Raw genomic sequence first — 288358 nt, forward strand, 5'->3', positions numbered from 1 at the left:
TGGGACAACACTATAGACATGAAACTTGGATATAACTTAGAGTAGTCAGTGTACAGCTTGTATAGCAGTGTAGATTTACTGTCTTCTGAAAATAACTCAACACACAGCCATTAATGTCTAAATAGCTGCAACATAAGTGAGTACACCCCACAGTGAACATGTCCAAATTGTGCCCAAATGTGTCGTTGTCCCTCCCTGGTGTCATGTGTCAAGGTTCCAGGTGTAAATGGCGAGCAGGGCTGTTAAATTTGGTGTTTTGGGTACAATTCTCTCATACTGGCCACTGGATATTCAACATGGCACCCCATGGCAAAGAACTCTCTGAGGATGTGAGAAATAGAATTGTTGCTCTCCACAAAGATGGCCTGGGCTATAAGAAGATCGCTAACACCCTGAAACTGAGCTACAGCATGGTGGCCAAGGTCATACAGCGGTTTTCCAGGACAGGTTCCACTCGGAACAGGCTTCGCCAGGGTCGACCAAAGAAGTTGAGTCCACGTGTTCGGCGTCATATCCAGAGGTTGGCTTTAAAAAATAGACACATGAGTGCTGCCAGCATTGCTGCAGAGGTTGAAGACGTGGGAGGTCAGCCTGTCAGTGCTCAGACCATACGCCGCACACTGCATCAACTCGGTCTGTATGGTGGTCATCCCAGAAGGAAGCTGACGCACAAGAAAGCCAGCAAACAGTTTGCTGAAGACAAGCAGTCCAAGAACATGGATTACTGGAATGCCCTGTGGTCTGACGAGACCAAGATAAACTTGTTTGGCTCAGATGGTGTCCAGCATGTGTGGTGGCGCCCTGGTGAGAAGTTCCAAGACAACTGTATCTTGCCTACAGTCAAGCATGGTGGTAGTAGCATCATGGTCTTGGGCTGCATGAGTGTTGCTGGCACTGGGGAGCTGCAGTTCATTGAGGGAAACATGAATTTCAACATGTACTGTGACATTCTGAAACAGAGCATGATCCCCTCCCTTCAAAAACTGGGCCTCATGGCAGTTTTCCAACAGGATAACGACCCCAAACACAACCTCCAAGATGACAACTGCCTTGCTGAGGAAGCTGAAGGTAAAGGTGATGGACTAAACCCAATTGAGCACCTGTGGCGCATCCTCAAGTGGAAGGTGGAGGAGTTCAAGGTGTCTAACATCCACCACATGATGTCATCATGGAGGAGTGGAAGAGGATTCCAGTAGCAACCTGTGCAGCTCTGGTGAATTCCATGCCCAGGAGGGTTAAGGCAGTGCTGGATAATAAAGGTGGTCACACAAAATATTGACACTTTGGGCACAATTTGGACATGTTCACTGTGGGGTGTACTCACTTATGTTGCAGCTATTTAGACATTAATGGCTGTGTGTTGAGTTATTTTCAGAAGACAGTAAATCTACACTGCTATACAAGCTGTACACTGACTACTCTAAGTTATATCCAAGTTTCATGTCTATAGTGTTGTCCCATGAAAAGATGTAATAAAATATTTGCAGAAATGTGAGGGGTGTACTCACTTTTGTGATACACTGTATATATATATATATACAGTATATATATATATATATATATATACATACATACACACACTGTCACACACACACACACACACACACACTGTGTAGTATAGACAGTATAGACAAAGGCGCTTTGTATAGACAAAGGCGCAGAGCTTGGGGGTTCTTGGTGATAGAAACTTGTGGTGATCAGGGATGTTGGGTTGCTGTCGTTCTGCCTCTCTTGTCCGATCACTCCGGTTTGGGTAGGAGAGGTGGGCGCTGATGTCCTGTGAAAGCCTTCATGACCTTGTTACCTGCTCGCTCTCCCTTTTAGTTCTGCTGTAATAATTAGGGCTGCCGGAGTCTAAAACTCTCTGTAAAACTGTTTTACTCAACTAGCATTGTACATTATTAACTACATTCTTTGTTGTTTTATTCCAAAGGCATTCTGATGGAAACCTGTTTACCCACCGAGGTTAAGGATTAAAGTCGAGACTGCCGTGACAACGATGCTGCTCCTGCCGGATGTGACGGGTCTGGAGTAATTGCACCAAGAATGACAAGAACTAGAGCGAATAACAACTCTATTATTATTTATTTATCTATTTATTACCAGTTCTAACTTTTAGATCACTTAATTCTGTGTTTGTATGCTTTGTGTAAATCGTGCATTTATTTAAAGTATCCTCCAGACCACCCAAGAAGGATGGGCCCTGCTGAGTCTGGTTCCTCTCAAGGTTTCTTCCTGTAATTTTCAGGGAGTTTTTCCTTGCCACAGTCGCCCTCGGCTTGCTCAACAGGGGTTTTTGTATCCGTTGGTCCTGGATTTTGTAAAGTTGCTTCGAGACAATGTCTATTGTAAAAAGCGCTATATAAATAAAGTTGACTTGACTTGACTTGACACTGTACAGAGTTCAGGAGCTCAGAACCATGAACCCTACACACGTTCTGCCATGGTGAGAAACACACACACACACACACACGTATAAAATAAATTCTATAAAATAAACTTGAAAGCGCAGGTTTGAGGCAACAGTTTGGGGAAGGCCCTTACCTGTTTCAGCAGTGCATGAAGCTCCAGAACTTTAACCAGGTGTGAATGAACTCCAGTAGCCTGTACAGAACCCGGACCCCAACCCCACTGAACAACTTTTGGAAGAATTGGAATGTTGACCACGAGCCAGGAGTTCTTACAAGTGTTATAAGTAATATCTGTGTCAATATGTGAAAAATAAATTTAATAAGTAACGTCTGCATTAATATGTGAAAAATAAGTTTAATAAGTAACATCTGCATTAATGTAAAAAGCAGCTCTCATAAGTGAGTTAGGACCCTGAGCTCTGAAATGAGCAGGAAACATTCGTTTCATATGGACCATGGAACACATTAACAGGAGAAAATACTTTGAAACTCAACGTCTTTTAAACTCCACGCCACTCCCAGAACCAACTGACACTGAGTTTCAAGGTACCGCTGTACTTTTGTGCAAGTATCTCCACACCATGTCTTTCTGGACCGCACTTTGTGCACTGGGGCAGTCAGGCTGGAACAGGAAAGGGCCTTGACTAAATGATTGCCACAAAGTCTGATCATGATGATATACTGAACAAAAATATAAATGCAACACTTTTGTTTTTGCTCTAATTTGTCATGAGCTGAACTCAAAGATCTAAGACTTTGTCTATGTACACAAAATGCCTGTTTTTCTCAAATATTGTTCACAAATGTGTCTAAATCTGTGTTAGTGAGAACTTCTCCTTTGCCGAGGTAATCCATCCACCTCACAGGTGTGCATTGGGGTGTCCATATACTTTTGGTGTTTTTTTTTTTAATTGTATGTGCAGACTTGTTCTTCATAGAAGCTCTGTAAAGCCTCCATGATGTTTGTTTTGGTTTCCACAGTTAGCAGAATTGAGCAATCCGACAGCTCAGCCAGCATCAGATGTATTCTTCAGTTCTTCAGCTTCATCTACAGGGTTCGGATCTTCAGCAGGGTTTGGGTCAGCTCCGTCCACAGGGTTTGGAGCTGCACCATCATCAGGGTTTGGAGCTGCATCATCTTCTCAACCTCGGCCACAGGGTTTGGATCTTCAGGAGGGGTTGGGGCATCAGGAACGTCATCAGGGTTTGGGTCATCAACAGCATCTGGACTTCAAGGAGGAGGTTAGTGAATTCCTATCATCACCCATCAATCCAATCATCTCCCACCAGTCGTCACCAATCAAACTGTTGTGTCAAAGTTCTACCATCAAAACAGAGTTCCGGATTCCCACAGAGGGAACCAGAGTTCCTGATTCTCACAGAGGGAACCAGAGTTCCAGGAACCATGCGTTTGTATTTATGTTCCAGGGTTTGGTTCCAGTTCTCAGAGTGGTGCTGCTGGATTCTCCTTCGCCCCGCCCAGCGCTGGATTTGGATCCTCCTCGGCCTTCACACCTTCAGGAGGAGGTGGAGGAGTGTTCGGTGGTTCCTCCACTCCAGCACCCAGCAGTAGTGGTGGGTTTGGTGGGTTTGGAGGTGCAGTAGGTGTGAGGAGCAGTGGGGGAGGAGGAGGGGACAGCGTGTTCACCCCTCAGAGTGAACTTACCCCGGACGAGCTGAGGGAGTTCAACGCTAAAAGGTTCACTGATAGACTCCATTATTAGAGCTCATGATCAGCTGTCCACATACTTTTGGTGGTGTGGTGTGGTGTGTGTGAGTGTTTAATGGGAGTTCACCATGTTAATGATGTTAAATACTGTAGCACACTTGGGGATAAATAACGCCTGTCCATATATACCTTTAACTGTTCATCCATTCATCCATCCATCATCCCTCAATCCATCCATCCATCAATAATTCCAACCGTCCATCCCCCTATCCATCCATCCCTCTGTCTAACTGGTCTAACCTGTCTAACCATCCAACCAATAATACTTCCATCTATCCATCCTTCTGTTTAACCATCCATCAATCTATTCATTAATCCTTCCGAACGTCCATCCCTCTATCCACCCTCCATCCATCAATTCATTTATTCCTCCATCTGTCCTTCCATCTATCCATCTTCCATTTATCCTTCCATCATCTATCAATCCTTCCAATCGTCTATCCATTATTTCTTTCATTTCTCTCTCCATCCATCCATCCATCCATCCATCCAACTGTCCATCAATTCATTTATTCCTCCATCCATCCTTCCCTCTATTTAACTGTCCATCAATAATTTCAACTGTTCATCTCTCTCCATCCATCCATTAATACATCCATTCATCCATCAATCCATCAATCCATCCATCTATTAATAACATCCATCCATCAATCCATCCATCCAATCGTCTATCCATTATTTCTTCTATCTCTCTCTCCATCTATCTATCCATCCATCCATCCGACTGTCTATCAATCCATCCATCCATTAATACATCCATCCATCCATCCATCCATCCATCCATCCATCCATCCATCCATCCATCCATCCATCCATCCATCCATCCATCCATCCATCCATCCATCTATCTATCTATCTATCTATCTAACCATCCATCCATCCGACTGTCTATCAATCCATCCATCCATTAATACATCCATCCATCCATCCATCCATCCAATCGTCTATCCATTATTTCTTCTATCTCTCTCTCTATCTATCTATCTATCTATCTATCTATCTATCTATCTATCTATCTATCTATCTATCTATCTATCTATCCATCTATCCATCTATCTATCTATCTATCTATCTATCTATCTATCTATCTATCTATCTATCCATCCATCCATCCTTATGTTTAACTGTCCATCAATAATTCCAACCGTCCCTCCCTCTATCCATCCATCCCCCTCTCTAACTGGTCTAACCTGTCTAACCCTTCCCAGCCATCCATCCATCTAACTGTACATTAATCCATCCATCCAGCCATCAATCCATCCTTCTATCCATCCATCTATCTACATATTCATATATTCAGCATTTAGCAGATGCTTTTATCCAAAGCGACTTACATTACAGTATACAGTGTGAGCAATTGAGGGTTAAGGGCCTTGCTTAAGGGCCCAACAGCAGCAACCTGGCAGTAGTGGGGCTTGAACCAGCGACCTTCTGGTTACTAGTCCAGTACCTTAACCACTAGGCTACTGCTGGCCTAGTGCCCATCTATCCATCCATCTACCTAACTGTCCATCCATCAATCAATCCATCCATCCATCCATCCATCCAACCAACCATTCATAAATCCATCCATCCATCCATTTCTGATTACATTATGGCCCCGTCCCAACTTTTTTAGAATGTTTTAAGTCATCACTAATCAGGAATTACAATCTTAAATACACTATATGGCCAAAAGTATGTGGACACCATTCAAATGAATGAATTCAGACGTTTCAGCCAGACTTACTGGTGCTGTTTATAAAACACCATCCATAAATAAACCTACTTCCTTCTGAGCACCTTTGGAATGAATTGGAACTCTGGTTGTGGGCTGGATCCCTGACGCTCTTTAGACTAAATGAGCACAGATTCCCATCAAACAGGATGTTCTCAGACTGAAGTGGCCGCTGAGCTTAGAGTGTCACAGAGTGTCATCAGCAGGTTGGACGAGGGACCGGTGGGCCTCAGTGCTGTTCACTGATGTAAGTCCATTCACGCCGAGCAGAAATGATGGCCACCACCGATGTTGGAGACATCAAGGAGAGCGCTATGCATCAGCCACTGTTGTCACCAGACGAGCCTTTGGTGGTGGTGGTGTTACAGTGTGGGCAGGTGTGTCTAGTCGATACAGAACTGCCCTACACTTGGTGACAAGCCCATACTACTTGAATAACATAATTAATCCAGTCATTGTGCCTCTGCATGAACAACACAGGCCTAATTTCATCTTCATGGACCACAATGCTCCAGCTCATTGAGGTGGCATCATTAGAGACTCATCATTAGAGAACCGGGGTACCTCAGATGGAGTGGCCTGCACTTTCTCCAGATCTGAATCCCATAGAAAACCTCTGGGATCAGCTGAGTCGCCGTGTAGAGGCTCGTATCTCTGTACCCCAGAACCTCAATGACCCGAGGGCCGCCCTTCAAGAAGAGTGGGATGCCACGCCTCAGCAGACAATAAGTCGACTTGTGAATAGCATGAGACGTCGTTGTCGAGCTGTAATTGATGCTCGAGGGCACATGACAAGTTATTGAGACATTGAGATGTTTTGTTGGAGTATACCCACCACTGTTGGCTTTTGTTTCAATCAATTGTTTGAGATGATGAAATCACCATTTCATGCTTCTACGTAAATGCCCGACTTTCATGATATAATATCACTGTGGTGTGAACGTTTTACCTTTTCCATCAATTTCACTCCAAAGCCAAACATCCCGAACTTTTTGTGAGTAGTGTGTGTAGTATATAATTGATTTATAGTGTTATACGATGATATAAATCAGGATATAATCCACAGTATACTGTACAGGTGACCATAAATATGTGGACAGAGGGAGGAAAGACTCATGTGGTGAATGTAGTGCAAAATAATCATGCAGGAACGTTCTAGTTTCTCTCTTTATTTATTGATTGATTGATTAATTGATGAATCTGATTGGATCAGAATTCTCTCCCACAGCCATGTAGCAGGTGTAGGTGTGTAGGTGTTGCAGGAGGAGGAAGGTTCACATCTCCTCTATGGTTATGGGGCCGGGAGCTCAGCGAGTTTGTTAGCGTTCTCCAGCTTTGCTATCACGGCGTCGTACTGTCGCTGCCACTCCTCCTCAGTGAGGGACGAGGGGTTCTGCTCCAGAAAAGCGTAGGCCGTCAGGTTCTGAACCTTAAACAGATCCACACACACAGAGCAGCCTGCAGCGAACATTGTCCAGACCTGCAGAACGTATAAACACCCACAAGCGTTATTCAAGCGTTATTCAAGCGTTATATTTCAAACATCAGCATTCATTATAATAATAACAGTAATAATAATAATTTATAATAATACTAATTTATAACAATAATAATATATAATAATTATTTATAATAATTATAACAATCATCATATATAATAATATATAACACTAATAATTTATAATAATAACAATAATAATAATGTAGAATAATAATAATACCAATGTATAATAATATTTAAAACTATTAATTTATGCTACTACTACTAATAATAATTTGTAGTAATAATAATGTAATCATTAAAAAATGTATAATAATATTAATTTTATTATTATTCATATAATAATAATAATAATAATAATAATAAATGTATAGTAATAATAATAAATAATAATAATAAACAAATAAAGATAATCATTAATATTATTAAAAATAACAGTAATTATAAATAATAAAAAAGATAATAACCATTAAAACAAAAAAACTAAAAATAAAAAGAGTAATACAAATAGATAAGTAAAAAAGATAATAAAAATAATTGATAATATATTTAAGAATAAAAGTAATAGTAATGTTATAATAATAATTATTTATAAAAATAAATATAAGTTATCATTAATAATAGTTAATAATTAAATAAAATTGTCATAATTATAGTAGATAATTGTAAATGATAATAGAATTTTAAAAAAAAATCATAATTTATAATAACAATAAGTATAATAAATATTAAAATAATAATAAATAAATAATAATAACCTCAGAGGCAGATTTGATTGAGCCTATAAACATTTGTTTCAGGTCCGGGTCGAATTCCTCAAGAATGTGCTCATCAGTGAAGGTTTTGTTTTTCATTGTTTTCAGCGCTTTGTCGACCTTTTCCCAGAAGCTGAGAAGCTGCATCAGGATGTTCTGAATTTTAGTCAAGTGCTGCTGCACCTCGTTCAGGTGGACAGGTTCGGGTATTACACCTAGCAGGAGCAGAAGTAGATCATGATTAATAACAGATACGTAACTGTGAGGCTACGTTCACGGGTGGAGCTGAAGATACTCACCCTGGTCTATCATCTGTTTGGAAAGCTTCATCTGATAGTCAATAAGCTGCAGTTCAAGTTTCCACTTTTCATTCTTCAGGGAGGTCTTGTCAGAACGGAGGTTGTTCAGTTCTGACTCAAGAACCTTGGTCTTCGCCACGGCCGCGGGGCTGGTCGCCGTGTCATAAATCGACTTAATAAGTGGCCCAATGAACGGTATGATACCCAAGATACCCATACCAGAACTCTTCTGAGTCACATCTCTCACGTGATTCAGAATCTCCTCATTTTTAGCATTGATCTGCTTCTCCTTCTCTTCCAGGTTTCGGACAACATCCTTCAGCTGCTTTTCAAACTTCTTTGTAACTTCCTTCATCGCCTCAATCTCCTTGGAGAGCTGCTTCAGCTTCGTTTCTGTTTCAGCTTTTTCAGTGTTGACGTCGCTGGTGGTCGTGCTCACGTCTTTGGTGTGTTTTTTATAGCTGAGTGAGTAAAGGTTCAACAACAGGTTATGATCAACGTTTCCAGTTAGGAGAGGTGGGGTGGAACTGCACTTTATAACCAAAAGTACATGGACACCTGACCATCAACTGACAACTGACAACATCGAGGACTGAACTTGTGTTGATCTGGGTTCTCTATTCCAGTACAGCTCACTGCAAAGCAAAGTGAGTTTACCTGTCCAGCATCTTCTGCACCTCGTCAATGATCTCCTTGATCCACGTTTCTGCTTTATTCAGGTATTTACCAGCCAGCGTGGGTTTGTTTTTCTCCACAGCGAATATCAGCATGGGGAACAGTGATGTAACCAGGTTGTTACTGGTGCCCATACACTGCAGAGAAAGAAGAGGGAGATATTAATGTTCCACCATCTCATCACTCTACTGTCCAGTAGAAGTCACGTTAGCCTAGTCATTCCACCCCACCCCAGATCAGATCTGCTCCTCAGTCCTGTTTTATAACAAGGTGGAATTCTGCCACTTTAGCTGTGGCACAAATGTCACTACTGGTATTGGTATTGGTGTGGGCACCTTGAGGTCCAACAGCAACGTTTTCAGACATGCTGGGGTATTCTTATAACACACTAACAAACCCTTGGGCTACCACAGCAAGCACCATGCAACACCATAGAACCCTTCTGGAACAGAATGGCAAATACCCCTAGCAACACACTAGCAACCACCTGGGATCCCATATCAACCAACTAACAACAACCTACTAACAACCAAAAACACTACAGTAACCATCACAATCACAAGATACTGCAGCAAACCGAACACTCAAGCAAACAGCTCAAATACCACAACAACCTCACAGCAGCCACCAAAGCAACAACCTAAAGAAACCGTAGTAAAGCCCTAGCACCCACTAGTTACACCTTGGAAATCACCTGGAAAAAAATGTCTAGCAAGAACCTAACAACCACCTGGAACAACAAAGCAGCAATCTAGTATTCACCTAGGATACCAACAGCCTACTTACAATTGAAAACAGTTGGCGTGGCCAGGGCAGTTGTAGCCTAGCGGTTAAGGTACTGGACTAGTAATTAGAAAGTTGCTGGTTCAAGCCCCACCACTGCCAGGTTGCTGCTGTTGGGCCCTTGAGCAAGGCCCTTAACCCTTAATTGCTTAGACTGTATAATGTCACAGTACTGTAAGTCGCTTTGGATGAAGGCGTCTGCTAAATGCTGAAAATGTAAATAAATGTAAAAAAACACCGTAGTAACCATCAGGGTACCACAGCAAACCTAAAAACACTCTAACAGCCACCTGGAACAACAGAGCAACAACCCTGCAAAATCCCTAAACCACCTGCAATAGCTATCAACACCCTAGCAACACCCTAGCAACACCCTAGGAATCACCTGGGATACCACTGCAAACAACACAGAAACATACTGGAACAAGAGCGTCCAGATATCAACCCCAGATTGTATCATAGTGAGACCCTTGTAACTCTGAGATACCAGAACCATTAAGTATTGCTTATCAACCACCAGAAACACCACAGCAGTGACTATCATTTTGCAGCTGACTGCTAGAGTGTAAACACCTAGCAACAAGTTAGCAACACCCTGGCAATTATGAGACACTTTAGCAACAATAAATAGCATTAATTACACCTTAACAATGACTTGAAAAACATAAAATACACCCTACAAGCAACCTTGAACACCACAGCAACTGTTTAGCAACAAATTACCAATCAACACCCTATAGCAGGGGTCTCAAACTCAATTTACCTGGGGGCCGCTGGAGGTAGAGTCTAGGAGCGGCTGGGCCGCATCAAGTATTCCACAAAAAAAGGGTTTCAGGTATTCCAAACAAAAGTACAACTGATCCAAACTTCTCAATCTTTATTAATAACAGTTCAGAACATGAACAATTCTTCAGAACAGAGGCTTCTTTTACCTACTCTTTGCTGCCAGAAACCTAAAGATCCATTATTCCCAGAATTGTCTCTTACATCTTGAAGGTTTTCTTTGGGTGATTTAGTGAAAGTCACAACACTTGTAACCTTGACTTGTGTTGAGTTATGAGAGTTATGAGATCTGCAGTAGGATGTTGTTTGGTATTTGTTGGTGATGAAAAGAAGGCTGCTCTATAGAATCCACAATTAATGCCAACTTCAGTGGTTATACAGTTTGATAAAGTATTATGGGATGTTCTGTACTAAAATGACACATTACACATCCCTAAATGTTTTAAATGTTGTATCAACATGTTTTTTCTATTATATTTTAATTAAAAACAACTATTGTGAGATATATCCACTTGCCCTGTTTGCATTACACAGGAGAGACCCCTCCTATTGTTAAGAAATTTTTTTTTACTAACACAAGTAACAAAGTAACGTTTACTCTGAGTACGTTTTAAATGAGTTACTTTTTTACTTGAGTAGGTTTTTAGACTAGTAATTTTACTCGTATTTCAGTAAAAATTATTTAAAGTAGTTGTACTTTTACCTGAATACAATATTTTAGTACTCTTTCCACCTCTGCCCAATACCTGAGTGTTTGGGATATTATTCAGAAAGCCCTTTCTATATATTCTGAAAGGAATTTGAAAATGTTATCATTGTTCATAGCTTTTTTGAGCACTTCGTTTTTCTTATCATTATTAAATTTATCTCTCAGGTGTTTATACATTTCACATTCATAAATAAAGTGATCTAGATTTTATTCATTTTGTTTACATCCTACACATCCTTCTGCTCTACCAAATCTCTCCACCACTGAGCTAACTCTGGTGTCCATGTTACTTCACCTCTCTTAATTCTTAATATCAAGTGCATTGTCTGTTTTATATATTTTAAATTCTTGCTCTTTTTGATTAAATTGTTCTTGTTAAATTTGTTTTCTTTTGCGATCGCACCTTTCTGTCCTCTGTACCTTGCACTGGCTGACAGGATATATTTTCCTTCCACTTGGTGTCGCTCTGAATCACGTTTCAGCCAAGTGACGTTGCTAATACGTTGCATAGGTGCATGTGAGAAAACCGCGCGGGCCGCACTAACAATGAACTTTGACGTTATGTCGGGGGCCACAAAATATTGGCCTGCGGGCCGCAACTGGCTCGCGGGCCGCGAGTTTGAGACCCCTGCCCTATAGCATCCAACTACACTGCTCACAAAAATTAGGGGATATTTCAAAATGAATATGAAGCGATGAAAAAAGCATTTGATTTTTTTTTATTAAACAAGAACATCAGAAAAGCAAACGACAAGTCAAAGAAAGTTGTTTGATTATGCCAACCAACTTTTATTTCATTGGTGAAATTGCACTATACAAAAGACTGAAAGTGCTGGAGTATATGCACATTCCCTGATCTTGAAAGTGCACATCCTGCAATTTCCCAGCCCTTGCAACACGATTTGGTCAAGAGATGACCGCTACTTGACCTTATTGGCAAGATGGAACAGGCGCAGCAATGCAACAGAGCTGAGAAAACAGTTTCTTGCTGCCACTAGACGACGGATATTCACCCAGACCATACGAAATCGGCTCCTTCATGTTGGACTGCACACCAGAGTTAGCTCAGTGGTGGAGAGATTTGGTAGAGCAGAAGGATGTGTAGGATTGTAAAAAAATGAAATAAAATCTAGATCACTTTATTTATGAATGTGAAACCGACCAATGGTATGCATTCCGTTATCTGCCGAACACCGTAGAACCCGTAGAAGGTGGGCTGATGAGCATCGTCATTGGACTGGTGATGAGTGGTCAACTGTCCTCTTCTCTGACGAGTCCCGGTTCAGTCTGCATCCTGACAATCATTGTGTCCTGATCTGATGTGAACGAGGAACACGGGAGAATCCACGTTTCATGTGAGAAAGGGACTCCTTCGGTGGTGGTGGAATCATGGTGTGGGCTGGCATCAGCATTGGTGGTCGTACCGACCTTCACGTCATCAGAAACGGATCGCTGACTGCTGTCAGATATGGAGATGAGGTCCTGCACCCTATAGTGGTACCCTATGCTGGCGCAGTTGGAAACAACTTTCTTTTCATGGACGATAATGCAAGGCCCCACCGTGCGCATCTCGTCAACAACATGCTTCAGGAGGCAGGAATAGAACGCATGGACTGGCCTTCACGTTCTCCAGACCTGAATCCCATTGAACATGCTTGGGATGCACTGGGAAGACGTCTGGCAAACCGTCCGACGCCTCCCACAACACTTCTTGAGCTGGAAGTTGCCCTGGAGCAAGGGTGGCAGAGGATCCCACAAGTACTGCTGGACAATCTGATCCTGTCCACGCCCCATCGCTGTCAGTGTGTTTTGGCAGTCGTGGGTGACCATACAACCTACTGAACAGTCAGTGTGTGGCACTCTCGTCCAGTTTGACATGCTTCTGTTCACCTCCACCAATATGTCACTTGCTACTCAATCACGATAATTGAGTTTGCGTCTCATTTGCATAATCGAACAACTTTCTTTGACTTGTCGTTTGCTTTTCTGATGTTGTTGTTTAATTAAAAAAAAAATCAAATGCTTCTTTTTTTTTTTATCACTTCATATTCATTCTGAAATATCCCCTAATTTTTGTGAGCAGTGTAAATACCATAGAAACCACTTGGTAACACTTGGTATCAACTACTTGGAGTATCAAAGCAACTGCTTACAAACACCCTAGCAACTATATAATAGGTAATAGGAAATAATAAAAATGTAAGATACCTGATACAAGATCCCCTCGGATTCTCCAAACAGTATCTGGGTCTCCACAGCTCGCGCCCTGAGCAGCCTCTCTAGTTTGGGGAATTTAGCCAGACACAGGTAGGAGAGGTGATACAGCAGGGGGATCTGCTTCGAGGCCGGGGTCAGCTCCTGAACGAACTCGATTTCCCAGACACAAACAACTTCTAGAGTATAAAATAAAACCAGGTTATCATCTGGATTCACTCCATCTTAACAGAATCATGAAAGGTGTCCATCAAGTACCCTGACTTATTTACTGTGTGTTGGACTCGTGTCCTATCCAGGGTGTGGTCATGTTTCTGACCAGAGGGGTAGAACAACTGCATGAGGTGGCAGAACAAAACTCAGAAGCTATCGGGTCTGTATGCGAACCTGGTGACCCGCCCTGCTCCCCTGTATCTACCTGATCAGCTCCTCAGTAAAGAGGATTCTAATCAGACCTGGACTCATAATCAGATTATTTACACGCTCTACTTAAACAGAGACACACCCCTGTACATCAGCACAGTTTTAGCTTACTGAGGTAACAGTTAGGTGCAGTTAGCTTCAGGTGGTGCACGATGACGATTTAAACACTGCAGGTCAGAACGTTACACTGGCTAAACTGTATCATAAAGGTTGTTTAACAGGAGCCGTCATGACAAAATCAGTAGTGTGACGATATAAAGAGAAATGATAATATAAATATAATATAAAGAGAATAAAAATCTACATTTAATACTCACCTTTGCTTTGAGCCATTGTAGCTGAATGGTAGGTGGATGGTTTTGTGTTCAGTAGATGTACTGTAGAGTAGAGTAGAGTCCTGTACAGCAGATAAAAACATCACGTGAGTTCATGTAAAGTAAAAATAAGAAAGATAAAGAGGTAAGAAGTGAACTTACTAGTGAAGCGTCTCTCTGAGGTAGGGTGTGGTGCAGAACGCTGCACTTTTATATCCTAAATATAACGCCTCCAGATTCCTCTAGTGACATCTCAGCATCATTGTGAAATCTAACTTCTGATAAAACTTCTCAGAAAGTTCTTTGGAAAACGCTGGTGTTTGTGATTTCGACAACATTAGTGTGAAGCAATAACGGAGCTGTTAAACAGATCCTACGTTTGAGGAGACGAACGATTAACACGTTTACATCAGGAAGCTGCAGGAACAAAACAACGATTATTTAAAAAGTGCTGTCCAAATACATTTGACTTACCATTTACATTTACATTTACATTTTCAGCATTTAGCAGACGCTTTTCTCCAAAGCGACTTACACAATGAGCTGAACACGATGAGCAATTGAGGGTTAAGGGCCTTGCTCAGGGACCCAACAGTGGCAACTTGGTGGTGGTGGGGCTTGAACCGGCAACCTTCTGTTTACTAGTCCAGTACCTTAACCACTGAGCTATCACTGCCACTTACCAGATAATCAAATAACAACTAATCACACACCCGACACTATAACAATTATTCACACACCCGACTCTATAACCACTAATCACACACCCTACTCCATAACCACTAATCACACACCCGACTCTATAACCACTAATCACACACCCGACTCTATAACCACTTATCACACACCCTACTCCATAACCACTAATCACACACCCGACTCTATAACCACTAATCACACACCCGACTCTATAACCACTTATCACACACCCGACTCTATAACCGCTTATCACACACCCGACTCCATAACCACTAATCACACACCCTACTCCATAACCACTAATCACACACCCGACTCTATAACCACTAATCACACACCCGACTCTATAACCACTTATCACACACCCTACTCCATAACCACTAATCACACACCCGACTCCATAACCACTAATCACACACCCGACTCTATAACCACTTATCACACACCCGACTCTATAACCACTAATCACACACCCTACTCCATAACCACTAATCACACACCCGACTCTATAACCACTAATCACACACCCGACTCTATAACCACTTATCACACACCCTACTCCATAACCACTAATCACACACCCGACTCTATAACCACTAATCACACACCCGACTCTATAACCACTTATCACACACCCGACTCTATAACCACTTATCACACACCCGACTCTATAACCACTTATCACACACCCGACTCTATAACCACTAATCACACACCCGACTCTTTAACCACTAATCACACACCCGACACTATAACAATTATTCACACACCCGACACTATAACCACTTATCACACACCCTACTCTATAACCGCTTATCACACACCCGACACTATAACCACTAATCACACACCCGACACTATAACCACTAATCACACACCCGACACTATAACGACTAATCACACACCCGACTCTATAACCACTAATCACACACCCGACTCTATAACCGCTTATCACACACCCGACTCTATAACCACTTATCACACACCCTACTCTATAACCGCTTATCACACACCCGACACTATAACCACTAATCACACACCCGACACTATAACCACTAATCACACACCCGACTCTATAACCGCTTATCACACACCCGACTCTATAACCACTAATCACACACCTGACTCTATAACCACTAATCAAACACCTGACTCTATAACCACTAATCACACACCCGACACTATAACAATTATTCACACAACCGACACTATAACCACTTATCACACACCCTACTCTATAACCACTTATCACACACCCTACTCTATAACCACTTATCACACACCCTACTCTATGACCACTTATCACACACCCTACTCTATAACCACTTATCACACACCCGGCTCTATAACCACTAATCACACACCCGACTCTATAACCACTTATCACACACCCGACTCTATAACCACTAATCACACACCTGACTCTATAACCACTAATCACACACCTGACTCTATAACCACTAATCACACACCCGACACTATAACAATTATTCACACACCCGACACTATAACCACTTATCACACACCCTACTCTATAACCACTTATCACACACCCTACTCTATAACCACTTATCACACACCCTACTCTATAACCACTTATCACACACCCGGCTCTATAACCACTAATCACACACCCGAATCTATAACCACTTATCACACACCCGACTCTATAACCACTAATCACACACCTGACTCTATAACCACTAATCACACACCTGACTCTATAACCACTAATCACACACCTGACTCTATAACCACTTATCACACACCCTACTCCATAACCACTAATCACACACCCGACTCTATAACCACTTATCACACACCCTACTCTATAACCACTTATCACACACCCGGCTCTATAACCACTAATCACACACCCGACTCTATAACCACTAATCACACACCCGACTCTATAACCACTTATCACACACCCGACTCTATAACCACTAATCACACACCCGACTCTATAACCACTAATCACACACCCGACACTATAACAATTATTTACACACCCGACACTATAACCACTAATCACACACCCGACTCTATAACCGCTTATCACACACCCGACTCTATAACCACTAATCACACACCTGACTCCATAACCACTAATCACACACCTGACTCCATAACCACTAATCACACAACCGACTCTTTAACCGCTTATCACACACCCGACTCTATAACCACTAATCACACACCTGACTCCATAACCACTAATCACACACCCGACTCTATAACCGCTTATCACACACCCGACTCTATAACCACTAATCACACACCTGACTCTATAACCACTAATCACACACCTGACTCTATAACCACTAATCACACACCCGACACTATAACAATTATTCACACACCCGACACTATAACCACTTATCACACACCCTACTCTATAACCACTTATCACACACCCGACTCTATAACCGCTTATCACACACCCTACTCTATGACCACTTATCACACACCCTACTCTATGACCACTTATCACACACCCTACTCTATAACCACTTATCACACACCCGGCTCTATAACCACTAATCACACACCCGACTCTATAACCACTTATCACACACCCGACTCTATAACCACTAATCACACACCTGACTCTATAACCACTAATCACACACCTGACTCCATAACCACTAATCACACACCTGACTCCATAACCACTAATCACACAACCGACTCTTTAACCGCTTATCACACACCCGACTCTATAACCACTAATCACACACCCGACTCTATAACCACTTATCACACACCCGACTCAATAACCACTAATCACACACCCGACTCAATAACCACTTATCACACACCCGACTCTATAACCACTGATCACACACCCGACTCTATAACCACTGATCACACACCCTACTCTATAACCACTGATCACACACCCGACTCTATAACCACTTATCACACACCCGACTCTATAACCACTTATCACACACCCGACTCAATAACCACTTATCACACACCCGACTCAATAACCACTAATCACACACCCGACTCAATAACCACTTATCACACACCCGACTCAATAACCACTAATCACACACCCGACTCCAAAACCACTAATCACACACCCGACTCTATAACCACTTATCACACACCCGACTCTATAACCACTTATCACACACCCGACTCTATAACCACTTATCACACACCCTACTCTATAACCACTTATCACACACCCTACTCTATAACCACTTATCACACACCCGACTCTATAACCACTTATCACACACCCGACTCAATAACCACTGATCACACACCCGTCTCAATAACCACTTATCACACACCCGACTCTATAACCACTGATCACACACCCGACTCTATAACCACTGATCACACACCCGACTCTATAACCACTTATCACACACCCGACTCTATAACCACTTATCACACACCCGACTCAATAACCACTTATCACACACCCGACTCTATAACCACTTATCACACACCCGACTCTATAACCACTTATCACACACCCGACTCAATAACCACTTATCACACACCCGACTAAATAACCACTAATCACACACCTGACTCTATAACCACTAATCACACACCCGACTCTATAACCACTAATCACACACCCGACTCTATAACCACTTATCACACACCCGACTCTATAACCACTTATCACACACCCGACTCTATAACCACTTATCACACACCCGACTCTATAACCACTAATCACACACCCGACTCTATAACCACTAATCACACACCTGACTCTATAACCACTAATCAAACACCTGACTCTATAACTACTAATCACACACCCGACACTATAACAATTATTCACACAACCGACACTATAACCACTTATCACACACCCTACTCTATAACCACTTATCACACACCCTACTCTATAACCACTTATCACACACCCTACTCTATGACCACTTATCACACACCCTACTCTATAACCACTTATCACACACCCGGCTCTATAACCACTAATCACACACCCGACTCTATAACCACTTATCACACACCCGACTCTATAACCACTAATCACACACCTGACTCTATAACCACTAATCACACACCTGACTCTATAACCACTAATCACACACCCGACACTATAACAATTATTCACACACCCGACACTATAACCACTTATCACACACCCTACTCTATAACCACTTATCACACACCCTACTCTATAACCACTTATCACACACCCTACTCTATAACCACTTATCACACACCCGGCTCTATAACCACTAATCACACACCCGAATCTATAACCACTTATCACACACCCGACTCTATAACCACTAATCACACACCTGACTCTATAACCACTAATCACACACCTGACTCTATAACCACTAATCACACACCTGACTCTATAACCACTTATCACACACCCTACTCCATAACCACTAATCACACACCCGACTCTATAACCACTTATCACACACCCTACTCTATAACCACTTATCACACACCCGGCTCTATAACCACTAATCACACACCCGACTCTATAACCACTAATCACACACCCGACTCTATAACCACTTATCACACACCCGACTCTATAACCACTAATCACACACCCGACTCTATAACCACTAATCACACACCCGACACTATAACAATTATTTACACACCCGACACTATAACCACTAATCACACACCCGACTCTATAACCGCTTATCACACACCCGACTCTATAACCACTAATCACACACCTGACTCCATAACCACTAATCACACACCTGACTCCATAACCACTAATCACACAACCGACTCTTTAACCGCTTATCACACACCCGACTCTATAACCACTAATCACACACCTGACTCCATAACCACTAATCACACACCCGACTCTATAACCGCTTATCACACACCCGACTCTATAACCACTAATCACACACCTGACTCTATAACCACTAATCACACACCTGACTCTATAACCACTAATCACACACCCGACACTATAACAATTATTCACACACCCGACACTATAACCACTTATCACACACCCGACACTATAACCACTTATCACACACCCTACTCTATAACCACTTATCACACACCCGACTCTATAACCGCTTATCACACACCCTACTCTATGACCACTTATCACACACCCTACTCTATGACCACTTATCACACACCCTACTCTATAACCACTTATCACACACCCGGCTCTATAACCACTAATCACACACCCGACTCTATAACCACTTATCACACACCCGACTCTATAACCACTAATCACACACCTGACTCTATAACCACTAATCACACACCTGACTCCATAACCACTAATCACACACCTGACTCCATAACCACTAATCACACAACCGACTCTTTAACCGCTTATCACACACCCGACTCTATAACCACTAATCACACACCCGACTCTATAACCACTTATCACACACCCGACTCAATAACCACTAATCACACACCCGACTCAATAACCACTTATCACACACCCGACTCTATAACCACTGATCACACACCCGACTCTATAACCACTGATCACACACCCTACTCTATAACCACTGATCACACACCCGACTCTATAACCACTTATCACACACCCGACTCTATAACCACTTATCACACACCCGACTCAATAACCACTTATCACACACCCGACTCAATAACCACTAATCACACACCCGACTCAATAACCACTTATCACACACCCGACTCAATAACCACTAATCACACACCCGACTCCAAAACCACTAATCACACACCCGACTCTATAACCACTTATCACACACCCGACTCTATAACCACTTATCACACACCCGACTCTATAACCACTTATCACACACCCTACTCTATAACCACTTATCACACACCCTACTCTATAACCACTTATCACACACCCGACTCTATAACCACTTATCACACACCCGACTCAATAACCACTGATCACACACCCGTCTCAATAACCACTTATCACACACCCGACTCTATAACCACTGATCACACACCCGACTCTATAACCACTGATCACACACCCGACTCTATAACCACTTATCACACACCCGACTCTATAACCACTTATCACACACCCGACTCAATAACCACTTATCACACACCCGACTCTATAACCACTTATCACACACCCGACTCTATAACCACTTATCACACACCCGACTCAATAACCACTTATCACACACCCGACTAAATAACCACTAATCACACACCTGACTCTATAACCACTAATCACACACCCGACTCTATAACCACTAATCACACACCCGACTCTATAACCACTTATCACACACCCGACTCTATAACCACTTATCACACACCCGACTCTATAACCACTTATCACACACCCGACTCTATAACCACTTATCACACACCCGACTCTATAACCACTAATCACACACCCGACTCTATAACCACTAATCACACACCCGACTCTATAACCACTAATCACACACCCGACTCTATAACCACTAATCACACACCCGACTCAATAACCACTTATCACACACCCGACTCAATAACCACTTATCACACACCCGACTCTATAACCACTTATCACACACCCGACTCTATAATCACTTATCACACACCCGACTCTATAACCACTTATCACACACCCGACTCTATAACCACTAATCACACACCCGACTCTATAACCACTAATCACACACCCGACTCTATAACCACTAATCAAACACCCGACTCTATAACCACTAATCACACACCCGACTCTATAACCACTAATCACACACCCGACTCTATAACCACTAATCACACACCCGACTCAATAACCACTTATCACACACCCGACTGTATAACCACTAATCACACACCCGACACTATAACCACTTATCACACACCCGACTGTATAACCACTAATCACACACCCGACTCTATAACCACTAATCACACACCCGACTCTATAACCACTGATCACACACCCGACTGTATAACCACTGATCACACACCCGACTCTATAACCACTAATCACACACCCGACTCTATAACCACTTATCACACACCCGACTGTATAACCACTAATCACACACCCTACTCTATAACCACTAATCACTTCCTATAACAGTTGTTATTTCTCACCCCATCATGAATAGCAGTGCACTACAGTAATGCTATATAATATACGGTATACACAGAGGTGTATAGACGGGTGATATATATATATATATACATCATTTAATGCACTACACATAAACTTTTCACGTTCATTCATCACACAGTTCGTCTCATTTGAGGCGCTTTGAAATTATCAGCGAGAAACTGGATGAGAATTGAATGAGATGAAGGTTAAAAGTTGTAAGTGCAGCGTGAAGCTCCTGTGGATGAAGATGTTCAGCATGTAGTAACAGTTGTTCATGTAGAAGCAAATTCAAATCTTCACTTTAGCATTTTAATGATTCTAGTTTTCTCAGCCTTCAACCTGATGAGCTTAGTAAGTTGAACAGACCAGTTTAACATCTGCTTACTGCAGAGGTTTCATTTCACTTCTGTCTTTTCTTCAGAAGAAAACAGCAGCTGTGCAGAAACACACACACACACACACACACACACACACACACACACACACACACTAACTGACCTTTACTTCACAAGTTCACTGTCTGGAACCTGGAAACAAAATCAAGTCTGTGTAAATGAGGTTGGACTTTATTTATTATATACATGTTTTATTTATTTATTTATGAGAATTATAACGTCATGTTTTACACTTTGGTTCCATTAATGACAGGACAGGTAGATTCTTCATCAGTTCAAGTGTAATATCAAACACAGTCATAAACTGTGTGTGTGAAAAAATGTGTGTGTGTGTGTGTGTGTGTGTGTGTGTGTGTGAGTGTATATATATATATGTGTGTGTGTGTGTATATACAGTGTATCACAAAAGTGAGTACACCCCTCACATTTCTGCAGATATTTAAGTATATCTTTTCATGGGACAACACTGACAAAATGACACTTTGACACAATGAAAAGTAGTCTGTGTGCAGCTTATATAACAGTGTAAATTTATTCTTCCCTCAAAATAACTCAATATACAGCCATTAATGTCTAAACCACCGGCAACAAAAGTGAGTACACCCCTAAGAGACTACACCCCTAAATGTCCAAATTGAGCACTGCTTCTCATTTTCCCTCCAAAATGTCATGTGACTCGTTAGTGTTACTAGGTCTCAGGTGTGCATAGGGAGCAGGTGTGTTCAATTTAGTAGTACAGCTCTCACACTCTCTCATACTGGTCACTGAAAGTTCCAACATGGCACCTCATGGCAAAGAACTCTCTGAGGATCTTAAAAGATGAATTGTTGCGCTACATGAAGATGGCCAAGGCTACAAGAAGATTGCCAACACCCTGAAACTGAGCTGCAGCACAGTGGCCAAGATCATCCAGCGTTTTAAAAGAGCAGGGTCCACTCAGAACAGACCTCGCGTCGGTCGTCCAAAGAAGCTGAGTGCACGTGCTCAGCGTCACATCCAACTGCTGACTTTGAAAGATAGGCGCAGGAGTGCTGTCAGCATTGCTGCAGAGATTGAAAAGGTGGGGGGTCAGCCTGTCAGTGCTCAGACCATACGCCGCACACTACATCAAATTGGTCTGCATGGCTGTCACCCCAGAAGGAAGCCTCTTCTGAAGTCTCTACACAAGAAGGCCCGCAAACAGTTTGCTGAAGACATGTCAACAAAGGACATGGATTACTGGAACCATGTCCTATGGTCTGATGAGACCAAGATTAATTTGTTTGGTTCAGATGGTCTCAAGCATGTGTGGCGGCAATCAGGTGAGGAGTACAAAGATAAGTGTGTCATGCCTACAGTCAAGCATGGTGGTGGGAATGCCATGGTCTGGGGCTGCATGAGTGCAGCAGGTGTTGGGGAGTTACATTTCATTGAGGGACACATGAACTCCAATATGTACTGTGAAATACTGAAGCAGAGCATGATCCCCTCCCTCCGGAAACTGGGTCGCAGGGCAGTGTTCCAGCATGATAATGACCCCAAACACACCTCTAAGACGACCACTGCTTTATTGAAGAGGCTGAGGGTAAAGGTGATGGACTGGCCAAGCATGTCTCCAGACCTAAACCCATAGAACATCTTTGGGGCATCCTCAAGCAGAAGGTGGAGGAGCGCAAAGTCTCGAATATCCGCCAGCTCCGTGATGTCGTCATGGAGGAGTGGAAAAGCATTCCAGTGGCAACCTGTGAAGCTCTGGTAAACTCCATGCCCAGGAGAGTTAAGGCAGTTCTGGGATATAATGGTGGCCAATAATGGTGTACTCACTTTTGTTGCCGGTGGTTTAGACATTAATGGCTGTATATTGAGTTATTTTGAGGGAAGAATAAATTTACACTGTTATATAAGCTGCACACAGACTACTTTTCATTGTGTCAAAGTGTCATTTTGTCAGTGTTGTCCCATGAAAAGATATACTTAAATATTTGCAGAAATGTGAGGGGTGTACTCACTTTTGTGATACACTGTATATATACAGTATATATGTAAGGGTTTGCTAAATTGTAGGTATTAAAGGGAAAACAGCAATACCTTTTTGGTTTTTTGAATGTATGATTCTCTATTTCTTTATTTTCGCTATTATATGTTGTCACATGATAAACGCGAAATTGACTACATTACCCAGAGTTCTGTTGGTTTTTCCCGCTTGGAGTCTGAGAGACTTTGGAGATTGACCAATGGGATGGGAGGGGACGGAACCTCCAAGTGATCGGTTTTTCTTTATGAAACACGAAGTGATGGTATCTGATTTTGATTATTTGCCATGAACATAGATGTTGAAGGGCCAGTGAAGCAGCAATTACCGTGCGTGCTTGGAGACGAAGGATTCCGAAGTTTGTTTGTTTGCGCTGAACGCCGTGACGAGCGCCATTTTCAGCACCTCATAACCGTCTTCTGAACGAGGCGGTCGCTCTTTTGTTTTTCTTGTTTCCGTAAGGACTCTTCACTTCAGTTTTCATCTACAACGGATAAAACTTGTGAGTGGTAATTCGGGACGTCGAAGTGTGAGTATCGGTCCATTTGAGCCATCTGATTCATTGTTGTCACAGACGGAGCGGGAGAGTCAGTAAGAATCGACTCTTTTGATTCAGTCATTCTATTGATTCATACGAACAGTTCGGATATAATCAACCTTGTTCAAGTGCACTAAAGACAAACAAAACAAAGGGCCCCAACGAAGTATGCTTTTCAACAATAGTGTGAACATTGGGTATAATATTTAAGGTATACGTTGTACTGTTTTGTATTGAGATTGTATCATTCTCGAATGGGAATTTGGGGAATAGCAAATTTGCAAATACTGTTCTGGTGTCTGGGGAAAGGGGATTAATGTTTTATTTTTTCTCGTCTTGTTTCCTTTAATGAGGGCTAACTATGCCATACTTTTAAATGTTTACATACCGAAGGGTTTATAAATAAATATTTCAGTTATTGGTTCCACAAACAGTGGAGTATTGCTGGTTATTTCCTTTAATGACTTATTTTCTATGTGCTTGATCTGATTATTATTGTAATAGGGTAGTACAATCTGCTAAGGGTCAAATACATAGTGGAGGCACCGCACTGATTAAATAATCTTTACTGTATTTCGGTGTGCACCCCCTGACTACACTGGTAGGGCGTTTCAGGAGGGTGTTACATTTGGAGGCACCGCTGGGATCGGGAACAAGGTTGTTCCCATTATTTCTTCTGGTAAATTGATAGTTAACGGTAATAGAGCAAGCATGGACATAACTCAGGCTGTCGTAGAGAGCCGAAAGCTAAACATTCCCTCGGACTGTGCATTAGTGCTGGGAAAGGTTCCTAGGGGTGTGTCAGATGATGTCATCCTGGATGTACTAGATACTGTTAAAGTATTGGGGCGTACTAGGATACGGGGTGGTTGGTGTTCAAATACCGACCATGAAGTCATCTTAGTCGAGACTAAGAATGTTTTAGAAGCATCATTAGTTCCTCCTATGATTGGTGTAGAAGGAGAAGCGGGACCTTGGCCAGTGTTCTTAGTAAATGGCTTAGAAGGGGGGAGCTTGGGGGTACCAGCAGCACAGTAAGGGATCCCTTTTGGGAGCCAGAAGTTCCTCCCCGAGTTAGTGAGAAAACTGTAGCTGGGGAGGTTGCAGGCCCTAAAATGGACCTTAGCTTGGAGTTGGTAAAAGCTATAGGGGCCTTGATGGATCGTTGTGAGCAAGGGGCAGCGGATGGACCTAGCTATAGGAAGCTAAGACTGTTTTCAGGTCTTAGACCAGTTCCTCCTGGAGAAGAGGACTATGAGGTTTGGGCAGAACAAGCCAACCAGATGGTTAGTGAGTGGCGATGTTCGGAGGCCGCGAAAAAACAAAGGGTGGCGGAAAGTTTGCGGGGACCCGCCTCCGAAATCATTACATTTTTGAAGGTTAGTGAGCCTTCAGCTACAGTGGTTGACTATTTGGCTGCCCTCGATACCGCATATGGTTCCACCAAGCCAGGGGCTGAGTTAATGGCTAAATTTCGGTGCACGTACCAAAATAAAGGGGAACAGCTTTCCCAATTTGCTTACCGTTTGGAGAAACTACTCCACCAAGCTTTAGCAAAAGGGGGGATAGCGAAAAAAGAAACGGAGTGTGTATTGAACAAATCACTAAGGGGGCTCTGATTGATGACATGTTACTCGAATGATGATGATGAGTTACTCGAAGTCTAAGGGAGCCGCCCTCCTTTTCTGAATTGCTGAGAGAGATTCGGGAAGAGGAGGCATGAGGCCAGGCCCGGGAGAAGGTGAAAGCTTGTGTCTCCACCGTCTCTGCCCATGTGTTGGAGAAAGATGTGGAGTTAGACCAGTTAAGAAACGAGGTAAAAGGGTTGTCAGGTCAGGTGTCGGGGCTGTTGAAGGTGGCGGCCATTAAGTCAACGTCTGGTAAGTCCCTTGGACGGACAGAGACTCGGCGGCAGCCCGGGTCAAATGACGTGCCGGTAGACAGGGCTAGATCCTCAACTACACCAATGGACATTTTTTGCTATAGGTGTGGTGAGGATGGACACCTGAGGCGAGATTGTCGAGGGGAGGAAGATCTGCGCAAGGTAACCAAGAAACTGATTGCCCGGCAGCAGGGAAACTCCCTCAGGGCCCTGTGAAGGAACGGCCCAGAGCCCCTGTGGAAGCATGTTCCAACACCTGCGCGACCACTAAGATAGTCCCACCGAAAATCCCTACTGGTTTGGTGGGACCCACATCTGAAATACCTGTTAAGGTTGAAGGGATTCCCTGCCGAGCACTGTTGGATAGTGGATCGCAAGTGACCATTTTGTATAAGAGCTTCTACGATGCTCATTTGCAACATTTACCATTAGCGCCTTTGAATGACCTGGAAATTTGGGGACTCAGCTCTCAGAAATACCCATACGATGGTTACCTATCCATCAGACTGGATTTTTCTGGAGAGATTGCAGGGGTGCAAGAAGGTCTTGACACCCTGGCCCTAGTGTGTCCAGACCCTGGTTTGGGGTCTTCAGTAGCCCTTTTAGTGGGGACAAATACACAGATAGTCAGGAAACTTTTTGAGGCATGCCAAACCCAGAGTGGGGAACGGTTCCTGAGTACTATGCACATACATCCTAAGCTACAAGAGGTGTATGAGACTTTGACTATGACGGACACTGATGGGGAGGTTCCTGAACAAAGGGGGACTCTGTGGTTCGTTCAGAAGAACCCTATCACTGTACCGCCGGGTGAAGCTGTACGGGTTGTCGGCATGCCCAAGTTAATGGGGGAAGTGACTCAACCCTGGTTGCTGGTAGAGCAGCGTGATGAGATGGATAGGGCTGCAAAAGTACACGTTAGGCCAGAGGTACACCCTATGTCCACATTATCTAAGAAATGTATGTCAGTGGTGGTGCGTAATGTGACTAGTAGGCCTGTGGTGTTGAATAAAGGCACCCCGTTAGCCAACATTTTCCCTGTCACAAGGGTACCGCCACCGCTTACAACCACTGGTATGCTATCCGAGGCTTCCTTTGATTTTGGGGAGTCCCCCATGCCCAGGGAGGCTAAGGACCGTCTCATTAAGGCTATGTTGCAAAGACCCGAGGTGTTCTCATGTCATGAGTGGGATGTAGGTTGTTCCCGAAGCACTCAGCATGAGATACGATTATCTGATTCGAGACCCTTCAGGGAGCGCTCCCGTCGCCTCGCTCCGGCTGACATAGAGGATGTGCGTAACCATTTGTATGAGCTTAAGGAAAATGGAATCATTTCGGATTCCAAGAGCCCTTATGCCTCCCCGATAGTGGTCGTACGTAAGAAGACAGGTAAAGTGAGGATGTGTGTGGACTATAGAACCCTAAATCAGAGAACAGTACCTGATCAATATACGGTCCCGCGGATTGAGGACACACTTCAAAGCCTATCCGGAAGCCAGTGGTTTTCGGTATTGGACTTGAGAAGTGGGTACTACCAAATCCCCATGAGTGAGGCGGACAAAGAAAAAACAGCTTTTATCTGTCCGTTAGGGTTCTATCAGTTTGAGTGAATGCCTCCAGGGATCTCGGGAGCCCCTGCCACATTCCAGAGGGTTATGGAGCGTACGGTAGGAGATATGAATTTTCTAGAAGTCCTCGTGTACCTAGATGACCTCATAGTGTTTGGGAAAACATTGGAGGAACATGAGGAGAGGCTTCTCAAAGTTCTAGACCACCTGAAGGCGGAAGGCTTAAAACTGTCATTGGACAAGTGTCAGTTTGGAAGGACGTCTGTAACCTATGTAGGTCACATAGTCTCTCAGGACGGGATAGCCACAGATCTGTCCAAGATAGAGGCGGTGTCTGCATGGCCGGAGCCCAAGACTGTGTCAGAGCTCCGGTCGTTCTTGGGCTTTTGCGGGTACTACCGTAGGTTTGTCAAGGATTTCTCCCGGATATGTCAGCCCTTGAATGAGTTATTACGGAACTCTGCTAACCCGACATCGGGGAACGGAGCCCGGAGTCCCGGCCATAACCGAAGCAAAGAGCCATTTGGGCCAAGGTGGACGGAGGAGTGCGGGATTGCTTTTGAAGAGCTTAAAAGACAATTAACTCGGACCCCTGTGTTAACTTTTGCCGATCCCCAGAGGCCGTATGTGCTACATGTGGATGCTAGCTTGGAAGGTTTGGGGGGGGGGGGGGTTTGTACCAGGAGCACGAGGGTGATTTGCGTCCCGTGGCTTTCATCAGCCGGAGTTTGTCACCCTCTGAAAAGAGATACCCCGCTCATAAGCTGGAATTTCTGGCACTGAAGTGGGCGGTGGTAGACAAGCTCCACGATTATCTTTATGGAGTGCCGTTCGAAGTCCGAACGGACAACAATCCTCTGACTTACGTGACCACATCTGCGAAATTGGATGCTACAGGGCACAGGTGGTTGTCCGCCTTGTCTACAGTATGTATACATTTGGGCTGAAATATCGACCGGGGCGCAATAATACTGATGCCGATGCATTGTCTAGGCGGCCCCATGAGAGTCTTTCCCCAGATGATGACTGGCAGGAAATCCCAGCCCCTGGGGTGAGGGCTATGTGCCAGGGTCTGTTTGTTGGTGATAAGGGAATGCCCCTGACAAGTTGTGTTGCAGAACAACTGGGTGGGGTGCTTGGGCTTTACCCAAGGCCTTTTGTGACAGCACACGAGTGGGGGTCAGATCACTCCCGACTTTGGGCCATGACGACATTCGAGCAGCTCAAAAAATGACCCCGGGTTGGGGAAGGTTTGGTTGGCACTTGATAAGAAGAAGCCGGCACAGAGTGTTCAGGGAAGGCATCCGGACATTATAGTTATGAAAAGGGAGTGGGAGAAACTGTCTCTTCGGGACGGATTACTTTATCGGGAGTTGAAGCTCTCTGACCAGTGAATTAGGTTTCAGCTGGTACTGCCTGAACGGTTCCGGAGTCTGGTCCTTGGGTCACTGCATGATGATAATGCCCATGTTGGGTTTGATAAGACTTATTCCTTGGTACGGGATAGGTTCTTCTGGCACAAAATGAAGGCAGATGTGAAGACCTATTGCCGCACCTGTGAAAGGTGTATCAAGAGGAAAACTTTACCTCGCCAGGCCACCCCTTTGTCACACCTACACAGTTCAGGTCCCATGGACCTGGTGTGTATAGATTTTTTGTCTGTAGAGCCGGATTCACAGAACAGGAGTAGTATTCTGGTGGTCACTGATCATTTTACTCGGTACGCACAAGCGTACCCTACGAGGGATCAGAGGGCTATCACAGTGGCTAAGACCTTGTGGGACAATTATTTTGTTCACTATGGGTTACCCAACCGAATTCATTTCGATCAGGGCAGAGACTTTGAGAGTCAGCTGATTCGAGAGATGCTGAACTCGCTGGGAGTGGTGAAATCTAGAACTTCACCCTATCATCCTCAAGGAGACCCCCAGCCAGAACGGTTTAACCGGACTCTGCTGGACATGTTGGGCACCTTGAACGAGCAGCAGAAAGCTAGGTGGAGTCAATATGTTACACATTTGGTGCACGCCTACAACTGTACTGCAAATGAGGCAACCGGGTTTTCACCCTATTATTTGCTTTTTGGTAGGGAAGCTAGATTACCTATAGATTTATGTTTTGGGATCTCTGGGGACGAGGCATCAAGAGTGTCTCACTCCTCTTATGTGTCCCGAATGAAGAAAGAGTTAGGGAGAGCCTATCAGTTGGCTCAGGATGCATCCAACAGGATGAATCGACATAACAAGCGAAGATATGATCAGAGAGTAAGGTATCACTGCCTCCGCCCTGGAGATCGAGTCCTCATTCGCAACTTTGGGTTGGAGGGTAGAGGAAAACTAGCGGATCGATGGAGATCCCGTCCTTATGTGGTGGATGCCGCACTGCCAGATCTCCCAGTATACCGGGTAAAACCCTTGAGCGGGGAAGGCCCCATGAAAACTCTTCATCGAAATCATCTCCTACCTCTGGGGCAAGAGGTAAGGTGGGGCCTGGAGGCTGAGCCTAGTCCCGGGGGGAGTAGCAGGGTTTTGAGACCACGTCAGATTTCCGATAGGACTTTAGAGAGAGAAAGCAGGGTCCATGAATCACGCAGAACATCAAAAGATAGTGTTGCGTGCCCCTTACCTATGGATTCGGATGAGACCCATGTCGTGGCTGAGGAGGTGGAGTTCTCGTGTGGTGTGGAAGAGTGGCCAAGGGGGAGTAGTGGGAGGTCTGATGGGATACCAATGGGGAAGGAAGTGATAGAGTAGGGGATTTAGGGGGGCCATCCAGGACTAGGAGACCTGCTGCACATTTGACATACAATGAATTGGGGAACCCAGTAAGGGAAAGTGTAACAGCTTTTCAAGCTGATACTAGAACTGTAAACCAGAACTCTGTCCCTGTGGGAGGGGGCCTAAGTTATTATATGTGGTGGTGGCCTTCACCCACCTTGTGTGCCACATGTGGACAGATTTTTGTATACTTTCCGTATTTAATGCCCAGGCAATAGATATTGAAGTAAGGATATATATATATTTCCATATGGATATCCAGAAGGGGTTATAAAGGGGGAACACTGCCTGGGGACATGCAGATTTTTAGTGGGGGGAGAGTGTAAGGGTTTGCTAAATTGTAGGTATTAAAGGGAAAACAGCAATACCTTTTTGGTTTTTTGAATGTATGATTCTCTATTTCTTTATTTTCGCTATTATATGTTGTCACATGATAAACGCGAAATTGACTACATTACCCAGAGTTCTGTTGGTTTTTCCCGCTTGGAGTCTGAGAGACTTTGGAGATTGACCAATGGGATGGGAGGGGACGGAACCTCCAAGTGATCGGTTTTTCTTTATGAAACACGAAGTGATGGTATCTGATTTTGATTATTTGCCATGAACATAGATGTTGAAGGGCCAGTGAAGCAGCAATTGCCGTGCGTGCTTGGAGACGAAGGATTCCGAAGTTTGTTTGTTTGCGCTGAACGCCGTGACGAGCGCCATTTTCAGCACCTCATAACCGTCTTCTGAACGAGGCGGTCGCTCTTTTGTTTTTCTTGTTTCCGTAAGGACTCTTCACTTCAGTTTTCATCTACAACGGATAAAACTTGTGAGTGGTAATTCGGGACGTCGAAGTGTGAGTATCGGTCCATTTGAGCCATCTGATTCATTGTTGTCACAGACGGAGCGGGAGAGTCAGTAAAAATCGACTCTTTTGATTCAGTCATTCTATTGATTCATACGAACAGTTCGGATATAATCAACCTTGTTCAAGTGCACTAAAGACAAACAAAACAAAGGGCCCCAACGAAGTATGCTTTTCAACAATAGTGTGAACATTGGGTATAATATTTAAGGTATACGTTGTACTGTTTTGTATTGAGATTGTATCATTCTCGAATGGGAATTTGGGGAATAGCAAATTTGCAAATACTGTTCTGGTGTCTGGGGAAAGGGGATTAATGTTTTTTTTTTTCTCGTCTTGTTTCCTTTAATGAGGGCTAACTATGCCATACTTTTAAATGTTTACATACCGAAGGGTTTATAAATAAATATTTCAGTTATTGGTTCCACAAACAGTGGAGTATTGCTGGTTATTTCCTTTAATGACTTATTTTCTATGTGCTTGATCTGATTATTATTGTAATAGGGTAGTACAATCTGCTAAGGGTCAAATACATAGTGGAGGCACCGCACTGATTAAATAATCTTTACTGTATTTCGGTGTGCACCCCCTGACTACACTGGTATAGCGTTTCAGGAGGGTGTTACATATACAGTGTATCACAAAAGTGAGTACACCCCTCACATTTCTGCAGATATTTAAGTATATCTTTTCATGGGACAACACTGACAAAATGACACTTTGACACAATGAAAAGTAGTCTGTGTGCAGCTTATATAACAGTGTAAATTTATTCTTCCCTCAAAATAACTCAATATACAGCCATTAATGTCTAAACCACCGGCAACAAAAGTGAGTACACCCCTTAGTGAAAGTTCCTAAAGTGTCAATATTTTGTGTGGCCACCATTATTTCCCAGAACTGCCTTAACTCTCCTGGGCATGGAGTTTACCAGAGCTTCACAGGTTGCCACTGGAATGCTTTTCCACTCCTCCATGACGACATCACGGAGCTGGCGGATATTCGAGACTTTGCGCTCCTCCACCTTCCGCTTGAGGATGCCCCAAAGATGTTCTATTGGGTTTAGGTCTGGAGACATGCTTGGCCAGTCCATCACCTTTACCCTCAGCCTCTTCAATAAAGCAGTGGTCGTCTTAGAGGTGTGTTTGGGGTCATTATCATGCTGGAACACTGCCCTGCGACCCAGTTTCCGGAGGGAGGGGATCATGCTCTGCTTCAGTATTTCACAGTACATATTGGAGTTCATGTGTCCCTCAATGAAATGTAACTCCCCAACACCTGCTGCACTCATGCAGTCCCAGACCATGGCATTCCCACCACCATGCTTGACTGTAGGCATGACACACTTATCTTTGTACTCCTCACCTGATTGCCGCCACACATGCTTGAGACCATCTGAACCAAACAAATTAATCTTGGTCTTATCAGACCATAGGACATGGTTCCAGTAATCCATGTCCTTTGTTGACATGTCTTCAGCAAACTGTTTGCGGGCTTTCTTGAGTAGAGACTTCAGAAGAGGCTTCCTTCTGGGGTGACAGCCATGCAGACCAATTTGATGTAGTGTGCGCCGTATGGTCTGAGCACTGACAGGCTGACCCCCCACCTTTTCAATCTCTGCAGCAATGCTGACAGCACTCCTGCGCCTATCTTTCAAAGACAGCAGTTGGATGTGACGCTGAGCACGTGCACTCAGCTTCTTTGGACGACCAACGCGAGGTCTTTTGTGAGTGGACCCTGCTCTTTTAAAACGCTGGATGATCTTGGCCACTGTGCTGCAGCTCAGTTTCAGGGTGTTGGCAATCTTCTTGTAGCCTTGGCCATCTTCATGTAGCGCAACAATTCGTCTTTTAAGATCCTCAGAGAGTTCTTTGCCATGAGGTGCCATGTTGGAACTTTCAGTGACCAGTATGAGAGAGTGTGAGAGCAGTACTACTAAATTGAACACACCTGCTCCCTATGCACACCTGAGACCTAGTAACACTAACAAATCACATGACATTTTGGAGGGAAAATGACAAGCAGTGCTCAATTTGGACATTTAGGGGTGTAGTCTCTTAGGGGTGTACTCACTTTTGTTGCCGGTGGTTTAGACATTAATGGCTGTATTTTGAGTTATTTTGAGGGAAGAATAAATTTACACTGTTATATAAGCTGCACACAGACTACTTTTCATTGTGTCAAAGTGTCATTTTGTCAGTGTTGTCCCATGAAAAGATATACTTAAATATCTGCAGAAATGTGAGGGGTGTACTCACTTTTGTGATACACTGTATATATATATATATATATATATATATATATATATATATATATATAAATATTAGGGCTGTCGAAGTTAATGCGATAATAACGCATTAACGCGATCTCAATTTAACGCGATTTAAAAAAATAGTGCCGTTAACGCAAATTCTATAGAGGAAAAATGTACCTATACAGGCAGTGAGTGCCATGTAGAATTACATCACGAAGACCCACATTGTTCTGTTTTGTACTTAACCACGAAATACAAATGACACTAGTTATGTGGAGAACGTGAAGTCTTTATTGCTTAATCCACAACTTGGAGCATCACACTTAAACATAACACGCCGTTACCCGCTGCTCACCTGATACACATATCAGCTCAGTGACGTACAACACACAGTGGTAACGTGAATCACGTAAATGATATATATATCACACGCATGATAATAATCAGCTTTTTTCTCTCTTCATTTTCCCTGACAAGTGAAAAACCAAAATATAGCAACCTTAACATTATGAGGAAGAATTTCAAAGATATTCCTTTGCAATACTTTATCATTTCAAGAATATGATACAGACTGACCAACACTATTAAGCTAAATCAGCATTGAAAATTGACTTTACTTTTAATAACCTTCTACAATGCTGGTGCTTCTTAAAACTGAATATTTTCTTTTAAACAGAAGTGTTATTTAAATGCTATTAAATTGTTTTCCAACAAATGCCCAATCTGGCAACACTGGAACGCGTTATTATTATCGCATTAACTTCGACAGCCCTAATAAAAACGTATTCTGATATCCAGTTAGCAGCGTAGGGTTTATATAGCAGCAGGTAGAATAAGGTGAGAATAAGGTGCAAAAACATGCAATATTGTGCAAAGATGCGAGTAATATAGTCACTAGTATGAGTTGTCAGAACCCAGGGAACAAGACTGTGTTGATTGTGAATGAGTTTTTGTGTATGTTAGTGTATGTACACCGATCAGCCATAACATTAAAACCACCTCCTTTAAAAAAAAAAAAAAAAAACGATTAACTATATGAAATTCTGAGATTAATCGCGATTAAAATTTTTAATCCTTTGACAGCCCTAATATATATATATAGTTAGCTTTTAAATAATCATAAAAATATAAATGAAAATAAAAACAATAAATAAAAAATAAAAAAAGCTCTAAAACAATCAGAATATATTAATACAAATATAAACTTCATAATAAAGCTTTAAAATAAAAATAAAAATATTGACAAATAAATACACTTTATAATAAAGCTAAAATATTTATAAAAATATTAATAAAATTAAAAACTTCATAATATGACTTAAAAAATTTCATAAATTTTTTTAATAAAATTATGAACTTCATAATAAAGCTTTAAAATAATAACTAATCATACACCCAACTCTTTAACAAATAATCACACACTTGACAACTTAATCATATAACTTAATTTATATAGCACTTTTTACAATTGACATTGTCTCAAAGCAACAGATACAAAAACCCCTGATGAGCAAGCCGAGGGCGACTGTGGCAAGGAAAAACTCCCTGAAAATTACAGGAAGAAACCTTGAGAGGAACCAGACTCAGCAGGGCCCATCCTTCTTGGGTGGTCTGGAGGAAACTTTAAATAAATACACGATTTACACAAATCATACAAACACAGAATTAAATGATCTAAAAGTTATAACTGTCGTGGAAGAAAAAATTAAGTTGTTTGTCACTGAAACTCAAACCTTGAATAAGTTTGTTTATACTGTTTAAGCTACAGAATATGTGAAATGAACATGATGTACTAGAACAGAATATTCCACTTCTGCTTGATAGCAAGTTAACAGTTTAACAACATCATTCCTCTTATCTATATGGGGTTGAACCTCTATCTATAAAAAACATTACAAAGAATGAAAATTTGTCCTTCAGCCTGCATACGCTTTGCTGACTGTTTGGATCCTCTGCAGAGAATAAACTATCATCTTCTTACTAACTTCAGCTCTGACTCCAAGTGTCTCATTATAGTGTAATTTTGGAATTCCACCACAATTTGGCGTAGTCGGCAGGATTCCACACCGTCGTGGAGGGTCATCTCTGGGGACTGAGGGACTGATCACCCCTTCTTCCCACCTGGCCTCACCAGTTTGAGCAAAGGAACAAAGGAGGACTCCCGCCTCGGCGTGCTGGAATCCAGAAAATAATCTATGGTGTGACTTCTGCAAACTCCAAAACGGTGAGCTGATCTTGGTCTGATATTGATAGTTTATTGTAAGTACTAACGTGTGAAGGGTATTTAGGCAAAATTTAGGTCACTCCTAAATTTACTTGGTCATTCCGACAAAAACGTTAAAGATGGGTCAAGGAAATTCAAAAGGGGGTAAGGGGAAACCTTTTAGGTAGGTGTAGCAGCAGATCTTCCAGAGGTATTTACTTATCACAAGGCCGTTGGGAGCCAAAAGCAGACATGACTTCTTATTTTGTCTGAGAAAAAATTTAACACAGACTGTCAGAATTTATGCATCTCTGGTTCATCTCATTTCGCAGAGCCGTTATTCTTTCCAAAATGGAATCCATACTCCGATTCAAATTCACAGTCTGAGTTCCCACGGCTCTACCCACCATCTCAATCAGGTTGGGCAGTTTATGGGGACCTTTGACAACTGACCCAACTCTTTTAATTTCCCGATACAGCAGGGTACCGCCTAATCCAATCAGCACAAACCCCACAATCAAAGTTCCGAATAGATAAACATCCTCGATGTCCTCCAACGAAAGAGGTGCCAAGCACACGACTCCCCACTTCCCCCACGAGTCCATCGCGTATCCTGCCATCTGCGTCCCGTCGGGGCATGTGGGTTCCCCCGAACCCGAACTTCTCGATGAGAAGATGGTGTCAATAGCATTCAGAGACCATTTAACCAATTCCATAATTTGTTCTTTGAAGAGCAGTGCTGAGAAAAATCTCTGTAGAGCAGAGTGATGAGACAAGACAATACAGGAGAAGCCAAGCAGGGTAGATAAGGGAGGAGGAGGGAAAAGTGCGTCCTGTCTCCACGAGAGCTAAAAGAGAACAAGGGGAACAGATAGCTGCGTTCAAATAAATGAGTGGGTCAAATTCTGCCATTTTCCCCCGGGGGGAGGACATTAAATGTGGATGAACTAGTTCAGTTTAAAAAACAATTGCAGTTACAACAAGATGCCTATGATAAAGCCATAGAGTACTGTAAAAATAAGAAACTTAAGAAACAGCCTGAAAACTTTCCATGGAAGCCGAGTTGGCACGCCTATGGAAAGTGAAGACAGGAAGCACAAAAGGAGTTAGATAAGAAAGAACAGGTGAGAAAAAACACACACCCTAGAAGGAAAACAGTAACCTGTGGTCAGTTTTCAGTGGACAGAAGGATTCCCTGGACGACTTCATTCCGTTTCCTCCTCCACCACCTCCCGTTCACCATGGACCGGGAGGAGCAGAGGGCGGTGTGGACGAAGAGGAAGGAACGGAGAATGTGGAACGAGAAGGAAGCGCAGGAGGGGAACCTGATTCGCCCCAAATGCAGACACGGAAACGCAAAAGGACTGAAAGCGAATTGAGAAAGATGAAAGAGAAGGAGAAGCACTTGAATCAGGAACTCGCTAGGCTGGAAAATAAACAGAATAAAGATAGGCTTCCTGAAGAAGCAGCAACAAGAGGGCTGCCGTCGGCACCTTCTTACGACGAAAGCAGGCACGACCCTTTCCAGATGCCCAACATTCAGGTCATGGGACCCAGTGGTCCGGATTATGTTTTCAGACCATGGACTATGGATGACATCAGAACTGTGTGTGAAGATCTTCCACCCATTTCTGAGGGAGGACCAAAGTTCGTGGGAAAACTGAGACTGTTTGTTGAGGGTTGGAAGCCATCCATCAATGAACTGGCTAGAGCATGTGCATGCAAACTCAAGCTGGACTGGACAAAAGTCCAAGGGCCACTACCTCTTACTACTGATATCTTTTATGATGCCACAGTGGGAGGCAGATTTCAGACTGAGTATACAAACCTGTGCAACAGAATCGAAAAAGGATTTCCAGTTAGACTGGATCTCACAAAACTGTCTCAAACCAGACAGATGGAAGGGGAGCAAGTCAACGATTTTCTCCACAGACTTGAGGCTGTGCATGAAGCTCATTGCGGGATTGACAAACCGGAGGATTATCCTGGTCTAGTCCTCTCAGCCTGGGAGAGCCACTTGAAGGAACGATTCCTGAGCGGTCTGAGAATTGAGATTCAGAAGAAAGTGAGAGACGACTGTGTAGAAGCAGAAACTGGAAGACTCCAAACAATCTTGGCATTTGCGGTACATGTTGAAAAGAGACTGAATGAAAAGAAACAGTTAAGAATTGCAGATCAGATTGTGCCATTTCTAGTAGACAGTGGTGCTACTATTTCTGTGTTAAAAACGGGAGCTCTACAGTCTGAGCCGCGATTATCATATTAAAACATTTGTAGTAGGAGCGGGTGGGATTCCTTTGAGTGAATCTTTCACTGACGAGCTGCTGTGTTACCATGCAGATAGTAACACGACTCTACAACACGCCTTCCTGCTATCGCCAACCTGTCCTGTAAATCTCTTGGCTAGGGACCTAATGTGTAAGTTAGGGTTAAAATTGTCTTGTACGACAGAGGGAATTGATATAACCACGCTAAATTTACCCCAAATCCCTTCCAGTTCTACACGCGTCTGGATGGGATGGCGTTTAGAATACTCAAATTTTTGGTTATCCATTCTGTGTGAATTAAAGTCAAATGATGACATTGTTAAGGATGTGAATGATCTGCACTGTACTGCGGGTGTTGAACCTTTTCCTGTTGATATGGAACAAATGTGTTTGTTTCAAAACAGAGATAGTGAGTCAATCTCTGTAAAAACACTGTTCGTGGGTGAACAGTGGGCCGGCTGTACAGTATATCTAGCGCCTGATCAGAATAATTGGTTCAAAGGGGATGTGCCTCACATTTCTCTAGCAAAGGAAAAACATACACAGTGGAAAGACATGTCTACATTTATTTTATGCTGCCTAAAAATTTGATAACTGGGAATATTCAGAAAGCTCTAAAGTACACAAAGCTTGTAGATCAAAATTTCTCAGCACAGGCTGAGGTTTCTCTTTTGTCACAGCATGTAAATTTAGTAAATCAAACTGATTTCTTGGATTCAATCGAACCATGGCTGTGGTCAAAAGATAAATATGACGTAGGTCTCATGAAGGGTGCACCCGAGTTAGTCATATCACCCAAAGGTGATTACAGACCATGCACTGTCCAATATCCTCTAAAGAAAGAGGCCCTTGAAGGTATAACCCCTGTCTTCAACAGTTTGTTGGAGAGAGGGATTATAGTAGAATGTCCGGACTCACCTTGTCGCTCTCCTATCTGGCCAGTAAAAAAAGCCACTATCCCGGGTAAACCTGCTCAGTGGAGATTCGTGCAAGACTTGCAAGCAGTAAACAAGGCCACTCATGCTCGAGCACCAGAAGTTCCAAATCCACACACCATTTTGAGGTTTCAGGGACTTGACTCAAAATGGTGTGTGGATTTGGAACTTTTTCCACTTTTCTGTGATCGATCTTGCAAACGCGTTTTTCAGTCTGAAAGTGCACAAAGACTCTCAATTTTGGTTTGCTTTTTCTTTTCACGGGAAACTATATACGTTTACTCGTGCTCCACAGGGGTATGCTGAGTCCCCATCGTTCTTCAATGCTGCACTGAAAGATAACCTGTCTAAGTTTTCTTTCTTAGGCTGCAGCGTTCTTCTACAATATGTTGATGATTTATTGATCTGTTCGCCTGATTATGACACCTGTGTTTTAGTGGTAAACTCGACACAGTGGCTCAAGGCTACCCGTATTGTTTACGCGCTGTAGCAGCAGCTGAAAAGGCTATCATATCTTCTAGAGAGATAGTGGGTTATGCTGACATTACCCTTCATGTTCCACACGCAGTATCTATGATTCTGTTAGAAAAACAGACATCTCATCTTAGTGCAGCGAGATGGCTGCGTTATCACACGCTTCTGACAGAAATGCCAAATGTGACAGTAAAACGATGCACTGTTCTGAACCCAGCTACTCTCCTTCCCACAGAACAGGAAGGTGAACCCCATGACTGTCTGCACACATTGGATCTTGTCTGTTCACCTAGGCCTGATTTAAAAGATGTGCCCCACGATAATTCTGATTTAATCCTGTATGTTGATGGATCTAGCTACAAGGATCCCATGGGCGTGACTAAAACTGGTTTTGCTGTTGTGACTTTGACTGACTCTTTGATTACAGGTAGCCTGCCTTCTTCTTACTCTGCACAAGCAGCTGAACTTGTAGCTCTCACGGAGGCGTGTAAATTTGCAGCAGGCCATACCGTAACCATTTACACAGACTCCAGGTACAGTTTTGGGGTTGTTCACAGCTTTGGGACATTGTGGAAGCAAAGAAACTTCCTATGAGAGTCAACAGGCTAGAACAGCCAAGGATGTAAAAGCCTGGCGTAGTTTGGGGTGTACGTTTAATGGGAAGATTTGGAAAGGCCCTGATAACAAGCCATGTCTACCTTCCTATTACTTTCCTTATTTTGCGAAAATGGCCCGTGGTGTGGACCATTGTTCGAGGGGAGGAATGGTAGATGCAGTTAAACAACAATGGTTGGTTAAAGGCTTCTCAAATTACTCACAAACTTTGTCAAAAAAGTGTTTAACCTGCCTGAAGGTAAATTCAGCAGGTGCAGTTCAAAAAACCCACACACACGGACATCCAGAACCTGATATGCCGTTTGATCACTTACAAATGGATTTCATTGAATTGACACCATGTCAGAAAAAGAAGTATGTGCTTGTGATCGTTGACATGTTCTCCAAATGGGTGGAAGCGTACCCAACAACTCATCAGGACACACTAACGGTAGCAAAAATCCTGATGAGAGAGATTATTCCTAGATTTGGTATTCCTAGGAAAATATCCTCGGACAATGGACCCTCCTTTGTGGGAAAAATCCTGACACACATTAGTGATGTGATTGGCATGCCATTGCACAAACACTGCGCCTATCATCCACAGAGCGCAGGTTTGGTAGAGAGAACAAATGGCACAATTAAACAAAAATTGATTAAGGTCTGTCAGGAGACAGGGTTAAATTGGATTGAAGCCCTTCCATTAGTCTGTATGAGTTTGAGACAGAGAGTGTCATCAAGAACAAAACTCTCGCCGTTTGAAATAATGTTCGGACGGCCACCAAACACGGGATGTGCTCCCAAAAGGGACACATTAGCCCTAGAAGACGATCACATGCAAAGATATTGTGCAACGCTGTGTTCTGTGTTGTCTGATGTGCACAGGAGGGTGAAGGAGTCTTTACCTAGTCCGGCAGTGACGGGACACACTGTACAACCAGGAGACTGGATCCTGACTAAGGTCTACAAGAGGGCTAACTGGAAAGCTGATCGCTGGCAAGGACCATTCCAGGTGTTGTTGGTTACTCACACTGCAGTAAAGATTGCTGAGAGGGACACCTGGATCCACATCTCACATTGAAAAAAGGCTCCTACTCCAGAGTAACCTCACATTTCACCATGGCGAAGGAAACGGGCAACTGTTTCAAACTCTGTAAGGGACTTGCATTTGCAGTCGCGTTCATCATGATGGCTGCATCTATCTGGACAGCAGTATGGATCTGTACACAAGAAAAGCCAGAGATAAACACTGGACTTAGAGATCCAAAGACTAACATATTTTGGCAATATGCCAACTTTACAGTGAGGGAGAATTCGAATTGGATGCAAGGCAATACCACATGTATGGTATGCGCGTTACTCCCCCACACTAGTACAAACCCTTTTGTCTATAGCATTAAGAATGTCACATGGCAGCGCGTGAATGACTCCTGGATAAATAGAACACAGCCCTCAGTAAATGAGACCAATGAATTTCTTAAAGGACATAGAGATCCATCCACAGGGCTTGAGGTCCACATTAAGAAAAAGGGATTTTTTTCTGTATGTTTCTATCGATGTGGCAGCCCTAATTATTACAGCAGAACTAAAAGGGAGAGCAAGCAGGTAACAAGGTCATGAAGGCTTTCACAGGACATCAGCGCCCATCTCCCCACCGTCACCAAACCTGAGTGATCGGATAAGAGAGGCAGAACGACAGCAACCCAACATCCCTGATCACCACAAGTTTCTATGACCAAGAACCCCCAAGCTCTGCGCCTTTGTCTATACTAATCAAAAGCCTGAGAAAATAAATATGTTTTCAGTCTAGACTTAAACATTGAGACTGTGTCCGAATACCGAACAGAGGCAGGAAGATTATTCCAAAGTTGTGGAGCTTTGTAAGAAAATGCTCTTCCACCAGCCGTGGTCTTTTTAATTTTAGGAACTATAAGTAACCCTGCATCTTGTGAACGAAGTGGACGTGTTGGGTTGTAGTGATTAATAAGTTCACTCAGATACTGTGGTACAGACCATGTAGCGCTTTATAAGTTAGTAAAAGTATTTTGTAATCAATGCAGAATTTAACTGGCAGCCAGTGTAGAGATGATAGAACAGGACTGATATGATCAAATTTTTTAGTTCTAGTTAGCACTCGAGCTGCTGCATTTTGAACTAACTGGAGTTTGTTTATGGATCTACCAGAGCATCCAGTTAGAAGAGCATTACAATCATCTAACCGAGAAGTTATGAACGCATGGATCAGTTTTTCGGCGTCATTAACAGATAGTATATTTCTTATTTTAGAGATATTACGCAAATGATAGAAAGCAACTCTAGTAATATTATTAATGTGTGTATCAAAGGAAAGATCTGAATCTATTGTGACACCTAAGTTTTTTACATCTGGGCTGGGAGTAACAGAGAAAGTGTTTAGGTTTAGCACCAGGTTAGAGAACTCGTCCCTCACAGCTTTAGATCCAACAAGTAAAACCTCAGTTTTATCTGAATTAAGTAAAAGAAAATTACACAACATCCAGTTTTTTATGTCGTTTACACTTTAATCTTCTATCTTACTGATTGTGTCAGTATCATTTGGTTTGGCTGATATATACAGTTGTGTGTCATCTGCATAGCAGTGAAAGTTTATGCCATGTTTATGAATAATTTCTCCTAGTGGAAGCATATAGAGCAGGGGTCTCAAACTCAATTTACCTGGGGGCCGCTGGAGGTAGAGTCTAGGAGCGGCTGGGCCGCATCAAGTATTCCACAAAAAAAGGGTTTCAGGTATTCCAAACAAAAGTACAACTGATCCAAACTTCTCAATCTTTATTAATAACAGTTCAGAACATGAACAATTCTTCAGAACAGAGGCTTCTTTTACCTACTCTTTGCTGCCAGAAACCTTCAAAGATCCATTATTCCCAGAATTGTCTCTTACATCTTGAAGGTTTTCTTTGGGTGATTTAGTGAAAGTCACAACACTTGTAACCGTGACTTGTGTTGAGTTATGAGATCTGCAGTATGATGTTGTTTGGTATTTGTTGGTGATGAGAAGAAGGCTGCTCTATAGAATCCACAATTAATGCCAACTTCAGTGGTTATACAGTTTGATAAAGTATTATGGGATGTTCTGTACTAAAATAACACATTACACATCCCTAAATGTTTTAAATGTTCTATCAACATGTTTTTTTCTATTATATTTTAATTAAAAACAACTATTGTGAGATTTATATCCACTTGCCCTGTTTGCATTACACAGGAGAGACCCCTCCTATTGTTAAGAAATTTTTTTTTACTAACACAAGTAACGAAGTAACGTTTACTCTGAGTACGTTTTAAATGAGTTACTTTTTTACTTGAGTAGGTTTTTAGACTAGTAATTTTACTCGTATTTCAGTAAAAATTATTTAAAGTAGTAGTACTTTTACTTGAGTATAATATTTTAGTACTCTTTCCACCTCTGCCCAATACCTGAGTGTTTGGGATAGTATTCAGAAAGCCCTTTCTATATATTCTGAAAGGAATTTGAAAATGTTATCATTGTTCATAGCTTTTTTGAGCACTTCGTTTTTCTTATCATTATTAAATTTATCTCTCAGGTGTTTATACATTTCACATTCATAAATAAAGTGATCTAGATTTTATTTTATTTTTTTACAATCCACTGAGCTAACTCTGGTGTCCATGTTACTTCACCTCTCTTAATTCTTAATATCAAGTGCATTGTCTGTTTTATATATTTTAAATTCTTGCTCTTTTTGATTAAATTGTTCTTGGTAAATTTGTTTTCTTTTGCGATCGCACCTTTCTGTCCTCTGTACCTTGCACTGGCTGACAGGATATATTTTCCTTCCACTTGGTGTCGCTCTGAAGCACGTTTCAGAAAAGTGACGTTGCTAATACGTTGCTAAGTGAAAAAAAAAAAAAAAAGCGAAGGGCAAAGAGTTGCGCAATGACTCGGCAAAATAGGTGCATGTGAGAAAAACGCGCGGGCCGCACTAACAATGAACTTTGACGTTATGTCGGGGGCCACAAAATATCGGCCTGCGGGCCGCAACTGGCCCGCGGGCCGCGAGTTTGAGACCCCTGATATAGAGTGTAAATAATAGCGGTCCTAGTACCGACCCCTGTGGAACACCTTCCACACTTTACTTAGGATTTACTATAGGATTGAAACCAAGAGAGTGCGAGTCCTTTAATAACTTCTGTATTTTCTAGCCTCTCCAGTAAAATGTTATGATCGACCGTATCAAACGCTGCGCTAAGATCTAATAGAACAAGAAAAGAGACACATCCATTATCAGAAGACATTAACAACTCGTTAACTACTCTAATTAATGTGGTTTCGGTACTATGGTTGGGTCTAAATCCTGATTGAAATTTTTCATGAATACACTGTGTTCCAAATTATTATGCAAATAATATTTTCTCAGATTTTCCAAAATTACCTATATGAATTGCAGACATTGTAATTTTCCAGTCATTAACTATTAGAGTACAATTGAAAGGTTTTTGAACAAACTGCCAATGATAACAGTATATTAAAAAAAAAATAAAACACTCAAAATGCACTCAAAATGCATGTTCCAAATTATTATGCACAGCAGAGTTTTCAACCTTTTCATTTTTATAAAGAACAAAAAAATGGTCATTTGTGAAATTATAAGCATTAGCAGGTTATTACAAACTGAAATCAAACAGTTTTCAAGTCAAAACTTTATTCTAGGTGATGTTACATTTGCACATAGGACCCCTTGTTCGAAAGGAGCTTCTGAACTCTCTCGTCCATTGAATTTGTCAGGTTTTGGATGGTATCTGCTTCAATTGTTTTGCATGAGGACAGAATACCCTCCCAGAGCTGTTGCTTAGATGTGAACTGCCTCCCGCCATCATAGACACTCCTTTTGATGATGCTCCAGAGGTTCTCAATGGGGATGAGGTCAGGGGAGCATGGGGGCCACACCATAAGTTTGTCCCCTTTTATGCCTATAGCAGCCAGAGATGCAGATGTGTTATTTGCAGCATGAGACGGTGCATTATCATGCATGAAAATGATCTTGCTGCGGAATGCACGGTTCTTCTTCTTGAACCATGGCAGGAAGTGCTGTTTGAGAAACTCCACATACATTATGTAGGTCATCTTTACCACTTCAGGGATCCTAAAGGGGCCGACAATCTCTCCCCCCATGATTCCAGCCCAAAACATTACTCCACCTCCTCCTTGTTGGCGCCGTAGCCTTGTTTGCATGGGGTGTCCATCAACCAGCCGTTGCACGGCACTCATCGGTGAACAAAACAGTTTTGAAGTCAGTCTTCATGTATTGTTTGGCCCACTGGAGCCGTTTCTGCTTGTGTGCAGTGGATAGAGGAGGTCGACAGGATGGCTTACGCACAGCTGCAAACCTCTGAAGGACCCTGCATCTTGTTGTTCGGGGGACGTTGGAGGCACCAGCAGTTTCAAAAACTTGTCTGCTGCTATGACAAGGCATTTTTGCAGCTGCTCTTTTAACCTGACGTAATTGCCTGTTGGAAAGAGTCCTCAATCTTCCCTTATCAGCACGCACACGTGTGTGCTCTGAATCAGCTACATACTTCTTGATTGTGCGATGATCACGATGAAGTGTCTTGGCAATGTTGATTGTAGTCATGCCTTGACCTAAACACTCCACAATTTGTTGCTTCTCAGCAGCCAACACATCCTTTTTCTTGAACATTTTGGCTGAAAATGTAGGCTGCTTAATAATGTGGGACAGCCTTCTTAAGTAGTCTTGCAAGTAGTCTTAAATTGGACACACCTGCCAAACTAATTAGCACAGGTGTCTGCAATTGCTTTCAGTGATATAAAGAGCCCTGACACACATCACCATCAATGAGTTTAACTGACAAACAAAAAAATTCTTACCTTATCTCTCCTAAACACTTTTTGCATAATAATTTGGAACACAGTGTACAATTTTCATTCAAATAAGAGCATAACTGTTTGGAAACGACTTTTTCTAATATTTTAGAGACAAAAGGAAGGTTTGAAATTGGCCTATAATTAGATAAAACATGTGGATCAAGATTAGGTTTTTTAATCAGGGGTTTAATAACGGCACTTTTAAACAATTTAGGTACATATCCAAGGCTAAGGGATGCATTGATTGCAAGGAATTTAGGGATTTCATCATCTACAGTCCATAATATCATCAAAATATTCAGAGAATCTGGAGAAATCTGTGGAAGTAAGCAGCAAGGCCGAAAAGCAACATTGAATGCCCGTGACCTTCGACCCCTCAGACGGCACTGTATTGAAAACCCACATCATTCAGTAACAGATATTACCACATGGGCTCAGGAACACTTCAGAAAACCATCGTCAGTGAACACAGTTCGTCGCTCCATCTACAAGTGCAAGTTAAAACTCTACCATGCAAAGCCATATATCAACAACACCCAGAAACACCGCCGGCTTCTCTGGGCCCGAGCTCATCTGAGATGGACCGACGCAAAGTGGAAAAGTGTCCTGTGGTCTGACGAATTGTTTTTGGAAATCATGGACGTCGTGTCCTCCGGGCCAAAGAGGAAAAGGGACGTCCCTGCTTATTTCAGCGAGACGATGCCAAGCCACCTTCTGCACGTGTTACAACAGCGTGGCTTCGTAGTAAAAGAGTGCGGGTACTAGACCGGCCTGCCTGCAGTCCAGACCTGTCTCCCATTGAAAATGTGTGGCGCATTATGAAGCGCAAAATACGACGACGGAGACCCCGGACTGTTGAGCAACTGAAGTTGTACATCAAGCAAGAATGGGAAAGAATTCCACCTACAAAGCTTCAACAATTAGTGTCCTCAGTTCCCAAACGCTTACTGAGTGTTGTTAAAAGGAAATCAGGCATCAAATTCAAAATGAGTGAATATTTGCAAAAAAACAATAAAGTTTATCCGTTTGAACATTAAATATCGTGTCTTTGTAGTGGATTCAATTGAATATGGGTTGAAAAAAATTGGCAAATCATCGTATTGTTTTTATTTATGTTTTACACAACGTCCCAACTTCATTGGAATTGGGGTTGTATACAACCCCAAATCAGAAAAAGTTGGAACAGTGTGGAAAACACTTAGATTTACTTTGACTTTTATTTGATGACACACCATTTACCAAAAATGTTTTTTCAGTTCCTCATTAAATCACATCACACAACATGAGTTTAAACCCTGCAGCTCTGAATGCCTGACCTACACTAGGTCTCTCACCTGTACAGAGTTTTCCTGTTCTTCTCTTGTACCAAAGAAACAGGGTTATCTCTCTGATGGGGGTTGATAAGGTCTTATATTCTCTATACATTTCAGCCCACATGATAAAGGCTCGCTCTGTAGCTTGAGGAAAAGAGACCAAAGAGGAAACGGAAACGTGTGAACCGCACAGGAAATCAAACCCCGACCGCTGCACTCTAAAAATAGTGTACTGGATCTACTTTAAAAAATATGGTAACAATTTTCATGCATTTTTTCACGTAATCTCAACTAGAATGTCTTAAGGTAATGCAACAAGCCTATTTCTGTTCTGCTTAAAACTGTAGATTTAAACCTTTTGTATTAATTACATGTTAAAGAAAGTTAAAGAAAATGAAAGGCACATTTGGAAATTCCATATTTTTTTATTCAAAAGTTTTGCATAACAACTGCTGTAACAAATGAAAGCATCTGCTTTGTACAAAAACATTGCAATTTCCTCTAAACATTGCCAGCTTTAATGATCTGGAAGTAGTTTCTCAGAATCTTAAAGGCCTAATACAGCATTTTCATCCTCAACAATATCTGCTGAGTCCTACACAACTCATTTCAGCAACAGAAAAGACTGCTAAACTGGAAATGCTGGTAAAACTATGTTTACCTTTCATGAACAAAAATAAATAACTACAATAAAAAAAGGGTGAATATATGATTGTTAATTCAATTTAAATGTAAAGGCCCATTGTTGATAGATGAGCAACTGAAGCAAACTTAAGAAATGCCCACAGCTTTTAACCTGGACTAACAAAGCTATAGCATTTACAGAGATAATGTGTTCACCATTTGTTTTAGGCAAAATCTGTTATTAAAAATGACAGTCATTGTGCAGTCATTGTTTTTTATATTTAGCTGCTGACACGGCATTTAGCAAAACGAACCTTTCAGTTCTTCATTAAATCAAGTAAGTAAAGTTTATTTATACAGCGCTTTTCTAGGACCAAGCCACAAAGTGCTTTACAATGCAGTAAAATATAATAAAATAAAAACACAAAAATTAATACTCATAAAAGCTACACAGTGACATAATACATTAATACAATAGAACAAATAAGAAACTATAAATGCAGTTTAACTACACATACACACACATATACATACACAAACATACACACACACTTTTACAAAGAACTTCAGCCCCATTGCTTAAGATCACTGCTCTGAAATGCTAATGAATAAAAATGTGTCTTAAGACATTTCTTGAAGGTCGATGTAGACTCAGAGAGTCTGATATCGAGTGGGAGACTATTCCATAATTTAGGAGCCTGGACAGAAAAGGCACAGTCCCCTTTCCGCCTCCGTTTGGTACGGGGCACAACCAGAAGCTCTTTATTAGATGACCTCAAAGACCTATAACTTTTGTGGGGAATTAGCAATTCACAAATATAATCAGGTGCTTCCCCATGTAGAGCCTTAAAGGTAAGAACTACAATTTTAAAATCTATCCTAAATTTTACCGGCAACCAGTGAAATGAGGCCAGCACTGGACTGATGTGGTCCGTACGTCTAGTTTGTGTTAAAAGCCGAGCAGCTGCATTCTGAACCGTTTGGAGTCTTGACACAGCTCCTTGACTGAGGCAAGTATACAAAGCATTGCAGTGATCCAGCCCAGATGAAATAAAAGCATGGATGATTTTCTCTAAGTCTTGAAATGACAAAACCTGTCTAAGCTTTGCAATATTTCTTAGCTGAAGGAAGCAGGATTGAACAAGCTTATTTATATGGCCAGAGAACTGCAAGTGAGAATCAAACACAACACCCACATTTCTTGGGGAAGTGTTAATTCTTAAAACGAGAGAACCAAGGGCCACCTCCAAATCCATGGGTATGTTGTCTAGACCAACAACTAGAACTTCGATTTTGTCCTCATTTAATTTAAGAAAATTATAATTCATCCAATTCTTGATAGCAGCAATGCACTCAGTTAGATTAATCCACTGAATTCATTTCGCTTAACAGAGAGGTACAGGTGCATCAGTTACATCACACATGGTGAGTTTAAACCCTGCAGCTCTAAATGCCACACCTACACTACACTGTGAGCCCGGAGAAGTTCAATTTACTTAACAAATGTATAATCTATCTATCTATCTATCTATCTATCTATCTATCTATCTATCTATCTATCTATCTATCTATCTATCTATCTATCATCTATCTATCATCTATCTATCTATCTATCATCTATCTATCTATCTATCTATCTATCTATCTATCTATCTATCTATCTATCTATCTATCATCTATCTATCTATCTATCTATCTATCTACCTACCTACCTACCTACCTACCTACCTACCTACCTACCTATCATCTATCTATCTATCTATCTATCTATCTATCTATCTATCTATCTATCTATCTATCTATCTATCTATCTATCATCTATTTCACTTCAAAAGTATTTACTTGAAACACAACATGTCAGGAGAACATGTTAGACTGTACAGCACAAACAGCTCCACAGTAACCTTGATCCTGTTTCACACAGCAGCTGATCTCATAACGTTTGGCTGCAGCTCTCTAGAACCAAACACAGAAATATTAATATCAACAATATCGTTCATTTAAGGATTAAAATAAAGCAAGCCAGCACGCTCTGTGCTTCGGATGAAGTCTAGCGTGGTAGCATGTAGCCTAAATACGGCAAAACACAGCAGCGCTGTTTGATTATTTATTTAGTGTCGACATTAAGATAATTTTTTTTAAACTAAATTGTTTAGTAAATTACAACACTTACCACAATGAGACTGGAGTCAGGGGTAACTGGGTAACGGAAGATGAAAAAGCCCCGTCAGACTGGTGAACATGCTACTCAACAACAGCTCAGTCAAGAAGAAAATGTTCGTCCACTTCACTACAGATATTAGAGACAGACACGTTTACTTTTACAAAAAGCCTTAAATAAAAAGTCAAAAGTAAAAAGTCATTTGCAACAACAGGTTACAAAAGTTAAAACTAATGGTGGTTCATCATTTTTTACCTGATTCACCAACAGCTGAAAAAGGCGACTTACATGTAAATGGTGACATTTTACTGTTTGATTACCTTAATCTAACTTTTTAAAGTTAATCTGATAGAAAAGTCTTTTATTTGTGTTTATTACACTTAAATCCTTTAGCACATTTCCTTCCATCCATCCATTCATCCCTCCATCTATCCATCATTTAATCATCCATCCAACTGTCCATCCATCCATCCATTAATATGTCCATCCATCCGTCCATCCAATCGTTCATCCATTCTTTCTTCCATTTCAGTCTTCATTCATCCATTCATCTAGCCATTAATATGTCCATCTTCCCACTGTTGGGCCCCTGAGCAAGGCTTCTGGATTGTAAGAGTAAAAGTGTTGAGTTGTTTTGATGTCATGTTCATGTTTAATGTCTTGAATGATTACGTGTGATGTAAGCGTGTGGTGAGTGTGGTGAGTGTGTGTGTGTGGAGGGGGGGATAATGTTCAGCACTGTGTATCAGGTGCAGCAGTGTTGTTGGGATTTGTGCTGGGAGGAGAACAGTGTGTCCAGTGATGAAGACAAACGCTGCATACGTACCTGTTTACAAACGAGCTGTTTCTGATGACTTTATGGCCCTGTCCCAACTTTTTATAATGTTATCAGTAATCAGGAATTAAAATCTTAAATACACTATATGGTCAAAAGTATGTGGACACCATTCAAATGAGTGAATTCAGACGTTTCAGCCAGACTTACTGTTGCTGTTCATAAAACACCGTCCATAAATAAACCTACTTCCTACTGAGCACCTTTGGAATGAATTGGAACTCAGGTCGCGGGTCAGGCCTTTTTGTTCAGTATCAATCCCTGACCCTCTTTGAGCACAGATTCCCATCGACACCCATCTGACCACATAGTCTATCTCTTCTTTGTGGTTTAAACCTCCTTCAAATGACCACACCCTTGTTTTTATCTGTATTTTACTTGGTCAAAAGTATTGGGACTCCTCTTCTGAACTACTGAAGCCACATGTTTGGTCCACAACAGTTGATAACAGGCCTGGGTTGAACTGGAACACCAACTGATCTATCAGCACCCAGCTGGACTGACTGAACGGGCACAAATTCCCACACACAGACACACTCCAAAGTCCAGTGAGAAGCTTCTCAGAATGGAGGTCAATGGGACGTCCAACAAGCTCATGGTGGCGTGTCCAAATACTTTTGCTCATACAGTGTATAAATGTAGAGTGTATAGTATATGAATTATATATATATAGTGTTATACGATGATATAAATCAGGATATAATCCACAGTATACTGTACACATGACCATACAGTGTATCACAAAAGTGAGTACACCCCTCACATTTCTGCAGATATTTAAGTATATCTTTTCATGGGACAACACTGACAAAATGACACTTTGACACAATGAAAAGTAGTCTGTGTGCAGCTTATATAACAGTGTAAATTTATTCTTCCCTCAAAATAACTCAATATACAGCCATTAATGTCTAAACCACCGGCAACAAAAGTGAGTACACCCCTAAGAGACTACACCCCTAAATGTCCAAATTGAGCACTGCTTGTCATTTTCCCTCCAAAATGTCATGTGATTTGTTAGTGTTACTAGGTCTCAGGTGTGCATAGGGAGCAGGTGTGTTAAATTTAGTAGTACAGCTCTCACACTCTCTCATACTGGTCACTGAAAGTTCCAACATGGCACCTCATGGCAAAGAACTCTCTGAGGATCTTAAAAGACAAATTGTTGCGCTACATGAAGATGGCCAAGGCTACAAGAAGATTGCCAACACCCTGAAACTGAGCTGCAGCACAGTGGCCAAGATCATCCAGCGTTTTAAAAGAGCAGGGTCCACTCAGAACAGACCTCGCGTTGGTCGTCCAAAGAAGCTAAGTGCACGTGCTCAGCGTCACATCCAACTGCTGTCTTTGAAAGATAGGCGCAGGAGTGCTGTCAGCATTGCTGCAGAGATTGAAAAGGTGGGGGGTCAGCCTGTCAGTGCTCAGACCATACGCCGCACACTACATCAAATTGGTCTGCATGGCTGTCACCCCAGAAGGAAGCCTCTTCTGAAGTCTCTACACAAGAAAGCCCACAAACAGTTTGCTGAAGACATGTCAACAAAGGACATGGATTACTGGAACCATGTCCTATGGTCTGATGAGACCAAGATTAATTTGTTTGGTTCAGATGTTCTCAAGCATGTGTGGCAGCAATCAGGTGAGGAGTACAAAGATAAGTGTGTCATGCCTACAGTCAAGCATGGTGGTGGGAATGCCATGGTCTGGGGCTGCATGAGTGCAGCAGGTGTTGGGGAGTTACATTTCATTGAGGGATGCATGAACTCCAATATGTACTGTGAAATACTGAAGCAGAGCATGATCCCCTCCCTCCGGAAACTGGGTCGCAGGGCAGTGTTCCAGCATGATAATGACCCCAAACACACCTCTAAGACGACCACTGCTTTATTGAAGAGGCTGAGGGTAAAGGTGATGGACTGGCCAAGCATGTCTCCAGACCTAAACCCAATAGAACATCTTTGGGGCATCCTCAAGCGGAAGGTGGAGGAGCGCAAAGTCTCGAATATCCGCCAGCTCCGTGATGTCGTCATGGAGGAGTGGAAAAGCATTCCAGTGGCAACCTGTGAAGCTCTGGTAAACTCCATGCCCAGGAAAGTTAAGGCAGTTCTGGGAAATAATGGTGGCCACACAAAATATTGACACTTCAGGAACTTTCACTAAGGGGTGTACTCACTTTTGTTGCCGGTGGTTTAGACATTAATGGCTGTATATTGAGTTATTTTGAGGGAAGAATAAATTTACACTGTTATATAAGCTGCACACAGACTACTTTTCATTGTGTCAAAGTGTCATTTTGTCAGTGTTGTCCCATGAAAAGATATACTTAAATATCTGCAGAAATGTGAGGGGTGTACTCACTTTTGTGATACACTGTAAATATGTGGACAGAGGGAGGAAAGACTCATGTGGTGAATGTAGTGCAGAATAATCATGCAGGAACGTTCTAGTTTCTCTCTTTGTTTATTGATTAATTGATTAATTGATGAATCTGATTGGATCAGAATTCTCCCCCACAGCTGTGTAGCAGGTGTAGGTGTGTAGGTGTTGCAGGAGGAGGAAGGTTCACATCTCCTCCATGGTTATGGGGCTGGGAGCTCGGCGGGTTTGTTAGCGTTCTCCAGCTTTGCTCTCACGGCGTCGTACTGTCGCTGCCACTCCTCCTCAGTGAGGGACGAGGGGTTCTGCTCCAGAAAAGCGTAGGCCTCCTGGTTCTGAACCTTAAACAGATCCACACACACAGAGCAGCCTGCAGAGAAATCTGTCCAGACCTGCAGAACATACAAACACCCACAAGCGTTATTCAAGTGCTATATTTCAATCTCAGAAGGTTGTCCTCACCCGGTCTCTCACACAGCGTGCGATGAGCCCGGTCGAGTAGGGGAAGCTTGTCGAGGCCAAGTGTTTCCTTACAGCACTGAGAGACAAAGTTTGTCGGGTGTTTTCCATTTTATCGCTTCTCCTTTATCCCGATAATACGTCGGTTACATCGGCGTGACCGTGCCTCCAGATCTTCGTTTCATGCCTCTAAAATGCCCAGTTCTCTTTGCACAGTAGCCATGTCTCGTTCCAACGCAGTAATCTGATCGGAAAAGCCGCCGGCTGTAAATTCGAGGTCGACAAAACTCCGAATTAGCTAGTAGCTCAGCCCTCAGTTCTGTAATGGCTTGGAGGATGGCATCTTACTCCGGTCTCCGGTCCAATGCAGCACTACTATCGGAGTTACTGTAGCTTTGGAATTAGCGCGTGTATCAGGCATTGTTCAAGAGATTTTCATTATTTCCTATCCACCTGCGAACGAAAATTATATGTCTAATACTCAGATTTAACTTATCTGATAAGTTTTCGAAAAGTTCCGATATTAAACAGCTGCTATATATATATAAAAGAGTTCCAGTGAGGAGCTCAACTAAAACACGTCATCACATGGTGCCGCTCCGTCCGCCCCCTCATAACAATCATCATAATACATCATACTAATAATTTATTATAATTATTGTTAATTAATAATGTATAAAAATAATAATGTATAATAATAATTAGTAATAATAATAATATATAAGAATATAAATAACAATATAATAAATAAAATATTATTAATAATAATAACAATAGTAAAAAAAGGATAACCGTCAAAAATAAATAAATATGAAAGATTTAATAATAACTAAAAATGATAACAGTAATAAAAATATATATGTACAAAAGATAATAATAATAACTAAAAATAATAAACCACTAAAAATAATTACAAAATAAATAATAATAAATAATAGTAACTGTAATAATGTAATAATTAATTATATATAAAAATAATGATAATAACAGTAATAATTCGTAATAGTTCAATAAATAAAATGATCATAATTATAGTAGATAATTGTAAATAATAATTTTAATCATAATTTATAATAACAACTAGTATAATAAATAATAAAATAACAATTTAAAAAAACAATATTAATTATTTATCATAATGAATAAATAATAATAACCTTTGAGGCAGTTTTGATCGAGTCTATAAACTGTTTTTTCAGGTCGCTCTCCTCAAGAAGTTCCTCATTAACGAAGGTTTGGTTTTTCATTGTTTTCAGCGCTTTGTCGACCTTTTCCCAGAAGCTGAGAAGCTGCATCAGGATGTTCTGAATTTTAGTCAAGTGAGTCTGCACCTCGCCCAGGTGGACAGGTTTGGGTATGATACCTAGCAGGAGCAGAAGTAGATCATGATTAATAACAGAAACGTAACTGTGAGGCTACGTTCACGGGTGGAGCTGAAGATACTCACCCTGGTCTATCATCAGTTTGGAAAGCTTCATCTGATAGTCAGTAAGCTGGAGTTCAAGATTCCCTTTTTCATTATTCAGGGAGGTCTTGTTAGAACGGAGGTTGTTCAGTTCTGACTCAAGTTTCTTGCTCTTCGCCACGGCGTCGGGGCTGGTCGCCGCGTCATAAATCGACTTAACAAGTAGCCCAAATAACGGCACGACAACAGCAACGATTTTCATATCAGAATTTTTCTGATTTACATCTCTCATATGATTCAGAAGCTCCTTGTTTTTGGCATTGATCTGCTTCTCGTTCTCTTCCAGGTCTCGGACGACATTGTTCAGCCGCTGCTTGAGCTGGGTTTTAACTTTCTTCATCTCCTCAATTTCCTGGTTAAGCTTCTTCAGCTTCGTTTCTGTTGCAACTCTTTCAGCGATGATGTCGCTGGTGGTCATGGTCAGTTCATTAGTGTGTTTTTTATAGCTGAGTGAGGTAAAGGTAAATACAAAATAAAACAGAGTCAACAACAGGTTATGATCAATGTTTCCAGGTAGGAGAGGTGGGGTGGAACTACACTATATAACCAAAAGTACATGGACACCTGACCATCAACTGACTTTTAACTTACTGAAGCCTCAAAACATTGAGGACTGAACTTCTATTGATCTGGGTTCACTATTCCAGTACAGCTCACTGCAAAGCAAAGTGAGTTTACCTGTCCAGCATCTTCTGCACCTCGTCAATGATCTCCTTGATCCATGTTCCTGCTTCATTCAGGTGTTTAACAGCCAGCGTGGGGTCGTTTTTCTCCACAGCGACTATCAGCATGGGGAACAGTAATGTAACCAGGTTCTTACTGGTGCCCATACACTGCAGAGAAAGAAGAGGGAGATATTAATGTTCCACCACCTCACCATTCTACCGTCTTCATCACTGTTGTACTGTTGGCGCAAATCAAATGTCACTATTGGTACCCCAAGTGTGGGCACCTTGAGGTCCAACATTTAAATTTACATTTTGGGCATTTAGCAGACACTTATCCAGAGTGACGTACAGAAGAGCTTCCATAATAAACAATTCATTACTCTAGTACTCTAGTTTAAGTAAACAACAGTACAAGAACACAAATCTGCTCAAACCCTGATAGAACTAAAGTGTTTTTTAAAGAAATAATTAAGAGTGTTAGTAAGTACAAGTCAGCTTAAGATCTCAGTAAAGGTTTTTAATCGTTTTTTAAAGACAGCGAGAGACTCAGATGTTCGGACAGACAGAGGAAGTTCATTCCACCACTTGGGTGCTGGTACAGAGAAGAGCCTTGATGCTCGTCTTCCTTGAGTCCTGGATGGAGGATCAAGTCGAGCGAGACTAGTGGCTCGGAGGTTGCGTGGTACAGAGCGGGGTTTGATTAGTCCTTGAAGGTAACTTGGGGTCCATTTTTGGCTTTGAAGGCGAGCATCAGTGTTTTAAACTGAATACGTGCATGTGACGTGCAAAAGAAGCACATAAGTTTTTGTTTTGATTTGTTTTCTCCTCCTCGCTTTTGGAGGTAGTTTTGGGGTTAGGCAGTTAGTCTCTTTTCTTTGGCACCGCCAGTGTCCACGTGTCTTTAAATTAATAGTTAAATAAATAGTATGTTTCAATTCACCTCACATGCCCATGTTACATTTCGTAACAGTGCAGCTACAGGAAGCTCATCTGGTTCGTCAGTGTGAGGACAGTCTGTGTATTCTGCTATTGTTATGCAATCTGATGGCAGTTGGCACAAAAGAACGTCTGAAGCGCTCCGTCTTGCTCTTCAGTGGAATTAGTCTATGACTGAATGAACTACCCAGCTGCCATAGTTCCTCATTGAGAGGGTGAGAAGGATTATCCAGGATGGCCCTGATTTTGTCCTTTGTTCTCCTCTCACATACTACCTCCAGACTGTCCAGCTGTAGACCCACAACAGAACCGGCTTTCCTGACCAGCTTATTTAGTTTATTGGCATCTCCAGCCTTGATGCCACCACCCCAGCACACCACCGCAAAATAGAGGGCACTGGCAACCACAGACTGATAAAAAGCTTTCAGCAGTCTGTTGCACACACTGAAAGACCTCAGCCTCCTCAGAAAAAAACAGTCTACTCTGTCCTTTCCTACAGTATATACGGCATCAGTGTTATGTGTCCAGTCCAGTTTGTTGTTTAAATGTACCCCAAGGTACTTGTAGGAGTCCACCCTCTCCACCTCCTTTCCCTGTATGAAAACAGGGACAGGGGTGCTTCTGTTCCTCTGGTAATCTACCACAATCTCGTTAGTCTTGCTGATGTTGAGCTTCAGGTGATTTTCACTGCACCATGTAGTGAAGCTCTCGATCAGTCCTCTGTACTCCTCCTCGTTGTCTCTGGTGATACATCCAACAATGGAGGAGTCATTGGAAAACTTCTGAAGGTGGCAGGAACCAGAGTTAAATCGGAAATTGGTGTATACCGTGAAGAGGAATGGTGCTAGTACAGTTCCTTGGGGTGCACCAGTGTTGCAGATCACAAGCTCAGAAACACAGCCATCCACCCTGACATATTGTGGTCATCCTGTGAGGTAGTCTGTGATCCAGGATGTGGTATCAGGGTGCAGGTGCATCTCCAGCAGCTTCTCACTCAGTAGGCAGGGCTGGATGGTATTGAAGGCACTGGAGAAGTCAAAGAACATAATTCTCACAGTGCTTCCCTGCTTGTCCAAGTGAGAGAGGGCCTCATGTGTCATATAGATGATCGCATCATCCACCCCGATGCATGGCCGGTATGCAAACTGCAGTGGGTCCAGGAAATCTGTCAGCTGAGATTTCAGGTGCCGGAGAACCAGTCTCTCAAAGGTCTTCATGAAGTGTGACGTCAGAGCCACAGGTCTGTAGTCATTGAGATTGCTGGGACGATTCTTTTTTGGCACCGGAATGATGCAGGAGGTCTTCCACAGTGTAGGCACCTCCTTCAGTCTCAGAGAGAGATTAAAGAGGTGCTGTAGGGGAGCTGCCAGCTGCCAGGCACATACCTTTAGCATCCTGAGGTTGATGTTATCAGGTCCACTGGCTTTGCTTCTCTTAAGCCTGGAGAGCTCCCGCTGTACCTGGTTGATGGTGAAGGTAGAGCATGGTGGAGAAAGCTGTGGGTTTCTGGCTGTGGGTGACTAGTTGGTAGAAGAGATGGTGTGAGTGGTGAATTGCCAGTGTTCAGTGTTATGTTAATGTTTGCTTGAGTGGAGATTGTAGAAGAGTTTGGGCTGTCAGAGGTCAGTTGTCTGCTAAGAGAGGGTGTGAGGGCAGATGTGTCGATGGGTTGGAATGCATTGACTCCTGCAGAGGTGTGTGGGGCTATGGGTGTTGAGTGAAGACCTGTCCTCACTGTCTGAGCACCCAGTGGTGGGGGCTGTATCAAACCTATTGAAGAACAGGTTTAGCTCAGATGTAAATTTCAGGTCTCCCTGTACTCCATGCGCAGGCCGACTGCAGCCTGTCATCTGTTTCATCCCGTTCCACACCGCTCTTGTGTTGTTCTGTCCCATTTTAGCCTCCATCTTCTCCCTGTAGCAGTTTCTAGCCTCTCTTAGTTTCTTCTTAAGTTCCTTTTGAACAGCGTGAAGTTCCTCTCTGTCCTTACACATGAAGGCCCTCTTCTTCCAGTTGAGAAGGTTTTTCATTTCTTTACTTATCCACGGCTTGTTGTTCTGGTAGCAACGAACCTTCTTGGTGGGTACAATAGTGTCCTCACAGAAGCGGATATAGTCCGTGATGCAGTGAGAGATGCCCTCGATGTGCTCCCCATAGTCGTTCTGGAAACACTCCTGGAGAGTTTCCTCGGCTTCTCTGGACCAAACCTTCACAGTCTTTGTGCTGGGCATCTGTTGCATAACCAGTGGCTTGTAAGTGGCCACACCAACCTGTTAATTCTGTGGTACACCCCAAACAATCAAACATATTTTGTTAGAATGTCCTACAGTTTCAGCCATTAGAGACCATTTTTACAGGGTTGAGAACATAAAAGAACTGTTCGAGAAGATTTCTCCATCTAAAATTCTTAACTTTTTAGAAAGTCTAAATATTAAACAAATGATCTAAGCATATTTTTTTTACTATTTATTTTCACGTTTTACTAAAATTCTAATAGTAAGATCTAATACATGTCTATGCCATAAAATAGCCAATGTGGTGCTAATATGGCAATAAACCCAAACAAACAAAAAGTAAGTGGCCATCAGGTGTACTAGGTTATGGTCAGATACTCCAAGCGAGGGAAGAGCAGAGGAACTGTATGCTCTTTCCACATTGACATAAAAGAGGTCCAGGATCTTGTTCTCCCTTGTTGCACAGTTGACATACTGTTTAAAGTTGGTCAGTACAGAAGAGAGGGAGACATGGTTAAAATCCCTGCAGATCACTGTGAGGGCGCTGGGATGCTGTGTCTGAAGTCCTGATTGAGTGATTGAGTGAATGACGTCTCTGGCGTTCTTTGCCGTAGCCGATGGAGGGATGTAAACAACAATAGCAATGGTGTGTGAGAACTCCCGTGGTAGATAGTACGGTCTCAAACCTACCACCAGAAGTTCAATGTCTGGAGTGCAGATACATTCCTTCACAGTCACATGTCCGGGATGACACCATTTAGAGTTCACAAATACAGCAAGACCTCCTCCTCTCTTCTTACCGCTTTGCTTCCCTCTGTCTGCTCGAGCTAGCGAGAAACCAGCTAGCTCAATACAACTATCCAGTACATTCTCATGCAGCCATGTTTCCGTGAAGGGCTACATTCCTTGTAGATTCTCTGGTTGTTCACCAAAGCTGATAGTTCCTCCACCTTGTTAGTGAGAGACCTCACATTTCCAAAGATGACCGAAGGAAGAAAAGGTTTAATTCTCCTGTCCCTCTCAAACCTCTCCCGTACCTTCACTCCAGCTCTTTTTCCATGACGGGGTTGTCTCCATATCTCCTCAGGTATGTGAGCAGAGGGGATACCGGCTCCCTTCCGGTACTGCAGAAGCTCGACATAGGTGTAAGTTGTCATGTTTGTTAGAAATAAATACTAAATAAATACTAAATCACTACAATAAAGAGGTGTAAAAAAATAGAGCAGAAAAAACGAGCAAAAGAGCACAAGTAAGTAAGAGCAGCTGCAACAGGCTGCTGATCCCTCCAGCGCCAAGGTGTGATAGGAGATTGATCCCCAACAACCTAACAACCACCTGGAACAACAAAGCAGCAATCTAGTATTCACCTGGGATACCAACAGTCTACTTACAATTGTAAACACCGTAGCAACCATCAGGGTACCACAGCAAACCTAAAAACACTCCAACAGCCACCTGGAACAACAGAGCAACAACCTTGCAAAATCCCTAAACCACCTGCAATGGCTAGCAACACCCTAGCAACACCCTAGGAATCACCTGGGATACCACTGCAAACAACACAGAAACATACTGGAACAAGAGCGTCCAGATATCAACCCCAGATTGTATCATAGTGAGACCCTTGTAACTCTGAGATACCAGAACCATTGAGTATCGCTTATCAATTACCAGGAACACCACAGCAGTGATTTTACACTCTAGCAGTCAGCTGCAAAATGATAAACACCTAGCAACACGTTAGCAACACCCTGGCAATGATGAGATACTTTAGCAACCATAAGTAGCACCCCCAGTTACACCATAACCATGACTTGAAAAACATAAAATACACCCTACCAGCAAACTTGAACACCACAGCAACCACCTAGCAGGACATTATCAATCATAGCAACACCTGACCAACCACCTTGAACACCACAGCAACTGTTCAGCAACACATTACCAATCAACACCCTATAGCATCCAACTAAATACCATAGCAACCACTTGGTAACACTTGGTATCAACTACTTAGAGTACCAAAGCAACTGCTTACAACACCCTAGCAACTACACTGCCTGGCCAAAAAAAAGTCACCACCTGGATGTAAATAAGCAAATAGGTTAGAGCCTCCCATTTGTAACAGACACAGCGTACTGTGTCTTTAAGGGACATCCCGTGAGAGTTGAGTGTGGGGAAGGTGGAGCTAAGCATATGCACTGTTGTAGTAGAGCTAACTTATATCTAACTTCTATATATACATTTCTAGTAACGCTACCATGGTGTTCCTACTATAATTCTTTTATGTGTAAAGGGAATCGTAGTAGCCGTTTGGCCTGGCTTTGTATGGTCACTGCAGTAATAAAGGAGTCGTTATTGGAACGTCTACAGTTGTGTCTGTGTGCTGTGTGTGTTCGCCCGGCCCTCTAACTTTTCTGCGGTCATCCTGAGCACCTGGTCTCTCACTCCGGGTAAGAAGCGTTACAAGTGGCACCCGAACAAATGTCTCTGGACCTGACGTCCTACTTTTAGTGGATATTTTTGTATTTTGCAACTGTTCTTAACCAGCTGGACACTCTATAAACTAGCTGGGAGACTTAAACTAAACTGTGCGTTAGCCGTTAGCAACAAGCTACTCGATACGGAGGTAAACGCGGCAACAGCAAGAGCGGACTCTGGACAAACTGCGTGAATTTAAACTCTGTCTGTGCATTTTTCATGTGGAAGACTGTTGACTGTGTTAATGCTTGTGCGAGGAGCGAACAGTGAGTGTTTTCGTGATTTTTTTTGCGTCTTTGCATCCTACTTTGCCGTGGAGTGACTGAACTGTTTACCCCTCGTGTGTGTGTGTGTATATACGGCTGCACGCGTGGATGAAGCTGCACGTTTTCCTCTCGCTCCGCCCCTATGTTTTGCTGGTTGGAGTGAAACGGACGCTCAGTAACTGTACAGTGAGTGACTTTAGTGAATATTTGGCTGTTTTTGGTAATTTCTCTAATTTTTCTCTTCCTCGCGTTGTGCGTGTTCGCACTGGACTAACACTTGGACCATCTAAAGTTAAATGTATTCATAACCTTGCATATTATTGTAACTGCTGGAAGAGAGAAAACAATCAAACCTGAGTTTCTATGTGTTAAGTAATGCTGTATGTGCTTTGTTGCCTATATAGGTCATAATTTTGTTCTATTAATACAATTATTAAGTTCAAGTTTGATATATTGAAATGAATCAGTTTATCATTGAAATTGTTAATGACTTGGGGGTTTACTCTGAAAATTGGTTATTTCAGTTACTACATTTATATGGGTAATCTACATAATTTTCATTATACTGTACTAATTATATTTGCAGTATGTTCTGTTCCCCTGACTCACAGACTGACTTACCTCACCCTGCGCCTGCTGTCAGACAAAGGCGTCCACAGCATTCAAACAGCGAACTGAATGACCAAGTGCAGTCACTACAAGACGAGGTGAGACTCCTCCAACAATGTTTAAATGACTCGCTGAAATTACAGAAAAGCATGTTTGACCAGTGGAGCAAATCTAGTGTCTCAGCTATACATGTTTCAGATGTTAATCACATTCATTCCGCCCGAGTCACTTCGACACCTTGTACAATGTCTTCACCAACTGATGTTCCTAATACCAGGGTGCCTGCCTATGACCACCAGTCTAGCAGCCGTCCCTCAATTCTTCAACAAAATCCAGTGGATTTGAGTCACACCTCTAGAATTGTTGCTTCTATTCTGCACCAGTCTAAGCTGGAGCCGCCTATATTTGCTGGGGATGGTAAAGTCTTGCCTGAGGATTGGCTTCAGTCCATGAACATTTACAGAAATTCACTTGACTTAACAGATGGGCAGGTGTTCCTTGAACTTCCGCGGTTCCTAGCCAAGGTACCATGGAAATGGTTCAGTGTCCTTAGAACACACATTGTCACATGGACACAATTTTGTGATCTATTCAAAAAACTCTTTCTGCCATCTGATAACCAGGAGAGAATCCTGAGGGGAATTATGGACCGGTTTCAGGCTCCTGAAGAACCACTCCCTACTGTTGTAGCTCACATGCTTAGTGAGTTCAACAAACTGTTAACCCCCCCCCCCCAATGAACAAAGCCAAATTGACCTTATATGTAAGCACACTGGAGAGATTTAGAGTGGCACTCTATTGCACACCTCTGTCTTCAGTAATGGATCTTCTTTTACGGGCCCATGAGCTCCACTCTGTTCTTGGCCCCAGCAGTCGTCGCAGCTCGAATGATCAAAAATGGGGCGACCTACCTAAGGAAACGCATTGTTTCAAGTGTTCTCTACCTGGCTACACGTCTCGAACCTGCCCTAATTGTAATTCCACTTCTCAGGTGAAGGCGAGTGGTCACAGTATCTCTACTGATAACACACCTCATCCCTTTAAATCCCTGGTGGATGATCCTGGGGAAGACACCATGTCTGGCGAAAAGCGTCCTAGTGTCATGGGAACGCCAGGCAGTCAGAGGGGAAACTTCAGAGGAGGGAGGATGTTTTTCAGAGGCAACCCTCCCTCAAGAACATAATGCCTCACTCACCTTGTGCCAACCAGTCAACTTAGCCTGTCTTAGGACATGTTGTTTTAGAAGTTTTCTGGAACACACCTTTTAGAACCAAAGTAAATTTCAAAGGTAGAGCACTGCCTGCCACACTGGACATGGGGGCCTCCTTATCTGCTATACGTGCTGACCTTGTCCCTGTGAATGATTCTAGTACATCCAAAGCTCAACCTTGGACAGCTCCACCAATACAGTTAGCTGATGGTGCATCTTGCGAACCCTCAGGCATTACTTGGCTGTCAATAGGCTTCCAGGGGCAGCGTTTCTACCATAGATTCGTCATCATTCCAAACTTATCCTCACCAATGATTCTGGGTATGGATTTTATGCTACGTGCTTCAGTCAGTATCCACATTCCATCCAGAACAGTGACAATTAATGATGACAACCTTAATTATGCCCCCAATGCTGATGAGACCTTCCAGAGTGAGTACATGACATGCCCCAACTCATGATCTGCATAGCAAAGTGGAAGAAGCCTCACTAGACTCAAACCAGAAAGGAAAGTTGGTGAACCTACTGGAGGACTTTGGTGATTTGTTTAGTGGTCGCCTCGGTCACACATCTTTGACTAAGCATGTCATTGATACTGTTGATGCTAGGCCAATCTGCCTTCCGCCTTATCACACATCACCTGAAAAGAAGAGAATTATTGAGGATCAAAATGAAAAAATGCTTACAGACAGTATCATTGAGCCCTCTCACAGTCCATGGGCTGCTCCGGTCGTCATTGTGAAGGGTGAAGGGTGGATGAATCACTAGACTTCTTGGGCCAAGGAAAGATCAGGATGGTCAAGACATTGCTGTGGCATATGCAAGCCGTTCACTGCATAAGGCAGAAAAGCCATATTCTACTCCAGAAAAAGAAAGTTTGGCAGTAATCTGGGCTCTAGAGCACTTCAGACCATACATTGAAGGCCTGCATGTGACAATTTTCAAGGATCAGAGTAGCCTGAAATGGTTGATGTCATGCCCTAACCCTTTGGGCAGACTCGCAAGATGGTCTCTTAGACTGCAGGACTTTGATTTTAGCATTGTCCATAAGCCAGGAGCTCGTAACAAGGTTCCTGATGCACTTTCTCGCAACCCCTTGCCAAGTGAAGACATGCCCTTGGACATCCTCCCAGACTATGCTTGCATAGCCGGCCTTGATCTTCGTGCCTTACCTCCTGTGCTACTACAGGACCGGCCCCACCTGAGGCAGCTACAGTTGGATGATTGTGAGACTGGCACCTTGCTGCGGGAACTGGACAGTGTCCCCGATATTGACAAGAGTGAGTTAGATACCCAGTACATCGAACAGGACGGGCTGTTGTACTTCCTGGATCCTAAAATGCACTGTGCCCTACACCCTATGAAGCGGCTCAAGCTTTTTGCGCCTACTGCCATTAGGGGCACTCTACTTAAACACTACCATGACCACCCCACTGCTGGACATTTGGGTATCTCAAAAACTTGTATGTCACTGCAGTAATAAAGGAGCCGTTATTGGAACGTCTACCGTTGTGTCTGTGTGCTGTGTGTGTTCGCCCGGCCCTCTAACTTTTCTGCGGTCATCCGGAGCACCTGGTCTCTCACTCCGGGTAAGAAGCGTTACACATTGGATAATTACTGCATGGGTGATTGTTTCAGCTGGCAACAAGTTATTTAACCCTAACTGACGCAGTGAGTAGCTTCTCATTTGTTAAACAACCATGTGGAAAGACGCATCGTGGAAAAGATGTTCATCTGTTTCAGAAGAGTCAAATTATTGGCATCAAGCAGAGAAAACATCTAAGGAGAAGCTGAAACGGGTTTAGAACTTTCCAACGCATTATTAAAAAGTGGAAAGACTGCATCATCTTCCATGAAGGAATGGTGGTAAACGGCGATCACTTAAACGTTTGGTGAAATCAGATGGTAGAAAAACTCCAGAAGAACTCAGGGATGTTTAATAGTGACAGTTAGAGCATTTCCACACACACAATGTGAAGGGAACTCAAGGGATTGGGCCTAAACAGCTGTGTAGCCTTAAGAAAACCACTCGTCAGTGAGGCTAACCGGCAAAAACGGCTTCAGTTTGCTAGGGAGTATAAAGATTGGACTCTGGAGCAATGGAAGAAGGTCATGTGGTCTGATGAGTCCAGATTTACCCTGTTCCAGAGTGATGGGCGCATCACGGTAAGAAGAGAGGCGGCTGAAGTGATGCACCCATCATGCCTAGTGCCTATCGTACAAGCCTGTGGGGGCGGTGCTATGATCTGGGGTCGCTGCAGTCGGTCAGGGTCTAGGTTTAGCAACGTCATGTGCCCAAAGAATGAGGTCAGCTGACCACCTGAATATACTGAACCACCAGGTTATTTCATCAATGGATTTTTTCTTCCCTGATGGCACGGGCATATTCCAAGATGACGATGCCAGGATTCATCTGGCTCAGATTGTGGAAGATGCTTCAGGGAGCATGAGACATCATTCTCACACATGGATTGGCCACCACAGAGTCCAGGCCTGAACCCCACTGAGAATCTTTGGGATGTGCTGGAGAAGACTTCATCATCATCAATACAAGATCTTGGGGAGAAATTAATGCAACTCTGGACAGAAATAAATGTTGTGACATTGCAAAAGCTTGTGGAAACGATGCCACAGCGAATGCGTGCCGTAATCAAAGCTAAAGGCTAAAGATAGTAGTGTGTGACCTGTGTTTTGGCCGGGCAGTGTATTTAGTAACAGGAAATAATAAAAGTATAAGATACCTGAAACAAGATCCCCTCAGATTCTCCAAACAGAATCTGGGTCTCCACAGCTCGCTCCCTCAGCAGCTTCTCTAGTTTGGGGAATTTAGCCAGACACAGGTAGGAGAGGTGATACATCAGGGGGATCTGCCTTGAGGCCGGGGCCAGGTCCTGGATGAACTGGATTTCCCAGGCAGGAACGACTTCTAGAGTATAAAATAAAACCAGGTTATCATCTGGATTCACTCCATCTTAACAGAATAATTGGACAGGGTGTGGTCCTGTTTATGACCAGAGGGGTAGAACAACTGCAAGAGTTGGCGGAACAAAACTCAGAAGCTATCGGGTCTGTGTGAGGACCTGGTGACCCGCCCTGCTCCCCTGTACCTACCTGATTCACTCCTTCAGTCGAGACGATTCTAATCAGACCTGGAGTCGTAATCAGATTATTTAGACGCTCTACTTAAACAGAGATACACCCATTACATCAGCACAGGTTTAGCTTACTATGCTAACACAGTTAGCATCAGGCGGTGCACGTTGATGATTTACACACTGCAGGTCGGAACGGTACACCGGCTAAACCTGTAACGACTGGTTAGCGTGGGGAAACCCCTCGGAGAAAGATTCTTGGTACTTACACACACACTCACACACACACACACACACACTCACACTCACACACCACACACACACACACACACACACACACACACACACAGGAGACGAGCAGTGCAGGGTTATGGGAGTATTTATTGAGCACAGGAGCACCCACACTTCCATTCATCACAATCCAGGATAGCAGCAGTAGAATAGAACGGTCAGGCTGCAACCTGAGCTAAACATCATGTGTGCTCATATATCACTGTCTGAATACTCTCTCCATAGTACACATGCGTATACCTTAAAGGGAACATTACATACCGTATTATTAAGGCTGTTTCACAGGAATGAGTTGCAGCAGACAAATACAGTAGTGTGACGATATAAAGAAAAATTATAATATAATTATAATATAAAGAGAATAAAAATCTACGTCTAGTACTTGCCTTTGCTTTGAGCCATTGTAGTTGAATGGTTCAGTAGATAAAGCGACACCTGAGTCCTGTACTGTACCTGTGAACTTACTAGTGAAGCGTCTCTCTGAGGTAGCGTACGGTGCAGAACGATGCACTTTTATATCCTGAATCCAACACCTCCACATTCCTCTAGTGACATCACAGCATTATTGTGAAATCCAACTTCTGATAAAACTTCTCTGAAAGTTCTTTGTAAAATGGTCATGGTTATTAATGTAAAGTGATAATGTAAGGCGGGTCACTGTAAGTAAATCAAGGTCTCTAACACACATGAATATGTTTTTATTCTTTAAAAGAAAACCTGCCTTATTCAGAAGACGAATAAAAGCCAAGTAAATGAGAAAACTAGATTTTTAAGCGCTGGTGATATGGCTGGTCAAGACGCTTATGATGGTACCTCTGTAAAAGGGGCACATGGGGGCTGGAGCTCTTCTCAGCTTACGGAGGAAGTAGAGACGCTGATGAGCCCTCCTGTCTAGAGATGTTGTGTTGTTGGTTCGGGAGAGGTCCTCTGTGATGTGCACAATCAAGAACTTGGTGCCGCTCCCCCTCTCCACAGCAGCACCGCTGATGGTCAGAGGAGCATGTCGAAAGCATGTTCTTCTGAAATCCACAATAATCTTCTTCTTCTTTTTAAGGTTTAAGGAAAGATTGTTGTGTCTGTACCACAAGGCCAGGCGTCTCCGCTTTCACTCCTGTAGTTTGTCTCGTCATTGTTCTTTATGAGACCCATCACAGTCGTGTCATCCACAAACTTAATAAAGAGGTTGGAGCTGTGCAACGGTGTGCAGTCGTGGGTCAGCAAAGTGAATAGAAGTGGACTCAGCACACATCCTTGGGGGGCCCCCGTGTTCAGTGTGATGGTGCTGGATGTCTTACTGCCGACCCGTACTGCCTGTGGTCTCTTGGTCAGGAAGTCTAACAGCCAGTTGCACAGTGAGGTGTCCAGTTTGAGAATAAGCTGTTGGGGGATGATAGTACTGAATGCGGAGTTGAAGTCTATAAATAGCATTCGTACATACGAGTCTTTAGAGTCCAGATGAGTAAGGGCTGAGTGGAGGACAGTAGAAATGGCGTCATCAGTAGAGCGATTGAACCGATACACAAACTAGAAGGGGTCCAGGGAGGGAGGGAACAGATTTGATGTGTTGCATGACTAGCCGTATGAAACCCTTCATGAGGATGAGGGTGAGTGCAACTAAGCGGTAGTCATTAAAACAGGAGGGCGACGCCTTCTTCAGGACAGGGATTATGGTGGTACAGGGATACATGTGGGAACAACAGCCTGACTCGGCGAGATGTTAAAGACGTCCGTGAGTTCCCCCGCACAGTCCCTCAGCACATGACCAGGAATGTTGTCAGGACCAATGATCATCTCACACGCGGTAGATAGAATGGACAGAACTTAATAACCATAAACTCCGCCAACGGTGAGCAGTGTGTGCAAACCACAACAGCGTCGCGACACCAAGCATTGTTGATGTAAACACCACCGCGGGTCTTACCTCCCTCAACGAGAGCTCTGTCCGCCCAATAGCATGTTAGCCGCTCTAGCTGAATAGCGTGGTCAGGAACGTTGTTATTAAGCCATGTTTCTGTAAACACAAAAACACAACCGTCTCTCGCAGACTTCTGAGCTGTTCGTAGTAAGCGTATATAGTCCAGCTTATTGCTTAAAGAGCGTACGTTAGCCAGGACTATGGTGGGGATGGCTGGTTTGTGTGGGCTAGCCGCTAGCCTATCTCGGATACCTCCGAGCAGACTCCAGACTTATAGTGCTTCTTTGTGTTCAGGATTTAACTTGAGGTTCTGCCGATGTCGAGCAGGAACTCACAGCTGTGTGTTCGCTTCAAGATGTGTAGACGCAACGAAGACGTACAAAAAGATTCCATCTCACAGGACAAAAAAAAAAACACAAAAACATGTACCCTGCTATCAACTGTGGCAGGAGCTCCTGTAGGTCCCATGATGACATTGTAGGATTATTGGAGACCTCTTTATGCATATTGTGCTCTGCTCTTGGGCTGAACTAGGATCCTGAACTAGGATGACCTGACCATGTTGGCAGTTGTTTTAAATGTTCTCCTCTCTGGACAGTGGAACGGCTAATTTCAAATTGTTCTGAGATCTTTTAAAATCTCTTCCCAGACTCATATGCATCTACAACCTTCTTTCTGGAGCCCTCAGAGATCTCTTTAGATCTCACCATGGTGATAACACTCACTTCAACAATCAAGAGCAAACCAAACTAACGTCTGAGGTTTAAATAAAACTCCAATGTCATGCAGACTGCTTCTACACACATTAATGAAAGAACGGGTCGCTCTCAGGAGCTCAGTGAATTCCAGCGTGGTACCGTGATGCCACTTGTGCAACAAGTCCAGTGGTGAAATTTCCTCACTACTAAATATTCCACAGTCGACTGTCAGTGCTGGTATAACAAAGTGGAAGCGATTGGGAACGACGGCGACTCAGCCACCAAGTGTTACCACGTAAAATGACAGAGCGGGTCAGCGGATGCTGAGGAACATAGTGTGCAGAGGTCACCAACTTTCTGCAGAGTCCATCACTACAGACCTCCAAACTTCATGTGGCCTTCAGATGAGCTGAAGAACAGTGTGTAGAGCTCCATGGAACGGGTTTCCATGGCCGAGCAGCTGCATCCAAGCCTTTCATCACCAAGCAGTGGTGTAAAGCATGCCACCACTGGACTCTAGAGCAGTGCAGACGTGTTCTCGAGAGCTTCTCCGTCTGGAGATCTGATGGACGAGTCTGGGTTTGGAGGTTGCCAGGAGAACGGTACCTGTCTGACTGTATTGTGCCGAGTGTAAAGTGTGGTGGAGGTGGGATTATGGTGTGGGGGTGTTTTTCAGGAGTCGGGCTCGGCCCCTCAGTTCCAGTGAAAGGAACTCCTAATGCTTTAGCTCACCAAGAGATTCTGGACAATCTCATGCTCCCAACTTTGTGGGAACAGTTTGGGGATGGACCCTTCCTGTTCCAACATGACTGCGCACCAGTGCACAAAGCACAAGCTCCATAAAGACGTGGATGAGCCAGTTTGGCCTGATAGAACACCTTTGAGATGAATTAGAGTGGAGACTGTGAGCCAGGCCTTCTCGTCCAACATCAGTGTCTGACCTCACAAATGCACTTCTGGAAGAACGGTCAAAAATTCCCATAAACACACTCCTAAACCTTGTGGAAAGCCTTCCCAGAAGAGTTGAAGCTGTTATAGCTGCAAAGGGTGGCAAAATCATATTAAACCCTTTAAAGAATGAACTTTATTATCCGAGCCTCTCACTTCTTTCAAAGACAATTAAAGACCTTCATCACTTCTTTACTGAGCACTTAACATGAGACATACTGCACCTCTTTTATAGACCCCCCCCATTAAATAAATGAATAAAGAAAAATGATGTACATAAACACTACTTCTACCTTTGTTCTAACAGGGTTTTGGCAGATTCATGTTCTTAGACTGTTGTTCACTTGTTTAAGGTAAAAAAATATTTTCCCCTGGGAACCGAACCCAGGATGCTGTGAGGTGCTACCCACCGAGCCTCTTCATTTCCTTAAACGCAGGATCTGTTGCTACATGTGTCTGGTTTAGCTGCTTCACATGAAGTTTTAAATCTCCTGTTATGTTCGTTTCTCAGGAACAGTATTGATCTTCCCGGGTCCCGGGGCATGTTTAATTATACAAAAGTGTCAGAAACCAAGAAATCCCATTAATTATTGTTTATATCTTATTATTAACTCCATTACTGACTGTTTATATCAGAATTTAGTGCAATTTTCCTCTTTAGCTCTCACAGTTCCTGGTTCAATAAGCACAAATTTACTCATTTTAATAATAAATGAATGTAAAAAATTTTTAAATGTACAATTGAAAGACCTACATATACAATACAATAGTTTAACATGTCATTAATATATTTTTAATGTTATTTTACATTTGGAATGTTTTTCTTTTTATGGAGTGATGATAAATGAACCCGAGACAGCGCTTCTGTTCAGGGTCAAACCGACCCACTTAAAACCAATACAAATCAGTCATGAGGATTTATATTGAATATAAATAAACCTTATTTAAGCCCCGTTTTTAAACCAGAAATGACCAAAATAACAAAACAACAGGATAATAGATTACCAATATGTTTAAAACTAGAAATACATGATAAACAATGACTAAATGGAACTAAACTAGGTGCAGGTATGAGCATCTACACAGCACATGAATGTCATGACAGCGTGCTTTGTGTAAACGATGATTACTGTTTATTAATGATCTTAAAACACACACACACACACACACTCACACACACACACACACACACACACACACACACACACACACTGGTGTACTGGATCGGAGCAATGGCAGGGATGCGAGTCCTCCTCCAGCACGACATGGTCCTCTCTTCCTCGACAACCAACCCACGTGGTTCACAGCAAAACGCCGACTACAAGAACGACAGCAGCACTCCGACCCACCACAGCGAGCCTATAACTACCTTCTTTGCACGGCTACCTTACGTTACGCTAAGCATTACATTTAGTCAAACACTAATGTACTGGCAGATACTCACAATATGCCTGGGAGCAGCACCGCCAACTCCCAGTGCGAGTATTCCAAGGCCCAATCGAAGGTCCAACAGAAGCAGCCTCTGCACTCGTCTCCCACGCGAACCAGCTGACGCTTGGCGTCCTCTTTCTCATACTCGCCGGTTCCTCGTGTCCGTCTCAAGGCTCCACGCTTCACTGCGCGCGTCACTTGCTAGGTACCGTCATCTGTTATAGCTCAAAAGTTTGCTGTATGGTGGAGTCACCACGCACTTCGTGCTTAATGCTCAAAGCCCCTCCGTGCCGCTGCCATTACTCCCAGTGCGAGTCGCTTTATTCAGCTCAGAAGGGAGCTAGTCCAGCCCCCCAACAATCACCATTCGCTGTTGCGTCTGATGACATCTAGTAATGGGTCCGTTAGGCAGGGGATCCGCCGACCACAGTTCCTGGGATAGTTCCACGTCTCAAACACATGTGCACAATAAGAAAAACACTGCAAACTCAACCAAATAACATCATACACGCACAAAAAAGGTTACATGACCCCACACACGACAAATAAAACATTTAAGACAATTAAAATATTACTTAATTTGGCACAGTTTAACAAGCACACTCGTTCAATCATGTTTAAGGTATTTGTCCACAAGTCAAGCAAATAGCTTGAGGGTGACTTGCAATTCCACCCATAATGACATTCCAGTATGATACCAGTGCTGGATGGCTCAGGGTGCAGGGTATTTGGACCTGGTTGCTGGCTGTCTTCAGGTATAACAGTTATCATCCCAACAGGAGTCTGCAATAAATCTGAAACAGCATCTGAATCCTGCAGAAAAAAAAACAGCTGTAAAGGATCTGGATAATCTAGGGTGGATGGAATGATTTAGTCATTTATACATGTGCATGTTTACAGTACAGTGAAATTCTTTATTCACATTATTGTGTCTCTGATGTTTGTAGACATGTTGCAGCATGTGCATAGAGTACAATTTGAAGTGTGTTCAAAAGGTAAAATGTTGCCAACCTGGCAAGCAGTAAATATAAGCATATTAAGCACTGCTGTTCTCTTATTGTGTATTTTGTCAGACTGAAGCAACACGGTTATAAAAATCAGAATTTCAGCAGTGCAGAGGTTAGTATAATACTAATAATACTAATGAATCACGTTTCATTAACTAATTTATACTCGTCCTGTTGTGTGACTAGGGAAACAGTAACTACACTAACTAACTACATTTTAAATAAACACATCAAATTTAATAAAAATAAGCAAGGTTAACAATTTTGTGAAGTGTAGGGAGTAGGGAGCGACGCTTCATCACTACACCGAAAGCTGCTGGAACATTTACACATTGTGTGTGTTGTGGGTTAAGACGGCCGGAGCGTTATTATTATTATTATTATTATTATTATTATTATTATTATTATTATTATTATTATTAGAGAGCAGAAGATTTATAGTAATAATAATTATATATATATATATATACAGTGTATCACAAAAGTAAGTACACCCCTCACATTTCTGCAAATATTTTATTATATCTTTTCATGGGACAACACTATAGACATGAAACTTGGATATAACTTAGAGTAGTCAGTGTACAACTTGTATAGCAGTGTAGATTTACTGTCTTCTGAAAATAACTCAACACACAGCCATTAATGTCTAAATAGCTGCAACATAAGTGAGTACACCCCACAGTGAACATGTCCAAATTGTGCCCAAATGTGTCAATATTTTGTGTGACCACCATTATTATCCAGCACTGCCATAACCCTCCTGGGCATGGAATTCACCAGAGCTGCACAGGTTGCTACTGGAATCCTCTTCCACTCCTCCATGATGACATCACGGAGCTGGTGGATGTTAGACACCTTGAACTCCTCCACCTTCCACTTGAGGATGCGCCACAGGTGCTCAATTGGGTTTAGTCCATCACCTTTACCTTCAGCTTCCTCAGCAAGGCAGTTGTCATCTTGGAGGTTGTGTTTGGGGTCGTTATCCTGTTGGAAAACTGCCATGAGGCCCAGTTTTCGAAGGGAGGGGATCATGCTCTGTTTCAGAATGTCACAGTACATGTTGGAATTCATGTTTCCCTCAATGAACTGCAGCTCCCCAGTGCCAGCAACACTCATGCAGCCCAAGACCATGATGCTACCACCACCATGCTTGACTGTAGGCAAGATACAGTCGTCTCGGTACTTCTCACCAGACCGAGTTGATGCAGTGTGCGGCGTATGGTCTGAGCACTGACAGGCTGACCTCCCACGTCTTCAACCTCTGCAGCAATGCTGGCAGCACTCATGTGTCTATTTTTTAAAGCCGACCTCTGGATATGACGCCGAACACGTGGACTCAACTTCTTTGGTCGACCCTGGCGAAGCCTGTTCCGAGTGGAACCTGTCCTGGAAAACCGCTGTATGATCTTGGCCACCATGCTGTAGCTCAGTTTCAGGGTGTTAGCAATCTTCTTATAGCCCAGGCCATCTTTGTGGAGAGCAACAATTCTATTTCTCACATCCTCAGAGCGTTCTTTGCCATGAGGTGCCATGTTGAATATCCAGTGGCCAGTATGAGAGAATTGTACCCAAAACACCAAATTTAACAGCCCTGCTCCCCATTTACACCTGGGACCTTGACACATGACACCAGGGAGGGACAACGACACATTTGGGCACAATTTGGACATGTTCACTGTGGGGTGTACTCACTTATGTTGCAGCTATTTAGACATTAATGACTGTGTGTTGAGTTATTTTCAGAAGACAGTAAATCTACACTGCTATACAAGCTGTACACTGACTACTCTAAGTTATATCCAAGTTTCATGTCTATAGTGTTGTCCCATGAAAAGATATAATGAAATATTTGCAGAAATGTGAGGGGTGTACTCACTTTTGTGATACACTGTATATATAAATGTAATAATCACACGTAACTAATGCAAACACGTGCTGACGCTAGAGACTCTTGTTGTTCTCGAGTTATTTTTATGCGAGTCCGAGTCGAGTCTGAAGTCGCTCTGTGGGTGTGTGTGAGTCCTCTTCCTGTCACACACTACACCATCCACCATCAGGAGGAATCTCAGGACGAGTCGGTCCGGTCTCTCAAACCACGTTTAGTCATGAACACACGTGAGAAGTGACGAGGGGTTTAATCACACCATGTCCAAAAATTCACGTCAACAAGAAGCGAGAGATCAGAGCTGTTTGTGTGCTGATGTGCAGCGTAAACTCAAACCAGTGGGGGGCGTCTGTTCTGTTCTGTACTGAGTTGGAGGTTAATAAATATTGTTTGCAATGCAGCATTCATTTGCTTATGAAATCTCTTTTTAGATAAATCATACCCTCTGTGTTCTACAATGTCTTCTACTTAATATTATAAGAACAAAGGGCGTAACAATGCATGTTTGTTATTTCAGTAAATTTTTACCATCCAGAATCTCACTCGGGTTTTTTGGAAATGAGACTGCGTAACATCCGCCGAGAACTTGAGGATGGTCAATGCCACTACAAGGCACACAAATCCTCAGACAAGGATGAGGTGGATAGTAGTGGGGCAGTGGAGTGGATCAATCTGGTGAAAAGGCTCAGACAATCTGCAGAAAACCTTCACCTGGCGCAGATCATGGATAACCAAACATTCCCCCTCCATGTCTGAAATCTTTCAGGAATACCCACGCTTTTTGGATATGCCATATCTGGTAGGTAACCTTTAGTACCGCATGATCTTTTCATATTTCATATTTTTGTCTTTGGTCTGTAAAGAGCTTACAACACATCAAAGGGATCTGACTGTTGAAAGGTCCGGAGAAGGGAACAAGAAAAATTCCAAGGCATTAGCTAAACCATGGATCACAGTGAAGACGTTCATCAAGAAGTGGATTCAATTTGGCACAACAGTGAAAATGATGGTCCGGGAGGCTTCCAAGAGGCCTACGACAACATTAAAGCGGCTGCAGGAATTTCTGGAAAGTACTGGTTGTGTAGTGCATTCGACAACAATCTCCCGTATCCTTCATCTGTCTGAGCTCTGTGGTACGGTAGCCTTTTCTATCAAAGAACCTACATCAAGCCTGCCAAAAGTGTGTGTGAAGTCGTGTTATGGTCTGATGACACCAAGGTTGAACTGCTCATCAGCAAAAGAACACCATACCCACAGTGAAGCATGGTGGAGGCTGCATTATGCTTTTGGGCTGTTTTTTCTGCAGCTGGAACTGGGGCTTTAGTCAAGGTGGAGGGAATTATCGATTTTGGTACAAAACCTTCAGGCCTTTCACAGAAATGTCACTGTTTGGCACGACAACAACTCAAAGCATATCTCCAAGTCAACAAAAGAATGGCTTAGCCAGAAAAAGATCAAAGATTTAGAATGGTCCAGCCAGAGCCCGGACCTCAATCCCATTGAAAATCTGTGGGTAGACCTGAAGAGGGCTGTACACAGGAGATGCCTCGCAATCTGACAGATTTGGAGCGTATGCTGTGTAGTAGTAATAGTGTGTAAAATACTTAGTTATCATGTTTACATTTGGTGGTCATATACATTTCTTTAGAATCATTGTATCAGTTGCGAGTTCATACTTTTACACTAAGCAAAGTAAATAAAAATAATAAAACGCAGCGTTTCTTAAAAGAGTGTGAACCCTCTAGAATGTTCTATTTTTCTGGATAAATGACCTAAAACATTAGATTTTCACACAAGTCCTAAAAGTGGAAACATGACCCAATTGGTCATTTGTTGGTCTTTATTTATTTATTATTATTTATTATTTATTTTTTTCAAATCTACAGTTATGCCAAACCCTTAACTTCATTCTTCTTTAACCATTCTTTGGTGGAACAACTTGTGTGCTAACTACATGACCCATGTTCTCCTGAGATTCAGCTCATGGATAGATGTCCTGATATTTTCCTTTAGAATGTGGAGGTATAATTCAGAATTCTTTGTTTCATCAAATGACTGCAAGCCGTCCTGTTTCACAGAAAGGATAAGGGTGTACTGTTGGAATGCAGTGTTTTCTTTTCTTCAAGCATAATGATTTTCATTTAAAATAAAAAGTCCTATTTTGGTCTCATTTGTCCAAAACATTGTTCCAGTAGTCTTCTTACTTGTCCACGTGATCTTTAGCAAACTGCAGATGGGCAGCAATGTTCTTTTTGGAGAGCAAAATCATTTTTCGATATTTATTTTTACAAATAAACATAAATTCTAAAGGGTTCACAAAAATTCACAAGTCACTGTAATAAGCTGTACATGACTTTAAAAGCTCAATGCAGAGATCGACAAAATATACGAAGGAAGAGGGGATTTATTCCTAAGACGATGGGAGGCTACAATCATTCCGAAGTTGAAGGCAGTTGCTGTTATGGAGAAGGCTGATGTCGCATGTCTTATTAAGGAGATGAAAGACCAGACTGAAGGTATACTTTTCATATTCACACATTCCTACTGTTTGTAAATTATTTGCTTGTCTTGTAATTATTTTGCTCCTCTTTATGCCTGGCTTGTTTTCAGATGAAAAATGTTACACCATGCTGGTAGTCCTTACCCATCTTCTGCCACCAATCGCAGCGAGTCGCTGCTCTGTGAAGTCTGCAATGACGTATCTTCTTGATTTTGCACCAGTAAGTCTGCCAGTACTTTTGATAGATCTTTAAAAACTATATGCATTTACTCCTTTGTGATCTAACATAGAGGTGTAAAACTCCTGGCCCACATGACCCACAGCCATACAAAGATGAATATTTTCCTCTTTTTGTCACCACATTCAAAATGAAGCGCATTGCAATTGGCTAAAGAAGGAAATAAAATATGGTAAATTAAAAGGATAAACTGCATTGCGGTGTACAAGAGCTTGACACCCCTGCCCTAAAATGGACATTTCTTATTACTTGGTGCCCCTTGAGTAGATTTTTCCGTTTTGGCCAGTAGGGTTAAAGTAAATTTGGCCGATTATGGCACAAATACAGTGCTGTGAAAAAAGTATATGCCCCCTTACAGATTTCTTTGGTTTTTTGCTTTTTTGTCACACGTAAGTTTTTCAGATTTTCAAACACATTTCACCATCAGACCAAGAGAACCTGAGTAAATGATGATTTCATTTATTAGGGGAAAAAAAGCTGTCAAAAGCAACCTGACCCTATGTGCAAAGGCGATTTTAACGGGGCTACGGCTGGTCGTGGGCCCCCACGTATAGTTTTCATAAAATCAGTACACAACGCAAGACAACAGAGTTTCCTTCCGAACGAATATAGCCACGTTACCCGAACCATAGTAAGGGCAGAAAACAAAGCGATAGCACACAGACAACAATCAACAGGTCAAAACATTGAATGCAGATTCAATAAAATAATAATAATCCATGTAAATATGGAATCAGGAAGAGTACCCAGGTCTACAGTCTCATCATCTCACAACACACGAGACTGAACAGTGCAGTTCTAACATGAAAAACAGAAAACATCTGAGCCCACCTTCAGAAGTCTTTTTGTCTACTTTTCTGGAATGAAAAGTCTCTAATAATGTCCTTAAAATCCAGATTTCTTATAATGTCACTCTCGATAGACATCAGAGTCAGGTGGCTCACTCTTTCTCGGTGCATAGCAGATAGCAGTTTATGTTGAACTATTGCAAGTTAGGAAAATGGCCGCTCCCCGCTGGCATTTGTGACCGGCAGAGTGGAGTATAACTCGCTAGCTCTAACATTCACGTTGCTTAACTGAAACCACCAATCAGAATTACAGCAGCTTGTTAGAGTTCATCTGGCCAATCAACAGTCAGAAATATGAATAACGTGTAAATGATTTACGAAATCATTGGTTTGTAAGCTTCCCCCAAAATAACGAACAAAATAAATAAAACAGTCAATCAGGGGCCCTGACTTATTCAGGGCCCCATGCATTAAATCGCCCCTGCCTATGTGAAAAAGTAATTGCCCCCTAAAGCTAATAACTGCTTCTGCCACCCTTGGCAGCAACAACTGCAATCAAGTGTTTGTGATAACTGGTGATGAGTCTTTCACATCTCTGTGGAGGAATGTTGTTCCACTCTTCTTAGCAGAATTGTTTTAATTCAGCCACATTGGAGGGTTTTCCAGCATGAACGGCCTGTTTAGGATCACGCCACAGCATCTCAATCGGATTCAAGTCCAGACTTTGACTAGGCCACTCCAGAACCTTCATTTAGTTTATTTTCAGCCATTCAGAGGTGGACTTGCTGGTGTGCTTCGGCTTAAGGTCACGAACTGATGGCCGGACATTCTCCTTCATGATTTTCTGGTACAGAGCAGAATTCATGGTTCCATCAATTACAGCAAGTCGTCCAGGTCCTAAAGCAGCCCCAGACCATCACACCACCACCACCATGTTGGACTGTGGGTATGATGTTCTTTTTCTGAAATGCTGAGTTAGTTTTACACCAGATGTAATGGGACGCACACCTTCCAAAAAGTTCCACTTCTGTCTCGTCAGTGCACAGAATATTTATTATCTTATTTATTATTTATTATAAGATGTGAAATGTGAATGTGAGACGGGCCTTTGTGTTCTTTTTGGTCAGCAGTGGTTTGGAACTCTCCCATGGAGACCATTTTTGCCCCCCAGTCTCTTTCTTATTGTTGAATCATGAACTCTGACCTTAACTGAGGCGAGTGAGGCCTGCAGTGCTTTAGATCAGTGTTTCTCAACCTTTTTTCAGTCACGGCACCCTTGAAAGGTATTCAAAATCTCGAGTCACCCCAGTCTAAAATGTACTAATGTACTACCTCGGACTGCTAACACACAAAAACACTACAGGGAAGAGACGTACATTGCATTAAGCTTCAGAAAATCCTCTCTTCAGAAGAGGTGAGCCTGTGTTTGTTTCTGTTTTAAAACATACACACCATGAACCAATCAGATTTAACATCATTAAACAAGTTTATAGTTTATTTCTCAATTATTTGTCATTATACCCCTAGCACTGCTCATTGTCTGCATGGTTTGCTCGGTTACGGCTCTCAAACTCAAACTCAAAAGAAGCTTTATTGGCATGACATTCGTATTGCCAGAGCTCAGTTACAGAGAAATAATAAAAATAACAATAAAAAAGAACAAATATATACAAAACAGTTACTTGTGCAAAAATATAAAATAGAATAAAATATTAATAAAAACAGTGCAAAATTAAAACAATTAAAATTATAATATTTACATTAATGAGGTAATGAGCTCTCTCTCACACACACACACACACACACACACACAAACTGATCGTTATTACTACCTCATTATTGTAAATATTATCATTTTTATTGTTATTATTTTTGCACTGTTTTTATTAATATTGTATTCTATTTTATATTTTTTGCACATGTAACTGTTCTGTATATTTTTGTTCTTTTATTGTTATTTGTAATATTTCTCTGTAACTTGCTTTGGCAATACGAATGTCCTTATTTGTCATGCCAATAAAGCTTCTTTTGAGTTTGAGTGTGTCGGTGTGTGTGTGTGTGTGTGTGTGTGTCGCTTGCTTTCTCCGCGATACTGAAAGTGATTTGAATTTCGACAATAAACAGCTCTTATTATGACTGATTAATTCACTCTACTGATGGAAGCAGAATGGTTGAATTACAGCCAATAAGAAATATAAATATATACAGTATATATATAGCGGCTCCCAGAGGCACGACTCGGTTCCTTTTGTTCATTTTAAAGAGCCGTTCAATAGAATCGGATCGTTCGTGAACGACTCATCACTATAGGCGACGCACGCAATCCGCATTGACGTTGTAGCGTGGGGAAAGGGGCGTGTGAGACAAATTTTGATGTTTGAGGCGGCTAATGGTCTACATTTTCATGATAAGTTGACTTTTTTGTATTTTAAATTTATTTCATAATATCAGTAACATCAGAATATTTTTGACGGCACCCCTGACGAAGCCAGACGGCACCCCGGTTGAGAAAGGCTGCTTTAGATGTTCTTCTGGGTTCTTCTGTGACCTCCTGGATGATGCGTCGATGTGCTCTTGGAGTCATGTTGGTACGCCGGCCACTCCTGGGAAGGTTCACCACTGTTCCATGTTTTCTCCATGTGTGGATAACAGCTCTCACTGTGGTTCGCTGGAGTCTCAAAGCCTTAGAAATGGCTCTGTAACCTTTTCCAGACTGATAGTTGTGAATGACTTTGTTTCTCATCTGTTCTTGGATTTCTGTAGATCGGGGCATCATGTGTTGCCTTTTCAGATCTTTTAGCTACTTCATTTTGTCAGACAGGTTCTATTGAAGTGATTTCTTGATTCTACATGTCTGGCAGTAATCAGGCCTGGGTGTGGCTAGTGAAATTTAACCCAGCTTTCCCAAAATAGTGGTGAATCACAGTTAATTCATGTGGGGGGAGGTTGTTTTCACACAGGGCCAGGTTGTTTGGGATAATTTTTTCCCTTAATGAATGGCAAATATTTTTATTATTATATATATTTTTTATTCTACCCTTTTTTATTTACTGTATTTACTGTACTTACACTGTACTGAAGCTGCTGTAACACTCGAATTCCCCCCATGGGGATCAATAAAAAAAACTTATCTTATCTTATTTCTATGCTACATTTCCAATATATAGTGAGGAAAATAAGAATTTATTACACTGCCGATTTTGCAAGTTTTCCCACCTACAAAGAATGGAGAGGCCTGTAATTTTTATCGTCGCTACACTTCAACTGTGAGAGACAAAATCTAAAAGAAAAATCCAGATAATCACATTGTATGATTTTTAAAGAATTAATTTGCATTTTATTGCATGAAATAAGTATTTGATACAATGGAAAAACAGAAGTTAATATTTGGTACAGAAACCTTTACAGAGCTCAGACGTGTCCTGTAGTTCTTGACCAAGTTTGCACACACTGCAGCAGGGATGTTGGCCCACTCCTCCACACAGATCTTCTCCAGATCTTTCAGGTTTCGGGGCTGTCGCTGGGCAACATTGAGTTTCAGCTTCCTCCAAAGATTATCTATTGGGTTCAGGTGTGGAGACTGGCTAGGCCACTCCAGGACCTTGAAATGCTTCTTACGGAGCCACTCCTTAGTTGCCCTGGCTGTGTGTTTCGGGTCAGAAGATCCAGCCACGACCCATCTTCAATGCTCTTACTGAGGGAAGGAGGTTGTTGGCCAAAATCTCATACATCTATACATGACCCCATCCATCCTCCCTTCAATACGGTGCAGTCGTCCTGTCCCCTCTGCAGAAAAGCACCCCCAAAGTATGATGTTTCCACCCCCATGCTTCACGGTTGGGACGGTGTTCTTGGGGTTGTACTCATCCTCCAAACACAGTGAGTGGAGTTGATACCAAAAAGCTCTATTTTGGTCTCATCTGACCACATGACCTTCTCCCATGCCTCCTCTGGATCATCCAGATGGTCATTGGTGATCTTCAAACGGGCCTGGACATGTGCTGGCGTGAGCAGGGGGACCTTGCGTGCCCTGTAGGATTTTAATCCATGGCGGCGTAGTGTGTTACTAACGGTAATCTTTGAGACTGTGGTCCCAGCTCTCTTCAGGTCATTGACCAGGTCGTCCCGTGTGGTTCTGGGCTGATTCCTGACCTTTCTCAGGATCATCCTTACCCCACCAGGTGAGATCTTGCATGGAGCAGCAGACCGAGGAAGATTGACAGTCATCTTGTGTTTCTTCCATTTTCTAATAATTGCACCAACAGTTGTTGCCTTCTCACCAAGCTGCTTGCTATTGTCCTGTAGCCCATCCCAGCCTTGTGCAGTCTACAATTTTGTCCCTGGTGTTCTTAGACAGCTCTTTGGTCTTGGCCATGGTGACGAGGTTGGAGTGTGATTGATTGAGTGTGTGGACAGGTGTCTTTTATACAGGTAACGAGTTCAAACAGCTGCAATAAATACAGGTAATGAGTGCAGAATAGGAGGAGCATTTTAAAGAAAAACTAACAGGTCACTGTATGTTTTGTGTAGATTATATTGACTTGTAACTCTTGTGTGACCCCCCCCCCCCCCATGATAGATCAGTCATGTAGTGCTGTATCTTGTTTTATCATTGCTTCATCTCACAATGATGTTAATATCACAAACACGAGCGTTTTCCAAAGAACCTTCTGAGGAGTTTCATCAGATCTTAGATTTCACAATGATGCTATGATGTAACTAGAGGAATGTGGAGGTGTTGCATTCAGGATATATAAGTGCAGCGTTCTGCACCACACCCTACCTCAGAGAGACGCTTCACTAGTAAGTTCACTTCTCACCTCTTTATCTTTCTTATTTTTACTTTACATGAACTCATGTGATGTTTTATCTGCTGTACAGGACTCTACTCTACTCTACAGTACATCTACTGAACACAAAACCATCCACCTACCATCCAGCTACAATGGCTCAAAGCAAAGGCGAGTATTAAATGTAGATTTTTATTCTCTTTATATTATATTTATATTATAATTTCTCTTTATATCGTCACACTACTGTTTTTGTCATGATGGCTCCTGTTAAACAACCTTTATGATACAGTTTAGCCGGTGTAACGTTCTGACCTGCAGTGTTTAAATCGTCATCGTGCACCACCTGAAGCTAACTGCACCTAACTGTTACCTCAGTAAGCTAAAACTGTGCTGATGTACTGTAGAGCGTGTAAATAATCTGATTATGAGTTCAGGTCTTATTAGAATCCTGATCAGGTAGGTACAGGGGAGCAGGGTGGGTCACCAGGTTTTCATACAGACCCGATAGCTTCTGAGTTTTGTTTTGCCAACTCGTGATTGTTGTTCTAACCGTCTGGTCAGAAACAGGACCACACCCTGGACAGAACACCAGTCCAATGATCCCAACGATAATCTGGTTTTATTTTATACTCTAGAAGTCGTTCCTGCCTGGGAAATCGAGTTCGTTCAGGAGCTGACCCCGGCTTCGAAGCAGATCCCCCTGCTGTATCACCTCTCCTACCTGTGTCTGGCTAAATTCCCCAAACTAGAGAGGCTGCTGAGGGCGCGAGCTGTGGAGACCCAGATTCTGTTTGGAGAATCTGAGGGGATCTTGTTTCAGGTATCTTATACTTTTATTATTTCCTCAGGGATAGAGAACTGTAATGATCCACCCTCGTCAATCTAGAACCTGTTTTATTAATTTCACACGTGTTTAACCCTTAGACGCACGAGTGACTGGACCCTACACTCTTCCATAAGTGGGTTAAAAATGACCCATTTTAGAATCTATGTGTTTTTATGCCACTTTTGTCATTTTGGTTGAGAATAATCATTTGTATTATATTTAGTATTATATTTTGGTCCACAAAAGAGTGAGAGTGAGAGAGTTTATGGGTCTGTCCACACTTCTTCTCTTCTTGCCTTCTTGTCTCCTCGTGGTATGCAGTTGTGACAAACTACCTGTTTCTTGCTGTGATCATCAACCTTGATCACCTTGACATAGTGTTTAAAAACTCCAGCAGCGCTGCTGTGTCTGATCCACTCATACCAGCACAACACACACTAACACACCAGCACCATGTCAGTGTCACTGCAGTGCTGAGAATCCTCCACCACCTAAATAATACCTGCTCTGTGGTGGTCCTGTGGGGGTCCTGACCATTGAAGAACAGGGTGAAAGGGGGTAACAAAGCATGTAGAAAAACAGATGGACTACAGTCAGTAATTGTAGAACTACAAAGTGCTTCTATATGGTAAGTGGAGGAGGTGGTTTTAATGTTATGGTCTTACTATATAGTTGCTAGAGTGTTTGTAAGCAGTTGCTTTGGTTCTCCAAGTAGTTGATACCAAGTGTTACCAACTGGTTGCTATGGTATTTAGGTGGTTGCTATAGGGTGTTGATTGGTAATGTGTTGCTGAACAGTTGGTGTTCAAGGTGGTTGGCCAGGTGTTGCTATGATTGCTAATGTTTTGCTAGGTGGTTACTATGGTGTTCAAGGTTGCTTGTAGGGTGTATTTTATGTTTTTCAAGTCATTGTTAAGGTGTAACTGGAGGTGCTATTTATGGTTGCTAAATTATCTCATATTTGCCAGAGTGTTGCTAACTGCTGTGGTGTTTCTGGTGGTTGCTAAGCAATACTTAATGGTTCTGGTATCTCAGAGTTACAAGGGTCTTCTTATGATACAATCTGGGGTTGATATCTGGACGCTCTTGTTCCAGTATGTTTCTGTGTTGTTTGCAGTGGTATCCCAGGTGATTCCTAAAGTGTTGCTAGGGTGTTGCTAGCTATTGCAGGTGGTTTAGGGATTTTGCAGGGTTGTTGCTCTGTTGTTCCAGGTGGCTGTTGGAGTGTTTTTAGGTTTGCTGTGGTACCCTGATGGTTGCTACGGTGTTTTCAATTGTAAGTAGGCTGTTGGTATCCCAGGTGAATACTAGGTTGCTGCTTTGTTGTTCCAGGTGGTTGTTAGGTTGTTAGTTAGTTGTTTTTTTTTCCAGGTGACTTCCAGGGTGTAAATAGTGGTTGCTAGGGTGTTACTAGGGTTTTTTTAGGTTGTTGCTTTGGTGGCTGCTGTGAGGTTGTTATGGAGTTTGCGCGGTTTGCTTGATTGTTCGGTTGCTGCAGTATCTTGTGACTGTGATGATGTTTGTAGACGGTTACTTTGGTGTTTTTGGTTGTTAGTAGGTTGTTGTTAGTTGGTTGATATGGGATCCCAGGTGGTTGCTAGTGTGTTGCCAGGGGTATTTGCCATCCTGTTCCAGGAGGGTTCTATGGTGTTGCATGGTGCTTGCTGTGGTAGCCCAGGGGTTTGCTAGTGTGTTAAAAGAATTCCCCAGCATGTCTGAAAACGTTGCTGTTGGACCTCAAGGTGCCCACACTTGGGGTACCAATAGTGACATTTGTGCCACAGCTGAAGTGGCAGAATTCCACCTTGTTATAAAACAGGACTGAGGAGCAGATCTGATCTGGGGTGGGGTGGAATGACTAGGCTAACATGACCTTTACTGGACAGTAGAGTGATGAGATGGTGGAACATTAATATCTCCCTCTTCTTTCTCTGCAGTGTATGGGCACCAGTAAGAACCTGGTTAAATCACTGTTCCCCATGCTGATAGTCGCTGTGGAGAAAAACAAAGCCACGTTGGCTGTTAAATACCTGAATAAAGCAGGAACATGGATCAAGGAGATCATTGACGAGGTGCAGAAGATGCTGGACAGGTAAACTCACTTTGCTTTGCAGTGAGCTGTACTGGAATAGTGAACCCAGATCAACACAAGTTCAGTCCTCAATGTTTTGAGGCTTCAGTAAGTCAAAAGTCAGTTGATGGTCAGGTGTCCATGTACTTTTGGTTATATAGTGCAGTTCCACCCCACTTCCCCTATATGGAAACGTTGATCATAACCTGGTGCCCTGTATGACTCTCTGTAAACCTCTTGTTCAGAGTCAACAAGCCCCTCCAACCTCCTGTCATCCAGAGAGAGAACGCTGAGATGGTTACAGCAGATACTCAGATGTTCACCTGAAGGAAACCCTGAGTAAAGAGAAGCTAGTGTGGACATTCTTTTGAAGAGGGGCTGGAGCTGGCTTTACTTTAGACTACCAAAACAAAGTGGGTGGTGGTATTAATGGTTGCTAAAGTACCACAGATTTGCCAGGGTAACTGCCAGCTAACAGCTCACTTTAAGAAAGAAGCATCTGGGCTTTGTGTGTCACTTGGTGGACTGAGTAGCTGGTTGGCTTGCTGTGGTCATGGTTCCACCTAGTGCTCTCTCCATCTAGATGTGGTTAGTTTGGTGAGAGGATGGTGACCGGGAGAGAGTAGATTCTCTGAACCTCTTTCCCTTACCTTATTAAACGGTGGGCCAGGCAGCTGGTGTTCCTTGAAGTTCTTGCTGTTTAGTATCAAACCCCGTCTCAGGTGGTAATGGTCATCACTCCCTTCCTCTCCTCTTTGGACTCCCTTCTCAGCTTCAGACTCTGGCCAGCTTCTGCATTTGGGACCAGAATCTGGTTTCTGGTTCTTGTCCTATTTTTGTGTTGTTGACTCTTCTGGTTTACCTTTACTTACTCAGCTATAAAAAACACACCAAAGACGTGGGCACGACCACCAGCGACGTCATCACTGAAAAAGATGAAACGGAAAAGAAGCTGCAGCAGCTCTCCCAGGAAATCGAGGAGATGAATAAAGGTAAAACCAAGCTCGATCAGCAGCTGAATGAAGTCGCCAAAAAGCTGGAAGAGAACGAAAAGCAGACCGAAGCTAAAAAAACTGAGCTTCTGAATCACGTGAGAGATGTGACTCAGAAGAGCTCTGGTATGAGTATCTTGGGTGTTGTGCCGTTTATTGGGTCACTTATTAAGTCGGTTTATGACACGGCAACCAGCCCCGACGCCGTGACGAAGACCAAGGCTCTTGAGTTAGAACTGAACCAGCTCTTTTGTGACAAGACCTCCCTGAGGACTAAAGAGTGGACTCTTGAACTCAAGCTTATTGACTGGCAGATGAATCTTTCCAAACTGATGATAGACCAGGGTGAGTATCTTCAGCTCCTGCCCGTGAACGTAGCCTCACAGTTACGTATCTGCTTATTAATCATGATCTACTTCTGCTCCTGCTAGGTGTAATACCCGAACCTGTCCACCTGGGCGAGGTGCAGCAGCACTTGTCTAAAATTCAGAACATCCTGATGCAGCTTATCAGGTTCTGGGAGTGGGTCGACAAAGCGCTGAAAACAATGAGAGACCAAACCTTCACTAATGAGGACCTTCTTGAGGAGAACGACTCTGACTTGAAACAAATGTTTATAGACTCGATCAAATCTGCCTCACAGGTTATTATTATTTATTATAACTAATTAATATTGTTGTTCTATTATTATTTTATTATTTATTATACTTGTTGTTATTTTAAATTATGATTTAAATTAATATTTACAATTATCTACTATAATTATGATCATTTTATTTATTGAACTATTACTAATTATTACTGTTATCATTATTTTTATAAATAATTAGTTATTATTATAACATTACAATTAAATATATTATTATTTATTATTATTTCTTTTAAAATTATTTTTAGTGGTTACCTTTTTATTATTAATTATTATTGTTATCTTTTGTACATCTTTTGTTATTTTTATAACTTATCATTCTTAGTTATTATTATATATTTTATATTTATTTATTATCTTTATTGATTTATTATATTATTAGTAATAGCGTTATTATTATTAATAGTATATATTGTTATTAAATATTACTACATATTACTAGTAAATATTATTATTATTTTTATACATTTTTATATTAATATTATTAAATATTATTATAAATAATTAGTTTTATATATTATTATTAAATATTATGTCTATAAATTACTATTTTTTAATATTTTTAATAATATTTTTAATATTATTAAATATTATCATCATGCATTATTATAATTATACATTAATATTATTATTAATTGTTATACATTATTATTATATAGTTTTACTGTTATTACTATAAATTATTAATGTTATTAATATTAATAAATATTGTTATTCATTATTATACATTGTTATTATTATTAGAATTATTATTATATATTATTATATATTATAAATTATTATTATTATATTATTATTACTGTTGTTATTATTATTATATTATTATCATTACTGTTATTATTAATTATTATACATTATTACTATAAATTATTATTTTGAATGATGATTATTATTAGTAGTATATATTATTATATATTATTATTATTATAAATATTATTATTACTGTTATTATTAATATGAATGATGATGATTGAAATATATTGCTTGAATCACGCTTAAATAACGCTTGAATAATGCTTGAATAACGCTTGAATAACGCTTGTCGGGTGTTTTTACGTTCTGCAGGTCTGGACAGATTTCGCTGCAGGCTGCTCTGTGTGTGTGGATCTGTTTAAGGTTCAGAACCTGAAGGCCTACGCTTTTCTGGAGCAGAACCCCTCGTCCCTCACCGAGGAGGAGTGGCAGCGACAGTACGACGCCGTGAGAGCAGAACTGGAGAACGCTAACAAACCTGCCGAGCTCAAAGCCTGCATAACCATACAGGAGGTGGAGAACGTTAACAAACCCGCCGAGCTCCCGGCCACAAAACCATAGAGGAGATGTGAACCTTCCTCCTCCTGCAACACCTACACACCTACACCTGCTACACGGCTGTGGGAGAGAATTCTGATCCAATCAGATTCATCAATCAATCAATCAATCAATCAATAAAGAGAGAAACTAGAACGTTCCTGCATGATTATTCTGCACTACATTCACCACATGAGTCTTTCCTCCCTCACGTGTACAGTATACAGTATACTGAGGATTATATCCTGATCGTATAACACTATATATATAGAATTCATATACTATACACTATACATTTATACACTGTATGAGCAAAAGTATTTGGACACGCCACCATGAGCTTGTTGGACAACCCATTGACCTCCATTCTGAGAAGCTTCTCACTGGACTTTGGAGTGTGTCTCAGGAGGCCACCCACGATGGATGGATCTTGTTGAGGGAGTGACGTACTCCTCACGTCACTTCCGGTGGTACGCACGCTGAGACGCTAGCCTAGTAGTTTGTTTGTAGCCTTTAGCTAAATAACTTTTTATATACGTATGTTTTAAACATATAATTTATACGTTAATCTTCCGTGTGTTGTTGATTTAGTTTTATTTTGTTTATCGTAAAAAAGCGCTTGTGTTTACTAACGTAAATTCGTGCTGTGTTGGAAACTAGGAAACTTCTGCTACCGGCATCCGAACGAAGCCCGGTTTTGTTTGTTTTTGTACTTCAGCGCATAAACATCATAATTATCCAGAATTAAAACCGTTTTCGGTCCGCACGAAGCGCGTTTGTGTTTGGTTGTGTTCTGTATTTCAGCTCTTAAAACACCTCTGTTTTGTGAGGAGTTATAACCGTTTCTGTTCGTAGGAAGCGCGTTTATTTGTTTTGTACACCAGCACATAAACACCGTTTTCCTTTAGAATTACAGCCGCTTTTGTCCGAACGAAGCACGTTTGTGTTGGTTTGGTTGGTGGTTTTTGTATTCCAGCTCATCATCGCCTGTTTCATCCGGAATTAAAGCCGTTCTTCTGTGACTACCAGCAGAAGCGCCGGTGAATCCAACATAAACATCATCTCCAACTCATCTTGTAAAGCTAAGTATATTTCTTTGTTGTTATGGCCCCAGCAGGAGCGCTGTATCCATGTTCCGAGTGTAATATGTTCAGTTATTCCTTCTCCGTGTTTAGTGATAACTTTACATGTGATAAGTGTAGATTAGTTGTTAGTCTGACGGAGAAGATCTCAGTGTTAGAAGGGCGCATTCGGGCGTTAGAACAGACTACTACTAGTGAGGGCTTAGATTCAGCTGTAGCAGTCCCGAATGCCAGCAGTTCAGGTACAGAACCCCAGACTCCGGCATTAGAGCCCTCACAGCGGGGCGACTGGGTGACGTCTCGGCGACATAGTCGTAGGGAAAAGCACCGACCATCTCAGTTGCACGTGTCCAACAGGTTTTCCCCACTCAGTGAGCCACCCGCTGAGAAGCCTGTTAATGTAAGTGCTCTGGTTATAGGAGATTCTCAGCTCCGACACGTGCGTATTGCAACCCCCATAGAGACACCAGCAACCATAGTCACCTGTATTCCGGGGGCCAGGGCGCCCGACATCAGAGCAAACCTGAAAGTGCTGGCTAATGCTAATCGTAGATTTTCGAAGATTGTTATCCACGTCGGCACTAATGATGTTCGTTTACGGCAGTCTGAGGTTACTAAGAGTAATGTTAAAGAGGTGTGTGAGTTAGCTAGGTCGATGTCTGAGGCAGTAGTGTGCTCTGGCCCCTTACCGATTCCACCCAGTGGCGAAACCTACAGCAGGTTGTTGTCGCTGAACCGCTGGATGTCTAAATGGTGCTCAGAAAACTGCATCGATTTTGTAGATAACTGGTCCACCTTTGAGGGAAGGCCTGGTCTTTTGAAGCGGGATGGTGTCCACCCCACGTGGGAGGGTGCTGCTCGCATTTCTTGCAGCATAGGTGACAGGCTGTACCACCGCGTTAGTGTAGCGGCAGATAGTGTTAAATGACTATCCAGAGCCAAGACCAGGCAGCAGACTAACAGGCCTAACCGACTGTCTGCGAGTCGCCATCGGACGTCACCCGGAATCCTTAGGTCACAAACCATTGAGACTGTGTCTGTTTACCGTGGCAGGTGTAAGCCAAAACAAAATCAAAAAGTATGTCATAATAACTTAATTAAAATTAATCTAAATGAGCATCATGAAAACCCTAGTAAAGTTAAACTAAAGTTAGGACTTCTAAACATCAGGTCACTTGCATGCAAAACAGTAATTGTAAATGAAATAATTACAGATAATTGTCTTAGTGCCCTGTGTTTAACCGAGACCTGGGCTAGACCTGATGAGTATCTAAGTTTAAATGAAGCATCTCCTCCGGGTTACAGTTATGAACATAAGCCACGTCTTAGCGGTCGTGGTGGAGGAATAGCCGCAATTTATGATAAAGACATAGGTCTTACTGTAAAATCATCTCCCATAACAAACTCGTTTGAAGTTCTTATCTCTGACATAACCAATAAATGTTCATCTGATAAAAATAGTATGTTTAAACTGGTTACTGTTTATCGACCCCCTGGTCCTTACTCAGAATTTCTTAACGAATTTGCCGATTTTCTTTCTAAATTAGTCTTATCAACTAAGAAAGCTTTAATTGTTGGTGACTTTAATATTCATTATGAGGATAAGTGTAATCCACTCAAAATTGCGTTTGATTCTATTTTAGAATCCTTAGGCATCACCCAAAATGTAACAGGACCCACTCACCGCTGTAAACATACCTTAGATTTAATACTTACTTATGGTATAAACATAGACAACCTGGAAATTATACCACAGAATGACTTAATCTCTGATCACTCCCTACTAATATATGAAGTGTCCCTGTCCAATAATATACAGCAACCAAATCGTTTTAAATATAAGCGCACTATTACATCTGCAACTGCAGCAGCGTTCATAAACTGCCTACCAGAATTACCAAATATATCAGCATCAGAACCTAAAGAACTAGATCAGGCAACTCAAAACCTAGAGACCGTACTGCGCACAACCTTAGATAACGTAGCCCCACTTAAAACTAAACTGATTAGGGAGAAAAAACTTGCTCCTTGGTACAATGACCACACATGCGCACTTAAACAAGCAGCACGGAAATTAGAACGTAAGTGGCGTCACACTACACTGGAGGTGTATAAGATTGCTTGGAAAGATGCTCTAACTGAGTATAAACATGCACTTATAAAAGCTAAATCTTTATATTATTCATCCCTAATAGAGAAAAATAAAAACAATCCTAGATTCCTTTTTGAGACAGTGTCCAAATTAACTAAAAACGTCAATGAAACTGAATCTAATATACCGCCCGACTGTACCAGTGATGATTTTTTAAAATTCTTTAATGACAAGATAGAAAAAATACGACTTCAGAGTCAGAGTGTGTCACTTGCCAATGTTAAGTATGGACTCACTCCGAGCAGCATTGGTGATAATAGTAACGAGTTAATCCAACTAAATTCCTTTAATCCAATCTCCCAAAATGAACTAACTGTGTTGATTAAATCATCGAAGTCATCATCGTGTATACTCGATCCTGTTCCAACTCGTTTACTTAAAGATTTACTCCCAGCTATTGTAGAGCCCCTGCTTACATTAATCAATGCATCCCTTAGCCTTGGGTATGTACCTAAATTGTTTAAAAGTGCTGTTATTAAACCCCTGATTAAAAAACCTAATCTTGATCCACATGTTTTATCTAATTATAGGCCAATTTCAAACCTTCCTTTTGTCTCAAAGATATTAGAAAAAGTCGTTTCCAAACAGCTATGTTCTTATTTGAATGAAAATTGTATTCATGAAAAATTTCAATCAGGATTTAGACCCAACCATAGTACCGAAACCGCATTAATTAGAGTAGTTAACGAGTTGTTAATGTCTTCTGATAATGGATGTGTCTCTTTTCTTGTTCTATTAGATCTTAGTGCAGCGTTTGATACGGTCGATCATAACATTTTACTGGAGAGGCTAGAAAATACAGTAGGTGTTAAAGGACTCGCACTCTCTTGGTTTCAATCATATTTGACTGACCGCTCTCAATTCGTTTATGTAAATAATAAATGCTCAGAAACTACAAAAGTAAAGTGTGGTGTTCCACAGGGGTCGGTACTTGGACCGCTATTATTTACACTCTATATGCTTCCACTAGGTGAAATTATTCATAAACATGGCATAAACTTTCACTGCTATGCAGATGACACACAGCTGTATATATCAGCCAAACCAAATGATACTGACACAATCAGTAAGATAGAAGATTAAAGTGTAAACGACATAAAAAACTGGATGTCGTGTAATTTTCTTTTACTTAATTCAGATAAAACTGAGGTTTTACTTGTTGGCTCTAAAGCTGCAAGAGACAAGTTGTCTAACCTGGTGCTAAACTTAAACACGTTCTCTGTTACTCCCAGCCCAGATGTAAAAAACTTAGGTGTCACAATAGATTCAGATCTCTCCTTTGATACACACATTAATAATATTACTAGAGTTGCTTTCTATCATTTGCGTAATATCTCTAAAATAAGAAATATACTATCTGTTAATGACGCCGAAAAACTGATCCATGCGTTTATAACTTCTCGGTTAGATTATTGTAATGCTCTTCTAACTGGATGCTCTGGTAGATCCTTAAACAAACTCCAGTTAGTTCAAAATGCAGCAGCTCGAGTGCTAACTAGAACTAAAAAATTTGATCATATCACTCCTGTTCTATCATCTCTACACTGGCTGCCAGTTAAATTTCGCATTGATTACAAAATACTTTTACTAACTTATAAAGCGCTACATGGTCTGGCTCCACAGTATCTGAGTGAACTTATTAATTACTACAGCCCAGCACGTCCACTTCGTTCACAAGATGCAGGGTTACTTATAGTTCCTAAAATTAAAAAGACCAAAGCTGGTGGAAGAGCATTTTCTTACAAAGCTCCACAACTCTGGAATAATCTTCCTGCCTCTGTTCGGTATTCGGACACAGTCTCAATGTTTAAGTCTAAACTGAAAACATATTTATTTTCTCAGGCTTTTGATTAGTATAGACAAAGGCGCAGAGCTTGGGGGTTCTTGGTCATAGAAACTTGTGGTGATCAGGGATGTTGGGTCGCTGTCGTTCTGCCTCTCTTGTCCAATCACTCTGGTTTGGGTAGGAGAGGTGGGCGCTGATGTCCTGTGAAAGCCTTCATGACCTTGTTACCTGCTCGCTCTCCCTTTTAGTTATGCTGTAATAATTAGGGCTGCCGGAGTCTAAAACTCTCTGTAAAACTGTTTGTCAACTAGCATTGTACATTATTAACTACATTCTCTGTTGTTTTACCCCGAGGGCATTCTGATGGAAACCTGTTTACCCGCCGAGGTTAAGGATTAAAGTCGAGACTGCCGGGACAACGATGCTGCTCCTGTCAGATGTGACGGGTCTGGAGTAATTGCAACGACAAGAAATCACTACAGACTTTATTGAAGACTAGAGCGGATAACAACTCTATTATTATTTAATTGTTTATTTATCTATTTATTACCACTGTATGACTTTTAGATCATTCAATTCTGTGTTTGTATGATTTGTGTAAATCGTGTATTTATTTAAAGTATCCTCCAGACCACCCAAGAAGGATGGGGCCCTGCTGAGTCTGGTTCCTCTCAAGGTTTCTTCCTGTAATTTTCAGGGAGTTTTTCCTTGCCACAGTCGCCCTCGGCTTGCTCAACAGGGGTTTTTGTATCTGTTGGTCCTGGATTTTGTAAAGTTGCTTTGAGACAATGTATATTGTAAAAAGCGCTATATAAATAAAGTTGACTTGACTTGACTTGTCTGTGTGTGGGAATTTGTGCCCATTCAGTCAGTCCAGCTGGGTGCTGATTGATCAGTTGGTGTTCCAGTTCAACCCAGGCCTGTTATCAACTGTTGTGGACCAAACATGTGGCTTCAGTAGTTCAGAAGGGGCGTCCCAATACTTTAGATAGATTATGTGTCCTAAAGTACGTGGACACCAGAGCATGAGCTTGTTAAGAGATGGCTCCCCCTTGTGGCTCTAACAACCTTCACTTCTCTGGTAACGTCCATGATATTTTGGAGTGTGTCTATGGGAATCTGTGTCCATTTAGTCTAAAGAGCGTCAGGGATCCAGCCCACGACCTGAGTTCCAATTCATTCCAAAGGTGATCAGTATTAAGTAGGTTTATTTATGGACGGTGTTTTATGAAAAGCACCAGTAAGTCTGGCTGAAACGTCTGAATTCACTCATTAGAATGGTGTCCACATACTTTTGGCCATATAGTGTATTTAATATTTTAATTCCTGATTACTGATAACATTATAAAAAGTTGGGACGGGGCAATAAAGTCATCGGAAACAGCTTGTTTGTAAACAGGTACGTATGCAGCGTTTCTCCTTCATCACACTTCCTCCCAACACAAATCCCAACAACACTGCTGCACCTAACACACAGTGCTGAACATTATACACTGCCTAATGGGGATGGAACCTACCTTCCGTTTGGCACCGTGATTTCGCCCGAGAATGGCAGATAGGGACGAATCTCCCCCTCGACAGAGAATTTATCTGGCCAACCGTCTGTACAACCCATATGATGAAGCGTCGGCGGAAACCATTGTCTCAGCGTTTGGATCATACAGTGCCAGTCCCGGTGGTGTTGTAAGGCCTCCTGCTGTTGGGACGCCCATGTCCACATGTTTGACTACTTTAAAAGGTCTCTCAGTGGACGTGTTTTCTCTGCTAGATGGGGTATAAATTTGCCTAGATGGTTTATCATCCCCAGCAGTCCTCTCACCTCGCTAACGTTGTGTGGTTCTCTCATGGCCTTCACTGCTTTCACCTTTTCCGGGTCTTGCACTCACTCCTGATGCTTCAATAATCTGTCCCAAAAATTTAATTCACATTTTCCGTTGAGTGTAACCCCGGCCTCCTGGAGTCGTGACAGTGCTGCACGTAGCCTCTCGTCATGCTGCTATTGGGTAGCTCCCCAGATGAGTACGTCATCCATCTGACACAAAATGCCCTCCAGACCCTCGAGGATTTGTGACATGCGCTTTTGGAAGTGCTCTGGAGCAGAAGAAATTCCGAAGCATAAGTGGTTATAACAATACCTCCCGAATGGCATTGTGAAGGTAGTGAGTAGATAGTGGAATCTGCAGGAACCCAGAATTCGCATCTAACTTTAAAAACATCTAAAACACTCTGGCACCTGCCAGTTGTCCCAGTGTGTGCTCTACAGACGGAAGTTGGTGTCTTTCCCTCATGACTGATTTGTTTAGTTCAGTGAGGTCAGTACATGTCAAGTCAAGTCAACTTTATTTATATAGCGCTTTTTACAACAGACATTGTCTCAAAGCAACTTTACAGAATCCAGGACCAACAGATACAAAAACCCCTGTTGAGCAAGCCGAGGGCGACTGTGGCAGGAAAAACTCCCTGAAAATTATAGGAAGAAACCTTGAGAGGAACCAGACTCAGCAGGGCCCATCCTTCTTGGGTGGCCTGGAGGATACTTTAAATAAGTAGGATTTACACAAATCATACAAACATAAAATTAAATGAACTAAAATTTATAACTGGCAATAAATAAATAAATAAATAAATAAATAAATAATGATAATAGAGTTATAATTCAGTCTAGTCATCAATAAAGTCTGTAGTTAGTTCTTGTCATTCTTGGTGCAATTACTCCCGACCCGTCACATCCGGCAGGAGCAGCATCGTTGTCACGGTCGTCTCGACTTCAATCCTTAACCTCGGTGGGTAAACAGGTTTTCATCAGAATGCCCTCGGGGTAAAACAACAGAGAATGTAGTTAATAATGTACAGTGCTAGTTGAGTAAAACAGTTTTACAGAGAGTTTTAGACATATTCTCACCTTTCTTGTTTGTTTAGGTGTGACCTTTAGTGTCTCGTCCTGTTTTTAATCACACGACACTGGTTGGTGGATGAAGGGTTTCTTTTATTCATCTGCAGTGAGTTCAGCAACCACATAATGTTAACACAGAGTGATCAGCCAGCCAGCCTAAACAGAACAGGCTCATCAGTAACTGAGCACGTGCAATTTACAAACTTCGATTAAAAAGATGTAAAATAGCTTATATTAACTACCAGCTCACAAATATTAATCTACATATTGCTATTAAACAAAATATAGCAGAGCTGAATAGTAAGTAGCCTGATATAAGTATATATTTAAAAGTATTTCGGGAGCTTTGCTTAGACGAACTTACCCACAGCAGTGCTCCGTCTATCTGCTGTGGATCTCCCAGCATTCAACTGGTTTTATATAGAAAAGGTGCGGGCAGCATGTGACCAAAAGGTGGCGCTGAACTCATTTGCAAGAATTTCACAACTATACACATAAACATACGCATCTTTTTTACACTGCTACATAGGCACTACTACCATGGGTGCACACCACTCCGCAACTTTACAAAATCCAGGACCAACAGATACAAAAACCCTCGGCTTGCTTAACAGGGTTTTTTTTGTATCTGTCGGTCCTGGATTTTGTGAAGTTGCTTTGAGACGATGTCTATTGTAAAACGCGCTATAGAAATAAAGTTGACATGACAAGTTGACTGACTCAGTCGGCTGTTCCACTTTTGAGACGACTCCTTGCTGCTCCATTCGGTTTAATTCCTCTTTAACCTTTGGTAGGAGAGAGAGAAGGGTTCAGCGTCTGATTTTAGAACAATGTTATATTCGCCCTGTATTCTCCCTAGGCTGTTTAATAACGTAATGAACTCGGCCATTACTGCTTTGTCTGTGTCGAGACTGACAGCATCCAGTCTGGCTACCAACTGCAGTGCTACAGCAGCTGAACGGCCTAACAATTGTGTGGCCAGCTCCTTCATAACATAAACTTCCTGTGAGGTGCAATTGCAGAATGTTCTTCAAAGGTCAACTAAAACCTTTCCTATTTGCTGCACATTATTTTTCTTTATCTGTGTCTCACAACAAAGAAAATAATAAAACAAAATTATATACATAAACACTACTTCTACATTTGTTCTAACAGGGTTTTGGCAAATGTATGTTTTTAGACTGTTGTTCACTTGTTTAAGGGTAAGAACCAAACCCAGGACCTTCATGCTGTGAGGTGACAGTACTACAACGAGCAACTTCGTTTACTTAAACGCAGGATCTGTTGCTACATGTGTCCGGTTTAACTGCTTCACATGAATGTCATTATAATGTCAAAATTACAAACACAACCGTCTTCCAGAGAAGATTTAACAAACGGTGAGTTTTTATTTAAAATGTGGAGGTGTGTAGTTCACAGTCATCACCAAGATCAAATCAAGGTTTATTTGTCACATACATAATCATACACATACAGGGCATCTGTAGCCTAGTGGTTAAGATACTGGACTAAAAATCAGAAGGTCGCTGGTTCAAGCCTCACAACTGCCAGGTTGCTGCTGTTGGGCCCTTAACCCTCAATTGCTCAGACTGTATACTGTCACAGTAATGTAAGTCACTTTGGATAAAGGCGTCTGCTAAATGCCAAAAAAAAAGTAAAAAAAAAAAAAATGTAAATCATACACAGTACAAGTGGCAGTGAAAGGCTTCACTAGTTATTATATTTTTAGTACATTTTAGAATGTGCCTCTTTGTATTACAAAATATATACAGTGAGGAAAATAAGTAGCTTCATCAAACCTGATTATTAATTGCAGGTGTGTGTATAAGGAACGTTTTGGAATGGGGGGGGGGGGGGGGGGGGGTGATGTGATCGAAAGTATGTGGACACCAGCTCATACGCTTTTAGATACTCTTGAAATGGCTTGAAATAAAGGCTAAAGTTGACACAGCTGAAGTCATTAAACAGCGAGGTGTCCACATACTTTTGCTACATGTGGGCCAGTGATAGCTCAGTGGTTAAGGTACTGGACTAGTAAACAGAAGGTTGCCGGTTCAAGCCCCGCCACCACCAAGTTGCCACTGTTGGGTCCCTGAGCAAGGCCCTTAACCCTCAATTGCTCATTGTGTTCCGCTCACTGTGTAAGTCGCTTTGGATAAAAGCGTCTGCTAAATGCTGAAAATGTAAATGTAAATGTGGAGCCAGACCAGCCGTACACACTCATGTTTAAATGGTTTTATTGGTGAAAATATATCGTTTATACGATTAAATCCAGACGATTAAATTATATATATATAATGGCAAGCCAAAAAGGAAATATATAGCAAGCACTGATATAGAAGTTTTTTTTTATACATAGTTTTCATGCCATATACATCAGTTCATTTCATATACAGTGAGGAAAAGAAGTATTTGATAAACTGCCGATTTTGCATGTTTTCCCACCTACACAGAATGGAGAGGCCTGTAATTTTTATCGTAGCGACACTTCAACTGTGAGAGACAGAATCTAAAAAACATCCAGATAATTACATTGTATGATTTTTGAATAATTAATTTGCATTTTATTGCATGAAATAAGTATTTGATCACCTACCAACCAGCAAGAATTCTGGCTCTCACAGACCTGTTAGTTTTTCTTTAAGAAGCTCCTCCTATTCTGCACTCATTACCTGTATTTATTGCAGCTGTTTGAACTCGTTACCTGTATAAAAGACACCTGTCCACACACTCAATCAATCACACTCCAACCTTTCACCATGGATAAAATTGTAGACCTGCACAAGGCTGGGATGGGCTACAGGACAATAGCAAGCAGCTTGGTGAGAAGGCAACAACTGTTGGCACAATTATTAGAAAATGGAAAAAACACAAGATGACTGTCAATCTTCCTCGGTCTGCTGCTCCATGCAAGATCTCACCTGGTGGGGTAAGGATGATCCTGAGAAAGGTCAGTGACAATGACCTGAAGAGAGCTGGGACCACAGTCTCAAAGATTACCGTTAGTAACACACTACGCCACCATGGATTAAAATCCTGCAGGGCACACAAGGTCCCCCTGCTCACGCCAGCACATGTCCAGGCCCGTTTGAAGATCACCAATGACCATTTGGGTGATCCAGAGGAGGCATGGGAGAAGGTCATGTGGTCAGATGAGACCAAAATAGAGCTTTTTGGTATCAACTCCACTTGCCGTGTATGGAGGAGAAAGATGGATGAGTACAACCGTCCCAACCGTGAAGCATGGGGGTGGAAACATCATACTTTGGGGGTGCTTTTCTGCAGAAGGGACAGGACGACTGCACCGTATTGAAGGGAGGATGGATGGGGTCATGTATAGCCAGATTTTGGCCAACAACCTCCTTCCCTCAGTGAGAGCATTGAAGATGGGTCGTGGCTGGGTCTTCTGACCCGAAACACACAGCCAGGGCAACTAAGGAGTGGCTCCGTAAGAAGCATTTCAGGGTCCTGGAGTGGCCTAGCCAGTCTCCAGACCTGAACCCAATAGAAAATCTTTGGAGGAAGCTGAAACTCAATGTTGCCCAGTGACAGCCCCGAAACCTGAAAGATCTGGAGAAGATCTGTATGGAGGAGTGGGCCAACATCCCTGCTGCAGTGTGTGCAAACTTGGTCAAGAACTACAGGACACGTCTGACCTCTGTAAAGGTTTCTGTACCAAATATTAACTTCTGTTTTTCCATTGTATCAAATACTTCTTTCATGCAATAAAATGCAAATTAATTAGTTACTAATAACTAACATCTCCCTCCGTGTACCTAAAACGGCTACATTTGCTGACGAGCCCGAACGTGCAAGTAAAAACACTCGGTACAAGTTTATACAAGTTAAAAATCAATAATCATTTATTTACATTTGAAAATAACTCCATTCGTTTTTCCGCACCGTCAGCCATGTTTATTTTCTGTGACCCCCAATCTCAATCCGCTCCCTACTCACTCCGCCTCTCCACTCCGCCTCCGTTTGTGCGTTCACGTGGAGTAGGAAAGGAGAACAGAGGAAACGTCTTACAAATGTAGGTTCCGACATCATGGTCAGTAAAATATGATATTAGGTCTCCTCATAAGGTGTTAGGGTAAATTTAGGCACAGTCTCCTTTAGTCTTTTTAAAGAAAGTGTGTGATTGGTGAACTTAAACTTCATAAGGGCAAAATAATTTTACCCCAACAATACTATCACTAACATTATAATCATATTTAACACCATTTTTTGGAGAATTAAAACATAACTATACATTTGTACTAGGGATGTCCCGATCTGATCTCAAAGATCGGAATGGGGCCGATCAAGGCATTTTTTAGCTGATCGGTATCGGCTTTACTAATGTCGATCCTAATCCGATCCTTTGTTTTACGTCAGCATGTCCGCTGTGTGGAAATACTTTAAATTGGAAAGTGAAGCAAGTCCAACAGTGAAGTGTAATGTCTGTTTATATGGTGTGTGAGTCGAGGATCACTCCGGTTTACAAAACAATAACTTTTAACCCGAGTATAAAAACTTCAGGAGCATAACATACAGCTTTTACGAGTTTACGTGTTACAAGACTGAACAACATTTCAGTATCAAGCTCTCTGATTGGCTTAGTTATGTAACCAAGCGTCGTAGTGATGCACTTGCTTAATAAAGAAATAAATATATTAAATATAATATTTATAATATAATATAATAGAATAGAATATTTATAATATAAATATAATAAAAATAAGAAACAAACCAGATATCATTTAACCAAACGATCTACAATTACTACCAATTTGATACGGCACCTAAAAAATAAACACTCAGCCGAAATTATACAGCGAGTTTATTATTATATGATGAGAAGAGGAACCGGCTGTTCACTAACACGGCAGAGATGCTGATTTTCCTCAGGAAGAACCTTCACTTCATTCTGAGTGTTCTAGTTTTACTACTACAATGCTGCACTAAGTTTGTTTACTTTTATTTTGTAAAAATAAAAGAACATTAAGCAATAGTTTGGATGCAGGCAATTTTTTTTCCTACAGCACTGCACTGCAGAGCTATTCCGTTGTTAAACATGTACACTGGATTAATTTGAATAACTGTAATGTAGTTGAGGTGTGCACTGTGTGAAGAGTATTATCTAGTTCTTATCTAGACAATATCTACTGTAGAAAATACAAGTATCAGTTTGAGACTCAAGTATCAGATCGGGAACAAAAAAAACGTGATTGTGACATCCCTAATTTATACTAGTTATAAAGTAGCAGGTGCTTGCGCCTCCTGATGGCTCGTATTCCCACTCGGAGATGCAAGGCGAGAAAAGCGTCTATCTGTAGCCATGGTGACGGCAGATTCCTCCTTCGGCATCCCAGAGTTGACTCCTGAATTTAGACCCTTCCCTTCATTTTGAAGCACCCTTCACAGCACAGAATGTGACTTCATATGGAGTGTCACTCTGTAGTGGAGTGTTAGTGAGGAGGGAACGGTTTGGGAAAGGCCATGAGAGGAGAGCTCCCGCAATGCATGCTGGGATTGCCTTCATCGCTAAGGACGCATCTGATGCTCACTCGTTCTTGAGTCAAAATAACATTAAAATATTAAGATGCCTCAGTAGTGAGGATATTAAGGCATCTAGGATTTCCAACAGCCTCCTTCTAGGGAGTGCGTGTAGGATGACGTGTAGTATCAGGGTGATGGGGGGTTTCACGCTACACCATCTATCACCAACTGGAATCGCAAGCGAGCTTCTCTGGTCTCCCAAACTACGTTCTGTAACAAAAACAAGCTCGAGAAGTGACGAGGGGTTTAATGATACCACGTCCAAAAATACACGTCAACAAGTAGCGAGAGATCAAAGTTTGTGTGTTGATGTGTAGCGTAAAATCAAAGAGGAAAAAATAAATGAATCTGAGTGGATTTGGCAACACGAGCAGCATCAATTGTTCTATAGTGAGTTGGAGGTTAATAAATATTTTTGCAATGCAGTGTTGGTGTTATGTTTTGTAGAGAACGATCAGGTCAGAAATACTGTAAAACGTGTGAGTGTGTGCTGATGTATTCTGATATAAACTATATTATCCCCCTGTACCACCTTTTTACACTCCTCCCCTGCGTTTACCCTCACACCGTATCCTGCGTTCTCATTGGCTGTTTGACATAGCACTCACTGCCAGTTGTGCAACTCAGATCAGATATCTGACATACTAGAAATGTTGTTTCACTCGGCGAGCCGGTCGACTCGAGGTGTTGAGTAGTTCACACATAGCGACTGAGAGCCGAGTTCCGATCGCCGAGCAAACGCTGAGTTGCTCCTGAGCCGGCAAATCTAGCGCCGACCAGTCGCCGAGCGAAAATCTGGGCAAAAATCGTGTAGTGTGAACCAGGCATAAAGCTAGCTAACGTCGCAGCAGGGAAATATGAGTCTGTTTCAAGTCCCACCGCCGGAGAAATTTATTTTCAATGCTGAAGACATAATGGATAAAGCGCTTTGAGAGGTTTCGGATTGCAACACAAGCTTGGAAACACTGGATGTTCTGATCTCTCTGCATTTGAGTCCTGCTGAAGCGAGCAAATTCAACACAGTCAAAACCAAGTTGGATGCACATTTTATAACACGGAGAAAGAAGAGTTGGGTGAGTCAGTTGACTGTTTTATTACCACACTTCATTGTCTTACCGAGTATTGTGGATATGGAGCACTGCATGATGAAATGGTGAGAGACAGACTAGTAGTTGACTAAGAGACACTAAACTGTCAGAACAATTACAAATGGACCCCGAATGAACACTTGTTAAAGCAGTCACCAGAGCACGACAGAGTGAGCAAATAAAGAAACAAGAAGAAATGCTAAAAAGCCAGTTTAAGGCAGCAGATGCATCGAATACGCAGCTTGACAGCGTGCATTCGCAGCAGCGATGGGACCGCAAAAGCACACGAGCTAAGCCACAGTCATCCCTATCAGGTAGCAATGCAGCATGAAAAAAGACCATCAAACACACACAGTGCAAAAGGTGTGGAGATATGAGAGGTCACAGCCTGCAGCAATGCCCAGCTAAGGATGCAGTGTGTAATCATTGCAGAGAAAATGAATGGAGGGAACATTGCAATACTGACTGAAGGTGTAGAGAATGAAGAGGTATTCCTGGGTTCACCTACAGCAAATGCAGATGAAGGCCCTTGGATGACAGGAATAAAAATAGATCGTAGTAATGTTGTGTGTAAAATAGACACAGGTGCAGACGTAACTGCAGCTCCGGAGAGGATGTGCAGTCAGGACCAGCTCAGTAAACTGAAAAGAGCTTCGAAGGTTCTAAAGGGTCCGAGAGGAAGGCAGCTAACAGTAAAAGGTATATTCGGAATCGGAATCAGAATCGGGCTTTATTGGCCAAGTATGCTCACACATACAAGGAATTTGTTTTTGGTTACACAGATGCTTGCAGTGCACGAAAAAATACAGTAAAGACAGCCACACTAAAGAAATAGTGGCAGTAAGCCACGAGAGGCCGTGCATTACTGTGATTTTAGCACGGGGATGACGTTTTTGGCACGACGCGAAGCGGAGTGCCTAAAACTTCTTTCCCCGTGCTAAAATCATAGCACTAACGCACGGTCTCGAGTGGCTTATTGCTTTTATAAAATGGCGGTCAACATAAAATACAATAAATACAACAATGTTTAATTCATAAATGTATTTATTGTGTATAAACTTACAATAAAGCGTTCTTCCGCGACGCCAGGTAGTTCGATTAACAGTGTTGCTAGGCAACATGAGGGCGAAAATAACATTAACTTTTTCTTTTCAGTGGCGTATTAATATGGAATGATGTGAGGTGGTCCTAGGTGTGCGTTTATCGGGGATTTTACAACGGCTTAGAACGCGCCTCAGCCAATCAGATTTTAGGACCGGAACTATCCGTTTTATAATCATGTTTTTAGGTATTCAGACCCTGTTTGTGCAAAGTTAAATGAACTAAAAAAAATCAAGTACAACTCAAGTACAACTCAAAGTGTACCAAACGTATTTGTTACAGCAAATAACATTTAATGTCCTTAGTACTTGTTCATTTAAGTAGACATGACATATTGTTGTAGGTAATATAAACACAAACCAATTCAGAATGTCAATTTAAATGAGCATGACTTATTATTTCAAGTACTAAAGTTGTGTGTGTGTGTAAAAGGAATCCACAGGTGCACAGTACACACCGATCAGCCATAACATTAAAACCACCTCACTGTCCATTTTATCAGCTCCACTTACCTTATAGAAGCACTTTGTAGTTCTACAACTACTGACTGTAGTCCATCTGCTTCTCTACATGCTTTGTTAGAGCCTTTCATGCTGTTCTTCAATGGTCAGGACCCCCACAGAGCAGGTATTATTTAGGTGGTGGATCATTCTCAGCACTGCAGTGACACTGACATGGTGGTGGTGTGTTAGTGTGTGTTGTGCTGGTATGAGTGGATCAGACACAGCGGCGCTGCTGGATTTTTTATACACCTCACTGTCACTGCTGGACTGAGAAACATCCAGCCAACAGCGCCCCGTGGGCAGCGTCCTGTGACCAGCGTCCAGTATATATACAATCAGAAAAAGTTGGAACAGTGTGGAAAACACTTAGATTGACTTTGACTTTTATTTGATGACAAGCCATTTACCAAAAATGAACCTTTCAGTTCCTCATTAAATCACATTACACAACATGAGTTTAAACCCTGCAGCTCTGAATGCCTGACCTACACTAGGTCTCTCACCTGTACAGACAAGTTTCCTGTTCTTCTAAATAACAGCCATATTCTTTACACTCACAGAATACATGGAAATTTTTTATGTTTATTATGATGTTTATATTTTAAAACATTTTTTATGATTATTTTAAAGCTTTATTATAAAGTTTTTAAATTAATATTTTTAATGATTATTTTAAAGCTTTATTATTCATAATTTTTATGAATATTTAAAAGATTTATTGTGAAGTTTATATCGTTATTAATATTTTAATAATGATTTTAAAGCTTTATTATGAAGTTTATATTTTTATTATTATTTTTTTATGATTATTTTAAAACTATTATAAAGTTTTTATTTTTATTAATATTTTTATTATAAATATTTAAAAGCTTTGTAAGGAAGTTTATATTTGTAATAATTCTTTTATAAATATTTTAATAATTATTTAAATATGAAGTTTATAATATTATTATTTTTCTTCATTAATATTTAAAACTTTATTATGAAGTTTAGATATTTTTTAATATTTTAATGATTATTTTAAAGCTTTAGTATTAATATATATTTTTATTAATATATTTTTTTAAATATTGAAAAGCTTTAATTTGAAGTTAATATTATTATTATAATTAAAAAATTATTATGAAGTTTATATGAATTTTTATTATTTTAATGATTACTTTAAAGCTTTAGTATGAATTTTATATTCTTTTTAAAAAAGTTTAATAAATATTTTAAAGCTTTATTATGTAGTTTATATTATTAATTAAATTTTTATAAACATTTAAAGCTTTATTATGAAGTTTATATTTTTATTAATATTTTAATGATTATTTTAAAGCTTTAAAATAAATTTTATATTTTTATTATTTGTTTTTATAAATAATTCAAAGCTTTTTTATGAAATCTATATTATTATTAAACTTTTTATATTTATTTAAAATTTATTATGAAGTTTTTTTTTATTATTATTTTAATGATTATTTGAAAGCTTTATTATGACGTTTTTACTTTTATTTATGTAAGTTTATTTTAAAGCTTTACTATTAAGTTTATATTTTTATTTATATATCTTTATTAAAGCTTTATTAATAATTTATAGTTTTATTATTATTTTTATAAATATTTAAAAGCTTTATTGTGAAGTTTATAATTTTATTAATTTTTTTGTGATTATTATATTAAAGCTTTATTATAAAGTTTATTTTATATTTAATAGTTTTTACTGAAGAGACTAAACAGGTCGCGTTTCCTTTAAGAGATCTGAGGCTCTCGTCCAATCACATCGCTTATTTGTGTTTTAAAAGTGAAAGCCTGTTCATGATTGGTGGAGCAGGGCGGGAAAACGGCGGCTGTGTAACGGTTCAAGTGGATGTAAACACAAACCCGCGTTTATAATAATAATTATATTATTATTATATTATTATGAATAACCCGCGTTTATAATGAAGCTAGAGTAGATAATAATGTGTGATCATAATGAAGCTAGAGTAGATGATAATGTGTGATCATAATGACTTCTCCCGGGTTGTAGCGCTGCTGAAGCGGCTCTACACTCAGGTGCAGGGCTTAGAGGATTATATCCACACTGTACACTTCACTGATGGAACCGAACCTGCTCTACTGCAACCGTCTGATCCAATCAGATTCACTTCTCTCATCCGGGGACTCATAGTGTGTACAGATACACCTGCACCACCTACATCCAGCTCTGTACAGGTACTACACACACCTGCACCACTTACATCCAGCTCTGTACAGGTACTACACACACCTGCACCACCTACACCCAGCTCTGTACAGGTACTACACACACCTACACCCAGCTCTGTACAGGTACTACACACACCTGCACCACCTACACTCAGCTCTGTACAGGTACTACACACACCTGCACCACCTACACCCAGCTCTGTACAGGTACTACACACACCTACACCCAGCTCTGTACAGGTACTACACACACCTGCACCACCTACACCCAGCTCTGTACAGGTACTACACACACCTGCACCACCTACACCCAGCTCTGTACAGGTACTACACACACCTACACCACCTACACCCAGCTCTGTACAGGTACTACACACACCTACACCACCTACACCCAGCTCTGTACAGGTACTACACACACCTACACCACCTACACCCAGCTCTGTACAGGTACTACACACACCTGCACCACCTACACCCAGCTCTGTACAGGTACTACATACACCTGCACCACCTACACCCAGCTCTGTACAGGTACTACACACACCTGCACCACCTACACCCAGCTCTGTACAGGTACTACACACACCTACACCCAGCTCTGTACAGGTACTACACACACCTGCACCACCTACACCCAGCTCTGTACAGGTACTACACACACCTGCACCACCTACACCCAGCTCTGTACAGGTACTACACACACCTACACCCAGCTCTGTACAGGTACTACACACACCTGCACCACCTACACCCAGCTCTGTACAGGTACTACACACACCTACACCCAGCTCTGTACAGGTACTACACACACCTGCACCACCTACACTCAGCTCTGTACAGGTACTACATACACCTGCACCACCTACACCCAGCTCTGTACAGGTACTACACACACACCTACACCACCTACACCCAGCTCTGTACAGGTACTACATACACCTGCACCACCTACATCCAGCTCTGTACAGGTACTACACACACCTACACCACCTACACCCAGCTCTGTACAGGTACTACACACACCTACACCACCTACACCCAGCTCTGTACAGGTACTACACACACCTACACCACCTACACCCAGCTCTGTACAGGTACTACACACACCTACACCACCCACACCCAGCTCTATACAGGTACTACACACACCTACACCACCTACACCCAGCTCTGTACAGGTACTACATACACCTGCACCACCTACACCCAGCTCTGTACAGGTACTACACACACCTGCACCACCTACACCCAGCTCTGTACAGGTGCTACACACACCTGCACCACCTACATCCAGCTCTGTACAGGTACTACACACACACCTACACCACCTACACCCAGCTCTGTACAGGTACTACATACACCTGCACCACCTACACCCAGCTCTGTACAGGTACTACACACACCTGCACCACCTACACCCAGCTCTGTACAGGTACTACATACACCTGCACCACCTACACCCAGCTCTGTACAGGTACTACACACACCTACACCACCTACACTCAGCTCTGTACAGGTACTACACACACCTGCACCACCTACACCCAGCTCTGTACATGTACTACATACACCTACACCACCTACACCCAGCTCTGTACAGGTACTACACACACCTGCACCACCTACACCCAGCTCTGTACAGGTACTACACACACCTGCACCACCTACACCCAGCTCTGTACAGGTACTACACACACCTGCACCACCTACACCCAGCTCTGTACAGGTACTACACACACCTACACCACCTACACCCAGCTCTGTACAGGTACTACATACACCTGCACCACCCACACCCAGCTCTGTACAAGTACTACATACACCTACACCACCTACACCCAGCTCGTTACAGGTACTACACACACCTACACCACCTACACCCAGCTTTGTACAGGTACTACACACACCTGCACCACCTACACCCAGCTCTGTACAGGTACTACACACACCTGCACCACCTACACCCAGCTCTGTACAGGTACTACATACACCTGCACCACCTACACCCAGCTCTGTACAGGTACTACACACACCTACACCACCTACACCCAGCTCTGTACAGGTACTACACACACCTACACCACCTACACCCAGCTCTGTACAGGTACTACACTCACCTGCACCACCTACACTCAGCTCTGTACAGGTACTACATACACCTGCACCACCTACACCCAGCTCTGTACAGGTACTACACACACCTACACCACCTACACCCAGCTCTGTACAGGTACTACACACACCTACACCACCTACACCCAGCTCTGTACAGGTACTACACACACCTACACCCAGCTCTGTACAGGTACTACACACACCTGCACCACCTACACCCAGCTCTGTACAGGTACTACACACACCTGCACCACCTACACCCAGCTCTGTACAGGTACAACACACACCTACACCCAGCTCTGTACAGGTACTACACACACCTGCACCACCTACACCCAGCTCTGTACAGGTACTACACACACCTACACCCAGCTCTGTACAGGTACTACACACACCTGCACCACCTACACTCAGCTCTGTACAGGTACTACATACACCTGCACCACCTACACCCAGCTCTGTACAGGTACTACACACACACCTACACCACCTACACCCAGCTCTGTACAGGTACTACATACACCTGCACCACCTACATCCAGCTCTGTACAGGTACTACACACACCTACACCACCTACACCCAGCTCTGTACAGGTACTACACACACCTACACCACCTACACCCAGCTCTGTACAGGTACTACACACACCTACACCACCTACACCCAGCTCTGTACAGGTACTACACACACCTACACCACCCACACCCAGCTCTATACAGGTACTACACACACCTACACCACCTACACCCAGCTCTGTACAGGTACTACATACACCTGCACCACCTACACCCAGCTCTGTACAGGTACTACACACACCTGCACCACCTACACCCAGCTCTGTACAGGTACTACATACACCTGCACCACCTACACCCAGCTCTGTACAGGTACTACACACACCTACACCACCTACACCCAGCTCTGTACAGGTACTACACACACCTGCACCACCTACACCCAGCTCTGTACATGTACTACATACACCTACACCACCTACACCCAGCTCTGTACAGGTACTACACACACCTGCACCACCTACACCCAGCTCTGTACAGGTACTACACACACCTGCACCACCTACACCCAGCTCTGTACAGGTACTACACACACCTACACCACCTACACCCAGCTCTGTACAGGTACTACATACACCTGCACCACCCACACCCAGCTCTGTACAAGTACTACATACACCTACACCACCTACACCCAGCTCGTTACAGGTACTACACACACCTACACCACCTACACCCAGCTTTGTACAGGTACTACACACACCTGCACCACCTACACCCAGCTCTGTACAGGTACTACACACACCTGCACCACCTACACCCAGCTCTGTACAGGTACTACATACACCTGCACCACCTACACCCAGCTCTGTACAGGTACTACACACACCTGCACCACCTACACCCAGCTCTGTACAGGTACTACATACACCTACACCCAGCTCTGTACAGGTACTACACACACCTACACCACCTACACCCAGCTCTGTACAGGTACTACACACACCTACACCACCTACACCCAGCTCTGTACAGGTACTACACTCACCTGCACCACCTACACTCAGCTCTGTACAGGTACTACATACACCTGCACCACCTACACCCAGCTCTGTATAGGTACTACACACACCTACACCACCTACACCCAGCTCTGTACAGGTACTACACACACCTACACCACCTACACCCAGCTCTGTACAGGTACTACACTCACCTGCACCACCTACACTCAGCTCTGTACAGGTACTACATACACCTGCACCACCTACACCCAGCTCTGTACAGGTACTACACACACCTACACCACCTACACCCAGCTCTGTACAGGTACTACACACACCTACACCACCTACACCCAGCTCTGTACAGGTACTACACACACCTACACCACCCACACCCAGCTCTATACAAGTACTACACACACCTACACCACCTACACCCAGCTCTGTACAGGTACTACACACACCTACACCACCTACACCCAGCTCTGTACAGCTACTACACACACCTGCACCACCTACACCCAGCTCTGTACAGGTACTACACACACCTGCACCACCTACACCCAGCTCTGTACAGGTACTACATACACCTGCACCACCTACACCCAGCTCTGTACAGGTACTACACACACCTATACCACCTACACCCAGCTCTGTACAGGTACTACAGACACCTGCACCACCTACACCCAGCTCTGTACAGGTACTACACACACCTGCACCACCTACACTCAGCTCTGTACAGGTACTACACACACCTACACCACCTACACCCAGCTCTGTACAGGTACTACACACACCTACACCACCTACACCCAGCTCTGTACAGGTACTACACACACCTACACCCAGCTCTGTACAGGTACTACACACACCTGCACCACCTACACCCAGCTTTGTACAGGTACTACACACACCTACACCCAGCTCTGTACAGGTACTACACACACCTGCACCACCTACACCCAGCTCTGTATAGGTACTACACACACCTACACCACCTACACCCAGCTCTGTACAGGTACTACACACACCTGCACCACCTACACCCAGCTCTGTACAGGTACTACACACACCTACACCCAGCTCTGTACAGGTACTACACACACCTACACCACCTACACCCAGCTCTGTACAGGTACTACACACACCTACACCCAGCTCTGTACAGGTACTACACACACCTGCACCACCTACACCCAGCTCTGTACAGGTACTACACACACCTACACCACCTACACCCAGCTCTGTACAGGTACTACACACACCTGCACCACCTACACCCAGCTCTGTACAGGTACTACACACACCTACACCCAGCTCTGTACAGGTACTACACACACCTGCACCACCTACACCCAGCTCTGTACAGGTACTACACACACCTACACCACCTACACCCAGCTCTGTACAGGTACTACACACACCTGCACCACCTACACCCAGCTCTGTACAGGTACTACACACACCTACACCCAGCTCTGTACAGGTACTACACACACCTGCACCACCTACACCCAGCTCTGTACAGGTACTACACACACCTACACCCAGCTCTGTACAGGTACTACACACACCTGCACCACCTACACTCAGCTCTGTACAGGTGTTTCTTGTTACCAAATACTTTCTCTTTCTTTAGCTGGGCACTCTGCCCGAGGTTCTAGCGTTCGTCTTGAACCGTATGAAGATGAAGAAGAAGAGGAACGTCCTCAGTTTCGGCTATCGCTCCATCTCCAGCCGTGCCGACTTGGACTCCTTCAAGTTCCATGGCACCGTTTCTCAGAGCGCCGCCTTCATCAGCGGCAGCGAGGCGTGGGCCAAAATCAACCAGCGACTGGGCACGGACCTCACTCAGCACCTTCTGAGTCAGTGTAGCGTGTTCACTGTTGCGCCCCCTACCTGTCTAGTCCAGTTATGCGGAGTTCCTGTGTATGATCTACTTGTGGTCCACACCTGGTCCGGGTTCTTCCTTGACTCGGGTCTCAAATCCGAAAAGAATCAGAGAATCGCCGTGAGCAAGACAAGGCAGAACAAAGACCGAGGTGTGGAGGGTGGGAAGAAACGAAAACGAGAGGAAGTGGAGAGGGTTCATCCTGCCAAACAGAGGCGCTTGGACGTCACAGGGCAGGAGAAACATTCAGGAACTTTAGATGTTGTGAAGGACAAAGCAAATCCACAAAGTTCTGAGGGTGCTGTACCTGATCGACTAAGCTCCCCCCACAAGCAAGGCATCTCCAGTTGGAAACCGAGTGACCAACCCCCATCTCATCCCTCTCACTGCTTTATCAGCGTGCTCAGCATGATGTACGGTGGCCGTGGTATGAAGGGCTTCCTACTGAACCGGAACCTTCAGGGACCGACTCAAGGGTCCGACCTCGTAAGGAAGGTTTTCCGTCTCCCAGATGATGCCTGCAATCCAAATAAGCGCAAGTTACCCCAGCGATTCTTCACCATGGTTCCCGTCTTCACCCGGCTCCTGGAGCGTCACAGGAAATGTCGCTACACTCACTTCCTGTCTCAGAAGTGTGCCTCAGGCGGCGCCACCGGAAGCACCGCATCTCTTCTGGCCTCCCACTGCTCGTCCTATAGGGTGTACCTGTTCGTACGGGAGTGCCTACGGTTCGTCGTTCCAGAGGAACTCTGGGGTTCCAGGGACAACATGTTGCGCTTCCTGTCGAGTGTTAAGCACTTCCTGCGTCTAGGGAAGTTTGAGAAGGTCTCTCTGGGTCAAGTGATGTGGAGGATGAAAGTGAGCGACTGCGTCTGGCTCGGGAATAAAAAACGTAAGTGTGTCTATACACGTCTGTACAAGTCCATGAAATGTCTGTGAGGTCTGTGAGGAGTTTTCTGCTGTACCCCAAACCTCATCTTGTGTACAAACCGTCCCTCTGGTAGGGCTCAGCACTTACAAACTCCAGTAGCAACCATCCTTAATGGCTGGTGTCTTCCACAGGTTCTTGTCCCAGTGAGCGGCGCTACAGAGAGTGGATCTTTGCTCAGTTCCTGCTCTGGATGCTGAACGACTTTGTCGTCGGTTTGGTCAAAGCCTGTTTTTATGTCACCGAAAGCGTCGGCCATAAACACGCGTTGAGGTTCTACAGACGTCACATCTGGACCAAACTACAAGACCTGGCTTTCAGGTAATGTGCTGTCCATTAGGTTATACACCGATCATCCATAACATTAAAACCACCTCCTTGTTTCTACACTCACTGTCCATTTTATCAGCTCCACTTACCATATAGAAGCACTTTGTAGTTCTACAATTACTGACTGTAGTCCATCTGTTTCTCTACATGCTTTGTTAGCCCCCTTTCATGCTGTTCTTCAATGGTCAGGACCCCCACAGGACCCCCACAGAGCAGGTATTATTTAGTGGTGGATGATTCTCAGCACTGCAGTGACACTGACATGGTGGTGGTGTGTTAGTGTGTGTTGTGCTGGTATGAGTGGATCAGACACAGCAGCGCTGCTGGAGTTTTTAAATACTGTGTCCACTCACTGTCCATTCTATTAGACACTCCTACCTAGTCGGTCCACCTTGTAGATGTAAAGTCAGAGACGATCGCTCATCTATTGCTGCTGTTTGAGTCGCTCATCTTCTAGACCTTCATCAGTGGTCACAGGACGCTGCCCACGGGGCGCTGTTGGCTGGATATTTTTGGTTGGTGGACTATTCTCAGTCCAGCAGTGACAGTAAGGTGTTTACTCGTGACTTGACTGACTCTAGTCTAAAGACTCGTGACTTGACTCTGACTCGTATTCTGTGACTTGTGAACATCTCTGGTTAAAATACAATGATTTTTCTGGTTTTGATGTTTATATTGCTGACTGGATTCCCCTTCAAGTCCCCCATAAACCTGGGTCCGTTCTCTGGAACATTGTTTATGGTGTAAGGTCAGTAAGGTCACTTTTATTGTGCATCATTTTTAGGGAGCATCTGTCGAAGGGTCAGTGGAAGGAGCTGACCCCTACAGAGGTGGCATCACTGCCAAAAAACTCGGTCACGTCCCGCATTCGATTCATCCCAAAAACTAACGGCATGCGGCCAATCACACGCTCGATCAGCACCGGAGCTGCTCTGCAGGTAACGTTTCATTTTCAAACCTGCCATGGCCAAGCTACCACTGTTGGGCCCCTAAACGAGGCCCCTAACCCACAGCTGCTTGGATGATTCGTTGCATTTACAGTTCCAGAGTTCGGTACGAGACCTCCAGAACGTCCTGAGTGTGTGTGTCCGAGAGCGTCCGACTCTGCTGGGGTCCACCGTGTGGGGACGGCAGGACATCTACCGAGTGCTGAGATCCATCACACACTCCCACACTCCACTCTACTTTGTGAAGGTACGAGGTAAAAATCAGTGAGTGTGAGGGGTGAGTGGGTCCAGGAATTGGTATCTAGGGGTCTGGTGCTGGTACGGTGCTCAGAATGGATCCAAAGGGTCAAGCAGTAGATTGAACTGTAGGGATAGGACTGTAGGGTCAGGCAGGAGAATAAACCAAGAGGTCAGGCAGAAGATTGGAATGAAAGATCAGGCAGGAGAAGGGATCGAAGGGTCAGGCTAGGGCTAGACGATATGGCTAAAATTTATATGACGATATAACTCCTAATTTCGGTCGATACGATATAATTCCGATATCGATATGAATAATACAAATGTCAGAAAAACTGCCACAAAATTGGATGGCTGTACCTGCAAACCTCTTTTCTGATTTCTGGCAAGAAATACAAGCTGAATACACGACTGAATTAGTCCTTCCTCTCTTATCAGCTATTTCATCTGCTTCTTTTTCAACTGTGGACAGTGGCGGAGCCAGACAATTTTCATAGTGGTGGCCAGACTGAGACCATTGCTCACACAGGAGTGGCACAGAAACTGTCTGATACCTTATTTTTGTATGTGGCAAGTTGCTGTTGATCTAGTAGTGTTTTGGTCACTCACACATTTACCTATACAGGCAGTGAGTGTCATGTAGAATTACATCAAGCCTAGCATAATAAGCTTTTTATTTTTTCTCATTTTCCCTGACAAGTGAAAAACTAAAATATAGCCTATAACCTTAACATTACGAGGAAGAATTTCAAAGATATTCCTTTGCAATACTTGATAATTTGACTGCATACTTGTGTGTACTGATGAGACTCATCTGAACCCCAGAACATGCCAGTGTGAATGCATGGAAAACAAATTTTAATTTTCTTTCAAGAATATGATACAGACTGACCAGCACTATTAAGCCAAATCAGCATTGAAAATGGACTTTACTTTTAATAACCTTCTACAATGTTGGGGCTTCTTAAAACTGAATATTTTCTTTTAAATAGAAGTGTTATTCAAATGCTATTAAATTGTTTTAAAAAAAAAAACCCGCCCAATTAGGAGGAAACCCGCCCAATCTGGCAACACTGGAACACGCAGAGAGGCCGTTGGTGCCTTTACTCGTAGCGCGCCACAACTACTAAGTAGTATTAGTACTAAGTGGTATTAGTTCTCAGTAGTACTTCTTGTGTAATTGTGTTGGTGGAGAACTACTTGCTTGAGGTGCGCTGTTGAATTGCGTCCCTGTGCGAACACCTGCGTGCAGAAATGCTTCCGCAAAAAAGTAACACCGGCAAAGCGGCCCTGGCTCCGTCCCTGACTGTGGATGCTCGTTCACTCACAGCTGTTGAACTCATTTAGCCGCTAATATCCACCGTGTTGTAGTGGAGTGTAATCAGAGCGGTAACGCTGAGCACTGGCTTCGTGCCTGTGGCGCACGTCATCACGCACTGACGTCATATATATCGATCGAATTTGTTTCAAAATCAGAATGGACCTAAAGGTCAGGCAGGAGATTGGATTAAAGGGTCAGGCAGAAAGTTGGACCATAGGGTTAGACCGGAGAACAGACTTTTATGTATCCCTGTTTGTTGCACCATGGTCCAGATGATCTAATGTTCTCTCATGTTCTGCAGGTGGACGTGAGCGGGGCGTACGACAGTCTCCCTCACTCCAAGCTTCTGGAGGTGGTGTATGATGTTCTTAAGCCGATGGAGGAGAACCGATTCTCCCTGAGACACTATGCTAGAGTGTGTATGGACTCATCACAAACCATCAGGAAGCACTTCTGCACCAAGGTACACACCCCCTGGAATTCAGCTGTATGCACAAGTATGTGAACCCTGGGTAGATGTAGTTCCAGTACGCTCGTTTGTTTGTGACTCCGTTCAGGCTGAAGCCTTTGAGCTGTTGAACATGAAGGGCTTCGTGATGGAGGAGCAGAACCTGGGGAAGCTCCATGACTCTCTTCTGGTGGAGAAGGTACGAGAACCACAGAACTCTGAATGAGATGAGTTAACGTGAGGAGCACATTGTGATGGTTTCTTGGTGTCATTTCCAGCTCTCGGTGGAGGTGAAGGGTTCAGACGTGTTTCAGTTCTTCAGGGAGATGCTCAACAGTTACGTCATTCACTACGGTCAGAAGTACGTCCATCGCACCTCAGTTAGTAAACACCATACAGCTGTGTGGAAAAGTATTTGCACCCAGTGTTGAGTTCCTTCCTGAGTTCCTTCATGGGTTCCTTATTTCCTTCTTTCCTGAGTTCTTTATTTTCTTCCTTCCTGAGTTCCTTCCTGAGTTCCTTTCTAAGGTCCTTTCTGAGTTCCATCATGAGCTCCTCTCTTCCTTCATGATTTTCTTCTTGAGTTCCTTTCTGAGTTCATGAGTTCTCTCAGTTCCTTCTTTCCTGAGTTCTTTATTTTCTTCCTTCCTGAGTTCCTTCCTGAGTTCCTTTCTAAGGTCCTTTCTGAGTTCCATCATGAGCTCCTCTCTTCCTTCATGATTTTCTTCTTGAGTTCCTTTCTGAGTTCATGAGTTCTCTCAGTTCCTTCTTTCCTGAGTTCTTTATTTTCTTCCTTCCTGAGTTCCTTCCTGAGTTTATGAGTTCCTTTATGAGTTCCTTCTTTCCTGAGTTCTATATTTTCTTTCTTTCTGAGTTCCTTCATGAGTTCCTTCAAGAGTTCCTTCCTTCTTTCCAGAGTTCCTTTCTGAGTTCCTGAGTTCCTTCCTTCCGGGGTTCTTTCCTAAGTTCCTTTCTGAGTTCCTGAGTTCCTTTCTTCTTGAGTTCCTTATTTTCTTCCTTTCTGGGTTCCTTCCTGAGTTTGTGAGTTCCTTTCTTCTTTCCTTTCTGAGTTCCTTCCTGAATCAATGATCCACCAAACCAGCTGTTGGGTACACTGGAGGATCCATAATATTAAAGTTCCTCTAGAGGTTCGTTCCTTCCTTCCTTCCTTCCTTCCTTCCTTCCTTCCTTCCTTCCTTCCTTCCTTCCTTCCTTCCTTCCTTCCTTCCTTCCTTCCTTTGTGAGTTCGTGAGTTCTTTCCTTCCTGAGTTCTTTCCTTCCTAAGTTATTTCCTTCCTTCCTTTCCGTCCTTCCTGAGTGTGTGAGTTCCTTCCTAAGTTATTTCCTTTCTGAGTTCCTTCCTTCCTTCCTAAGTTATTTCCTTCTTGAGTTTCTTCCTTCCTTCCTGAGTTTGTGAGTTTCTTCCTGAGTTCTTTTCTTCCTAAGTTATTTCCTTCCTGAGTTCCTTCCTTCCTTCCTGAGTTCGTGAGTTCCTTCCTGAGTTCTTTTCTTCTTAAGTTATTTCCTTCCTGAGTTCCTTCCTTCCTTCCTGAGTTCGTGAGTTCCTTCCTGAGTTCTTTTCTTCTTAAGTTATTTCCTTCCTGAGATCCTTCCTTCCTTCCTTCCTGAGTTCGTGAGTTCCTTCCTGAGTTCCTTCCTAAGTTCCTTCCTAAGTTATTTCCTTCCTAAGTTCCTTCCTAAGTTATTTCCTTTCTGAGTTCCTTCCTTCCTTCCTTCCTTCCTTCCTGAGTTCTTTTCTTCCTAAGTTATTTCCTTCCTGAGTTCCTTCCTTCCTTCCTGAGTTTGTGAGTTCCTTCCTGAGTTCTTTCCTTCCTAAGTTATTTCCTTCCTGAGTTCCTTCCTTCTTTCCTTCCTGAGTTTGTGAGTTCCTTCCTGAGTTCTTTCCTTCCTAAGTTATTTCCTTCCTGAGTTCCTTCCTTCTTTCCTTCCTGAGTTTGTGAGTTCCTTCCTGAGTTCTTTCCTTCCTAAGTTATTTCCTTCCTGAGTTCCTTCCTTCTTTCCTTCCTGAGTTTGTGAGTTCCTTCCTGAGTTCTTTCCTTCCTAAGTTATTTCCTTCCTGAGTTCTTTCCTTCCTAAGTTATTTCCTTCCTGAATTCCTTCCTTCCTGAGTTTGTGAGTTCATTCCTGAGTTCCTTCCTGAGTTCCTGATTTCTTTTCTGAGTCCCTTCCTTCCTTCCTTCATGAAGCTTAGATCTGCTCATTGACCTTGAACTGGTTGATTGAGTAACCAGTGGTAAAGTGGGTGATTACTTTTTCACCAGGGTGATGTGGGTGTGGGATAATCATTTTTGGTTGCTCTTTGTCTGTACGTTGGTTGTAGGGTGTTCCGGCAGGTGTGTGGTGTTCCTCAGGGTTCGGCCGTCTCCACCATGCTGTGTAACCTGTGTTATGGACACATGGAGAACCGAGTGCTGCAGAATGTCACCGAGAAAGGAGGGTAAGAGCTGTAACATCTGCTGAGCATTATCTTCTCACCAGGGTTGTGATGATCTACCATCATTGTTGGTGTTCTGAAGATCAGCTGGGTAAAAAATATCTAGACAGCCTCTTAATTCCTCCAAATATAGTTGGTTGCTTCTTTGTGTCCATTTAAATAGGGGTAGTTTGCCTGTCTTACAACACAAGGTGTTCAAATCCCAAAAAGCCAAACTTCTATTGGTCAAGGTTCCATTGTCTATAAGTACAAAGTAATGGAACTGCTGTCTCTTTGCCAAGGTCGAGAAGAAAACCGAGACTATCATCCTGCTCTGGGTTATTTTGCTCGGATGGTTGGATAGAAGGCTGCAGGAAAATAACTGACCCTGTCCGCGGTCAATCAAGCTTCTTCGAGCATCACTGTTTGAAGAAAAGAAGCTCCAGCTCTAAAATCAGCACCTTGACCACAAAGCTTGATGGACGTTTGTCGCTTGCTGATCACCTGGATCTTCAGGAGAGTTTTTTTTGTCCACAATGACCAGAAGTACCTACTGTGAAGCTTGGTGGTGGTAGTATCATGCCCTAGACCTAGAAAACCAACAGTTCCACCAAGTAAAAGGTTGAAGATCCAACCAGGGTTGTTTCAGAAGCTGGCTGTCGGTGGCTATCAAAGAGCTGAGGAACATGTAGTGAAGTACCTTCCTTCCTTTATGAGTTCCTTCCTTCCTGAGTGATGGACGTTTGTTGCTTGCTGATCGCCTGGATCTTCAGGGAAGTTTACTTGTCCACAATGACCAGAAGTTGAAGATCCAACCAGGGATGTTCCAGAAGCTGTCGGTGGCTATCAAAGAGCTGAGAAACATGTAGTGAAGTACTGTCCGTGTATTTTTGACCCAGCAGATGCTCTCATGTGTGTCTGTAGGTGTCTGATGAGGTTGGTAGATGATTTCCTGCTCATCACTCCCAGGCTGAGTAAAGCTATGCACTTCCTCAAGTAAGTTTGCAGTCACTTGGTCTAAAGAACACACAGCCTGGACCCCTGAGCAGTAGAATAATCACTGGTCCACCAAACCAGCTATTTGGTACACATGAGGGTCCGTAATATTAAAGTTCCTCTAGAGGTGAAGAGTTCATGGCTTAGATTGATGGTCTTGCTCAGTTGTCCAACAGTGGCACCAGCAACCTTCTTATGTCTAGTCCAGTACCTCACCCACTAAGCTAGCCCTGTTCCTGTTGTGTTCCCGTTGTGTTCCTGTGCCAGGACGTTGATGGCGGGGGTTCCTGAGTACGGCTGTGTGATTAACCCTCAGAAGGTGGCGGTGAACTTCCCGGTGGGTGAGGAGTTGGAGGTTCCGGAGATGAGTGAGTTTCCGGGGCACTGCTTGTTCCCCTGGTGTGGATTACTGATCGATACGTGCTCACTCCACGTCTACAACGATTACTCTGGGTATAGAGCGTTACTCCATCACTAACTGTACTGACTCTTACTCAGAGATGTTCTCCTGGACCTTTCTGACTTATAGATCTTCCTCTTCCTGGACCTGTTGCCCTCTGGTCTTCCTCTTTTTGGACTTTCTGACTTCTGTGTCTCATTATTTCTGGACTTTCTGCCCTCTAGAGCTCTTTATTCCTGGACTTTCTCTCTTCAAATCTCCCTATTTCTGGTCTTTCTGTATCTCCTTCTTCCTGGACATCCTGACTTTTACCTTCTGAATCTCACTATTGGACTTTCTGTTTTCTGGATCTTCCTCTTTCCAGAGTTTCTGCTTTTTCTATACAAATCTCCCTATTTCTGGACTTTCTGGATCTCATTAATTTTTTTCTCACTAGTTTCTGCCTTCTAGAGCTCCTTATTCCTGGACTTTTTCTTTTTGAATCTTTCTGTTTCTGAATATCACTCTGTCTAGAATTGCTGCTCTCTGGATCTTCTTTTTCTTGGACTTTCTGCTTTTGAAGCTCCCTCTTCCTAGGCATTCTGACTTCTGGATTTTCTGTTTCCCAGAGTTTTTGCTTTCTGGATCTTCTGATTCTTAAATTTGCTGATTCAGATCTCTTTCTAGTTCTGCTGCCTTCTGGTTTTTCTTTTTTTTTTAGACTTTCTGACTTCTGAATTTCTATCTCTCTCGACTTTCTGTCTTTTAGAGCTCCTTATTCCTGGACTTTCTCTTTTTAAATCTTCCTATTTTGGTCTTTCTGTTTTCTGGATCTTTCTCTTCCTGGACTTTCTGACTTCTGGAGCTCCTAATTCCTGGACTTTTTGCTTTTGAATCTCCCAACACCTGGACTTTCCTACTTTCTGATTCTCCTTATTCTTGGATTTACTTACTTTTGGATCCGTTTTGGTGTTCCTCTTTCTGGACTTTCTGACTTCTGTATGTCTATCTCTTTATACTTTCTGCCTTCTGGATTTACTGACTTTTCCTGGACTTTTGGACTTCTGAATGTCTATCTCTATTGACTTTCTAGAGCTCCCTCTTCCTGGACTATCTCTTTTAAATCTCCCTATTTTTGGTCATTCTGTTTTCGGGATCTTTCTCATTCTGGACTTTCTGAGCTCTGGGTTTCTTTTTTCTTGAATTCTCTGTCTTCTGGAGCTCCTGATTCCTGGACCTTCTGCTTTTAAATCTCCCAAATCGTGGAGTTTCCTACTTCTGGATCTTCCTCTTCCCAAAGTTTCTGCTTTCTTGATCTCTTTATTCTTGGATTTACTGACTTTTGGATATCTCCTTGGACTTTTTAGATTCTTCAGAACGTCATGTCTATCTCTCTCGACTTTCTGCCTTCTAGAGCTATCTATTCCTGGACTTTCTTTTTCTCTATCTCTGGATCTTCCTGTTTCCAGAGTTTCCTCTTTCTGATTCTCCTTATTCTTGGATTTACTGACTTTTGGATCTCTTCCTTGACCTGCTGCTTTCTGGTGTTCCTCTTTCTGACTTCTGCATGTTCCTGTTCCTAAGAGTTTCTGCTTTCTGGAGGCTCTCTTTATTCTTGGATTTACTGACTTTTGGATCCTTCCCTGGACTTTCTAGATCTCCCTCTTCCTAGACTTTCTGTTTTCTGGTTCTTCCTCTTTGTAGACACTTTTACTTCTGGATCTCCCCATTTCCTGGTCCTGCTGCCTTCTGGTCTTCCTCCGAGTCTCATTATTTCTAGATTTTCTAACAAGGTTCTCCCTTGTTCCTGGACTTGCTGTCCTCTGGTCTTCCTTTGTCTGGACTTCATCTAGAGCTCCTTATTCCTGGACTTTCTCTTTTTGAGTCTCCCTCTTTCTGCACCCTTTGACAATTTACTAAACAATTTACCTTCACCTTTGACCTTCAGATATGCCGGCCAATCACTGCGTTACAGCCTGACACTTGGCTCCACCCACTCACCGGCCATGTTCATGAGGAACAAGCTGCTGATGATCCTCAGGCTGAAGTGTGACGCCATCCTTCTGGACCTTCGTGTGAGATATAAACAAACACACCTGCTGTATCGGACCACTTTTATTATTTCATTATCGAATATGGTCAAAAGTATGTGGACACCCCTTCTAATCACTGAGTTCAGGTTTGTTGAGATGAGTTTGGTGTGGAGGAACTTCAGTGGTATGCTCAGATCCTGGTAATGATACCATGGGGAAGGGGGCGTTTTTGGGCGTTTTTGTGGAGCTTTGTGGGAAACCAACACTGGCAGGTGATGAGAAGCGGCGCAGAGTGGATATGTGTTGCAGGGGGCATGTGTGCTGTTAGATCTGTGGTTGTGCAATCAGGAATTGGGTATGACTAAACTGGGAAATATAAAAAAAATGACTAAATGTGCCCAGATTCCCATAAGCACCTTCCAAAGTCCAAGAGTGAAGGCTGTAATTGCTGCAAGGGATTGTTGGGTGGGGGCATATATATCCCTATGTATGGTCAGTGTTCAGCGTCCACATACTTATGACCAGGCTTACAGTCAAAGTTCCAGTTTAGCCCATCCAGGGCCGGGCTGAAAGCGCATGAGCTTAATAGTTAGGAGGGGCGTCCAGATACTTTTGGACTCAATAGAATGAAGGTGTTTCTCCTCTCTGTGTTTAGTTGAACTCTATTGAAGCAGTCTACACAAACATCTACAAGATCCTTCTGCTCCAGGCCATGAGGTACCACACACACACGGCTCCAAAATTATATGGACGCCTCTTTTTTTTACTTTATTTAATCTCAATAAGGGGCTCTGGGTAGCACAGGGGTTTGTTTCACTGAGATTTGAGCTCTGATATCAGCCGGCCGGGCGTCCAGACAGTCAGGATTGGGTATGTTTGTGTTTATGGGTGTAACCGGACCCACCGCAGCCCTGATCAGGGTAAATAATGTGCTAATTAAACATGAAACTTAATAAAACTAGTGCACATTGTAATAAAAACCATGTTTCCAAGAAAATTTGGGACATTTTACATTCAAAATAATGCAAGGAAAACAAGAATCTTTCCACAATATCATGTACGGTAGACGGTGAACAACCTGACATATTTCTAAATTGATTGATTCTCTGATGAAGTTTGGAACACGGTGGTGAGCCACGCCCCGTCATCGCTCATACAGACCGATCCTGATCCAGGTGGATCCTTTTATACCCGATCATGCTTCCCTCACCTGGTACCAAACACTGGAACTCCAACATTCCATCAACTTTCCACTCTCATTCTGTCTCCGTCCCAACTGTTTTGGAGTCTGTTACAGCATCAAATTCTGTGTGAGGTGAGGTGGCCATAATATTTTGGCTCGGTGTGTTTTGATAGCAGAACCTCCAGCAGAACGAATGTGGAGGATTTAAAAGAGAAGATGTGAATAATTACTGAGCTAACGGCGCCCTCTGGTGGACAGAAGCTGAAACTGCATTAAAAAAAACGTCTAATAGTGTGTATATATACAGGGGTTGGACAAAATAACTGAAACACCTGGTTTTAGACCACAATAATTTATTAGTATGGTGTAGGGCCTCCTTTTGCGGCCAATACAGCGTCAATTCGTCTTGGAAATGACATATACAAGTCCTGCACAGTGGTCAGAGGGATTTTAAGCCATTCTTCTTGCAGGATAGTGGCCAGGTCACTACGTGATGCTGGTGGAGGAAAACGTTTCCTGACTCGCTTCTCCAAAACACCCCAAAGTGGCTCAATAATATTTAGATCTGGTGACTGTGCAGGCCATGGGAGATGTTCAACTTCACGTTCATGTTCATCAAACCAATCTTTCACCAGTCTTGCTGTGTGTATTGGTGCATTGTCATCCTGATACACGGCACCGCCATTGGATGCACATGGTCCTCCAGAATGGTTCGGTAGTCCTCGGCAGTGACGCGCCCATCTAGCACAAGTATCGGGCCAAGGGAATGCCATGATATGGCAGCCCAAACCATCACTGATCCACCCCCATGCTTCACTCTGGGCATGCAACAGTCTGGGTGGTACGCTTCTTTGGGGCTTCTCCACACCGTAACTCTCCCGGATGTGGGGAAAACAGTAAAGGTGGACTCATCAGAGAACAATATATGTTTCACATTGTCCACAGCCCAAGATTTGCGCTCCTTGCACCATTGAAACCGACGTTTGGCATCGGCACGAGTGACCAAAGGTTTGGCTATAGCAGCCCGGCCGTGTATATTGACCCTGTGGAGCTCCCGACGGACAGTTCTGGTGGAAACAGGAGAGTTGAGGTGCACATTTAATTCTGCCGTGATTTGGGCAGCCGTGGTTTTATGTTTTTTGGATACAATCCGGGTTAGCACCCGAACATCCCTTTCAGACAGCTTCCTCTTGCGTCCACAGTTAATCCTGTTGGATGTGGTTTGTCCTTCTTGGTGGTATGCTGACATTACCCTGGATACCGTGGCTCTTGATACATCACAAAGACTTGCTGTCTTGGTCACAGATGCACCAGCAAGACGTGCACCAACAATTTGTCCTCTTTTGAACTCTGGTATGTCACCCATAATGTTGTGTGCATTGCAATATTTTGAGCAAAACTGTGCTCTTACCCTGCTAATTGAACCTTCACACTCTGCTCTTACTGGTGCAATGTGCAATTAATGAAGATTGGCCACCAGACTGGTCCAATTTAGCCATGAAACCTCCCACACTAAAATGACAGGTGTTTCAGTTATTTTGTACAACCCCTGTATATATACCAATTAGTCATAACATTAAAACCACCTCACTATCCATTTGATCAGCTCCACTTACCATATAGAAGCACTTTGTAGTTCTACAATTACTGACTGTAGTCCATCTGTTTCTCTACATGCCTTGTTACCCACCTTTCACCCTGTTCTTCAATGGTCAGGACCCCCACAGAGCAGGTATCATTTAGGTGGTGGATGATTCTCAGCACTGCAGTGACACTGACATGGTGGTGGTGTGTTAGTGTATGTCGTGCTGGTATAAGTGGATCAGACACAGCAGTGCTGCTGGAGTTTTTAAACACCGTGTCCACTCACTGTCCACTCTATTAGACGCTCCTACCTAGTCGGTCCACCTTGTAGATGTAAAGTCAGAGACGATCGCTCATCTATTGCTGCTGTTCGAGTCGCTCATCTTCTGTTGGCTGGATATTTTTGGTTGGTGGACTAATCTCAGTCCAGCAGTGACAGTTGTTCCTCATTACCGGTGTCTTCCACCCCCTTTCCGCCCCATCCAGGGTTAGGGTGCAGCAAAGATCACTTCAGAATTGAATGTTTAGTACTTGACGCCAACTGTCAAAGCGTTCCTAGGCGGTTTAACCCCATCATGTGATCCTTGGTCAACCACTCTGAGCACCACCTCCAAAGTGACGACCCTACTACAGGTTCAAGACCTTGGACTCCCATCGGCTTGTAGAACTGAAGAAGCTTTTCAGATGAGAGGTGGAACGTCTTCAAGAACCTACATCTAGCACTTGAGACCTTCATGACCTGGATGACCTGGAAGCATCTTTCATTAAGAACAAAAATACATCAAAGAATCTTATGAAGACCTGGGGAGACCTGGGTTTGAGTTTCATTGGCGTCACTGGTGCCTGATGGGAGTCACCTCCCTGCAGCTCCTTCCAGCTGGTTGAGGTGTGATTAAGGGGAGCTTGGACACACATTAGAGATGTTGATGAATACATGTCCATTATGGACTCACTTCAAGAACGTTCCAGAATGGACCACAGCCGCCTGACCTGTAGTGTTGGGGTGTGTGTGTGTGTGTGTTTAGGTTTCACGTGTGTGTGAGGAGTTTACCATTAGGACAGGGTGTCTGGACCAACCCTGGCTTTTTTCTGAAGATCATCTGGAGCATGGTAAAGATCATCAACAAGAACATCAGCCATAGTAATCCAGGTACCACACACACACACACACACACACACACACACACACACACACACACACTGTACCAGACTCAGGTTCAGAATCTAGAGTAGGAGGTCTGAAGCCTCCTGAAAGATGCCAGGGGCGGAGTCTAACAGATGCTCAGCTCTGAGTTCCTACAGTTAACAGTGTGAATGCGCCGGTGTTCCCCTCTGTGTGTAGGCGTGGCGGCTGAGACGTTGCAGCGTGAGGCCCTCGAGCTCCTGTGCTGTCTGGCTTTCGAGGCGGTCCTGAGACGCCACGGCCCCGCCTATCAGCGCCTCCTCCGTCCCATCCACAAACGTGAGGAACCTTCCAGAACTCCTTCAAATCTGCTGGGTCAAAACTATGTGGACGCCACAGCAGAACTGAGCCTAGAACTACCACCACCATGCTTCGCAGTAGGCTATTTCCATCGATTTCTTACTCGGATCTTCTTGTGCACACTTGAACATGTTCTCTTGTCTCGATCGGCGGGTGTCCACATACTTTTGGCCAGCAGACTTAATGAATGAACCGTGGATGAGTGTTCGTACCATGACGTTCACCTTCTTCTCTCCAGGTAAGAGGCGTCTACTGAGCGCGCTCCGTGGCTTCCGGCTGGCCAGGGTGTTCCAGGCGGCCACGCCCAGAGTTCCTCCGGATTTCAGAAGCATACGCACCTGAACCTGCCCCGCCCCCCACCTCAGACATACATTCACTTATATGGCGAAGTTACTCCAACAGTTTAGGGAAGACCGTCGTTCCAGATCTTTGCTCTCGCTGTGGTTCGGTGGAGTCCCAGACTGATGTGCTGCTTGTTAACGTCTTGTTCAGTAGGTTTACACTATATGGCTAAGTTGCTCCAACAGTTTAGGGAAGGCTGTCGTTCCTGCTCTGTATATTCCGTTTGGAGATGATAACTCTTGTCCCAGACTGATGTGCTGCTTGTTAACGTCTTGTGCTGATGTTTGGATTCTTCAGTGCTGGGCGTGTCCAGCTTAATTAAACCTGATTATTAATTGCATGTGTGTGTATAAGGAACGTATTTTTTGGAGGAAGGGGGAGGGGGGGGTTATGTGGCCAAAAGTATGTGGACACCAGCCCATACGCCTGTTAGCTACTCTTGAAATGGCTTGAAATAAAGGCTCTATGCAGGACACTAAACTTAACAGAGTTGAAGTCATTAAACAGCGAGGTGTCCACATACTTTTGGCCGTGTAGTACATGTGGAGCCAGACCAGCGGTACATAAACATGGTTTATACTGTTTTATTTATGTGATTAATGGAGTAAAACACATGATAATAAGGTAAAGAACAGAGGTGTGAAGCGATACTCACTCTAATATCACGATACCCTGACGATACTTTATGACACATGATAATAAGGTAAGAGAACAGAGGTGTGAAGCGATACTCACTCTAATATCACGATACCCTGACGATACTTTATGACACATGATAATAAGGTAAGAGAACAGAGGTGTGAAGCGATACTCACTCTAATATCACGATACCCTGACGATACTTTATGACACATGATAATAAGGTAAGAGAACAGAGGTGTGAAGTGATACTCACTCTAATATCACGATACCCTGACGATACTTTATGACACATGATAATAAGGTAAGAGAACAGAGGTGTGAAGCGATACTCACTCTAATATCACGATACCCTGACGATACTTTATGACACATGATAATAAGGTAAGAGAACAGAGGTGTGAAGCGATACTCACTCTAATATCACGATACCCTGACGATACTTTATGACACATGATAATAAGGTAAGAGAACAGAGGTGTGAAGCGATACTCACTCTAATATCACGATACCCTGACGATACTTTATGACACATGATAATAAGGTAAAGAACAGAGGTATGAACCGATACTCACTCTAATATCACGATACCCTGACGATACTTTATCACACATGATAATAAGGTAAAGAACAGAGGTATGAACCGATACTCACTCTAATATCACGATACCCTGACGATACTTTATCACACATGATAATAAGGTAAGAGAACAGCGGTATGAACCGATACTCACTCTAATATCACGATACCCTGACGATACTTTATCACACATGATAATAAGGTAAGAGAACAGAGGTATGAACCGATACTCACTCTAATATCACGATACCCTGACGATACTTTATGACACATGATAATAAGGTAAGAGAACAGAGGTGTGAAGCGATACTCACTCTAATATCACGATACCCTGACGATACTTTATGACACATGATAATAAGGTAAGAGAACAGAGGTGTGAAGCGATACTCACTCTAATATCACGATACCCTGACGATACTTTATGACACATGATAATAAGGTAAGAGAACAGAGGTGTGAAGCGATACTCACTCTAATATCACGATACCCTGACGATACTTTATGACACATGATAATAAGGTAAGAGAACAGAGGTGTGAAGCGATACTCACTCTAATATCACGATACCCTGACGATACTTTATGACACATGATAATAAGGTAAGAGAACAGAGGTGTGAAGTGATACTCACTCTAATATCACGATACCCTGACGATACTTTATGACACATGATAATAAGGTAAGAGAACAGAGGTGTGAAGCGATACTCACTCTAATATCACGATACCCTGACGATACTTTATGACACATGATAATAAGGTAAGAGAACAGAGGTGTGAAGCGATACTCACTCTAATATCACGATACCCTGACGATACTTTATGACACATGATAATAAGGTAAGAGAACAGAGGTGTGAAGCGATACTCACTCTAATATCACGATACCCTGACGATACTTTATGACACATGATAATAAGGTAAGAGAACAGAGGTGTGAAGCGATACTCACTCTAATATCACGATACCCTGACGATACTTTATGACACATGATAATAAGGTAAAGAACAGAGGTATGAACCGATACTCACTCTAATATCACGATACCCTGACGATACTTTATCACACATGATAATAAGGTAAAGAACAGAGGTATGAACCGATACTCACTCTAATATCACGATACCCTGACGATACTTTATCACACATGATAATAAGGTAAGAGAACAGCGGTATGAACCGATACTCACTCTAATATCACGATACCCTGACGATACTTTATCACACATGATAATAAGGTAAGAGAACAGAGGTATGAACCGATACTCACTCTAATATCACGATACCCTGACGATACTTTATGACACATGATAATAAGGTAAGAGAACAGAGGTGTGAAGCGATACTCACTCTAATATCACGATACCCTGACGATACTTTATGACACATGATAATAAGGTAAAGAACAGAGGTGTGAAGCGATACTCACTCTAATATCACGATACCCTGACGATACTTTATTACACATGATAATAAGGTAAGAGAACAGAGGTGTGAAGCGATACTCACTCTAATATCACGATACCCTGACGATACTTTATGACACATGATAATAAGGTAAGAGAACAGAGGTGTGAAGCGATACTCACTCTAATATCACGATACCCTGACGATACTTTATGACACATGATAATAAGGTAAGAGAACAGAGGTGTGAAGCGATACTCACTCTAATATCACGATACCCTGACGATACTTTATGACACATGATAATAAGGTAAAGAACAGAGGTGTGAAGCGATACTCACTCTAATATCACGATACCCTGACGATACTTTATGACACATGATAATAAGGTAAGAGAACAGAGGTGTGAAGCGATACTCACTCTAATATCACGATACCCTGACGATACTTTATGACACATGATAATAAGGTAAAGAACAGAGGTGTGAAGCGATACTCACTCTAATATCACGATACCCTGACGATACTTTATGACACATGATAATAAGGTAAGAGAACAGAGGTGTGAAGCGATACTCACTCTAATATCACGATACCCTGACGATACTTTGACACATGATAATAAGGTAAAGAACAGAGGTATGAACCGATACTCACTCTAATATCACGATACCCTGACGATACTTTATTACACATGATAATAAGGTAAAGAACAGAGGTATGAACCGATACTCACTCTAATATCACGATACCCTGACGATACTTTATTACACATGATAATAAGGTAAAGAACAGAGGTGTGAACCGATACTCACTCTAATATCACGATACCCTGACGATACTTTATTACACATGATAATAAGGTAAAGAACAGAGGTGTGAACCGATACTCACTCTAATATCACGATACCCTGACGATACTTTATCACACATGATAATAAGGTAAGAGAACAGCGGTATGAACCGATACTCACTCTAATATCACGATACCCTGACGATACTTTATTACACATGATAATAAGGTAAAGAACAGAGGTGTGAACCGATACTCACTCTAATATCACGATACCCTGACGATACTTTATTACACATGATAATAAGGTAAAGAACAGAGGTGTGAACCGATACTCACTCTAATATCACGATACCCTGACGATACTTTATCACACATGATAATAAATAGTGCTGCAGTGTTCGGTGACCCGGCGTGTTCGGTCTCTAGGCCTCGTGTTGGTAGGTGGAGTTGATGTACGGGTTGGCCGGGCGTGTGAGTGGGCGTGAGCGTGAGCGGGCGTGGCGTCTGATGAGCTGGTACAGAGCCACGGCGGGGATGGAGATGACCGGCAGGACGGACAGGAGCACACAGATGGAGAACACCCAATCAGGATAGGGCTTCACCTCCGACTCCGGGAACTGAGGCTGCACACACAACCAACCACAGAGAACATCAGGAACCAGGATGGAGAAACACTGATGGATGATGGATGGAGATGTGTTATTGTTGGATGTGTGGAGATGGATTAGATAGATGGAGATGTGTTATTGTAGGATGGATGGATAGAGATGGATTAGATAGATGGAGATGTGTTATTGTAGGATGGATGGATAGAGATGGATTAGATAGATGGAGATGGACGTTATAGGATGGATGGAGATGTGTTATTGTAGGATGGATGGATAGAGATGGATTAGATAGATGGAGATGGACATTATTGGATGGATGGAGATGTGTTATTGTAGGATGGATGGATAGAGATGGATAAGATAGATGGAGATGTGTTATTGTAGGATGGATGGATAGAGATGGATTAGATAGATGGAGATGGACGTTATAGGATGGATGGAGATGTGTTATTGTTGGATGGATGGATAGAGATGGATTAGATAGATGGAGATGTGTTATTGTAGGATGGATGGATAGAGATGGATTAGATAGATGGAGATGGACATTATTGGATGTGTGGAGATGTGTTATTGTAGGATGGATGGATAAAGATGGATTAGATAGATGAAGATGTGTTATTGTAGGATGGATGGATAAAGATGGATTAGATAGATGGAGATGGACGTTATTGGATGGATGGAGATGTGTTATTGTAGGATGGATGGATAGAGATGGATTAGATAGATGGAGATGGACGTTATTGGATGGATGGAGATGTGTTATTGTAGGATGGATGGATAGAGATGGATTAGATAGATGGAGATGGACGTTATTGGATGGATGGAGATGTGTTATTGTAGGATGAATGGATAGAGATGGATTAGATAGATGGAGATGGACGTTATAGGATGGATGGAGATGTGTTATTGTAGGATGGATGGATAGAGATGGATTAGATAGATGGAGATGGACGTTATTGGATGGATGGAGATGTGTTATTGTAGGATGGATGGATAGAGATGGATTAGATAGATGGAGATGGACATTATTGGATGGATGGAGATGTGTTATTGTAGGATGGATGGATAGAGATGGATTAGATAGATGGAGATGGACGTTATTGGATGGATGGAGATGTGATATTGTAGGATGGATGGATAGAGATGGATTAGATAGATGGAGATGTGTTATTGTAGGATGGATGGATAGAGATGGATTAGATAGATGGAGATGGACATTATTGGATGGATGGAGATGTGTTATTGTAGGATGGATGGATAGAGATGGATTAGATAGATGGAGATGGACGTTATTGGATGGATGGAGATGTGTTATTGTAGGATGGATGGATAGAGATGGATTAGATAGATGGAGATGGACGTTATTGGATGGATGGAGATGTGTTATTGTTGGATGGATGGATAAAGATGGATTAGATAGATGGAGATGGACATTATTGGATGGATGGAGATGTGTTATTGTTGGATGGATGGATAAAGATGGATTAGATAGATGGAGATGCACGTTATTGTTGGATGGATGGATAGAGATGGATTAGATAGATGGAGATGGACATTATTGGATGGATGGAGATGTGTTATTGTTGGATGGATGGATAGAGATGGATTAGATAGATGGAGATGTGTTATTGTTGGATGGATGGATAGAGATGGATTAGATAGATGGAGATGGACGTTATTGGATGGATGGAGATGTGTTATTGTTGGATGGATGGATAAAGATGGATTAGATAGATGGAGATGTGTTATTGTAGGATGGATGGATAGAGATGGATTAGATAGATGGAGATGTGTTATTGTAGGATGAATGGATAGAGATGGATTAGATAGATGGAGATGGACATTATTGGATGGATGGAGATGTGTTATTGTTGGATGGATGGATAGAGATGGATTAGATAGATGGAGATAGACATTATTGGATGGATGGAGATGTGTTATTGTTGGATGGATGGGTAAAGATGGATTAGATACATGGAGATGTGTTATTGTAGGATGGATGGATAGAGATGGATTAGATAGATGGAGATGGACGTTATTGGATGGATGGAGATGTGTTATTGTTGGATGGATGGATAAAGATGGATTAGATAGATGGAGATGTGTTATTGTTGGATGGATGGATAGAGATGGATTAGATAGATGGAGATGGACAATATTGGATGGATGGAGATGTGTTATTGTTGGATGGATGGGTAAAGATGGATTAGATAGATGGAGATGTGTTATTGTAGGATGGATGGATAGAGATGGATTAGATAGATGGAGATGGACATTATTGGATGGATGGAGATGTGTTATTGTAGGATGGATGGATAGAGATGGATTAGATAGATGGAGATGGACGTTATTGGATGGATGGAGATGTGTTATTGTTGGATGGATGGATAGAGATGGATTAGATAGATGGAGATGGACGGTATTGGATGGATGGAGATGTGCTATTGTTGGATGGATGGATAAAGATGGATTAGATAGATGGAGATGTGTTATTGTTGGATGGATGGATAAAGATGGATTAGATAGATGGAGATAAACATTATTGGATGGATGGAGATGTGTTATTGTTGGATGGATGGATAAAGGTAGATTAGATAGATGGAGATGGACGTTATTGGATGGATGGAGATGTGTTATTGTTGGATGGATGGTTAGAGATGGATTAGATAGATGGAGATGTGTTATTGTAGGATGGATGGATAGAGATGGATTAGATAGATGGAGATGGACGTTATTGGATGGATGGAGATGTGTTATTGTAGGATGGATGGATAGAGATGGATTAGATAGATGGAGATGGACGTTATTGGATGGATGGAGATGTGTTATTGTAGGATGGATGGATAGAGATGGATTAGATAGATGGAGATTTGTTATTGTAGGATGGATGGATAGAGATGGATTAGATAGATGTAGATGGACATTATTGGATGGATGGAGATGTGTTATTGTAGGATGGATGGATAGAGATAGATTAGATAGATGGAGATGTGTTATTGTAGGATGGATGGATAGAGATGGATTAGACAGATGGAGATGGACGTTATTGGATTGATGGAGATGTGTTATTGTAGGATGGATGGATAGAGATGGATTAGATAGATGGAGATGTGTTATTGTAGGATGGATGGATAGAGATGGATTAGATAGATGGAGATGGACATTATTGGATGGATGGAGATGTGTTATTGTAGGATGGATGGATAGAGATGGATTAGATAGATGGAGATGGACATTATTGGATGGATGGAGATGTGTTATTGTAGGATGGATGGATAGAGATGGATTAGATAGATGGAGATGGACGTTATTGGATGGATGGAGATGTGTTATTGTAGGATGGATGGATAGAGATGGATTAGATAGATGGAGATGGACCTTATTGGATGGATGGAGATGTGTTATTGTAGGATGGATGGATAGAGATGGATTAGATAGATGGAGATGGACGTTATTGGATGGATGGAGATGTGTTATTGTAGGATGGATGGATAGAGATGGATTAGATAGATGGAGATGGACGTTATTGGATGGATGGAGATGTGTTATTGTTGGATGGATGGATAGAGATGGATTAGATAGATGGACATGTGTTATTGTTGGATGGATGGATAAAGATGGATTAGATAGATGGAGATGGACATTATTGGATGGATGGAGATGTGTTATTGTTGAATGGATGGATAAAGATGGATTAGATAGATGGAGATGGACGTTATTGGATGGATGGAGATGTGTTATTGTAGGATGGATGGATAGAGATGGATTAGATAGATGGAGATGGACATTATTGGATGGATGGAGATGTGTTATTGTAGGATGGATGGATAGAGATGGATTAGATAGATGGAGATGTGTTATTGTTGGATGGATGGATAGAGATGGATTAGATAGATGGAGATGGACGTTATTGGATGGATGGAGATGTGTTATTGTAGGATGGATGGATAGAGATGGATTAGATAGATGGAGATGGACGTTATAGGATGGATGGAGATGTGTTATTGTAGGATGGATGGATAGAGATGGATTAGATAGATGGAGATGGACGTTATTGGATGGATGGAGATGTGTTATTGTAGGATGGATGGATAGAGATGGATTAGATAGATGGAGATGGACGTTATAGGATGGATGGAGATGTGTTATTGTAGGATGGATGGATAGAGATGGATTAGATAGATGGAGATGGACGTTATAGGATGGATGGAGATGTGATATTGTAGGATGGATGGATAGAGATGGATTAGATAGATGGAGATGTGTTATTGTTGGATGGATGGATAGAGATGAATTAGATAGATGGAGATGTGTTATTGTTAGATGGATGGATAAAGATGGATTAGATAGATGGAGATGTGTTATTGTTGGATGGATGGATAAAGATGGATATAGATAGATGGAGATGTGTTATTGTTGGATGGATGGATAGAGATGGATTAGATAGATGGAGATGTGTTATTGTAGGATGGATGGATAAAGATGGATTAGATAGATGGAGATGTGTTATTGTTGGATGGATGGATAAAGATGGATATAGATAGATGGAGATGTGTTATTGTTGGATGGATGGATAGAGATGGATTAGATAGATGGAGATGTGTTATTGTAGGATGGATGGATAAAGATGGATTAGATAGATGGAGATGTGTTATTGTAGGATGGATGGATAAAGATGGATTAGATAGATGGAGATGTGTTATTGTTGGATGGATGGATAAAGATGAATTAGATAGATGGAGATGGACATTATTGGATGGATGGAGATGTGTTATTGTTGAATGGATGGATAAAGATGGATTAGATAGATGGAGATGTGTTATTGTTAGATGGATGGATAGAGATGGATTAGATAGATGGAGATGGACGTTATTGTAGGATGGATGGATAAAGATGGATTAGATAGATGGAGATGTGTTATTGTTGGATGGATGGATAAAGATGGATTAGATAGATGGAGATGGACATTATTGGATGGATGGAGATGTGTTATTGTTGGATGGATGGATAGAGATGGATTAGATAGATGGAGATGTGTTCTTGTAGGATGGATGGATAGAGATGGATTAGATAGATGGAGATGGACATTATTGGATGGATGGAGATGTGTTATTGTAGGATGGATGGATAGAGATGGATTAGATAGATGGAGATGTGTTATTGTTGGATGGATGGATAGAGATGGATTAGATAGATGGAGATGTGTTATTGTAGGATGGATGGATAGAGATGGATTAGATAGATGGAGATGGACGTTATAGGATGGATGGAGATGTGTTATTGTAGGATGAATGGATAGAGATGGATTAGATAGATGGAGATGTGTTATTGTTGGATTGATGGATAGAGATGGATTAGATAGATGGAGATGTGCTATTGTTAGATGGATGGATAAAGATGGATATAGATAGATGGAGATGGACGTTATAGGATGGATGGAGATGTGTTATTTGTAGGATGGATGGATAGAGATGGATTAGATAGATGGAGATGGACGTTATTGGACGGATGGAGGTGTGTTATTGTAGGATGGATGGATAAAGATGGATTAGATAGATGGAGATGTGTTATTGTAGGATGGATGGATAGAGATAGATTAGATAGATGGAGATGGACGTTTTTGGATGGATGGATGGATAGAGATGGATTAGATAGATGGAGATGGACGTTATAGGATGGATGGAGATGTGTTATTGTAGGATGGATGTATAGAGATGGATTAGATAGATGGAGATGGACGTTATTGGATGGATGGAGATGTGTTATTGTAGGATGGATGGATAGAGATGGATTAGATAGATGGAGATGGACATTATTGGATGGATAGAGATGGATTAGATAGATGGAGATGTGTTATTGTAGGATGGATGGATAGAGATGGATTAGATAGATGGAGATGGACTTTATTGGATGGATGGAGATGTGTTATTGTAGGATGGATGGATAGAGATGGATTAGATAGATGGAGATGGACGTTATTGGATGGATGGAGATGTGTTATTGTAGGATGGATGGATAGAGATGGATTAGATAGATGGAGATGGACGTTATTGGATGGATGGAGATGTGTTATTGTAGGATGGATGGATAGAGATGGATTAGATAGATGGAGATGGACGTTATTGGATGGATGGAGATGTGTTATTGTTGGATGGATGGATAAAGATGCATTAGATAGATGGACATGTGTTATTGTAGGATGGATGAATAGAGATGGATTAGATAGATGGAGATGGACATTATTGGATGGATGGAGATGTGTTATTGTAGGATGGATGGATAGAGATGGATTAGATAGATGGAGATGTGTTATTGTTGGATGGATGGATAGAGATGGATTAGATAGATGGAGATGTGTTATTGTAGGATGGATGGATAGAGATGGATTAGATAGATGGAGATGGACGTTATAGGATGGATGGAGATGTGTTATTGTAGGATGAATGGATAGAGGTGGATTAGATAGATGGAGATGTGTTATTGTTGGATGGATGGATAGAGATGGATTAGATAGATGGAGATGTGTTATTGTTAGATGGATGGATAAAGATGGATTTGATAGATGGAGATGTGTTATTGTTGGATGGATGGATAAAGATGGATATAGATAGATGGAGATGTGTTATTGTTGGATGGATGGATAGAGATGGATTAGATAGATGGAGATGTGTTATTGTAGGATGGATGGATAAAGATGGATTAGATAGATGGAGATGTGTTATTGTTGGATGGATGGATAGAGATGGATTAGATAGATGGAGATGTGTTATTGTAGGATGGATGGATAAAGATGGATTAGATAGATGGAGATGGACGTTATTGGATGGATGGAGATGTGTTATTGTTGGATGGATGGATAAAGATGGATTAGATAGATGGAGATGGACATTATTGGATGGATGGAGATGTGTTATTGTTGAATGGATGGATAAAGATGGATTAGATAGATGGAGATGTGTTATTGTAGGATGGATGGATAGAGATGGATTAGATAGATGGAGATGGACATTATTGGATGGATGGAGATGTGTTATTGTAGGATGGATGGATAGAGATGGATTAGATAGATGGAGATGTGTTATTGTTGGATGGATGGATAGAGATGGATTAGATAGATGGAGATGTGTTATTGTAGGATGGATGGATAGGGATGGATTAGATAGATGGAGATGGACATTATTGGATGGATGGAGATGTGTTATTGTAGGATGGATGGATAGAGATGGATTAGATAGATGGAGATGTGTTATTGTTGGATGGATGGATAGAGATGGATTAGATAGATGGAGATGTGCTATTGTTAGATGGATGGATAAAGATGGATATAGATAGATGGAGATAGACGTTATAGGATGGATGGAGATGTGTTATTTGTAGGATGGATGGATAGAGATGGATTAGATAGATGGAGATGGACATTATTGGATGGATGGAGATGTGTTATTGTAGGATGGATGGATAGAGATGGATTAGATAGATGGAGATGGACATTATTGGATGGATGGAGATGTGTTATTGTAGGATGGATGGATAGAGATGGATTAGATAGATGGAGATGTGTTCTTGTAGGATGGATGGATAGAGATGGATTAGATAGATGGAGATGGACATTATTGGATGGATGGAGATGTGTTATTGTAGGATGGATGGATAGAGATGGATTAGATAGATGGAGATGTGTTATTGTTGGATGGATGGATAGAGATGGATTAGATAGATGGAGATGTGTTATTGTAGGATGGATGGATAGAGATGGATTAGATAGATGGAGATGGACGTTATAGGATGGATGGAGATGTGTTATTGTAGGATGAATGGATAGAGATGGATTAGATAGATGGAGATGTGTTATTGTTGGATTGATGGATAGAGATGGATTAGATAGATGGAGATGTGCTATTGTTAGATGGATGGATAAAGATGGATATAGATAGATGGAGATGGACGTTATAGGATGGATGGAGATGTGTTATTTGTAGGATGGATGGATAGAGATGGATTAGATAGATGGATATGGACGTTATTGGACGGATGGAGGTGTGTTATTGTAGGATGGATGGATAAAGATGGATTAGATAGATGGAGATGTGTTATTGTAGGATGGATGGATAGAGATGGATTAGATAGATGGAGATGGACGTTTTTGGATGGATGGATGGATAGAGATGGATTAGATAGATGGAGATGGACGTTATAGGATGGATGGAGATGTGTTATTGTAGGATGGATGTATAGAGATGGATTAGATAGATGGAGATGGACGTTATTGGATGGATGGAGATGTGTTATTGTAGGATGGATGGATAGAGATGGATTAGATAGATGGAGATGGACATTATTGGATGGATAGAGATGGATTAGATAGATGGAGATGTGTTATTGTAGGATGGATGGATAGAGATGGATTAGATAGATGGAGATGGACGTTATTGGATGGATGGAGATGTGTTATTGTAGGATGGATGGATAGAGATGGATTAGATAGATGGAGATGGACGTTATTGGATGGATGGAGATGTGTTATTGTAGGATGGATGGATAGAGATGGATTAGATAGATGGAGATGGACGTTATTGGATGGATGGAGATGTGTTATTGTAGGATGGATGGATAGAGATGGATTAGATAGATGGAGATGGACGTTATTGGATGGATGGAGATGTGTTATTGTTGGATGGATGGATAAAGATGCATTAGATAGATGGACATGTGTTATTGTAGGATGGATGAATAGAGATGGATTAGATAGATGGAGATGGACATTATTGGATGGATGGAGATGTGTTATTGTAGGATGGATGGATAGAGATGGATTAGATAGATGGAGATGTGTTATTGTTGGATGGATGGATAGAGATGGATTAGATAGATGGAGATGTGTTATTGTAGGATGGATGGATAGAGATGGATTAGATAGATGGAGATGGACGTTATAGGATGGATGGAGATGTGTTATTGTAGGATGAATGGATAGAGGTGGATTAGATAGATGGAGATGTGTTATTGTAGGATGGATGGATAGAGATGGATTAGATAGATGGAGATGGACGTTATAGGATGGATGGAGATGTGTTATTGTAGGATGAATGGATAGAGATGGATTAGATAGATGGAGATGTGTTATTGTTGGATGGATGGATAGAGATGGATTAGATAGATGGAGATGTGTTATTGTTAGATGGATGGATAAAGATGGATTTGATAGATGGAGATGTGTTATTGTTGGATGGATGGATAAAGATGGATATAGATAGATGGAGATGTGTTATTGTTGGATGGATGGATAGAGATGGATTAGATAGATGGAGATGTGTTATTGTAGGATGGATGGATAAAGATGGATTAGATAGATGGAGATGTGTTATTGTTGGATGGATGGATAGAGATGGATTAGATAGATGGAGATGTGTTATTGTAGGATGGATGGATAAAGATGGATTAGATAGATGGAGATGTGTTATTGTTGGATGGATGGATAAAGATGGATTAGATAGATGGAGATGGACATTATTGGATGGATGGAGATGTGTTATTGTTGAATGGATGGATAAAGATGGATTAGATAGATGGAGATGTGTTATTGTAGGATGGATGGATAGAGATGGATTAGATAGATGGAGATGGACATTATTGGATGGATGGAGATGTGTTATTGTAGGATGGATGGATAGAGATGGATTAGATAGATGGAGATGTGTTATTGTTGGATGGATGGATAGAGATGGATTAGATAGATGGAGATGTGTTATTGTAGGATGGATGGATAGGGATGGATTAGATAGATGGAGATGGACATTATTGGATGGATGGAGATGTGTTATTGTAGGATGGATGGATAGAGATGGATTAGATAGATGGAGATGTGCTATTGTTAGATGGATGGATAAAGATGGATATAGATAGATGGAGATAGACGTTATAGGATGGATGGAGATGTGTTATTTGTAGGATGGATGGATAGAGATGGATTAGATAGATGGAGATGGACATTATTGGATGGATGGAGATGTGTTATTGTAGGATGGATGGATAGAGATGGATTAGATAGATGGAGATGGACATTATTGGATGGATGGAGATGTGTTATTGTAGGATGGATGGATAGAGATGGATTAGATAGATGGAGATGTGTTATTGTTGGATGGATGGATAGAGATGGATTAGATAGATGGAGATGTGTTATTGTTGAATGGATGGATAAAGATGGATTAGATAGATGGAGATGGACATTATTGGATGGATGGAGATGTGTTATTGTAGGATGGATGGATAGAGATGGATTAGATAGATGGAGATGTGTTATTGTTGGATGGATGGATAGAGATGGATTAGATAGATGGAGATGTGTTATTGTTAAATGGATGGATAAAGATGGATTAGATAGATGGAGATGGACATTATTGGATGGATGGAGATGTGTTATTGTAGGATGGATGGATAGATATGGATTAGATAGATGGAGATGTGTTATTGTAGGATGGATGGATAGAGATGGATTAGATAGATGGAGATGGACATTATTGGATGGATGGAGATGTGTTATTGTAGGATGGATGGATAGAGATGGATTAGATAGATGGAGATGTGTTATTGTTGGATGGATGGATAGAGATGGATTAGATAGATGGAGATGTGCTATTGTTAGATGGATGGATAAAGATGGATATAGATAGATGGAGATGGACGTTATAGGATGGATGGAGATGTGTTATTTGTAGGATGGATGGATTAGATAGATGGAGATGGACGTTATTGGATGGATGGAGGTGTGTTATTGTAGGATGGATGGATAGAGATGGATTAGATAGATGGAGATGGTGGATTGTAGGATGGATGGATAGAGATGGATTAGATAGATGGAGATGTGTTATTGTAGGATGGATGGATAGAGATGGATTAGATAGATGGAGATGGACGTTTTTGGATGGATGGATGGATAGAGATGGATTAGATAGATGGAGATGTGTTATTGTTGGATGGATGGATTGAGATGGATTAGATAGATGGAGATGGACGTTATAGGATGGATGGAGATGTGTTATTGTAGGATGGATGTATAGAGATGGATTAGATAGATGGAGATGGACGTTATTGGATGGATGGAGATGTGTTATTGTAGGATGGATGGATAGAGATGGATTAGATAGATGGAGATGGACGTTATAGGATGGATGGAGATGTGTTATTGTAGGATGGATGGATAGAGATGGATTAGATAGATGGAGATGGACATTATTGGATGGATGGAGATGTGTTATTGTTGGATGGATGGATAGAGATGGATTAGATAGATGGAGATGGACGTTATTGGATGGATGGAGATGTGTTATTGTTGGATGGATGGATAGAGATGGATTAGATAGATGGAGATGCACGGTATTGGATGGATGGAGATGTGTTATTGTAGGATGGATGGATAGAGATGGATTAGATAGATGGAGATGTGTTATTGGATGGATGGATAGAGATGGATTAGATAGATGGAGATGGACGTTATTGGATGGATGGAGATGTGTTATTGTAGGATGGATGGATAGAGATGGATTAGATAGATGGAGATGTGTTATTTTAGGATGGATGGATAGAGATGGATAAGATAGATGGAGATGGACGTTATTGGATGGATGGAGATGTGTTATTGTAGGATGGATGGATAGAGATGGATTAGATAGATGGAGATGGACGTTATAGGATGGATGGAGATGTGTTATTTGTAGGATGGATGGATTAGATAGATGGAGATGGACGTTATTGGATGGATGGAGGTGTGTTATTGTAGGATGGATGGATAGAGATGGATTAGATAGATGGAGATGGTGGATTGTAGGATGGATGGATAGAGATGGATTAGATAGATGGAGATGTGTTATTGTAGGATGGATGGATAGAGATGGATTAGATAGATGGAGATGGACGTTTTTGGATGGATGGATGGATAGAGATGGATTAGATAGATGGAGATGTGTTATTGTTGGATGGATGGATTGAGATGGATTAGATAGATGGAGATGGACGTTATAGGATGGATGGAGATGTGTTATTGTAGGATGGATGTATAGAGATGGATTAGATAGATGGAGATGGACGTTATTGGATGGATGGAGATGTGTTATTGTAGGATGGATGGATAGAGATGGATTAGATAGATGGAGATGGACGTTATAGGATGGATGGAGATGTGTTATTGTAGGATGGATGGATAGAGATGGATTAGATAGATGGAGATGGACATTATTGGATGGATGGAGATGTGTTATTGTTGGATGGATGGATAGAGATGGATTAGATAGATGGAGATGGACGTTATTGGATGGATGGAGATGTGTTATTGTTGGATGGATGGATAGAGATGGATTAGATAGATGGAGATGCACGGTATTGGATGGATGGAGATGTGTTATTGTAGGATGGATGGATAGAGATGGATTAGATAGATGGAGATGTGTTATTGGATGGATGGATAGAGATGGATTAGATAGATGGAGATGGACGTTATTGGATGGATGGAGATGTGTTATTGTAGGATGGATGGATAGAGATGGATTAGATAGATGGAGATGTGTTATTTTAGGATGGATGGATAGAGATGGATAAGATAGATGGAGATGGACGTTATTGGATGGATGGAGATGTGTTATTGTAGGATGGATGGATAGAGATGGATTAGATAGATGGAGATGGACATTATTGGATGGATGGAGATGTGTTATTGTAGGATGGATGGATAGAGATGGATTAGATAGATGGAGATGTGTTATTGTAGGATGGATGGATAGAGATGGATTAGATAGATGGAGATGGACGTTATAGGATGGATGGAGATGTGTTATTGTAGGATGGATGGATAGAGATGGATTAGATAGATGGAGATGTGTTATTGTTGGATGGATGGATAGAGATGGATTAGATAGATGGAGATGGACGTTATAGGATGGATGGAGATATGGTATTGTAGGATGGATGGATAGAGATGGATTAGATAGATGGAGATGTGTTATTGTTGGATGGATGGATAGAGATGGATTAGATAGATGGAGATGGACGTTATAGGATGGATGGAGATATGGTATTGTAGGATGGATGGATAGAGATGGATTAGATAGATGGAGATGTGTTATTGTTGGATGGATGGATAGAGATGGATTAGATAGATGGAGATGTGTTATTGTTGGATGGATGGATAGAGATGGATTAGATAGATGGAGATGTGTTATTGTAGGATGGATGGATAGAGATGGATTAGATAGATGGAGATGGACGTTATTGGATGGATGGAGATGTGTTATTGTAGGATGGATGGATAGAGATGGATTAGATAGATGGAGATGGACGTTATTGGATGGATGGAGATGTGTTATTGTAGGATGGATGGATAGAGATGGATTAGATAGATGGAGATGGACGTTATAGGATGGATGGAGATGTGTTATTGTAGGATGGATGGATAGAGATGGATTAGATAGATGGAGATGTGTTATTGTTGGATGGATGGATAGAGATGGATTAGATAGATGGAGATGGACGTTATTGGATGGATGGAGATGTGTTATTGTAGGATGGATGGATAGAGATGGATTAGATAGATGGAGATGGACGTTATTGGATGGATGGAGATGTGTTATTGTAGGATGGATGGATAGAGATGGATTAGATAGATGGAGATGGACATTATTGGATGTGTGGAGATGTGTTATTGTAGGATGGATGGATAAAGATGGATTAGATAGATGAAGATGTGTTATTGTAGGATGGATGGATAAAGATGGATTAGATAGATGGAGATGGACGTTATTGGATGGATGGAGATGTGTTATTGTAGGATGGATGGATAGAGATGGATTAGATAGATGGAGATGGACGTTATTGGATGGATGGAGATGTGTTATTGTAGGATGGATGGATAGAGATGGATTAGATAGATGGAGATGGACGTTATTGGATGGATGGAGATGTGTTATTGTAGGATGAATGGATAGAGATGGATTAGATAGATGGAGATGGACGTTATAGGATGGATGGAGATGTGTTATTGTAGGATGGATGGATAGAGATGGATTAGATAGATGGAGATGGACGTTATTGGATGGATGGAGATGTGTTATTGTAGGATGGATGGATAGAGATGGATTAGATAGATGGAGATGGACATTATTGGATGGATGGAGATGTGTTATTGTAGGATGGATGGATAGAGATGGATTAGATAGATGGAGATGGACGTTATTGGATGGATGGAGATGTGATATTGTAGGATGGATGGATAGAGATGGATTAGATAGATGGAGATGTGTTATTGTAGGATGGATGGATAGAGATGGATTAGATAGATGGAGATGGACATTATTGGATGGATGGAGATGTGTTATTGTAGGATGGATGGATAGAGATGGATTAGATAGATGGAGATGGACGTTATTGGATGGATGGAGATGTGTTATTGTAGGATGGATGGATAGAGATGGATTAGATAGATGGAGATGGACGTTATTGGATGGATGGAGATGTGTTATTGTTGGATGGATGGATAAAGATGGATTAGATAGATGGAGATGGACATTATTGGATGGATGGAGATGTGTTATTGTTGGATGGATGGATAAAGATGGATTAGATAGATGGAGATGCACGTTATTGTTGGATGGATGGATAGAGATGGATTAGATAGATGGAGATGGACATTATTGGATGGATGGAGATGTGTTATTGTTGGATGGATGGATAGAGATGGATTAGATAGATGGAGATGTGTTATTGTTGGATGGATGGATAGAGATGGATTAGATAGATGGAGATGGACGTTATTGGATGGATGGAGATGTGTTATTGTTGGATGGATGGATAAAGATGGATTAGATAGATGGAGATGTGTTATTGTAGGATGGATGGATAGAGATGGATTAGATAGATGGAGATGTGTTATTGTAGGATGAATGGATAGAGATGGATTAGATAGATGGAGATGGACATTATTGGATGGATGGAGATGTGTTATTGTTGGATGGATGGATAGAGATGGATTAGATAGATGGAGATAGACATTATTGGATGGATGGAGATGTGTTATTGTTGGATGGATGGGTAAAGATGGATTAGATACATGGAGATGTGTTATTGTAGGATGGATGGATAGAGATGGATTAGATAGATGGAGATGGACGTTATTGGATGGATGGAGATGTGTTATTGTTGGATGGATGGATAAAGATGGATTAGATAGATGGAGATGTGTTATTGTTGGATGGATGGATAGAGATGGATTAGATAGATGGAGATGGACAATATTGGATGGATGGAGATGTGTTATTGTTGGATGGATGGGTAAAGATGGATTAGATAGATGGAGATGTGTTATTGTAGGATGGATGGATAGAGATGGATTAGATAGATGGAGATGGACATTATTGGATGGATGGAGATGTGTTATTGTAGGATGGATGGATAGAGATGGATTAGATAGATGGAGATGGACGTTATTGGATGGATGGAGATGTGTTATTGTTGGATGGATGGATAGAGATGGATTAGATAGATGGAGATGTGTTATTGTTGGATGGATGGATAGAGATGGATTAGATAGATGGAGATGGACGGTATTGGATGGATGGAGATGTGCTATTGTTGGATGGATGGATAAAGATGGATTAGATAGATGGAGATGTGTTATTGTTGGATGGATGGATAAAGATGGATTAGATAGATGGAGATAAACATTATTGGATGGATGGAGATGTGTTATTGTTGGATGGATGGATAAAGGTAGATTAGATAGATGGAGATGGACGTTATTGGATGGATGGAGATGTGTTATTGTTGGATGGATGGTTAGAGATGGATTAGATAGATGGAGATGTGTTATTGTAGGATGGATGGATAGAGATGGATTAGATAGATGGAGATGGACGTTATTGGATGGATGGAGATGTGTTATTGTAGGATGGATGGATAGAGATGGATTAGATAGATGGAGATGGACGTTATTGGATGGATGGAGATGTGTTATTGTAGGATGGATGGATAGAGATGGATTAGATAGATGGAGATTTGTTATTGTAGGATGGATGGATAGAGATGGATTAGATAGATGTAGATGGACATTATTGGATGGATGGAGATGTGTTATTGTAGGATGGATGGATAGAGATAGATTAGATAGATGGAGATGTGTTATTGTAGGATGGATGGATAGAGATGGATTAGACAGATGGAGATGGACGTTATTGGATTGATGGAGATGTGTTATTGTAGGATGGATGGATAGAGATGGATTAGATAGATGGAGATGTGTTATTGTAGGATGGATGGATAGAGATGGATTAGATAGATGGAGATGGACATTATTGGATGGATGGAGATGTGTTATTGTAGGATGGATGGATAGAGATGGATTAGATAGATGGAGATGGACATTATTGGATGGATGGAGATGTGTTATTGTAGGATGGATGGATAGAGATGGATTAGATAGATGGAGATGGACGTTATTGGATGGATGGAGATGTGTTATTGTAGGATGGATGGATAGAGATGGATTAGATAGATGGAGATGGACCTTATTGGATGGATGGAGATGTGTTATTGTAGGATGGATGGATAGAGATGGATTAGATAGATGGAGATGGACGTTATTGGATGGATGGAGATGTGTTATTGTAGGATGGATGGATAGAGATGGATTAGATAGATGGAGATGGACGTTATTGGATGGATGGAGATGTGTTATTGTTGGATGGATGGATAGAGATGGATTAGATAGATGGACATGTGTTATTGTTGGATGGATGGATAAAGATGGATTAGATAGATGGAGATGGACATTATTGGATGGATGGAGATGTGTTATTGTTGAATGGATGGATAAAGATGGATTAGATAGATGGAGATGGACGTTATTGGATGGATGGAGATGTGTTATTGTAGGATGGATGGATAGAGATGGATTAGATAGATGGAGATGGACATTATTGGATGGATGGAGATGTGTTATTGTAGGATGGATGGATAGAGATGGATTAGATAGATGGAGATGTGTTATTGTTGGATGGATGGATAGAGATGGATTAGATAGATGGAGATGGACGTTATTGGATGGATGGAGATGTGTTATTGTAGGATGGATGGATAGAGATGGATTAGATAGATGGAGATGGACGTTATAGGATGGATGGAGATGTGTTATTGTAGGATGGATGGATAGAGATGGATTAGATAGATGGAGATGGACGTTATTGGATGGATGGAGATGTGTTATTGTAGGATGGATGGATAGAGATGGATTAGATAGATGGAGATGGACGTTATAGGATGGATGGAGATGTGTTATTGTAGGATGGATGGATAGAGATGGATTAGATAGATGGAGATGGACGTTATAGGATGGATGGAGATGTGATATTGTAGGATGGATGGATAGAGATGGATTAGATAGATGGAGATGTGTTATTGTTGGATGGATGGATAGAGATGAATTAGATAGATGGAGATGTGTTATTGTTAGATGGATGGATAAAGATGGATTAGATAGATGGAGATGTGTTATTGTTGGATGGATGGATAAAGATGGATATAGATAGATGGAGATGTGTTATTGTTGGATGGATGGATAGAGATGGATTAGATAGATGGAGATGTGTTATTGTAGGATGGATGGATAAAGATGGATTAGATAGATGGAGATGTGTTATTGTTGGATGGATGGATAAAGATGGATATAGATAGATGGAGATGTGTTATTGTTGGATGGATGGATAGAGATGGATTAGATAGATGGAGATGTGTTATTGTAGGATGGATGGATAAAGATGGATTAGATAGATGGAGATGTGTTATTGTAGGATGGATGGATAAAGATGGATTAGATAGATGGAGATGTGTTATTGTTGGATGGATGGATAAAGATGAATTAGATAGATGGAGATGGACATTATTGGATGGATGGAGATGTGTTATTGTTGAATGGATGGATAAAGATGGATTAGATAGATGGAGATGTGTTATTGTTAGATGGATGGATAGAGATGGATTAGATAGATGGAGATGGACGTTATTGTAGGATGGATGGATAAAGATGGATTAGATAGATGGAGATGTGTTATTGTTGGATGGATGGATAAAGATGGATTAGATAGATGGAGATGGACATTATTGGATGGATGGAGATGTGTTATTGTTGGATGGATGGATAGAGATGGATTAGATAGATGGAGATGTGTTCTTGTAGGATGGATGGATAGAGATGGATTAGATAGATGGAGATGGACATTATTGGATGGATGGAGATGTGTTATTGTAGGATGGATGGATAGAGATGGATTAGATAGATGGAGATGTGTTATTGTTGGATGGATGGATAGAGATGGATTAGATAGATGGAGATGTGTTATTGTAGGATGGATGGATAGAGATGGATTAGATAGATGGAGATGGACGTTATAGGATGGATGGAGATGTGTTATTGTAGGATGAATGGATAGAGATGGATTAGATAGATGGAGATGTGTTATTGTTGGATTGATGGATAGAGATGGATTAGATAGATGGAGATGTGCTATTGTTAGATGGATGGATAAAGATGGATATAGATAGATGGAGATGGACGTTATAGGATGGATGGAGATGTGTTATTTGTAGGATGGATGGATAGAGATGGATTAGATAGATGGAGATGGACGTTATTGGACGGATGGAGGTGTGTTATTGTAGGATGGATGGATAAAGATGGATTAGATAGATGGAGATGTGTTATTGTAGGATGGATGGATAGAGATAGATTAGATAGATGGAGATGGACGTTTTTGGATGGATGGATGGATAGAGATGGATTAGATAGATGGAGATGGACGTTATAGGATGGATGGAGATGTGTTATTGTAGGATGGATGTATAGAGATGGATTAGATAGATGGAGATGGACGTTATTGGATGGATGGAGATGTGTTATTGTAGGATGGATGGATAGAGATGGATTAGATAGATGGAGATGGACATTATTGGATGGATAGAGATGGATTAGATAGATGGAGATGTGTTATTGTAGGATGGATGGATAGAGATGGATTAGATAGATGGAGATGGACTTTATTGGATGGATGGAGATGTGTTATTGTAGGATGGATGGATAGAGATGGATTAGATAGATGGAGATGGACGTTATTGGATGGATGGAGATGTGTTATTGTAGGATGGATGGATAGAGATGGATTAGATAGATGGAGATGGACGTTATTGGATGGATGGAGATGTGTTATTGTAGGATGGATGGATAGAGATGGATTAGATAGATGGAGATGGACGTTATTGGATGGATGGAGATGTGTTATTGTTGGATGGATGGATAAAGATGCATTAGATAGATGGACATGTGTTATTGTAGGATGGATGAATAGAGATGGATTAGATAGATGGAGATGGACATTATTGGATGGATGGAGATGTGTTATTGTAGGATGGATGGATAGAGATGGATTAGATAGATGGAGATGTGTTATTGTTGGATGGATGGATAGAGATGGATTAGATAGATGGAGATGTGTTATTGTAGGATGGATGGATAGAGATGGATTAGATAGATGGAGATGGACGTTATAGGATGGATGGAGATGTGTTATTGTAGGATGAATGGATAGAGGTGGATTAGATAGATGGAGATGTGTTATTGTTGGATGGATGGATAGAGATGGATTAGATAGATGGAGATGTGTTATTGTTAGATGGATGGATAAAGATGGATTTGATAGATGGAGATGTGTTATTGTTGGATGGATGGATAAAGATGGATATAGATAGATGGAGATGTGTTATTGTTGGATGGATGGATAGAGATGGATTAGATAGATGGAGATGTGTTATTGTAGGATGGATGGATAAAGATGGATTAGATAGATGGAGATGTGTTATTGTTGGATGGATGGATAGAGATGGATTAGATAGATGGAGATGTGTTATTGTAGGATGGATGGATAAAGATGGATTAGATAGATGGAGATGGACGTTATTGGATGGATGGAGATGTGTTATTGTTGGATGGATGGATAAAGATGGATTAGATAGATGGAGATGGACATTATTGGATGGATGGAGATGTGTTATTGTTGAATGGATGGATAAAGATGGATTAGATAGATGGAGATGTGTTATTGTAGGATGGATGGATAGAGATGGATTAGATAGATGGAGATGGACATTATTGGATGGATGGAGATGTGTTATTGTAGGATGGATGGATAGAGATGGATTAGATAGATGGAGATGTGTTATTGTTGGATGGATGGATAGAGATGGATTAGATAGATGGAGATGTGTTATTGTAGGATGGATGGATAGGGATGGATTAGATAGATGGAGATGGACATTATTGGATGGATGGAGATGTGTTATTGTAGGATGGATGGATAGAGATGGATTAGATAGATGGAGATGTGTTATTGTTGGATGGATGGATAGAGATGGATTAGATAGATGGAGATGTGCTATTGTTAGATGGATGGATAAAGATGGATATAGATAGATGGAGATAGACGTTATAGGATGGATGGAGATGTGTTATTTGTAGGATGGATGGATAGAGATGGATTAGATAGATGGAGATGGACATTATTGGATGGATGGAGATGTGTTATTGTAGGATGGATGGATAGAGATGGATTAGATAGATGGAGATGGACATTATTGGATGGATGGAGATGTGTTATTGTAGGATGGATGGATAGAGATGGATTAGATAGATGGAGATGTGTTCTTGTAGGATGGATGGATAGAGATGGATTAGATAGATGGAGATGGACATTATTGGATGGATGGAGATGTGTTATTGTAGGATGGATGGATAGAGATGGATTAGATAGATGGAGATGTGTTATTGTTGGATGGATGGATAGAGATGGATTAGATAGATGGAGATGTGTTATTGTAGGATGGATGGATAGAGATGGATTAGATAGATGGAGATGGACGTTATAGGATGGATGGAGATGTGTTATTGTAGGATGAATGGATAGAGATGGATTAGATAGATGGAGATGTGTTATTGTTGGATTGATGGATAGAGATGGATTAGATAGATGGAGATGTGCTATTGTTAGATGGATGGATAAAGATGGATATAGATAGATGGAGATGGACGTTATAGGATGGATGGAGATGTGTTATTTGTAGGATGGATGGATAGAGATGGATTAGATAGATGGATATGGACGTTATTGGACGGATGGAGGTGTGTTATTGTAGGATGGATGGATAAAGATGGATTAGATAGATGGAGATGTGTTATTGTAGGATGGATGGATAGAGATGGATTAGATAGATGGAGATGGACGTTTTTGGATGGATGGATGGATAGAGATGGATTAGATAGATGGAGATGGACGTTATAGGATGGATGGAGATGTGTTATTGTAGGATGGATGTATAGAGATGGATTAGATAGATGGAGATGGACGTTATTGGATGGATGGAGATGTGTTATTGTAGGATGGATGGATAGAGATGGATTAGATAGATGGAGATGGACATTATTGGATGGATAGAGATGGATTAGATAGATGGAGATGTGTTATTGTAGGATGGATGGATAGAGATGGATTAGATAGATGGAGATGGACGTTATTGGATGGATGGAGATGTGTTATTGTAGGATGGATGGATAGAGATGGATTAGATAGATGGAGATGGACGTTATTGGATGGATGGAGATGTGTTATTGTAGGATGGATGGATAGAGATGGATTAGATAGATGGAGATGGACGTTATTGGATGGATGGAGATGTGTTATTGTTGGATGGATGGATAAAGATGCATTAGATAGATGGACATGTGTTATTGTAGGATGGATGAATAGAGATGGATTAGATAGATGGAGATGGACATTATTGGATGGATGGAGATGTGTTATTGTAGGATGGATGGATAGAGATGGATTAGATAGATGGAGATGTGTTATTGTTGGATGGATGGATAGAGATGGATTAGATAGATGGAGATGTGTTATTGTAGGATGGATGGATAGAGATGGATTAGATAGATGGAGATGGACGTTATAGGATGGATGGAGATGTGTTATTGTAGGATGAATGGATAGAGGTGGATTAGATAGATGGAGATGTGTTATTGTAGGATGGATGGATAGAGATGGATTAGATAGATGGAGATGGACGTTATAGGATGGATGGAGATGTGTTATTGTAGGATGAATGGATAGAGATGGATTAGATAGATGGAGATGTGTTATTGTTGGATGGATGGATAGAGATGGATTAGATAGATGGAGATGTGTTATTGTTAGATGGATGGATAAAGATGGATTTGATAGATGGAGATGTGTTATTGTTGGATGGATGGATAAAGATGGATATAGATAGATGGAGATGTGTTATTGTTGGATGGATGGATAGAGATGGATTAGATAGATGGAGATGTGTTATTGTAGGATGGATGGATAAAGATGGATTAGATAGATGGAGATGTGTTATTGTTGGATGGATGGATAGAGATGGATTAGATAGATGGAGATGTGTTATTGTAGGATGGATGGATAAAGATGGATTAGATAGATGGAGATGTGTTATTGTTGGATGGATGGATAAAGATGGATTAGATAGATGGAGATGGACATTATTGGATGGATGGAGATGTGTTATTGTTGAATGGATGGATAAAGATGGATTAGATAGATGGAGATGTGTTATTGTAGGATGGATGGATAGAGATGGATTAGATAGATGGAGATGGACATTATTGGATGGATGGAGATGTGTTATTGTAGGATGGATGGATAGAGATGGATTAGATAGATGGAGATGTGTTATTGTTGGATGGATGGATAGAGATGGATTAGATAGATGGAGATGTGTTATTGTAGGATGGATGGATAGGGATGGATTAGATAGATGGAGATGGACATTATTGGATGGATGGAGATGTGTTATTGTAGGATGGATGGATAGAGATGGATTAGATAGATGGAGATGTGTTATTGTTGGATGGATGGATAGAGATGGATTAGATAGATGGAGATGTGCTATTGTTAGATGGATGGATAAAGATGGATATAGATAGATGGAGATAGACGTTATAGGATGGATGGAGATGTGTTATTTGTAGGATGGATGGATAGAGATGGATTAGATAGATGGAGATGGACATTATTGGATGGATGGAGATGTGTTATTGTAGGATGGATGGATAGAGATGGATTAGATAGATGGAGATGGACATTATTGGATGGATGGAGATGTGTTATTGTAGGATGGATGGATAGAGATGGATTAGATAGATGGAGATGTGTTATTGTTGGATGGATGGATAGAGATGGATTAGATAGATGGAGATGTGTTATTGTTGAATGGATGGATAAAGATGGATTAGATAGATGGAGATGGACATTATTGGATGGATGGAGATGTGTTATTGTAGGATGGATGGATAGAGATGGATTAGATAGATGGAGATGTGTTATTGTTGGATGGATGGATAGAGATGGATTAGATAGATGGAGATGTGTTATTGTTAAATGGATGGATAAAGATGGATTAGATAGATGGAGATGGACATTATTGGATGGATGGAGATGTGTTATTGTAGGATGGATGGATAGATATGGATTAGATAGATGGAGATGTGTTATTGTAGGATGGATGGATAGAGATGGATTAGATAGATGGAGATGGACATTATTGGATGGATGGAGATGTGTTATTGTAGGATGGATGGATAGAGATGGATTAGATAGATGGAGATGTGTTATTGTTGGATGGATGGATAGAGATGGATTAGATAGATGGAGATGTGCTATTGTTAGATGGATGGATAAAGATGGATATAGATAGATGGAGATGGACGTTATAGGATGGATGGAGATGTGTTATTTGTAGGATGGATGGATTAGATAGATGGAGATGGACGTTATTGGATGGATGGAGGTGTGTTATTGTAGGATGGATGGATAGAGATGGATTAGATAGATGGAGATGGTGGATTGTAGGATGGATGGATAGAGATGGATTAGATAGATGGAGATGTGTTATTGTAGGATGGATGGATAGAGATGGATTAGATAGATGGAGATGGACGTTTTTGGATGGATGGATGGATAGAGATGGATTAGATAGATGGAGATGTGTTATTGTTGGATGGATGGATTGAGATGGATTAGATAGATGGAGATGGACGTTATAGGATGGATGGAGATGTGTTATTGTAGGATGGATGTATAGAGATGGATTAGATAGATGGAGATGGACGTTATTGGATGGATGGAGATGTGTTATTGTAGGATGGATGGATAGAGATGGATTAGATAGATGGAGATGGACGTTATAGGATGGATGGAGATGTGTTATTGTAGGATGGATGGATAGAGATGGATTAGATAGATGGAGATGGACATTATTGGATGGATGGAGATGTGTTATTGTTGGATGGATGGATAGAGATGGATTAGATAGATGGAGATGGACGTTATTGGATGGATGGAGATGTGTTATTGTTGGATGGATGGATAGAGATGGATTAGATAGATGGAGATGCACGGTATTGGATGGATGGAGATGTGTTATTGTAGGATGGATGGATAGAGATGGATTAGATAGATGGAGATGTGTTATTGGATGGATGGATAGAGATGGATTAGATAGATGGAGATGGACGTTATTGGATGGATGGAGATGTGTTATTGTAGGATGGATGGATAGAGATGGATTAGATAGATGGAGATGTGTTATTTTAGGATGGATGGATAGAGATGGATAAGATAGATGGAGATGGACGTTATTGGATGGATGGAGATGTGTTATTGTAGGATGGATGGATAGAGATGGATTAGATAGATGGAGATGGACGTTATAGGATGGATGGAGATGTGTTATTTGTAGGATGGATGGATTAGATAGATGGAGATGGACGTTATTGGATGGATGGAGGTGTGTTATTGTAGGATGGATGGATAGAGATGGATTAGATAGATGGAGATGGTGGATTGTAGGATGGATGGATAGAGATGGATTAGATAGATGGAGATGTGTTATTGTAGGATGGATGGATAGAGATGGATTAGATAGATGGAGATGGACGTTTTTGGATGGATGGATGGATAGAGATGGATTAGATAGATGGAGATGTGTTATTGTTGGATGGATGGATTGAGATGGATTAGATAGATGGAGATGGACGTTATAGGATGGATGGAGATGTGTTATTGTAGGATGGATGTATAGAGATGGATTAGATAGATGGAGATGGACGTTATTGGATGGATGGAGATGTGTTATTGTAGGATGGATGGATAGAGATGGATTAGATAGATGGAGATGGACGTTATAGGATGGATGGAGATGTGTTATTGTAGGATGGATGGATAGAGATGGATTAGATAGATGGAGATGGACATTATTGGATGGATGGAGATGTGTTATTGTTGGATGGATGGATAGAGATGGATTAGATAGATGGAGATGGACGTTATTGGATGGATGGAGATGTGTTATTGTTGGATGGATGGATAGAGATGGATTAGATAGATGGAGATGCACGGTATTGGATGGATGGAGATGTGTTATTGTAGGATGGATGGATAGAGATGGATTAGATAGATGGAGATGTGTTATTGGATGGATGGATAGAGATGGATTAGATAGATGGAGATGGACGTTATTGGATGGATGGAGATGTGTTATTGTAGGATGGATGGATAGAGATGGATTAGATAGATGGAGATGTGTTATTTTAGGATGGATGGATAGAGATGGATAAGATAGATGGAGATGGACGTTATTGGATGGATGGAGATGTGTTATTGTAGGATGGATGGATAGAGATGGATTAGATAGATGGAGATGGACATTATTGGATGGATGGAGATGTGTTATTGTAGGATGGATGGATAGAGATGGATTAGATAGATGGAGATGTGTTATTGTAGGATGGATGGATAGAGATGGATTAGATAGATGGAGATGGACGTTATAGGATGGATGGAGATGTGTTATTGTAGGATGGATGGATAGAGATGGATTAGATAGATGGAGATGTGTTATTGTTGGATGGATGGATAGAGATGGATTAGATAGATGGAGATGGACGTTATAGGATGGATGGAGATATGGTATTGTAGGATGGATGGATAGAGATGGATTAGATAGATGGAGATGTGTTATTGTTGGATGGATGGATAGAGATGGATTAGATAGATGGAGATGGACGTTATAGGATGGATGGAGATATGGTATTGTAGGATGGATGGATAGAGATGGATTAGATAGATGGAGATGTGTTATTGTTGGATGGATGGATAGAGATGGATTAGATAGATGGAGATGTGTTATTGTTGGATGGATGGATAGAGATGGATTAGATAGATGGAGATGTGTTATTGTAGGATGGATGGATAGAGATGGATTAGATAGATGGAGATGGACGTTATTGGATGGATGGAGATGTGTTATTGTAGGATGGATGGATAGAGATGGATTAGATAGATGGAGATGGACGTTATTGGATGGATGGAGATGTGTTATTGTAGGATGGATGGATAGAGATGGATTAGATAGATGGAGATGGACGTTATAGGATGGATGGAGATGTGTTATTGTAGGATGGATGGATAGAGATGGATTAGATAGATGGAGATGTGTTATTGTTGGATGGATGGATAGAGATGGATTAGATAGATGGAGATGGACGTTATTGGATGGATGGAGATGTGTTATTGTAGGATGGATGGATAGAGATGGATTAGATAGATGGAGATGGACGTTATTGGATGGATGGAGATGTGTTATTGTAGGATGGATGGATAGAGATGGATTAGATAGATGGAGATGGACGTTATAGGATGGATGGAGATGTGTTATTGTAGGATGGATGGATAGAGATGGATTAGATAGATGGAGATGTGTTATTGTTGGATGGATGGATAGAGATGGATTAGATAGATGGAGATGGACGTTATAGGATGGATGGAGATGTGTTATTGTAGGATGGATGGATAGAGATGGATTAGATAGATGGAGATGGACGTTATTGGATGGATGGAGATGTGTTATTGTAGGATGGATGGATAGAGATGGATTAGATAGATGGAGATGTGTTATTGTAGGATGGATGGATAGAGATGGATTAGATAGATGGAGATGGACGTTATTGGATGGATGGAGATGTGTTATTGTAGGATGGATGGATAGAGATGGATTAGATAGATGGAGATGGACATTATTGGATGGATGGAGATGTGTTATTGTAGGATGGATGGATAGAGATGGATTAGATAGATGGAGATGTGTTATTGTAGGATGGATGGATAGAGATGGATTAGATAGATGGAGATGGACGTTATTGGATGGATGGAGATGTGTTATTGTAGGATGGATGGATAGAGATGGATTAGATAGATGGAGATGTGTTATTGTAGGATGGATGGATAGAGATGGATTAGATAGATGGAGATGGACGTTATAGGATGGATGGAGATGTGTTATTGTAGGATGGATGGATAGAGATGGATTAGATAGATGGAGATGTGTTATTGTTGGATGGATGGATAGAGATGGATTAGATAGATGGAGATGGACGTTATAGGATGAATGGAGATGTGTTATTGTTGGATGGATGGATAGAGATGGTTTAGATAGATGGAGATGTGTTATTGTTGGATGGATGGATAGAGATGGATTAGATAGATGGAGATGGACGTTATAGGATGGATGGAGATGATGGATTGTTGGATGGACAGGATTGATGGATGTTATTAGATTAATTAGATAGATGGATATGTGTTATTGTTGGATGGATGGATAGAGATGGATTAGATAGATGGAGATGGACGTTATAGGATGGATGGAGATGTGTTATTGTAGGATGGATGGATAGATATGGATTAGATAGATGGAGATGTGTTATTGTTGGATGGATGGATAGAGATGGATTAGATAGATGGAGATGGACGTTATAGGATGGATGGAGATGTGTTATTGTTAGATGGATGGATAGAGATGGATTAGATAGATGGAGATGGACGTTATAGGATGGATGGAGATGGTGGATTGTTGGATGGACAGGATTGATGGATGTTATTAGATTAATTAGATAGATGGATATGGAGGGTTGTTACATGGATTAGATGGGTGGAGCTGGATGGTTGGAGGATTAAAAAAATGGAGATGGACGGTTTGATGGATGGATGTGGATGGATGGTTATGGAATGATCAGACAGTTAGAGATGTACGGTTATTGGATGGATAAGGGAGATGGAGATGTATTATTGTTGGTTGTATGGATGGAGATGGATTAGACAAATAAAGATGGACGGTGATTGGATGGGTGGATGTAGATGGATGGATGCACAGATGGAGATGGACGTTATTGGATGGATGGAGATGGAGGGTTTGATGGATGGATATGGAATGATCAGACAGATGGAGATGTACAGTTATTTGATGGATAAAGGAGATGAATGGACAGTGATTGGATGGATGGTTGGATGGATAGATGGAGACAATTGGGTTGGACTTATTGGATTGTATAATATTTGGATGGACGGATGGATGGATTGAGAGATGAATGAGGGGATGAGTGGATGGAGTGATGAATAGATGGATGGAGATTGATTAGATGGATAAAATTGGACGGTGATTGGATGGAATAATGAAGATGGACGGTTATGGAATAATTAGACAGAACATTATTGGATGGATAAGGTAGTTGGATGGAATAATGAAGATGGACATGTAGAGTTCCTGGTTGAAGCTCTTTGAGATGTACAGCATGTAGAAGAGAACTCACGTATTCGGGGTTCCAGGCCGGATATTCAGGGTGCACCTGAACCTGGACCACCACGTACGCCACCAGCACCACCAGCAGCATTATGGGACTGATTCCCATCCAGCACACCCGCCAAAATATGTTGGGCTTTCTGCCTGTCATGTACTCGATATCTTCACTGAACCTGTGGAGCAACAGAACGCTAACGTTACTCCTCAGAACGTGTCCTCAAAGAACTCAGATATAAAAGATGGATGTGGAGAACAGGAACAACATCATTCCTCTGGACCTCTGGTCATGGACGGCTAGGGCGTTGTCCAGGATCAAACTTATAACCCGTGGATGATGGGACAAATCCTTCTCTGTTGCACCTCATGGACGTTATTGGGTATTTAAAAGCATCAACCAGCACAGAGAGTTTTGCTATATTAGCTCAAAAGTATGTGGACACTTGACCATGAGCTTGTTGGACCTCCAATTTCAAAACCAGGAAGATTCTGAAGTTTGTTCATGGAACTTTACTATCATCTGGTCTAACAAGCATCTACAAGGTCAGGAACTCCTCAGACCTGGATCATGCTTTGTTGAGGAAAGGCTTCTGAAGCCCTCAGATGGTCAAACAGGTCCTTAGAACTTGTGGGGTTAGGCTCGGTACCCCAGGGACTTGGGTGGCGATCATTGGTCCAAGTCATCAAGTTATTGAAAGGGGTGGAGGTCAGGGTTCTTTGCAGACCACTGTAAACCCAACAAGCCGTGCTGAGAGTTGTCCACATACTTCTGGACATGAAGTTCATGAGGCTTTAAACACTCGATCCTGAACACTGACCTTTTCATCCCGTAGAAGCCGACGACGCCGATGATTTCGAAGAAGGCGATGATGAGGAGCGGGACGGAACCCACGTAGCTGTTAAAGATCTCCAGCCAGTAATTTCCTGACCCCATGGTGAAGATCAAAGCCACCAGGAAGGACACCAGACAAATTATAGCTAAAAAAAGAGAGGGGGGGGGGGGGGTTGGGGGGAGTTTGTTAGGCGTCGCCACAGTCGGACCTGAACCTGGGGATCTGGGTGTGGGTCCTCTAGTGTGTGTGGGTGTGGGAGTGTGTGTGTGTGTGGGAGTGGGTCACTGGTACTCCCAAAAACATGCCAGTAGGTGAGTTGATTACTCTAAATCACTCGTAAATAGGAGCGGTTGTTTCATCTATCTAATGCCTCATGGGTTTCAGACCCACAGTGAACAGTTACAACAGATTAAAATAAATAAATAAATAAATAAATAAAAATTAATAAATAAATAAAACAAATTAAATAAATAAAAGATTAATAAATTAATAAAAAATTAAATAAATAAATAAGTAAATAAAAAATATAAATAAAGAATTAAGTAAGTAAATAAATTAGTAAGACAAGTAAATAAATAAGTGAAATAAGTAAATAAATATGTATGTAAATATAATTAAGAAATAAGTAATTAAGTAAACAGTAAGTAAATAAATAAATTAATTAATGAGTTACAAAGTAAGTAGATAAGTAAATAAATAAATAATAAATAAATAAACAAGTAAATAAAATAAAGAAATAAGTAAGTAAAAGAGTAGGTAAATAAATAAGTAAAAAAGTAAATAAATAAGTAAATAAATAGGTAAATAAATAAGCAAGTAAATAAAATAAATAAGTAAAAAAATAAGTAAATAAATCAATAAGTAAAAAAGTAATTAAATAAATAAATAAGCAAATAAATAAATAAATAAATAGGTACTTAAATAAGTAAATAAACAGGTAAATAAATAAATTAGTAAATAAATAAGTAGCTGTGTGGGACCTGCACTGAGAGCCCACTGGCAAGTGCACCTACCAAAAGCTTGGCTATTTTGACCCCATCCCTGAAACCCCCCATCACTGAGATTTGAACCCTGATCCCCGGATCTTACCACTGCGCCACCCAAGGACTCTGCAACTACCTCTAATTTCTGGTGGCTCTCCAGATCTATTCTGATTGAGAGTGTAGGGCATGAGTACCTGTAAAGACCTCCTTGGGCATCCACTTGGGCATCATGTGGAGGTCCAGCAGAGGCGTGAGGACGCCCTCCAGGTTCCCGAACATGGAGGACAGGCCGAGGCTGAAGAGCATGACGAAGAACAGTACGGCCCACACCTGAGAGGCTGGCATCTCTATCACCGCCTCTGTAAACACGATGAAGGCCAGACCCGTCCCCGAGGCACTCTAAAGGACAGAGAGGAGAAAATGTACGCTATAGGGGCAAAAGTATATGGACACCCCTCATACTGATTGACACTTTTCTGTTCCATGTCCATGAATACATGATGACCGAAACCCCATCAAACATCTCTGGAAACACTGCAGAACAGTGGAGGCTTCTGTAGATGCAGAGGTGGGGCGACTCCAGATAAATGCCCTTGCTTTTTGTGGAATGGTTTGTCCAACAAGCTTATGGACACTTGATCTTTACAAAGTGACCAGCATCAAACTTTAGTCAACCTTCAAGGTGCTTCAAACCCAAACGATCACTAATTGTTGACAAAAGAAGCATCAAAAGGGTCAAGGATCGAGTGGGATGCCCATCCAGAAGTTCCTGGTAGAGAAAAAATATTGTAATGATATAAAGACGGTACCTGATCCAGGAACCTCTGCAGATCACAGTGTCTCAGATCCAAGCTGGCTACCTCATCAGGAAACGAGGAGTTTAACGAGCTCAGCCGGACCTCGTAATTATCCTTGGTGATGTTCTGATCGGCGATGTTGAACTGGTTGGTCAGCTTCAGGATGTTACTGTGAAGACAAGATGTTAAAGTGAGTCAAGAACCTCTTCTGGGAACACTGGGTGACTTGATCTGCTACCTAGCAGACAGGTAGCTGGACGATGCTCTGTAGATATTGGGCTGGTGGAAAGGCAGGTCATCATCCTTTTAAAGGCTTGAGGTTTGGCAGTGGTGGGGTTTGAACCAATGACCTTATGGTCACTCAATAGTCACTCAATACTCAATTGTACCTTGACCTCTGAGCTGAAACTGCCCTGGAACTGAGGTAAGTAAGCTTCCGTGCCTGTGTAAACTCCCAGAGGGAAGGAAGGGTGGTTGGGACCTCAGTGTTCTGGAGACGTGGAGGTCCTAGAGAGATGGATGTTTGCTGCCAACCACCTTCTCACCCTTGTCCTTGTATCAAGGTGGGATGGAGGTAGGATGAACATCTCTAGCTGCTGCAAAAAGTGCCTCCTGACTTGTGCTTTCTTGGTGAAAGAGCTCATGTTCTGTTCCCACCTGAGGTGTGATGATGGTGCGCACGTCTCAAGGACCTTTCTAAAATCCACAACCTTCTCAATTGTCATCAGAGTGTTGAGCTCCAGGTTGGCACTTTAGCACCATGTCACCAAACGATCATCTCCCACAGACCCATCAGAGATGAGCCCAGTGAAGGTGGTGCAAACGTCAAGAGCTGGACAGACTGGTGACTGGAGGTGCAGCTGGTCATCGTATCTCATCCTGATGGAGCTGCTGTGTTACTGTTTTATGGTTTTATCAGAAGATCGTTAGCTAGATGAATGATAAGTCACCAAACCTGGCCGGGTCACCAGGGTGCTGATACAGACAGTACTGATGAGGTGAATGTTTAACACCAGGTTTACTTCTAGTGTCCATATAATATTGATTTTAAGGTGTGTGGGAAGGACGTTTGTGGGAGCTGTTGAGTTTCTGAGTCTAAGAGACTTCAATCCTTCAGTCTTCACCTCTGGTCACTGCATAAGAGCTTTGACATGTTTTATTGTGTGTGGGAGTGGGTCACTGGTACTCCCAAAAACATGCCAGTAGATGAGTTGATTACTCTAAATCACTCATAGTTGCATGTGGTTGTTACATCTATCTAATGCCTCGTGATTCCTAAAGGGTTTCAGACCCACAGTGAACCCTCATCAGGATGAAACTGTTACTAGAGATTCAAATAAGAAAATAAATAAATAAATACAAAATTAAATATATAAATAAATAAATGAGTAAATAAATAATTAAATGCATAATTAAATAGGTAAGTAAATAAATAAGTAAATAAATAAATAAGTAAATACATAAATAAATAAGTAAATAAATAAATAAAAAAGTAAATAAGTAAGCAAATATATAAATAACTTATGTAAATAAATAAGTAAATAAATGAGTAAATAACTAAATAAATAAGTGAGTAAATAAAAAAGTAAGTAAATAAATAAATAAATAAATAAGTAAGTAAATAAATTATATTTTTAAAAGGACATTGGTCATTTTATTCCAGTATAAAATTATGACCGCGCTTCAAAAGTAAATGATCCTGCCAGTATTTTGGCCAATCCAGTTCATGTATTCATTTTTTACTAACCACTTCATCCTGGTCAGAGTCGGGGTGGGTCTGGTGCCACTGGAATAACTGGATGCAGGGTATTAAAACACCCTTGACAGAGATAATCTGAATGAGCTGATCACCCTACTCCACATCTCTGGTTGATGGGAGAGAATGTGACTACATGATGCGTCCTACAATGAGTGACTGGAAGTGAGGATCAAACCCAGGTCCCCAGAGCTGTAGCAGCACTAACAGCAGTCATGTGTAGGGTAGCTGTGCTGTGATTGGTGCAGAGTTTGTACCTGTGGATGCAGGAGTTGTAGTTGGTGGTAGCTTTGAAGCCCAGGATGGAGAAGATTGGAATGGAGGCGTAGAGTGATGTAGCACTGTTAATGCAGCCGACTAACAAAGCGTCTCGCTCACAGTTGTTCCTGATACACACAATCGTTTACCTGTTAGTTTCTTTATTAATACAAAGTATGATGTCCTCAACCCACTACATCACATCATGTGATGGACTTACACGCCTGACGTCCATGACTAACCAGGTATTCGGAAAGCAGGACAGTAGAAGAACCTTCTGCACCTTCTGGTTCTGTCCCTGAGAAGACGAGCCCTCTGACCGACTACATTACTCGAGCTTCCTCCAAACCTGTGGTGGATTTATGAACGTGCCTCAGCTAGTGCCAAGTTCTCACTACACGACAGGGGGGGTCACACCCTACACCATCTACCACCAGGATGAATCTCAGGCGAGTCTGTCTGGTCTCCCAAACTACATTTATTTATTTATTTACTTACTTAAAAGCATCGAGGAAAACTAAATGAATCAGAGTGGATTTGGCTACACGACCAGCAGGGGGCATCTGTTCTGTTCTGTAGTTGGAGGTTAATAAATATTGTTTGCAGTGCATTGTGGGTATTATGGTTTGGCTTATTTAGCTTGTGTGTGTGTGTGTGTGTGTGTGTGTGTGTGTGTGACGGAAACCTGTTCACCCTCCCGAGGTTAATGACTGCAAGTAGAGACTGCAGGGCCAACAATGCTGCTCCTACTAGATGTGAAGGGAACTGGTGTGCTCCTACTAGCTGGTCCTGGAGGAACGTTATTTTGTTTCAATATGTACTTGTATAGAGCTTAAATGACAATAATGCCTCTCTTGACCTTGACGTCTCTTGATTTATTCTGAAGGAAAATATATTACACCCTTATACCACGTTTTTACACTCCTCCCCAGGGTTTCCCCTCAAACCTCGACCCTTTCTTTGACCCTGTAGCTAAAAGCTGAGCTCCTTACTCTTTAGGGTTGTAGCTGGAGAACGCGATAAGACCTCCGAACGCCAAAGACAGAGAGAAGAAGATCTGAGTGGCAGCGTCCAACCACACCTGAGGATTCAACAGGACCTGCCACTACACACACACACACACACAACTTAATGACCTTGATCAGCTGCACATTGGTGTGGTGTGTGTTTGTGTGGAACCCACGTCTGGAGTGAACAGGTACAGAAGTCCGTCACTGGCTCCAGGGAGAGTAAGAGCTCTAACCAGGAAGATGGTCAGCACCAAGTATGGAAACGTTGCTGTCACGTACACGGCCTGCACACACACAGTGTAGAGTAAGTTCATCCTTCTAAAGGTATCATCTGATAAACGTGTCATCAAAGCTTTTCAGGTACGGAGGGACCCACGAAGAACTCAAACACTGACCCCCGAGGAACCACGAAGAACTCAAACACTGACTTGAGCCAGCAACCTTCTGAATACTAGTCCAGTACCACTGAGCTATCAACTGCCCTAAAGTCAAAAACCCTGAAAACAGCCTAGATATTAAGAAAACCACTAGGAAACAGGAAGTCTTTCAAAATCTAAAATGGACCCATGGGAAACCAAGAACATACTCAAAGTACCAATAAAAAAGTCTCTCTAGAAACAAACAATGAATAAATAAATGATTAAAAAAAAACAGCCCTGAAAAACCAACAACATAGACTCTTGAGGAACCAATGAGAAACCAACAACATAAGCCCCTTGAGAAACCAATGAGGAACCAACAACATAGACCCTTGAGGAACCAACAACATAGACCCTTGAGAAACCAATGAGGAACCAACAACATAGACCCTTGAGGAACCAATGAGGAACCAACAACATAGACCCTTGAGGAACCAACAACATAGACCCTTGAGGAACCAATGAGGAACCAACAACATAGACCCTTGAGGAACCAATGAGGAACCAACAACATAGACCCTTGAGGAACCAATGAGGAACCAACAACATAGACCCTTGAGGAACCAATGAGGAACCAACAACATAGACCCTTGAGGAACCAATAAGGAACCAACAACATAGACCCTTGGGAAACAATGAGGAACCAATGAGAAGCCAAAAACTTAGACCTTTGTGGAACCAATTAAGAAAACAATTACATTGACCACATGAGAAACCAACAACATAGACTATTGAGGAACCAATGAGAAACCAACAACATAGACCCTTGAGAAACCACCGCAGGTGTGGAGGTCATGATCAGAACCCGACACTATTAAACGGGTGTATCATGATCTGGAGGTGTGTGTGGTGACCTTGCCGATGGTCTCGATGCCTCGGATGAAACAGATGTAGACGATACACCATGCTGCAAACAGACACATCACCAACCACCACTGCAGGGAGCCACTGGTGCCAACATCTGGTGTGATGTTTAGGGTCTGACGATACCAGTAGTAATTCACGGGAGTTCCCTGAACACACTCCAGCACGTAGTCTGAGGAGAACAAGAACATTAAGAGTAAAGGATTTTGGACAGCGTTTTGTTTCTGAAGGTTTGTGGAAGTAGGTGTGTACCTGTCTGGCTCTCATTCAGAGGGCACTGGCTCCAGGGCAGAGGTTCCTGGAATGAGTTAAATAAGTACCACAGCACCCAGGCCAGGATGGTGTTATAAAATAGTCCCACCAGGAAGGAGACGGCCATGGATGCCACACCTGCACAAATCAGAGAGAAAAGAACATCTGCTCAGATACTCAAGACTGTGGTTCAACAGGAGAAAGAGCTGCAAGTCACTGAGGAACTCACTGTGAGGAATTCAACAAAGAAATCTCTGAGGAACTCACTGAGGAGCTTACTGAGGAATTCAGCAAAGAACTCTCTGAGGACCTCACTGAGGAGCTTACAGAGGAATTCAGCAAAGAACTTGCTGAGGAACTCACTAAGAACCTCACTGAGGAGCTTACTGAACCAATCCCGTTAGGGCTTCTTCGAACCTTGGTGCTTTTTAGAGAACCGACCTGTGTTTCCACCAGTTTTTGGGAACCTGACCAGGAGTTGCTTTTGTATCATTAGAGAGTTCTGAAGAGCACTAGTGGAACCAAACAGATTGAACCTAAGTTTTTCTCCTGGTTCTGGCCACCTTCTCACAACTAAAAAGAAAGACGGAAGACCAAAATATGGACACATTTCAACTGGAGAAAGATTAAAAGCCAAGAAACTTCAGTGTCCGGCACAGAGCCCTGACCTTAGCCCCACTCCTCTGGGATGAACCGGAACACCGACTGATCAATCACTGCCCAGCCGTACAACTGAATGGGCACAAATTCCCACACACAGACTCACTTCAAAGGCTTCTCAGAAGAGCGGCTGTTGTTCTAGCTGAATAGATAATGGAGTGTCTGACAAGCTCACGGTCATGCGTCCAAATACTTTTGACCATACAGTGTGGATCAGGCTTTACTCAGGCTGGACTCACCGACTCCACCCAGGTACGGTGAGATACTGTTCCAGACGCCGATGCTTCCCTTCCGTAAACTCTGTCCTATAGCCATCTCCAGATAGAGTAGAGGGAGTCCCTCAAACACCAGCGCCGTCATGTACGGGATCAGGAAGGCACCTACCGTACAAACATCGTAAAAACCTCGTACAAACATAAAAACATTATACAAATATCGTAGAAACGAACAAAAATCGTAAAAACTTTGTACAAATATCGAAAAAACATTGTACAAACATCATAGAAATGTCGTACAAGTATAAAAAAACAACATACAAATAACATGAAAATGTACAAATAACAAAAATGTCATAAAAAATCATTATAAATGGCATACAAATATCTTGTCATACAAACATAGTAAAAACGTTCAAATATTGTAGAAATGTCGTACAAACATCTTAACAACATTGTATGAAAATCGAAAAAACATTGTACAAACATCATTTAAACATCGTACAAATATAAAAAAACACTGTACAAACATCGTAGAAATGTCGTACAAGTATAAAAACATACAAATAACAAAAACGTACAAATAACAAAAACATCGTACAAACATCGTAAAAACGTCTTACAAACAGTAAAAACTACAAATATTGTAAAAATGTACAAATATAAAAACATTGTACAAATATCGTAGAGACGTCTTACAAACATTGTAAAAACATTGTATAAATATCGTAAAAACGTTGTACAAATATAAAAACGTCGTACCAATATCATAGGAATGTTGTACAAACATCTTAAAAATGTACAAACATTGTAGAAACGTCGTACAAACATAAAAAAAAATACAAATAACAAAAATGTACAAATAACAAAAACGTACAAACATCGTAAAAATGTTGTACAAATATCGTAAAAACAACGTACAAATATAAAAACGGTGTACAAATATCGTTAAAAAGTACAAATATTGTAAAAGCGTTGTACAAATATCGTAAAAACAACGTACAAATATAAAAACGGTGTACAAATATCGTTAAAAAGTACAAATATTGTAAAAGCGTTGAACAAATATCGTACAAACAACGTACAAACATTGGGAAAACGTACAAAAATCGTCAAAACGTCGTACAAATATGGTAATTACTCAGCGTTCCTATTCCTACATAAAAACATGAACCTTTCTCTCAGCAGCTGTATGCAAAGGCTTTGGCACCTGAATCTAGATGCTCCCATCACCGTACTTCACAGTGGGCTTGCTGTACCGTGAATCCTACACCGACACGTCCCTTCATTCCCATGGTGACCAGCTGTAAGATTCATGGTTCTGATTGGTCTTCTGATTTAGTGGCCGAGTTTAGCGTGGGCTGTAGGAAATGGACGTGACTGTAGATGTGACTGTTGTTCCTGCTGCTTTCAGGTGGTTAGAGTTAACTCACTATATCCAACCCACAGCCTCCCACTTTTATTCACTGACACCTGTAATTCTCTAATGATGTTCTTTAGTGAAAAAATGTGTAAAATCCACCAGAACATCTGTCCCGATCTTCTGCCTCTCTCTTCTTCTGTACCTCTTTCACACAGTCAGTCTCTCTCCTGTTTTCAACTCCCAGATACATCTGTCATTTCCGATCTTATTATCGAATCGAAGCCTTCTACATGTCAGCTTGATCCTTTCCCTACAGTTTTAGTTAAATCCTGTCCTTCCTCTCTGCTCCCCCTCATAACTGCCATTGTTCCTACACTCTTTAAAACAGCAGCCATTACTCCTATCTTGAAAAAACCTGGCTCAGATCCCAATCATTTTAATAACCTCCGCCCCATTTCTAACCTCCCCTTTATCTCCAAAATACTTGAAAAAGTTATTGCCACTCAACTCCATACCTCAAATTGCCTCTACGAACAATTCCAGTCTGGTTTTCGCCCCCTCCATAGCACAGAAACTGCTCTTATTAAGATCACAAATGACCTTCTCATGGCAGCTGATTCCGGTTTATTTTCCATTCTCATTCTTCTCGATCTGAGCGCAGCCTTTGACACTATTTCTCATACTATCCTTCTAAATAGACTATCTTCCATAGGCATTAACCATATCGCACTTGACTGGTTTCATTCATATCTCTCAGGCCGCACTAAGTTCATTCAACTCAAATCCTTCAGATCTCGGTCTTCCCCTGTTGTATCTGGTGTGCCCCAGGGTTCTGTGCTGGGGACCCTCCTATTCATAATTTACCTTCTGCCCCTTGGCGATATATTTCGCACTTATAACATCGATTTTCACTGCTATGCGGATGATACCCAGCTCTACCTATCTAGTAAATCAAGTACTTTGTTCCCGCCCTTATCCCTTCTAAACTGTTTATCTGAAATAAAAACATGGTTCACCTCTAACTTCCTAAAACTCAATAGTGATAAAACTGAAATATTATATAATATATATCTAAAGCTGACAGTTTCTCCATCGCGATCGACAGCTCCTTAGTCTCGCCCTCACCTCAGGTTAAGAGTCTGGGTGTCATCCTAGATAGCTCTTTATCCTTTCACTCTCACATCAGTAGTATAACCCGGTCTGCATATTTTCATCTCCGTAACATTATTCGTCTACGCCCCTCCCTCACCCCCCATACTGCCTCTATTCTTGTTCATAGTCTTGTTACCTCCCGTATTGACTACTGTAATTCTCTCCTCTTTGGCCTTCCTCATAAATCTCTCCATAAGCTTCAGCTGGTTCAGAATGCAGCTGCTCGTATTATTTCTAAAACTCCTTCATTTCATCACATTACACCTGTCCTTCAACAACTCCACTGGCTTCCTGTTAAATATAGAATCAATTTCAAAATTCTTCTCTATACATTCAAGGCCATCCATAATCTTGCCCCCCCATATCTGTCAAATCTTCTCAATATCGCATCTTCCTCCCGCTCGCTCAGATCCTCCTCTTCCACTCATCTCTCTTTGCCTTCAGCTCGTCTGAGTACCATGGGGAGCAGAGCCTTCAGCCGCTCTGCTCCCAAACTCTGGAACTCCCTCCCACCCGACATCCGTAATATAGATTCTCTTCCTCTTTTTAAATCTAGACTCAAAACTCACCTGTTCAAAATAGCCTATTCTCTGTCATTTCCACTCTATTGTCTCTTGTATGTTTTGTGTCCTTTTGTATGTTTTGTTTTATTTATATCGTGTAAAGTGTCCTTGAGTGTTCTGAAAGGCGCTTATAAATAAAATGTATATTATTATATAACACAGTTACAGATACCGGCCAATAAAACTCATCTATAACCAGAGTTATGTGAAGGGAGTGGCGGCCCATAATTTAACCTTCAGAAGGCAGGGTCACGCTACTCTGGGTTCTAAGCTTCACCATCATGACTCTGAGAGCAGGTTGTGGAATATTGTCTGCTCCTTCTTAATGGAGACGATTTGTGGTTCCATAAGGGTGCTGAAGTTGTCTGTGGATTTTTTGCTTCATCATTTTGCTCCCGAGAACTTTAGGAAGCTCCTTCAGCTTCAGCATGATTAACTCTCACTGTGAGATCTTTCCAACCAGTTCAAACCTCATTTGTACAGAAATCAGGAGCAATTTGCTCAATAATATATAGTTCCTCATTTATATTAGCAGGTCATTTAATGTAGTTCCACCAACCAAAGTGATTTTATATCAAACAGCCATTAATCCAACCAACCAACCCACCATCAATCCATCCTACTATTGATCCATTCATCCATCCATTAATCTATCCATCCCATCCATTAATCTATCCATCCCATCTATCCATCCATCCAACCATTAATCTGTTCATCCATCCCTCCACCCCTCCACCATGCTCTTACCTCCTCCATAAATCTGGCACAGGTACGGGAATCTCCAGACGTTCCCCAGTCCCACAGCGAATCCAATACAGGTGAGCAGATACTGGATCTTATTATCCCACTCGGGTCTCTGTTTAACCTCCTCCATCACAACCCGGAGCTACAGATCCTCCTCCTGAAGAAGGTCCAGACGTGGAATAAGCTGTAAGTTTAGCTCCGGGACTTTTATAGATCTATCAGGACGGAGCGTCAGCTTTATTAATGGATAACCTCACTTTACCAAAATCCTGATCTCCAGGTTACACAGATACTAATAAAATCCAGGCTGTACAAATAAAACGGTGAGTTATGAAGCAAAGGTCGTTCAGCCCGACGCTTTAGAGCTTCAGCAGCAGCTTTAGCTTTTTATTTCTGCTTTTTATAAGGATGCTCAGGTCCTGATTATAGCTGTAAAAGAGACGAGGCTGGAAAACAAGTTCAGTCCAGGTCTTCTGAAAATCACCTCAACTCAATAAATACATGAACTGTTTTAATCCCACACCTGAGTTTATTTTATTTTATTTATTTTATTATTATATTCTTAAAATAATTAAGTTAAATTTAATTTTTATTTTATTGTATTTTTAATTTAATTTGAGTTTAATTTAATTTTTATTTTATTGTAGTTTAAATTTATCTTGTTTTATTTTAATTTAACTAAATTTTGTTTTAATTTAATTTAATTTAATTTTTATTTTGTTTTATTTTATTTTAGTTTTATTTTAGTTATTTATTTAAATTTAATTTTAGTTTAAATTTAATTTGTTTTAATTTAATTTAATTAAACCTAATTTAGTTTAATTTAATTTAGTTTTAATTTAAAATTAAATTTTTTACTTTGTTTTATTTTATTTTAGTTATTTAATTTAATTTAAATGTAGTTTTAATTTAATCTAATTTAGTTTAATTTAATTTAGTTTTAATTTAATTTAATTTTAGTTTTTAATTTAATTTTTATTTTGTTATTTTATTGTATTTTATTTTTTTTATTCTTAATTTAATTGAACTTAATTTAGTTTATTTTAGTTTATCTTATTTTATTTTATTCTCAATTTAATTTAATTTAATTTTTTATTTTGTTTTGTTTTGATTTAATTTTAATGTATTTTTTTATTTTGTTTTGTTTTGTTTTAATTTAATTTTTTTATTTTGTTTTGTTGTAATTTAATTTAAATCCTAATTTTGTTTTGTTTTGTTTTAATTTAATTTAATTTTTATTTTTGTTTTGTTTTAATTAATTTATTTTATTTTATTTCTGAAACTAAATCAGTTAAAACACTTAAAATTCTGAAAAAAATATATTAGATTTTTCTTTGTTGTTTTTGTACCTTATATGGACAAAAGTATTGGGACACCTGACTAAGAAGGTCGCTGGTCCTACCACTGCCTGGTTGTCACTGTTGGGCCCTTAAGCAAGGCCCTTAATCCTTAATTGCTTAGACACTATACTGTAACTGTACTGTAAGTTGCTTTGGATAAAAGTGTCTGCTAAATGCAGAAAATGTAAATGTATGGGAATTTGTGACCATTTATTAGTACAAAATATGGCAGCATGTGTACGACTGGGCACTGATCGATCAGTTAATGTTCCAGTTCATCCCAGAGCTGTTGAGTGGGGCTGAGGTTTTCTGGAACAGGAAAGGTTGTTCCCTAAACTGTTTCCTTTATGTGATTGATTTATTACACCTGTTAGTGACCGTTGTGGCTAAAACACATGGAATCAAAAATCAGAAGTGGCGTCCCAATACTTTTGACCACATAGCGTAACAACATTCAATCTGTTTCTGCTGAAGACCTGTCTGGTAAAGTTTGTGGTGCAGCCGGAACTTAAGCTCCAGGTCATAAAGAACCGGACACAGGTTAGAGTTGTGATGTCATTATTTATTGATGAGATGTTTTGACACTGATGGAGACGTTTTCAGAGACGGTTCTGATGTTCTCCTCGTCTGAACGGTTCCTCCTACAGCACCTTCTCCACAGGAACTTACAGATCGCCACTGCAGGTATAGAGAGGCACGGGGTTCCAGCTAGGATGAAGATGACGGCGCTGACCCAGTCAGGGTATGTGGTTTCCACCAAAACTGGAAAACTGGGCTGTAGGAAGGAAACATCACGTTACGTATGGTAGTCAAAATATGGACTCCGCCTCATCCTTCACAACCATAACCATCACCTTCCAAAAGTGCTCTACTGGATTTAGATCTCCTGACTATGGAGACATTTGAAGAACACCCCGTTTGGCACGTTTGACTTGTGCCCGGTCTGGCCAGTAGCCACATTTTGTACCCTGAAGAAAGAGGAAGGTTTTTGAGAACATCTGCTGAACATCTAATGGAGGAAGATGATCACCACTGAGCGAGTGTATGAGATGGCCAGAACTGAAAAGGAGCTCCTGAACCTCATACCTGACCTCATGACCCTACATGAACAAGCTGGATTGACAACATCACAACTATCTGGGACAGAGGGCTCTGGAGAACGCTGACCCATCGGTGCAGCCAACCATCACAAAGCCATGATGCCTTCCTCACATGGTTATACCACCACCACCAGCTGGGGTAGGTGCTGTTTATGCCACCAACAGAAACCAAGATCCATCAGACCACCCATCAGTGAACCTGTGCCCACTGTAGCCTGTTTTCTGGTCTTGTTGGACAGGAGTGAAACCCCTTGTGATCTGCTTCTTCAAGGTTCCTCCTCAGGTTCTTTATACTGTGCTTTATTGTTGGTTGGATATCAGGTGCTGTTGGGTGTTTCTACCAGCAGAACTGCTGCTCCCTGGACGTTTTCTTGTTTTTTAAACCTTTACTATGTTAACTTTAGGGACTATTGTGATCCCAGGTGACCTTCTGGTACCAAGAATCTGTACGATTCTGCTAGATGATCGGTCTGTGAGTGAGAGCATGTGTTCAGTAGATGGCCACCAACGCCTTGCCAGAACAGCCACAAAGTGGTGAAGGAAGAGTGGGACTCCATATAAGTCCAACAAGCTCATGGTAAGGTGTCCATATAATTTTGGTCATGTAGTGTAACTGAGGAATACCGAATCAGGATCCCAGACAGTGTAGGTCAGCTTGCTGCTAACTTTGCTGATGACGTAGAAGACCAGGATGACCAGGAGGATGAGGGGGCTGATAAACCTCCAGGTGGCCTGCCAGAAGATGTTAGGCTTGTGTCCAATCATGAACTCCATGTCTTTGTTGAACCTGTGGACAGAAATACGATGGTGGTAGCATCTGCTAACATGACCTCAGCAAGCATTAAGGTGAACTCCAGAGAACTCCTACCTATCCATGCCGTAGACGTAAACCAGCACCAGCAGCTCGCACAAGGCTATCACCAGCAGCGGGATGGATGCCGCGAAGCCGTCGAACAGGGCGAGCCAGTAGTTTCCAGAAGCCTGGACGAAGACGAGGGCCAGGATGAAGGAGACCAGACACACCAGACCTGAAACACAAATAACCCGGATTGGATGGATTTGGAGCCAATCTCAGAGGGTCTGGAATCATCAGCCAGCAGTGGTGTTCTAACCACCATGATGATTCTTACCACTTGTAACTTCCATTGTGTTCATTTGTATTCCTGAGTAAGGTAAGCCTCTGGTTGAAGTATATTCTTTGCTGTAACTTGTTTTAGAATCTCTCTTTGCAACTTTGATTATTAACTTGCTTAACTGTGCTAGAGATTAACTATTTGTAAAAAACTAAGCTAGTCTGTGGCTGCATTAATCTGTGTTTTGCTGATTGGTTAAAGTGGTTTCAGGTGTCTATTGTTAGAGGCCTAGGTGTGAATTGAGGGGCAGGGCTAAGCTTAGTATAAAATTACTGGTCTTCTCTATCGCTAGGTTTTAATGTCTGTCTGGATTGTTTAATCTATCAAACTTTTCTCAGCATGTTCTACTCAAACATTCCTGTGCTTATATCTCACAGACCCCGCAGACATCAGAAGTCACATTACAGGAACAGCAACGCCAGCAACCTCATCTACCCCCAACTGTTGCAACAGTCTCAAACAGTGGTGGTAGGTGGGGTCTGGAACTGTCAATCAGCCGTCCAGAAAGCTGACTTCATCTCAGCTTTTGCACTTTCTCACAGCCTTGACTTCCTGGCACTGACTGAGACATGGATCACCACCGAGAACTCAGCAACCCCAGCAGCCTTATCCTCTGCCTACACCTTCTCTCATACACCGAGAGGATCTGGTAGGGGTGGTGGTACAGGTTTGCTCCTGACCAGGAAATGGCAATTCACTACTGTGAATGTTTCTCACCTTAACATTTCATCTTTTGAATTTCATGCTATTACTGTTACTTTTCCGATTACTCTTCATATCATTGTAATTTACAGACCACCTGGCTCATTGGGAGACTTCATAGAAGAGCTGGATGTTCTTCTGAGTTTCTTCCCTTCAGATGGAACTCCTCTGACTCTCCTTGGTGACTTTAATCTCCCTACAGACAAACTTCAGTCCTCCTGTCTTCTTCCTCTTCTTTCATCTTTCGACCTCCTCTTTAACCACAGCCCTCCGACACACAAAGGAGGCAATCTTCTGGACCTGGTCTTCAGCCGTCCAGCTTCTGTTCTGGACCTCACTGTCACCTCACTTCACCTCTCTGACCATCACTTTGTGTCCTTCTCTCTCTGTCTCCCAACTCTTCCTACCTCCAACCACACTTTCACCCTTACAACATGCCCCAATCTTCACTCTTTATCTTCCTCCCTGCTGATCTCCAACATCCTAACTTCACTACCTAACCCTGACATTCTTGCTACCCTTCCACTCAACTCTGCAACTAATACTCTACTCTCTTCTCTTTCAACATCCCTCGATCAGCTCTGTCCTCCTACCCTCAAACAAGGAAAACCTTCTCACCCTGCTCCTTGGCTTTCAGACACATTGCGCAGCAACAGAAGAGAATTGAGGGCAGCTGAGAGAAAGTGGAGGAAATCTAAGCTCAGTGTTGATCTCCACTCCTACCACGATCTGCTGTCCAGGTTCTCATCCGACGTGACTGAAAAAAAGACGACATCTTTTTACAAAGCCAAGCTTGAACAATCTGCTGCTGACCCACGTAAGCTTCATGCTATCTTTTCCTCTCTTCTGAACCCTCCTCCTCCTCCCCCTTCTGCCTCTCTCACTGCTACTGACTTTTCAACATTCTTTCAGGACAAGATCGACAAAATCAATCAATCCTTCTCTCCGACTGACCCACTTTCAACTGACCCTCAACCCACCAACACACTCACCAGCTTCACCCCACTCACCATGGATGAGGTTACACAGCTCCTCTCATCCAGCAATCCCACTACATGCACACATGACCCTATACCATCCACCATCCTCAAAGACATCTCACAGGACCTAATCCCCTTCATCACACCCATCATCAACAACTCCCTGACATCAGGTGTCGTCCCTACTGCTTTTAAGAAGGCTCAGGTCATTCCCCTTCTTAAGAAACCTACACTAGACACTACAGACATCAACAACTACAGACCTGTCTCACTCCTCTCTTTTCTATCAAAGATTCTTGAACGTGCTGTCTATAACGAACTATCTGCCTTTCTAACTCAGAATGACCTCCACGATCAGTACCAGTCTGGCTTCAAGGCAGCGCATTCTACAGAAACAGCTCTTGTAGCTGTTACTGAGAAGCTTCATGCAGCCAAAGCAGCCAAACTGTCATCTGTCCTCATTCTTCTTGACCTTTCTGCAGCCTTCGACACAGTGAATCACAGCATTCTCTTGTCCACTCTCTCCAACCTTGGAGTAACAGGTTCAGCATGGCAATGGATGGCCTCCTACCTGGAAGGGCGCGCCTACCAAGTGTCATGGAGGGGATCCATATCTCCCCCATGCACTCTCTCAACCGGTGTTCCTCAGGGCTCTGTACTTGGCCCACTTCTTTTCTCTATCTACACCCGCTCTCTGGGTAAGGTCATAGCCTCCCATGGCTTCTCCTACCACTCCTATGCAGATGACACTCAGCTCGTTCTGTCATTTCCTCCTTCAGACACACAAGTCTCAGCTCGCATCTCAGCATGTCTGCGAGATATCTCACAATGGATGTCAGCTCATCATCTAAAACTTAATCCCAGCAAGACAGAGATGTTGCTCATTCCCGGAGATCAGTCTCCAACCCAGGACCTAGTCATTTCTCTTGATGACTCCCAGATCAGACCATCTGATAAGGTAAGAACTCTTGGTGCTGTCCTGGATAACCAGCTGACATTCTCTCCTTATATAGCCAACATGACAAGATGGTGCCGGTTCCTCCTGTACAACATCAGGAAGATCCGACCATTTCTCTCCAGGGAAGCTACCCAGATTCTGGTGCAATCACTTGTAATCTCACGGTTGGACTACTGCAACTCCCTTCTGGCAGGAGCTCCCATGTCCACGATTAATTGTTGTGAAGATGGCGCCACGAGTGGCAGCCTCGGCACAGTGCTTTCTAGTACTTTCCTTGTTTTTGTCTATTGTTTGTGTTTTTTGTAACCCAAACCCAATCAGTTACACCAGAGACGAACTGCTGAACTTAAGACAGTTCACTTCATATGGTTTTTCATCCATTTTTACTGATTCTGTGAGTTTTTTGGAGATCCTTGCTGGTGGAGCAGCGGCTCTGTTGGGAACACGGAGGAGATGCAGGAGAGGGACGAGCGCCGGCAGAGATGTGAAGCTCCGACAGCGGGGATTTCCCACCACGCTCCCATCGATTCATCTCGCGAACCTCCGCTCTCTGCCTAACAAAATGGACGAGATGCTTCTACTTAACGGGATAAACAAAAACTTTACACGCTCTGCAGCACTTTGCTTCACTGAAACCTGGCTGAGTGATTCCGTACCGGACAGCGCACTGCAACTGCCGGGCTTTCATATACATCGCGCGTATCGCGTAACGGAGCTCACTGGGAAAGCGAAAGGTGGAGGAATCTGCTTTTACATTAATGGAGGTTGGTGTACTGATGTCACAGAATTAAGTAAATACTGCAGTCCAAATTTGGAGTCTTTTTTCATTCATTGTAAGCCTTTCTACTCTCCGCGCGAGTTCTCTTCATTCATCCTGGCTCGTGTTTACATTCCACCTCAAGCCAACGTGCATGACGCACTGCAAACTCTAGCGGATCAGATAACGGGATTAGAACAAAAATATCCGGACTCACTGTTAATAATTCTGGAGGATTTCAACAAAGCAAAACTAAACCACGAACTGCCACGAACTTCTTTGGCTAAAAGAAACTACACTGAAAAGCTGAAGAAACGTTTTTCAGCCAACGACCCTGCTACAGTGTGGAGAGGCCTTGGAGAAATCACCAGTTACAGGAAACCTCCCCCACCCATAGATGCAAATAAAGACCTTGCAGACGACCTCAACGACTACTTTTGTAGGTTTGAAAGTGACCACTTCACACCCATCAATCTACCCACCTCATCTGCATCTGTTATTTCATCTCTGACATCTGAAAGATGTCAGCCAGCTCTTCCGGAGACAAAAGACCAGGAAATCGTCAGGCCCGGACAACATCTCTCCCTCCTGTCTCAAAGCCTGCGCTGACCAACTGGCTCCAATTTTTACACGTATCTTCAACAGATCCCTGGAACTGTCTGTTGTTCCCTCCTGTTTCAAACGCTCCACCATCATCCCGATCCCCAAGAAACCCTCCATAACTGGACTGAATGACTACAGACCGGTAGCATTGACATCAGTAGTCATGAAGTCATTTGAACGATTGGTGCTAGCCCATCTGAAGGAAACCACTGGACACCTACTGGACCCACTACAGTTTGCATATAGGGCTAACAGGTCAGTGGATGATGCAATCAACATGGGCCTTCACTATGTCCTGAAACACCTCGACTGCCCTGGGACTTATGTAAGGATCCTGTTTGTGGACTTCAGCTCGGCTTTCGACACCGTCAACCCTGGAATTCTCTCCTACAAACTCTCCCAGCTCACTGTGCCCCCTGCCATGTGTCAGTGGATTACCAGCTTCCTGACAGGCAGAACACAGCAGGTGAAGCTAGGCGAAGTCACTCCTCACACTCGGACAGTCAGTACTGGTACTCCTCAGGGAAGTGTTATCTCACCACTGCTCTTTTCACTCTACACCAATGACTGCATCTCCAGTGACCCATCTGTGAAACTCTTGAAGTACTACAATCATTGGTCTGATTCGCGACGGAGATGAATCTGCTTACCGGCGAGAGCTCGACCAGCTGGTGCACTGGTGCAGTAAGAACAACCTGGAGCTTAACACGCTCAAGACTGTAGAGATGACAGTGGACTTCAGAAAACACTCACCAGCACGGCTCCCACTCACAATTTTAGGCAGTCCTGTTTCAACTGTGGAGTCCTTCAAGTTTTTGGGCACTATCATTTCCCAGGACCTGAAGTGGGAGTATAACATCAACTCCACCATCAAGAAAACCCAACAGAGAATGTTCTTTCTGCGGAAAATGCGAAAGCTGGGACTGCCACAGGAGCTGCTAAGACAATTCTACACTGCGGCCATCGAATCAGTTCTGTGCACTTCCATCACAGTCTGGTTTGGTGCAGCCACAACACAACAAAGGAACAGACTGCAGCGACAGGTGAAGTCAGCTGAAAAAATCATTGGTGCTCCTCTGCCCTCTCTCCAGGACTTGTATACTTCAAGAACCAAGAAACGGGCAGAGAAAATTATCACTGACTCCTCACACCCTGGACATTACTTCATTCAACCCCTCCCCTCCGGCAGGCGCTATAGATCCATCCACATTAAAACCACCAGATTTAAAAGCAGTTTCTTCCCACAGGCGATCTCCCTACTAAATAAATAAATGACTGATAATACATAACACGTAAGCGTAAAAATATTCATCTGCTGCCAAACTGACTACACTGTAGTACTCATCCTACATGTTGTGCACTTTACTGTTTTGTAAATATTTCAGATGCTGCTAAATTACATATCTGTATATTGTGTGTATATAATCTTATAGTTTGGATAATTTTGTGATTTTGTGTTTAATGTTTAATGTATACGTTGCTTGTACACTGTATCGTACCATTACTAGAGAGATACCATCAGCCGGAAACAAATTCCTTGTGTGTATCCACATACCTGGCCAATAAATCTGATTCTGATTCTGATTAAACCCTTACAGCTCATTCAAAATGCAGCTGCCAGCTGTAAGTCGCTCTGGATAAGAGCGTCTGCTAAATGCTGAAAATGTAAATGTAAATGATGACCTGACTTTGAGCTTGTTGGAGAACCTTTCCCAAGCCCCTGACTCCACCTTTGAAGCTGTATGAGCCAAAGGTTTCTAATTCATCCCAAAAGTTGGGTTGGGGCTAACCCAGGGAGTCTGTGCAGACCACTGGAGTTCCACCACACCAACCTCATTGAAGCATGCCCATGTTCCTCAAAGTCATTTGGCGAACGCTTTTACAGGACCGTGACCGTACAGTCTAAGCAATTGAGGCTCAAGGTCCTTGCTCAAGGGCCCAACAGTGGGGCTTGAGCCAGCGACCTCTTGATTACTAGTCCAGTACCTTAACTGCTAAATCTCAAACCAATGGACAGGACAGAGATGAACATGATCTGCAGTGTTCCCAGCATTCTCGTTCCTGTCCAGCTCCCTAAACATGGACTTACCCGTCAGCAGAGATTTCGGCCAGTTCCTAGGTAGAATGTTCAGGTCCTGCAGAGGAACTACAGCCCCCTCGACATGACCGAACATGGTGGAAAGTCCCAGGCAGAAGAGCATGATGAAGAAGAGCACGGCCCAGAGTGGAGAAATGGGCATGCTGGTGATGGCCTCGGTGAAGACGATAAAGGCCAGACCGGTACCTTCTACTCCCTGTGAAACAAAAGACACAGAAGATGATGAGATGATTTCCAGGGTCGTCTTATACAACCTTTGTGTAGATGTTCCATCTCATAAGCTTTACTTCCCCAGACCATAGATTCTAGTTCCTTCTGGGAGACCCACGTTTGGTTAGATATTTATATTTTAATTTCCTTCTTTTTTTTATTATTATTTATTAGATATTTTTTTATTATTTTATTCTCAAAATATGTAAATTTAAGTTTAATTTCATTTATTTTAACTTAATTTATTTTCATTTAATTTTATATTTATTCAATTAAATCTTATTTTAATTTAATTATATATATATATATATATATATATATATATATATATATATATATATATGTATATATATATATATATATATATATATATATATATATATATATATATATATAATTTAACCTAATTTAGTTTAATTTAATGTAGTTTTAATATAATTTAATTTTAGTTTGTTTTTAATTTAATTAATTTGTTTTGATTTTATTTTATTCTTAATTTAATTTAACTTAATTTAGTTTAATTTAGTTTTTATTTTATTTAATTTTAGTTTAGTTTTAATTTAATTTACTTTTATGTATTTAAATTTTTAAATTTTGTTTTATTTTAGTTTTAATTTAATTCAATTTAATTTATTTTTTCTTAATTTAATTTAACTCATTTTAGTTTAATTTAGTTTAATTTAGTTTTTATTAAATTTAATTTCAGTTTAGTTTTAATTAAATTTACTTTTATGTATTTTCATTTTTTTATTTTGTTTTATTTTAGTTTTAATTTATTTCAATTTAATTTATTTTTTCTTAATTTAATTTAACTCATTTTAGTTTTATTTAGTTTTTATTTAAATTAATTTTAGTTTAGTTTTAATTAAATTTACTTTTACTTTTATGTATTTTCATTTTTTTATTTTGTTTTATTTTAGTTTTAATTTTTTTTTCTTTATTTGATTTAACTCAATTTAGTTGTATTTGATTTAATTTTTGTTTTGTTTTAATGTAATTAAATTTAGTTTTTGTTTAATTTAATTTTTGTTTTGATTTAATTTAAAGTAATTATTTTATTCTTCATCATGCTCTTCTGACCCACGGTTGGTCTGTGGATCTTCCAGAAGGAACTAGAATATATGGTCTGGGGTAGTTCCTGAGAGCGTCCCTCAGGGCTCTGTTCTTGGACCACTCCATTTCCGCCACTTGCAGCCACAACGTTGTCTTCATGACCTCGAGCTCATTGTATCCAAACCTTTGTCCACCTACTCAGAGAGCTCCTTTTTTACCATCTCCTGAAGAATCTGGACCTTGTTGAGGTAACGTGGTGGTAACCTTGGGTACTTGATATTCCTAGCAGGATCACCCTATCAGAACAGGTCTAAGGGGTAAGATCAGCCAAAGAGCAGCCCTTAGACCCTACTGACCCACTTGAAGGAACTGGATTAAAGGAATCTAGTAGTGCAGAGTAAGATGTGATCTGATGACCTTGTGTGTACCAGAACGTTGACGTCACTGTGACATGTACCTGGCTGAGGAAGGTCTGCATGTCGCAGGTTTTCAGGTCGAGTCCCTGAACGATCGCAGGTGACGTGCTGTTGAGGATCTGCAAGGCCTCGTCGTAGCTACTTTCGGTGATGTTCCCCTCTGGAAGGTCGAAGGCGTTCAGGAGGGCCAAGATGTTCCTGTGTACCAAACACAGATGGAAGGGGTTAGCACATGCTTCCTGAGACATTTAAGGAGCTGCAGCTCCTTTAGGATCAAGGTTCTAGAAGGAGGATATACAGTACAAAGATGGTTCTGTAAACACCCACCCTGCCAGACACTCGTCGTATTTCTGCGTAGCTCGGAAGCCGATGATGGAGTAGATGACGGTCGCTGAGTATACGGAAGTCATGCCGTTTATGATGGAGATGATCACCGAGTCCTTCTCACAGTTGTTGCTGGTTAACAAAAGGTTTGGACATGATGAACAACCACTTAATTATTAGTATTTAATTAAATAAATGGAGTTTTTAATTCAGTGTACTCACTGCACTGGATTGTAGCTGGAGAAGGACACGAGTCCTCCGAAAGCCACCGAGAAGGAGAACAGCACCTGAGCACCTGCGTCCATCCAGGTCGTGGGGTTCATCAACTCGTTCACCTTCAAAAAAAAGATCCAGACATAACATTCTGAGCACTGACAGGTGAAGTGAATAACACTGATCATCTCTTCATCACTGCACCTGGTCTGCAGTGGTCAGTATCTATCAAAAGTGCTCCAAGGAAGGAACAGTGGTGAACCGGCGACAGGGTCATGGGCGGCCAAGGCTTATAGATGCCCTACTGTAGCTCAAACTGCTGAAGAAGTTCATGCTGGTTCTGATAGAAAGGTGTCAGAATACACAGAGCAGCACAGTTTGTTGTGTATGGGGCTGCAGAGCTGCAGACCAGTCAGAGTGACCATGCTGACCCCTGTCCACCACCAAAAGCGCCAACAATGGGCACGTGAGCATCGGAACTGGACCACGGAGCGATGGAAGAAGGTGGCCTGGTCTGATGAATCATGGCCGGGTGCGTGTGTGTCACACGGAACACACGGCACCAGGATGCATTATGGGAAGAAGGCGAGCCGGCAGAGGCGGTGTGATGCTTTGGGCGACGTTCTGCTGGGAAACCTTGGGTCCTGCCATCCATGTGGATGTTACTCTGACACGTAGCTCCTACCTAAGCACCGTTACAGACCATGTTCACCCTTTCATGGAGACGCTTCCCTGATGGCAGGATGATGCTTCCTGCCACAAAGCTAAATGCTTCAGGAACGGTTTGAGGAGCACAACAACCAGTTTGAGGTGTTGATCTCAATCCAATGCAGCATCTGTGGGACGTGCTGGACAAACAAGTCCGATCCATGGAGGCCCCACCTCACACCTTACAGGAGTTAAAGGATCTCACACATATCACACCTTCAGGGGTCTAGTGGAGTCCATGCCTCGACAGGTCAGCAAAAGGGGGACCAACACGATATTAGGAAGGTGGTCATGTTGATGTAACGGTAACAGTTTGGGGAAGGTCCTGTGTGATTGTGCAAACGTACATCTGGAGTGAACAGGTACTTGATGCCGTTGATGGATCCTTTGAGGGTCAGTCCTCTGATCAGGAAGATGGTCAGGACCACGTACGGCAGAGTCGACGTAACGTAAACAGCCTACGAGGAAGAAAAAACAGGTTTTAGATCAGTACTATGGAATATTTTTGGTAGAACCCCATCAGAGATCCAAACACCTCCTACATTCTCCTCATCTTGCTCAGCCAGTGAATGTCAAACATCAAACAACGTTATTCAAGCTAGATGCACCAATTTACCTTTGAACTGACCAGATATTTTTGGAAAAATACAAGTTTCACCTCGTTTTACCCTGATTACACCATTGCTATCTGTGGCCAGGAGTCCCAGCGAGCACAGTCCACAATTGAGGACGTTTCAGGCCGGTCAGTTAGTGACTCTTCTAAGCCGGACGTCCAACCCTGGATTCCCAGATCTCAGCAGTAGTGATCTACAGGATCTCACCGCTGAAATTTATTCTGTACATTTATAACGTATATCTACATTTATATCGTATATTTATAACGTATATCTACATTTATATCGTATATTTATAACGTATATCTACATTTATATTGTATATTTATAACGTATATTTACATTTATATTGTATATTTATAACGTATATCTACATTTATATCGTATATTTATAACGTATATCTACATTTATATTGTATATTTATAACGTATATCTACATTTATATTGTATATTTATAATGTATATTTACATTTATATTGTATATTTATAACGTATATCTACATTTATATCGTATATTTATAACGTATATCTACATTTATATCGTATATTTATAATGTATATCTACATTTATATTGTATATTTATATTGTATATTTATATTGTATATTTACATTTATATTGTATATTTATAATGTATATCTACATTTATATTGTATATTTATAACGTATATCTACATTTATATTGTATATTTATAACGTATATCTACATTTATATTGTATATTTATAACGTATATCTACATTTATATTGTATATTTATAACGCATATCTACATTTATATCGTATATTTATAACGTATATCTACATTTATATTGTATATTTATAACGTATATTTACATTTATATTGTATATTTATAACGTATATCTACATTTATATTGTATATTTATAACGTATATCTACATTTATATTGTATATTTATAACGTATATCTACATTTATAATACATATTAATAACATTTATCTACATTTATATTATATATTTATAATGTTTATCTACATTTTTATCGTATATTTATAACGTATATCTACATTTATATCGTATATTTATAACGTATATCTACATTTATATCGTATATTTATAACGTATATCTACATTTATATTGTATATTTATAACGTATATTTACATTTATATTGTATATTTATAACGTATATCTACATTGATATTGTATATTTATAACGTATATCTACATTTATATTGTATATTTATATTGTATATTTATATTGTATATTTACATTTATGTCGTATATTTATAACGTACAGTGTATCACAAAAGTGAGTACACCCCTCACATTTCTGCAAATATTTCATTATATCTTTTCATGGGACAACACTATAGACATGAAACTTGGATATAACTTAGAGTAGTCAGTGTACAACTTGTATAGCAGTGTAGATTTACTGTCTTCTGAAAATAACTCAACACACAGCCATTAATGTCTAAATATCTGCAACATAAGTGAGTACACCCCACAGTGAACATGTCCAAATTGTGCCCAAATGTGTCGTTGTCCCTCCCTGGTGTCATGTGTCAAGGTCCCAGGTGTAAATGGGGAGCAGGGCTGTTAAATTTGGTGTTTTGGGTACAATTCTCTCATACTGGCCACTGGATATTCAACATGGCACCTCATGGCAAAGAACTCTCTGAGGATGTGAGAAATAGAATTGTTGCTCTCCACAAAGATGGCCTGGGCTATAAGAAGATTGCTAACACCCTGTAACTGAGCTACAGCATGGTGGCCAAGGTCATACAGCGGTTTTCCAGGACAGGTTCCACTCGGAACAGGCTTCGTCACGGTCGACCGAAGAAGTCGAGTCCACGTGTTCGGCGTCATATCCAGAGGTTGGCTTTAAAAAATAGACACATGAGTGCTGCCAGCATTGCTGCAGACTTTGAAGACGTGGGAGGTCAGCCTGTCAGTGCTCAGACCATACGCCGCACACTGCATCGACTCGGTCTGCATGGTCGTCATCCCAGAAGGAAGCTGACGCACAAGAAAGCCCGCACACAGTTTGCTGAAGACAAGCAGTCCAAGAACATGGATTACTGGAATGCCCTGTGGTCTGACGAGACCAAGATAAACTTGTTTGGCTCAGATGGTGTCCAGCATGTGTGGCGGCGCCCTGGTGAGAAGTACCAAGACAACTGTATCTTGCCTACAGTCAAGCATGGTGGTGGTAGCATCATGGTCTTGGGCTGCATGAGTGTTGCTGGCACTGGGGAGCTGCAGTTCATTGAGGGAAACATGAATTCCAACATGTACTGTGACATTCTGAAACAGAGCATGATCCCCTCCCTTCGAAAACTGGGCCTCATGGCAGTTTTCCAACAGGATAACGACCCCAAACACAACCTCCAAGATGACAACTGCCTTGCTGAGGAAGCTGAAGGTAAAGGTGATGGACTAAACCCAATTGAGCACCTGTGGCGCATCCTCAAGTGGAAGGTGGAGGAGTTCAAGGTGTCTAACATCCACCAGCTCCGTGATGTCATCATGGAGGAGTGGAAGAGGATTCCAGTAGCAACCTGTGCAGCTCTGGTGAATTCCATGCCCAGGAGGGTTAAGGCAGTGCTGGATAATAATGGTGGTCACACAAAATATTGACACTTTGGGCACAATTTGGACATGTTCACTGTGGGGTGTACTCACTTATGTTGCAGCTATTTAGACATTAATGGCTGTGTGTTGAGTTATTTTCAGAAGACAGTAAATCTACACTGCTATACAAGCTGTACACTGACTACTCTAAGTTATATCCAAGTTTCATTTCTATAGTGTTGTCCCATGAAAAGATATAATGAAATATTTGCAGAAATGTGAGGGGTGTACTCACTTTTGTGATACACTATATATCTACATTTATATCGTATATTTATAATGTATATCTACATTTACATTACATATTTATAACGTATATCTACATTTATATTGTATATTTATAACGTATATCTACATTTATATTGTATATTTATAACGTATATCTACATTTATATTGTATATTTATAACGTATATCTACATTTATATCGTATATTTATAATGTATATCTACATTTACATTACATATTTATAACGTATATCTACATTTATATTGTATATTTATAACGTATATCTACATTTATATTGTATATTTATAACGTATATCTACATTTATATTGTATATTTATAACGTATATCTACATTTATATTGTATATTTATAACGTATATCTACATTGATATCGTATATTTATAACGTATATCTACATTTATATTGTATATTTATAACGTATATCTACATTTGTATCGTATATTTATAACGTACATCTACATTTATATCGTATATTTATAACGTATATCTACATTGATATCGTATATTTATAACGTATATCTACATTTATATTGTATATTTATAACGTATATATACATTTATATCGTATATTTATAACGTATATCTACATTTATATCGTATATTTATAACGTATATCTACATTTATATCGTATATTTATAACGTATATCTACATTTATTTCGTATATTTATAACGTGTTACGGGGCTCAAACGCCTCGTGTTGTGTTTTCCCAGATCTTAAATAACAGTCTGGTGGGACCCAAAAGCAGATTTGAAAAATTGCAGTGAGTGAGATTCGAACCGGGATCGCGGGTGTTAAAGAGCTTTGCTCTACCCGATTCGCTATGGGCTTGGTTAAAGTGCTTGTGCCTTTAAACTACTTAACGGTGTAATGATAATCCTTGAATGTAAACAAATAGCAGAAGATATATGTGTATTTATTTGTATATATATATATATATATATATATAAAGGAACTGTGTGTTTGTTGAAAAAAGGGAAAACAGAGAGGAAAGACTGACTGAAATAGCGGAGACCGCAACTTGATAATAAAAAATAAAACGTGCGGTTTCGAACCCCGCACGTCACCGTACTGAGCTCGAGAGACTGATGCACTAACCACTACTCTATAGGGTGAACTAAAGAAACTTCGATCTGAATCACTTACTAACATATGCGCCTCAAACAGGCGGGAAACGAAACAAAGGATGCCAAACAAACCAAAAAATACACAAAGAAAAACTAATCTGATGAGCTACCCGCTGGCTGTTGGGTAGTCGTTTCAGAACTCAAAGAGACCTCAACAAAGGTGTGAGGTTACTAAAGAAATGATAAATTACTTTACTTTTCTAAAACTGTTCCAGTTATTTAAACAGGGAGATAACAAAAAGGTCTTTCTTTTAGGGGAAAACCAATGTTCCCGAAACAGAGAGAAAAAGAGGACGAAAGATGTCTTTTTTAAGAAGAGAATACCAAATTACCGGCGAGGTCTGGTATTACTAGATTAACACAAGACTCTGCGCCAAGTGAGCCGTGCGCAGCCTTTATAAAGGTGCTGCACAGCTGATGTCAATCAGCTTAATTATCCCTGGGTGTGGCACGCGGTCTCCCTCTAGTGGTGGGCGGATGGCGGTGTCTTACAGGACCCCCTCCCCGAGGGGTGTCTCCTGACATCCCCAGGCCGGTCACTCGATCCCAGTTAAAGGTCCGGATGAGATCGGGATCAAGAATCCGCGCTGTCGGTACCCAGGAACGCTCTTCCGGGCCATATCCCTCCCAGTCCACCAAATATTGGACTCGATTTTGGACTTGTCGGGAATCGAGTATCCTATTTACTGTGTAGGCTGGAGAACCGTCAACCATGCGAACAGGGGGAGGTTTTGGTGATCGGGTCCCAGGGGAACACAGGTATGGTTTGAGGCGGGAAACGTGAAAGGTTGGATTAACCCTGAACGAGGGCGGGAGTTGCAACCTGTAGGAAACTGGGTTGATGCGTCTGACTATTTTAAATGGTCCAACGTATCGAGGCGCCAGTTTTCTGTTACTGACCTTCAGAGGTAAGTCTTTCGCGCTTAGCCATACTCGTTGGCCCGGGCGGAAGGTATTTCCCAACCTTCTCTTACGGTCTGCTGTGCTCTTCCGTGAGGTTGTTTGGGCTACCAGGACCGCCCGAGCTCGTCGCCAGGTGGACCTGCAACGGCGTACCATATGGCTGGCTGACGATGTGGCCAGCTGAGTTTCCTGTTCAGGGAACAGGGGAGGTGGATAGCCAAACTGGCACTCAAAGGGGGACATGCCCAAAGAGGAGTGCCAGAGAGTATTGTGGGCGAATTCTGCCCACAATAGGTGATCCGCCCAGGTGGAGGGGCTGGTTGAAGCCAGACACCTTAGCGACTGCTCTAGATCTTGGTTCACCCTTTCAGTCTGCCCATTGGACTGGGGGTGAAAACCTGAAGAGAGGCTGACAGAGGCCCCTAGGGAAGCACAAAAAGCTTTCCAAAATTGGCTAGCAAACTGAGGACCCCTATCTGAAACCAGGTCTGTGGGCAGGCCATGATACCGCACAACCTGTTGAAGGATGAGGTGGGCCGTCTCTCTGGCTGAGGGAAGTTTGGGCAAGCCAATGAATCTGGCGGCCTTAGAAAACCTGTCTACCACCACCAGAATTACTGACAGGCCTTTAGATTTGGGCAGGCCAGTGATAAAGTCCAGAGACAGATGTGACCATGGACGATGGGGAATGGGCAAAGGGTGTAACAACCCTGGTGGCTTGGCTCTGGAGTCCTTGTTGCGTGCACACGTTTCACACGCAGAGACGAATTGCCTGATATCCCGAGCCATATTAGCCCACCAGAACCGCCTCTGAATTAACTTCAGGGTGCGAGTAGCTCCAGGGTGTCCTGCGAAGAAGCTCTCGTGCCCCCATTGCAAGACCTGAGTCCGGGCTGATGCGGGGACATACAGGCAATGGGTAGGGGTTCCCCCTGGGTCGGGTTCGGCTAGAAGGGCTCTCTTGACTACTTCCTCAATTCCCCAACGCAGCGGTGCCACTATGCGTTCTGGAGGAAGGATGGGTAATGTTGGTCGGGCTTGTAGCTCCTCCCACTGTCTGGAGAGGGCGTCAGGTTTGGCGTTCTTGGTGCCTGGCCGGTATGAGAGGGTGAAGTCAAAGCGACTAAAAAATAGCGTCCAACGGGCTTGCCGGGGGTTTAGTCGTTTGGCTTCCTGAATGTATGCAAGGTTCTTATGGTCCGTCCAGACCAAGAACGGATGTTTGGCCCCCTCTAGCCAGTGCCGCCACTCTTCGAGAGCCATCTTGACTGCAAGGAGTTCTCTATCTCCTACACCATAATTGCGTTCAGTAGGCGTTAGGCGATGGGAGAAGTGGGCGCAAGGATGAAGTTTCCTGTCCACGCCCGAGCGCTGAGAAAGGATTGCCCCTACCCCTACCTCGGAGGCATCTACCTCCACTAGAAAAGGAAGTTGGGGATCAGGAAGATGAAGAATGGGCGCCGAGATCAGTTTACGCTTAAGTTCGTCGAACGCCTTCTGTGCTTCGTCTGTCCACCGAAAAGGTCCTGGCACTTTTCGGGTAAGAGCCGTCAGGGGCGCTGCGACTGACCCAAAACCTCTAACAAACCGTCGGTAAAAGTTGGTAAAACCCAAAAAGCGTTGGACCAGCCTGAGAGAGGTTGGACGTGGCCATTCAGCCACAGCCTTGAGTTTAGCAGGGTCCATGGCCAGTTTGCCCTGGGAAACCACAAACCCTAGAAAGTGGACCTCGGGTATGTGGAACTGGGATTTCTCCAGTTTCACGAAAAGGTGGTTCTCAAGGAGTAGTTGAAGCACTCGTCGTACATGGCCGACGTGTTCCTTCACAGTTTTACTAAAGATGAGAATATCATCAAGGTATACAAAGGCGTAGAGACCAAGTGTTTCTCGGAGGACCTCGTGGATCAGGCGCTGAAAAACAGCTGGTGCGTTCATCAACCCGAACGGCATGACTAAGTATTCATAGTGACCGGTCGGGGTGATGAACGCTGTTTTCCATTCATCCCCAGATCTAACTCGCACGAGGTTATAGGCACTGCGAAGGTCTAGTTTAGAGAAAACAGACGCTTGTTGCAGTGTCTCGAAAGCAGATGTCATAAGGGGCAAGGGATATCGGTCTTTGACTGTGATTTTGTTAAGGCCTCTGTAATCGATACAGGGCCGTAGGCCTCCGTCCTTCTTGCCTACGAAGAAAAAGCCCGCTCCAGCGGGAGAGGATGAGGGTCTGATAAAGCCTTGGGCTAAGGCTTCTTGGACGTACTTCTCCATTGCTGTTCTCTCGGGTCCAGAGAGAGAGAAAAGGCGGCCCCTAGGGGGAGATGTGCCCGGTAGCAGATCAATGGCACAATCGAACGAGCGGTGGGGGGGTAGCACCTCCGTCTTCCGTTTACTAAAGACTTCTCGTAGGTCATGGTAGGCCACCGGGACCTTGCTCAAATCGACTGGTTCGTGAGAGAGGCTGCCTGGGTGACACCTAGGAGCCAAACAGGAGCCCTGACAATATGGGCCCCAGTGTCGGATGGATTTGGAAAGCCAGTCGATTCGGGGGTTATGTCTGACCAACCAGGGGAATCCTAGGATGACCGGCAAATCCGGCGCTTGCGTTAAAAAAAATGAAAGTGACTCCGAGTGTTGACCTACACTCACAGTAATGGGTCTGGTCTGTCTTTTGATGGCCCCAGACCGGAGTGGGAACCCGTCAATGGCAGCCACCGGTAGCGGTGTCACCAAAGGTTCCATGGGTAGCCCTAGTTCTAGGGCCATTGTGAGGTCCATAAAATTACCTGCGGCGCCGGAATCTATGAAGGCCTGCAATCTTTTTTCGGCGCGCGAGTTGTTCCAGCTCAACGTGACAGGAAGGAACAACCCACTGGACCTGGGGCCTAGAACTGGGCCTACCCTGGGGCCCCCTACCGGGGGTAGGCCTGGCCTTTTACTGGCCTGACTGGACACTGAGCCAGCTTGTGGCTTCCCTCCCCACAGTACATGCACCGCCCCCCCTGGCGACGTTGCTCAGCCTCTTGGGGAGTCAGGTGAGCCCACCCAATCTGCATGGGCTCACCTCCTTCGGAAGAGGCCGCAAATCGAGGGCGGACAGGCGCTTCCTCTGGGGTCAGGGCTCGTTGTGCCTTCTTATTGGTCCGCCGACGCTCACGTAGGCGGTTGTCAAGTTTGGTAGTGACCTCGTACAGGTCCTCCAAACTGGCAGGAGGGTCTCTGGTGGCCAAGAGGTCTTTAAGGTCCTCATTAAGCCCCTGTTGGTAGACGGCCATCAGAGCCTCCGAGTTCCAACCACTCTCCGCTGCCCAAGTGCGGAAGGAGATGGTATAATCGGCGACTGAGAGTGAGCCCTGCCGCAAATTCAGAAGGGCTGAAGCAGCTTCGGCACCCCGTACAGGACTATCGAAGGTCCGCTTCATAGCTGCGGTAAAATCCGCAACGGTGCTACAGTCAGAAGACTTGCTCTCCCACAAGGCTGTAGCCCACGTTAAAGCTCTGTCCGTGAGGAGAGAAATCATATATGCGACCTTGGCTCCTTCAGTGGGGAACCGGGTGGGTGCTAGTTGGAATGTCAGGGAACACTGAAGCAGAAATCCCCTGCATGCCCCTGGTTCACCACTGAATCTAATGGGTGCTGGTAGCATGACGTCCTGGTGGATAGAGGGGAGTGGCTGATCAGGTGAAACAGAAGGTGTCTCCTCCTTGGGAGGGGAGTTTAACCGTTGGACTGCCAATGTTAGTTCATGCATGCGTTGGGCCAATTGGCTCAGCGCCTCCTCATGCTCCCCTAACCGGGCCCCCTGGGCTGTTATGGCTTGCTGCAACATATTCCTGTCTGCTGGGTCCATGCTGGCAGAGTCTTTCTGTTACGGGGCTCAAACGCCTCGTGTTGTGTTTTCCCAGATCTTAAATAACAGTCTGGTGGGACCCAAAAGCAGATTTGAAAAATTGCAGTGAGTGAGATTCGAACCGGGATCGCGGGTGTTAAAGAGCTTTGCTCTACCCGATTCGCTATGGGCTTGGTTAAAGTGCTTGTGCCTTTAAACTACTTAACGGTGTAATGATAATCCTTGAATGTAAACAAATAGCAGAAGATATATGTGTATTTATTTGTATATATATATATATATATATATATATAAAGGAACTGTGTGTTTGTTGAAAAAAGGGAAAACAGAGAGGAAAGACTGACTGAAATAGCGGAGACCGCAACTTGATAATAAAAAATAAAACATGTGGTTTCGAACCCCGCACGTCACCGTACTGAGCTCGAGAGACTGATGCACTAACCACTACTCTATAGGGTGAACTAAAGAAACTTCGATCTGAATCACTTACTAACATATGCGCCTCAAACAGGCGGGAAACGAAACAAAGGATGCCAAACAAACCAAAAAATACACAAAGAAAAACTAATCTGATGAGCTACCCGCTGGCTGTTGGGTAGTCGTTTCAGAACTCAAAGAGACCTCAACAAAGGTGTGAGGTTACTAAAGAAATGATAAATTACTTTACTTTTCTAAAACTGTTCCAGTTATTTAAACAGGGAGATAACAAAAAGGTCTTTCTTTTAGGGGAAAACCAATGTTCCCGAAACAGAGAGAAAAAGAGGACGAAAGATGTCTTTCTTAAGAAGAGAATACCAAATTACCGGCGAGGTCTGGTATTACTACATTAACACAAGACTCTGCGCCAAGTGAGCCGTGCGCAGCCTTTATAAAGGTGCTGCACAGCTGATGTCAATCAGCTTAATTATCCCTGGGTGTGGCACGCGGTCTCCCTCTAGTGGTGGGCGGATGGCGGTGTCTTACATAACGTATATCTACATTTATATCATCCTCCTTTACCACAGACACGCCTCATAACACAAGTAGTGTGTGTGTGTGTGTTTGTAGTGTGTGTGTATTGTGTGTGTGTGTTTGTAGTGTGCTTATGTTTTAGTTAGTGTATGTGTGCATGTGTGTGTTTATATGTGTGTGTGTGTGTGTGTGTGTGTGATTATGTATAAAAATACTAGTTGCTATAGTAACGCTAACACCCGTATTTAATTACAGAATGACGGTAAGTTCGTAGCTGAAGCGCTGTAACGTACTCGCTACACATTTACAAACAATTGAGAATATAAACGTCACGACTTACACACGATGCTTCTGTATCGATTACAGGAGAATTAACGTCGATTTATTATCGTTTACGCTACTGACGTTACCCCGACATGGCTTCTTAGCGAAGGTCAAAGTTAGTTGCCATGACTACGATGTCAACAATTGCTTCTTAAATGCGCAGGTGCGTCTCTGTAATGATTCGAACCATGAACCGTCACAACAACCTTACGTCCTTTAAGCTCTCGCCGGCCTTGAGTCTGACACCCCTGGTTTAGGGTAAAGTCGAGGCTTTCTGGACTCTCAATCAGAATGTTGTTAGTTCAAATCCTGGACCCTGAAACCCTGAACCGCCAGTGAAAGCGTCCACCAAATAAAATACCTGCGTCCAGCCTGGTGGATGCGGTCATCTGTTTACTCACCTTCAGGAACGTCCAGGTACTTTTTCCGGTGATTCCATCTGCATTCCAATGTGGTTAATAATTTATTGGAGAATACGCTACATGCTCCTGATGCAGAACATCTGTAAACCATTGATATTAACGAGAATTTGGTCTGATTTTGATGCTCTATGAGCATAAACCCTTTGTCAGATAGATTTTGGAACATGACATTGAGTCTCAAGTCTCTTCCAGACACTGATTTTGGAGACCTGGCCCATAATACCTGGTGTTCCTTTAGCTCCCAAAGCTGTTCAAGTTCTGCGCTTCATGTTATTGAGTTCAGAAGCCAAAACAGAGCTAGGTTCCTCACCTTGCCGGTGGTCTCGATGCCTCGGATGCAGCAGACCCAGAGAACCGTCCAGGCTGCGATCAGGCACAGCACCATCCACCACTGCAGCCCACCGGAGTCCTGGATGCTGGTGGAGATGTTCAGAGTCTCTCTGTACCAGAAGTAATCCACAGAGGAGCTCCGGGCGCATTCTGATACCGGACCTGCAGGATGGACGACGGAACAGAACCTGGTGGATCTTTTCTTTCTCTATTACGGATTATGGAACGTTTCATCTTCCCTACCTGTCCCGTTCTGGCTGAGTGGACACTGGCTCCATGGAAGTGGATCCTGGAAGGAGTTGAAGAAGTACCACATGACCCAGGCCATGATGGTGTTGTAGTACAAGCCGACCACGGTGGAGCACACCATGGAGGCTATTCCTGAAACATCGAACGCATTCCACATGTTAGCATTTAGCATTTATGTAAACGTCTGATTGGACGGCGAGAAACCATCTTCTCTATGAACCCACCAGCTTCGCTATTATCAACACTACTCACCCAGTCCGGTCAGGTAGGGGCTGATGGACCTCCAGACCCCGATGGTTCCTTGCCTCATCCTCTGTCCTATAGCGAACTCCAGGTGTAGGAGAGGAATCCCCTCCAGGACCAGCAGCAGCAGGAATGGGATCATGAACGCCCCTGTAGATACCAAGGATCAAAGAATGGTGATGTGGTTGAGTACTTCCTGTCCTTCTCACGTTCGTCTTCACCCCCAACCCCTTCAGTTTTCTGTCTGCAGCCCAGCTCCTGCCCCCCCCCCCCCCTCCCTCAAAAAAATGTTACACCCCCCCAACAGAATTATATAGTATAACGTGTTCATGTTTACATTCACTCGGGATTACTGATCTACTACTGTGTTTAGTAGTAATCAGTAGTGTTATCCAATCAGAAACCAGGATTCTCCAACCATGGGATGAGAGCTCACACACACACATAAACACACACACACACATAAACACACACACATAAACACACACACACACATAAACACACACACACACACATAAACACACACACACACACACATAAACACACACACACACATAAAACACATACACACAAACACACACACATACATGAACACACACACACACACACACACATAAACACACACTAACTACTACATACACACACTACAAACACACCCGACACATTATGCTTACACATAAACACACACACACACATATACACTAACACACAGATTCTGACACACAATTATGCTTAATCATACACACACACACATGATAATATTTATATTTATTTTAACTATTTTCTTTAAAAATGTCATATTTTACCTATTAATGGAAAACATGTTGTAATATCACGAAAACATGATGTGCATTATATGCTTCATTTAGCTTGAAATTTGTCATGATCTTCCTAAATGAAGAGTTTTTGCTGTGTCCGTTTTTTAAGTTGAGGGTGCCTTGGTTTCAAAATAATGAATACAATCATTAAGGGCAACAACATCTATTTTTTTATTTATTTCAAAAGTTTAAATACTAAAGAAAAATAATATTTTTTAAATTGAGTTTCTCTTTAAAATAATTTAAATATCTTTATTTATTAATGTCCACAAAAGTTCTGTCAACTATGTTACTAACAGAACTCCACTCAGCAACTCAAACATGGTTTGTTCTAAAACTATGTGACCAGCATTACATGATGCCATTTCTCACTGTGGAGGGTATATTGAACACACTGTGGTGAATGTTCTCTTATTTTTTTAAATATTTTATCTATAATAGAACATTGTCAATGAGTATATTAATTGACCGTCAACTATGTTACATACATTGTTATGGTTACATTTTTTTTTATTCAAATGTATGTTCAAATTAGACATTATTCTGTTCAAGAAATGACGTGTGGTCAGCCAGGCAAGGTCTACCACTGAAGTTATGGGTCAAAATAGGGAAATTGTCAACTATGTTACCTAGTAGTCTACATCTACTGTCCCTTTAAAATAAAATAAAAAATAGTCATGTTTAAGCTTTGCAAATAGTGGATATGTTACACTGAAGGAATATATTAACTTGAACCACTGATTGATATATATATAAAATGCCCTTATGGCACTTATGCCCATTTTTATTGCAAGAATCATTTCTAGATGCAACACCAGTGATGTAACTAGGAGCTCATGGGCCCCAGTTACAAAAAAAAAAAAAAGTTGGGCCCCCTCAACAAATTGCACATGCTGATGGCTGAACAGAAATTTCACCCCCAAATTTCATAGATCTATTAAGAAAAGCTTTTAATACTGTGTTGTGCAGAAACATGACTGCGAAATATTGTTCTAAATTACCATTTAAACATCTATAAATACCTAAAACAATCAAGTTACCAGACATTATGTACAGTGTATCACAAAAGTGAGTACACCCCTCACATTTCTGCAAATATTTCATTATATCTTTTCATGGGACAACACTATAGAAATAAAACTTGGATATAACTTAGAGTAGTCAGTGTACAGCTTGTATAGCAGTGTAGATTTACTGTCTTCTGAAAATAACTCAACACACAATAGCTGTGTAACATAAGTGAGTACACCCCACAGTGAACATGTCCAAATTGTGCCCAAAGTGTCAATATTTTGTGTGACCACCATTATTATCCAGCACTGCCTTAACCCTCCTGGGCATGGAATTCACCAGAGCTGCACAGGTTGCTACTGGAATCCTCTTCCACTCCTCCATGATGACATCACGGAGCTGGTGGATGTTAGACACCTTGAACTCCTCCACCTTCCACTTGAGGATGCGCCACAGGTGCTCAATTGGGTTTAGTCCATCACCTTTACCTTCAGCTTCCTCAGCAAGGCAGTTGTCATCTTGGAGGTTGTGTTTGGGGTCGTTATCGTGTTGGAAAACTGCCATGAGGCCCAGTTTTCGAAGGGAGGGGATCATGCTCTGTTTCAGAATGTCACAGTACATGTTGGAATTCATGTTTCCCTCAATGAACTGCAGCTCCCCAGTGCCAGCAACACTCATGCAGCCCCAGACCATGATGCTACCACCACCATGCTTGACTGTAGGCAAGATACAGTTGTCTTGGTACTTCTCACCAGGGCGCCGCCACACATGCTGGACACCATCTGAGCCAAACAAGTTTATCTTGGTCTCGTCAGACCACAGGGCATTCCAGTAATCCATGTTCTTGGACTGCTTGTCTTCAGCAAACTGTTTGCGGGCTTTCTTGTGCGTCAGCTTCCTTCTGGGATGACGACCATGCAGACCGAGTTGATGCAGTGTGCGGCGTATGGTCTGAGCACTGACAGGCTGACCTCCCACATCTTCAACCTCTGCAGCAATGCTGGCAGCACTCATGTGTCTATTTTTTAAAGCCAACCTCTGGATATGACGCCGAACACGTGGACTCAACTTCTTTGGTCGACCCTGGCAAAGCCTGTTCCGAGTGGAACCTGTCCTGGAAAACCACTGTATGACCTTGGCCACCGTGCTGTAGCTCAGTTTCAGGGTGTTAGCAATCTTCTTATAGCCCAGGCCATCTTTGTGGAGAGCAACAATTCTATTTCTCACATCCTCAGAGAGTTCTTTGCCATGAGGTGCCATGTTGAATATCCAGTGGGCCAGTATGAGAGAATTGTACCCAAAACACCAAATTTAACAGCCCTGCTCCCCATTTACACCTGGGACCTTGACACATGACACCAGGGAGGGACAACGACACATTTGGGCACAATTTGGACATGTTCACTGTGGGGTGTACTCACTTATGTTGCCAGCTATTTAGACATTAATGGCTGTGTGTTGAGTTATTTTTAGAAGACAGTAAATCTACACTGCTATACAAGCTGTACACTGACTACTCTAAGTTATATCCAAGTTTCATGTCTATAGTGTTGTCCCATGAAAAGATATAATGAAATATTTGCAGAAATGTGAGGGGTGTACTCACTTTTGTGATACACTGTATAAGTAATTGACTGTAGCTATAAAAAGTGTTACATTAAATTAGTACAGTACATGTAAACGCTTAGTCCATATAAATATCAGATACGAATGTGTTTTTAAAAAACTACAAACATCACAAATATAAATCATGTTTATAACCATGTGATAGAATAACCTGAATAAACTGTAGAGATGAAACATCACACAGTTTCACTTCTGTCTCACACAGTACTGGAGGGGAGGAGGCGGAGCTACGCGCTTTTGATGGACAGCTCTAGCAGCCAATAGAAATACTTGTTACAAAGCCTGCGTGATTTCATTCATCTTTTCATCAACACGTAAAAAATAGTGAAAACCGCTAAAAGTAGTTTTTTATCGGACAGCGACAATAATTTATTACTTTTTTCTGTTTGACTGCGCTGGCGGGTCACAAGTAATGCAGTTTAAAACAGAAGATGCGGGCCGTATAAAACCAGATCCGGTGTGGACAGAACACCCCGGACTTTGGACATACTGCTTTACACAGTTCAGTGTGATCCATGTAACAGCAGTGTTTGTAAAGTTCTGTGTTCAGTTCATGCGCTTTACATCCTAATTCATCTGAAATACAGTTCATTACCACAGAGACACACATGTATGTGGCACAAACAGCCAAATAAAAATAGTTAGATTAAAAATTGTAATCTTGATTAATTTTTTTAATCGCGATAATTTTAACGCGTTAATCGCGTTAATTAACGAGTTAAACGACAGCCCTAATATATATATATATATATATTAGGGCTGTCGAAGTTAATGTACGGTGGCCGAGAAGTGCAAAACAAATTTACATTTCAGAAAACAAAATTACAAAAAAACAAAAACAACATTTACAACGAAAGCAAAAACAAATGTACAAGTGTTTGGGTAACCAGTGTTTGTAAATTAGTTTTGGCATATGTAATTTTGTTTTCTAAAATGTAAATTTATTTTGCACTTCTCGGCCGCACATTTCTGACGGAAAAGGTAGGGACAATAACACCGGAAGTGCGTGTTGCTTACCTGCTGTCAATCAAACTGTTTCTCAGCGGTAAAGTGAACGCAGTTTGTGATGGTGACGATAAACAAGGTTTTGTCTAGTTTGTGGAAATCATTTTATCCAGTTGACCCGCTATTGTTTTTCTTGTGGAAAGTTATTAGATAGTTTGTGCAGACGGTTAGACGTGGCGTGTGCATCTCTATCTACCGTCCGCTCTTCTAAACATCTAAGGAATTCCCACAAGAACAACAAAAGTGAAATAATGAAAATCATTAACACAAAATGGACAAAACATTGTTTATTAGGGACGGAACATTTGATACCGAGGCTTTAAATCTTGTTTCACTTTTGTAACACTGGACTCAGTGTATCGGAGCTTATATTAAAGCAGCATGTGCGGGACTGATGAAGCTTTGGTGCTGTGTTTTATCTCACTCACTATATAAGAGACAATCAAACCAGGGTTACCCACCGTCCTGTAACATACACAATCCTTCTTTATCTGGAGACTAAACGCTGCGTTCAGTATTGAACTGATACAGGACGCTTTGTTCTGTATTTTTATCAATGGGAGACTGTGGGAATTATATTAAGTAGTATTCACTTTTATTCTTAGTAACGGTGTGTGTGCGCTGGTTATAGCAGCAGAACCTGTTTAATACACCGCTGTATGAGCAGCACAGTGGGCGGAGTGCAGATGAAGCCTCATTTAAGCTTTTGAAGCTCTTTTACTGATTGTGCTGAAAATGCCTGGGGGAGGGGGGGGGGGGGCACCTTACACAGTCATGAGAACAAAGGTTTTATTTATGGTGTTTAACATTTATTATTTTTATTCTTTATAATAATAAGTCAGAACCATATTTTAGGCAAAACAATGCACTCCGCCCACTGTGCTACTCATACAGCGGTGTATTAAACAGGTTCTGCTGCTATAACCAGCGCACACACACCGTTACTAAGAATAAAAGTGAACACTACTTAATATAATTCCCACAGTCTCCAAATAAAGAAGGATTCTGTATGTTACAGGACGGTGGGTAACCCTGGTTTGATTGTCTCTTATATAGTGAGTGAGATAAAACACAGCACCAGTCCCGCACATGCTGCTTTAATATAAGTCCACTGTTACAAAAGTGAAACAAGCTTCAACAAGCCTCGGTATCAGATGTTCCGTCCCTAATGAACAATGTTTTGTCCATTTTGTGTTAATTACTTTTATTATTTCACTTTTGTTGTTCTTGTGGGAATTCCTTAGATGTTTAGAAGAGCGGACGGTAGATAGAGATGCACACGCCACGTCTAACCGTCTGCACAAACTATCTAATAACTTTCCACAAGAAAAACAATAGCGGATCAACTGGATAAAATGATTTCCACAAACTAGACAAAACCTTGTTTATCGTCACCATCACAAACTCCGTTCACTTTACCGCTGAGAAACAGTTTGATTGACAGCAGGTAAGCAACACGCACTTCCGGTGTTATTGTCCCTGCCTTTTCCGTCAGAAATGTGTGGCCGAGAAGTGCAAAACAAATTTACATTTTAGAAAACAAAATTACATATGCCAAAACAAATTTACAAACACTGGTTACCCAAGCACTTGTACATTTGTTTTTGCTTTCGTTGTAAATTTGTTTTTGTTTTTTTGTAATTTTGTTTTCTGAAATGTAAATTTGTTTTGCACTTCTCGGCCACCGTATTAATGTGATAATAACGCATTAACGCGATCTCAATTTAATGCGATAAAAAAAAAAAATGCCGTTAACGCAAATTCAATTTGGCTCTGCGAGTCATCCGTAGTTCATGTTGAGACTTGACCGTGCACGGCATCTCTCATTAAGACAGCGTTTCTCAAATGTAACCGAGCGTCGTAGTGATGCACTTTCATAATTAAGAAATAAATACACGCTATATTCACAAGTTGTCGGGAGCAGAACACTTTATTACTTTATCTGTTACGGTACCGAATAGCGGACAGCTAGAGTCATCGCGTTAGCCGAGCATGCTATTCCATGAACTATGGAAGCCCCAAAGGGTCAAAACACACTCACAATGTTTGCTGATGGAGAAATTCTAACCTACAATCTGACATTTATATGAAGTCGAGGGTCTCTGCTGGATAGTATTACTGCCTAGTATGTGAGTGAATAAAACTCCCTTACAGTTTTCTCTTGTCCCAGCAGTTTTTAACATCAGTACATTTAGCATAAAATGTGTTCACTATTTTAATGTTAACATTTACACAGATTTTTTTTTTAATGCGATTAATAGCGATTAACTATATGAAATTCTGAGATTAATCGCGATTAAAAATTTTAATCGTTTGACAGCCCTAATATATATATTAGGGCTGTCGAAGTTAACGCGATAATAACGCATTAACGCGATTTCAATTTAACGCGATTAAAAATAATAGTGCCGTTAACGCAAATTCTAGTTAATGTTGAGACTTGACTGGTAAAGAAATAAATACACGCTATATTCACAAGTTGTCGGGAGCAGAACACTTTTATTAACTTATTCTGTTAAGGTACCAAATACCGGAAAGCTGAGTCAAGCACGTTAGTCCATGCACTATGGAAGCCCCAAAGGGTCAAAACACACTCACTTCGTGTAGAAACGGCCATCAAACCATTGTCACAATACAACCACAGAAAAGTCTGTTACAATAACTACGCCTTATCCCACCTAAAGCACCGCTGATCTACAATGTTTGCTGATGGAGAAATTCTAACCTACAATCTGACATTTACTGCCTAGTATGTGAGTGAATAAAACTCCCTTACAGTTTTCTCTTGTCCCAGCAGTTTTTAACATCAGTACATTTAGCATCAAATGTGTTCACCATTTTAATGGTAACATTTCACATAAAAATCCTTGTTTTCTATAACATTTACACAGATTTTTTTTAATGCGATTAATCGCGATTAACTATATGAAATTCTGAGATTAATCACGATTAAAAATTTTAATCGTTTGACAGCCCTAATATACTGTATATATATATATATACACACACACACACATGCTGGAACAGGACAGGACCTTCCCTAAACTCTGAACCTCCTGCAGGAGCACCGACCCCGAACCCTCCCCACATTAAGCAGCTGAAACACCGGTACCTCCTCCGTGGCTCTGGCACAGGTAGGGGAACCTCCAGACGTTCCCCAGTCCCACACAGAAGCCCACACAGGTGAGCATGTACTGGGCCTTGTTGTCCCACTGAGGACGTTCTCCGGCCTGGACCTTCTCCATCTCCTCCAGGTCAGCGTGAGAGGGGATGCGCTCCTCCAGACCCGGGTTGGGCAGCTTCAGCTTCAGCTTCATCGTAACGCTGGAGGAACTCAGCGGCTATACGTCCTCGGCCAGGCACTGCCGGTGTGTGTGTGTGTGGAGACGTCCTATATGTGTGTACGTATAGATAAATGTGTGTGTGTGTGTGTGTGTGTACGTCTAGTCATGATTACCGAGACCTTCAGCACCTTCTCCAGGTTTATCTACACAGGTTGGATCTTCTGTGTAAAAATGATAAGCAGCTCATGAACTTCTGATCACTTCTCAGAAATATGTGCTCCAACCAGGGGGGTGAGAGTAGCCAAAAGTATCTGGACACCTTCAAATGAGCTTGTTGGACGTCCACACACCCAAATAGTGGCACCACCACCTTCTTCTTCAAGGTATTATACCTGTAGAGTGTTTACACTTTTCGAAAGGCTTTCTACTAGATATTAGGGGCAGAGGTAGCTCAGGGTTAAAGTACTGGACTAGTAATCAGAAGGTCGCTGGTTCAAGCCCCACATCTACCAGGTTGCCACTGTTGGGACCCCTGAAGAAGGCCTCGCGCACAGTCAAGGTTCCAATTCATCCCAGTGGTCGTCAACAGAGCTGAACTCGGTTATCAGGAGTGGCGTCCCAATACTACTGGAGTCCAAACTCAACATAATCTACAAAAGGCGTTGCACTAGAGACAGTGGGAGTCTAGTGGGTGGAGCTTTGGGATGTCAACTGAAAGGATGGAGTTTGAATCCCAGCTCTGCTGTGCAGCCACTCTTGGGCCCCTGAGCAAGGCCCCTAACAACGTATGACGACCCCGGGCTCCAACCCCAGCTTCCAAACGAGCTGAGAAGAAGTGAACATATATAGATGCATACATGACCAATAAAGACGTTCCTCTAGATTTTGTGGAGTGTGCCTGTGGGAATTTGTGTCAACAAGAAGGCCTGGCTCACAGTCAAGGTTCTAATTCATCCCAGTGGTCGTCAGCAGAGCTGAACTCAGTAATCAGGAGTGGCGTCCCAATACTACTGGAGTTCCAACGAAAGGCTCAAGAGGCGTTCCACTAGAGACAGTGGGAGTCAAGTGGGTGAAGCTTTGGGCTATCAACTTAAAGGTTTCGGGTTCGAATCCCAGCTCTGCCATGCAGCCACTCTTGGGCCCTTGAGCAAGGCCCCTAATGAGGAACGATGGCTGACACCGGGCTCCGAAGCTCCGCCCCCCAGCTTCCAAATGAGCTGAGGAGAAGTGAACATGTATAGATGCATACATGACCAATAAAGACGTTCCTCTAGATTTTGTGGAGTGTGCCAGTGGGAATTTGTGTCAACAAGAAGGCCTGGCTCACAGTCAAGGTTCCAATTCATCCCAGTGGCTGTCAACAGAGCTGAACTCAGTAATCAGGAGTGGCATCTACAAAAGCTCAAAAGACGTTCCACTAGGGACAGTGGGACTCTAGTGGGTGGAGCTGTAGGCTGTCAACTAAAAGGTTTCGGGTTCGAATCCCAGCTGTGCTGTACAGCCACTCTTGGGCCCTTGAGCAAGGACTCTAACGACGTACGATGGCCGACCCCAGCAGACTTAAAGGTCACAGTTTATGTACATCGAACGTCACGTCAAACCAAACGGTGTCTTTATTGATGTTGCTCTGTGCCCTGCAGTACAGTCCTACTGGAGGACGTGGAAAGGACCTTCCCCAAACTGTTTCCACATATTTAAAGACATCATTTATTTCACATCAATGCTTTCATACAGAGTTCCAAAACAATATGATCATTTACACAAACACAAGAGCTTAAAAGTCTACATACACTTTACATTATTCTACACTATATGGCCAAAAGTATTGGGACGCCCCTTCTAATGACAACAGGTGGAATAAATCTGTCCAAATCTGCAGCAACAGATACTCCAAAACCTTGTGAGAAGCTCACACAGTGGTCACTAAACGGGGCGTCCCAATACTTTTGGCCATATACAGTACCGGTTACTGTGATGTGCTAATGGTGATTATTTGAGCACTGAGTAGAACATGGTTCTGAAGGTTCCTGACGGTTCTAGACGTTCCTGAGTTCCTTCTCCAGTTTCTCGGACACGGTGCTGACCTCCTGTGAGCGGCGGCCGCCCCGCTTCCCGCAGCAGCGCCTCCTGACGAGCTTATAGACGGCCACGCCCGGGATGGTGAGAGCGGGAACGCCGGACAGGATGAAGATGATGGCGTTGATCCAGTCGGGGAAGTCCACCTTCAGGAGGTTTGGAAACGAGTCCTGTAATAAACAAAACATGAACACGAGTTAAACTGCATGTGGGAACTACTGCTGGGGTCAGGGTTCGAATCCGGAGCGGTGCTATCGACCGGTCGGGCGTCTAAATACAGACACGATCGGCTACGTCTGAGGGAGGGGACGACGGATCGGCGATGAGGCTTGAACCAGTGACCTTTTAATTAGTAGTTCAGTACCACTAGGCTACAGCATGTTTGAAGGGGTTGGGGTTAAGCGTAGGGGGCAATTACTTTTTCACACCTGTCCACCCAAGGAGATTCCTCATAACTGCTGCAGTTACGCCCTCTGCTGGCTGATCGGGGGATAACGGAGATCAGTGCTTGACTCTCCGTGCGCAATACGGCTCTCCGTATGAACCCACCTGGTGCAGGTGAAAAGAAGCAGTGGGTACTGCACATGTGTCGGAGGGGGCGTGTGTTGGTCATGAGTGGAGGTCTGGAGTAGCATCAGGGAATCGGATACGACTGGAACTTTAGTGTGTGTGTGTGTGTGTATGATTTGAGAGGGTGGTGGACGTTACCGATTCTGGGTTCCAGGTGATGTAGGTGAGCTCTCTGGTGGCGGTGGAGACCAGGTAGAAGACGAAGATCACCAGCACTATGAGAGGACTGATGACCCTCCACGTGGCCTGCCAGAAGAAGTTGGGTTTGTGTCCGATCATGAACTCGATGTCTTCATTGAACCTGGAAGAGACCACAGGGGACACGTCAGGTCTGGAGGACCAAGTTAATCCCTCCCTGAACCATGGACCACCAACTGGCACCAACTGGACTTTGGCTCCAGAGTGGAGGCTTGGTGGCAATAGACTGGATGGACGTCTTCACGCCATCGTATCTTTGTGATGGTTGGTTGCACGGATGGGTCCTGTCAAGTCCTGCCATACCTGTGCACCTCACACTGTTCTGGCCGTCGCTCAGTGGTGATCATCTTCCTTCATGAAGATGCCCTGACGCTGGCCGACACCTTGGCCAGACACCAGGGGTCACTCCTGCGGTGTCGCTGAGATGATTCCTCCAGCTTTTACGTTCTCAGATATGAATGATTGTGTTTGTAGAGCACCCAACCAGGCCGGTGGTTACACTGGAGTCCCCCTGCCTCCCTTCCCTTGTGGCTATAACAGCTTCCACTCTTCTGGGAAGGCTTTCCACAACTTTTTTGAGGTGTTCCTCAAAAGTGGGAAGCGTCCACAGACGTCTTTGGAATCACTGGGTGCAATGGACACACCTCAGACAGGACGCCAACCCATCATGAAACCTCAGACACAGCCAATCATGTCTGGAAGGCCAATATCACCATTGGGGATTCGAACCCTGGATCCCAGCTTCTGTGCCACCTGAGCCGCCTGGCATAATGGGCATCCACATTGGTAGAAACTGAGGAACCGTGGAATGGACTTGAGGAACCAATGGTGTCCTAATACTTATGCACCAACCAAACACACCTTGTAGTGTTTACTCACACTTAAATAAGGGGTTGGTGATCCAAAAAAGACTGGACATGTTTTGTTCGATCTGAAGTACCATGATCCAGCAGTGAGTGAGTACAAATGGCGTCCATCTGATAAGTGTGCTCAACCCTGGTCAAAGTCCATCTGTAACGTGATAGCACACCCTCTACGGGAACCACGGCGGACACATCAAAGCCTGAAACCTCTTCTTCACGAGAGTGTTCCCACCCTTCGATCAATAGTTTGTAGACGCCCTTTTGGCAGATTACCAGATGCAAGTCTTCCTGGATTCATCTCTATGAGCTTTGCACCTTCCAGGACCTCCAGATTTTCTTACTGTCCCCCCAAGCGCAACGCAAACAAAAGGGGTCGGTGGTGTATTTTTGGTCATTAGTTTCTCAAAAATAAAAAATAGTTTCAGTTTTCAGTTTCGTTTCAAATAACAAACAAACAGAAATTGAAAAATGGGTCGTATTTTAATTTTCCAAAATCAATATTTTCTAGGGTTAGCATTAGCTAGCATTCTAATACACCGATCAAACCTCCTTGTTTCTACACACTGTCCATTTTATCAACTCCACTTAACATATAGGAGCACTTTGTAGTTCTACAATTACTGACTGTAGTCCATCTGTTTCTCTACATGCTTTGTTACCCCCTTTCACCCTGTTCTTCAATGGTCAGGACCCCCACAGAGCAGGTATTATTTAGGTGGTGGATGATTCTCAGCACTGCAGTGACACTGACATGGTGGTGGTGTGTTAGTGTGTGTTGTGCTGGTATGAGTCAGGTTTAAACACCTCACTGTCACTGCTGGACTGAGAATAGTCCACCAACCAATAACATCCAGCCAACAGCGCCCCATGGGCAGCGTCCTGTAACCACTGATGAAGGTCTAGAAGATGAGCGACTCAAACAGCAGCAATAGATGAGCGATCGTCTCTGACTTTACATCTACAAGGTGGACCGACTAGGTAGGAGTGTCTAATAGAGTGGACAGTGAGTGGACACGGTATTTGAAAACTCCAGCAGCGCTGCTGTGTCTGATCCACTCATACCAGCACAACACACACTAACACACCAGCACCATGTCAGTGTCACTGCAGTGCTGAGAATGATCCACCACCTAAATAATACCTGCTCTGTGGTGGTCCTGTGGGGGTCCTGACCATTGAAGAACAGGGTGAAAGGGGGTAACAAAGCGTGTAGAGAAACAGATGGACTACAGTCAGTAATTGTAGAACTACAAAGTGCTTCTATATGGTAAGTGGAGCTGATAAAATGGACAGTGAGTGTAGAAACAAGGAGGTGGTTTTAATGTTTTGGCTGATCGGTGTATATGAATGTTAGCTAACCCTAACCCTAGAAAATGTTGATTTCGGGAAATACGACCCATTTTTAATTTCTGTTTGTTTGTTATTTGATTTAGTTTAGGTTTTTGAAGAGTAAAAGGAAAGACCAAAGGTACATGGAGCTAAAACCTATTTTTATTTTATAATTATCTCTGAACCAATCACAAAAAAACGTTTATATACATATATATATATATATATATATATATACAGTGTATCACAAAAGTGAGTACACCCCTCACATTTCTGCAGATATTTAAGTATATCTTTTCATGGGACAACACTGACAAAATGACACTTTGACACAATGAAAAGTAGTCTGTGTGCAGCTTATATAACAGTGTAAATTTATTCTTCTCTCAAAATAACTCAATATATAGCCATTAATGTCTAAACCACCGGCAACAAAAGTGAGTACACCCCTAAGAGACTACACCCCTAAATGTCCAAATTGAGCACTGCTTGTCATTTTCCCTCCAAAATGTCATGTGACTCGTTAGTGTTACTAGGTCTCAGGTGTGCATAGGGAGCAGGTGTGTTCAATTTAGTAGTACAGCTCTCACACTCTCTCATACTGGTCACTGAAAGTTCCAACATGGCACCTCATGGCAAAGAACTCTCTAAGGATCTTAAAAGACGAATTGTTGCGCTACATGAAGATGGCCAAGGCTACAAGAAGATTGCCAACACCCTGAAACTGAGCTGCAGCACAGTGGCCAAGATCATCCAGCATTTTAAAATAGCAGGGTCCACTCAGAACAGACCTCGCGTTGGTCGTCCAAAGAAGCTGAGTGCACGTGCTCAGCGTCACATCCAACTGCTGTCTTTGAAAGATAGGCGCAGGAGTGCTGTCAGCATTGCTGCAGAGATTGAAAAGGTGGGGGGTCAGCCTGTCAGTGCTCAGACCATACGCCGCACACTACATCAAATTGGTCTGCATGGCTGTCACCCCAGAAGGAAGCCTCTTCTGAAGTCTCTACACAAGAAAGCCCGCAAACAGTTTGCTGAAGACATGTTAACAAAGGACATGGATTACTGGAACCATGACCTATGGTCTGATGAGACCAAGATTAATTTGTTTGGTTCAGATGGTCTCAAGCATGTGTGGCGGCAATCAGGTGAGGAGTACAAAGATAAGTGTGTCATGCCTACAGTCAAGCATGGTGGTGGGAATGCCATGGTCTGGGGCTGCATGAGTGCAGCAGGTGTTGGGGAGTTACATTTCATTGAGGGACACATGAACTCCAATATGTACTGTGAAATACTGAAGCAGAGCATGATCCCCTCCCTCCGGAAACTGGGTCGCAGGGCAGTGTTCCAGCATGATAATGACCCCAAACACACCTCTAAGACGACCACTGCTTTATTGAAGAGGCTGAGGGTAAAGGTGATGGACTGGCCAAGCATGTCTCCAGACCTAAACCCAATAGAACATCTTTGGGGCATCCTCAAGCGGAAGGTGGAGGAGCGCAAAGTCTCGAATATTCGCCAGCTCCGTGATGTCGTCATGGAGGAGTGGAAAAGCATTCCAGTGGCAACCTGTGAAGCTCTGGTAAACTCCATGCCCAGGAGAGTTAAGGCAGTTCTGGGAAATAATGGTGGCCACACAAAATATTGACACTTCAGGACCTTTCACTAAGGGGTGTACTCACTTTTGTTGCCGGTGGTTTAGACATTAATGGCTGTATATTGAGTTATTTTGAGGGAAGAATAAATTTACACTGTTATATAAGCTGCACACAGACTACTTTTCATTGTGTCAAAGTGTCATTTTGTCAGTGTTGTCCCATGAAAAGATATACTTAAATATCTGCAGAAATGTGAGGGGTGTACTCACTTTTGTGATACACTGTATATATATATATATATACGTATATATACTGTATATATTGTTTCTGCATTTTCTCCATTTTTAGAGCGTCCAATTGCACGATTCCATCATGCTTCCTCTCCACCAATGCCGACCCCCGCTCTGATTGAGGAGAACAAAGCTAACCCACGCCCCCTCCGACACGTGGGCAGCAGCCGTATGCATCTCATCACCTACACTTTGACAAGTGCAGTGCAGCTCAGCGTTGTGTACGAAGAGACACACCCTGACAGCTCTTTTCTCATCTCTGTGCAGGCGCCATCAATCAGCCAGCAGAGGTCGTAATTGCACCAGTCAAGAGAGAGAGACCCCATCCGGCTTAGTCCCGCCCATATCTGAACAACAGGCCAATCGTTGTTCATGTGGTCACTCAGCCTTAGCAGGTAGGCAGAGCTGAGACTCGATACGATGTATTCAAGTTCCCAGAACCGGGGCTGAACAGGACGCACCTAAGCACAATCTGAAGTGCCAAGTCAAGGGTCTGAATACTCTCAGAGTCCATATATACCATTTTGAAAGAGTCACAAGGAAGGGTCAGCATCCCGAGAGCTTAGCATGTCCTTCAGTTCACGTCAGGGCTCTTCGCTAAGAGTTACCGATTCACCAAATGAAGACTGTTGCTCTTACCTGTCTATACCGTAGATGTACGCCACAGCTATCATCTCACAGAAGGCGATGATGAGTAGCGGGATGGACCCGGCGAATCCGTCAAACAGCGCTAGCCAGTATTCACCCGAGCGCTGTGTGAAGATCAAAGCCACGGCGAACGATCCCAAACAGACGATTCCTGGAATCAATAAAGATAAAGCGTCACTTTACCGTCTGTAGGGTGAGCAACTCTACCCATAAAATGCACTTCATGACGCGTGTTCAGTTGGTGGTTAAGTTGCTTTAATCTCATCTAGCTTAACATGGGTTCAAGCTTGAGCAGTAAATTCTCTAAGACCAGGACTGTCGTATCTGCCCCTTCTTTGTTGGTTGATGGTGTTGGAAAGTCATGACTTTGGTCAGAACTTCCATTGCTGGTTGGAACTCTTGTTCTCCACAGCCCAAGTTCCCTCGCAAAGCCGGGACATCACCAGCATATAGACTTGCCCTCAAAGGACTGGACCAAACACTTGGCTAATATGAGCAGGACCAGCATTTACTGGATGTACACCTTATGGTCAAAAGTACAGTATGTGGATGCTAGATCATAAGCTTGTTGGACATCCTAACTTAAAACCAGAAGTGACCTTTGTTGGTGACTTATAAACTTTGTAAGGTCAGGAACTGACCGTTTCACCATTCCAGTTCTTCTGTACTGAAGTTCAGCAAGGTTTGGAGATCTCCATGCTCTAACCAAAGACAACATGACAGTGCTGAGGCTTGAACCAAAGCCCTTCTGATCAATAGTCCAGTACCTTTGGAGACCAGACTTTGAGGAACCCTGCTTTACACAATCTCGGGGTTTTGTAATGTACTTTAGGCTAGTTGAGCAGGATGATGGACTCCCGACATCAACCATCCCTTACAGAAGGTTCAGCTAGGTTTGGAGTGAACGCTTTACCTGTCAGAACCTCCTTAGGCCAGCTCTTGGGAAAGATGTTCAGGTCCTGCAGAGGCACCACGACCCCTTCTATGCTGCCGAACATGGTGGAAAGTCCCAGGCAGAAGAGCATGATGAAGAACAGCACCGCCCAGAGAGGAGAAATGGGCATCTTGGTGATGGCCTCTGTGAAGACGATGAAGGCCAGACCGGTTCCTTCTACTCCCTGTAAGAAGATGCCAGAAGATGCTAAGGTTAGACATACAGCAAGGACACTGACCTGGCTGAGCTGGTGGTTTCTGGGAAGTCCAGCAGACTGAGTAGGTACCAAGACGTTTGGTTGGCTCCTGAGGAAGGTTCCATCGATAGTTCTTCACCGGTCTCACTTCTACAGAGGGTTTCAGTTCTCACCTGGCTCAGAAGAGTCTGCATGTCGCAGGTTTTCAGGTCGAGTCCCTGGACGATCGCAGGTGACGTGCTGTTGAGGATCTGAAAAGCCTCATCATAGGTGCTTTCGGTGATGTTCCCTTCTGGAAGATCAAAGGCGTTCAGGAGGGCCAAGATGTTCCTGTTTACCGACACAGAAGGAGGAACTGTTGTGATACCTGTGAAACCAGGCCAACGTGGACAGGACACACTATGTAGCCATAAGTATACGGACACCTAGTTGTAGAAGGACTTCTCAGAAGAGTGTTTGATATCAAAGCTATGAAGGAATCAGCAGGGTCTGAGGACCTGGGTGATGGGTTTGCTCCAAGCAAAACATGCAAAGGTCTAAGCAGGGTTGGGGGCCTCGCTCAAGGGCCCAACCGTGACAACCTGGCAGTGGTAGGGCTTGATCCAGTGACCTTTAACGCTAGGCTACAACTGCCCAAGATTGGCTTGGACCAACCCTTGTCCCCCTCAGACCTGGCCAGCTGATATTCAAACCTGGATGGCCAAAAGTATGTGGACGCCCCTCCTAATCATTAAATGGAGTTCCTGCGCATGAGTATGCAGCTCCTTAAAGACGTGGTTTGACTAGTCGTGTAGAGATCAGCTTCAGATGCTCTACACAGGGTCCTGGTCTCAAACCGACTCAACACTCTCTGACTCTATTGACAGAACAGGCACAAATTCCTACAGACACAATCCCTCCAAAGTGTTGTAGAAGGGCTTCTCAGAGGAGCGTTTGATATCAAAGCTACAAAGGAATAAGGGACGTCAAAATGATAGCCAGTGATAGCTCAGTGGTTAAGGTACTGGACTAGTAAACAGAAGGTTGCCGGTTCAAGCCCCGCCACCACCCAGTTGCCACTGTTGGGTCCCTGAGCAAGGCCCTTAACCCTCAATTGCTCATCGTGTTCCACTCATTGTGTAAGTCGCTTTGGATAAAAGCGTCTGCTAAATGCTGAAAATGTAAATGTAAAATGGGACGTCCAGCTAGCTTGTGGTCAGGTCAGGTGTCCCAATACTTTTGGGTATTTAGTGTGGTGTAGGATGAAAGGGCGTGAGCGTTTACCTGCTGATGCAGTCATCGAACTTCTCCGTAGCTCTGAAGCCGATGATGGAGTAGATGACGATGGCAGAATAGACGGAGGTGAGTCCGTTGATGAAGGAGATGATCACGGCGTCCTGCTCACAATTATTACTGCAAACATAAATAAACAAACATTATTTAAAGCTAACAGACTTCACAGCGGTGGCTGACTGGATGAATGGAGCTAAAAATACGTGGAATACAGGGTCTGGCTAAAAAAAAAAAAAAAAAAAAGCTCACTCCCGCTGGAATCCAGAGTTCGACTCTCTGGGCGTCTACATATTGACGTCATTGGCTCCGTCTGTGGAGGTTGGTGGCAGAGGCCCCGCCAAGGATTGGCGTCCTCTCCGGGGTGTATTAACGCATCACGCCAAGTCAGGCGTCCGAATACTTTTGGAAGTGATCTACTTACTGTACAGAGTTGTAGCTGGAGAAGGAGATCAGCCCTCCGAAAGCCAGAGAGAAGGAGTAGAAGACCTGAGCTCCAGCGTCCAGCCACGTAGTGGGGTTCGCCAACTCCTTCAGCTACACGGGAACGACAACAAAGCATGAGGAACGTCCACAAACATCTCGCCAACATCAGGACATCATTCGGTGGTTGCTAATTTCCAATAACTTCTATAACTGGAAGGCTAATGCTAAGCTAAGCTAGGCTAAGTCTTAGACTATGGAAGCTACTACCATCTATTTCTGAACTGTAGCTTCTTTAAGTTGGGACCGTTGGAAGGGTGGGTGCCACCCATTAGCAGGGTCTGAGGACCTGGGAGATGGGTTTGCTCCTGGTATCTCAGTTTACTACAAGCAGGGTTAAGGACCTTTCTCAGGGGCCCAACAGTGACAACCTGGCAGTGATGGGGCTTGAACCAGCAGCCTTTCGATTACTAGTCCAGCACCTTAACCGCTAGGCTACAACTGCGCAAGATTGGCTTCGACCAACCCTCATCTCCCTCAGACCCGGCCAGCTGAGATTCAAACCTTCAAACCTCACATACGCTAAATGACCAAAAGTATGTGGACGCCCCTCCTAATCCTCCAAAGCTCTAATCAGGGTTAAGGGCCTTGCTCAAGGGCCCAACAGTGACAACCTGGCAGTGGTGGGGCTTGAACCAGTGACCGTTTGATTACTAGTCCAGTACCTTAACCACTAGGCTACAACTGTGCAAGATTGGCTTCGACCAACCCTCGTCTCCCTCAGACCCCGGCCAACTGAGATTCAAACCTGACGTACACTATACAAGATGGCCAAAAATATGTGGACGCCCTTCCTAATTCTCTGTGAACAGATGTATAAAATAATATAGGGTGAATGATGTCGGGTGCTTTTAATGTTGTGCCAACAGTTTGGGGATGCCCCTCTTCTCTTACTGCATGGTTACGACCCTAAGGACACAGCAAGCTCTTAAAGGAGCTCCGGTCTCAACCCAACTCAACACTTTTGGGATGATTACAAGTCGGATTCTTTTCTCTTCCAGAGAGAATCGGGGCCTTGACCTCACCGACTCTACTGACTGAATGGGCACAAATTCCCACAGATAGATTCCCTCCAAAGTCTTGTAGAAAGACTTCCCAGAAGAGTGAAGGGTTTTGAAGCTGCAAAGGGAAGAGGGAGCGATTCCAAGAGGGAGCGATTCCAAGAGGGAGTGATTCCACAAAGCCCATAGTCAAGTGTCCCAATACTTTTGTACATCTAAACTAGATAATAAGGCGAGGCGATGTGTCCAGATGCAGCCTCACAGTTTGTGTGATTAGTTACAGCTTTAATAAACGTGAGAGCAGATTTTCTGATCAATACTCCCCCTGCCCTTTCGGCATCCTCACGTGATGACCTTAGTCTAGAAGGAAAGGAAGGAGTGCTCACGTCTGGAGTGAAGAGGTACTTGATGCCACTGATGGACCCCTTCAGAGTGAGTCCTCGGATCAGGAAGATGGTCAGGACCACGTACGGCAGGGTGGAGGTGATGTAAACAGCCTGGGAATGAAAGAACAGGGACTTGTTTACACCATCATGTGAGCCTTGCTCCGCTGGACCTTGGACCCGGTGAGTGACGCCGGGATGTTCTGCACACGTCAGGTTTAGGGTGTGAAATCTGCTGAAGATAGCGCACATAAACACGCGCTGGCAGTAAAACAGAGCCGGACTTTGACCTGGACACGCCCGGATCGACCTCTGAACTGTTCCTCACCTTGCCGGTGGTTTCGATGCCTCGGATGCAGCAGACCCAGAGAACCGCCCAGGAGGTGATCAGGCACAGCACCATCCACCACTGCAGACCACCGGAGTCCTGGATGTTAGTGGAGATGTTTAGAGTCTCTCTGTACCAGAAGTAATCCACAGAGGAGCTCCGGGCGCATTCTGGTACCGGGCCTGTAGGGGGAGATGGAGATCTGGTGGATCTTGGAGCCACAGTTACACACTTAGATCCTACAAGTTTTGACTTTTTGATTTTTGACCTGACCATTAACTATTGAGCTATTGAGGTCTGGCTGGTCATCCAAAAGGTGTTCAGTGACTGTGAGGTCAAGGCTCTGTACACACCTAACTCCAAACCATCTTTACCAAAACGATGGCTTTCCATCAACCGCTTTATGGAGATTCACCCCAAACCACTGGTTACTCAGTCCTAGAGAATACCCTAGACAGGGTGCCAATCCATCCCCCCAGAAGTGGGCTAGATAGTAGTCCACCGTTCAGACCCTTTTCAGTGACTACAAAGACTGTAGATGTTACCTGTCCTGTTCTGGTTGAGTGGACACTGGCTCCATGGAAGTGGATCCTGGAAGGAGTTGAAGAAGTACCACATGACCCAGGCTATGATGGTGTTGTAGTACATTCCAACCATGCAGGACACCAGCATGGACGCGATACCTGTGGAGAGAAGGTCTCAGAGATCAGAGAGTCAGACGTTCTCCATCCTCAGTGACCGCTTCATCCTGGTCAGGCTCGCTATGGACGTGGAGCCTATGCTGGAAACACTGGCTGGTAAACAGGGCGTGAAACTCTACAACCTCTGACCAGGTCACTATTCCAAGTCGGAGACCCCATGTTGGTTGGGTGCTACTGGACTGGGAACCACAGTGGCCTACAAATAGCCCCTTTCAACCAACATGGACTGGGTTCCAGTTCCAGTTCTAGTTTGTGAACCTAATTTTGAAGAATAGCACCAAGGTTCTAAGAAGATCAGGAAAAGATCCAGAGTTTGGTTAAAGAGGGCTAAAAGTGACCTTTTCGTGGTCCCCAGACAAAACGTAGGCAAAGCCAGTAGACCAACTGTGTTTACCTAGGATGCTCACCACTCATGTTAAGGTATTGGACTAGCAATCGAAAGGTCGCTGGTTCAAGCCCCGCCAATGTTGGACCTTTGAGCAAGGCTCTTATCCCTCAATTGCTCAAGTCTCTTTGGATAAAGAATAAATGTAAATGTGACCCTTGACATGAAGAACGTTGAGAGTCTTTGACCTGGAGTACACCAAAAGTATTTGGACACCTGACCGCGAGCTAGTCAGCTAGACTCTTCCGAGAAGCTTCTCACAAGACTTTAAAGTGTTGGTCAAGAGAGCCTCAGTCGGCGTTCCAGTTCATCACAGAGCTGTTCGGTGGGGCTGAGGTCAGGGCTCTTGGCTCATGTCTTTATAGAGGCACAGTGATGAAATAAATGCAGGTGATGGCGCCCTCTGGTGGACAGGTGTGGGATAGCGGGACACCTTGTATCCTACCTTCAGACGCACTATTGATTAGGTATCATCAGAGTCGCTAATCAACCTAAACAGATAACGAGGTGTTAAATAATGGCGGTTATTTATCTAATAGGTCCAACCCTACTGGGACGTCTGCCAGACTGGAACCTCCAGCAGATACAGGGCTGTAAAAAGTAATTGCCCCCTTTCTGCTTGTTTCTGTTTTGGCATATTTAGAAGACGCTTTTATTCAAAGTGACTTACAATTATGGAAACTTGGTGGTGGTGGGGCTTGAACCAGCAACCTTCTGATGATTGGTCTAGTACCTTGACTGCGGAGCTACGGCTGCCACTATCGGTCCCATGAACTGCTTCCAGATCACTGATTCCCACCACACAGTAAGGGACCTAATTAGTCTCTTACCCCTGGGGTAGCTTAGTGCTTATGGTACTGAACTAGTAATCAGAAGGTTGCCGGTTCAAGCCTAATTAATAGCAACTTGACCCTCTCTAGAGTCACTGAAGCCCCCTGGTTGAGAACCACTCTTCCCTACAGACCCGCTTTAGATCAGACACCCTGCTGATTAGGGTGGTCCAGTGGGTGGAGCTTTGGGCTGTCAATCGAAAGGTTGAGGGTTCGAATCCCAGCTCTGTCGTGCAGCCACTGTCAGGCCCTTAACCCTCTCAGGTCCAGGGGCGCTGGACAATGGCTGACCAGACTTTCAGTGTACTGTACACATATAGCAGTTGTAGCCTAGTGGGTAAGGTACTGGACTAGTAATCAGAAGGTTGCTGGTTCAATCCCCACCACTGCCAGGTTGCCACTGTTGGGCCCCTGAGCGAGGCCTGTCACAGGACTGTAGGTCACCCTGGATAGAAGCGTCTGCTAAATGTCGGAAACGTAAATGTAAACGTATCTACGTTGTTTTTTGGGAAGTCTCCTGTTTCCTGGGTTTGCAGATAACTGCTCTCGCTGTGGTTCGGTGGAGTCCTGGAGCACTAATACTCACCCACTCCGGATAGGTAGGGGTTGATGGACCTCCAGACCCCCACGCTGCCCTTCCTCAGTCTCTGTCCTATAGCGAACTCCAGGTGTAGCAGAGGAATCCCCTCCAGGACCAGCAGCAGCAGGAACGGGATCATGAACGCCCCTGTAGATACACGTCCCAATACTTATGAGCGCCCGCGAATACCACCAAGCTAAGTGTAGCATAGCATAGGGATCAGTTCAGCAGTTAAATTAGTGATTAGCTTAGTGTAGTGTAGGGAATGTTTAACTATAGCAGTTAGTTTAGTGATTAGTGCTAATTCTCACTACAGTGATGCTAGCAGTAGATTTCTATATAAATCATTAACACGGACCTTGAGAATTTCAGCATGTTATTAGCTGTTTATTACTCTTAGCGTTAGCCGCTGGGTGAAGCTGTGTTGGGAGAGTTAGCATGATTGAGTTAGCACACTTAGCTCGTTATCCTTCCTGTTATCATGACAGAATGAAACTCTTATCAGACGCGACTGATTATCTTTATATCTGTATATATTATATATTATATATCCTGTATTTATATATAACCACGATGTTAGAGACGCTCGGTCACATGATCCAAACTGATCATTATATAAAGTAAACATTTATAGTTATATAGTTTATATTATATAATTCATTATTCAAGATTAGAAGCTGATATATATAATATAAAATAAATATAATATAATATAAAATAAATATAATACAATATAAAATAAATATAATATAATATAAAATAAATATAATATGATATAAAATAAATATAATATAATATAAAATAAATATAATATTATTTAAAATAAATATAATATAATATAAAATAAATATAATACAATATAAAATAAATATAATATAATATAATATAAAATAAATATGATATAATTTAATATAATAATATAAATATATAATATAATATATTATAATAAATAATATAATATAAATATATAATATAATATAATAAATAATATAATATGATATAAAATAAATATAATATAAAATAAATATGATATAATATAATATAATAATAAAATATATAATATAATATAATATAATAAATAATATAATATAAATATATAATATAATATAATAAATAATATAATATAAATATATTATGTAATACAATAAAATATAGTATAATATTATTATAATATAATATTATTATAATATAATATATGATATAATATAATATAACATAATATTAATATAATATAATATGATATAATATAATATAACATAATATTAATATAATATAATATAATATAATATAATATAATATAATTATAATATAATATAATATATTATAATAAAATTTAATATCATATTAATAATAATATAATATAATATAATATAATATAATATATTATAATGTAATATAATGTAATATAATATAATATTAATATAATATAATAATAATATAATATAATATAATTAATATAATGTAATATAATATAATATTAATATAATATAATATTAATATAATATAAATATAATATAAAATAATTTAATATAATATAATATAATATAATATAATTAATATAATATAATATAATATAATATAATATAATATAATATAATATAATATAATATAATACAAGAAATATAATATAATACAAGAAATATAATATAAATATATAATATAATATAATAAATATTATATAATACATATTACACAATATAAATATAAATAAAATAAATTAAATGGTAGCAGACGTGTCTATTCATTCAGTAAATACACTATAGAGCCAAAAGTATTCGGACCTTCTCTAAACTGCTGCTGTTTATTGCATAAAAAAAATTGTCCTAAAGTATTCGGATGCCTGACTGTGAACTTGTGACCTCTGTGTGACCGTTTCAGCTAGAACAACAGCCGCTCTTCTGAGGAGCTTCTCACCAGACTTTGGACTATATCTGTGGGAATTTGTGCCCATTCAGCCAAAATATGCAGGTGTTCCGGTTCATCCCAGAGCTGTTGAGTGGAGGTCAGGGCTCTGTGCAGGAGCTTGCTTATGCTGGAAGGGGACAGGGACCTTCCCTAAACTGTTGCTGTTAATCAACTCAAAAATTCAGTCAAGGTGCCGATCATTCACACACAGAAAGTTCAGTGATCACGGCACGGTAAAGCTCACTTGACTGTGGACGGTGGCACCTTTCCTGTTGTTGAATGGTTCTTGGATCCCACTTCACAATCCTCTCAGCGTGAGTCCACAGTCATGTGAGCTTCACCATGCCATGAGCACTGGCACCTTGGAACTTCATCTGACACGTTCTCTGTGGTCAGTCCAGAGCTTCCTAGACTTCCACATTCGTACAGGCCTCGATCTAATGGGCGCCATCAGAGTGGTCATATTCATATGGACACAGAGAAGTCCCCAGCAGGCGCATATGTAACCAAAATAAAGAAGAAAGAAGAACCGGTACCTCCTCCGTGGCTCTGGCACAGGTAGGGGAACCTCCAGACGTTCCCCAGTCCCACACAGAAGCCCACACAGGTGAGCATGTACTGGGCCTTGTTGTCCCACTGAGGACGTTCTCCGGCCTGGACCTTCTCCATCTCCTCCAGGTCAGCGTGAGAGGGGATGCGCTCCTCCAGACCCGGGTTGGGCAGCTTCAGCTTCAGCTTCATCTTTAGTCCCTAGATGCGTCCTCGGAGCGGAGAGAGAGGGTGCCGGAGTGGTCGGGTGAGGAGCTTCTCTGAACGTCTGGTAGGACGGGTCTATTAAAGGTGACCTTCAGCACTCGTCGTGCTTATCTGCAGTTTCATCTGAGAGAGCAGATATTCTGTTAGCTAAGCAGATAAGGCGTCCATCCTGTCTCAGGAGGGTTGATGTGTAATGGTGAAGCTCCGGCCCTAGGTTAATGTGCACACATGTGCTAACCGAGGGTAATGATGGGTGAACGTTCATGCAGTCATTACAGGCAGTTCTGGATGCTTCACAGAGTTCCCAGTGGCGGAGTGGAAATATTAACAGGTAATGGACACGCCCAAAGTGTGACACAGCCTTGGCGATAGCTTATGGAGAAGAGTACGAGTTCTGCACGTGGGTAGAGTCACTGTGACTATGCACAAATATTATCTACACAAACAAAACAAATGTGCCATAAATCAGGAGTCGGTGGAGCGTTGGCGACGACGGCTGCGATCAATCAGGCTAGCAAAGTGAATCTAGCATGCTGCGCCACATGGGCCTAGCTCTGTTAGTCATTGTGTACATCATTAACCTTTTAACCGGGTGACAGGGTGGCTATGACTTGTGGAATCCCCCAGGGATCAGTTCTCTGACCTCTTCTGTTCAATCTCTATATGCGACACACAGATACACCGATCAGTCATAACATTAAAACCACCTGCTGGTTTCTACACCCACTGTCCATTTTATCAGCTCCACTTACCATATAGAAGCACGTTGTAGTTCTACAATTACTGACTGTAGTCCATCTGTTTCTCTGCATGCTTTGTTACCCCCCTTTCATGCTGTTCTTCAATGGTCAGGACCCCCACAGAGCAGGTATTATTTAGGTGGTGGATGATTCTCAGCACTGCAGTGACACTGACATGGTGGTGGTGTGTTAGTGTGTGTTGTGCTGGTATGAGTGGATCAGACACAGCAGCGCTGCTGGAGTTTTTATATACCTCACCTCACTGCTGGACTGAGAATCGTCCACCAACCAAAAATATCCAGCCAACAGCGCCCCGTGGGCAGCGTCCTGTGACCACTGATGAAGGTCTAGAAGATGACCGACTCAAACAGCAGCAATAGATGAGCGATCGTCTCTGACTTTACATCTACAAGGTGAACCGACTAGGTAGGAGTGTCTAATAGAGTGGACAGTGAGTGGACACGGTGTTTAAAAACTCCAGCAGCGCTGCTGTGTCTGATCCACTCATACCAGCACAACACACACTAACACACCACCACCATGTCAGTGTCACTACAGTGCTGAGAATCATCCACCACCTAAATAATACCTGCTCTGTGGTGGTCCTGTGGGGGTCCTGACCATTGAAGAACAGGGTGAAAGGGGGTAACAAATCATGCAGAGAAACAGATGGACTACAGTCAGTAATTGTAGAACTACAAAGTGCTTCTATATGGTAAGTGGAGCTGATCAAATGGACAGTGAATGTAGAAACAAGGAGGTGGTTTTAATGTTATGCCTCAACAGTGTGTGTGTGTGTGTGTATGTATGTATATATTTATACTTGAATTGTGCTAACCTAATATATATATATTAAGTTAGCACAATTCAAGTATAAAGTATAATTTAATATATATATTTCATGATAGTTAATAGAACCAGTGCGTTTTTTAGCTTTTTTTAAGGCAATTTGGCTTAATTAATCGTTTTTGTGCATGCAAAGTTCAAGTTAAGAAGTACTTAGTGAGTTACGAATGGGTCAGACTACTCTTCATTTATGAACGATTTTAAGTACTACGTTAGTTGCGAAGGGTTTCGGGAAACACTCGTAAATTTAAGAATGTTCGTAAGTACGAGGTTACGAAGCACTTAGCGTTACGAACGTTTTGGGAAACGCACCCCAGCATGAAAGGAGAGAAACAGATGGACTACAGTCAGTAATTGTAGAACTACAGAGTGCTTCTATATGGTAAGTGGAGCTGATAAAATGGACAGTGAGTGTAGAAACAAGGAGGTGGTTTTACTGTTATGACTGATCGGTGTATCTGTATATCCAGCTCTCTCACCAGATGATCACAGCCCCATAGACTCACTGTGTCCGTCATCACTGGATGAGCCACAATTTCCTTGTATCAGTGAACACCTCAGTTCCTGGGCTCTAAAGATCAAAGACCAAGTCCTCAGATTTCACCTTCACCAACCATATCAGAACCATCACCCAAACAGCATTCTATCATCTTATATCCAATAAATCCAGAATCAAGGGTCTGGTGTCCCAACAAGATCTAGAGAAGCTCATCCATGCTCATCCAAAAAGATGATGAACCCTGCCACAGAGCTAAAATGCTTCAGGAACGGTTTGAGGAGCACAACAACCAGTTCGAGGTGTCGACTCGGCCTCCAAATTCCCCAGATCTCGATCCAATCGAGCGTCTGTGGGACGTGCTGGACAAACAAGTCCGATCCATAGAGGCTCCACCTCACAACTTACAGGAGTTAAAGGATCTGCTGCTGACATCTTGGTGCCAGATACCACAGCACACCTTCAGGGGTCTAGTGGAGTCCATGCCTCGACGGTGTAAATCATCAGAATAAGGTCAGTGTGATTTTTCAGTCTCTTGCCCTGTAATTTCTGATTCAGAGTTGTATATATATATATTGTAAATATATATACTGGTGCTGGTCATAAAATTAGAATATCATGAAAAAGTTGATTTATTTCAGTAATTCCATTCAAAAAGTGAAACTTGTATATTATATTCATTCATTACACACAGACTGATATATTTCAAATGTTTATTTCTTTTAATGTTGATGATTATAACTGACAACTAATGAAAACCCCAAATTCAGTATCTCAGAAAATTAGAATATTACTTAAGACCAGAACAAAAAAAGGATTTTTAGAAATGATGGCCAACTGAAAAGTATGAAGATGAAAAGTATGAGCATGTACAGAACTCAATACTTAGTCGGGGCTCCTTTTGCCTGGATTACTGCAGCAATGTGGCGTGGCATGGAGTCCATCAGTCTGTGGCACTGCTCAGGTGTTATGAGAGCCCAGGTTGCTCTGATAGTGGCCTTCAGCTCTTCTGAATTGTTGGGTCTGGCGTATCGCATCTTCCTCTTCACAATACACCATAGATTTTCTATGGGGTTAAGGTCAGGCCAGTTTGCTGGCTAATTAAGAACAGGGATAGCATGGTCCTTAAACCAGGTACTGGTAGCTTTGGCACTGTGTGCAGGTGCCAAGTCCTGTTGGAAAATGAAATCTGCATCTCCATAAAGATGGTCAGCAGCAGGAAGCATGAAGTGCTCTAAAACTTCCTGGCAGACGGCTGCGTCGACCTTGGACCTCAGAAAACACAGTGGACCGACACCAGCAGATGACATGGCACTCCAAACCATCACTGACTGTGGAAACTTTACACTGGACCTCAAGCAACGTGGATTCTGTGCCTCTCCTCTCTTCCTCCAGACTCTGGGACCTTGATTTCCAAAGGTAAAAATTTACTTTCATCAGAGAACATAACTTTGGACCACTCAGCAGCAGTCCAGTCCTTTTTGTCTTTAGCCCAGGTGAGATGCTTCTGATGCTGTCTCTTGTTCAAGAGTGGCTTGACACAAGGAATGCGACAGCTGAAACCCATGTCTTGCATACGTCTGTGCGTGGTGGTTCTTGAAGCACTGACTCCAGCTGCAGTCCACTCTTTGTGAATCTCCCCCACATTTTTGAATGAGTTTTGTTTCACAATCCTCTCCAGGGTGCGGTTATCCCTATTGCTTGTACACTTTTTTCTACCACATCTTTTCCTTCCCTTCGCCTCTCTATTAATGTGCTTGGACACAGAGCTCTGTGAACAGCCAGCCTCTTTAGCAATGACCTTTTGTGTCTCACCCTCCTCGTGCAAGGTGTCAATGGTCGTCTTTTGGACAACTGTCAAGTCAGCAGTCTTCCCCATGATTGTGTAGCCTACAGAACTAGACTGAGAGACCATTTAAAGGCCTTTGCAGGTGTTTTGAGTTAATTAGCTGATTAGAGTGTGGCACCAGGTGTCTTCAATATTGTACCTTGTCACAATATTCTAATTTTCTGAGATACTGAATTTGGGGTTTTCATTAGTTGTCAGTTATAATCATCAACATTAAAAGAAATAAACATGTGAAATATATCAGTCTGTGTATAATGAATGAATATAATATACAAGTTTCACTTTTTGAATGGAATTACTGAAATAAATAAATTGTTCATGATATTCTAATTTTATGACCAGCACCAGTATAGTATATAATAGGTAAACATGTGAATCAGGTGGGATGAGGTTCACGTTCCAGGTTTATTGTGCTCTGCTGATAGTGAATCAGATAACCAAGTGCTTTATGATGTTAAACATCCAGAGTAATGAACTTTAATCGTGTATAAACATTGAGCAGTGTTTATTTAGTGTTTATTATAACTAAAGTGATTTAAAAGTTTTATGAGATTCTGATTCTGATTCTGATGAAGCAGAGTCATCTGAAGATTTACTTTGTATGTTGGTGTCACGAACGTGAACAAAACCGGCAGACGCTTGCAGATACTCAGAGACCTTTTAATAATCAACCCCATGGTGGTCTTTAGCCCGTGAACGGGCTTTGAATTTTTATGTTTGTGTTTCTCTGTATACTGTCACACCGTCAAAATATCATTGTTGGTAAACAAGGAACCTTCTGATAGCTTAAAATCTCTAGTTTTTAGCAACGTAAACATTGAGCTTATTTTGTTTATAAGTTCTTTTAAAAACACAAAAGAATTGTAGGTCTGAAAAATTTCTGCCAGAAATACAGCCTTTATATTTTGTAATATTATACTGCGGTACTTACTTTCATACCGACAACATTTATACCAAACAAGCCAGCACAACCTCACAATCACATTTCTGCTGTTTGTTTTACTTCAAATACATCAGCATCCAAAATATTACAGAAAAGTTTTACATCTGATAAAGCTCTGCCATCAATGCATGGCATGCAATGCATCAAGCACTCGGTAAACAACACCACCGCGACAAATGTATATCAAACAAAAGCATTAGAGCTAAACCAGCACATACCTGGATATTCTATCTTCAATCTGAGTCCAAATTTATGTTCATTAGTCCTTCCATTCCAGATAAAATCCACTTTTTGTAAATGTTTACAAACACCGGCGGCCATTTTGAATAGTTACAAGCATGTTGTATAAGTTTATAAGTCAATAACACGCGAATATCAGATCGTATCATAATGAGAGAGCGCTCACAGTAATCACAAAACCTCACTCTAACAGATAGCGCTCAGAGTTTGGCTGTGAGATTGCGCAATACCGTTACAGCCAATGTAGAGACAGTATCCATCTCACCACCTAATACTTGTTTTTCATTGGAGAAATGCAAAAATATTAGCATATTTTGCTTTTGATTGGAGGACCAGCTTATATCCCGCCCCACTTTTTGCATTTAGCCTCTCGGATTAGTCTAAACAGCTGTATTTCACCAGCCGTCACCATGGATACACATTACGCACGCTGGTATGTGTGCTTCTGAATCAGTAGAGTGAGTCAAACTTTTCTCTTAGGGCTGATAATACAGTGTGAATCTATTTAAACGACTCAGTTCGTGAAAAGTTCAACCGGCTGCTTGTATTTTGTTACAAATCTAGCGGTTTGTATATGTGTGTGTGCGCTGGGGGAAGGGAGCGCTTACTGGCTCACTGTGAGAGTTCATCACTCCAAAAAACACTCAAATGTTATAAATAATGACTTTATAAAGTATAAATAATGCATTTTACACATTTTATCTGCAGTATAATCTGTTTATTGTCAGTTAGAAAGCTTTGGAAAGCTTTGGAGAGCAGTAAAGTGTGATGCCACTCCAGGTGCAATAACTCAAAATCAGAATGAGTTAGAGGTCTAAAATTTGGGCCTGTGACAGAAAACCCCTTTGGCTACAACTCTATATATGTTCTGTAGATGGTCTGCAGACCTGCAGTCCTACTTATACTCACTGAAACTTTGGCTTTAAAAAAAAATGTAAAAAGCGCCTACATTTTGGGGTGTTTTTGTCATCATTTGATCATTGTAACATAACATCATGGCATTTGGCTGTGTTTTTCTGATACTTTAAAGGGTTTTCTATAACACTGAAGTATAATTTTTGTGTTATCTTATAAACTTTCTGAATGAGAAGCCTTAGAAACTAGGTATGTCTTTCAGGCGGAAAATGCACAAAAATAGGCCGGACTAACAAGGGGTTGTACAGAAGGACGATCCAAGGCAGAGTCAAAAACAGGCAGAAGTTCGGCACGTAAATCATCAACAATAACAGTCCAATGGGAAAACCGAAGTCGTAGTCAGAAACAGGCGAAATGGGTCATACACAAAATTGCAATCGATATTCAAAACCGCTCAGTATGCAGGACAAACACGGCAATACCTCGCAAAGTTTCACAGTTCTCTTATATAGTCTTTACTAAATTAGCTTCAGGTGCTAATCAATACACAGGTGACGTAGATTCCCTCGGCGCTGTCCAATTGGCCGACTGCGTCACCTGTTCACCCACTGACTCCTGGGAAATGCAGTCCTGTGCATTCTGATAGTCAGTGGTATCTTTAGAATCCACAGGAGGTTACAGTACCCCCCTCCAAAGAGTTCGGTACGGCCGAGACCCGAGGACGACCGCGACGACCACCAAACCTCCAGATCCTTGACGGGGCCGCCCCCGAGGGCGTGGGCCTGGCTTATTTGGGAACCTGTGGTGAAATTCACTGATAAGGCTTGGATCCAAGATATCTTGGGCCGAGACCCAACTCCTGTCCTCAGGTCCATAGCCTTCCCAATCAACCAGGTACTGCAGTCGATTTGCCCTCCTTCTGGAGTCCAGCAATCTGTGCACTGCATACACCGGTGACCCCTCAAGACTTACTGGAGGAGGTGGTGAATCATCCGGCGTAGCCTCGTCCAATGGGCCCGGAACAACCGGTCTGAGGAGAGACACATGAAACACTCTTGAGACTCGATACTGCTTAGGTAGATCAAATTTATAAGTGACTTCATTAATAACCTCCATGATTTTAAATGGTCCAATAAATTTAGGCAAGAGTTTTCTACTTCTTTCCGCAAACCTGAAGTCCTTAGTTGAAAGCCATACTTGATCTCCAGGTTGATAAAATGGGTTGTCACCTCTATGCTTGTCGGCCTGTTTTTTGTTCCTCTGCAAAACCCTCTCTATACGTTGATGGGTGGCCTCCCAGACCTCTTCACTTCTTTGCATCCACTCATCCACAGCCGGTACCTCCGTCACCCCTCCAGTCCATGGTGCAAGCGGGGGCTGACACCCTAGTATACGCTGAAATGGTGTTATACCAGTGGCTGAGCAAGTTAAAGAGTTTTGCGCAATTTCTGCCCAGGGCACGTAACGAACCCAGTCTTGCTGGTTGTCATGACAGTACATTCGTAAAAATTTCCCTAACTCCTGATTTACCCGTTCGCATTGTCCATTAGTCTGTGGGTGATAACCAGAAGTTAAATTAATATTCACTAGATGCTCAAAAAATGCCTGCCAAACTCTTGAGGTAAACTGCGACCCTCGGTCTGACAGTATCTCTTCAGGTACACCATATAGTCTAAACACATAATTAAATAACACTTCTGCGGTTTCCCATGCAGTAGGAATCTGTTTTAACTAGATGAACCGCACTCCACGTGAAAATCTATCGACAACTGTTAATATAGTTGTAAACCCCTGTGATGGGGGCAAATCAGTTACAAAATCAACCGCAATATGTGACCACGGACGCGCTGGAACAGGAAGAGGAACAAGCTTACCAGCTGGCAACGTTCTAGGAGTTTTGCACTGCGAACACAAAGAACATGATGCTATAAACTTGTGAATGTCACTTCGCATGGTCTCCCACAAATATTTGCAAGCAATTAGTGAACAAGTACGTGCCTCCCCAGGATGACCAGAAGTAAGAGAAGAATGAGCCCATGAAATAATCCTACTTCTGCATTTTTGCGGCACATACTTCTTGTCCCCGGGGCATTCAGATGGGACTGACCTGTTAGCATTTTCCTCATCAATCTCATCATCGATTTCCCAGCGTATGGATGCTAAGAGACAATTTGCCAGCAATATACCTTCTGGAGATGAGTTCCCCTCCTTAGTCTCAGCATTGTCAAACTTTCGCGATAGGGCATCTGCTTTAGTGTTTCGTGACCCTGGTCGATATGTGATCTTGAACTCAAATCTGGAAAAGAACAATGACCATCGTGCCTGTCTGGAGTTTAAACGTTTAGCATTACGTAAATACTCCAGGTTTCTGTGGTCTTTAAATACAGTAAAAGGATAATTGGCTCCCTCAAACCAATGGCGCCATTCTTCCAAGGCTAGTTTAATGGCCAACAGTTCCCTTTCTCCCACACTATAATTTCTCTCTGCTGGACTGAGCTTGTCAGAAAAGAATGCAATCGGATGCAACTTTGCAGGGCTACCCGAATGCTGCGATAACACCGCACCGACCCCTGTTTCTGACGCCTCCACTTCCACAATGAATGGCTTGCTGGGGTCAGGGTGCACCAAAATGGGTGCGGATGTAAAAGCCTGTTTGAGTTTATTAAATGCTTCCTCTGCCTGGGGATTCCAAGATAGGCGTCTTGCGTTACCTTTCAACAAAGAAGTGAGTGGGGCTGCCAAGGTACTAAAATTCCTAATAAAACAGCGATAGAAATTAGCAAAGCCAAGAAATTGCTGTAATGCCTTAATTGATGACGGTTGAGGCCAGTTTACCACTGCCTCCACCTTCTGATCATCCATGATCACACCTTGTGCACTAATGACATATCCCAAAAAGGATACTCTCTGTATATGAAACTCACATTTTTCCTTTTTGAAAAACAGTTGGTTGTCCAGCAGTCTTTTAAGCACTTGCCTTACGTGCCTTACATGACTCTCCTTATCTGGGGAATAATTAAGCAATAGAACACGAGAGGGAGTGTGTTATCGCGAATAACATCACGGCTGTGATTCGGTCGCAGGCACGAGCCAAAGGCGAGTACAGTAGATCATCACAGCAGTTTTACAACAGTTTTTACAAAATAAAGAAAGAAAATAAATCAAAGAAGACCTGAATTTCATAATAAATATGCTTTAATATTGACAATACCTTCCACCAAAAAGTAGTTCCACAACGAATATAAAGTTTAACACTACAAAGCAGACATCCCAAGATGCAAAAACTCATTTCAGGGAGGTAAGAACAACAAGAAGAAAAAGTCAAGAACCTCCAAAGAGAAAAAAAAGAAACAAAAAACATCTTGCACACACCAAAGGATTATGGGTGAGAACAGAACACTTAGGAGCTGCTAACTGGGCTATTAAGCTAACTGTTCGCGTTACAAACACATTAATGTTCCCTACATAGTGCACTAGATTGTGTATCGGATAACGCATTCATGTTCACTACATAGTGCACTAGACAATATATTAGACAATTGATTTATGTTCCCTACACAGTGCACTAGATTGTTTATCAGATAATGTATTTAAAACGCGATCAGGAATAAAGTCGGTGTCGCCTGCGTGCGCGTTTGTGTGCATGAAGCTTGTCGTTACTGGCAACGCGTCAGCGGAGTAATACCATTGTGGTGTAAAAAGACCGTGCTGTTATCATTAATATCAGCACAGTTAGGGGTAAACCACAAAAGTTAGGAAAGACCACAAAATCACTGGCAAAACCAACTGTTACCTGCCTAATAAAAGATTTAGAGATCATATTCCTCACCTTGTACTAAGTCCAGTGTCTTTGGGAGTCTCGGGACGAGCTTGTGGCTGTTCGGACCGTCTCACAGCACAGTCACGAAATACATGGTCAGGTGCTCCACAGCAGAAACACAGCCTCTGTCTCAAATGTCGCATGCGTTCTTCCTCTGAGATTCTGGTCGCATCACACTGCATGGGTACACTCTGACCAATGTCCGAACACTTAGGCAGTTCAACTTCCATAGCGGGAAACCGTCTCGACTGGCGTGAAACAAACGTATACTCCCTGTTCGTAGGCTGTTGAACTTGTAATAACTGGTCCAGACGAATAGCTAAGTTATAAAGTTCCTCTAAGGACAAGCCTTCATCCTTACATGCAAGTTCAGAAAGAATGTTCCTGTTTAATCCATTCCAAAACATTACTTTAAGTGCTGGCTCATTCCAACCACTTTCAGCAGCAACAATACGAAAGTCGAGCACATATTCAGCTACCGAACGAGTACCTTGACGGATCTTTGACACTCGTTCTCCACTTGATCTTCCTTGATGCGGTCGATCAAACACATCCTTAAATTCCGCTTTAAAACGAGCATATGAATACGTCTGGATATTTTGCCAGACTGCTGTTGCCCATTTTAGTGCAACTCCCGTTAAACGAGACACAAAAAACGTTATTCGTTCTAAATCTGAACATTGTGGTGAGCTATTAAAGTAAAGTGCACATTGCAGAAGAAAGCCCTTACATTTGTCAAAAGTACCATTAAACTTTTCTGGTTTACTCACATCCAATGTGGCGGTCATGGGTCCCACTGTAGCGTTAGAAGTTAGCGTTGCGGCTGGCCGGGAACTCGGCCGCAAATGTGTTGTTAGTTCAGTCATTTGGCTTCCGATCTGGTTCATTTGTCCGTGGAACTGAGCCTGTTGCAAAGACAGGGTCTCAATAGAATGTGTTAGTTTATCCAAAATTTCTTGATGTGCTCCGAGCATTGCTCCTTGGTGGCTCTTCCGCAGTTACCAGGTCGTTATTTTCCGCCGTCTGCATGTCGGCGAGGTATTCTGTCACGAACGTGAACAAAACCGACCGACGCTCGCAGATACTCAGAGACCTTTTAATAATCAGTTTAAAGTACAGAAGGACGATCCAAGGCAGAGTCAAAAACAGGCAGAAGTTCGGCACGTAAATCATCAACAATAACAGTCCAATGGTAAAACCGAAGTCGTAGTCAGAAACAGGCGAAATGGGTCATACACAAAATTGCAATCGATATTCAAAACCGCTCAGTATGCAGGACAAACACGGCAATACCTCGCAAAGTTTCACAGTTCTCCAAACACTTATATAGTCTTTACTAAATTAGCTTCAGGTGCTAATCAATACACAGGTGACGTAGATTCCCTCGGCGCTGTCCAATTGGCCGACTGCGTCACCTGTTTACCCACTGACTCCTGGGAAATGCAGTCCTGTGCATTCTGATAGTCAGTGGTATCTTTAGAGTCCGCAGGAGGTGTTACAGTTGGATGATGAGATTTATTATTAACATTGTTTTAAAAAAAATCATTATAATGAATAATAATAATAATAATAATAATAATAATAATAATAATAATAGAATTGTATTTATAAGTGCCTTTCAGGATACACAAGGACACTTTACACATCAGAGAATTTAAAAGAGGACAACAGAAAAGGTATTAAAAAGAGTAATAAAACATAAGAAAGTAAATAGTACTACTGCAAGCTGACCACACTATAAGGTAGTAAGAGTAAAAAATATATAACTGAGAATAAAACAGATTAAAACAAGTATTCAATAAAACTAAGAATTATGAAAAGCAGTCCTAAAGAGATAAGTTTTTAATTGCTTCTTAAAAATTGGTGTTCCATAACTTTGGGCCAACAACACTAAACGCTCTTTCACCGTACATGCGCAGCTTGACAGGAGGTACAGAGAGCAAGCTGGCATCAGCAGACCGGAGCGAGCGTGAAGGACAGTATCTGGTCAGCAGAACAGAGAGATAGTCAGGAGCCAGACCATGCAGGGACTTGAATACTAAGAGGAGTATTTTGTAGTTTATGCGATATTGGACTGGAAGCCAGTGCAGATCTTTTAGTATAGGAGTGATGTGTTGCCAAGAGCTTGTATGTGTGAGAACTCTTGCTGCAGAATTCTGAACATACTGTAACTTCTTCAGACTACGGGAAGGAAGCCCAATTAATACAGAGTTACAGTAGTCCAACCTGGATGTGATGAAAGCATGTATGAGGGTTTCAGCTACAGAGTTAGGAAGAGAAGGACGTAATCTGGCAATATTTTTTAGGTGGAAAAGGCTATTTTAGTTGCGTTGTTTATATGAGCCTCCAAGGTAAGTGTGGAATCCAGTATAACACCAAGGTTGCGGACCTGGGCCACAGAGGACGTAATGAACCCTGGGAAAGATATTGTTGGTTGACCCATCTTCTTAAATGTAGAAGGTGATGCAATAAGAATGGCTTCAGATTTGTTGTTATTCAATTTCAGGAAGTTCTTAGCCATCCATTTCCTTATATCAGTTAAACAGCTGATCAGTGCATCAGGAGGTAATGTATCAGAGGGTTTAGTGCATATGTAAATTTGAGTATCATCCGCATAACAGTGGAACTGAAGACCATGTTGTCGGATGATATCACCAAGAGGAAACATGTAAATTATAAAAAGAAGAGGGCCGAGTACAGAACCCTGCGGGACACCATGAGAGAGAGGTACGGTATCCGACCTGAAATTGCCCAGAGAAACAAACTGCTGCCTGTCAGTAAGATATGACCGAAACCACGCCAGTGCCATGCCAGTGATCCCTATCCAGCTCTCCAGCCTGTGCAGCAGTGTGTCATGACAGACCGTGTCAAATGCTGCAGTAAGATCAAGCAGAACAAGAATGTTAACTAGGCCAGAATCAGCTGCCAAAAGTAAATCATTCATAACCCTCACAAGGGCAGACTCGGTGCTGTGGTTAGCTCTAAAACCAGACTGAAATTGTTCAAAAAGGTTATGGGAAGTCAGGTGCTCCTTGAGTTGACATGAAACTGCACGTTCAAGTATCTTACTCAGGAAAGGTAGGTTAGATATGGGACGATAGTTGTTGAAGTCATCAGGCACAAGTCCCGGCTTCTTTAACACTGGATTAATGCTAGCAAGCTTTAAGTTAAGGGAAACAAGTCCAGAGCTGAGAGAAGCATTTATGGTCTTAGTGATAAGAGGACAAAGCGATGTCAGACATGCTTTAACCAGGGTGGTAGACAAGGGGTCCAGAATGCAAGTAGCCGATCTGGAGCCCATAATAAGCCTGGCTACAGAGCTAACATCAATAGGATGGAAGAAGGACAAACAGTGGTTAACTGAAGAACATGGCTCAGTACGATCCAGGGGGCAGGTAACAGAATGAAACTCTGAGTAGATGTTACTAACCTTCCCATTAAAAAAGGACAAGAAGTCACTACAGAGAGCTGTTGAGGGAGTAAGTGGGAAACTATTGGCAGGCCGCAGCAGTTTATTTACTGTAGAGAAAAGAGCTCTTGGATTTCCCTGGCAGTTAGTGATATTGGCGGAAAATCAATGAAAATCAATCTTAGCCTTATTTAAAGCAGTTTTATATGCAAGGATATGATCCTTATAAGCGACCGCATGAATTGTCAGTTTAGTTTTCTTACTGAGGCGCTCCAGTTGGCGGCCTTGTGCTTTCACTTATTAAAGTGAAAGCATTAAAGGATTAAGAAAGTAAAAGGATTAAAGTCGAGACTGCCGGGACAACGATGCTGCTCCTGTCAGATGTGACGGGTCTGGAGTAATTGCAACGACAAGAAATCACTACAGACTTTATTGAAGACTAGAGCGGATAACAACTCTATTATTATTTAATTGTTTATTTATCTATTTATTACCAGTTATGACTTTTAGATCATTTAATTCTGTGTTCGTATGATTTGTGTAAATCGTGTATTTATTTAAAGTATCCTCCAGGCCACCCAAGAAGGATGGGCCCTGCTGAGTCTGGTTCCTCTCAAGGTTTCTTCCTGTAATTTTCAGGGAGTTTTTCCTTGCCACAGTCGCCCTCGGCTTGCTCAACAGGGGTTTTTGTATCTGTTGGTCCTGGATTTTGTAAAGTTGCTTTGAGACAATGTATATTGTAAAAAGCGCTATATAAATAAAGTTGACTTGACTTGACTTGACTTTCATTAACCTGAGCTCTGGAGTAAACCAAGGGGCAGAATGGCGAAAGGTCACAACACGTTTGTGAAGAGGAGCATGCAAATAAAGTGTAGCTGAAACTATGTTATTGTAATGAATTACAAGGTCGTCGGGAGACATCATAGTCTGGGGAATAGAGAACTGATCAAGGGTATTCATAAGAACAGCGGGGCTGGCATTTCTAAGATTCCTAAAAACAATGCTGCGAGGGGCGCGCCTTCTTATAGAATGGAGTGATAGCAATAGGTCAAATACCACAGCTCCGTGATCAGAAACATGAAACTCTGTAACATGCAAATTCGAAAGGGAGACAGAGGGGGTAGAACAGACCAGGTCCAGGATATGACCCTGAGAGTGAGTGGCAGAAACCACATGTTGAGTGAGGTCAAAACAGTGCAGCACATTAAGAAAATCCGTGGCATGGACACATTTCCCTGAGTCAATGTAAATGTTAAAATCACCCAACAGTATCATTGATGGAAATAAAGGACAGAGCGAAGCTAACAGTTCAGACAGCTCCGATAAAAAAGTAGGTACAGAATTTGATCTAGGCGGACGATAAACCAACAATATCAGTAAGAGCTTTGACCCAGCTATTTTTAGAGCAAGACATTCAAAAGAGGTGGTAGGCTGAAGAAACGCTGTATGGACCCTGTAGGTAGAGCGATGAAGGACTGCCAGACCACCTCCACGACCAGTAGTGCGCGGCTTATCAATATACTGAAAGCCGGGGGGGAAGGGGGGGGGGCATGTTTCAGTCAGCAGAATAAAATCAAAGTTATTGTCCAAAATGACGTCAGCTATAATAGGCGCTTTGTTATTAATGGAGCGTACATTAAGCAGAGCGAATTTAGCGATAGAACACGGGGCGGGGTTATGCGTGGCTGACCAATCAGGAATCTTCGGAACTTGCAGCAATAATGAATGATCCACTGAGCGTTGAGGTTTGGAACAGCGGCGGCTCAAACTCCAGATGCGGGGGATAAATCCAGGTTTTGCCGCTTGATAGCTCCAGAATGGAGTGGAGCGGGAGCCACGGTGAATATAGCGTGGGCGATGAGCTATTCCCAAGTGTAAACAGGTATGAAACACAGCAGGAGGAAGCCTGTAGTTCTTGTCCTTAAGCTGTATAAGTTCGCTGGCAGTATATGTGGTTGCCATAGTGATTTGCAGAAGCACTTCGGGACCCCAAATAACCCAGAAAACTACTCCGATTAGCACCAGGACACCCTCAGCGGCTACAGCTGCTAGGAGCTGGCTAATAAAACTCATTGTGACATACTACAGAAACACAGCCAAGTAAATACATCAAGCAAATACACCACGTTAGCCTACTAGTCACAACCGCTAGCCTACGTCGTGATAAAGCAGTTTTATTTACTCATCAAGACATAAGGTGGAACAAACACACTACAAACGAGAGAGTACAAACTTACTCGGATGAAGCTGCTTTGTACCGGGCGGGTAGTGAAAGGGAAAGCTCGCGTTAGGCAGGTATCAGTGTACATATATGAGTAACAGCACAGCAAACCGCAGATAGCAGACAAACAGCAGCGGCAAAAGGTCCAGCCGGGGAGATATTCCAGTGTAAGCTTTCAGCAGATAATACAGATAGTCCAGTAGCGTAGTGTGTCCAGACACCTAAACACCTAAAAGACACCTAAAAACATAGAACAACTAGAACAACAAACAAAAAGAAAAAAAAAAAGACCGGAGCAAAGCGGCAGCCAAACGCGCACAGCGTACTTGCAGCCCGGAAGATAATAATAATGAATAACAACAGAATACATTTCATAATAAATTATAATAATGAATAATAATAGTAATAATAAATAACAATAATAATAATAAATTCATTAATAAAATAAATAAATAACAACAGAATAAATTTAATAATAAATTATAATGAATAATAATGTAATAATAAATAACAATAATAATAACAATAATAATTAAGAATATAATTATAATAATAAAGAAAATAATAAAAAAATTATAATAAAATAATTATTATAATAAAAGAAATAATAATAAAGAAAATAATAATAACAATAAAAATAAACAATAACAACAGAATAAATTTAATAATAAATTATAATAATGAATAATAATGTAATAATAAATAACAATAATAATAATAATAATAATAATAATAAAGAAAATAATAAGGTTCCACTTTAAAATAAGGCTAGCTTTATAAAGCATTTATAAATGGTTAATAATCTGTTTATTAATGGTTATTAATTAGGTTGTAAATGCCTTACAAGTCATTAATAAGCAGTTATAAAGCATAAATAGAAAGGGAAACCGGAACGTCACTTGCCAAATAGTGATCCTACATCATTGTCAAATAGTGAACCCACATCGATCTGTAATGTTAAACCTCAGATCTTGTCAGGTATTTATCTTGCTTTGTCTTCTCTATCAGTCAGCATTTAACCACCATGTTTAACCATTGAACCACCAACAGGACGCCTTTTAGTCATTAACGGTAATGTGGTGAACATTAACATATGAAATGACTAAATTCACATTCTAGGGTTTTAGCAATATTTACTTTTACCTTGACATTTTCAGCATACTGACATCTTCCTCATGGTTGTCACAGGTTCTGGTTTACTGCAGGCCACTCTCAGATATCTGTGACCTATCTAAACCATCTCAGACTTATTTTAAAGTGTAACACACTTCACCATTTGTTCATGAGTTATTAACAGTTATAACTGCAAAACAGGAGCCTTATTGATATAAACTTGTGAACTGATGAATCTTGTGTAATGAGTAACTACCGTTCCTGTCATGAATGTAACCAAAGTGTAAAACATGACATTACAAATAAACAAAAAAATCATGCTCATGAATACATACATTTATGTTCATATTTATGAATAAAAAGACAAAACACATTATGTGTGTAAATTTGAAGTGGATATATGTACTAGAAATATACTAATAACAATAGCATATGTATTTTCATTTCATTCATTAAAAATGTTTTATGGGATTTTTTTTATCTCTATTCTTATATTAATTTTTCATATAAGGGAATCTCATAATAAAAATTGCTGGAGACTTCATTAAGGTTCTTTTCTGTATAATTATCCATAAGTTAAATTACACTATGTACCTAATTACTAATATGACAGTTTGAAACAAGATGTGCCATATTTTTTTGTAATTTGTGTGCACTAAATTGATCATTCACCTTTTTTTAGTATGCGGTTTGAAAATACATGGAGAAGGAAGAAATGGGTCTTCAGAATGATGAGTCGAAGACAAAAGACAGAAACTTGGACATTTGTTCAGGGACATACAAAAAGCCTTTCCAGTGTGAATTTTAATAAATTATTTCTTATATTAGCTAAATGTTAATGTAACTTGTAACTAATTTTTGTAAATAAATGATGTTTTGCACTTTACAGTATGTCTCTCTTTTTGCAGTTATAAGTGTTAATAACTTATTAACAAATGGTGAAGTGTGTTACACTTTAAAATAAGGCTCCTGTTTTGCAGTTATAACTGTTAATAACTCATGAACAAATGGTGAAGTGTGTTACACTTTAAAATAAGGCTCCTGTTTTGCAGTTATAAGTGTTAATAACTCATGAACAAATGGTGAAGTGTGTTACACTTTAAAATAAGGCTCCTGTTTTGCAGTTTTAAGTGTTAATAACTCATGAACAAATGGTGAAGTGTGTAACACTTTAAAATAAGGCTCCTGTTTTGCAGTTATAAGTGTTAATAACTCATGAACAAATGGTGAAGTGTGTTACACTTTAAAATAAGGCTCCTGTTTTGCAGTTATAAGTGTTAATAACTCATGAACAAATGGTGAAGTGTGTTACACTTTAATATAAGGCTCCTGTTTTGCAGTTATGTGTTAATAACTCATGAACAAATGGTGAAGTGTGTAACACTTTAAAATAAGGCTCCTGTTTTGCAGTTATAAGTGTTAATAACTCATGAACAAATGGTGAAGTGTGTTACACTTTAAAATAAGGCTCCTGTTTTGCAGTTATAAGTGTTAATAACTCATGAACAAATGGTGAAGTGTGTTACACTTTAATATAAGGCTCCTGTTTTGCAGTTATGTGTTAATAACTCATGAACAAATGGTGAAGTGTGTAACACTTTAAAATAAGGCTCCTGTTTTGCAGTTATAAGTGTTAATAACTCATGAACAAATGGTGAAGTGTGTTACACTTTAAAATAAGGCTCCTGTTTTGCAGTTATAACTGTTAATAACTCATGAACAAATGGTGAAGTGTGTTACACTTTAAAATAAGGCTCCTGTTTTGCAGTTATAAGTGTTAATAACTCATGAACAAATGGTGAAGTGTGTTACACTTTAAAATAAGGCTCCTGTTTTGCAGTTTTAAGTGTTAATAACTCATGAACAAATGGTGAAGTGTGTAACACTTTAAAATAAGGCTCCTGTTTTGCAGTTATAAGTGTTAATAACTCATGAACAAATGGTGAAGTGTGTTACACTTTAAAATAAGGCTCCTGTTTTGCAGTTATAAGTGTTAATAACTCATGAACAAATGGTGAAGTGTGTTACACTTTAATATAAGGCTCCTGTTTTGCAGTTATGTGTTAATAACTCATGAACAAATGGTGAAGTGTGTAACACTTTAAAATAAGGCTCCTGTTTTGCAGTTATAAGTGTTAATAACTCATGAACAAATGGTGAAGTGTGTAACACTTTAAAATAAGGCTCCTGTTTTGCAGTTATAAGTGTTAATAACTCATGAACAAATGGTGAAGTGTGTTACACTTTAAAATAAGGCTCCTGTTTTGCAGTTATAAGTGTTAATAACTCATGAACAAATGGTGAAGTGTGTTACACTTTAATATAAGGCTCCTGTTTTGCAGTTATGTGTTAATAACTCATGAACAAATGGTGAAGTGTGTAACACTTTAAAATAAGGCTCCTGTTTTGCAGTTATAAGTGTTAATAACTCATGAACAAATGGTGAAGTGTGTAACACTTTAAAATAAGGCTCCTGTTTTGCAGTTATAAGTGTTAATAACTCATGAACAAATGGTGAAGTGTGTTACACTTTAAAATAAGGCTCCTGTTTTGCAGTTTTAAGTGTTAATAACTCATGAACAAATGGTGAAGTGTGTAACACTTTAAAATAAGGCTCCTGTTTTGCAGTTATAAGTGTTAATAACTCATGAACAAATGGTGAAGTGTGTTACACTTTAATATAAGGCTCCTGTTTTGCAGTTATGTGTTAATAACTCATGAACAAATGGTGAAGTGTGTAACACTTTAAAATAAGGCTCCTGTTTTGCAGTTTTAAGTGTTAATAACTCATGAACAAATGGTGAAGTGTGTAACACTTTAAAATAAGGCTCCTGTTTTGCAGTTATAACTGTTAATAACTCATGAACAAATGGTGAAGTGTGTAACACTTTAAAATAAGGCTCCTGTTTTGCAGTTATAAGTGTTAATAACTCATGAACAAATGGTGAAGTGTGTTACACTTTAAAATAAGGCTCCTGTTTTGCAGTTTTAAGTGTTAATAACTCATGAACAAATGGTGAAGTGTGTAACACTTTAAAATAAGGCTCCTGTTTTGCAGTTATAAGTGTTAATAACTCATGAACAAATGGTGAAGTGTGTTACACTTTAAAATAAGGCTCCTGTTTTGCAGTTTTAAGTGTTAATAACTCATTAACAAATGGTGATAAGTGTTAATAACTCATGAACAAATGGTGAAGTGTGTTACACTTTAAAATAAGTCTGAGATGGTTTAGATAGGTCACAGATATCTGAGAGTGACCTGCAGTAAACCAGAACCTGTGACAACCATGAGGAAGATGGCAGTATGCTGAAAATGTCAAGGTAAAAGTAAATATTGCTAAAACCCTAGAATGTGAATTTAGTCATTTCATATGTTAATGTTCACCACATTATCGTTAATGACTAAAAGGCGTCCTGTTGGTGGTTCAATGGTTAAACATGGTGGTTAAATGCTGACTGATAGAGAAGACAAAGCAAGATAAATACCTGACAAGATCTGAGGTTTAACATTACAGATCGATGTGGGTTCACTATTTGACAATGATGTAGGATCACTATTTGGCAAGTGACGTTCCGGTTTCCCTTTCTATTTATGCTTTATAACTGCTTATTAATGACTTATAAGGCATTTACATTTACATATTTTTTTTTACCATTTATAAACACTTTATAAAGCTAGCCTTATTTTAAAGTGGAACCAATAATAATAAAAAAAATAATAATAAAGGTAATAATAATAAAAATAATATAATAAGAAAATTATAATATAATAACAACAATAATGATAATATTAATAATAATGAATGACAATAATAATAATAAATAACAGAATAGAAAATTGTTCTGGATAATAATAACAAAATAATAATAGTACTAATAATAAAAATAATGATAATAATAATAATAATTTTATTTATTTAGAAAATGGCATAGATGTAACAATTCAAATAAAGATATAAAATGTCTCTGTGTTGGCTTTAAACAGCACTTTAACATGTTCTGTTTTCTGTTATTACTTTATTATGGTAATTAAACCTCATTTTTAAACTACCTTGGTGAGTCCCTGTATCTCAGGGATCATCTGTAAAATCGTCTCTGTGTAGGACAGAACCGACTGAGACCCGGAGCTGCTTCAGTAACTGATCCGTTGTGCAGTTAAACACGACACACGAGAAAAATAAGTGGGATCATAAACAGCTTCTTATCTTATCTGCTATCTTATCTTACAGGATTACAGGATCAGAAGTCTCGCTCACTTCATTATTACAACAGGAAACACGTCAGAGATCCAGCTTTAGTAGCTGATTAACAAAACTGTCCATTAAAACACTGTAAGCGCAGGCCTGCAACACATTCCAAAAAAAGTTGGGACATGGGAGATTTAGTGCTAGTAATGAGGTGAAAACACTAAATAATGATGTGATTTTAAACAGGTGATGTAAACAGGTGATTGTGATCATGGTTTGGTACAAAAGCAGCATCCAGGAAAGGCTGAGAGTCTCTGATGAGTAAAGATGATCAGAGGATCCAGTTTGTCCACAAATGTGTGAGAAAATAATTAAAATGATTAAAAACAATGAACCTCAAAGAAAGATTGGAAGGGATTTGCATGTTCTCCCTCTACAGTGCAGAACATCATTAAAGCATTCGAGGAATCAGGAGGAATCTCAGTGTGTAAAGGTGGAGGGTGCAGCTTAATCTGAACGCTCGTGATCTTCCATCCCTCAGACGCATTAAGAACCTCCACTCAACACTAGCTGATATAACCACATGGGTGAGGGATGAGTTTATCAAACCTTTATCAGCTCTACAATACAGAGTTACTGCACTAATCATACTTAACACTTTACTGTGCAAAAAAGAAGCCTTATGTTAACCATGTCCAGAAGCGGCATCCACTTCTCTGGGCTCGGAGGCATCTAGGATGGACCATCACACAGAGGAAACGTGTATTGTGGTCAGATGAATCCAGGCACGTCCAGTATTTTTCAACAAGACGATACAAATCCACCTGCTGCACAAAGGCGTGGCTGTGGAAGAAGAGGGTACGGGTACTGGACTGGCCTGCAGTCCTGACCTGTCCCCAATAGAGAACGTGTGGAGGATTCTGAAACGAGGACAACCCTCCGTACTGCTGCACATCTTAAGACGTGTTTGCAGAAAGAACGAGACAAAATAAAAGCTGAAACACTAAATCACTCGCTCTCCTCGGTGCCAAAACCTCTTTTAAGTGGTGAAAAGGAACGACGACATTACAAAGTGATAAATGCTTTACTGTCCCAACTTTTTTTGGAATGTGTTGCAGGTCTGAAATGCAGGAATGGATGTTTATTAATAAATGTTCTAAAACATGAGCAAAAGACACAAGTTTGGTTGTGTTGAAGAAACATACCATCACTCATCCAGGTGACTCCTTCAGTCTGAGCTGGTGTCGACGACCCCGACCTCACATGCAGACGATTTGCATTTGTACACACATCATGCAGGTTCTTCTGCCTCCTCCTCACGTGTCTCCTCAGTATGTGAAGCTGGTGAGCAGCATCTTCTCATTTCCATCCCGGTCGTTGAAAGACCTTGTATGGAAATCAGGACGAGCAGCTTTGTTCAGCCTGAGATCAGATTTCAGGTGGCACTTTGCATCAGTAATCACTTTCCTCACCTTCAGTCTTCTGGGGATCATTCCACAGAAAGCTTCATCTTCTGTAGTGGACGAATCATTTTACTTCTAATCCAGTGATGAAGCAGATGCTGATGCTTCTCCTGTTCCTCACAGGTAAGTGTATTACTCCTCACACTGACAGGACTGGTAGAAAACACCTCCAGATTAATACAGTACAGAGAGAGATCTAGTGAAGGACTGATTAGTGATGTTATGAATAAATGCAGTTATGGATATATGAGCTGAATTATAGATCGATGGATGTATGGATAGATGGATGATGGGGTTATAGAATGGTGGTTGGAGGTTTGGGATGTAGATGGATGGATGGATGGATGTTGTGGACATTTTGTCATGTACAGTAGTGTATTCACATAACTAGACGTTTTATCCAGGTGTTTAATACTAAATATTTATTCATATCACAACTAAAAGGGTAAAGTTTGATGGTTTTGTGTTTACTTGACAAAGCAGCTAAAGACGAATATAAAAAAGCAGGCTGCTTGGCCGATTGTGTGTTTGCAAGCATGTGTTTAGAGGGGTGTGAATACTTTTGCTCAGACAGGTGATTGTGAGTGTGTAAGCACACAATCATGCTTGATAAATGCTGATGTGTTGTTAGCTATTTGCCAAGGTGTACTAATTGGTTTTGTTAGGTGGTTGCTATGACAACAGGTTGTTGTTTAAGAGTTAGGGGCAGTTAGTAAGATGATGGCAAATGGTTGCTAGGTCATTCACTTTTTATGGTAATGTGTAATTGCTAATGTGCTAAGTTTTGCTGGGCGGCTCCTTAGGTTTTGCTACACAGTCGCCAACGTGTACAGAGGTTGCTAAGCTTCTATGAGGTAGTTCAGGTGTTGCTAGGCAGTTGCCAGGGCGAATTGGGTGGTTGTTAAGCTGTTTAATAATAATAATAATAATAATAATAATATTATTAATAATAATAATATGAATAATATGAATAATAATATGAATAATAATATGAATAATAATAATATTAATAAATATAATAATAATAATATTAATAATAATAATAATATTAATAATAATAATAATAATATTAATAATAATAATATTAATAATAATAATAATAATAATAAATATAGTAATAATAATAATATTAATAAATATAATAATAATAATAACAATAATAATAAAAATAATAATAACGATAATAATAATAACAACAACAACAATAATAATAAATATAATAATAATAAATATAATATTAATAATCATAAATATAATAATAATAATAACAATAATAATAATAACAATAATAATAATCATAAATATAATAATAATAACCGACGACAGGTGGACCCGTGCAGTTGTCGAGTGGTATCCGCGCGAGCGGAAAAGACCACTCGGAAGGCCTCCAAGAAGATTGGAAGACGAGATTAGATCGCGAATGGGACCAATGTGGACAAGAATGGCAAGATCGAGAAAGGAATGGAGGAAATGCTGTGACCAGCGGTGCCAACAAGGCACCTGACAGCCTGGTCGGTCAAGGTGATCAAGGTGATAATAATAATAACAATAATAATGATATAATAATAATAATCAGCAATAATAACAATAATAATATTAGAAATAATAATAATAATATAATAATAATAATAACAATAATAATAATAATAACTTTGGACTTGGATGATTTAATCAACACAGTTAGTTCAGGCTGGGAGATTGGATTAAAGGAATTTAGTTGGATTACCTTGTTAGATACGTCACTATTATCACCAATGCTTTGAGGTCGTATTTTTTCTTATCATTCAAGAATTTTTAAAAATCATGGCTGGTACAGTCGGGCGGTTATTAGATTCAGTGTCATTTATGTTTTTAGTTAATTTGGACACTGTCTCAAAAAGGAATCTAGGATTGTATTTATTTTTCTCTATTAGGGACGAATAATATAAAGATTTAGCTTTTATAAGTGCATGTTTATACTCAGTTAGAGCATCTTTCCAAGCAATCTTATACACCTCCAGTGTAGTGTGACGCCACTTGCGTTTGTTAAGAGGGGTTTGGAATTGGAACCACGATGCGAACACAACCACAGAGACAGGAGCAGGGTTTAAGTGATTTATTAAGAATAATAGTCCAGAAGGAGAACCAGGGAACGAGGGTGAAGGCGAGGGTACTAGTGGCTACGCTTGGGGTAGGAGGCTGACAGGAACCGCAGGTGGCAGGTGGATGAGAGATCCAGGGACCAGGCAGAGAAGGCAGGAACACAGGAACAGATAGCAGGCGAGGGATCCAGGTACCAGGCAGAGAAGTCAGGAACACAGGAACAGAGAGCAGGTGCAAGGGAAACCAGACAGTGTGCATAGCAAACAGCAACTGACAATCTGGTAGTGACTGAGAGGAAGGCAGGGGCTTATAACAAGGAGGCTGATGAGAAGGTAATTAGGGCCAGGTGAGTCAAATTAGGCAGGGGGGGTGATCTATTGGCTAGAATGGAAGGAGAAGTATCTTCAGCCACCACTAGATGTCGCCAAAACCACCAGAGGGGAGGCCACAGAGAACAGCAGCTCAGGAGGAGCTCTTAACAGCGTTCTAATTTCCGTGCTGCTTGTTTAAGTGCGCATGTGTGGTCATTGTACCAAGGAGCAAGTTTTTTCTCCCTAATCAGTTTAGTTTTGAGTGGGGCTACGTTATCTAAGGTTGTGCGCAGTACGGTCTCTTGGTTTTGAGTTGCCTGATCTAGTTCTTTAGGTTCTGATGCTGGTATATTTGGTAATTCTGGTAGGCAGTTTATGAACGCTGCTGCAGTTGCAGATGTAATAGTGCGCTTACATTTAAAACGATGCGGTTGCTGTATATTATTGGACAGGGACACTTCATATATTAGTAGAGAGTGATCAGAGATTAAGTCATTCTGTGGTACAATTTCCAGGTTGTCTATGTTTATACCATAAGTAAGTATTAAATCTAAGGTATGTTTACAGCAGTGAGTGGGTCCTGTTACATATTGGGTAAAACCTAGAGATTCTAAAATAGAATCAAACACAATTTTAAGTGAATTACACTTATCCTCATAATGAATATTAAAGTCACCAACAATTAAAGCTTTTTCAGGGAAGAAATTCTGAGTAAGGACCAGGGGGTGGATAAACAGTAACCAGTTTAAACATACTAGTTTTATCAGATGAACATTTATTGGTTATGTCAGAGATAAGAACTTCAAACGAGTTTGTTATGGGAGTTGATTTTACAGTGAGACCTAAGTCCTTGTCATAAATTGTGGCTATTCCTCCACCACGACCGCTAAGACGTGGCTTATGTTCATAACTGTAACCCGGAGGAGATGCTTCATTTAAACCTAGATACTCATCAGGTCTAGCCCAGGTCTCAGTTAAACAAAGTGCACTAAGACAATTATCTGTAATTATTTCATTTACAATTACTGTTTTACATGCAAGTTGTTATGAAGAGAGAGGTCGGACCCAAAGATGCAGAGTAAAAGGTTTGTTTTTATTTAAAAATAAATAATAAAATACAGTCAAAACAAAAGAAAAAAGGAGAACAGAAAACAAATCGGGAAATCCCGATCGAGCCTCCGACGTCACTGGCATGAACCCGGGTCGCTCACTCGCGGACCAACCGCTTAACCAACAGCGCTACGGCGTGGCTGAAAGCACAACAGTTCCTTAGGGTTATAAGGAGTATAATGAGAAGGGGATCTCCGGATATTAATCCGTGAGAAACACAAAGCCCCATAAAAGCGGGCTTTTAGAGAAACCAGACCGGCACTGTCACCAGCACGGGATTGCTGGGAGGAAGCCGATTTGAAAAAGGGATAAAGAAGAGAGACGCGGATTTGAACCGGGGTTTCTCCACTGCCAGTGCTGAGCTTACACCACTCAGCCAAACCGGCGCCAATGAACCTGGGAATCTGATAGCGTCTTAACAAGACTGCGGTCGTTTGACTAATGCGCTAGCATTAGCCCGCTGCTAACCATGCGAGCAGGGGAAGTAGCGAAATCAAAACAAACCGCAGCGCGTGGGCTGCACGGAATCGCACCAGCTTTTCTTAATAAAGAGATCTAAGCCCTAAAATACCTCGGCCTTACGACCTACACACCCAACCACTATACAGTGCCTGGGGTAACCGAACTAACCCTATGAAAGAAAAGGACTGATGCGATGCAGCCATAGACCAAAAAGAGAACAAAAGGTGCGACGCCTGCAGTGTGGCGACGCCCCCTTAAATAGGAGGCTCACACCTGCAGGTCGTTCGCCCTAATCAGCTGGCCTCCTATTTGAGGCCACGCTGCCCTTTGTTCTGTAACGCCTGCGAGGCTGGGAACTGGTGGTCTGTTCACCAGACCTCGCAGGCACCCTAACACAAGTGACCTGATGTTTAGAAGTCCTAACTTTCGTTTAGCCTTACTAGTGTTTTTATTTAAATCTGATCCACAGGAGTCGCCCCCCTCGCCTACCATACATACTATCTGATCCAGCAGAATAAAACATGGAGTGACGCTCAGACCTACTGTAGAGCTCATCACGTCGACCTGGCTACCATCCACAGTGCTGCTGACATGGTTAAACTACGAGCTGAAGCTCAGATACACCAGTTCACTTCTGATGCCTGGTTTGGAGTGTACAAACAACTACATGGATGGCGCTGGTCCTACGGAAACGAGTCTCTAGGTAATATGACCGTATAATATACTAATGCGCCGAGCACTACTGACAACAGACAAGAGTGCACTTTGATGCATTCAGGTGGTTTTTGGGATGATGCTCCCTGTTCATGGTTATTTCCCTTTGTGTGCTATGATGGTAAGTGAGCTTGTTATGGATAAAATAATAAATGTAAATAATGAATGTAAATATTATTAATGTGTTTTTATATGTGACAGAGAGGAACACTGGGACCAGCAGGTACATTTACATCCCTACAACTAGGAACTGGTATGAAGCTCAGAGTTACTGCAGACTGTATCACACCGACCTGGCCAGCTCAAGAGATCCAACTGAACAATCTATCATTGCTGGAATGATCTCTTCAAACACTTGGTTTGGTCTGGTCAGGGTCTCCTGGAGGTGGTTAGATCAGACCAACCCAACCAACATCACCTGGCAGTCTGGACAACCTAATAACCAGCTGGGAAAAGAAGATTGTGGTTATTTATTTAACTTTCAGGCTGCTGATGCTCAGTGCTCAGACCTCAAACCTTTCTTCTGCTACAGACGTGAGTTGAAGTTGTTTTGTCTCATATTAAGATTCATTTGAAATGTTTTTAATAATATCAGTTTAATTTTTGTGTAAACAGCTATAAGAAAGATCCAGCTCCTGAGGTTGAAGGTTCAGTTGGATCAGAACATGAACGATCCTGCAGTGAAGGCAGCACTCCTGGAGAAGGTGGGTCTCATTCTCTACAAGGTTCCTCCTCATTCCATTTTACCTTTTCAGCATTTAGCAGATGCTCTTATCCAGAGCGACTTACAGAAGTGCTTCTATAGTGAACATTTCATTTCTCAAGTTTAGGTAAACAACAGTCGAAGAACACAAATCTGCTAAAACCTGTTAGAACCAAAGTGGCTTTTTTATTTTATTTTTGTATTTTATTTTTTTTGGAAATGGAAAAGATTGGAATAAAATGTTAGTAAATAAGTACAAGTCAGCCTAAGTGTTTAGTAAAAAGGTGATGAAGGTTTTTAATCGTTTTTTAAAGACAGCAAGAGACTCAGATGTTCGGACAGACAGAGGAAGTTCATTCCACCACTTCGGCGCTAGAACAGAGAAGAGCCTTGATGCTCGTCTTCCTTTAGTCCTGGGTGGAGGCTCAAGTCGAGCTAGACTAGAGGCTCGGAGGTTGCGTGGTACAGAGCGGGGTTTGATTAGACCCCGAAGGTAGCTTGGGGCTGGTCCATTTTTGGCTTTGTAGGAGAGCATCAGTGTTTTAAACTGAATGCGTGCAGCTACAGGAAGCCAGTGAAGAGAACGCAGCAGTGGGGTGATGATGTGGCAGCAGTGGGGTGATGTGGCAGTGTTTGGGTTGGTTAAAATCCAGACGTGCAGCTGCATTTTGAATGAGCTGTAAGGGTTTAATCGTGGACATGGGAGAAGGATTGATTGATTTTGTCGATCTTGTCCTGAAAGAATGTTGAAAAGTCAGTAGCAGTGAGAGAGGCAGAAGGGGGAGGAGGAGGAGGGTTCAGAAGAGAGGAAAAGATAGCAGCAGCAGGAACCTTATAGCAGATAAGATAGCAGCACCAGCAGCAGGAACCTCAGTGTCCATCAAGCTCTTATCCTTTAGTTCTTCTACCATCAGATCCATCATCCTGCACGAGTTACTAACAACATCATCTTCTGTTCTTCAGATCCTGCAGAAACTGAAGGAGCATGGGATGGAGCAGAACGTCACTCTGAAGTGGAGGGAGCGACCAGGTGGAGATGTGTTCCACAAGATTAAAGATTAAAGATAATGATTTTAAAATTCATTTTAGGACCCCACAGGACCCCCACAGAGCAGGTATTATTTAGGTGGTGGATGATTCTCAGCACTGCAGTGACACTGACATGGTGGTGGTGTGTTAGTGTGTGTTGTGCTGGTATGAGTGGATCAGACACAGCCGCGCTGCTGGAGTTTTTAAACACCTCACTGTCACTGCTGGACTGAGAATAGTCCACCAACCAAAAATATCCAGCCGACAGCGCCCCGTGGGCAGCGTCCTGTGAGCACTGATGAAGGTCTAGAAGATGAGCGACTCAAACAGCAGCAATAGATGAGCGATCGTCTCTGACTTTACATCTACAAGGTGGACCGACTAGGTAGGAGTGTCTAATAGAGTGGACAGTGAGTGGACACGGTGTTTAAAAACTCCAGCAGCGCTGCTGTGTGTGATCCACTCATACCAGCACAACACACACTAACACACCAGCACCATGTCAGTGTCACTGCAGTGCTGAGAATCATCCACCACCTAAATAATAGCTGCTCTGTGGGGGGTCCTGTGGGGGTCCTGACCATTGAAGAACAGGGTGAAAGGGGGGTAACAAAGCATGCAGAGAAACAGATGGACTACAGTCAGTAATTGTAGAACTACAAAGTGCTTCTATATGGTAAATGGAGCTGATCAAATGGACAGTGAGTGTAGAAACGGTGAATATATTTCTTTATCTATCATTTCTGTAACTGTTATCTGTGACTGAATGATTAAAGCTTAGTTCAGAATAGTTATAATATTTATTAAACACTAACAGTATAACATATATAACAGTAATTAATAGGTAATAAAGTAAGTAAGTAGTAATGAGAGGAGGATAAAAGTAGAGCTACTAGATTGATGGTAAGAAATGATAAATGATTGTAACTGTGGTGGAACCAGGAAGGTTTAGAATCTATTTGAATTGATGTTAACAGTTAGTAATGGAATGTGTGAGCTGTTCTTTTACTGGGATTAAATATATACTGGATGTATTAATGGATTCTGTTACTGTAGATTTTCTGTGATTAAGTGAATAAATATATAATGAGTGACTTATTTTGGTGTGGGCACGACCTGATTTATACCCCTGGGTGGAGAATTCCTTGTATCCTTTGGCATTTTTAAACCGAATTACAAATCAGTCCATTTCTGTTGAGGTAAAGTTCGTTAGTCGATTATTTCTCTCATCCAGGTCATCAAACTCACAGCACTACATTCTGATTCGTTATATATACTGTATATACAGTATATCACATGTTTATTAAACTAACAAAAAAGCACATACGATGAGAGTTAATAAGTAAATGATATAACTAAGTGGTAATGATACAGGTATAAATCTGTAGGTAAACTATTACTGGAAATAATATATGATTATTTAAAGTGGATGGAATGGTGGGTAGAACCAGGAGGTTTAGAGCCTGATGTAAGTGTACACTATCGATTAATAGTGGAAGTGAATAAACAAAAGTATCGAATCACGTGTGGCGTGTTTCTGTCGGCTGATGAAGCTTTCCTGGCCGGCAACACTTCGCTCAGGTGCCTCGACCCAACAACGGTTGCTTCTCAGGTGTTTAATCGAACCGAAGCACTCTCCTTTTCTTCGTCTCCGAAGATGTACAGATGTGGAGCACAGAGGTCATCACGCGCTGTGCAATTCGGTGTAAGGTTGGATTCTCTACACACAGCCGAATAAGAACTTGACCAGCAGTAAGTTCAGAAGCGGACAGTTCAAGTTGAATCCAAACTTGCAAAAACACGCACGTGAACCGAACAACTGAGCCGATTGGTGTGTCTGCATCAGCTGTGGACGGAACTCTGGAGAAGCTCTAAAACTCTTCCGGAACTTCTGTGGAGGACCGTGCCGCCTCTCTTCAGCTCACTTGGAGAGGTGTGGTGTGCAGTAGATGTAGCCAATGGGAGACGAACTTTCCTTAAACTTTCCAAGATGCCATGACGAAATAGGTGCTGCCCACAACGCAGGTTAACCTAATGATGCTAAAAGCTTGTAAGGTGGCTCATAATGGAAAGTTATCTGATTGTAAAAGTAACTCTTAATGTCACTAACATAATAAAAGAACTTAATCTAGATACCAACATTTAGATTAAACAGGTGTAATAACACATTACATGTGTGACCTAATCACGCAGTACAGTACAGATGTACTTTAGCCTTGTATACAGGGTATTAATATATATATATATATATCAAGCTGCCCAGATAGGAGTAATAAATGATTGTGAATCAAGTTCACCTGCTTTGGTGCAGATGAAAGTGACAACAGGTGCACCGGAGAGGCAACAGCAAGATAACCACCATAACGGGAACTACCAGAGCCCTACAAAGGGACCTCCAGTGAACAACTGCTGTCAGAAACTCCAGAGACTCCATGAAGGTGGCATGAGAGCCCGACGTCCTCTAGTGGGTCCTGTACTCACATCCAATTCGCCAGAGAACACCAGAACTGGCAGGTCCACCACTGGCGCCTGGTCTCTTCACAGATGGGAGCAGGTTCACACTGAGCAGATGGAACATGACAGAAATGGCTTTCTTTGGCCCCTGATGTTTGTGTAGATTATCATAACTTAATGAGCCCTCGGCTACGATTTTAACCGACGCCCTTAACCTTTGTGTGTGTTTAGATCTACAATAAATGTCAACATCTGCATGGGGCCGAAGATCGGGCTCAAATTAATGGGCTAACGTGGATTGTTTGAATCCCACATATAATTTCTATCGTCATGATCCGAGTCCCAGATGTTGCCGTTCCATTTTTCAGGATCCTGCGCTCGCAACAAATGCACGCACTTCTTTCAAATCGGGTTTACGCGTTTTGCAAGCTTCTGCTACAGCCGAATGTAACGCTGCATGTTCAGACACACTCTGAAATTTGTCTTGCAAAGTGTAGTTCTGACACGAAGTGAGAGCTTCTCATCCTGAAACATGAGCTGGTTCCTTTAGGAGCTGCTCACATTCCTTTAAAACTTCATCTCACTTCAGCTCAGCAAAATCCTGTAATACAACCATACTGACCTTTCCTCGAGCCAGGTCAGTATAAAAAGTTCCATCCCACCCGGGAATTACAACACCGGAACTATTTTATCAGCTCCACTTACCATATAGAAGCACTTTGTAGTTCTACAATTACTGACTGTAGTCCATCTGTTTCACTCTGTTCTTCAATGGTCAGGACCCCCACAGGACCCCCACAGAGCAGGTATTATTTAGGTGGTGGATCATTCTCAGCACTGCAGTGACACTGACATGGTGCTGGTGTGTTAGTGTGTGTTGTGCTGGTATGAGTGGATCAGACACAGCAGTGCTGCTGGAGTTTTTAAACACCATGTCCACTCACTGTCCACTCTAGTAGACACTCCTACCTAGTCGGTCCACCTTGTAGATGTAAAGTCAGAGACGATCGCTCATCTATTGCTGCTGTTTGAGTCGCTCATCTTCTAGACCTTCATCAGTTCTAACAGGACGCTGCCCAAGGGGCGCTGTTGGCTGGATGTTTTTGGTTGGTGGACGATTCTCAGTCCATCAGGGACAGTGAGGTGTTTAAAAACTCCAGCAGTGCTGGAGTGTCTGATCCACTCATACCAGCACAACACACACTAACACACCAGCACCATGTCAGTGTCACTGCAGTGCTGAGAATGATCCACCACCTAAATAATACCTGCTCTGTGGGGGTCCTGTGGGGGTCCTGACCATTGAAGAACAGGGTGAAAGGAGCTAACAAAGCATGTAGAGAAACAGATGGACTACAGTCAGTAATTGTAGAACTACAAAGTGCTTCCATATGGTAAGTGGAGCTTATAAAATGGACAGTGAGAGTATAAACAAGGAGGTGGCTTTAATGTTATGGTTGTTCGGTGTATTAACAACATTCATAATAATAAGAATAATAATAATGGGTTTCCCCACCTTCATCTAGTGAGAGACGGTCGATACACAAGTGCTGATCAGTGCTGTCACTGTCCATTAATTAAAGAAATACTCAGTAATAATGTCACCAGCTGTGCTGCATCAATCATGAAGGTTCGTCAATGTATCATGGTATGGGGGTGTGTCAGTACCAGGATGTATCATGGTATGGGCTGTGTCAGTACCAGGGTGTATCATGGTATGAGGGTGTGTCAGTACCAGGGTGTATCATGGTATGAGGGTGTGTCAGTACCAGGGTGTATCATGGTATGGGGGGTGTCAGTACCAGGATGTATCATGGTATGGGGGTTTGTCAGTACCAGGGTGTGTCATGGTATGGGGGTGTGTCAGTACCAGGGTGTATCATGGTATAGGGAAGTGTCAGTACCAGGGTGTATCATGGTATGGGGGTGGGTCAGTACCAGGGTGTATCATGGTATGGGGGTGTGTCAGTACCAGGGTGTGTCATGGTATGGGTGTGTGTCAGTACCAGGGTGTATCATGGTATGGGGGGTGTCAGTACCAGGGTGTATCATGGTATGGGGGTGTGTCAGTACCAGGGTGTGTCATGGTATGGGTGTGTGTCAGTACCAGGGTGTATCATGGTATGGGGGTGTGTCAGTACCAGGATGTATCATGGTATGGGGGTTTGTCAGTACCAGGGTGTGTCATGGTATGGGGGTGTGTCAGTACCAGGGTGTATCATGGTATAGGGAAGTGTCAGTACCAGGGTGTATCATGGTATGGGGGTGGGTCAGTACCAGGGTGTATCATGGTATGAGGGTGTGTCAGTACCAGGGGGGGTGTATCATGGTATGGGGGTGTGTCAGTACCAGGGTGTATCATGGTATGGGGTGTGTCAGTACCAGGGTGTGTCATGGTATGGGGGTGTGTCAGTACCAGGGTGTATCATGGTATGGGGGAGTGTCAGTACCAGGGTGTGTCATGGTATGGGGGTGTGTCAGTACCAGGGTGTATCATGGTATGGGGGTGGGTCAGTACCAGGGTGTATCATGGTATGAGGGTGTGTCAGTACCAGGGGGGGTGTATCATGGTATGGGGGTGTGTCAGTACCAGGGTGTATCGTGGTATTGGGGTGTGTCAGTACCAGGGTGTATCATGGTATGGGGGTGTGTCAGTACCAGGGTGTGTCATGGTATGGGGATGTGTCAGTACCAGGGTGTATCATAGTATGGGGATGTGTCAGTACCAGGGTCTGTCATGGTATGGGGGTGTGTCAGTACCAGGGTGTATCATGGTATGGGGGTGTGTCAGTACCAGAGTGTATCATGGTATGGGGGTGTGTCAGTACCAGGGTGTTTCATGGTATGGGGGTGTGTCAGTACCAGGGTGTATCATGGTATGGGGATGTGTCAGTACCAGGGTGTATCATGGCATGGAGGTGTGTCAGTACCAGGGTCTGTCATGGTATGGGGGTGTGTCAGCACCAGGGTGTATCATGGTATGGGGGTGTGTCAGTACCAGGGTGTATCATGGTATGGGGGCGTGTCAGTACCAGGGTGTATCATGGTATGTGGGTGTGTCAGTACCAGGGTATATCATGGTATGGGGGCGTGTCAGTACCAGGGTGTATCATGGTATGGGGGTGTGTCAGTACCAGAATGTATCATGGTATGGGGGTGTGTCAGTACCAGGGTGTGTCATGGTATGGGGATGTGTCAGTACCAGGGTGTATCATGGTATGGGGGTGTGTCAGTACCAGGGTGTATCATGGTATGGGGGTGTGTCAGTACCAGGGTGTGTCATGGTATGGGGATGTGTCAGTACCAGGGTGTATCATGGTATGGAGGTGTGTCAGTACCAGGGTGTATCATGGTATGGAGGTGTGTCAGTACCAGGGTGTGTCATGGTATAGGGGGGTGTCAGTACCAGGGTGTGTCATGGTATGGGGGTGTGTCAGTGCCAGGGTGTGTCATGGTATGGTGGTGTGTCAGTACCAGGCTCTGTCATGGTATGGGGTGTGTCAGTACCAGGGTGTCTCATGATTTGGGGGTGTGTCAGTACCAGGGTGTATCATGGTATGGGTGTGAATCAGTACCAGGGTGTATCATGCTATGGGGTGTGTCAGTACCAGGGTGTATCATGGTATGGGTGTGTATCAGTACCAGGGTGTATCATGGTATGTGGGTGTGTCAGTACCAGGGTGTATCATGGTATGGGGTGTGTCAGTACCAGGGAGTATCATGGTATGGGGCGTGTCAGTACCAGGGTGTATCATGGTATGGGGGTGTGTCAGTACCAGGGTGTATCATGGTATGGGGGTGTGTCAGTACCAGGGTGTATCATGGTATGGGGGTGTGTCAGTACCAGGGTGTATCATGGTATGAGGGTGTGTCAGTACCAGGGTGTATCATGGTATGGGGCGTGTCAGTACCAGAGTGTATCATGGTATGAGGGTGTGTCAGTACCAGGGTGTATCATGGTATGTGGGTGTGTCAGTACCAGGGTGTATCATGGTATAAGGGGGTGTCAGTACCAGGGTGTATCATGGTATGGGGCGTGTCAGTACCAGGGTGTATCATGGTATGGGGGTGTGTCAGTACCAGGGTGTATCATGGTATGGGGGTGTGTCAGTACCAGGGTGTATCATGGTATGGGGGTGTGTCAGTACCAGGGTGTATCATGGTATGGGGGTGTGTCAGTACCAGGGTGTATCATGGTATGGGGGTGTGTCAGTACCAGGGTGTATCATGGTATGAGGGTGTGTCAGTACCAGGGTGTATCATGGTATGGGGCGTGTCAGTACCAGAGTGTATTATGGTATGGGGGTGTGTCAGTACCAGGGTGTATCATGGTATGTGGGTGTGTCAGTACCAGGGTGTATCATGGTATGAGGGTGTGTCAGTACCAGGGTGTATCATGGTATGGGGCGTGTCAGTACCAGGGTGTATCATGGTATGGGGGTGTTTCAGTACCAGGGTGTATCATGGTATGAGGGTGTGTCAGTACCAGGGTGTATCATGGTATGGGGCTTGTCAGTACCAGGGTGTATCATGGTATGGGGGTGTGTCAGTACCAGGGTGTATCATGGTATGGGGGTGTGTCAGTACCAGGGTGTATCATGGTATGGGGGTGTGTCAGTACCAGGGTGTATCATGGTATGAGGGTGTGTCAGTACCAGAGTGTATCATGGTATGGGGCGTGTCAGTACCAGAGTGTATCATGGTATGGGGGTGTGTCAGTACCAGGGTGTATCATGGTATGTGGGTGTGTCAGTACCAGGGTGTATCATGGTATGAGGGTGTGTCAGTACCAGGGTGTATCATGGTATTGGGCGTGTCAGTACCAGAGTGTATCATGGTATGGGGGTGTGTCAGTACCAGGGTGTATCATGGTATGTGGGTGTGTCAGTACCAGGGTGTTTCATGGTATGGGGGTGTGTCAGTACCAGGGTGTATCATTGTATGGGGGTGTTTCAGTACCAGGGTGTTTCATGGTATGAGGGTGTGTCAGTACCAGGGTGTATCATTGTATGGGGCTTGTCAGTACCAGGGTGTATCATGGTATGGGGGTGTGTCAGTACCAGGGTGTATCATGGTATGGGGGTGTGTCAGTACCAGGGTGTATCATGGTATGGGGGTGTGTCAGTACCAGGGTGTATCATGGTATGAGGGTGTGTCAGTACCAGGGTGTATCATGGTATGGGGCATGTCAGTACCAGAGTGTATCATGGTATGGGGGTGTGTCAGTACCAGGGTGTATCATGGTATGAGGGTGTGTCAGTACCAGGGTGTATCATGGTATGAGGGTGTGTCAGTACCAGGGTGTATCATGGTATGGGGCGTGTCAGTACCAGGATGTATCATGGTATGAGGGTGTGTCAGTACCAGGGTGTATCATGGTATGGGGGTGTGTCAGTACCATGGTGTATCATTGTATGTGGGTGTGTCAGTACCAGGATGTATCATGGTATGAGGGTGTGTCAGTACCAGGGTGTATCATGGTATGGGGCGTGTCAGTACCAGAGTGTATCATGGTATGGGGGTGTGTCAGTACCAGGGTGTATCATGGTATGTGGGTGTGTCAGTACCAGGGTGTATCATGGTATGGGGGTGTGTCAGTACCAAGGTGTATCATGGTATAGGGCGTGTCAGTACCAGAGTGTATCATGGTATGGGGGGGGGGGGGGGGTGTCAGTACCAGGGTGTATCATGGTATGGGGGTGTGTCAGTACCCGGGTGTATCATGGTATGGAGGTGTGTCAGTACCAGGGTGTGTCATGGTATGGGGGGGTGTCAGTACCAGGGTGTGTCATGGTATGGGGGTTTGTCACTACCAGGGTGTATCATGGTATGGGGGTGTGTCAGTACCAGGGTGTGTCATGGTATGGGGGTGTGTCAGTACCAGGGTGTATCGTGGTATTGGGGTGTGTCAGTACCAGGGTGTATCATGGTATGGAGGTGTGTCAGTACCAGGGTCTGTCATGGTATGGGGGTGTGTCAGTACCAGGGTGTATCATGGTATGGGGGTGTGTCAGTACCAGGGTGTGTCATGGTATGGGGATGTGTCAGTACCAGGGTGTATCATAGTATGGGGGTGTGTCAGTACCAGGGTCTGTCATGGTATGGGGGTGTGTCAGTACCAGGGTGTATCATGGTATGGGGGTGTGTCAGTACCAGGGTGTATCATGGTATGGGGGTGTGTCAGTACCAGGGTGTTTCATGGTATGGGGGTGTGTCAGTACCAGGGTGTATCATGGTATGGGGGTGTGTCATGGTATGGGGGTGTGTCAGTACCAAGGTGTATCATGGTATAGGGGTGTGTCAGTATCAGGGTGTGTCATGGTATGGGGCTGTGTCAGTACCAGGTTCTGTCATGGTATGGGGGTGTGTCAGTACCAGGGTGTATCATGATTTTAGGGTGTGTCAGTACCAGGGTGTGTCATGGAATGGGGGTGTGTCAGTACCAGGGTGTATTATGGTATGGGGGTGTGTCAGTACCAGGGTCTGTCATGGTATGGGGGTGTGTCAGTACCAGGGTGTGTCATGGTATGGGGGTGTGTAAGTTCCAGGGTGTGTCATGGTATGGGGGTGTGTCAGTAAAAGGGTGTGTCATGGTATGGGGCGTGTCAGTACCAGAGTGTATCATGGTATGGGGGCGTGTCAGTACCAGGGTGTTTCATGGTATGGGGGTGTGTCAGTACCAGGGTGTATCATGGTATGGGGTGTGTCAGTACCAGGGTGTATCATGGTATGGGGGTGTGTCAGTACCAGTGTGTATCATGATATGAGGGTATGTCAGTACCAGGGTGTATCATGGTATGGGGGTGTGTCAGTACCAGCGTGTATCATGATATGAGGGTGTGTCAGTACCAGGGTGTGTCATGGTATGGGGTGTGTCAGTGCCAGGGTGTATTATGGTATGGGGGTGTGTCAGAACCAGGGTGTATCATGGTATGTGGGTGTGTCAGTACCAGGGTCTGTCATGGTATGGGGGTGTGTCAGTACCAGGGTGTATCATGGTATGGGGTTGTGTCAGTACCTGGGTGTATCATGATATGAGGGTGTGTCTGTACCAGGGTGTATCATGGTATGTGGGTGTCTCAGTATAAGGCTGTATCATGGTATGTGGGTGTGTCAATACCAGGCTGTATCATGGTATGTGGGTGTGTCAGTATCAGGGTGTATCATGGTATGGGGGTGTGTCAGTACCAGGGTGTGTCATGGTATGGGGGTGTTTCAGTTCCAGGGTGTATCATGGCATGGGGGTGTGTCAGTACCAGGGTGTATCATGGTATGGGGGTGTTTCAGTACCAGGGTGTATCATTGTATGGGGTGTGTCAGTAAAACGGTGTGTCATGGTATGGGGTGTGTCAGTGCCAGGGTGTATTATGGTATGGGGTGTCTCAGTACCAGGGTGTATCGGGGTATGGGGGTGTGTTAGTACCAGGGTCTGTCATGGTATGGGGGTGTTTCAGTACCAGGGTGTATCATGGTATGGGAGTGTGTCAGTACCAGGGTGTATCATGGTATGGTGGTGTTTCAGTACCAGGGTGTATCATGGTATGGGGTGTGTCAGTACCAGGGTCTGTCATTTTATGGGGGTGTGTCAGTACCAGGGTGTATCATGGTATGGGGGTGTGTCAGTACCTGGGTGTATCCTGGTATGGGGGGGGTGTCAGTACCAGGGTGTATCATGATATGAGGGTATGTCAGTACCAGGGTATATCATGGTATGGGGGTGTGTCAGTACCAGGGTGTGTCATGGTATGGGGTGTGTCAGTACCAGGGTGTATCATGGTATGGGGGTGTGTCAGTACCAGGGTGTGTCATGGTACGGGGGTGTGTCAGTACCAGGGTGTATTATGATATGAGGGTGTGTCAGTACCAGGGTGTGTCATGGTATGGGGGTGTGTCAGTACCAGGGTGTATCATGGTATGGGGGTGTGTCAGTACCAGGGTGTAACATGATATGAGGGTGTGTCAGTACCAGTGTGTATCATGGTATGCGGTGTGTCAGTACCAGGGTCTGTCCTTTTATGGGGGTGTGTCAGTACAAGGGTGTATCATGGTATGGGGGTGTGTCAGTACCAGGGTGTATCATGGTATTAGGGTGTGTCAGTACCAGGGTGTATCATGGTATGGGGTGTGTCAGTACCAGGGTGTATCATGGTATGGTGGTGTTTCAGTACCAGGGTGTATCATGATATGGGGTGTGTCAGTACCAGGGTCTGTCATTTTATGGGGGTGTGTCAGTACCAGGGTGTGTCATGGTATGGGGGTGTGTCAGTACCAGGGTGTGTCATGGTATGGGGTGTGTCAGTACCAGGGTGTATCATGGTATGGGGGTGTGTCAGTACCAGGGTGTGTCATGGTACGGGGGTGTGTCAGTACCAGGGTGTATTATGATATGAGGGTGTGTCAGTACCAGGGTGTGTCATGGTATGGGGTGTGTCAGTACCAGGGTGTATCATGGTATGGGGGTGTGTCAGTACCAGGGTGTATCATGGTATGGGGGTGTGTCAGTACCAGGGTGTATTATGATATGAGGGTGTGTCAGTACCAGGGTGTGTCATGGTATGGGGGTGTGTCAGTACCAGGGTGTATCATGGTATGGGGGTGTGTCAGTACCAGGGTGTAACATGATATGAGGGTGTGTCAGTACCAGTGTGTATCATGGTATGGGGGTGTGTCAGTACCAGGGTGTATCATGGTATGGTGGTGTTTTAGTACCAGGGTGTATCATGGTATGCGGTGTGTCAGTACCAGGGTCTGTCATTTTATGGGGGTGTGTCAGAACAAGGGTGTATCATGGTATGGGGGTGTGTCAGTACCAGGGTGTATCATGGTATGGGGGTGTGTCAGTACCAGGGTGTATCATGGTATGGGGTGTGTCAGTACCAGGGTGTATCATGGTATGGTGGTGTTTCAGTACCAGGGTGTATCATGGTATGGGGTGTGTCAGTACCAGGGTCTGTCATTTTATAGGGGTGTGTCAGTACCAGGGTGTGTCATGGTATGGGGGTGTGTCAGTACCAGGGTGTGTCATGGTATGGGGTGTGTCAGTACCAGGGTGTATCATGGTATGGGGGTGTGTCAGTACCAGGGTGTATCATGGTATGGTGGTGTTTCAGTACCAGGGTGTATCATGGTATGCGGTGTGTCAGTACCAGGGTCTGTCATTTTATGGGGGTGTGTCAGTACAAGGGTGTATCATGGTATGGGGGTGTGTCAGTACCAGGGTGTATCATGGTATGGGGGTGTGTCAGTACCAGGGTGTATCATGGTAGGGGGTGTGTCAGTACCAGGGTGTATCATGGTATGGGGTGTGTCAGTACCAGGGTCTGTCATTTTATGGGGGTGTGTCAGTACCAGGGTGTATCATGGTATGGGGTGTGTCAGTACCAGGGTCTGTCATTTTATGGGGGTGTTTCAGTACCAGGGTGTATCATGGTATGGGGTGTGTCAGTACCAGGGTCTGTCATTTTATGGGGGTGTGTCAGTACCAGGGTGTGTCATGGTATGGGGGTGTGTCAGTACCAGGGTGTGTCATGGTATGGGGTGTGTCAGTACCAGGGTGTATCATGGTATGGGGGTGTGTCAGTACCAGGGTGTGTCATGGTACGGGGGTGTGTCAGTACCAGGGTGTATTATGATATGAGGGTGTGTCAGTACCAGGGTGTGTCATGGTATGGGGGTGTGTCAGTACCAGGGTGTATCATGGTATGGGGGTGTGTCAGTACCAGGGTGTAACATGATATGAGGGTGTGTCAGTACCAGTGTGTATCATGGTATGGGGGTGTGTCAGTACCAGGGTGTATCATGGTATGGTGGTGTTTCAGTACCAGGGTGTATCATGGTATGCGGTGTGTCAGTACCAGGGTCTGTCATTTTATGGGGGTGTGTCAGTACAAGGGTGTATCATGGTATGGGGGTGTGTCAGTACCAGGGTTTATCATGGTATGGGGGTGTGTCAGTACCAGGGTGTATCATGGTATGGGGTGTGTCAGTACCAGGGTCTGTCATTTTATGGGGGGGTGTCAGTACCAGGGTGTATCATGGTATGGGGGTGTGTCAGTACCAGGGTGTGTCATGGTATGGGGGTGTGTCAGTACCAGGGTGTATCATGGTATGGGGGTGTGTCAGTGCCAGGGTATATCATGGTATGGGGCGTGTCAGTACCAGGGTATATCATGGTATGGGGGTGTGTCAGTACCAGGGTGTGTCATGGTATGGGGGTGTGTCAGTACCAGGGTCTGTCTTGGTATGGGGGTGTGTCAGTACCAGGGTGTATCATGGCATGGGGGTGTGTCAGTACCAGGGTGTATCATGGTATGGGGTTGTGTCAGTACCAGGGTATATCATGGTATGGGTGTGTGTCAGTACCAGGGTGTATCATGATATGGGGGTGTGTCCCTACCAGGGTTTGTCATGGTATGGGGTGTGTCATTACCAGGGTCTGTCTTGGTATGGGGGGGTGTCAGTACCAGGGTTTGTTATGGTATGGGGTGTGTCAGTACCAGGGTCTGTCTTGCTATGGGGGGGTGTCAGTACCAGGGTTTGTCATGGTATGGGGTGTGTCAGTACCAGGGTCTGTCTTGGTATGGGGGGGTGTCAGTACCAGGGTTTGTTATGGTATGGGGTGTGTCAGTACCAGGGTCTGTCTTGGTATGGGGGGGTGTCAGTACCAGGGTTTGTCATGGTATGGGGTGTGTCAGTACCAGGGTCTGTCTTGGTATGGGGGGGTGTCAGTACCAGGGTTTGTCTTGGTATGGGGTTTGTCAGTACCAGGGTGTATCATGGTATGGGGGTTTGTCAGTACCAGGGTGTATTATGGTATGGGGCCGTGTCAGTACCCTTGGTAAAGGTCATTTACACTCTGTGATGCAGCATCAATACAGAAAAGTACACTGAGATCTTAGAGCAACATGTGCTGCCTTCAAGACGTCGTGTTTTCCAGGGACGTCCAGCATTTTTCAACAAGACGATGCAAATTCACCTGCTGCACATGTTACAGAGGCGTGGCTGTGCTATAATAAATAAATTGGACCCAGACCAGAGGAATGGTTTCTATGCTCTTTTATAGAACAGGGTTGAAGCTACTCAATCGTTACACACAATTGTGACCATATATAATCCAAGCAGTTGAGTGTTAAGGGCCTTCCTTAAGGGCCCAACAGTGGCAGTTGGGTAGATGTGGAGCTTGAACTTGCAACCCTGTGATTATGCTGATACTGTTTATTAAAACACCTCTGACATTTACCTTAAGCCCTTTATATTGTACATAACTCTGTATGTAGATTTATTTTCAGGTGTCCATATACTGTAGATCTCACCACTGTTCCATGTATGATGTGCTTATTTGGTTACATCCCAAATCTAGAAGACAGAGTCACACGGTTCAGTTCATTTACAAATAAGTTAATATGTTTATAAGTAAATTAGTGTCTGTTAGTAGTTGTAGTTCATTTGAGAACCGCCAGGACTCGACTCACGACTCGCAAAAAATAACTTGTAGACAACAAAAGTCAGCAACATTAGTTACGTGTGATAATTATATAAAAATCTAATTATTGTTATTATTATAAATATTCTGCTCTCTAATAATAATAATAATAATAATAATAATAATAATAATAATAATAATAATAATAATAATAATAATAACGCTCCGGCCGTCTTAACCCACAACACACACAATGTGTAAATGTTCCAGCAGCTTCCGGTGTAGTGATGAAGCGTCGCTCCCTACTTAAAATGGTGGAATACCCTACGTAGTGCACTTCACAGGAACAACCGGGGTGAATGGAACGCTCCTACAGAATCGGTGCTAATGATTAAAAGACGCTTTCTGAACCAATCAGAGCTTCTGATTGTAATTGTTAGTAAGAAATGCTGTTATTTGCATTTATTCGGTTTGCGTCACACAGATGACGTGGTAATGAAACGCTCGATCGGCTTTCTAACGACTTCCTGTTTTACTTCACCACCGGGAAAAGTTTGGAGGTTTTTAATTATAAGCACATTTACAAAATAACGGATTCTGTTCCTAATGGGACGCACGCTTATAAATGTAATAGCATCTGGAAGAACAGAAGCTAAGGTAAGCAGCGGTTATGATGGTTTTTGCTGTGTTTGGGATTTTGGCCGCTGTGCCGTGATTTATCGAGCGCTTTTGTTCTGTAATGAAAACAAAACGTATCAGTTGAAGCTTTTAACTGGAACCTTCTTGTTACAGAAATTACATTCATTTACACAAGGAGGAGGAAAGTAAAGACACGAAGTAAAACGGCTAAATACACTCGCTAATCTGTTGTTGTTTTTATCTGAACTTACAGATTATTTCTTTATTTCTGCGCTACATTTATAATATATGTTCTGTGTTTATTATACTGACTCGTGACTTGACTCAGACTCGTATTTGTGACTGGTGAACATCTCTGATCCCGTTCTTGACCCGAACGTCAAAATAAATCCCAAAAGGGGTCAGAAGCGACAATTCCTATTTGTTTCTTTGCAACTGTGAGACATATTTCACCCAAATCATCCCCCCCCCACACACACACACAAGGTACAAGGGTCGTGCTCGATATGGCTCGGGGGGGAACCACATAACCTGTAACAATTTCTTCACCAGCTACAACTTGGGTCAGGAGCTTCACGATGGTCAGAACAGTCCAAAAGAACACGGCTGAACTCTCTGCTGAGCTGCTGGGAAACAAGAACAGGGTCCTTCAGTCTTCCATGTTGGCCTTCACAGACACCACCGCTGCAGTAGTGCCTTACTGCCCCAAACAGGGGGGAAATGTTGTGCTCATGAGCACACCAAAATGCTGAAATCAGCACACATGAGGATCAGAAACCGAGTATGATCCTGGACTACAGTCTTCTGTAAGGAGCTGATGAAGGCTCTTGTAGTACCGCAGCCACGGTGAGGGAGATCCAGGGGCGGACTTCACCTAGTACACCAGTGTGTGTGTGTGTGTGTGTCTGATAATACTGTATACAGAACACAACACAGTAGTAGTAAGAAACTACACATAAGTAACACTGTTCCAGAAGTCCTGGTCTTTGTCTTGATGTTTCTCTGGTGAACTTTAGTCTCGCCTTGATGGTTTTCCGACAGCAAGTGTTTCCCCCTTACACACCTTGCATGAAAATCAAACGTGTGCGTCTCTTTCTGATGGTAGATGCATGAACCTGGACATCAACTGGGGCAAGAGCTCTTGTAGATCCTGCAATCGCACTAAGATTTTTGGAGACTTCTGCTCCACTTTTCCTGGCAGTGGAACGGCTGATTTCTAATTGTTTTGAGATCTTTATAAATCAGACTCATCTGCATCTACAAGCTTCTTTCTGAAGGCCTCAGAGAGCTCTTTAGATCTCACCATGGTGATACCACTTACTTCAACAATCAAGAGCAAACCAACCTAACGTCTGAGGTGTAAATAAAACTAGTGTCATCTAACGAGGGGGGTGGGGGGTTAATTTCCATTTTTGTTCATTACATTTTAATTTTTAACATTTTATAAAATCCATCTCTTAGTACTGTTCAAGTGAAGCTCAAATGTTCAAGTGTTCAAATACAGTGGTGTTCAAAAAAATAGCAGTGATTTTAAAAAAGTGAATAAAGCACAAAATCATTATAATAACTTTTATTTCCATAAATGCAAATGCACGGAAAATACTCCACTTTCAATTCTAAATCAAAACATTAACAACATTTAGCCAGTTTGTGTTCATCCTTTACAAAAAGTTAAGAAAAATGAATATTAAGCTGTTCAAAAAAATAGCAGTGCAGCATTTTTCTTTAAAAACTCAAAAAAAAATGTATCTATAAACTGAAAAAATGTTTGAGGTTTCACTTTACTTTGAATTACTGAACTAATATTTAGTGGCATAACAATTGTTTCTGAGATCTGTGTTGCATGCACTGTTAGCTGTTATTTTCAGTACAACTTACATAAATTATTTAAGTTTTTTTGCTCTACTAAAAATTGCAGAGTACAATGTACTCATTTGAGTACACATTTAAATGTGCTAAAAGATTTAAGTTTACTAAACAAAAAAAAATACTTTTCTATCAGATTAACTTAAAAAAGTTAAGTTAAGGTAATTAAACAGAAAAACGCCCCCATTTACGTGTAAGTCGCTTTTTTTCAGCTTGCTGTTGGTGAATAAGGCAAAAATGATTTTTTTGTGTTCGGGTAGTCATTTGTTTTAACTTTTGTAACCTGTTGTTGCAAATTACTTTTTACTTTTCATTTAAGGCTTTTTGCAAAAGTAAACTTGTCTTTTGTGAAGTGGAACCTTTGTTAAACTAAGTGGACAAACATTTTCTTACTCATTATGCTATTTTTGAGTAGCATGTACACCAGTCTGATGGGGCTTTTTTATCTTCCGTCCAATTTTGGTAAGTGTTGTACTTTACTTAACAATTTTGTTTAAAATAAATGATATTGATGTTGACACTAAATAAATAATCAAACAGCGCTGCTTTATTTGACGTATACGTATACGAAGCGAATAGTGTGCTGGCTTGCTTTATTTTAATCCTTAAATGAATGGTATTATTGATATTAATACTTCTGTTTCTTGTTTCTTTGTTTTGTTTTAGAGAGCTGTAGCCAAACGTTAAGAAATCAGCTTGCTGTGTGAAACTGAGTACAGGTTCATGGTTACTGTGAAGAGCCTGTTTCATCAGAACTTTATATACAGTTTGTACAGTTTTTAAGATGTTTTCTTGACATATTGTATTTTAAGTAAATACTTCTGAAGTAAAATAAAGAAAAATAATTTTATTATTCTGTCTGTTTTTCTATAAACATTTCTCATTGATATTTAAAACGTAATTAACATGAAAACTAAGAAGAAATCAATATTTTTGTCCATTGAGCTCAAGATAATAAGTAGAATTATTGGGAAAAGCAGTTGGTATAACCAAAAAAATAAAGTTTAATCAACTTGCCTTTTAGGTGTAATAACTTAATGTTTTAAGTTATGCTAACTCAAGTTTTCATTATACATTACTTAACTTTTTTAAGGCAACCGGTTTCCTAAAATTTTTTAAGTAGATTGAACTTATCCGGGCTTACAGTGTGGAGTCGACCAACTTCTGGCTCCTCTGAACAGGTATCCAGTCCAGGATGATTAGACGACATTCCACAGTTCTTCTGCAATTTTGGGTTTTGCCTAAAAAAAACGCGTTTTAGATATCAGCCCACAAGTTCTCTATGGGATTGAAGTCAGAGGATTGGGCTGGTCACTCTATTACCTCAATCTTGTTTTTCTGTAACCAAGATCAAGATCAAGTTTTGGGTCACTGTCATGTTGAAACACCTATTTTAAGGACATTTTTTCTTCAACACAGGGTGACATGATCTCCTCAAGTATTCTGATATATTTAAACTGATCCATGATCCCTCGTATGAGATAAATAGACGTAACACCACGGTATGAGAAACATCCCATATCATCATTTTGTACCACCATGATTTACTGTCTTCACAGTGTACTCTGGCTTGAATTCAGTGCTCGAGGGTCGTCAGACATACTGTCTACAGCCACTAGACCCAAAAATAACAATTTTGCTTCCACCAGTCCACAAAATGTTGAGCCATTTCTCTTTGGACCAGTCATTGTGTTCCTTGGTAAATGTTAACCCATTCATGACGTCTTTATCTTAACAAGGAGTTCTCTGCAAGGAGTTCTTGCTGGTAAATCGGCTTCACTTAATCATCTTCTGTACTCACTGGGAACTTCAGATGTTCCTTGATCTTTCTGGAGGTGATCATTGGCTGAGTATTTGCCATTCTGGCTATTCTTCGATCCTTTCGAACAGTAGTTCCACACTTCCTTCTGCGTCTTTCAGGTTTTGGTCACTTCAAGGTATTTGAGATCATTTTAGCTGAGCAGCCTATCATTTGCTGCACTTCTCTGTATGTTTTTCCCTCTACAATCAACTTTTTAATGAAAGTACGCTGTTCATCAGAACAATGTCTGGAACAACCCATTTTACCCAGTATTTCAGAAGGGAATGTGCTATGACCAACATGTGCAACATTTGCCCCCCTCCTACATTAAATAATGGTCAGCTAAAATGAGGTCAGCTGACCACCTGAATATACTGAACCACCAGGTTATTCCATCAATGGATTTTTTCTTCCCTGATGGCACGGGAATATTACAAGATGACGATACCAGGATTCATCGGGCTCAGATTATAAAAGAGAGCTTCAGGGAGCATGAGACATCATTCTCACACATGGATTGGCCACCACAGGGTCCAGACGGATGGATGGATAGATAGAAGGATGGATGGATGGTTAGATAGAGGGATGGATGGAAGGATGGATGGATGGATGGATAGATAGAAGGATGGATGGAAGGAAGGATGGATGGATAGATAGATAGAAGGATGGATGGATGGTTAGATAGAAGGATGGATGGTTAGATAGAAGGATGGATGGTTAAATAGAAGGATGGATGGTTAAATAGAAGGATGGATGGATGGATAGAAGGATGGATGGTTAGATAGAAGGATGGATGGATGGTTAGAAGAATGGATAGAAGGATGGATGGATGATTAGATAGAAGAATAGATAGAAGGATGGATGGACTGATGATTAGATAGAAGGATGGATGGATGGATGGATGGTTAGATAGAAGCATTGATGGATGGATGGATGGTTAGAAGCATTGATGGATGGATGGATGGTTAGAAGGATGGATGGATGGTTAGATAGAGGGATGGATGGATGATTAGATAGAAGAATAGATAAAAGGATGGATGGACTGATGATTAGATAGAAGGATGGATGAATGGTTAGATAGAAGGATGTATGTATGGATGGATTGATGGTTAGAAGGATTGATGGTTAGATAGAAGGATGGATGGATGGTTAGATAGAAGGATGGATGGTTAGATAGAAGGATGGATGAATGGAGGGTTAAATAGAACAATGGATGGAAGGATGAATGGATGGATGATTAGATAGAAGAATGGATAGAAGGATGGATGGATTGATGATTAGTTAGAAGGATGGATGGATAGATGTTTCGATAGAAGGATGGATGGATGGTTCGATAGAAAGATGGATGGATGATTAGATAGAAGGATGGATAGTAGGATGGATGGATGATTAGATAGAAGGATGGATGGATAGATGTTTCGATAGAAGGATGGATGGATGGTTCGATAGAAAGATGGATGGATGATTAGATAGAAGGATGGATAGTAGGATGTATGGATGATTAGATAGAAGGATGGATGGATGGATGGTTCGATAGAAGGATGGATAGATGGTTCGATAAAAGGATGGATGGATGGATGGTTCGATAGAAGGATGGATAGAAGGATGGATAGAAGGATGGATAGAAGGATGGATGGATGATTAGATAGAAGGATGGATGGATGGATGGAGGGTTCGATAGAAGGATGGATCGATGGATGGATGATTAGATAGAAGGATGGATGGATGATTAGATAGAAGGATGGATGGATGGAGGTTTTGATAGAAGGATGGATGGATGGTTCGATAGAAGTTTGGATGGATGGATGGTTCGATAAAAGGATGGATAGAAGGATGGATGGATGGTTAGATAGAATAATGGATTGAAGGATGGATGGATGGATGGATAGAAAGATGGATAAAAGGATGGATGGTTAGATAGAGGGATGGAGGATTAGATAGAAGGATGGATGGATGATTAGATAGATAGATGATGGTTAGACAGAAGGATGGATGTTAGATAGAAGGATGGATAGATGATTAGATAGAAGAATGGATAGAAGGATGGATGGATGGATGGATGGATGGAAGGTTCGATAGAAGGATGGATGGATGATTAGATAGAAGGAAGGATGGATAATGGATGGTTAGAAGAATGGATAGAAGGATGGATGGATAGATAGAAGGATGGATGGTTAGATAGAAGAATGGATAGAAGGATGGATGGATGATTAGATAGAAGGATGGATGGATGGTTAGATAGAAGGATGGATGGATGATTAGATAGAAGGAAGGATGGATAATGGATGGTTAGAAGAATGGATAGAAGGATGGATGGATAGATAGAAGGATGGATGGTTAGATAGAAGAATGGATAGAAGGATGGATGGATGATTAGATAGAAGGATGGATGGATGGTTAGATAGAAGGATGGATAGATGGTTAGATAGAAGGATGGATAGAAAATGGATGGTTAGATAGAGGGATGGAGGATTAGATAAAAGGATGGATGGTTAGATAGAAGGATGGATTGATGGATGGATAGAAAGAAGGATGGATAGATGGTTAGATAGAAGGATGGATGGATGGTTAGATAGAAGAATGGATAGAAGGATGGATGGATAGATAGAAGAATGGATGGTTCGATAGAAGGATGGATGGATGGATGGATGGTTAGATAGAAGGATGGATAGAAAATGGATGGTTAGATAGAGGGATGGAGGATTAGATAGAAGGATGGATGGATGGTTAGATAGAAGAATGGATAGAAGGATGGATGGATAGATAGAAGGATGGATAGAAAATGGATGGTTAGATAGAGGGATGGAGGATTAGATAGAAGGATGGAGGATTAGATAGAAGGATGGATGGATGGTTAGATAGAAGAATGGATAGAAGGATGGATGGATAGATAGAAGGATGGATAGAAAATGGATGGTTAGATAGAGGGATGGAGGATTAGATAGAAGGATGGATGGATGGATGGAGAGATAGAAGGATGGATGGATGGATGGAGAGATAGAAGGATGGATGGATGAATGGATGGATAGATAGAAGGATGGTTAGATAAAGGGATGGATGGATGGACTTACACACACACACACACACACACACACACACACACACACACACACATACCACACCACCAAAAGTATGTGGACAGCTGATCATGAGCTCTAATAATGGAGTATATCAGTGGGAATTTTGTGAAGTCCTTGGAGTTCTTCCGCCATAAGCTCCTCAAACCTGCTCTTCATGGATCTGTATGAACATGGATGGATGGTTAGATAGAGGGATGGATGGAAGGATGGATGGATGGATGGATGGATAGATAGAAGGATGGATGGATGGTTAGATAGAAGGATGGATGGAAGGAAGGATGTATGGATGGATAGATAGAAGGATGGATGGATGGTTAGATAGAAGGATGGATGGAAGGAAGGATGTATGGATGGATAGATAGAAGGATGGATGGATGGTTAGATAGAAGGATGGATGGAAGGAAGGATGTATGGATGGTTAGATAGAAGGATGGATGGTTAAATAGAAGGATGGATGGATGGATAGAAGGATGGATGGATGGTTAGATAGAAGGATGGATAGAAAATGGATGGTTAGATAGAGGGATGGAGGATTAGATAGAAGGATGGATGGATGGATGGATAGAAGGATGGATGGATGGTTAGATAGAAGAATGGATGGATGGTTAGATAGAAGAATGGATAGAAAATGGATGGTTAGATAGAGGGATGGAGGATTAGATAGAAGGATGGATGGATGGATGGATAGATAGAAGGATGGATGGATGAATGGATGGATAGATAGAAGGATGGATGGATGGATGGACTTACACACACACACACACACACACACACACACACACACACACACACACACACACACACACACACATACCACACCACCAAAAGTATGTGGACAGCTGATCATGAGCTCTAATAATGGAGTATATCAGTGGGAATTTTGTGAAGTCCTTGGAGTTCTTCCGCCATAAGCTCCTCAAACCTGCTCTTCATGGATCTGTATGAACTTACACCCAGGAAAGGGCCTTCCCTAAACCGTAACCACAAAGTTAGAGGTATATCAGGTTTTTATTACAAAGACATTCATGATATCAGAGCACAGAAGTATTTAGACTCTGAGCAGTTCAGCAGGAGGAGCTCGGAGAGGAATCTGTCCCAGCGTGAACCTTTTAGCGCTGAACTCCCTCAGCTCGTCCGGGGTGAGTTCACTCTGAGGGGTGAACACGCTGTCCCCTCCTCCTCCCCCACTGCTCCTCACACCTACTGCACTTCCAAACCCACCAAACCCACCACAACTGCTGGGTGCTGGAGTGGAGGAACCACTGAACCCTCTTCCACCTCTTCCTGAAGGTGTGAAGGAGAACCCTGCAGCTGGGGTCTGATTGGCTGGAGCAGCAAAGGAGAACGAGGACGCAGACAGAGCGGGAGACCCGAATTGGGACGAGGCCGAGGAGGATCCGAATCCAGTGCTGGGCGGGGCGAAGGAGAATCCAGCAGCACCGCTCTGAGAACTGGAACCAAACCCTGGAACATAAATACAAACACATCAGCATGGTTCCTTGATGTTTGGATGGGTGAGGATAGGTGATGATGTTCCTGATGACCCAAACCCTCCTGAAGGTCCAAACCCCGTGACTGAGGATGACCCAAACCCTGATGACGATGCAGTCAGCCAATCAGCCAATCAGACCCCAGCTGCAGGGTTCTCCTTCACATCTTCAGGAGGAGGTGGAGGAGGGTTTGGTGGTTCCTCCAGGGGTTTGGTGGTACCCCAGCGAAGGGTACAGCACCCAGTGGTGGTGGATGTGGTGGGTTTGGAGGTGCAGTAGGTGTGAGTGCGGGTGTGAGGAGCAGTGGGGGAGGAGGAGGGGACAGCGTGTTCACCCCTCAGAGCGAACTCACCCCGGACGAGCTGAGGGAGTTCAGCGCTAAAGGGTTCACGCTGGGACATAAACCCCGTGGCTGAGGATGACCCAAACCCTGAGGACGGTGCAGCTCCAAACCCTGTGGATGAAGCTGACCCGAACCCTGATGAAGATCCAAACACTGATGATGAAGAACTGAAGAATCCATCTGATGCTGGTTGAGCTGTCGGATTGCTCAATTCTGCTAACTGTGGAAACCAAAACAAACATCATGGGGGCGCTATAGAGCACTTAAATACACATGCACATACACAGAAACTACTTAGATACCTACTACTGTTAGGATAGAAGAAAATATTCCAGTTTATCGAAGAGCATAAAGCCCTGACGTCAGACAAGGACTCCCGACCTGGCAGTCAACATTCCAATTCTTCCAAAAGCTGTTCAGTGGGGTTGGGGTCAGGGTTCTGTACAGGCTCCTGGAGTTCCTCCAAACCTGGTTAAACTTCTGGAGCTTCATGCACAGAGGTAAAGTCCTGCTGAAACAGGCAAGTGCCTTCCCTAAACTGTTGCCTTAAACCTGCACTTTCAAGTTCATTTTATGAGGTCAGACTCTGATGTTGGACGAGAAGGCCTGGCTCACAGTCTCCTCTCTAATTCATCCCAAAGGTGTTCTATCAGGTTGAGGTCAGGACTCTGTGCAGGCCAGTCAAGTTCTTCCACACCATTGTGCTTTGTGCACTGGTGCACAGTCGTGTTGGAACAGGAAGGGGCCAGAAATGGTCCAGAATCTCTTGGTGTGCTGAAGCATTAAGAGTTCCTTTCACTGGAACTAAGGGGCCGAGCCCGACTCCTGAAAAACACCCCCACACCATAATCCCCCCTCCACCACACTTTACACTCGGCACAATACAGTCAGACAGGTACCGTTCTCCTGGCAACCTCCAAACCCAGACTCGTCCATCGGATCTCCAGACGGAGAAGCGTGATTCGTCTGCTCTAGAGTCCAGTGGCGGCGTGCTTTACACCACTGCAGTTGGTGATGTGAGGCTTGGATGCAGCTGCTCGGCCATGGAAACCCGTTCCATGAAGCTCTACACACTGTTCCTGAGCTCATCTGAAGGCCACATGAAGTTTGGAGGTCTGTAGTGATGGACTCTGTAGAAAGTTGGTGACCTCTGTGCACTATGTTCCTCAGCATCCGCTGATCCGCCCTGTCATTTTACCTGGTAACACTTGTTGGCTGAGTTCCTGTCGTTCCCAATCGCTTCCACTTTGTTATAACAGCACTATAAGATCAATAAGATTTGTGGTGAGTATGAATGTTGATGATGGGATATGTCCTGTGAAAGCCTTCATGGCTGTTATCTCCTAGTTCTTCCTTTCACTTTGTAACAGACATGGTGACTATCACCATAGAGTTATATTTGGTCAGTTCCCTTGGTCTCCTTTGGGGGGCAATAGAGAGGGAATTACCCATATTTTCTTTGTGAAAAGAAGTAGACACAGCATTTTAATAATAAAAAAAAATACTTATTTTCCACCATAATTTACAAATAAATTCTTTAAAAATCCTACAATGTGATTTCCTGGATTTTTTCTCATTTTGTCTCTCATAGTTGAAGTGTAGCTATGATGAAAATTACAGACCTCTCTCATCTTTCTAAGTAGGAGAACTTAGACTTGGCTAACTAAATACTTTTTGACCCCACTGTACCTTAGCAATCAACCACCTTCTATGTCCTACTACCCAGCTAGCAACACCTTAGGAACCATTTCACAAAGTGTTAGCAATTAAATCACTACCATAGTAAATGCTGAGCAACTCTTTAACATTTTACCTTAGCGACAGTATTTGTAAGCGGGGCTTTTCTTCCCGCCCAGTAGGGGATGAATTAACATTACTTGACCTAGGAAGGCCGAGGAATTGACAGGTTAGAGTAAATGCTCGAGATGTGGTGAGGTGGGCTTCAGGAACTAGCAGGATCACGGTAGCACCCTGAAGTGTGATGTGTAAGCTGTACACGTGTAAACACGACACTTACAGTACTCCCACCCTCCCCAGATCTAGCAGGACAGGAGAGACCCCTACTTATGTATTTATTTTCTCAGGCTTTTGATTAGTATAGACAAAGGAGCAGAGCTTGGGGGTTCTTGGTGATAGAAACTTGTGGTGATCCAGGAAAGGCATCCTGTAAATTTGTCTATCTGTTTTCTCTTCACAGATCGGCTTCCTCCCAGCTCAGCGGTGTGGGGAACTCTCATTCTCTCTCATTCCCAGCTCTGTTTCCCGGGACGTTGGTTCTCGGCGCCTTTTAAGCGTGAGATTCCCTTTTTTCCTATCGCTAGTACATAGCGTAGCGTGTACGCGAACGCCTCGCACACAGGCGATCCAGGTTCGCGACTCGCAGTTTTTGTGTTTTTTCTTACAATTTTTCTCTTTTTCCTATATTTAGTTGCCAGCGGCATCAATCGGGGTTCATCCGATTTGTTTTTTGTTCATCTTTTTTCATCTTGTGTGTTATTATTACATATTGTTTATAAATAAAGATCATTTTTCTCTGCATCCTTGGGTCCTACGCCTCTCTTTATAACAATTTAAAGTTTCCTCCGGACCACCCGAGGAGGACGCGGGTCCCTGCTGAGTCTGGTTCCTCTCAAGGTTCCTCCTGTATTTTTAAGGGACATTGTCTGTAAAGCTGCTTTGAGACAATGTCTGTTGTAAAAAGTGCTATAGAAATAATTTGACTTGACTTGACTCTTAGGCAAATAAATAACTGTAATAAGGGTCTAACAAATGTAATGATTCATTATTGTTATTCTGTTTCAATTTCAGTTCAGTATTAATGTTGTACTGCTAATACAAAACAAGAAAGCAAATAAAACAATTTTTCACCTGTATGGTTGTTATACAATTACAGTCTGTACTTCCCCTTCAAACATTCAAGCTGTATTGTCACAGTTCACCTTATTAAATATTACCCAAATATAACTCTGAATATAATCTCTTATATTAATCTGGAAACATGACCATACTAATAATCATTCTAAAATATCATTTGAATTCCTTAACATCACATAAACTCATCTAATCATTCTAAACACGACCCCACTAACCTGCCCTAAACATAACCTCAACCCAAATTCTAACCCTAACCCCACCAAACTGCCCTAAATATAACCGTCACAAACATAACTCCACTAAATTATCCTCCATTATACAACAGTTAGTTCCGACCGTACAATCTGATTGGTTGAGAAGCCTTCTAACTGTGCTGATATTCGTGACAACAGCACGGGCTTTTCACACCACAACGGTATTACTCCGCTGACGCGTTGCCAGTAACGACAAGCTGCATGCACGCTGTTGTGCCTTTAAGACGTTAAAGGGTTAACACAGAATACGGAGTTACGCTTGATGCCGTATACGCATGCGTGGGTTCAGTTTAAGGATGCAATAAAACAAAGCTTTACTGAACAGTTTATCTCCTGTATTTCTTTTTAATAATACTTCACACACAAACGTGCACGCAGGCGACACAGCTCCCGATCACGTTTTAAATCCGTGATCTGATATACAATCTATCGCACTGTATAGGGAACATAAATGTATTGTCTAATTCACTATCTAGTGCACTGTGTAGCGAACACAAATCCGTGATCTGATACACATTCTAGTGCACTATGTAGGGAACTTTAATGCTTCTAAGAGTTCTGTTATCACCCGTATATCCTCTGGTGTGTGCAAGATGTTTTTTATTTCTTTTTTTCCCTTCGGAGGTTCTTACCTTTTTCTTGTTGTTGTTCTTACCTCCCTGAAATGAGTTTTTGCAACTTGGGATGTCTGCTTTGTAGTGTTAAACTTTATATTCGGTGTGGAACTACTTTTTGGTGGAAGGTATTGTCAATATTAAAGCATATTTATTATTAAATTTAGGGCTTCTTTGATTTATTTTCTTTCTTTATTTTGTAAAAACGGTTGTTTAAAAGCAATAGAACATTTGAGGTCGTGTGTTATCACGAATAACATCATGGCTCTGATGATCTACTCGCCTTCGCCTCGTGCCTGCGACCGAATCACAGCCGTGATGTTATTTGCGATAACACACGACCTCAAGTGTTCTATTGCTTAAAAATACAATAAGCTACACAAAACAACTACTCAGTACATAAAAAAAAAGAATAAGAAAAATCGTTAATGTAATGACACAAAATGAACACCTGAGGAAGCCATTACCCTAAAATTCTAATTTTTAATAAAAACCATCTGAGGTCAGAGAAGTGAATGGGCACAGTGAGTGATTGTACAGAATTATTTTATTATTATTATTTTTTATCATGTCATTATATCATTTTATCGTTTTATTATTTTAATAATTTTAAAATATTAATAATAATTTAATAACAATAATTTATGAGTATAAACTGAGTATAAACATGCACTTATAAAAGCTAAATCTTTATATTATTCATCCCTAATAGAGAAAAATAAAAACAATCCTAGATTCCTTTTTGAGAAATTAACTCAAAACGTCAATGAAACTGAATCTAATATACCACCCGACTGTACCAGCCATGATTTTTTACAATTCTTTAACGATAAGATACAAAAAATACGACTTCAGAGTCAGAGTCACTTCCCAATGTTAAGTATGGACTCACTCCGAGCAGCATTGGTGATAATAGTAACTTATCTAACAAGGTAATCCAACTAAATTCCTTTAATCCAGTCTCCCAAACTAAACCAAACGCTTTAATTAAGTCATCATCGTGTATACTCGATCCTGTTCCAACTCGTTTACTTAAATATTTACTCCCAGCTATTGTAGAGCTTCTGCTTACATTAATCAATGCATCCCTTAGCCTTGGGTATGTACCTAAACTGTTTAAAAGTGCCGTTATTAAACCCCTGATTAAAAAACCTAATCTTGATCCACATGTACTAGCTAATTATAGGCCAATTTCAAACCTTCCTTTTGTCTCTAAGATATTAGAACTCACTATAGACGTTATTTCAGGTTAGAAGGATTCATTCTGACAGTCTAGATCAGGAGTGACCAGTATGTCGATCACACACAGTGCACGCTGGTACATCGTTCCTCATTCAAACAGCTCAGAGTGACTGACATGAAATGTGGCCACTGTTTGTTTCATTTGTGGTTTGTTATCTGACATTCATTTGAAATGCTGCACTTACGTGAAACAAGCCACTTAAATTACAAATATAGAAAATTTCACTGGATCCTGTAAAAACTACATTTCTACAACTCTACGTGAGAAGGTGCTGTAACCATAAAAGAATTAGATAGCATCCATTTTGGAACTTCCACATATTTGACAGCATTTTTGGATCAACCTACTTATTTGGATCAGACTTTTCCCACATGATATATTGAAGTTTATACAACAGTTCCGACCTTACAATCTGATTGGTTGAGAAGCGTTCTAACTGTGCTGATATTGGTGATAACAGCACGGCCTTTTCACACCACAACTGTATTACTCCGCTGAGGTGTTGCCATTAACGACGAGCTTCATGCACACAAACGATCGCGTTTTAAATCCGTGATCTGATACATAATCTAGTGCACTATGTAGGGAACATAAATCTGTGATCTGATACACAATCTAGTGCACTATGTAGGGAACATAAATCTGTGATCTGATACACAATCTAGTGCACTATGTAGGGAACATTAATGTGTTTGTAACACGAACAGTTAGCTTAATAGCCCAGTTAGCAGCTCCTAGAAGTTCTGTTATTACCCATAATCCTTTGGTGTGTGTGAGAGGTTTTTTATTTCTTTTTTTCCCATCGGAGGTTCTTGACTTCTTCTTCTTCTTGTTCTTCTTACCTCCCTGAAATGACTTTTTGCATCTTGGGATGTCTGCTTTGTAGTGAGGATGGGGTACTGAACTACTGTAGCAACTCTCACACTGACGTCAGCTCTTGACGTCACTTCCGGTGATACGCACGCTGAAACTCTAGCCTAGTTGTTTGTTTGTAGCCTTTAGCTAAATAACTTTTTATATACATATAGTTTTAAACATATAATTTATACGTTAATCTTCCGTGTGTTGTTGATTTAGTTTTATTTTTGTTTATCGTAAAAAAGCGCTTGTGTTTACTAACGTAAACTCGTGCTGTGTTGGAAACTAGGAAACTTCTGCTACCGGCATCCGAACGAAGCCGGTTTTGTTTGTTTGTTTTGTACTTCAGCGCATAAACATCATAATTATCCAGAATTAAAACCGTTTTCGGTCCGCACGAAGCGCGTTTGTGTTTGGTTGTGTTCTGTATTTCAGCTCTTAAAACACCTCTGTTTTGTGGGGAGTTATAACCGTTTCTGTTCGTAGGAAGCGCGTTTATTTGTTTAGTACACCAGCGCATAACACCGTTCTCCTTTAGAATTACAGCCACTTTTGTCCGAACGAAGCGCGTTTGTGTTGGTTTGGTTGGTGGTTTTTGTATTCCAGCTCATCATCGCCTGTTTCATCCGGAATTAAAGCCGTTCTTCTGTGACTACCAGCAGAAGCGCCGGTGAATCCAACATAAACATCATCTCCAACTCATCTAAAGCTAAGTACATTTCTTTGTTATTATGGCCCCAGCAGGAGCATTATATCCATGTTCCGAGTGTAATATGTTCAGTTATTCCTTCTCCGTGTTTAGTGATAACTTTACATGTGATAAGTGTAGATTAGTTGTTAGTCTGACGGAGAAGATCTCAGTGTTAGAGGGGCGCATTCGGGCGTTAGAACAGACTACTACTAGTGAGGACTTAGATTCAGCTGTAGCAGTCCCGAATGCCAGCAGTTCAGGTACAGAACCCCAGACTCCGGCATTAGAGCCCTCACAGCGGGGCGACTGGGTGACGTCTCGGCGACATAGTCGTAGGGCAAAGCACCGACCATCTCAGTTGCACGTGTCCAACAGGTTTTCCCCACTCAGTGAGCCACCCGCTGAGAAGCCTGTTAATGTAAGTGCTCTGGTTATAGGAGATTCTCAGCTCCGACACGTGCGTATTGCAACCCCCATAGAGACACCAGCAACCATAGTCACTTGTATTCCGGGGGCCAGGGCGCCTGACATCAGAGCAAACCTGAAAGTGCTGGCTAATGCTAATCGTAGATTTTCGAAGATTGTTATCCACGTCGGCACTAATGATGTTCGTTTACGGCAGTCTGAGGTTACTAAGAGTAATGTTAAAGAGGTGTGTGAGTTAGCTAGGTCGATGTCTGAGGCAGTAGTGTGCTCTGGCCCCTTACCGATTCGACCCAGTGGCGAAACCTACAGCAGGTTGTTGTCGCTGAACCGCTGGATGTCTAAATGGTGCTCAGAAAACTGCATCGATTTTGTAGATAACTGGTCCACCTTTGAGGGAAGGCCTGGTCTTTTGAAGCGGGATGGTGTCCACCCCACGTGGGAGGGTGCTGCTCGCATTTCTTGCAGCATAGGTGACAGGCTTTACCACCGCGTTAGTGTAGCGGCAGATAGTGTTAAATGACTATCCAGAGCCAAGACCAGGCAGCAGACTAACAGGCCTAACCGACTGTCTGCGAGTCGCCATCGGACGTCACCCGGAATCCTTAGGTCACAAACCATTGAGACTGTGTCTGTTTACCGTGGCAGGTGTAAGCCAAAACAAAATCAAAAAGTATGTCATAATAACTTAATTAAAATTAATCTAAATGAGCATCATGAAAACCCTAGTAAAGTTAAACTAAAGTTAGGACTTCTAAACATCAGGTCACTTGCATGCAAAACAGTAATTGTAAATGAAATAATTACAGATAATTGTCTTAGTGCCCTGTGTTTAACCGAGACCTGGGCTAGACCTGATGAGTATCTAGGTTTAAATGAAGCATCTCCTCCGGGTTACAGTTATGAACATAAGCCACGTCTTAGCGGTCGTGGTGGAGGAATAGCCGCAATTTATGATAAAGACATAGGTCTTACTGTAAAATCATCTCCCATAACAAACTCGTTTGAAGTTCTTATCTCTGACATAACCAATAAATGTTCATCTGATAAAAATAGTATGTTTAAACTGGTTACTGTTTATCGACCCCCTGGTCCTTACTCAGAATTTCTTAACGAATTTGCCGATTTTCTTTCTAAATTAGTCTTATCAACTAAGAAAGCTTTAATTGTTGGTGACTTTAATATTCATTATGAGGATAAGTGTAATCCACTCAAAATTGCGTTTGATTCTATTTTAGAATCCTTAGGCATCACCCAAAATGTAACAGGACCCACTCACCGCTGTAAACATACCTTAGATTTAATACTTACTTATGGTATAAACATAGACAACCTGGAAATTATACCACAGAATGACTTAATCTCTGATCACTCCCTACTAATATATGAAGTGTCCCTGTCCAATAATATACAGCAACCAAATCGTTTTAAATGTAAGCGCACTATTACATCTGCAACTGCAGCAGCGTTCATAAACTGCCTACCAGAATTACCAAATATATCAGCATCAGAACCTAAAGAACTAGATCAGGCAACTCAAAACCTAGAGACCGTACTGCGCACAACCTTAGATAACGTAGCCCCACTCAAAACTAAACTGATTAGGGAGAAAAAACTTGCTCCTTGGTACAATGACCACACATGCGCACTTAAACAAGCAGCACGGAAATTAGAACGTAAGTGGCGTCACACTACACTGGAGGTGGATAAGATTGCTTGGAAAGATGCTCTAACTGAGTATAAACATGCACTTATAAAAGCTAAATCTTTATATTATTCATCCCTAATAGAGAAAAATAAAAACAATCCTAGATTCCTTTTTGAGACAGTGTCCAAATTAACTAAAAACGTCAATGAAACTGAATCTAATATACCGCCCGACTGTACCAGTGATGATTTTTTACAATTCTTTAATGACAAGATAGAAAAAATACGACTTCAGAGTCAGAGTGTGTCACTTGCCAATGTTAAGTATGGACTCACTCCGAGCAGCATTGGTGATAATAGTAACGAGTTAATCCAACTAAATTCCTTTAATCCAATCTCCCAAAATGAACTAACTGTGTTGATTAAATCATCGAAGTCATCATCGTGTATACTCGATCCTGTTCCAACTCGTTTACTTAAAGATTTACTCCCAGCTATTGTAGAGCCCCTGCTTACATTAATCAATGCATCCCTTAGCCTTGGGTATGTACCTAAATTGTTTAAAAGTGCTGTTATTAAACCCCTGATTAAAAAACCTAATCTTGATCCACATGTTTTATCTAATTATAGGCCAATTTCAAACCTTCCTTTTGTCTCAAAGATATTAGAAAAAGTCGTTTCCAAACAGCTATGTTCTTATTTGAATGAAAATTGTATTCATGAAAAATTTCAATCAGGATTTAGACCCAACCATAGTACCGAAACCGCATTAATTAGAGTAGTTAACGAGTTGTTAATGTCTTCTGATAATGGATGTGTCTCTTTTCTTGTTCTATTAGATCTTAGTGCAGCGTTTGATACGGTCGATCATAACATTTTACTGGAGAGGCTAGAAAATACAGTAGGTGTTAAAGGACTCGCACTCTCTTGGTTTAAATCATATCTGACTGACCGCTCTCAATTCGTTTATGTAAATAATAAATGCTCAGAAACTACAAAAGTAAAGTGTGGTGTTCCACAGGGGTCGGTACTTGGACCGCTATTATTTACACTCTATATGCTTCCACTAGGTGAAATTATTCATAAACATGGCATAAAATTTCACTGCTATGCAGATGACACACAGCTGTATATATCAGCCAAACCAAATGATACTGACACAATCAGTAAGATAGAAGATTGTGTAAACGACATAAAAAACTGGATGTGGTGTAATTTTCTTTTACTTAATTCAGATAAAACTGAGGTTTTACTTGTTGGCTCTAAAGCTGCAAGAGACAAGTTGTCTAACCTGGTGCTAAACTTAAACACTTTCTCTGTTACTCCCAGCCCAGATGTAAAAAACTTAGGTGTCACAATAGATTCAGATCTCTCCTTTGATACACACATTAATAATATTACTAGAGTTGCTTTCTATCATTTGCGTAATATCTCTAAAATAAGAAATATACTATCTGTTAATGACGCCGAAAAACTGATCCATGCGTTTATAACTTCTCGGTTAGATTATTGTAATGCTCTTCTAACTGGATGCTCTGGTAGATCCTTAAACAAACTCCAGTTAGTTCAAAATGCAGCAGCTCGAGTGCTAACTAGAACTAAAAAATTTGATCATATCAGTCCTGTTCTATCATCTCTACACTGGCTGCCAGTTAAATTTCGCATTGATTACAAAATACTTTTACTAACCTATAAAGCGCTACATGGTCTGGCTCCACAGTATCTGAGTGAGCTTATTAATTACTACAACCCAGCACGTCCACTTAGTTCACAAGATGCAGGGTTACTTATAGTTCCTAAAATTAAAAAGACCAAAGCTGGTGGAAGAGCATTTTCTTACAAAGCTCCACAACTCTGGAATAATCTTCCTGCCTCTGTTCGGTATTCGGACACAGTCTCAATGTTTAAGTCTAAACTGAAAACATATTTATTTTCTCAGGCTTTTGATTAGTATAGACAAAGGCGCAGAGCTTGGGGGTTCTTGGTCATAGAAACTTGTGGTGATCAGGGATGTTGGGTCGCTGTCGTTCTGCCTCTCTTGTCCAATCACTCTGGTTTGGGTAGGAGAGGTGGGCGCTGATGTCCTGTGAAAGCCTTCATGACCTTGTTACCTGCTCGCTCTCCCTTTTAGTTATGCTGTAATAATTAGGGCTGCCGGAGTCTAAAACTCTCTGTAAAACTGTTTGTCAACTAGCATTGTACATTATTAACTACATTCTTTGTTGTTTTACCCCGAGGGCATTCTGATGGAAACCTGTTTACCCGCCGAGGTTAAGGATTAAAGTCGAGACTGCCGGGACAACGATGCTGCTCCTGTCAGATGTGACGGGTCTGGAGTAATTGCAACGACAAGAAATCACTACAGACTTTATTGAAGACTAGAGCGGATAACAACTCTATTATTATTTAATTGTTTATTTATCTATTTATTACCACTGTATGACTTTTAGATCATTCAATTCTGTGTTTGTATGATTTGTGTAAATCGTGTATTTATTTAAAGTATCCTCCAGACCACCCAAGAAGGATGGGCCCTGTTGAGTCTGGTTCCTCTCAAGGTTTCTTCCTGTAATTTTCAGGGAGTTTTTCCTTGCCACAGTCGCCCTCGGCTTGCTCAACAGGGGTTTTTGTATCTGTTGGTCCTGGATTTTGTAAAGTTGCTTTGAGACAATGTATATTGTAAAAAGCGCTATATAAATAAAGTTGACTTGACTTGACTTGACTTGACTTGACTGTGTAGGGAACATAAATCCGTGATCTGATACAAAACCTAGTGCACTATGTAGGGAACATAAATCCGTGATCTGATACACAATCTAGTGCACTGTGTAGGGAACATAAATCCGCGATCTGATACAAAATCTAGTGCACTATGTAGGGAACATAAATCTGTGATCTGATAAATCCGTGATCTGATTCACAATCCGCGATCTGATACAAAATCTAGTGCACTGTGTAGGGAACATAAATCCGCGATCTGATACAAAATCTAGTGCACTATGTAGGGAACATAAATCCGTGATCTGATACACAATCTAGTGCACTATGTAGGGAACATAAATCCGCGATCTGATACAAAATCTAGTGCACTGTGTAGTGAACATAAATCCGTGATCTGATACAAAATCTAGTGCACTGTGTAGGGAACATAAATCCGTGATCTGATACAAAATCTAGTGCACTATGTAGGGAACATAAATCCGCGATCTGATGCAAAATCTAGTGCACTGTGTAGGAAACATAAATCCGTGATCTGATACAAAATCTAGTACACTACGTAGGAAACATAAATCCGCGTCCTGATACAACATCTAGTGCACTATGTAGGGAACATGAATCCGCGATCTGACACACAATCTAGTGCACTATGTAGGGAACATAAATCCGTGATCTGATTCACAATCCGCGATCTGATACACAATCTAGTGCACTATGTAGGGAACATAAATCCGCGATCTGATACACAATCTAGTGCACTATGTAGGGAACATAAATCCGTGATCTGACACACAATCTAGTGCACTATGTAGGGAACATAAATCCGCGATCTGATACACAATCTAGTGCACTATGTAGGGAACGTAAATCCGCGATCTGATACACAATCTAGTGCACTATGTAGGGAACATAAATCCGTGATCTGACACACAATCTAGTGCACTATGTAGGGAACATAAATCCGTGATCTGATTCACAATCCGCGATCTGATACACAATCTAGTGCACTATGTAGGGAACATAAATCCGCGATCTGATACACAATCTAGTGCACTGTGTAGGGAACATAATTCCGTGATCTGATACACAATCTAGTGCACTATGTAGGGAACATAAATCCGTGATCTGATACAAAATCTAGTGCACTATGTAGGGAACATAAATCCGCGATCTGATACAAAATCTAGTGCACTATGTAGGGAACATAAATCCGCGATCTGATACAAAATCTAGTGCACTATGTAGGGAACATAAATCCGCGATCTGATACACAATCTAGTGCACTATGTATGGAACATTAATCCGTGATCTGATACACAATCTAGTGCACTATGTAGGGAACATAAATCCTTGATCTGATACACAATCTCGTGCACTGTGTAGGGAACATAAATCTGTTATCTGATACACAATCTAGTGCACTATGTAGGGAACATTAATCCGTGATCTGATACAAAATAGTGCACTATGTAGGGAACATAAATCCACGATCTGATACACAATCCAGTGCACTATGTAGGGAACATAAATCCGCGATCTGATACACAATCTAGTGCACTATGTAGGGAACATAAATCCGCGATCTGATACACAATCTAGTGCACTGTGTAGGGAACATAAATCTGTGATCTGATACACAATCTAGTGCACTATGTAGGGAACATAAATCCGCGATCTGATACAAAATCTAGTGCACTGTGTAGGGAACATAAATCCGTGATCTGATACACAATCTAGTGCACTGTGTAGGGAACATAAATCTGTGATCTGATACACAATCTAGTGCACTGTGTAGGGAACATAAATCCGCGATCTGATACACAATCTAGTGCACTGTGTAGGGAACATAAATCCGTGATCTGATACACAATCTAGTGCACTATGTAGGGAACATAAATCCGCGATCTGATACACAATCTAGTGCACGATGTAGGGAACATAAATCTGTTATCTGATACACAATCTAGTGCACTTTATATTCGGTGTGGAACTACTTTTTGGCGGAAGGTATTGTCAATACTAAAGCATATTTATTATGAAATTCAGGGCTTCTTTGATTCATTTTCTTTCTTTATTTTGTAAAAACTGTTGTATAAAAGCAATAGAACACCTGAGGTCGTGTGTCATCGTGAATAACATCACAGCTGTGAACACTTGAAAACTGCTTGAGCATCAGTATCATCAGCTCCTGTTCAGATACATAAACCTGACTGACACCATTCAGAGCAAATCATCAGAATAAGGTCAGTGTGAATTTTCAGTCACTTGCTCTGTAAAGCTGAATATCAATAAAGGAACTGAAGCGCATTTAAAAAGCTTCAAAATGATGAGGCCAACCTTAAAAAGTAGATGGTGATGACCTGTAGACTGAAACAGGAGATCTCAAGCCATGATAGTGTGTAAACCCCCTGGTCTAGATGTACAGAATGGAGAGGTAATTGACAGGGATAAAAAGAAAAACAACCACTAATACACTGATAAGAACTCTCACAAATTACTTCTTTTGGCAAAGTGTTTTTTTATTTAATTTTTTTTGTTATTTTTGAAATAGCAGACTGAAAGGAACATTCATGATCTTTGAAGTTATTTCATCAAAGTTAAACTTGGCCTATTTTTGTCAGCATTTTGTTGGAAGGGGGGGGCATGAAAATGTTTCATCTTCCAAAGGGGGGCGTGACAGAAAAAGTTTGAGAACCACTGCCGTAAACTCTACATTGTTTAATATTTAATCTGTTATTTTAAATGTTGTGAAGCAAATATTAATTTAAAGACCATCATCTTTAATCTTGTGGAACACATCTCCACCTGGTCGCTCCCTCCATTTCAGAGTGACGTTCTGCTCCATCCCATGCTCCTTCAGTTTCTGCAGGATCTGAAGA

At 42.1% G+C, this 288358-nt stretch overlaps 7 protein-coding genes across 7 annotated transcripts in view; 2 read left to right on the plus strand and 5 right to left on the minus strand.

The window, feature by feature from the left end:
• Nucleotides 1-7010: 7010 nt before the first annotated feature.
• On the minus strand, nucleotides 7011-14400 carry LOC134318384 (uncharacterized). Its single transcript, XM_062999280.1, has 6 exons — nucleotides 14317-14400; nucleotides 13571-13755; nucleotides 9070-9224; nucleotides 8413-8873; nucleotides 8117-8328; nucleotides 7011-7337 (listed from the first exon to the last, which is right to left on the minus strand). The coding sequence occupies exons 1-6, from the start codon at nucleotides 14330-14332 to the stop codon at nucleotides 7149-7151; spliced, it is 1218 nt and encodes a 405-aa protein (XP_062855350.1). The 5' UTR covers nucleotides 14333-14400; the 3' UTR covers nucleotides 7011-7148.
• Nucleotides 14401-84046: 69646 nt separating this feature from the next.
• Nucleotides 84047-89938, plus strand: LOC134318391 (uncharacterized). Its single transcript, XM_062999293.1, has 6 exons — nucleotides 84047-84122; nucleotides 84590-84774; nucleotides 86718-86872; nucleotides 87728-88188; nucleotides 88275-88486; nucleotides 89558-89938. The coding sequence occupies exons 1-6, from the start codon at nucleotides 84107-84109 to the stop codon at nucleotides 89804-89806; spliced, it is 1278 nt and encodes a 425-aa protein (XP_062855363.1). The 5' UTR covers nucleotides 84047-84106; the 3' UTR covers nucleotides 89807-89938.
• A 17970-nt stretch (nucleotides 89939-107908) lies between these two features.
• tert (telomerase reverse transcriptase) lies at nucleotides 107909-128638 on the plus strand. Its single transcript, XM_062999306.1, has 16 exons — nucleotides 107909-108127; nucleotides 113402-114545; nucleotides 114716-114902; nucleotides 115696-115849; nucleotides 115953-116105; nucleotides 117718-117879; nucleotides 117974-118063; nucleotides 118143-118225; nucleotides 120206-120322; nucleotides 121223-121294; nucleotides 121562-121747; nucleotides 123622-123748; nucleotides 124362-124423; nucleotides 127499-127623; nucleotides 127816-127935; nucleotides 128195-128638. Exons 1-16 carry the CDS (start codon nucleotides 107909-107911, stop codon nucleotides 128296-128298), a joined length of 3105 nt encoding a protein of 1034 aa, XP_062855376.1. The 3' UTR covers nucleotides 128299-128638.
• A 3327-nt stretch (nucleotides 128639-131965) lies between these two features.
• slc6a18 (solute carrier family 6 member 18) lies at nucleotides 131966-173102 on the minus strand. The gene is made up of 12 exons (XM_063015439.1): nucleotides 172958-173102; nucleotides 169157-169297; nucleotides 168258-168395; nucleotides 167996-168177; nucleotides 166896-167006; nucleotides 166705-166817; nucleotides 165712-165840; nucleotides 163711-163867; nucleotides 163096-163300; nucleotides 161904-162063; nucleotides 161099-161261; nucleotides 131966-132345 (listed from the first exon to the last, which is right to left on the minus strand). Exons 1-12 carry the CDS (start codon nucleotides 173082-173084, stop codon nucleotides 132145-132147), a joined length of 1827 nt encoding a protein of 608 aa, XP_062871509.1. The 5' UTR covers nucleotides 173085-173102; the 3' UTR covers nucleotides 131966-132144.
• Nucleotides 173103-174855: 1753 nt separating this feature from the next.
• Nucleotides 174856-205182, minus strand: slc6a19a.1 (solute carrier family 6 member 19a, tandem duplicate 1). The gene is made up of 12 exons (XM_063015323.1): nucleotides 204978-205182; nucleotides 197415-197555; nucleotides 197157-197294; nucleotides 196894-197075; nucleotides 185897-186007; nucleotides 184851-184963; nucleotides 184632-184760; nucleotides 184346-184502; nucleotides 182617-182821; nucleotides 176263-176422; nucleotides 176019-176181; nucleotides 174856-175069 (listed from the first exon to the last, which is right to left on the minus strand). The coding sequence occupies exons 1-12, from the start codon at nucleotides 205180-205182 to the stop codon at nucleotides 174857-174859; spliced, it is 1917 nt and encodes a 638-aa protein (XP_062871393.1). The 3' UTR covers nucleotide 174856.
• A 1696-nt stretch (nucleotides 205183-206878) lies between these two features.
• LOC134318407 (sodium-dependent neutral amino acid transporter B(0)AT1-like) lies at nucleotides 206879-222454 on the minus strand. Its single transcript, XM_062999318.1, has 12 exons — nucleotides 222250-222454; nucleotides 219815-219955; nucleotides 217858-217995; nucleotides 217313-217494; nucleotides 216988-217098; nucleotides 215542-215654; nucleotides 215112-215240; nucleotides 214022-214178; nucleotides 213632-213836; nucleotides 212710-212869; nucleotides 207934-208096; nucleotides 206879-207395 (listed from the first exon to the last, which is right to left on the minus strand). Exons 1-12 carry the CDS (start codon nucleotides 222452-222454, stop codon nucleotides 207186-207188), a joined length of 1914 nt encoding a protein of 637 aa, XP_062855388.1. The 3' UTR covers nucleotides 206879-207185.
• A 65741-nt stretch (nucleotides 222455-288195) lies between these two features.
• LOC134324050 (macrophage mannose receptor 1-like) overlaps nucleotides 288196-288358 on the minus strand; it is a 1830-nt gene continuing 1667 nt past the window's right edge. Inside the window, exon 4 of the mRNA XM_063005705.1 lies at nucleotides 288196-288351. Coding sequence (XP_062861775.1) covers nucleotides 288244-288351 — 108 coding nt within the window. The 3' untranslated portion in view covers nucleotides 288196-288243. The remainder of the gene's footprint in view (nucleotides 288352-288358) is intronic.

This window comes from Trichomycterus rosablanca, chromosome 1, assembly GCF_030014385.1.
Source record: "Trichomycterus rosablanca isolate fTriRos1 chromosome 1, fTriRos1.hap1, whole genome shotgun sequence".
NCBI classification, from domain to species: Eukaryota; Metazoa; Chordata; class Actinopteri; order Siluriformes; family Trichomycteridae; genus Trichomycterus; species Trichomycterus rosablanca.

What these genes read in the sequence shown, in the direction of transcription:
- LOC134318384 (XM_062999280.1), bottom strand. An exon ending in CCGAGGGGATCTTGTATCAG is followed by an intron (nt 9,225 to 13,570) that starts GTATCTTACATT and finishes CTTTCTCTGCAG; the next exon opens with TGTATGGGCACCAGTAACAA. An exon ending in CAATCAAATCTGCCTCTGAG is followed by an intron (nt 7,338 to 8,116) that starts GTTATTATTATT and finishes TACGTTCTGCAG; the next exon opens with GTCTGGACAATGTTCGCTGC.
- LOC134318391 (XM_062999293.1), top strand. An exon ending in GTGCAGAAGATGCTGGACAG is followed by an intron (nt 86,873 to 87,727) that starts GTAAACTCACTT and finishes TTACTTACTCAG; the next exon opens with CTATAAAAAACACACCAAAG. An exon ending in CGATCAAATCTGCCTCACAG is followed by an intron (nt 88,487 to 89,557) that starts GTTATTATTATT and finishes TACGTTCTGCAG; the next exon opens with GTCTGGACAGATTTCGCTGC.
- tert (XM_062999306.1), top strand. Translation starts at nt 107,909, where the DNA reads ATGTGTGATCATAATGACTTCTCCCGGGTTGTAGCGCTGCTGAAGCGG. An exon ending in AAAGCTATGCACTTCCTCAA is followed by an intron (nt 121,295 to 121,561) that starts GTAAGTTTGCAG and finishes TTCCTGTGCCAG; the next exon opens with GACGTTGATGGCGGGGGTTC. An exon ending in CATCAGCCATAGTAATCCAG is followed by an intron (nt 127,624 to 127,815) that starts GTACCACACACA and finishes CTCTGTGTGTAG; the next exon opens with GCGTGGCGGCTGAGACGTTG.
- slc6a18 (XM_063015439.1), bottom strand. Translation starts at nt 173,084, where the DNA reads ATGGAGGAGGTTAAACAGAGACCCGAGTGGGATAATAAGATCCAGTAT. An exon ending in TCTGAATGAGAGCCAGACAG is followed by an intron (nt 168,178 to 168,257) that starts GTACACACCTAC and finishes TGTTCTCCTCAG; the next exon opens with ACTACGTGCTGGAGTGTGTT. An exon ending in TGTACCTGTTCACTCCAGAC is followed by an intron (nt 166,818 to 166,895) that starts GTGGGTTCCACA and finishes GTGTGTGTGTAG; the next exon opens with TGGCAGGTCCTGTTGAATCC.
- slc6a19a.1 (XM_063015323.1), bottom strand. Translation starts at nt 205,182, where the DNA reads ATGAAGCTGAAGCTGAAGCTGCCCAACCCGGGTCTGGAGGAGCGCATC. An exon ending in GTGCCAGAGCCACGGAGGAG is followed by an intron (nt 197,556 to 204,977) that starts GTACCGGTGTTT and finishes TGGTATCTACAG; the next exon opens with GGGCGTTCATGATCCCATTC. An exon ending in AGTACCTGTTCACTCCAGAT is followed by an intron (nt 184,964 to 185,896) that starts GTACGTTTGCAC and finishes TTTTTTTTGAAG; the next exon opens with GTGAACGAGTTGATGAACCC.
- LOC134318407 (XM_062999318.1), bottom strand. Translation starts at nt 222,454, where the DNA reads ATGAAGCTGAAGCTGAAGCTGCCCAACCCGGGTCTGGAGGAGCGCATC. An exon ending in CCCCTACCTATCCGGAGTGG is followed by an intron (nt 217,996 to 219,814) that starts GTGAGTATTAGT and finishes TTCTCTCCACAG; the next exon opens with GTATCGCGTCCATGCTGGTG. An exon ending in AGTACCTCTTCACTCCAGAC is followed by an intron (nt 215,655 to 216,987) that starts GTGAGCACTCCT and finishes GTTCCCGTGTAG; the next exon opens with CTGAAGGAGTTGGCGAACCC.